Here is a 288358-nt window from a genome sequence, read left to right on the forward strand (position 1 = left end):
AGCACGTTAGCCCATGTAGAAAATAAGAAGATTAGCCCACACATAAAATGAGCATATTAGCCCATACAGAAAATGCAGTCCATATATAAAATGCAGCATATCCTACTAATATTATAAAAGGGGAAGTTCGGATGTTTGTTACTCGATCACGCAAAAATGGCTGAAGGAATTTGAATGAAATTTGGCACACACATAGTACATTACCTGAAATAACATATAGGATACTTTATATCCCCACAGCCAAAAAGGGCTTGATTCACAAAGCAGTGCTAACCTACTTAGCACGTCTAAAGTCTTTAGACGTGCTAACCAGGGTGCTAAGTAGGTTAGCACCGGATTTCTCAATCAGATCACGCACAAAGTTTTACGCGCGCAAAGTCCTATGCGCGCACTAAGTCCCATAGGCTTTAATGGGCACAGTGCGCGCGTAAAGTTTTACGCGCATAAAGTTTTATGCGCATAAAGTTTTGCGCGCGAAAAGCTGTTTTAGACGTGCTAAGGGGGTTTTCACAGGCGTGCTAACAGTTAGCACCGCTTTGTGAATCAAGCCCAAAGTGGGCAAAGACAAATACAAATTTCACTGGGAAAATGTAAACTGCAGCCATTCTTACACTGTTAATAGCAGGGTTCTCAAACTTTGCACAGTTGGTCACTGGGTGACTGGGATTAATATTCAGTAAAAGTGGGTGGAGCCTATAAAAGCCAATCAAAATTCACCTATTGATTTTCACATGGAATATTTAATTGCTGCCATTCTTGCACTGTTAATGGCGCAAGCCTCAAACCTGGTAGAGTTAGTCATTGGGTGACTGGGGGTCAAATTCAGAAAAGGGGTGGAGCCACCGCCAATCAGATTTGTTTCATTTCAATGCAAATTATTGATGCCAAAGACTGCAAAGCTCACAAACTTGGTCACTGAGTAATTGAGTGTTTAGGTGTTAGTGTTAGAAAAAGTGGGTGCAGCCAACACCAGCCAAATTCATACCCGAGCAACACCGGGTTATCAGTAGAGAGAGACAAATACAAATTTCACTGGGAAAATGTAAACTGCAGCCATTCTTACAATGGAAGGGTTCACAATCTTTGCCCAATTGGTCACTGTGTGACTGGGATTGATATGCAATAGAAATAATCCGCACTCCTCAATAGTACTGGTGTGCAGCTTCCAGGACAAAAAGCATCATACCTTAACCATAAAAAAGAAAAAAGAGGTATTGGAAATACAGGCTGCATCACCATTCCAAATGTAAACAATCTTTATTGGACACCATGCAAAGAACACATAAAAGCATTTAAAAAGTTACAGCTAACAAGCAGCAACTCACCAGAATACATCAATTGCGGACCAATGATCAATAAGTGTCTCACCACCTATGTAAACAATCAGCCCTGTAACTGCTTAAATTGTCAAAAATTGGGTTCAATGATTGAGTCCAATGTAAGGCGATCCCAGACCCGGGTCTAGACCTGAAAATGACATGCTACAATAATAAGCCCTTTAGTGACCAAAGTGCTAAGAAATAAGGATAGATATAATGCTCAAAGAACATAAGTGTTCAGGTAAAAGTGCATGAACAGTGCATATAGGGATCAGTAATGCAAGTCAAAAGTTATATATGGGGTTGTAGCATATATATATTGATGCTGGTGATACTGGAGGGTCCTGGAATTGATAGCAGCATTCAGATGAGGGCCAGACGCTCCATGCGTGGCATGGTTAAAGATAACCACTTCCTCAGGACTCTGAAGAGAGAATAAATCTCGCTTTAGAGCTCATAGTTAGCAGGGGCATGTGTGCCCCTGCTAAACCGCCGCTATCCCGCGGCTAAACAGGGGTCCCTTCACCCCCAAACCCAACCCTGCAAGACTTGGTCACAAAGTTGGTCGTGAAAAATCTCTTCCTGGAGGCAGGGCTAACGGCTGCAGCCCTGCCTCTAGTCACGTCTATCGGACGCGCATCGCCGCCTCTCCCCCGCCCCTCTCAGTGAAGGAAGACTGAGAGGGGCGGGGGAGAGGCGGAGATACGCGTCTGACAGACGCGCGTGGGGCAGGGCTGCGGCAGTTAGCCCTGCCCCAATGCGGAAGCGCTCCCCCGCTGTACGGAGGGGATTTGGGGGTGAAGGGACCCCCGTTAAGCCGCGGGATAGCGGCGTTTTAGCAGGGGCACACATGCACCTGCTATCTATGAGGTCTGAAGCGAGATTTATTCTCGCTTCAGACTCTCTTTAAGGATTAAACAACATTATGTCATGGTACACAAGGGATAATATACATGTAAATAAAGTGATGAACAAAATAATAATATTGAAAATACAGCAGGAAAATCGGCACAAAATGCAGAGCAGAGACATCCCAGGTGAGGGGCGTTACTGTTTGACTCAAACAATAAGTAAATGCAAAGCTATATGGATATAGCCAATCAGGTAAGAGGCACTAAGCATAGCGTCCATGTCCTACCCAATTCAATTTTTGATTTGTGGTATGCGCCACAAGCATAGCGTCCATTATTTATGTATACTCAGAAAGAGAGAGGAGGGGGATTTTTTGTTGTTTGGTTGCCAAGAGGGAGGTAACAGGACACAAAAAATGTTACGTAAAGTGCATGCTTCAAAATACACCAACCAGGGGAACTTCATCAATCAGTGTGATTGTCGGGTAAGGGAGAGGTTAGTGTGGGTTCTGGGGGGTGAGAGAAGTTAGTGAAGTGGTGGGGGAAGGGAGAGGCCATGTGTGGTTGTCAGGGAAGGGAGAGGTTACCTTGGATTGTGGGGGGTGGGAGAGGTTAGTGTGGGGGGTGGGGGAGGGAGAGGTCAGTGTGGGTGCTGGTGGGAGGGAAAGGTCAGTGTGGGTGATGGAGAGGTTAATGTGGGTGGAGGGAGAGGTCAGTGTGTGTGTGTGTGTGGGAGGGGGGTAGAAGTTACTGTGGGTTCTGGGGGGGGTGATAGGTCAGTGTAGGTGATTGGTGGAGGGAGAGGTCAGTGTGGGAGTGGGTGTGTGTGTGGGGGGGGAGGGGGATGAGGGCGAAGTTACTGTTGGTTTTGGAGGGGGGGGGGGGGTGAGGGATCAGCGTAGGTTGATTGGTGGAAGGAGAGGTCAGTGTGTGTGTGTGTGTATGGGGGGGGGTCAGTGTGGGTGATTGGTGGAGGGAGAGGTCAGTGTGTGTGGAAGGGGGGGATAAAGGGGAAGCTACTGTGGGTTTTGGTGGAGGGGGGGCTGAAGGTGAGGGATCAGCGTGGGTTGATTGGTGGAAGGAGAGGTAAGTGTGTGTGTGGGGTGGAGGGGGTTCTTGAGGGAGAAGATACTGTGGATGCTGGGGGGGGGGGGGGGGGGGGAAGGGGTCAGTGTGGGGGATTGGGGAAGAGGTCAGTGTGGGTGTGTGGAAGAAGTAGAAGTTACTGCGGGTGCTGGGGGGAGGGGAGGGGTTAGTGAGGGTGCTAGGTGGGAGGGATTAGTGTGAGTGATTGGTGGAGGGAGAGGTCAGTGTGGGTGGGCTGGGGGGAAGAGGTCAGTGTGGGTGTGTGGATGAAGGAGAAGTTACTGCGGGTGCTGGGGGGAGGGAGGAAGGGTCAGTGAGGGTGATTGGGAAAGAGGTTAGTGTGGGTGAAGGAGAGGTTACTGTGGGTGCTGGGGGGAGGGAGGAAGGGTCAGTGAGGGTGATTAGGAAAGAGGTTAGTGTGGGTGAAGGAGAGGTTACTGTGGGTGCTGGGGGGGAGGGGTCAGTGTGGGTGATTGGTGGAGGGAGAGATCAGTGTGGGTGTGTGGATGAAGGAGAAGTTACTGCGGGTGCTGGGGGGAGGGGTCAGTGAGGGTGATTGGGCATGAGGGTCAGTGAGGGTGATTTGGGGGGAGATCAGTGTGGGTGCTGCTATCGGGGATGCACATTCTCACCTGCTCCCAAATTCCTGTCAGGGCTGCCTCTCCAAAGTGTCCTGGATTGGGGGCGGAGCTTCTCGCGGCCGGGGGCGGAGCTTCTCGGAACCTGGGGCGTGGCTTCTTGCAGCCACCTTTGTTGAAAAAAAAAAGGCATGTGGAGTCGGGGGGATGTGCCAGAGCCCCTCCCCTCTGCACGTGACCCTCTACTGTGACGAAGCCGCATCTGAGCCTCCAGTGCCGACAGCTCTGTGGTCACGTGACAGCCTCTGTGCTTCTTCCATCACACTACTTTGTTCATAGCTCCTCATCACCGCCACCTGGAGGCCCCAAATAGCATTTCATGTGTCTGCTAGAGACCCCTCCTCCACCCCCAGCAGCGATCTCCCCTCTCTGTCCCCTCTCATCCCCGCAATCTGCCCCCGAACAGCAGATTCCCCGCCGCTAGCGCTGTGACCGCCAGGGGGCGCCCATGGATCCTGGGATTTCCACATGAAAGCGGCGGCATTCCTCCGGGATTCCTGTTCGGGTCTTCGGGGGGAGTCCGGAGATGGAGATATGCGGGTGGTCCCGGGTTTGGGGGTCGCCGATCGCCTGAAAACCCCGCGAAGAGGCAGGAGAAGAAGCACAAGTGTGGCACAGCGGCGCGCGGGGGCTGTGTATGTTCTCAACGTGGTCCGCTCTGTGGCTTTATAAGGAAGCTCCGGTGCGGGAGCGAGGCATTCGCCTATAGACCGCAGAACCGAGCGGGGCTCCTCTGCCGCTGATCGCAGCTCCGATGCCGCAAACCGCAGGAAGGAAGGAATGTTTTAGTAATTATTCTTTTTTATTATTTACACAACAATCATAGAGTCACATGAGGATTTCAATACAGCAATTATGGTAATAAAAGCGGTATATATATATAGTAGCCAGGGGAAAAGTAATGTAAGCTGATATTCCAAATGATATCAGAAATGATGGCTATATGTACCTGTCAAATAGCTAAAGAAAGATCATTGAGTCATATATACATATATGTATTTTTTGTTTTTAACGTTTTACTGTAAATTGTCTTTCCAGATGAAAACTTGACTGATCAGTTACAGTTGTTTTTTCTCCACCTGATGACCTCACAGTACTCAGATGGGTACAAATAGAGAATGCTGGGATTACCTAATGACCTCAGAATACTCAGCTCGGTATAGAGGATTCTGGGATTACCTGATGACCTCACAATACTCAGCTGGGTATAGAGGATGCTAGGATTACCTGATGACCTCACAAAACTCAGCTGGGTATAGAGGATGTTAGGATTACCTGATGACCTCACAATACTCAGCTGGGGATAGAGGATGCTGGGATTACCTGATGACCTCACAATACTCAGCTGGGTATAGAGGATGCTGGGATTACCTGATGACCTCACAGTACTCAGATGGGTACAAATAGAGAATGCTGGGATTACCTAATGACCTCACAATACTCAGCTCGGTATAGAGGATTCTGGGATTACCTGATGGACCTCACAATACTCAGCTGGGTATAGAGGATGCTAGGATTACCTGATGACCTCACAATACTCAGTTGGGTATAGAGGATGCTGGGATTACCTGATGACCTCACAAAACTCAGCTGGGTATAGAGGATGTTAGGATTACCTGCTGACCTCACAATACTCAGCTGGGTATAGAGGATGCTAGGATTACCTGATGACCTCATAATACTCAGATGGGTATAGAGGATGCTGGGATTACCTGATGACCTCACAATACTCAGCTGGGTATAGAGGATGCTGGGATTACCTGATGACCTCACAATACTCAGCTGGGTATAGAGGATGCTAGGATTACCTGATGACCTCACAATACTCAGCTGGGGATAGAGGATGCTGGGATTACCTGATGAACTCACAGTACTTAGCTGGGTATAGAGGATGCTGGGATTACTTGATGACCTCACAATACTTAGCTGTGTATAGAGGATGCTGGGATTACCTGATGACCTCACAATATTCAGATGGGTATAGAGCAGTGATGGCTAACCTTTCAGAGGCCGAGTGCCCAAACTGCGACCTAACATCGACTTATCTATCTCCGAGTGCCAATGGGCGGGGGGGGGGGGGGGGGGGGGGGCGGGATGGGGTTTGCCGAAAAATGGGCGTGGTCATGATATTGTATGGGCGGAGCTAACGTAATGATGTAACAGCGAGGCATAAGAAAGCAGTGTTTCCGCCATGATGTGGTGAAACGAGGATTCGCATCATGGGTGTGCAGAAACTGTATGATGCTATTTATACCCGCCGTAACCCCAAAGCAGCAAATATAGCCAACTATGACCATTAAGGGCTCATTCACACTATGTGCTGCGCTGTCAGTTTTGACGCAACACACATAATGTAAGATTCATATGGTAACATGAAAGTCAATAGACTTCCATGTTACCATTCACACTACAGGTGTGCGTTCCCATGCTTTACGTTGTAACGCATCTGGGAACATTTTAATGCACAACGCATACGTTTCCCCGATGGGTACAGCTGCCGACGCCCACGCTTTAGCGCACCACAACGTGCATTCCATGCGATCACTGTGCGTTGGCAGCGCATGCATGAAATCACATTCGTGCATACGTTCTGTAGTGTGAATGAGCCCTTAATAATAAATGCAGCAACAGTTACCCCAGACACCAGAAAATAAACGCAATGTGTGCAACATTTCAGCAGAAAATAATGCAATGTTGGTAACATTTCAGCAGAAAATCATGCAATGTGGGCCACATTTCACCAGAAAACAAACGCAGTGGGCCACATTTCACCAGAAAACAAACGCAGTGGGCCACATTTCACCAAAAAATAAACGCAGTGGGCCACAATTCAACAAAAAAACAAACGCAGTGGGCCACATTTCACCAGAAAACAAACGCAGCGGGCCACATTTCACCAGAAAACAAATGCAGCGGGCAGCATTTCACCAAAAAACAAATGCAGCGGGCAGCATTTCACCAGAAAACAAACGCAGTGGGCAGCATTTCACCAGAAAACAAATGCAGCGGGCAGCATTTCACCAGAAAACAAACGCAGCTGGCAGCATTTCACCAGAAAACAAACGCAGTGGGCCACATTTCACCAGAAAACAAACGCAGTGGGCCACATTTCACCAGAAAACAAACGCAGTGGGCAGCATTTCACCAGAAAACAAATGCAGCGGGCAGCATTTCACCAGAAAACAAACGCAGCTGGCAGCATTTCACCAGAAAACAAACGCAGTGGGCCACATTTCACCAGAAAACAAACACAGTGGGCCACATTTCACCAGAAAATAAACGCAGTGGGCCACATTTCACCAGAAAAAAAAACAAACGCAGTGGGCCACATTTCACCAGAAAACAAACGCAGCGGGCCACATTTCACCAGAAAATAAACGCAGTGGGCAGCATTTCACCAGAAAATAAACGCAGCGGGCAGCATTTCACCAGAAAACAAACGCAGCGGGCAGCGTTTCACCAGAAAACAAACGCAGCGGGCCACATTTCACTAGAAAACAAATGCAGTGGGCCACATTTCACCAGAAAACAAACGCAGCGGGCCACATTTCATCAGAAAACAAACGCAGCGGGCCACATTTCACCAGAAAACAAACGCAGCGGGCCACATTTCACCAGAAAACAAACGCAGTGGGCCACATTTTACCAGAAAACAAGCGCAGTGGGCCACATTTCACCAGAAAACAAACGCAGTGGGCCACATTTCACCAGAAAATAAACGCAGTGGGCCACATTTTACCGGAAAACAAACGCAGCGGGCAGCATTTCACCAGAAAACAAACGCAGTGGGCCACATTTCACCAAAAAACAAACGCAGTGGGCAGCATGTCACAGGACATAAACACAATGTGACAAAACATTTTACCAGAAAATACGCCCACGCTTTAGCGCACCACAACGTGCATTCCATGCGATCACTGTGCGTTGGCAGTGCATGCATGAAATCACATTCGTGCATACGTTCTGTAGTGTGAATGAGCCCTTAATAATAAATGCAGCAACAGTTACCCCAGACACCAGAAAATAAACGCAATGTGTGCAACATTTCAGCAGAAAATAATGCAATGTTGGTAACATTTCAGCAGAAAATCATGCAATGTGGGCCACATTTCACCAGAAAACAAACGCAGTGGGCCACATTTCACCAGAAAACAAACGCAGTGGGCCACATTTCACCAAAAAATAAACGCAGTGGGCCACAATTCAACAAAAAAACAAACGCAGTGGGCCACATTTCACCAGAAAACAAACGCAGCGGGCCACATTTCACCAGAAAACAAATGCAGCGGGCAGCATTTCACCAAAAAACAAATGCAGCGGGCAGCATTTCACCAGAAAACAAACGCAGTGGGCAGCATTTCACCAGAAAACAAATGCAGCGGGCAGCATTTCACCAGAAAACAAACGCAGCTGGCAGCATTTCACCAGAAAACAAACGCAGTGGGCCACATTTCACCAGAAAACAAACGCAGTGGGCCACATTTCACCAGAAAACAAACGCAGTGGGCAGCATTTCACCAGAAAACAAATGCAGCGGGCAGCATTTCACCAGAAAACAAACGCAGCTGGCAGCATTTCACCAGAAAACAAACGCAGTGGGCCACATTTCACCAGAAAACAAACGCAGTGGGCCACATTTCACCAGAAAACAAACGCAGTGGGCAGCATTTCACCAGAAAACAAATGCAGCGGGCAGCATTTCACCAGAAAACAAACGCAGCTGGCAGCATTTCACCAGAAAACAAACGCAGTGGGCCACATTTCACCAGAAAACAAACACAGTGGGCCACATTTCACCAGAAAATAAACGCAGTGGGCCACATTTCACCAGAAAAAAAACAAACGCAGTGGGCCACATTTCACCAGAAAACAAACGCAGCGGGCCACATTTCACCAGAAAATAAACGCAGTGGGCAGCATTTCACCAGAAAATAAACGCAGCGGGCAGCATTTCACCAGAAAACAAACGCAGCGGGCAGCGTTTCACCAGAAAACAAACGCAGCGGGCCACATTTCACTAGAAAACAAATGCAGTGGGCCACATTTCACCAGAAAACAAACGCAGCGGGCCACATTTCATCAGAAAACAAACGCAGCGGGCCACATTTCACCAGAAAACAAACGCAGCGGGCCACATTTCACCAGAAAACAAACGCAGTGGGCCACATTTTACCAGAAAACAAGCGCAGTGGGCCACATTTCACCAGAAAACAAACGCAGTGGGCCACATTTCACCAGAAAATAAACGCAGTGGGCCACATTTTACCGGAAAACAAACGCAGCGGGCAGCATTTAACCAGAAAACAAACGCAGTGGGCCACATTTCACCAAAAAACAAACGCAGTGGGCAGCATGTCACAGGACATAAACACAATGTGACAAAACATTTTACCAGAAAATAACACAGTGGGCCGCATTTCACCTGCAAAAAAAAGTAATGTACTCACCTGACAGAAGTCTTCTCTCTCGGCTGGGCTCTGGCGCGCATCTCCCCCGGACGTTCCTCCTGCAGTCTCCCGCGCTGCTGCTGACAGGCAGAGTGCAGGGCTACGGGAAGATGGCGCCCGAAGCCCTGTACTGGAGACACAAATAGTCTCCAATACAGGGCTTCGGCAGCCATCTTGCCGTGGCCCTGGTCTGCCTCCAGGGAGACTGCGGGGCTGCGGGCTATGAACTGGCGCAGCGGCGTCTAGTAGACGCTGCGGCCAGTTCATAAGCAGCGGTGGCGTGCCAGCAGATTAAGCTACGCATGCCGGGCCGGGACGCGTGCCATAGGTTCGCCACCGCTGGTATAGAGGATGCTGGGATTACCTGATGACCTCACAATACTTAGCTGGGTATAGAGGATGCTGGGATTACCTGATGACCTCACAATACTCCGCTGGTTATACATAGAGGATGCATATAGGAAGAACAAGTATATGGAATAGAGAACATACAGGCTAGGTGCACACTTAGCAGAAACGCTAACGTTGCAGAACAAAAGCTGCGTTTTTGTTGCTAATGGAAGTCGATGGGCCGCAGGAAAAAATGCATATAAAAACGCATATGTGTTCTCAAACATGCGTTTTTAAAATACAGGTTTTGTTGCATAATATTCAAAAACGCACATAATGAAAGTCAATGGGAACGCAATGGTATGCGTTTTTTATGTTTGTGTTTTACATGCGTTTTTATATGCGTTTTTATTTTAAAAAATTGTTTTCTGATGTATTTCCGCTTCCTGTTGTCTTCCTAGGGATTAGCATAAAACGCAATTGAAAAGCGCATACAAAACGCATATGGGTTTGTATATGCGAAACACAAATGCATAAAAATGCACACAAACGCTTGAAAAACGCATCTGCAAGGAAAAACCGCACACGTACTAAAAGCACACACAAAAAACCCCACACATGACAGAAAACGCAACCTTTCACATTCTGTTATGTGTGCACCCAGCCTCACTCAGTTTTAAGCACTGAGTATTTGCTGAGTGTAAAGGTGGCCATACACTTATAGATTTGCAGCAGATTTGACCATCAGATAGCTTTCTGGCAGATGCCTGTCAAGTCCAATCTGACAGGAATCAATCTGATGTGTCACACACTAGGAACAGGTTTCCAATAGATTTCAGAATGAAATCTATTGGAAATCGATCTAAAGGTGGCCATACACTTATAGATTTGCAGCAGATTTGACCATCAGATAGATTTCTGGCAGATGCCTGTCTAGTCCAATCTGACAGGAATCTATCTGATGTGTGCCACACAATAGGAACAGATTTCTATTAGATTTCAGAATGAAATCTATTGGAAATCGATCTAAATGCATTATTGGACCATTAGATCCAATCCAACTCTACGGACCATCGATCTTCTACCAGCAGCAGATCAACCTAGATTTTCCATCCTGTAAGATAGATCAAATTGATCAAAATCGTCCGCAAATCAATCGAATGGGGAATTTGATAGAATTGATTTTTGATCGATCGATTCTATAGAATCGATCGATCGATGAAACGACCAGTGTATGGGCCCCTTAAGTGCATTAGTAACCATAACTGTGGATTCATGATTGGCCAGCTTGGTGTTAGTAGTTTTCAGATCATCAAATCATATTTGTGATCTGTACACAGAAACTATGGTAATTAGTAGCCAAATAGAAAGTTATATAAACACATCACAAATATAATGATTTGATGATCTGAAAACTACTAACACCAAGCAGGCCAATCATGGCAATAACTGACCAGTTATACCACCTATGGCTAGGTCCACACTTGTCCGTTCAGGATCAAATCCGTTTTAAACGTATCCTTTCTTTCTTTTTTCCTAAACAAAACGGAGGCTATGGTAAAGCCACAGGGGACGTTTCCAGTCCGTGGAAACGTCAGCAGGGAGGGGGGTTATTACCCCGCCCCCCCCCCCTTACCTGGGTCCCCCATCCCCGCTCTCCCTCCAGCTAGTGGGGGTCCTTGAAAATGTTGCAAATCCGGACCGTCCGTTCAGGTTTTAAAAACAGGTCCCCTGAACGCAGACAGATCCGTTTTTTTTTATGGGTGAAGAGAACTGCTATCTTTAACACTGGTATCCGTGGCTCCAGTTTTGATCCAGCCTGAAAAACAGAGCCACAGATACGTTAACGGACCAAGTGTGAACCTAGCTATATGTAGTATGATTGTTTACCTACACTATCTGCTCATTAAATCCAATATCTGTTGGCTCCCATAGTGCATGTTGGTAAGGTTAGTTAGTGATTGGCCAATCATAATTGAAAGTGTGTACCTGGATTTACTCACTGGGAAGACTACATCCTATAGGTGCTATGCCTGGGTCACACCATGCAATTTCCTTCAGATAGATAGACGGATTGAATTGATAATTTTCAACAGATCCGATCTTATTTTAGATCGTTTTTCCAATTAAACTTTCCAAAAACGTCTACAAAAATGCATCAGAAAAATGATCAGAAATCAGATCAGATAGGACCTGTCAGAAATCATTGTTTGGACCCGTCTATCTGATGGGAAATTGCATGGTGCGTATGTACCAGGCATAACAACTAGCTGGAAGTATCTGAGTCATTATCTGATCATGCGTGATATGTGTGAAAGTGGACATTCCATTCTACAATGGGGCACAGTTCCATCTTATATCTGCTTATTAATGTTACTTTTTCTTTATGGTTATGATTGTCTCGCAAGGTTATATTCTCTACCTCAGGCTTATTAACTCCTTCCATAGAGTCAGGATCAGGCCTGTTTTGTAGGGATGTGCGGCCGCCCTGAGGGCGGTGGAGGGCGCAGTGATGGAGGGGGAGCTGCAGCTGTGTGGAGAGCAGCCCAACCTCTCCCTCCCTCCCTCTCCCGGGCCACCCTCCGTGCTTCCCCTCCGATGCAGAGTAAAGCGCAGCAGGAAGCAATGTAGAGAGCAACAGGAAGTAAGGTAGAGGGCAACTCACCTGCCTGAGTTCCAATCGCCGGTCACTAGCCGCTGGCCTCCTCCTCTGCATAGCGCTTATACACACTATACTTCCTGGGGGTACCTATTTAGCAGGAAGTATAGTGTGTATAAGTGGCTATGCAGAGGAGGAGACCAGCGGATAGTGACCGGCGATTGGAACACAGGCAGGTGAGTTGCTCTCTACATTCCTGCTGCGCTTTACTCTGCATCGGAGGGGGAGCACGGGGGGCGGCCTGGGAGAGGAATGGAGGGAAATGTCGGGTCGCTCTCCCCTCGGCTGTCTCCCCTCTCCATGATGGGGGGAAGAGGGTACCTACCTATCTAGCCGATACTGGGGGCAGCTACCTATCTAACCTATACTGGGGGTACCTACCTATCTAACCTATACTGGGGGCACCTACCTATCTAGCCTATATGGGGAAAACCTACCTATCTAACCTATACGGGGGCAGCCTCCTATCTAACCTATACTGGGGGCACCTACCTATCTAGCCTATACTGGGGTTACCTACCTATCTAACCTATACTGGGGGCACCTACCTACCTAGCCTATATTGGGGGGCACCTACCTATCTAACCTATACTGCAAGCACCTACCTATCTAACCTATACTGGGGGCAGCTACCTATCCTATACTGCGAGCACCTACCTGTCTAAACTATATTGGAGGCAGCTACCTATCTAACCTATACTGGAAGTACCTACCTATCTAAACTATACTGGGAGTACCTACCTATCTAATCTATACTGGGGGCAGCTACCTATCTAACCTATATTGCTGGTACCTACCTATCTAACCTATACTGGGGTCAGCTACCTATCTAACTTATATTGCTGGTACCTACCTATCTAACGTATACTGGGGGCAGCTACCTATCTAACCTATATTGCAGGTACCTACCTGTCTGAAGAAACCCGACGCCGGGTGAAACGCGTCACGTGAGGCTGCGGTCATGTGACGGATCTCTGTGTACGGCCTCGCTCTCTCCCCCCAGCATCCTGGTTCCTGCTTCAAAACGCCTGAACAGCAGAAGTAGCCGGTGCACATAAACGGACGTCGGCAGACGAGTGGCACGCAAGGGAACCTGGCATATGGACGTTGCTAATGCCGGAAGTACCCGCCATTATAGCGTAACACTCTTATACAAAAGGACAGGTGAGTCCCGGCGAGTGTCGGTCTGCTTAGAAAAATTGCTGGGTATGTTCTGCATATAAAAAGGGGAGCTAAAGTAAGAGGCTGAAGTCTATTCATCATATGCTATCCATGACATATGGCACATGACCCGGATACCTATAGAGAACATCACAAGGATTAATAGCATCCGGAGTTTACATAAAGGGGGCCCGAACAAACACGCTATTAATAACTGTTGTTTATGCTTGAATAATAGGAGTGCACTCCAAATTCATCTAGCGCTAGGCCTACCATTCTCTATGAGAACTGCAGCCATTTTTATGGTTTTAAAAGGGGGGAGGGGGGGTTTGTTCACACTATGCTTTTGGAATAAAAAATATTTTTGATATGTTGTATATGAGGCTCCCGACTAACTTTTTTGTCATACTTACCTATTTAACTTATACGGGGGCCGCTACCTATCTAATCTGTACTGCGTGCTTCTACCTATCTAACCTATACTGGAGGCACCTACCTATCTAGCCTGTACTGGGGGCACCTACCTATCTAACCTATATTGGGGGAAGATACCTATCTAACATACTGGGGGCACCTACCTATCTAGCCAATACTGGGGGCATCTACCTATCTAACCTGTACTGGGGGCACCTACCTATCTAGCCTTTACTGGGGGCAGCTACCTATCTAACCTATATTGGAGGCACCTAACTAACTAACCTATACTGGGGGCACCTACATATGTAACATGCTGGGGGCAACTATTCTGGCTACCTATATTGGAGGCACCCACCTAGCTAACCTGTACTGGGGACGCCTACCTATCTAACCTATAGAGGCGACACCTGCCTATCTAACCTATGCCGGGACAACTATACTACATACCTATACTGGAGGCACCTACCTGGCTAACCTATACTGTGGGGACCTATAGCTGGCTACCTATACTGGGGCACCTATGCCTGGCTACCTATACTGGTGGGACTTATAGCTGGCTACCTATACTAAGTGCAACTAGACCTGGCTAACCTATGCTGCGGGCACCTATACCTGGCTCCACATGGAGGGGGGAGGGTGCCCTCGCCCTGGGTGTATTTTTGCCTAGAAACTGCCCTGGCCAGGATTACCTGATGATCTCACACTACTCAGCTGGGTATAGATAGAGGATGCTGGGAGCCTCTGGCACCCGCCCTCTCAGGTGGTGCTTTTCACTGCTGTTCTAGTATGGATGCACATTGGGGTAGAGGACTGAAAGGAAAGCAGATCTTGGTCACTCTGCAGTACTGGAGGCCGGGTGCCGGGTTCTGCAGAGAATACATCCTGTAAGACAGTCCTGCAGCTCTACAAATGGGAGAGGTACCCAAAAGTCATTTCTCACCACCATTTACAACTGATTGAAAGAGCGTGACTGTATACGCCGGCCCTGAAACATGGTCACACTTGATAGTAATCTGGCGTTACAATTTATAGGAGGACAGGGTGGCAACAATTCTCCAGTTATTTCATGCAACAGCTATGAATTGCTGCTATGAATTGTTACTCTGTGCTAGTATATGGTCCTGAAAAAGCATCACACTTGATAGATACATTTTCCAACAAGCCTACACACTCCAACTTCGGCCACTCCCACATCAACCTCTGGCAAAGTTGTGCTCCTCACTAGGAAACCTAAAAACACATCACCTTTTGGTATACATGCAGGGCCGGTTTAAGCAACAATGGGGCCCCAGGGCAAAATAAACCTGGGGGCCCCCCATCAGATACCCCGGAACAAAAATCGTCATTAAGGGACCTTTTTTGCAGCTGGTATTGTCAGGGTGTAAAGCCCCAATCCGTCGGAGCTCCACATTCTGGCTATCCCAGCCTGCATGGGGGACAGGGGGGTTAAAAAGTTTCAGGAGGGGGGACCCCACATAATTAAAAAAAAAAAATCCCACACTCTAAACATACAAAAAAAAAATGGGAAAATAGGAAAAAGTGCCAGGGATCTTCATACAGCCATATTGTGGCTGTATAGCGATCTCTGGCCAAAGCGCTGCGGCTGCATATGGACCCCCTGGAAACCCCATCAGGAAATTCATTGCTCTTTCCTTTGGTACATGTAAAATTACACTACCGTTAGGTTTGTTACTGAAAGTGACATTTACCGCATTTAAAAGTATACTTTTTTTCCTTCGAAACTTTAAAATCGATTTTCTCAAAAACTGTAAGGTCTTTTTGAAAAATATTTTTTTTCCTCTTCTTCCCAATGATCTCCTTAACATATCCTGCAAATATAGGGATTTTAGCATTTAAGGTGGATTTGCTATTAACCGTTAAAGTCGGCGGGTTTTTAAATGTGTAATTTTTTTTCCTTTGAAACTTTAAAATCAGTTTTCTCAAAACCTATAAGGTCTTTTTGAAAAAAATTGTTTCCTCTTGTAGCCACTGGGGGCCCCTAAAGGCTCTGTGGCAATTTCCTCCTTTGCCTCTATGGTAGCGCCGGCCCTGTATATATGTTGTTACTACCCCATCGCCCCAATTCTCATAGATTGTAAGCTTACAAGGACAAGGCTCTCTCAACATGTTGCGTCATGTAACATTTGTCACTGTAATTACTTTGTCTACCAAGTCTAAATTTTGAGCCAGTGCATTTATATTTGGTATACACATTTTTCTGTACTACAATACACCCCATGTTTTTACTTACTTTCTTCCGCGTACAGTAATTTGTTGGTGCTTGGAGTGCTTTTGGTGGGGAGCGTTTCTGCTCTTTGCTGAAAGCCGGTATTCAGCAAAGCACTGTGGTAAATCCTTGCAGTGCCTGCGGTGTGCTTTATATCGCAAAGGTGCACTGCATGCAACATGTTGGTGGTAGTTAGTATGCCATTCTGATTCTCTGGAATGAGACTCAAAAAACGCAATCACTGCACCATGTAGCCACAATTGCTTGGTAAAAATACAATCACACTCCATAGGCGATTGTGATTTGCCTTTTGCGATTCCAATGTTGAACCAGGCCTAAGGGGGACCAACTGGATTCCAATTATCAGGTGGTCGTCGTATGTCCAGACATTACACTTGAGGGTGAGAGAGTGGTACCCATGATGACCACCTATCCCCATTATCCCTCTTCAAAACTGCCATCCCCTAGACCTCTCTCACTCCCTTCTCCCAACCCGCCCTAAGAGTCTACCTTGCCATGGTGGGCCGGCTTACAATCCTATTGGCCAAAATGTGATTTACTTCTAGCCAATTGGATTAGCCAAAGCCCTCTGCCGAAAAAGAATATAATAAACCATCTTAGAGGGAGATAAACTAATTAGGGCCCTTTTGTATTAGGTACGTATCGATTCAAGAATTGTATCGTGCACATTTTGCCAATAGCAACAGCACGGTGATGAACATGTAAATTGCATTGCTGGTTTTTTTCTAGTGCAATTAGTATTTTCCAGAATTACGATTGTCGGCCTGCATCTTTTTTGTTTTGTTTGCGCTTCTATGCTTTGTAACTTTTTGGTGAGGATTGGTATGGCTGTGGGTAGGAGGAGGCCATAAGTATAACTTGGGGGTATATTTAAATCATTTTAAATATGCCCCTGAGTTCTACACTGCAGGTTGCAACAATTTGTAATCACCAATCAAATTCTCTCAAGGGCCAGTTCACACTTGTTGTGCTTTTGGTGGGGAGCGTTTCTGCTCTTTGCTGATAGCCGGTATTCAGCAAAGCACTGTGGTAAATCCTTGCAGTGCCTGCGGTGTGCATATGTCGCAAAGGTGCACTGCATGCAACATGTTGGTGATAGTTAGTATGCCATTCTCATTCTTTGGAATGAGACTCGAAAAACGCAATCACTGCATCATGGAGCCACAATTGCTTGGTAAAAATGCAATCACACTCCATAGGCGGATATGATTTGCCTTTTGTGATCCCAATGTTGAACCAGGCCTAAAGGGGACCAACTGGATCCCAATTATTTATCAGGTGGTCGTCGTGTTTCCAGACATTACACTTGAGGGTGTAAGAGTGATACCCATGATGGCCACCTATCCCTATTATCCCTCTTCAAAACTGCCATCCCCTAGACCTCTCTCACTCCCTTCCCCCAACCCGCTGTAAGAGTCTACCTTGCCATGGTGGGCCGGCTTACAATCCTATTGGCCAAAATGTGATTTACTTTTAGCCAATTGGATTAGCCAAAGTACTCTGCCAAAAAAGAATATAATAAACCATCTTAGAGGGAGATCAACTAATTAGGGCCCTTTTGTATTAGGCATGTTACAATTCAAAGATTGTATCGTGCCCATTCTGCCAATAGCAACAGCACAGCGATGGACATGTAATTTGCATTGCTGGGTTTTTGCTAGTGCGATTGGTATTTTCCAGAATTACGATTGTCGGCCTGCATCTTTTTTGTTTTGTTTGCGCTTCTATGCTTTGTTACTTTTTGGAGAGCATTGGTATGGCTGTGGGGAGGAGGAGGCCATAACTAGAACTTGGCGGCATATTTAAATCATTTTAAATATGCCCCTGAGTTCTACACTGCAGGTTGCAACAATTTGTAATCACCAATCAAATTCTCTCAAGGGCCAGTTCACACTTGTTGTGCTTTTGGTGGGGAGCGTTTATGCTCTTTGCTGATAGCCGGTATTCAGCAAAGCACTGTGGTAAATCCTTGTAGTGCCTGCGGTGTGCATATGTCGCAAAGGTGCACTGCATGCAATATGTTGGTGGTAGTTAGTATGCCATTCTCATTCTCTGGAATGAGACTCGAAAAACGCAATCACTGCAACATGGAGCCACAATTGCTTGGTAAAAATGCAATCACACTCCACAGGCGATTGTGATTTGCCTTTTGCGATCCCAATGTATAACCAGGCCTAAGGGGGACCAACTGGATCCCAATTATTTAACAGGTGGTCGTCATGTTTCCAGACATTACACTTGAGGGTGTAAGAGTGATACCCATGATGGCCCCCTATCCCCATTATCCCTCTTCAAAACTGCAATCCACTAGACCTCTCTCACTCCCTTCCCCCAACCCGCCCTAAGAGTCTACCTTGCCATGGTGGGCCGTCTTACAATCCTATTGGCCAAAATGTGATTTACTTTTAGCCAATTGGATTAGCCAAAGTACTCTGCCAAAAAAGAATATAATAAACCATCTTAGAGGGAGATCAACTAATTAGGGCCCTTTTGTATTAGGCATATTACGATTCAAAAATTGTATTGTGCCAATAGCAGCAGCACAGCTATGAACATGTAATTTGCATTGCTGGGTTTTTGCTAGTGCAATTGGTATTTTTCCAGAATTACGATTGTCGGCCTGCATCTTTTTTGTTTTGTTTGCGCTTCTATGCTTTGTAACTTTTTGGAGAGGATTGGTATGGCTGTGGGGAGGAGGAGGCCATAACTAGAACTTGCCGGCATATTTAAATCATTTTAAATATGCCCCTGAGTTCTACACTGCAGGTTGCAACAATTTGTAATCACCAATCAAATTCTCTCAAGGGCCAGTTCACACTTGTTGTGCTTTTGGTGGGGAGCGTTTCTGCTCTTTGCTGATAGCCGGTATTCAGCAAAGCACTGTGGTAAATCCTTGCAGTGCCTGCGGTGTGCATATGTCGCAAAGGTGCACTGCATGCAACATGTTGGTGATAGTTAGTATGCCATTCTCATTCTCTGGAATGAGACTCGAAAAACGCAATCACTGCAACATGGAGCCACAATTGCTTGGTAAAAATGCAATCACACTCCACAGGCGATTGTGATTTGCCTTTTGCGATCCCAATGTTGAACCAGACCTAAGGGGGACCAACTGGATCCTAATTATTTATCAGGTGGTCGTCATGTTTCCAGACATTACACTTGAGGGTGTAAGAGTGATACCCATGTTGGCCCCCTATCACCATTATCCCTCTTCAAAACTGCAATCCCCTAGACCTCTCTCACTCCCTTCCCCCAACATGCCCTAAGAGTCTACCTTGCCATGGTGGGCCGGCTTAGAATCCTATTGGCCAAAATGTGATTTACTTTTAGCCAATTGGATTAGCCAAAGTACTCTGCCAAAAAAGAATATAATAAACCATCTTAGAGGGAGATCAACTAATTAGGGCCCTTTTGTATTAGGCATGTTACGATTCAAAAATTGTATTGTGCCAATAGCAACAGCACAGCGATGAACATGTAATTTGCATTTTGCTAGTGCAATTGGTATTTTCCAGAATTACGATTGTCGGCCTGCATCTTTTTTGTTTTGTTTGCGCTTCTATGCTTTGTAACTTTTTGGAGAGGATTGGTATGGCTGTGGGGAGGAGGAGGAGGCCATAACTAGAACTTGGCGGTATATTTAAATCATTTTAAATATGCCCCTGAATTCTACACTGCAGGTTTCTACAATTTGTAATCACCAATCAAATTCTCTCAAGGGCCAGTTCACACTTGCTGTGCTTTTGGTGGGGAGCGTTTCTGCTCTTTGCTGATAACCAGTATTCAGCAAAGCACTGTGGTAAATCCTTGCAGTGCCTGCAGTGTGCATATGTCGCAAAGGTGCACTGCATGCAACATGTTGGTGGTAGTTAATATGCCATTCTTATTCTCTGGAATGAGACTCGAAAAATGCAATCACTGCAACATGGAGCCACAATTGCTTGGTAAAATTGCAATCACACTCCATAGGCGATTGTGATTTGCCTTTTGCGATCCCAATGTCGAACCAGGCCTAAGGGGGACCAACTGGATCCCAATTATTTATCAGGTGGTCGTCGTGTTTCCAGACATTACACTTGAGGGTGTAAGAGTGATACCTATGATGGCCACCTATCCCCATTATCCCTCTTCAAAACTGCCATCCCCTAGACCTCTCTCACTCCCTTCCCCCAACCCGCCCTAAGAGTCTACCTTGCCATGGTGGGCCGGCTTACAATCCTATTGGCCAAAACGTGATTTACTTTTAGCCAATTGGATTAGCCAATGTACTCTGCCAAAAAAGAATATAATAAACCATCTTAGAGGGAGATCAACTAATTAGGGCCCTTTTGTATTAGGCATGTTACGATTCAAAGATTGTATCGTGCCCATTCTGCCAATAGCAACAGCACGGCGATGAACATGTAATTTGCATTGCTGGGTTTTTGCTAGTGCAATTGGAATTTTCCAGAATTACGATTGTCGGCCTGCATCTTTTTTGTTTTGTTTGCGCTTCTATGCTTTGTAACTTTTTGGAGAGGATTGGTATGGCTGTGGGGAGGAGGAGGCCATAACCAGAACTTGACGGTATATTTAAATCATTTTAAATATGCCCCTGAGTTCTACACTGCAGGTTGCAACAATTTGTAATCACCAATCAAATTCTCTCAAGGGCCAGTTCACACTTGTGCTTTTGGTGGGGAGCATTTCTGCTCTTTGCTGATAGCCGGTATTCAGCAAAGCACTGTGGTAAATGCTTGCAGTGCCTGCGGTGTGCTTATATCGCAGAGGTGCACTGTGTGCAACATTTCGGTGGCAGTTAGAATGCCATTCTCATTCTCTGGAATGAGACTCGAAAAACGCAATCACTGCAACATGGAGCCACAATTGCTTGGTAAGAATGCAATCACACTCCATAGGTGATTGTGATTTGCCTTTTGTGATCCCAATCTTTAATCACGCCTAAAGGGGACCAACTGGATCCCAATTATTTATCAGGTGGTCGTCGTGTTTCCAGACATTACACTTGAGGGTGTAAGAGTGATACCCATGATGGCCACCTATCCCCATTATCCCTCTTCAAAACTGCCATCCCCTAGACCTCTCTCACTCCCTTCCCCCAACCCGCCCTAAGAGTCTACCTTGCCATGGTGGGCCGGCTTACAATCCTATTGGCCAAAATGTGATTTACTTTTAGCCAAGTGGATTAGCCAAAGTACTCTGCCAAAAAAGAATATAATAAACCATCTTAGAGGGAGATCAACTAATTAGGGCCCTTTTGTATTAGGCATGTTACGATTCAAAAATTGTATAGTGCCCATATTGCCAATAGCAACAGCACGGCAATAAACATGTAAATTGCATTGCTGGGTTTTTGCTAGTGCAATTGGTATTTTCCAGAATTACGATTGTCGGCCTGCATCTTTTTTGTTTTGTTTGCGCTTCTATGCTTTGTAACTTTTTGGAGAGGATTGGTATGGCTGTGGGGAGGAGGAGGCCATAACTAGAACTTGGCGGTATATTTAAATCATTTTAAATATGCCCCTGAGTTCTACACTGCAGGTTGCAACAATTTGTAATCACCAATCAAATTCTCTCAAGGGCCAGTTCACACTTGTTGTGCTTTTGGTGGGGAGCGTTTCTGCTCTTTGCTGATAGCCGGTATTCAGCAAAGCACTGTGGTAAATTCTTGCAGTGCCTGCGGTGTGCATATGTCGCAAAGGTGCACTGCATGCAACATGTTGGTGATAGTTAGTATGCCATTCTCATTCTCTGGAATGAGACTCGAAAATGCAATCACTGCAACATGAAGCCAGAATTGCTTGGTAAAAATGCAATTACACTCCACAGGCGATTGTGATTTGCCTTTTGCGATCCCAATGTTGAACCAGGCCTAAGGGGGACCAACTGGATCCCACCTATTTATCAGGTGGTCGTCATGTTTCCAGACATTACACTTGAGGGTGTAAGAGTGATACCCATGATGGCCCCCTATCCCCATTATCCCGCTTCAAAACTGCAATCCCTTAGACTTCTCTCACTCCCTTCCCCCATCCCGCCCTAAGAGTCTACCTTGCCATGGTGGGCCGGCTTACAATCCTATTGGCCAAAACGTGATTTACTTTTAGCCAATTGTATTAGCCAAAGTACTCTGCCAAAAAAGAATATAATAAACCATCTTAGAGGGAGATCAGCTAATTAGGGCCCCTTTGTATTAGGCATGTTACGATTCAAAAATTGTATTGTGCCAATAGCAACAGCACAGCGATGAACATGTAATTTGCATTGCTGGGTTTTTGCTAGTGCAATTGGTATATTCCAGAATTACGATTGTCGGCCTGCATCTTTTTTGTTTTGTTTGCGCTTCTATGCTTTGTAACTTTTTGGAGAGGATTGGTATGGCTGTGGGGAGGAGGAGGCCATAACTAGAACTTGGCGGCATATTTAAAGCATTTTAAATATGCCCCTGAGTTTTACACTGCAGGTTGCAACAATTTGTAATCACCAATCAAATTCTCTCAAGGGCCAGTTCACACTTGTTGTGCTTTTGGTGGGGAGCGTTTCTGCTCTTTGCTGATAGCCGGTATTCAGCAAAGCACTGTGGTAAATTCTTGCAGTGCCTGCGGTGTGCATATGTCGCAAAGGTGCGCTGCATGCAACATGTTGGTGATAGTTAGTATGCCATTCTCATTCTCTGGAATGAGACTCGAAAAATGCAATCACTGCAACATGGAGCCAGAATTGCTTGGTAAAAATGCAATTACACTCCACAGGCGATTGTGATTTGCCTTTTGCGATCCCAATGTTGAACCAGGCCTAAGGGGGACCAACTGGATCCCACCTATTTATCAGGTGGTCGTCATGTTTCCAGACATTACACTTGAGGGTGTAAGAGTAATACCCATGATGGCCACCTATCCCCATTATCCCTCTTCAAAACTGCCATCCCCTAGACCTCTCTCACTCCCTTTCCCCAACCCGCCCTAAGAGTCTACCTTGCCATGGTGGGCCGGCTTACAATCCTATTTGGCCAAAATGTGATTTACTTTTAGCCAATTGGATTAGCCAAAGTACTCTGCCAAAAAAGAATATAATAAACCATCTTAGAGGGAGATCAACTAATTAGGGCCCTTTTGTATTAGGCATGTTACGATTCAAAAATTGTGTCGTGCCCATTGTGCCAATAGCAACAGCACAGCGATGAACATGTAATTTGCATTGCTGGGTTTTTGCTAGTGCAATTGGTATTTTACAGAATTACGATTGTCGGCCTGCATCTTTTTTGTTTTGTTTGCGCTTCTATGCTTTGTAACTTTTTGGAGAGGATTGGTATGGCTGTGGGGCGGAGGAGGCCATAACTAGAACTTGGCGGTATATTTAAATCATTTTAAATATGCCCCTGAGTTCTACACTGCAGGTTGCAACAATTTGTAATCACCAATCAAATTCTCTCAAGGGCCAGTTCACACTTGTTGTGCTTTTGGTGGGGAGCGTTTCTGCTCTTTGCCGATAGCCGGTATTCAGCAAAGCACTGTGGTAAATCCTTGTAGTGCCTGCGGTGTGCATATGTCGCAAAGGTGCACTGCATGCAACATGTTGGTGATAGTTAGTATGCCATTCTCATTCTCTGGAATGAGACTCGAAAAACGCAATCACTGCAACATGGAGCCACAATTGCTTTGTAAAAATGCAATCACACTCCATAGGCGATTGTGATTTGCCTTTTGCGATCCCAATGTTGAACCAGGCCTAAGGGGGACCAACTGGATCCCAATTATTTATCAGGTGGTCGTCATGTTTTCAGACATTACACTTGAGGGTGTAAGAGTGATACCCATGATGGCCACCTATCCCCATTATCCCTCTTCAAAACTGCAATCCCCTAGACCTCTCTCACTCCCTTCCCCCAACCCGCCCTAAGAGTCTACCTTGCCATGGTGGGCCGGCTTACAATCCTATTGGCCAAAATGTGATTTACTTTTAGCCAATTGGATTAGCCAAAGTACTCTGCCAAAAAAGAATATATTAAAACATCTTAGAGGGAGATCAACTAATTAGGGCCCTTTTGTATTAGGCATGTTACGATTCAAAAATTGTATCGTGCCCATTGTGCCAATAGCAACAGCACAGCGATGAACATGTAATTTGCATTGCTGGGTTTTTGCTAGTGCAATTGGTATATTCCAGAATTACGATTGTTGGCCTGCATCTTTTTTGTTTTGTTTGCGCTTCTATGCTTTGTAACTTTTTGGAGAGGATTGGTATGGCTGTGGGGAGGAGGAGGCCATAACTAGAACTTGGCGGCATATTTAAAGCATTTTAAATATGCCCCTGAGTTCTACACTGCAGGTTGCAACAATTTGTAATCACCAATCAAATTCTCTCAAGGGCCAGTTCACACTTGTTGTGCTTTTGGTGGGGAGCGTTTCTGCTCTTTGCTGATAGCCGGTATTCAGCAAAGCACTGTGGTAAATTCTTGCAGTGCCTGCGGTGTGCATATGTCGCAAAGGTGCACTGCATGCAACATGTTGGTGATAGTTAGTATGCCATTCTCATTCTCTGGAATGAGACTCGAAAAATGCAATCACTGCAACATGGAGCCAGAATTGCTTGGTAAAAATGCAATTACACTCCACAGGCGATTGTGATTTGCCTTTTGCAATCCCAATGTTGAACCAGGCCTAAGGGCGACCAACTGGATCCCACCTATTTATCAGGTGGTCGTCATGTTTCCAGACATTACACTTGAGGGTGTAAGAGTGATACCCATGATGGCCCCCTATCCCCATTATCCCGCTTCAAAACTGCAATCCCCTAGACTTCTCTCACTCCCTTCCCCCAACCCGCCCTAAGAGTCTACCTTGCCATGGTGGGCCGGCTTACAATCCTATTGGCCAAAATGTGATTTACTTTTAGCCAATTGTATTAGCCAAAGTACTCTGCCAAAAAAGAATATAATAAACCATCTTAGAGGGAGATCAACTAATTAGGGCCCCTTTGTATTAGGCATGTTACGATTCAAAAATTGTATTGTGCCAATAGCAACAGCACAGCGATGAACATGTAATTTGCATTGCTGGGTTTTTGCTAGTGCAATTGGTATTTTCCAGAATTACGATTGTCGGCCTGCATCTTTTTTGTTTTGTTTGCGCTTCTATGCTTTGTAACTTTTTGGAGAGGATTGGTATGGCTGTGGGGAGGAGGAGGCCATAACTAGAACTTGGCGGCATATTTAAAGCATTTTAAATATGCCCCTGAGTTCTACACTGCAGGTTGCAACAATTTGTAATCACCAATCAAATTCTCTCAAGGGCCAGTTCACACTTGTTGTGCTTTTGGTGGGGAGCGTTTCTGCTCTTTGCTGATAGCCGGTATTCAGCAAAGCACTGTGGTAAATTCTTGCAGTGCCTGCGGTGTGCATATGTCGCAAAGGTGCACTGCATGCAACATGTTGGTGATAGTTAGTATGCCATTCTCATTCTCTGGAATGAGACTCGAAAAACGCAATCAATGCAACATGGCGCCACAATTGCTTGGTAAAAATGCAATCACACACCATAGGCGATTGTGATTTGCCTTTTGCGATCCCAATGTTGAACCAGGCCTAAGGGGGACCAACTGGATCCCAATTATTTATCAGGTGGTCGTCATGTTTCCAGACATTACACTTGAGGGTGTAAGAGTGATACCCATGATGGCCACCTATCCCCATTATCCCTCTTCAAAACTGCCATCCCCTAGACCTCTCTCACTCCCTTTCCCCAACCCGCCCTAAGAGTCTACCTTGCCATGGTGGGCCGGCTTACAATCCTATTTGGCCAAAATGTGATTTACTTTTAGCCAATTGGATTAGCCAAAGTACTCTGCCAAAAAAGAATATAATAAACCATCTTAGAGGGAGATCAACTAATTAGGGCCCTTTTGTATTAGGCATGTTACGATTCAAAAATTGTGTCGTGCCCATTGTGCCAATAGCAACAGCACAGCGATGAACATGTAATTTGCATTGCTGGGTTTTTGCTAGTGCAATTGGTATTTTCCAGAATTACGACTGTCGGCCTGCATTTTTTTTGTTTTGTTGGCGCTTCTATGCTTTGTAACTTTTTGGAGAGGATTGGCATGGCTGTGGGGAGGAGGAGGAGGCCATAACTAGAACTTGGCGGTATATTTAAATCATTTTAAATATGCCCCTGAGTTCTACACTGCAGGTTGCAACAATTTGTAATCACCAATCAAATTCTCTCAAGGGCCAGTTCACACTTGTTGTGCTTTTGGTGGGGAGCGTTTCTGCTCTTTGCTGATAGCCGGTATTCAGCAAAGCACTGTGGTAAATCCTTGTAGTGCCTGCGGTGTGCATATGTCGCAAAGGTGCACTGCATGCAACATGTTGGTGATAGTTAGTATGCCATTCTCATTCTCTGGAATGAGACTCGAAAAACGCAATCACTGCAACATGGAGCCACAATTGCTTTGTAAAAATGCAATCACACTCCATAGGCGATTGTGATTTGCCTTTTGCGATCCCAATGTTGAACCAGGCCTAAGGGGGACCAACTGGATCCCAATTATTTATCAGGTGGTCGTCATGTTTTCAGACATTACACTTGAGGGTGTAAGAGTGATACCCATGATGGCCACCTATCCCCATTATCCCTCTTCAAAACTGCCATCCCCTAGACCTCTCTCACTCCTTTCCCCCAACCCGCCCTAAGAGTCTACCTTGCCATGGTGGGCCGGCTTACAATCCTATTGGCCAAAATGTGATTTACTTTTAGCCAATTGGATTAGCCAAAGTACTCTGCCAAAAAAGAATATAATAAACCATCTTAGAGGGAGATCAACTAATTAGGGCCCTTTTGTATTAGGCATGTTACGATTCAAAATATGTATAGTGCCCATATTGCCAATAGCAACAGCACGGCAATAAACATGTAAATTGCATTGCTGGGTTTTTGCTAGTGCAATTGGTATTTTCCAGAATTACGATTGTCGGCCTGCATCTTTTTTGTTTTGTTTGCGCTTCTATGCTTTGTAACTTTTTGGAGAGGATTGGTATGGCTGTGGGGAGGAGGAGGCCATAACTAGAACTTGGCGGCATATTTAAAGCATTTTAAATATGCCCCTGAGTTCTACACTGCAGGTTGCAACAATTTGTAATCACCAATCAAATTCTCTCAAGGGCCAGTTCACACTTGTTGTGCTTTTGGTGGGGAGCGTTTCTGCTCTTTGCTGATAGCCGGTATTCAGCAAAGCACTGTGGTAAACCCTTGCAGTGCCTGCGGTGTGCATATGTCGCAAAGGTGCACTGCATGCAACATGTTGGTGATAGTTAGTATGCCATTCTCATTCTCTGGAATTAGACTCGAAAAACGTAATCACTGCAACATGGAGCCACAATTGCTTGGTAAAAATGCAATCACACTCCATAGGCGATTGTGATTTGCCTTTTGCGATCCCAATGTTGAACCAGGCCTAAGGGGGACCAACTGGATCCCAATTATTTATCAGGTGGTCGTCATGTTTCCAGACATTACACTTGAAGGTGTAGTAGTGATACCCATGATGGCCACCTATCCCCATTATCCCTCTTCAAAACTGCAATCCCCTAGACCTCTCTCACTCCCTTCCCCCAACCCGCCCTAAGAGTCTACCTTGCCATGGTGGGCCGGCTTACAATCCTATTGGCCAAAATGTGATTTACTTTTAGCCAATTGGATTAGCCAAAGTACTCTGCCAAAAAAGAATATAATAAACCATCTTAGAGGGAGATCAACTAATTAGGGCCCTTTTGTATTAGGCATGTTACGATTCAAAAATTGTATTGTGCCCATTGTGCCAATAGCAACAGCACAGCGATGAACATGTAATTTGCATTGCTGGGTTTTTGCTAGTGCAATTGGTATTTTCCAGAATTACGATTGTCGGCCTGCATCTTTTTTGTTTTGTTTGCGCTTCTATGCTTTGTAACTTTTTGGAGAGGATTGGTATGGCTGTGGGGAGGAGGAGGCCATAACTAGAACTTGGCGGTGTATTTAAATCATTTTAAATATGCCCCTGAGTTCTACACTGCAGGTTGCAACAATTTGTAATCACCAATCAAATTCTCTCAAGGGCCGGTTCACACTTGTTGTGCTTTTGGTGGGGAGCATTTCTGCTCTTTGCTGATAGCCGGTAATCAGCAAAGCACTGTGGTAAATGCTTGCAGTGCCTGCGGTGTGCTTATATCGCAGAGGTGCACTGTGTGCAACATTTCGGTGGCAGTTAGAATGCCATTCTCATTCTCTGGAATGAGACTCGAAAAACGCAATCACTGCACCATGGAGCCACAATTGCTTGGTAAGAATGCATTCACACTCCATAGGTGATTGTGATTTGCGTTTTGTGATCCCAATGTTGAATCAGGCCTAAAGGGGACCAACTGGATCCCAATAATTTATCAGGTGGTCGTCGTGTTTCAAGACATTTCACTTGAGGGTGTAAGAGTGATACCCATGATGGCCACCTATCCCCATTATCCCTCTTCAAAACTGCCATCCCCTAGACCTCTCTCACTCCCTTCCCCCAACCCGCCCTAAGAGTCTACCTTGCCATGGTGGGCCGGCTTACAATCCTATTGGCCAAAATGTGATTTACTTTTAGCCAATTGGATTAGCCAAAGTACTCTGCCAAAAAAAGAATATAATAAACCATCTTAGAGGGAGATCAACTAATTAGGGCCCTTTTGTATTAGGCATGTTACGATTCAAAAATTGTATTGTGCCAATAGCAACAGCACAGCGATGAACATGTAATTTGCATTGCTGGGTTTTTGCTAGTGCAATTGGTATTTTCCAGAATTACGATTGTCGGCCTGCATTTTTTTTGTTTTGTTGGCGCTTCTATGCTTTGTAACTTTTTGGAGAGGATTGGCATGGCTGTGGGGAGGAGGAGGAGGCCATAACTAGAACTTGGCGGTATATTTAAATCATTTTAAATATGCCCCTGAGTTCTACACTGCAGGTTGCAACAATTTGTAATCACCAATCAAATTCTCTCAAGGGCCAGTTCACACTTGTTGTGCTTTTGGTGGGGAGCGTTTCTGCTCTTTGCTGATAGCCGGTATTCAGCAAAGCACTGTGGTAAATTCTTGCAGTGCCTGCGGTGTGCATATGTCGCAAAGGTGCACTGCATGCAACATGTTGGTGATAGTTAGTATGCCATTCTCATTCTCTGGAATGAGACTCAAAAAATGCAATCACTGCAACATGGAGCCAGAATTGCTTGGTAAAAATGCAATTACACTCCACAGGCGATTGTGATTTGCCTTTTGCAATCCCAATGTTGAACCAGGCCTAAGGGGGACCAACTGGATCCCACCTATTTATCAGGTGGTCGTCATGTTTTCAGACATTACACTTGAGGGTGTAAGAGTGATACCCATGATGGCCACCTATCCCCATTATCCCTCTTCAAAACTGCAATCCCCTAGACCTCTCTCACTCCCTTCCCCCAACCCGCCCTAAGAGTCTACCTTGACATGGTGGGCCGGCTTACAATCCTATTGGCCAAAACGTGATTTACTTTTAGCCAATTGGATTAGCCAAAGTACTCTGCCAAAAAAGAATATAATAAACCATCTTAGAGGGAGATCAACTAATTAGGGCCCTTTTGTATTAGGCATGTTACGATTCAAAAATTGTATTGTGCCCATTGTGCCAATAGCAACAGCACAGCGATGAACATGTAATTTGCATTGCTGGGTTTTTGCTAGTGCAATTGGTATTTTCCAGAATTACGATTGTCGGCCTGCATTTTTTTTGTTTTGTTGGCGCTTCTATGCTTTGTAACTTTTTGGAGAGGATTGGCATGGCTGTGGGGAGGAGGAGGAGGCCATAACTAGAACTTGGCGGTATATTTAAATCATTTTAAATATGCCCCTGAGTTTTACACTGCAGGTTGCAACAATTTGTAATCACTAATCAAATTCTCTCAAGGGCCAGTTCACACTTGTTGTGCTTTTGGTGGGGAGCGTTTCTGCTCTTTGCTGATAGCCGGTATTCAGCAAAGCACTGTGGTAAATCCTTGCAGTGCCTGCGGTGTGCATATGTCACAAAGGTGTACTGCATGCAACATGTTGGTGATAGTTAGTATGCCATTCTCATTCTCTGAAATGAGACTCGAAAAACGCAATCACTGCAACATGGAGCCACAATTGCTTTGTAAAAATGCAATCACACTCCATAGGCGATTGTGATTTGCCTTTTGCGATCCCAATGTTGAACCAGGCCTAAGGGGGACCAACTGGATCCCAATTATTTATCAGGTGGTCGTCATGTTTCCAGACATTACACTTGAGGGTGTAAGAGTGATACCCATGATGGCCACCTATCCCCATTATCCCGCTTCAAAACTGCCATCCCCTAGACCTCTCTCACTCCCTTCCCCCAACCCGCCCTAAGAGTCTACCTTGCCATGGTGGGCCGGCTTACAATCCTATTGGCCAAAATATGATTTACTTTTAGCCAATTGGATTAGCCAAAGTACTCTGCCAAAAAAGAATATAATAAACCATCTTAGAGGGAGATCAACTAATTAGGGCCCTTTTGTATTAGGCATGTTACGATTCAAAAATTGTATCGTGCCCATTGTGCCAATAGCAACAGCACGGCAATAAACATGTAAATTGCATTGCTGGGTTTTTGCTAGTGCAATTGGTATTTTCCAGAATTACGATTGTCGGCCTGCATCTTTTTTGTTTTGTTTGCGCATCTATGCTTTGTAACTTTTTTGGAGAGGATTGGTATGGCTGTGGGGAGGAGGAGGCCATAACTAGAACTTGGCGGCATATTTAAAGCATTTTAAATATGCCCCTGAGTTCTACACTGCAGGTTGCAACAATTTGTAATCACCAATCAAATTCTCTCAAGGGCCAGTTCACACTTGTTGTGCTTTTGGTGGGGAGCGTTTCTGCTCTTTGCTGATAGCCGGTATTCAGCAAAGCACTGTGGTAAGCCCTTGCAGTGCCTGCGGTGTGCATATGTCGCAAAGGTGCACTGCATGCAACATGTTGGTGATAGTTAGTATGCCATTCTCATTCTCTGGAATTAGACTCGAAAAACGTAATCACTGCAACATGGAGCCACAATTGCTTGGTAAAAATGCAATCACACTCCATAGGCGATTGTGATTTGCCTTTTGCGATCCCAATGTTGAACCAGGCCTAAGGGGGACCAACTGGATCCCAATTATTTATCAGGTGGTCGTCATGTTTCCAGACATTACACTTGAAGGTGTAGTAGTGATACCCATGATGGCCACCTATCCCCATTATCCCTCTTCAAAACTGCAATCCCCTAGACCTCTCTCACTCCCTTCCCCCAACCCGCCCTAAGAGTCTACCTTGCCATGGTGGGCCGGCTTACAATCCTATTGGCCAAAATGTGATTTACTTTTAGCCAATTGGATTAGCCAAAGTACTCTGCCAAAAAAGAATATAATAAACCATCTTAGAGGGAGATCAACTAATTAGGGCCCTTTTGTATTAGGCATGTTACGATTCAAAAATTGTATTGTGCCCATTGTGCCAATAGCAACAGCACAGCGATGAACATGTAATTTGCATTGCTGGGTTTTTGCTAGTGCAATTGGTATTTTCCAGAATTACGATTGTCGGCCTGCATCTTTTTTGTTTTGTTTGCGCTTCTATGCTTTGTAACTTTTTGGAGAGGATTGGTATGGCTGTGGGGAGGAGGAGGCCATAACTAGAACTTGGCGGTATATTTAAATCATTTTAAATATGCCCCTGAGTTCTACACTGCAGGTTGCAACAATTTGTAATCACCAATCAAATTATCTCAAGGGCCGGTTCACACTTGTTGTGCTTTTGGTGGGGAGCATTTCTGCTCTTTGCTGATAGCCGGTAATCAGCAAAGCACTGTGGTAAATGCTTGCAGTGCCTGCGGTGTGCTTATATCGCAGAGGTGCACTGTGTGCAACATTTCGGTGGCAGTTAGAATGCCATTCTCATTCTCTGGAATGAGACTCGAAAAACGCAATCACTGCACCATGGAGCCACAATTGCTTGGTAAGAATGCATTCACACTCCATAGGTGATTGTGATTTGCGTTTTGTGATCCCAATGTTGAATCAGGCCTAAAGGGGACCAACTGGATCCCAATAATTTATCAGGTGGTCGTCGTGTTTCAAGACATTTCACTTGAGGGTGTAAGAGTGATACCCATGATGGCCACCTATCCCCATTATCCCTCTTCAAAACTGCCATCCCCTAGACCTCTCTCACTCCCTTCCCCCAACCCGCCCTAAGAGTCTACCTTGCCATGGTGGGCCGGCTTACAATCCTATTGGCCAAAATGTGATTTACTTTTAGCCAATTGGATTAGCCAAAGTACTCTGCCAAAAAAGAATATAATAAACCATCTTAGAGGGAGATCAACTAATTAGGGCCCTTTTGTATTAGGCATGTTACGATTCAAAAATTGTATTGTGCCAATAGCAACAGCACAGCGATGAACATGTAATTTGCATTGCTGGGTTTTTGCTAGTGCAATTGGTATTTTCCAGAATTACGATTGTCGGCCTGCATCTTTTTTGTTTTGTTTGCGCTTCTATGCTTTGTAACTTTTTGGAGAGGATTGGTATGGCTGTGGGGAGGAGGAGGCCATAACTAGAACTTGGCGGTATATTTAAATCATTTTAAATATGCCCCTGAGTTCTACACTGCAGGTTGCAACAATTTGTAATCACCAATCAAATTCTCTCAAGGGCCAGTTCACACTTGTTGTGCTTTTGGTGGGGAGCGTTTCTGCTCTTTGCTGATAGCCGGTATTCAGCAAAGCACTGTGGTAAATCCTTGTAGTGCCTGCGGTGTGCATATGTCGCAAAGGTGCACTGCATGCAACATGTTGGTGTTAGTTAGTATGCCATTCTCATTCTCTGGAATGAGACTCGAAAAACGCAATCACTGCAACATGGAGCCACAATTGCTTGGTAAAAATGCAATCACACTCCATAGGCGATTGTGATTTGCCTTTTGCGATCCTAATGTTGAACCAGGCCTAAGGGGGACCAACTGGATCCCAATTATTTATCAGGTGGTCGTCATGTTTCCAGACATTACACTTGAAGGTGTAAGAGTGATACCCATGATGGCCACCTATCCCCATTATCCCTCTTCAAAACTGCCATCCCTTAGACCTCTCTCACTCCCTTCCCCCAACCCGCCCTAAGAGTCTACCTTGACATGGTGGGCCGGCTTACAATCCTATTGGCCAAAACGTGATTTACTTTTAGCCAATTGGATTAGCCAAAGTACTCTGCCAAAAAAGAATATAATAAACCATCTTAGAGGGAGATCAACTAATTAGGGCCCTTTTGTATTAGGCATGTTACGATTCAAAAATTGTATTGTGCCCATTGTGCCAATAGCAACAGCACAGCGATGAACATGTAATTTGCATTGCTGGGTTTTTGCTAGTGCAATTGGTATTTTCCAGAATTACGATTGTCGGCCTGCATTTTTTTTGTTTTGTTGGCGCTTCTATGCTTTGTAACTTTTTGGAGAGGATTGGCATGGCTGTGGGGAGGAGGAGGAGGCCATAACTAGAACTTGGCGGTATATTTAAATCATTTTAAATATGCCCCTGAGTTCTACACTGCAGGTTGCAACAATTTGTAATCACCAATCAAATTCTCTCAAGGGCCAGTTCACACTTGTTGTGCTTTTGGTGGGGAGCATTTCTGCTCTTTGCCGATAGCCGGTATTCAGCAAAGCACTGTGGTAAATCCTTGTAGTGCCTGCGGTGTGCATATGTCGCAAAGGTGCACTGCATGCAACATGTTGGTGATAGTTAGTATGCCATTCTCATTCTCTGGAATGAGACTCGAAAAACGCAATCACTGCAACATGGAGCCACAATTGCTTTGTAAAAATGCAATCACACTCCATAGGCGATTGTGATTTGCCTTTTGCGATCCCAATGTTGAACCAGGCCTAAGGGGGACCAACTGGATCCCAATTATTTATCAGGTGGTCGTCATGTTTTCAGACATTACACTTGAGGGTGTAAGAGTGATACCCATGATGGCCACCTATCCCCATTATCCCTCTTCAAAACTGCAATCCCCTAGACCTCTCTCACTCCCTTCCCCCAACCCGCCCTAAGAGTCTACCTTGCCATGGTGGGCCGGCTTACAATCCTATTGGCCAAAACGTGATTTACTTTTAGCCAATTGGATTAGCCAAAGTACTCTGCCAAAAAAGAATATATTAAAACATCTTAGAGGGAGATCAACTAATTAGGGCCCTTTTGTATTAGGCATGTTACGATTCAAAAATTGTATCGTGCCCATTGTGCCAATAGCAACAGCACAGCGATGAACATGTAATTTGCATTGCTGGGTTTTTGCTAGTGCAATTGGTATATTCCAGAATTACGATTGTTGGCCTGCATCTTTTTTGTTTTGTTTGCGCTTCTATGCTTTGTAACTTTTTGGAGAGGATTGGTATGGCTGTGGGGAGGAGGAGGCCATAACTAGAACTTGGCGGCATATTTAAAGCATTTTAAATATGCCCCTGAGTTCTACACTGCAGGTTGCAACAATTTGTAATCACCAATCAAATTCTCTCAAGGGCCAGTTCACACTTGTTGTGCTTTTGGTGGGGAGCGTTTCTGCTCTTTGCTGATAGCCGGTATTCAGCAAAGCACTGTGGTAAATTCTTGCAGTGCCTGCGGTGTGCATATGTCGCAAAGGTGCACTGCATGCAACATGTTGGTGATAGTTAGTATGCCATTCTTATTCTCTGGAATGAGACTCAAAAAATGCAATCACTGCAACATGGAGCCAGAATTGCTTGGTAAAAATGCAATTACACTCCACAGGCGATTGTGATTTGCCTTTTGCAATCCCAATGTTGAACCAGGCCTAAGGGGGACCAACTGGATCCCACCTATTTATCAGGTGGTCGTCATGTTTTCAGACATTACACTTGAGGGTGTAAGAGTGATACCCATGATGGCCACCTATCCCCATTATCCCTCTTCAAAACTGCAATCCCCTAGACCTCTCTCACTCCCTTCCCCCAACCCGCCCTAAGAGTCTACCTTGACATGGTGGGCCGGCTTACAATCCTATTGGCCAAAACGTGATTTACTTTTAGCCAATTGGATTAGCCAAAGTACTCTGCCAAAAAAGAATATAATAAACCATCTTAGAGGGAGATCAACTAATTAGGGCCCTTTTGTATTAGGCATGTTACGATTCAAAAATTGTATTGTGCCCATTGTGCCAATAGCAACAGCACAGCGATGAACATGTAATTTGCATTGCTGGGTTTTTGCTAGTGCAATTGGTATTTTCCAGAATTACGATTGTCGGCCTGCATTTTTTTTGTTTTGTTGGCGCTTCTATGCTTTGTAACTTTTTGGAGAGGATTGGCATGGCTGTGGGGAGGAGGAGGAGGCCATAACTAGAACTTGGCGGTATATTTAAATCATTTTAAATATGCTCCTGAGTTTTACACTGCAGGTTGCAACAATTTGTAATCACTAATCAAATTCTCTCAAGGGCCAGTTCACACTTGTTGTGCTTTTGGTGGGGAGCGTTTCTGCTCTTTGCTGATAGCCGGTATTCAGCAAAGCACTGTGGTAAATCCTTGCAGTGCCTGCGGTGTGCATATGTCACAAAGGTGTACTGCATGCAACATGTTGGTGATAGTTAGTATGCCATTCTCATTCTCTGAAATGAGACTCGAAAAACGCAATCACTGCAACATGGAGCCACAATTGCTTTGTAAAAATGCAATCACACTCCATAGGCGATTGTGATTTGCCTTTTGCGATCCCAATGTTGAACCAGGCCTAAGGGGGACCAACTGGATCCCAATTATTTATCAGGTGGTCGTCATGTTTCCAGACATTACACTTGAGGGTGTAAGAGTGATACCCATGATGGCCACCTATCCCCATTATCCCGCTTCAAAACTGCCATCCCCTAGACCTCTCTCACTCCCTTCCCCCAACCCGCCCTAAGAGTCTACCTTGCCATGGTGGGCCGGCTTACAATCCTATTGGCCAAAATATGATTTACTTTTAGCCAATTGGATTAGCCAAAGTACTCTGCCAAAAAAGAATATAATAAACCATCTTAGAGGGAGATCAACTAATTAGGGCCCTTTTGTATTAGGCATGTTACGATTCAAAAATTGTATTGTGCCAATAGCAACAGCACAGCGATGAACATGTAATTTGCATTGCTGGGTTTTTGCTAGTGCAATTGGTATTTTCCAGAATTACGATTGTCGGCCTGCATCTTTTTTGTTTTGTTTGCGCTTCTATGCTTTGTAACTTTTTGGAGAGGATTGGTATGGCTGTGGGGAGGAGGAGGCCATAACTAGAACTTGGCGGCATATTTAAAGCATTTTAAATATGCCCCTGAGTTCTACACTGCAGGTTGCAACAATTTGTAATCACCAATCAAATTCTCTCAAGGGCCAGTTCACACTTGTTGTGCTTTTGGTGGGGAGCGTTTCTGCTCTTTGCTGATAGCCGGTATTCAGCAAAGCACTGTGGTAAATTCTTGCAGTGCCTGCGGTGTGCATATGTCGCAAAGGTGCACTGCATGCAACATGTTGGTGATAGTTAGTATGCCATTCTCATTCTCTGGAATGAGACTCTAAAAATGCAATCACTGCAACATGGAGCCAGAATTGCTTGGTAAAAATGCAATTACACCCCACAGGCGATTGTGATTTGCCTTTTGCGATCCCAATGTTGAACCAGGCCTAAGGGGGATCAACTGGATCCCACCTATTTATCAGGTGGTCGTCCTGTTTCCAGACATTACACTTGAAGGTGTAAGAGTGATACCCATGATGGCCACCTATCCCCATTATCCCTCTTCAAAACTGCCATCCCTTAGACCTCTCTCACTCCCTTCCCCCAACCCGCCCTAAGAGTCTACCTTGACATGGTGGGCCGGCTTACAATCCTATTGGCCAAAACGTGATTTACTTTTAGCCAATTGGATTAGCCAAAGTACTCTGCCAAAAAAGAATATAATAAACCATCTTAGAGGGAGATCAACTAATTAGGGCCCTTTTGTATTAGGCATGTTACGATTCAAAAATTGTATTGTGCCCATTGTGCCAATAGCAACAGCACAGCGATGAACATGTAATTTGCATTGCTGGGTTTTTGCTAGTGCAATTGGTATTTTCCAGAATTACGATTGTCGGCCTGCATTTTTTTTGTTTTGTTGGCGCTTCTATGCTTTGTAACTTTTTGGAGAGGATTGGCATGGCTGTGGGGAGGAGGAGGAGGCCATAACTAGAACTTGGCGGTATATTTAAATCATTTTAAATATGCCCCTGAGTTCTACACTGCAGGTTGCAACAATTTGTAATCACCAATCAAATTCTCTCAAGGGCCAGTTCACACTTGTTGTGCTTTTGGTGGGGAGCGTTTCTGCTCTTTGCTGATAGCCGGTATTCAGCAAAGCACTGTGGTAAATCCTTGTAGTGCCTGCGGTGTGCATATGTCGCAAAGGTGCACTGCATGCAACATGTTGGTGATAGTTAGTATGCCATTCTCATTCTCTGGAATGAGACTCGAAAAACGCAATCACTGCAACATGGAGCCACAATTGCTTTGTAAAAATGCAATCACACTCCATAGGCGATTGTGATTTGCCTTTTGCGATCCCAATGTTGAACCAGGCCTAAGGGGGACCAACTGGATCCCAATTATTTATCAGGTGGTCGTCATGTTTTCAGACATTACACTTGAGGGTGTAAGAGTGATACCCATGATGGCCACCTATCCCCATTATCCCTCTTCAAAACTGCCATCCCCTAGACCTCTCTCACTCCTTTCCCCCAACCCGCCCTAAGAGTCTACCTTGCCATGGTGGGCCGGCTTACAATCCTATTGGCCAAAATGTGATTTACTTTTAGCCAATTGGATTAGCCAAAGTACTCTGCCAAAAAAGAATATAATAAACCATCTTAGAGGGAGATCAACTAATTAGGGCCCTTTTGTATTAGGCATGTTACGATTCAAAAATTGTATTGTGCCCATTGTGCCAATAGCAACAGCACAGCGATGAACATGTAATTTGCATTGCTGGGTTTTTGCTAGTGCAATTGGTATTTTCCAGAATTACGATTGTCGGCCTGCATCTTTTTTGTTTTGTTTGCGCTTCTATGCTTTGTAACTTTTTGGAGAGGATTGGTATGGCTGTGGGGAGGAGGAGGCCATAACTAGAACTTGGCGGTATATTTGAATCATTTTAAATATGCCCCTGAGTTCTACACTGCAGGTTGCAACAATTTGTAATCACCAATCAAATTCTCTCAAGGGCCGGTTCACACTTGTTGTGCTTTTGGTGGGGAGCATTTCTGCTCTTTGCTGATAGCCGGTAATCAGCAAAGCACTGTGGTAAATGCTTGCAGTGCCTGCGGTGTGCTTATATCGCAGAGGTGCACTGTGTGCAACATTTCGGTGGCAGTTAGAATGCCATTCTCATTCTCTGGAATGAGACTCGAAAAACGCAATCACTGCACCATGGAGCCACAATTGCTTGGTAAGAATGCATTCACACTCCATAGGTGATTGTGATTTGCCTTTTGTGATCCCAATGTTGAATCAGGCCTAAAGGGGACCAACTGGATCCCAATAATTTATCAGGTGGTCGTCGTGTTTCAAGACATTTCACTTGAGGGTGTAAGAGTGATACCCATGATGGCCACCTATCCCCATTATCCCTCTTCAAAACTGCCATCCCCTAGACCTCTCTCACTCCCTTCCCCCAACCCGCCCTAAGAGTCTACCTTGCCATGGTGGGCCGGCTTACAATCTTATTGGCCAAAATGTGATTTACTTTTAGCCAATTGGATTAGCCAAAGTACTCTGCCAAAAAAGAATATAATAAACCATCTTAGAGGGAGATCAACTAATTAGGGCCCTTTTGTATTAGGCATGTTACGATTCAAAAATTGTATCGTGCCCATTGTGCCAATAGCAACAGCACAGCGATGAACATGTAATTTGCATTGCTGGGTTTTTGCTAGTGCAATTGGTATATTCCAGAATTACGATTGTTGGCCTGCATCTTTTTTGTTTTGTTTGCGCTTCTATGCTTTGTAACTTTTTGGAGAGGATTGGTATGGCTGTGGGGAGGAGGAGGCCATAACTAGAACTTGGCGGCATATTTAAAGCATTTTAAATATGCCCCTGAGTTCTACACTGCAGGTTGCAACAATTTGTAATCACCAATCAAATTCTCTCAAGGGCCAGTTCACACTTGTTGTGCTTTTGGTGGGGAGCGTTTCTGCTCTTTGCTGATAGCCGGTATTCAGCAAAGCACTGTGGTAAATTCTTGCAGTGCCTGCGGTGTGCATATGTCGCAAAGGTGCACTGCATGCAACATGTTGGTGATAGTTAGTATGCCATTCTCATTCTCTGGAATGAGACTCGAAAAATGCAATCACTGCAACATGGAGCCAGAATTGCTTGGTAAAAATGCAATTACACTCCACAGGCGATTGTGATTTGCCTTTTGCAATCCCAATGTTGAACCAGGCCTAAGGGGGACCAACTGGATCCCACCTATTTATCAGGTGGTCGTCATGTTTCCAGACATTACACTTGAGGGTGTAAGAGTGATACCCATGATGGCCCCCTATCCCCATTATCCCGCTTCAAAACTGCAATCCCCTAGACTTCTCTCACTCCCTTCCCCCAACCCGCCCTAAGAGTCTACCTTGCCATGGTGGGCCGGCTTACAATCCTATTGGCCAAAATGTGATTTACTTTTAGCCAATTGTATTAGCCAAAGTACTCTGCCAAAAAAGAATATAATAAACCATCTTAGAGGGAGATCAACTAATTAGGGCCCCTTTGTATTAGGCATGTTACGATTCAAAAATTGTATTGTGCCAATAGCAACAACACAGCGATGAACATGTAATTTGCATTGCTGGGTTTTTGCTAGTGCAATTGGTATTTTCCAGAATTACGATTGTCGGCCTGCATCTTTTTTGTTTTGTTTGCGCTTCTATGCTTTGTAACTTTTTGGAGAGGATTGGTATGGCTGTGGGGAGGAGGAGGCCATAACTAGAACTTGGCGGCATATTTAAAGCATTTTAAATATGCCCCTGAGTTCTACACTGCAGGTTGCAACAATTTGTAATCACCAATCAAATTCTCTCAAGGGCCAGTTCACACTTGTTGTGCTTTTGGTGGGGAGCGTTTCTGCTCTTTGCCGATAGCCGGTATTCAGCAAAGCACTGTGGTAAATCCTTGTAGTGCCTGCGGTGTGCATATGTCGCAAAGGTGCACTGCATGCAACATGTTGGTGATAGTTAGTATGCCATTCTCATTCTCTGGAATGAGACTCGAAAAACGCAATCACTGCAACATGGAGCCACAATTGCTTTGTAAAAATGCAATCACACTCCATAGGCGATTGTGATTTGCCTTTTGCGATCCCAATGTTGAACCAGGCCTAAGGGGGACCAACTGGATCCCAATAATTTATCAGGTGGTCGTCGTGTTTCAAGACATTTCACTTGAGGGTGTAAGAGTGATACCCATGATGGCCACCTATCCCCATTATCCCTCTTCAAAACTGCCATCCCCTAGACCTCTCTCACTCCCTTCCCCCAACCCGCCCTAAGAGTCTACCTTGCCATGGTGGGCCGGCTTACAATCCTATTGGCCAAAATGTGATTTACTTTTAGCCAATTGGATTAGCCAAAGTACTCTGCCAAAAAAGAATATATTAAAACATCTTAGAGGGAGATCAACTAATTAGGGCCCTTTTGTATTAGGCATGTTACGATTCAAAAATTGTATCGTGCCCATTGTGCCAATAGCAACAGCACAGCGATGAACATGTAATTTGCATTGCTGGGTTTTTGCTAGTGCAATTGGTATATTCCAGAATTACGATTGTCGGCCTGCATCTTTTTTGTTTTGTTTGCGCTTCTATGCTTTGTAACTTTTTGGAGAGGATTGGTATGGCTGTGGGGAGGAGGAGGCCATAACTAGAACTTGGCGGCATATTTAAAGCATTTTAAATATGCCCCTGAGTTCTACACTGCAGGTTGCAACAATTTGTAATCACCAATCAAATTCTCTCAAGGGCCAGTTCACACTTGTTGTGCTTTTGGTGGGGAGCGTTTCTGCTCTTTGCTGATAGCCGGTATTCAGCAAAGCACTGTGGTAAATTCTTGCAGTGCCTGCGGTGTGCATATGTCGCAAAGGTGCACTGCATGCAACATGTTGGTGATAGTTAGTATGCCATTCTCATTCTCTGGAATGAGACTCGAAAAACGCAATCACTGCAACATGGAGCCACAATTGCTTTGTAAAAATGCAATCACACTCCATAGGCGATTGTGATTTGCCTTTTGCGATCCCAATGTTGAACCAGGCCTAAGGGGGACCAACTAGATCCCAATTATTTATCAGGTGGTCGTCGTGTTTCCAGACATTACACTTGAGGGTGTAAGAGTGATACCTATGATGGCCACCTATCCCCATTATCCCTCTTCAAAACTGCAATCCCCTAGACCTCTCTCACTCCCTTCCCCCAACCCGCCCTAAGAGTCTACCTTGCCATGGTGGGCCGGCTTACAATCCTATTGGCCAAAATGTGATTTACTTTTAGCCAATTGGATTAGCCAAAGTACTCTGCCAAAAAAGAATATATTAAAACATCTTAGAGGGAGATCAACTAATTAGGGCCCTTTTGTATTAGGCATGTTACGATTCAAAAATTGTATCGTGCCCATTGTGCCAATAGCAACAGCACAGCGATGAACATGTAATTTGCATTGCTGGGTTTTTGCTAGTGCAATTGGTATATTCCAGAATTACGATTGTTGGCCTGCATCTTTTTTGTTTTGTTTGCGCTTCTATGCTTTGTAACTTTTTGGAGAGGATTGGTATGGCTGTGGGGAGGAGGAGGCCATAACTAGAACTTGGCGGCATATTTAAAGCATTTTAAATATGCCCCTGAGTTCTACACTGCAGGTTGCAACAATTTGTAATCACCAATCAAATTCTCTCAAGGGGCAGTTCACACTTGTTGTGCTTTTGGTGGGGAGCGTTTCTGCTCTTTGCTGATAGCCGGTATTCAGCAAAGCACTGTGGTAAATTCTTGCAGTGCCTGCGGTGTGCATATGTCGCAAAGGTGCACTGCATGCAACATGTTGGTGATAGTTAGTATGCCATTCTCATTCTCTGGAATGAGACTCGAAAAATGCAATCACTGCAACATGGAGCCAGAATTGCTTGGTAAAAATGCAATTACACTCCACAGGCAATTGTGATTTGCCTTTTGCAATCCCAATGTTGAACCAGGCCTAAGGGGGACCAACTGGATCCCACCTATTTATCAGGTGGTCGTCATGTTTCCAGACATTACACTTGAGGGTGTAAGAGTGATACCCATGATGGCCCCCTATCCCCATTATCCCGCTTCAAAACTGCAATCCCCTAGACTTCTCTCACTCCCTTCCCCCAACCCGCCCTAAGAGTCTACCTTGCCATGGTGGGCCGGCTTACAATCCTATTGGCCAAAATGTGATTTACTTTTAGCCAATTGTATTAGCCAAAGTACTCTGCCAAAAAAGAATATAATAAACCATCTTAGAGGGAGATCAACTAATTAGGGCCCCTTTGTATTAGGCATGTTACGATTCAAAAATTGTATTGTGCCAATAGCAACAGCACAGCGATGAACATGTAATTTGCATTGCTGGGTTTTTGCTAGTGCAATTGGTATTTTCCAGAATTACGATTGTCGGCCTGCATCTTTTTTGTTTTGTTTGCGCTTCTATGCTTTGTAACTTTTTGGAGAGGATTGGTATGGCTGTGGGGAGGAGGCCATAACTAGAACTTGGCGGCATATTTAAAGCATTTTAAATATGCCCCTGAGTTTTACACTGCAGGTTGCAACAATTTGTAATCACCAATCAAATTCTCTCAAGGGCCAGTTCACACTTGTTGTGCTTTTGGTGGGGAGCGTTTCTGCTCTTTGCTGATAGCCGGTATTCAGCAAAGCACTGTGGTAAATTCTTGCAGTGCCTGCGGTGTGCATATGTCGCAAAGGTGCACTGCATGCAACATGTTGGTGATAGTTAGTATGCCATTCTCATTCTCTGGAATGAGACTCGAAAAACGCAATCAATGCAACATGGCGCCACAATTGCTTGGTAAAAATGCAATCACACACCATAGGCGATTGTGATTTGCCTTTTGCGATCCCAATGTTGAACCAGGCCTAAGGGGGACCAACTGGATCCCAATTATTTATCAGGTGGTCATCATGTTTCCAGACATTACAGTTGAGGGTGTAAGAGTGATACCCATGATGGCCACCTATCCCCGTTATCCCTCTTCAAAACTGCCATCCCCTAGACCTCTCTCACTCCCTTTCCCCAACCCGCCCTAAGAGTCTACCTTGACATGGTGGGCCGGCTTACAATCCTATTTGGCCAAAATGTGATTTACTTTTAGCCAATTGGATTAGCCAAAGTACTCTGCCAAAAAAGAATATAATAAACCATCTTAGAGGGAGATCAACTAATTAGGGCCCTTTTGTATTAGGCATGTTACGATTCAAAAATTGTGTCGTGCCCATTGTGCCAATAGCAACAGCACAGCGATGAACATGTAATTTGCATTGCTGGGTTTTTGCTAGTGCAATTGGTATTTTACAGAATTACGATTGTCGGCCTGCATCTTTTTTGTTTTGTTTGCGCTTCTATGCTTTGTAACTTTTTGGAGAGGATTGGTATGGCTGTGGGGCGGAGGAGGCCATAACTAGAACTTGGCGGTATATTTAAATCATTTTAAATACGCCCCTGAGTTCTACACTGCAGGTTGCAACAATTTGTAATCACCAATCAAATTCTCTCAAGGGCCAGTTCACACTTGTTGTGCTTTTGGTGGGGAGCGTTTCTGCTCTTTGCTGATAGCCGGTATTCAGCAAAGCACTATGGTAAATCCTTGTAGTGCCTGCGGTGTGCATATGTCGCAAAGGTGCACTGCATGCAACATGTTGGTGGTAGTTAGTATGCAATTCTCATTCTCTGGAATGAGACTCGAAAAACGCAATCACTGCAACATGGAGCCACAATTGCTTGTTAAAAATGCAATCACACTCCATAGGCGATTGTGATTTGCCTTTTGCGATCCTAATGTTGAACCAGGCCTAAGGGGGACCAACTGGATCCCAATTATTTATCAGGTGGTCGTCATGTTTCCAGACATTACACTTGAAGGTGTAAGAGTGATACCCATGATGGCCACCTATCCCCATTATCCCTCTTCAAAACTGCCATCCCTTAGACCTCTCTCACTCCCTTCCCCCAACCCGCCCTAAGAGTCTACCTTGACATGGTGGGCCGGCTTACAATCCTATTGGCCAAAACGTGATTTACTTTTAGCCAATTGGATTAGCCAAAGTACTCTGCCAAAAAAGAATATAATAAACCATCTTAGAGGGAGATCAACTAATTAGGGCCCTTTTGTATTAGGCATGTTACGATTCAAAAATTGTATTGTGCCCATTGTGCCAATAGCAACAGCACAGCGATGAACATGTAATTTGCATTGCTGGGTTTTTGCTAGTGCAATTGGTATTTTCCAGAATTACGATTGTCGGCCTGCATTTTTTTTGTTTTGTTGGCGCTTCTATGCTTTGTAACTTTTTGGAGAGGATTGGCATGGCTGTGGGGAGGAGGAGGAGGCCATAACTAGAACTTGGCGGTATATTTAAATCATTTTAAATATGCCCCTGAGTTCTACACTGCAGGTTGCAACAATTTGTAATCACCAATCAAATTCTCTCAAGGGCCAGTTCACACTTGTTGTGCTTTTGGTGGGGAGCGTTTCTGCTCTTTGCTGATAGCCGGTATTCAGCAAAGCACTGTGGTAAATCCTTGTAGTGCCTGCGGTGTGCATATGTCGCAAAGGTGCACTGCATGCAACATGTTGGTGATAGTATGCCATTCTCATTCTCTGGAATGAGACTCGAAAAACGCAATCACTGCAACATGGAGCCACAATTGCTTGGTAAAAATGCAATCACACTCCATAGGCGATTGTGATTTGCCTTTTGCGATCCCAATGTCGAACCAGGCCTAAGGGGGACCAACTAGATCCCAATTATTTATCAGGTGGTCGTCGTGTTTCCAGACATTACACTTGAGGGTGTAAGAGTGATACCTATGATGGCCACCTATCCCCATTATCCCTCTTCAAAACTGCCATCCCTTAGACCTCTCTCACTCCATTCCCCCAACCCGCCCTAAGAGTCTACCTTGCCATGGTGGGCCGGCTTACAATCCTATTGGCCAAAACGTCATTTACTTTTAGCCAATTGGATTAGCCAATGTACTCTGCCAAAAAAGAATATAATAAACCATTTTAGAGGGAGATCAACTAATTAGGGACCTTATGTATTAGGCATGTTTCGATTCAAAGATTGTATCGTGCCCATTCTGCCAATAGCAACAGCATGGCGATGAACATGTAATTTGCATTGCTGGGTTTTTGCTAGTGCAATTGGTATTTTCCAGAATTACTATTGTTGGCCTGCATCTTTTTTGTTTTGTTTGCGCTTCTATGCTTTGTAACTTTCTGGAGAGGATTGGTATGGCTGTGGGGAGGAGGAGGCCATAACTAGAACTTGGCGGTATATTTAAATCATTTTAAATATGCCCCTGAGTTTTACACTGCAGGTTGCAACAATTTGTAATTACTAATCAAATTCTCTCAAGGTGCAGTTCACACTTGTTGTGCTTTTGGTGGGGAGCGTTTCTGCTCTTTGCTGATAGCCGGTATTCAGCAAAGCACTGTGGTAAATCCTTGTAGTGCCTGCGGTGTGCATATGTCGCAAAGGTGCACTGCATGCAACATGTTGGTGTTAGTTAGTATGCCATTCTCATTCTCTGGAATGAGACTCGAAAAACGCAATCACTGCAACATGGAGCCACAATTGCTTGGTAAAAATGCAATCACACTCCATAGGCGATTGTGATTTGCCTTTTGCGATCCTAATGTTGAACCAGGCCTAAGGGGGACCAACTGGATCCCAATTATTTATCAGGTGGTCGTCATGTTTCCAGACATTACACTTGAAGGTGTAAGAGTGATACCCATGATGGCCACCTATCCCCATTATCCCTCTTCAAAACTGCCATCCCTTAGACCTCTCTCACTCCCTTCCCCCAACCCGCCCTAAGAGTCTACCTTGCCATGGTGGGCCGGCTTACAATCCTATTGGCCAAAACGTGATTTACTTTTAGCCAATTGGATTAGCCAATGTACTCTGCCAAAAAAGAATATAATAAACCATCTTAGAGGGAGATCAACTAATTAGGGCCCTTTTGTATTAGGCATGTTACGATTCAAAGATTGTATCGTGCCCATTCTGCCAATAGCAACAGCACGGCGATGAACATGTAATTTGCATTGCTGGGTTTTTGATAGTGCAATTGGAATTTTCCAGAATTACGATTGTCGGCCTGCATCTTTTTTGTTTTGTTTGCGCTTCTATGCTTTGTAACTTTTTGGAGAGGATTGGTATGGCTGTGGGGAGGAGGAGGCCATAACCAGAACTTGGCGGTATATTTAAATCATTTTAAATATGCCCCTGAGTTCTACACTGCAGGTTGCAACAATTTGTAATCACCAATCAAATTCTCTCAAGGGCCAGTTCACACTTGTGCTTTTGGTGGGGAGCATTTCTGCTCTTTGCTGATAGCCGGTATTCAGCAAAGCACTGTGGTAAATGCTTGCAGTGCCTGCGGTGTGCTTATATCGCAGAGGTGCACTGTGTGCAACATTTCGGTGGCAGTTAGAATGCCATTCTCATTCTCTGGAATGAGACTCGAAAAACGCAATCACTGCAACATGGAGCCACAATTGCTTGGTAAGAATGCAATCACACTCCATAGGTGATTGTGATTTGCCTTTTGTGATCCCAATCTTTAATCACGCCTAAAGGGGACCAACTGGATCCCAATTATTTATCAGGTGGTCGTCGTGTTTCCAGACATTACACTTGAGGGTGTAAGAGTGATACCCATGATGGCCACCTATCCCCATTATCCCTCTTCAAAACTGCCATCCCCTAGACCTCTCTCACTCCCTTCCCCCAACCCGCCCTAAGAGTCTACCTTGCCATGGTGGGCCGGCTTACAATCCTATTGGCCAAAATGTGATTTACTTTTAGCCAAGTGGATTAGCCAAAGTACTCTGCCAAAAAAGAATATAATAAACCATCTTAGAGGGAGATCAACTAATTAGGGCCCTTTTGTATTAGGCATGTTACGATTCAAAAATTGTATAGTGCCCATATTGCCAATAGCAACAGCACGGCAATAAACATGTAAATTGCATTGCTGGGTTTTTGCTAGTGCAATTGGTATTTTCCAGAATTACGATTGTCGGCCTGCATCTTTTTTGTTTTGTTTGCGCTTCTATGCTTTGTAACTTTTTGGAGAGGATTGGTATGGCTGTGGGGAGGAGGAGGCCATAACTAGAACTTGGCGGTATATTTAAATCATTTTAAATATGCCCCTGAGTTCTACACTGCAGGTTGCAACAATTTGTAATCACCAATCAAATTCTCTCAAGGGCCAGTTCACACTTGTTGTGCTTTTGGTGGGGAGCGTTTCTGCTCTTTGCTGATAGCCGGTATTCAGCAAAGCACTGTGGTAAATTCTTGCAGTGCCTGCGGTGTGCATATGTCGCAAAGGTGCACTGCATGCAACATGTTGGTGATAGTTAGTATGCCATTCTCATTCTCTGGAATGAGACTCGAAAATGCAATCACTGCAACATGAAGCCAGAATTGCTTGGTAAAAATGCAATTACACTCCACAGGCGATTGTGATTTGCCTTTTGCGATCCCAATGTTGAACCAGGCCTAAGGGGGACCAACTGGATCCCACCTATTTATCAGGTGGTCGTCATGTTTCCAGACATTACACTTGAGGGTGTAAGAGTGATACCCATGATGGCCCCCTATCCCCATTATCCCGCTTCAAAACTGCAATCCCTTAGACTTCTCTCACTCCCTTCCCCCATCCCGCCCTAAGAGTCTACCTTGCCATGGTGGGCCGGCTTACAATCCTATTGGCCAAAACGTGATTTACTTTTAGCCAATTGTATTAGCCAAAGTACTCTGCCAAAAAAGAATATAATAAACCATCTTAGAGGGAGATCAGCTAATTAGGGCCCCTTTGTATTAGGCATGTTACGATTCAAAAATTGTATTGTGCCAATAGCAACAGCACAGCGATGAACATGTAATTTGCATTGCTGGGTTTTTGCTAGTGCAATTGGTATATTCCAGAATTACGATTGTCGGCCTGCATCTTTTTTGTTTTGTTTGCGCTTCTATGCTTTGTAACTTTTTGGAGAGGATTGGTATGGCTGTGGGGAGGAGGAGGCCATAACTAGAACTTGGCGGCATATTTAAAGCATTTTAAATATGCCCCTGAGTTCTACACTGCAGGTTGCAACAATTTGTAATCACCAATCAAATTCTCTCAAGGGCCAGTTCACACTTGTTGTGCTTTTGGTGGGGAGCGTTTCTGCTCTTTGCTGATAGCCGGTATTCAGCAAAGCACTGTGGTAAATTCTTGCAGTGCCTGCGGTGTGCATATGTCGCAAAGGTGCGCTGCATGCAACATGTTGGTGATAGTTAGTATGCCATTCTCATTCTCTGGAATGAGACTCGAAAAATGCAATCACTGCAACATGGAGCCAGAATTGCTTGGTAAAAATGCAATTACACTCCACAGGCGATTGTGATTTGCCTTTTGCGATCCCAATGTTGAACCAGGCCTAAGGGGGACCAACTGGATCCCACCTATTTATCAGGTGGTCGTCATGTTTCCAGACATTACACTTGAGGGTGTAAGAGTGATACCCATGATGGCCCCCTATCCCCATTATCCCGCTTCAAAACTGCAATCCCCTAGACTTCTCTCACTCCCTTCCCCCAACCCGCCCGAAGAGTCTACCTTGCCATGGTGGGCCGGCTTACAATCCTATTGGCCAAAATGTGATTTACTTTTAGCCAATTGTATTAGCCAAAGTACTCTGCCAAAAAAGAATATAATAAACCATCTTAGAGGGAGATCAACTAATTAGGGCCCCTTTGTATTAGGCATGTTACGATTCAAAAATTGTATTGTGCCAATAGCAACAGCACAGCGATGAACATGTAATTTGCATTGCTGGGTTTTTGCTAGTGCAATTGGTATTTTCCAGAATTACGATTGTCGGCCTGCATCTTTTTTGTTTTGTTTGCGCTTCTATGCTTTGTAACTTTTTGGAGAGGATTGGTATGGCTGTGGGGAGGAGGAGGCCATAACTAGAACTTGGCGGCATATTTAAAGCATTTTAAATATGCCCCTGAGTTCTACACTGCAGGTTGCAACAATTTGTAATCACCAATCAAATTCTCTCAAGGGCCAGTTCACACTTGTTGTGCTTTTGGTGGGGAGCGTTTCTGCTCTTTGCTGATAGCCGGTATTCAGCAAAGCACTGTGGTAAATTCTTGCAGTGCCTGCGGTGTGCATATGTCGCAAAGGTGCACTGCATGCAACATGTTGGTGATAGTTAGTATGCCATTCTCATTCTCTGGAATGAGACTCGAAAAACGCAATCAATGCAACATGGCGCCACAATTGCTTGGTAAAAATGCAATCACACACCATAGGCGATTGTGATTTGCCTTTTGCGATCCCAATGTTGAACCAGGCCTAAGGGGGACCAACTGGATCCCAATTATTTATCAGGTGGTCGTCATGTTTCCAGACATTACACTTGAGGGTGTAAGAGTAATACCCATGATGGCCACCTATCCCCATTATCCCTCTTCAAAACTGCCATCCCCTAGACCTCTCTCACTCCCTTTCCCCAACCCGCCCTAAGAGTCTACCTTGCCATGGTGGGCCGGCTTACAATCCTATTTGGCCAAAATGTGATTTACTTTTAGCCAATTGGATTAGCCAAAGTACTCTGCCAAAAAAGAATATAATAAACCATCTTAGAGGGAGATCAACTAATTAGGGCCCTTTTGTATTAGGCATGTTACGATTCAAAAATTGTGTCGTGCCCATTGTGCCAATAGCAACAGCACAGCGATGAACATGTAATTTGCATTGCTGGGTTTTTGCTAGTGCAATTGGTATTTTACAGAATTACGATTGTCGGCCTGCATCTTTTTTGTTTTGTTTGCGCTTCTATGCTTTGTAACTTTTTGGAGAGGATTGGTATGGCTGTGGGGCGGAGGAGGCCATAACTAGAACTTGGCGGTATATTTAAATCATTTTAAATATGCCCCTGAGTTCTACACTGCAGGTTGCAACAATTTGTAATCACCAATCAAATTCTCTCAAGGGCCAGTTCACACTTGTTGTGCTTTTGGTGGAGAGCGTTTCTGCTCTTTGCTGATAGCCGGTATTCAGCAAAGCACTGTGGTAAATCCTTGTAGTGCCTGCGGTGTGCATATGTCGCAAAGGTGCACTGCATGCAACATGTTGGTGGTAGTTAGTATGCCATTCTCATTCTCTGGAATGAGACTCGAAAAACGCAATCACTGCAACATGGAGCCACAATTGCTTGGTAAAAATGCAATCACACTCCATAGGCGATTGTGATTTGCCTTTTGCGATCCTAATGTTGAACCAGGCCTAAGGGGGACCAACTGGATCCCAATTATTTATCAGGTGGTCGTCATGTTTCCAGACATTACACTTGAAGGTGTAAGAGTGATACCCATGATGGCCACCTATCCCCATTATCCCTCTTCAAAACTGCCATCCCTTAGACCTCTCTCACTCCCTTCCCCCAACCCGCCCTAAGAGTCTACCTTGACATGGTGGGCCGGCTTACAATCCTATTGGCCAAAACAAGATTTACTTTTAGCCAATTGGATTAGCCAAAGTACTCTGCCAAAAAAAGAATATAATAAACCATCTTAGAGGGAGATCAACTAATTAGGGCCCTTTTGTATTAGGCATGTTACGATTCAAAAATTGTATTGTGCCCATTGTGCCAATAGCAACAGCACAGCGATGAACATGTAATTTGCATTGCTGGGTTTTTGCTAGTGCAATGATATTTTCCAGAATTACGATTGTCGGCCTGCATTTTTTTTGTTTTGTTTGCGCTTCTATGCTTTGTAACTTTTTGGAGAGGATTGGCATGGCTGTGGGGAGGAGGAGGAGGCCATAACTAGAACTTGGCGGTATATTTAAATCATTTTAAATATGCCCCTGAGTTCTACACTGCAGGTTGCAACAATTTGTAATCACCAATCAAATTCTCTCAAGGGCCAGTTCACACTTGTTGTGCTTTTGGTGGGGAGCGTTTCTGCTCTTTGCCGATAGCCGGTATTAAGCAAAGCACTGTGGTAAATCCTTGTAGTGCCTGCGGTGTGCATATGTCGCAAAGGTGCACTGCATGCAACATGTTGGTGATAGTTAGTATGCCATTCTCATTCTCTGGAATGAGACTCGAAAAACGCAATCACTGCAACATGGAGCCACAATTGCTTTGTAAAAATGCAATCACACTCCATAGGCGATTGTGATTTGCCTTTTGCGATCCCAATGTTGAACCAGGCCTAAGGGGGACCAACTGGATCCCAATTATTTATCAGGTGGTCGTCATGTTTCCAGACATTACACTTGGGGGTGTAAGAGTGATACCCATGATGGCCACCTATCCCCATTATCTCTCTTCAAAACTGCCATCCCCTAGACCTCTCTCACTCCCTTTCCCCAACCCGCCCTAAGAGTCTACCTTGCCATGGTGGGCCGGCTTACAATCCTATTTGGCCAAAATGTGATTTACTTTTAGCCAATTGGATTAGCCAAAGTACTCTGCCAAAAAAGAATATAATAAACCATCTTAGAGGGAGATCAACTAATTAGGGCCCTTTTGTATTAGGCATGTTACGATTCAAAAATTGTGTCGTGCCCATTGTGCCAATAGCAACAGCACAGCGATGAACATGTAATTTGCATTGCTGGGTTTTTGCTAGTGCAATTGGTATTTTACAGAATTACGATTGTCGGCCTGCATCTTTTTTGTTTTGTTTGCGCTTCTATGCTTTGTAACTTTTTGGAGAGGATTGGTATGGCTGTGGGGCGGAGGAGTTCATAACTAGAACTTGGCGGTATATTTAAATCATTTTAAATATGCCCCTGAGTTCTACACTGCAGGTTGCAACAATTTGTAATCACCAATCAAATTCTCTCAAGGGCCAGTTCACACTTGTTGTGCTTTTGGTGGGGAGCGTTTCTGCTCTTTGCTGATAGCCGGTATTCAGCAAAGCACTGTGGTAAATCCTTGTAGTGCCTGCGGTGTGCATATGTCGCAAAGGTGCACTGCATGCAACATGTTGGTGTTAGTTAGTATGCCATTCTCATTCTCTGGAATGAGACTCGAAAAACGCAATCACTGCAACATGGAGCCACAATTGCTTGGTAAAAATGCAATCACACTCCATAGGCGATTGTGATTTGCCTTTTGCGATCCTAATGTTGAACCAGGCCTAAGGGGGACCAACTGGATCCCAATTATTTATCAGGTGGTCGTCATGTTTCCATACATTACACTTGAAGGTGTAAGAGTGATACCCATGATGGCCACCTATCCCCATTATCCCTCTTCAAAACTGCCATCCCTTAGACCTCTCTCACTCCCTTCCCCCAACCCGCCCTAAGAGTCTACCTTGACATGGTGGGCCGGCTTACAATCCTATTGGCCAAAACGTGATTTACTTTTAGCCAATTGGATTAGCCAAAGTACTCTGCCAAAAAAGAATATAATAAACCATCTTAGAGGGAGATCAACTAATTAGGGCCCTTTTGTATTAGGCATGTTACGATTCAAAAATTGTATTGTGCCCACTGTGCCAATAGCAACAGCACAGCGATGAACATGTAATTTGCATTGCTGGGTTTTTGCTAGTGCAATTGGTATTTTACAGAATTACGATTGTCGGCCTGCATCTTTTTTGTTTTGTTTGCGCTTCTATGCTTTGTAACTTTTTGGAGAGGATTGGTATGGCTGTGGGGCGGAGGAGTTCATAACTAGAACTTGGCGGTATATTTAAATCATTTTAAATATGCCCCTGAGTTCTACACTGCAGGTTGCAACAATTTGTAATCACCAATCAAATTCTCTCAAGGGCCAGTTCACACTTGTTGTGCTTTTGGTGGGGAGCGTTTCTGCTCTTTGCTGATAGCCGGTATTCAGCAAAGCACTGTGGTAAATCCTTGTAGTGCCTGCGGTGTGCATATGTCGCAAAGGTGCACTGCATGCAACATGTTGGTGTTAGTTAGTATGCCATTCTCATTCTCTGGAATGAGACTCGAAAAACGCAATCACTGCAACATGGAGCCACAATTGCTTGGTAAAAATGCAATCACACTCCATAGGCGATTGTGATTTGCCTTTTGCGATCCTAATGTTGAACCAGGCCTAAGGGGGACCAACTGGATCCCAATTATTTATCAGGTGGTCGTCATGTTTCCAGACATTACACTTGAAGGTGTAGGAGTGATACCCATGATGGCCACCTATCCCCATTATCCCTCTTCAAAACTGCCATCCCTTAGACCTCTCTCACTCCCTTCCCCCAACCCGCCCTAAGAGTCTACCTTGACATGGTGGGCCGGCTTACAATCCTATTGGCCAAAACGTGATTTACTTTTAGCCAATTGGATTAGCCAAAGTACTCTGCCAAAAAAGAATATAATAAACCATCTTAGAGCGAGATCAACTAATTAGGGCCCTTTTGTATTAGGCATGTTACGATTCAAAAATTGTATTGTGCCCATTGTGCCAATAGCAACAGCACAGCGATGAACATGTAATTTGCATTGCTGGGTTTTTGCTAGTGCAATTGGTATTTTCCAGAATTACGATTGTCGGCCTGCATTTTTTTTGTTTTGTTGGCGCTTCTATGCTTTGTAACTTTTTGGAGAGGATTGGCATGGCTGTGGGGAGGAGGAGGAGGCCATAACTAGAACTTGGCGGTATATTTAAATCATTTTAAATATGCCCCTGAGTGCTACACTGCAGGTTGCAACAATTTGTAATCACCAATCAAATTCTCTCAAGGGCCAGTTCACACTTGTTGTGCTTTTGGTGGGGAGCGTTTCTGCTCTTTGCCGATAGCCGGTATTCAGCAAAGCACTGTGGTAAATCCTTGTAGTGCCTGCGGTGTGCATATGTCGCAAAGGTGCACTGCATGCAACATGTTGGTGATAGTTAGTATGCCATTCTCATTCTCTGGAATGAGACTCGAAAAACGCAATCACTGCAACATGGAGCCACAATTGCTTTGTAAAAATGCAATCACACTCCATAGGCGATTGTGATTTGCCTTTTGCGATCCCAATGTTGAACCAGGCCTAAGGGGGACCAACTGGATCCCAATTATTTATCAGGTGGTCGTCATGTTTTCAGACATTACACTTGAGGGTGTAAGAGTGATACCCATGATGGCCACCTATCCCCATTATCCCTCTTCAAAACTGCAATCCCCTAGACCTCTCTCACTCCCTTCCCCCAACCCGCCCTAAGAGTCTACCTTGCCATGGTGGGCCGGCTTACAATCCTATTGGCCAAAATGTGATTTACTTTTAGCCAATTGGATTAGCCAAAGTACTCTGCCAAAAAAGAATATATTAAAACATCTTAGAGGGAGATCAACTAATTAGGGCCCTTTTGTATTAGGCATGTTACGATTCAAAAATTGTATCGTGCCCATTGTGCCAATAGCAACAGCACAGCGATGAACATGTAATTTGCATTGCTGGGTTTTTGCTAGTGCAATTGGTATATTCCAGAATTACGATTGTTGGCCTGCATCTTTTTTGTTTTGTTTGCGCTTCTATGCTTTGTAACTTTTTGGAGAGGATTGGTATGGCTGTGGGGAGGAGGAGGCCATAACTAGAACTTGGCGGCATATTTAAAGCATTTTAAATATGCCCCTGAGTTCTACACTGCAGGTTGCAACAATTTGTAATCACCAATCAAATTCTCTCAAGGGCCAGTTCACACTTGTTGTGCTTTTGGTGGGGAGCGTTTCTGCTCTTTGCTGATAGCCGGTATTCAGCAAAGCACTGTGGTAAATTCTTGCAGTGCCTGCGGTGTGCATATGTCGCAAAGGTGCACTGCATGCAACATGTTGGTGATAGTTAGTATGCCATTCTCATTCTCTGGAATGAGACTCGAAAAATGCAATCACTGCAACATGGAGCCAGAATTGCTTGGTAAAAATGCAATTACACTCCACAGGCGATTGTGATTTGCCTTTTGCAATCCCAATGTTGAACCAGGCCTAAGGGGGACCAACTGGATCCCACCTATTTATCAGGTGGTCGTCATGTTTCCAGACATTACACTTGAGGGTGTAAGAGTGATACCCATGATGGCCCCCTATCCCCATTATCCCGCTTCAAAACTGCAATCCCCTAGACTTCTCTCACTCCCTTCCCCCAACCCGCCCTAAGAGTCTACCTTGCCATGGTGGGCCGGCTTACAATCCTATTGGCCAAAATGTGATTTACTTTTAGCCAATTGTATTAGCCAAAGTACTCTGCCAAAAAAGAATATAATAAACCATCTTAGAGGGAGATCAACTAATTAGGGCCCCTTTGTATTAGGCATGTTACGATTCAAAAATTGTATTGTGCCAATAGCAACAGCACAGCGATGAACATGTAATTTGCATTGCTGGGTTTTTGCTAGTGCAATTGGTATTTTCCAGAATTACGATTGTCGGCCTGCATCTTTTTTGTTTTGTTTGCGCTTCTATGCTTTGTAACTTTTTGGAGAGGATTGGTATGGCTGTGGGGAGGAGGAGGCCATAACTAGAACTTGGCGGCATATTTAAAGCATTTTAAATATGCCCCTGAGTTCTACACTGCAGGTTGCAACAATTTGTAATCACCAATCAAATTCTCTCAAGGGCCAGTTCACACTTGTTGTGCTTTTGGTGGGGAGCGTTTCTGCTCTTTGCTGATAGCCGGTATTCAGCAAAGCACTGTGGTAAATTCTTGCAGTGCCTGCGGTGTGCATATGTCGCAAAGGTGCACTGCATGCAACATGTTGGTGATAGTTAGTATGCCATTCTCATTCTCTGGAATGAGACTCGAAAAACGCAATCAATGCAACATGGCGCCACAATTGCTTGGTAAAAATGCAATCACACACCATAGGCGATTGTGATTTGCCTTTTGCGATCCCAATGTTGAACCAGGCCTAAGGGGGACCAACTGGATCCCAATTATTTATCAGGTGGTCGTCATGTTTCCAGACATTACACTTGAGGGTGTAAGAGTGATACCCATGATGGCCACCTATCCCCATTATCCCTCTTCAAAACTGCCATCCCCTAGACCTCTCTCACTCCCTTTCCCCAACCCGCCCTAAGAGTCTACCTTGCCATGGTGGGCCGGCTTACAATCCTATTTGGCCAAAATGTGATTTACTTTTAGCCAATTGGATTAGCCAAAGTACTCTGCCAAAAAAGAATATAATAAACCATCTTAGAGGGAGATCAACTAATTAGGGCCCTTTTGTATTAGGCATGTTACGATTCAAAAATTGTGTCGTGCCCATTGTGCCAATAGCAACAGCACAGCGATGAACATGTAATTTGCATTGCTGGGTTTTTGCTAGTGCAATTGGTATTTTCCAGAATTACGACTGTCGGCCTGCATTTTTTTTGTTTTGTTGGCGCTTCTATGCTTTGTAACTTTTTGGAGAGGATTGGCATGGCTGTGGGGAGGAGGAGGAGGCCATAACTAGAACTTGGCGGTATATTTAAATCATTTTAAATATGCCCCTGAGTTCTACACTGCAGGTTGCAACAATTTGTAATCACCAATCAAATTCTCTCAAGGGCCAGTTCACACTTGTTGTGCTTTTGGTGGGGAGCGTTTCTGCTCTTTGCTGATAGCCGGTATTCAGCAAAGCACTGTGGTAAATCCTTGTAGTGCCTGCGGTGTGCATATGTCGCAAAGGTGCACTGCATGCAACATGTTGGTGATAGTTAGTATGCCATTCTCATTCTCTGGAATGAGACTCGAAAAACGCAATCACTGCAACATGGAGCCACAATTGCTTTGTAAAAATGCAATCACACTCCATAGGCGATTGTGATTTGCCTTTTGCGATCCCAATGTTGAACCAGGCCTAAGGGGGACCAACTGGATCCCAATTATTTATCAGGTGGTCGTCATGTTTTCAGACATTACACTTGAGGGTGTAAGAGTGATACCCATGATGGCCACCTATCCCCATTATCCCTCTTCAAAACTGCCATCCCCTAGACATCTCTCACTCCTTTCCCCCAACCCGCCCTAAGAGTCTACCTTGCCATGGTGGGCCGGCTTACAATCCTATTGGCCAAAATGTGATTTACTTTTAGCCAATTGGATTAGCCAAAGTACTCTGCCAAAAAAGAATATAATAAACCATCTTAGAGGGAGATCAACTAATTAGGGCCCTTTTGTATTAGGCATGTTACGATTCAAAATATGTATAGTGCCCATATTGCCAATAGCAACAGCACGGCAATAAACATGTAAATTGCATTGCTGGGTTTTTGCTAGTGCAATTGGTATTTTCCAGAATTACGATTGTCGGCCTGCATCTTTTTTGTTTTGTTTGCGCTTCTATGCTTTGTAACTTTTTGGAGAGGATTGGTATGGCTGTGGGGAGGAGGAGGCCATAACTAGAACTTGGCGGCATATTTAAAGCATTTTAAATATGCCCCTGAGTTCTACACTGCAGGTTGCAACAATTTGTAATCACCAATCAAATTCTCTCAAGGGCCAGTTCACACTTGTTGTGCTTTTGGTGGGGAGCGTTTCTGCTCTTTGCTGATAGCCGGTATTCAGCAAAGCACTGTGGTAAACCCTTGCAGTGCCTGCGGTGTGCATATGTCGCAAAGGTGCACTGCATGCAACATGTTGGTGATAGTTAGTATGCCATTCTCATTCTCTGGAATTAGACTCGAAAAACGTAATCACTGCAACATGGAGCCACAATTGCTTGGTAAAAATGCAATCACACTCCATAGGCGATTGTGATTTGCCTTTTGCGATCCCAATGTTGAACCAGGCCTAAGGGGGACCAACTGGATCCCAATTATTTATCAGGTGGTCGTCATGTTTCCAGACATTACACTTGAAGGTGTAGTAGTGATACCCATGATGGCCACCTATCCCCATTATCCCTCTTCAAAACTGCAATCCCCTAGACCTCTCTCACTCCCTTCCCCCAACCCGCCCTAAGAGTCTACCTTGCCATGGTGGGCCGGCTTACAATCCTATTGGCCAAAATGTGATTTACTTTTAGCCAATTGGATTAGCCAAAGTACTCTGCCAAAAAAGAATATAATAAACCATCTTAGAGGGAGATCAACTAATTAGGGCCCTTTTGTATTAGGCATGTTACGATTCAAAAATTGTATTGTGCCCATTGTGCCAATAGCAACAGCACAGCGATGAACATGTAATTTGCATTGCTGGGTTTTTGCTAGTGCAATTGGTATTTTCCAGAATTACGATTGTCGGCCTGCATCTTTTTTGTTTTGTTTGCGCTTCTATGCTTTGTAACTTTTTGGAGAGGATTGGTATGGCTGTGGGGAGGAGGAGGCCATAACTAGAACTTGGCGGTGTATTTAAATCATTTTAAATATGCCCCTGAGTTCTACACTGCAGGTTGCAACAATTTGTAATCACCAATCAAATTCTCTTAAGGGCCGGTTCACACTTGTTGTGCTTTTGGTGGGGAGCATTTCTGCTCTTTGCTGATAGCCGGTAATCAGCAAAGCACTGTGGTAAATGCTTGCAGTGCCTGCGGTGTGCTTATATCGCAGAGGTGCACTGTGTGCAACATTTCGGTGGCAGTTAGAATGCCATTCTCATTCTCTGGAATGAGACTCGAAAAACGCAATCACTGCACCATGGAGCCACAATTGCTTGGTAAGAATGCATTCACACTCCATAGGTGATTGTGATTTGCGTTTTGTGATCCCAATGTTGAATCAGGCCTAAAGGGGACCAACTGGATCCCAATAATTTATCAGGTGGTCGTCGTGTTTCAAGACATTTCACTTGAGGGTTTAAGAGTGATACCCATGATGGCCACCTATCCCCATTATCCCTCTTCAAAACTGCCATCCCCTAGACCTCTCTCACTCCCTTCCCCCAACCCGCCCTAAGAGTCTACCTTGCCATGGTGGGCCGGCTTACAATCCTATTGGCCAAAATGTGATTTACTTTTAGCCAATTGGATTAGCCAAAGTACTCTGCCAAAAAAAGAATATAATAAACCATCTTAGAGGGAGATCAACTAATTAGGGCCCTTTTGTATTAGGCATGTTACGATTCAAAAATTGTATTGTGCCAATAGCAACAGCACAGCGATGAACATGTAATTTGCATTGCTGGGTTTTTGCTAGTGCAATTGGTATTTTCCAGAATTACGATTGTCGGCCTGCATTTTTTTTGTTTTGTTGGCGCTTCTATGCTTTGTAACTTTTTGGAGAGGATTGGCATGGCTGTGGGGAGGAGGAGGAGGCCATAACTAGAACTTGGCGGTATATTTAAATCATTTTAAATATGCCCCTGAGTTCTACACTGCAGGTTGCAACAATTTGTAATCACCAATCAAATTCTCTCAAGGGCCAGTTCACACTTGTTGTGCTTTTGGTGGGGAGCGTTTCTGCTCTTTGCTGATAGCCGGTATTCAGCAAAGCACTGTGGTAAATTCTTGCAGTGCCTGCGGTGTGCATATGTCGCAAAGGTGCACTGCATGCAACATGTTGGTGATAGTTAGTATGCCATTCTCATTCTCTGGAATGAGACTCAAAAAATGCAATCACTGCAACATGGAGCCAGAATTGCTTGGTAAAAATGCAATTACACTCCACAGGCGATTGTGATTTGCCTTTTGCAATCCCAATGTTGAACCAGGCCTAAGGGGGACCAACTGGATCCCACCTATTTATCAGGTGGTCGTCATGTTTTCAGACATTACACTTGAGGGTGTAAGAGTGATACCCATGATGGCCACCTATCCCCATTATCCCTCTTCAAAACTGCAATCCCCTAGACCTCTCTCACTCCCTTCCCCCAACCCGCCCTAAGAGTCTACCTTGACATGGTGGGCCGGCTTACAATCCTATTGGCCAAAACGTGATTTACTTTTAGCCAATTGGATTAGCCAAAGTACTCTGCCAAAAAAGAATATAATAAACCATCTTAGAGGGAGATCAACTAATTAGGGCCCTTTTGTATTAGGCATGTTACGATTCAAAAATTGTATTGTGCCCATTGTGCCAATAGCAACAGCACAGCGATGAACATGTAATTTGCATTGCTGGGTTTTTGCTAGTGCAATTGGTATTTTCCAGAATTACGATTGTCGGCCTGCATTTTTTTTGTTTTGTTGGCGCTTCTATGCTTTGTAACTTTTTGGAGAGGATTGGCATGGCTGTGGGGAGGAGGAGGAGGCCATAACTAGAACTTGGCGGTATATTTAAATCATTTTAAATATGCCCCTGAGTTTTACACTGCAGGTTGCAACAATTTGTAATCACTAATCAAATTCTCTCAAGGGCCAGTTCACACTTGTTGTGCTTTTGGTGGGGAGCGTTTCTGCTCTTTGCTGATAGCCGGTATTCAGCAAAGCACTGTGGTAAATCCTTGCAGTGCCTGCGGTGTGCATATGTCACAAAGGTGTACTGCATGCAACATGTTGGTGATAGTTAGTATGCCATTCTCATTCTCTGAAATGAGACTCGAAAAACGCAATCACTGCAACATGGAGCCACAATTGCTTTGTAAAAATGCAATCACACTCCATAGGCGATTGTGATTTGCCTTTTGCGATCCCAATGTTGAACCAGGCCTAAGGGGGACCAACTGGATCCCAATTATTTATCAGGTGGTCGTCATGTTTCCAGACATTACACTTGAGGGTGTAAGAGTGATACCCATGATGGCCACCTATCCCCATTATCCCGCTTCAAAACTGCCATCCCCTAGACCTCTCTCACTCCCTTCCCCCAACCCGCCCTAAGAGTCTACCTTGCCATGGTGGGCCGGCTTACAATCCTATTGGCCAAAATATGATTTACTTTTAGCCAATTGGATTAGCCAAAGTACTCTGCCAAAAAAGAATATAATAAACCATCTTAGAGGGAGATCAACTAATTAGGGCCCTTTTGTATTAGGCATGTTACGATTCAAAAATTGTATCGTGCCCATTGTGCCAATAGCAACAGCACGGCAATAAACATGTAAATTGCATTGCTGGGTTTTTGCTAGTGCAATTGGTATTTTCCAGAATTACGATTGTCGGCCTGCATCTTTTTTGTTTTGTTTGCGCATCTATGCTTTGTAACTTTTTTGGAGAGGATTGGTATGGCTGTGGGGAGGAGGAGGCCATAACTAGAACTTGGCGGCATATTTAAAGCATTTTAAATATGCCCCTGAGTTCTACACTGCAGGTTGCAACAATTTGTAATCACCAATCAAATTCTCTCAAGGGCCAGTTCACACTTGTTGTGCTTTTGGTGGGGAGCGTTTCTGCTCTTTGCTGATAGCCGGTATTCAGCAAAGCACTGTGGTAAGCCCTTGCAGTGCCTGCGGTGTGCATATGTCGCAAAGGTGCACTGCATGCAACATGTTGGTGATAGTTAGTATGCCATTCTCATTCTCTGGAATTAGACTCGAAAAACGTAATCACTGCAACATGGAGCCACAATTGCTTGGTAAAAATGCAATCACACTCCATAGGCGATTGTGATTTGCCTTTTGCGATCCCAATGTTGAACCAGGCCTAAGGGGGACCAACTGGATCCCAATTATTTATCAGGTGGTCGTCATGTTTCCAGACATTACACTTGAAGGTGTAGTAGTGATACCCATGATGGCCACCTATCCCCATTATCCCTCTTCAAAACTGCAATCCCCTAGACCTCTCTCACTCCCTTCCCCCAACCCGCCCTAAGAGTCTACCTTGCCATGGTGGGCCGGCTTACAATCCTATTGGCCAAAATGTGATTTACTTTTAGCCAATTGGATTAGCCAAAGTACTCTGCCAAAAAAGAATATAATAAACCATCTTAGAGGGAGATCAATTAATTAGGGCCCTTTTGTATTAGGCATGTTACGATTCAAAAATTGTATTGTGCCCATTGTGCCAATAGCAACAGCACAGCGATGAACATGTAATTTGCATTGCTGGGTTTTTGCTAGTGCAATTGGTATTTTCCAGAATTACGATTGTCGGCCTGCATCTTTTTTGTTTTGTTTGCGCTTCTATGCTTTGTAACTTTTTGGAGAGGATTGGTATGGCTGTGGGGAGGAGGAGGCCATAACTAGAACTTGGCGGTATATTTAAATCATTTTAAATATGCCCCTGAGTTCTACACTGCAGGTTGCAACAATTTGTAATCACCAATCAAATTATCTCAAGGGCCGGTTCACACTTGTTGTGCTTTTGGTGGGGAGCATTTCTGCTCTTTGCTGATAGCCGGTAATCAGCAAAGCACTGTGGTAAATGCTTGCAGTGCCTGCGGTGTGCTTATATCGCAGAGGTGCACTGTGTGCAACATTTCGGTGGCAGTTAGAATGCCATTCTCATTCTCTGGAATGAGACTCGAAAAACGCAATCACTGCACCATGGAGCCACAATTGCTTGGTAAGAATGCATTCACACTCCATAGGTGATTGTGATTTGCGTTTTGTGATCCCAATGTTGAATCAGGCCTAAAGGGGACCAACTGGATCCCAATAATTTATCAGGTGGTCGTCGTGTTTCAAGACATTTCACTTGAGGGTGTAAGAGTGATACCCATGATGGCCACCTATCCCCATTATCCCTCTTCAAAACTGCCATCCCCTAGACCTCTCTCACTCCCTTCCCCCAACCCGCCCTAAGAGTCTACCTTGCCATGGTGGGCCGGCTTACAATCCTATTGGCCAAAATGTGATTTACTTTTAGCCAATTGGATTAGCCAAAGTACTCTGCCAAAAAAGAATATAATAAACCATCTTAGAGGGAGATCAACTAATTAGGGCCCTTTTGTATTAGGCATGTTACGATTCAAAAATTGTATTGTGCCAATAGCAACAGCACAGCGATGAACATGTAATTTGCATTGCTGGGTTTTTGCTAGTGCAATTGGTATTTTCCAGAATTACGATTGTCGGCCTGCATCTTTTTTGTTTTGTTTGCGCTTCTATGCTTTGTAACTTTTTGGAGAGGATTGGTATGGCTGTGGGGAGGAGGAGGCCATAACTAGAACTTGGCGGTATATTTAAATCATTTTAAATATGCCCCTGAGTTCTACACTGCAGGTTGCAACAATTTGTAATCACCAATCAAATTCTCTCAAGGGCCAGTTCACACTTGTTGTGCTTTTGGTGGGGAGCGTTTCTGCTCTTTGCTGATAGCCGGTATTCAGCAAAGCACTGTGGTAAATCCTTGTAGTGCCTGCGGTGTGCATATGTCGCAAAGGTGCACTGCATGCAACATGTTGGTGTTAGTTAGTATGCCATTCTCATTCTCTGGAATGAGACTCGAAAAACGCAATCACTGCAACATGGAGCCACAATTGCTTGGTAAAAATGCAATCACACTCCATAGGCGATTGTGATTTGCCTTTTGCGATCCTAATGTTGAACCAGGCCTAAGGGGGACCAACTGGATCCCAATTATTTATCAGGTGGTCGTCATGTTTCCAGACATTACACTTGAAGGTGTAAGAGTGATACCCATGATGGCCACCTATCCCCATTATCCCTCTTCAAAACTGCCATCCCTTAGACCTCTCTCACTCCCTTCCCCCAACCCGCCCTAAGAGTCTACCTTGACATGGTGGGCCGGCTTACAATCCTATTGGCCAAAACGTGATTTACTTTTAGCCAATTGGATTAGCCAAAGTACTCTGCCAAAAAAGAATATAATAAACCATCTTAGAGGGAGATCAACTAATTAGGGCCCTTTTGTATTAGGCATGTTACGATTCAAAAATTGTATTGTGCCCATTGTGCCAATAGCAACAGCACAGCGATGAACATGTAATTTGCATTGCTGGGTTTTTGCTAGTGCAATTGGTATTTTCCAGAATTACGATTGTCGGCCTGCATTTTTTTTGTTTTGTTGGCGCTTCTATGCTTTGTAACTTTTTGGAGAGGATTGGCATGGCTGTGGGGAGGAGGAGGAGGCCATAACTAGAACTTGGCGGTATATTTAAATCATTTTAAATATGCCCCTGAGTTCTACACTGCAGGTTGCAACAATTTGTAATCACCAATCAAATTCTCTCAAGGGCCAGTTCACACTTGTTGTGCTTTTGGTGGGGAGCGTTTCTGCTCTTTGCCGATAGCCGGTATTCAGCAAAGCACTGTGGTAAATCCTTGTAGTGCCTGCGGTGTGCATATGTCGCAAAGGTGCACTGCATGCAACATGTTGGTGATAGTTAGTATGCCATTCTCATTCTCTGGAATGAGACTCGAAAAACGCAATCACTGCAACATGGAGCCACAATTGCTTTGTAAAAATGCAATCACACTCCATAGGCGATTGTGATTTGCCTTTTGCGATCCCAATGTTGAACCAGGCCTAAGGGGGACCAACTGGATCCCAATTATTTATCAGGTGGTCGTCATGTTTTCAGACATTACACTTGAGGGTGTAAGAGTGATACCCATGATGGCCACCTATCCCCATTATCCCTCTTCAAAACTGCAATCCCCTAGACCTCTCTCACTCCCTTCCCCCAACCCGCCCTAAGAGTCTACCTTGCCATGGTGGGCCGGCTTACAATCCTATTGGCCAAAATGTGATTTACTTTTAGCCAATTGGATTAGCCAAAGTACTCTGCCAAAAAAGAATATATTAAAACATCTTAGAGGGAGATCAACTAATTAGGGCCCTTTTGTATTAGGCATGTTACGATTCAAAAATTGTATCGTGCCCATTGTGCCAATAGCAACAGCACAGCGATGAACATGTAATTTGCATTGCTGGGTTTTTGCTAGTGCAATTGGTATATTCCAGAATTACGATTGTTGGCCTGCATCTTTTTTGTTTTGTTTGCGCTTCTATGCTTTGTAACTTTTTGGAGAGGATTGGTATGGCTGTGGGGAGGAGGAGGCCATAACTAGAACTTGGCGGCATATTTAAAGCATTTTAAATATGCCCCTGAGTTCTACACTGCAGGTTGCAACAATTTGTAATCACCAATCAAATTCTCTCAAGGGCCAGTTCACACTTGTTGTGCTTTTGGTGGGGAGCGTTTCTGCTCTTTGCTGATAGCCGGTATTCAGCAAAGCACTGTGGTAAATTCTTGCAGTGCCTGCGGTGTGCATATGTCGCAAAGGTGCACTGCATGCAACATGTTGGTGATAGTTAGTATGCCATTCTCATTCTCTGGAATGAGACTCAAAAAATGCAATCACTGCAACATGGAGCCAGAATTGCTTGGTAAAAATGCAATTACACTCCACAGGCGATTGTGATTTGCCTTTTGCAATCCCAATGTTGAACCAGGCCTAAGGGGGACCAACTGGATCCCACCTATTTATCAGGTGGTCGTCATGTTTTCAGACATTACACTTGAGGGTGTAAGAGTGATACCCATGATGGCCACCTATCCCCATTATCCCTCTTCAAAACTGCAATCCCCTAGACCTCTCTCACTCCCTTCCCCCAACCCGCCCTAAGAGTCTACCTTGACATGGTGGGCCGGCTTACAATCCTATTGGCCAAAACGTGATTTACTTTTAGCCAATTGGATTAGCCAAAGTACTCTGCCAAAAAAGAATATAATAAACCATCTTAGAGGGAGATCAACTAATTAGGGCCCTTTTGTATTAGGCATGTTACGATTCAAAAATTGTATTGTGCCCATTGTGCCAATAGCAACAGCACAGCGATGAACATGTAATTTGCATTGCTGGGTTTTTGCTAGTGCAATTGGTATTTTCCAGAATTACGATTGTCGGCCTGCATTTTTTTTGTTTTGTTGGCGCTTCTATGCTTTGTAACTTTTTGGAGAGGATTGGCATGGCTGTGGGGAGGAGGAGGAGGCCATAACTAGAACTTGGCGGTATATTTAAATCATTTTAAATATGCCCCTGAGTTTTACACTGCAGGTTGCAACAATTTGTAATCACTAATCAAATTCTCTCAAGGGCCAGTTCACACTTGTTGTGCTTTTGGTGGGGAGCGTTTCTGCTCTTTGCTGATAGCCGGTATTCAGCAAAGCACTGTGGTAAATCCTTGCAGTGCCTGCGGTGTGCATATGTCACAAAGGTGTACTGCATGCAACATGTTGGTGATAGTTAGTATGCCATTCTCATTCTCTGAAATGAGACTCGAAAAACGCAATCACTGCAACATGGAGCCACAATTGCTTTGTAAAAATGCAATCGCACTCCATAGGCGATTGTGATTTGCCTTTTGCGATCCCAATGTTGAACCAGGCCTAAGGGGGACCAACTGGATCCCAATTATTTATCAGGTGGTCGTCATGTTTCCAGACATTACACTTGAGGGTGTAAGAGTGATACCCATGATGGCCACCTATCCCCATTATCCCGCTTCAAAACTGCCATCCCCTAGACCTCTCTCACTCCCTTCCCCCAACCCGCCCTAAGAGTCTACCTTGCCATGGTGGGCCGGCTTACAATCCTATTGGCCAAAATATGATTTACTTTTAGCCAATTGGATTAGCCAAAGTACTCTGCCAAAAAAGAATATAATAAACCATCTTAGAGGGAGATCAACTAATTAGGGCCCTTTTGTATTAGGCATGTTACGATTCAAAAATTGTATTGTGCCAATAGCAACAGCACAGCGATGAACATGTAATTTGCATTGCTGGGTTTTTGCTAGTGCAATTGGTATTTTCCAGAATTACGATTGTCGGCCTGCATCTTTTTTGTTTTGTTTGCGCTTCTATGCTTTGTAACTTTTTGGAGAGGATTGGTATGGCTGTGGGGAGGAGGAGGCCATAACTAGAACTTGGCGGCATATTTAAAGCATTTTGAATATGCCCCTGAGTTCTACACTGCAGGTTGCAACAATTTGTAATCACCAATCAAATTCTCTCAAGGGCCAGTTCACACTTGTTGTGCTTTTGGTGGGGAGCGTTTCTGCTCTTTGCTGATAGCCGGTATTCAGCAAAGCACTGTGGTAAATTCTTGCAGTGCCTGCGGTGTGCATATGTTGCAAAGGTGCACTGCATGCAACATGTTGGTGATAGTTAGTATGCCATTCTCATTCTCTGGAATGAGACTCTAAAAATGCAATCACTGCAACATGGAGCCAGAATTGCTTGGTAAAAATGCAATTAAACCCCACAGGCGATTGTGATTTGCCTTTTGCGATCCCAATGTTGAACCAGGCCTAAGGGGGATCAACTGGATCCCACCTATTTATCAGGTGGTCGTCATGTTTCCAGACATTACACTTGAGGGTGTAAGAGTGATACCCATGATGGCCCCCTATCCCCATTATCCCGCTTCAAAACTGCAATCACCTAGACTTCTCTCACTCCCTTCCCCCAACCCACCCTAAGAGTCTACCTTGCCATGGTGGGCCGGCTTACAATCCTATTGGCCAAAATGTGATTTACTTTTAGCCAATTGTATTAGCCAAAGTACTCTGCCAAAAAAGAATATAATAAACCATCTTAGAGGGAGATCAACTAATTAGGGCCCCTTTGTATTAGGCATGTTACGATTCAAAAATTGTATTGTGCCAATAGCAACAGCACAGCGATGAACATGTAATTTGCATTGCTGGGTTTTTGCTAGTGCAATTGGTGTTTTCCAGAATTACGATTGTCGGCCTGCATCTTTTTTGTTTTGTTTGCGCTTCTATGCTTTGTAACTTTTTGGAGAGGATTGGTATGGCTGTGGGGAGGAAGAGGCCATAACTAGAACTTGGCGGCATATTTAAAGCATTTTAAATATGCCCCTGAGTTCTACACTGCAGGTTGCAACAATTTGTAATCACCAATCAAATTCTCTCAAGGGCCAGTTCACACTTGTTATGCTTTTGGTGGGGAGCGTTTCTGCTCTTTGCTGATAGCCGGTATTCAGCAAAGCACTGTGGTAAATCCTTGCAGTGCCTGCGGTGTGCATATGTCGCAAAGGTGCACTGCATGCAACATGTTGGTGATAGTTAGTATGCCATTCTCATTCTCTGGAATGAGACTCGAAAAACGCAATCACTGCAACATGGAGCCACAATTGCTTGGTAAAAATGCAATCACACTCCATAGGCGATTGTGATTTGCCTTTTGCGATCCCAATGTCGAAATAGGCCTAAGGGGGACCAACTAGATCCCAATTATTGATCAGGTGGTCGTCGTGTTTCCAGACATTACACTTGAGGGTGTAAGAGTGAAACCTATGATGGCCACCTATCCCCATTATCCCTCTTCAAAACTGCCATCCCTTAGACCTCTCTCACTCCATTCCCCCAACCCGCCCTAAGAGTCTACCTTGCCATGGTGGGCGGGCTTACAATCCTATTGGCCAAAATGTGATTTACTTTTAGCCAATTGGATTAGCCAATGTACTCTGCCAAAAAAGAATATAATAAACCATTTTAGAGGGAGATCAACTAATTAGGGCCCTTTTGTATTAGGCATGTTACGATTCAAAATATGTATAGTGCCCATATTGCCAATAGCAACAGCACGGCAATAAACATGTAAATTGCATTGCTGGGTTTTTGCTAGTGCAATTGGTATTTTCCAGAATTACGATTGTCGGCCTGCATCTTTTTTGTTTTGTTTGCGCATCTATGCTTTGTAACTTTTTTGGAGAGGATTGGTATGGCTGTGGGGAGGAGGAGGCCATAACTAGAACTTGGCGGCATATTTAAAGCATTTTAAATATGCCCCTGAGTTCTACACTGCAGGTTGCAACAATTTGTAATCACCAATCAAATTCTCTCAAGGGCCAGTTCACACTTGTTGTGCTTTTGGTGGGGAGCGTTTCTGCTCTTTGCTGATAGCCGGTATTCAGCAAAGCACTGTGGTAAACCCTTGCAGTGCCTGCGGTGTGCATATGTCGCAAAGGTGCACTGCATGCAACATGTTGGTGATAGTTAGTATGCCATTCTCATTCTCTGGAATTAGACTCGAAAAACGTAATCACTGCAACATGGAGCCACAATTGCTTGGTAAAAATGCAATCACACTCCATAGGCGATTGTGATTTGCCTTTTGCGAACCCAATGTTGAACCAGGCCTAAGGGGGACCAACTGGATCCCAAATATTTATCAGGTGGTCGTCATGTTTTCAGACATTACACTTGAGGGTGTAAGAGTGATACCCATGATGGCCACCTATCCCCATTATCCCTCTTCAAAACTGCAATCCCCTAGACCTCTCTCACTCCCTTCCCCCAACCCGCCCTAAGAGTCTACCTTGACATGGTGGGCCGGCTTACAATCCTATTGGCCAAAACGTGATTTACTTTTAGCCAATTGGATTAGCCAAAGTACTCTGCCAAAAAAGAATATAATAAACCATCTTAGAGGGAGATCAACTAATTAGGGCCCTTTTGTATTAGGCATGTTACGATTCAAAAATTGTATTGTGCCCATTGTGCCAATAGCAACAGCACAGCGATGAACATGTAATTTGCATTGCTGGGTTTTTGCTAGTGCAATTGGTATTTTCCAGAATTACGATTGTCGGCCTGCATTTTTTTTGTTTTGTTGGCGCTTCTATGCTTTGTAACTTTTTGGAGAGGATTGGCATGGCTGTGGGGAGGAGGAGGAGGCCATAACTAGAACTTGGCGGTATATTTAAATCATTTTAAATATGCCCCTGAGTTTTACACTGCAGGTTGCAACAATTTGTAATCACTAATCAAATTCTCTCAAGGGCCAGTTCACACTTGTTGTGCTTTTGGTGGGGAGCGTTTCTGCTCTTTGCTGATAGCCGGTATTCAGCAAAGCACTGTGGTAAATCCTTGCAGTGCCTGCGGTGTGCATATGTCACAAAGGTGTACTGCATGCAACATGTTGGTGATAGTTAGTATGCCATTCTCATTCTCTGAAATGAGACTCGAAAAACGCAATCACTGCAACATGGAGCCACAATTGCTTTGTAAAAATGCAATCGCACTCCATAGGCGATTGTGATTTGCCTTTTGCGATCCCAATGTTGAACCAGGCCTAAGGGGGACCAACTGGATCCCAATTATTTATCAGGTGGTCGTCATGTTTCCAGACATTACACTTGAGGGTGTAAGAGTGATACCCATGATGGCCACCTATCCCCATTATCCCGCTTCAAAACTGCCATCCCCTAGACCTCTCTCACTCCCTTCCCCCAACCCGCCCTAAGAGTCTACCTTGCCATGGTGGGCCGGCTTACAATCCTATTGGCCAAAATATGATTTACTTTTAGCCAATTGGATTAGCCAAAGTACTCTGCCAAAAAAGAATATAATAAACCATCTTAGAGGGAGATCAACTAATTAGGGCCCTTTTGTATTAGGCATGTTACGATTCAAAAATTGTATTGTGCCAATAGCAACAGCACAGCGATGAACATGTAATTTGCATTGCTGGGTTTTTGCTAGTGCAATTGGTATTTTCCAGAATTACGATTGTCGGCCTGCATCTTTTTTGTTTTGTTTGCGCTTCTATGCTTTGTAACTTTTTGGAGAGGATTGGTATGGCTGTGGGGAGGAGGAGGCCATAACTAGAACTTGGCGGCATATTTAAAGCATTTTAAATATGCCCCTGAGTTCTACACTGCAGGTTGCAACAATTTGTAATCACCAATCAAATTCTCTCAAGGGCCAGTTCACACTTGTTGTGCTTTTGGTGGGGAGCGTTTCTGCTCTTTGCTGATAGCCGGTATTCAGCAAAGCACTGTGGTAAATTCTTGCAGTGCCTGCGGTGTGCATATGTTGCAAAGGTGCACTGCATGCAACATGTTGGTGATAGTTAGTATGCCATTCTCATTCTCTGGAATGAGACTCTAAAAATGCAATCACTGCAACATGGAGCCAGAATTGCTTGGTAAAAATGCAATTACACCCCACAGGCGATTGTGATTTGCCTTTTGCGATCCCAATGTTGAACCAGGCCTAAGGGGGATCAACTGGATCCCACCTATTTATCAGGTGGTCGTCATGTTTCCAGACATTACACTTGAGGGTGTAAGAGTGATACCCATGATGGCCCCCTATCCCCATTATCCCGCTTCAAAACTGCAATCACCTAGACTTCTCTCACTCCCTTCCCCCAACCCACCCTAAGAGTCTACCTTGCCATGGTGGGCCGGCTTACAATCCTATTGGCCAAAATGTGATTTACTTTTAGCCAATTGTATTAGCCAAAGTACTCTGCCAAAAAAGAATATAATAAACCATCTTAGAGGGAGATCAACTAATTAGGGCCCCTTTGTATTAGGCATGTTACGATTCAAAAATTGTATTGTGCCAATAGCAACAGCACAGCGATGAACATGTAATTTGCATTGCTGGGTTTTTGCTAGTGCAATTGGTGTTTTCCAGAATTACGATTGTCGGCCTGCATCTTTTTTGTTTTGTTTGCGCTTCTATGCTTTGTAACTTTTTGGAGAGGATTGGTATGGCTGTGGGGAGGAAGAGGCCATAACTAGAACTTGGCGGCATATTTAAAGCATTTTAAATATGCCCCTGAGTTCTACACTGCAGGTTGCAACAATTTGTAATCACCAATCAAATTCTCTCAAGGGCCAGTTCACACTTGTTATGCTTTTGGTGGGGAGCGTTTCTGCTCTTTGCTGATAGCCGGTATTCAGCAAAGCACTGTGGTAAATCCTTGCAGTGCCTGCGGTGTGCATATGTCGCAAAGGTGCACTGCATGCAACATGTTGGTGATAGTTAGTATGCCATTCTCATTCTCTGGAATGAGACTCGAAAAACGCAATCACTGCAACATGGAGCCACAATTGCTTGGTAAAAATGCAATCACACTCCATAGGCGATTGTGATTTGCCTTTTGCGATCCCAATGTCGAAATAGGCCTAAGGGGGACCAACTAGATCCCAATTATTTATCAGGTGGTCGTCGTGTTTCCAGACATTACACTTGAGGGTGTAAGAGTGAAACCTATGATGGCCACCTATCCCCATTATCCCTCTTCAAAACTGCCATCCCTTAGACCTCTCTCACTCCATTCCCCCAACCCGCCCTAAGAGTCTACCTTGCCATGGTGGGCGGGCTTACAATCCTATTGGCCAAAATGTGATTTACTTTTAGCCAATTGGATTAGCCAATGTACTCTGCCAAAAAAGAATATAATAAACCATTTTAGAGGGAGATCAACTAATTAGGGCCCTTTTGTATTAGGCATGTTACGATTCAAAATATGTATAGTGCCCATATTGCCAATAGCAACAGCACGGCAATAAACATGTAAATTGCATTGCTGGGTTTTTGCTAGTGCAATTGGTATTTTCCAGAATTACGATTGTCGGCCTGCATCTTTTTTGTTTTGTTTGCGCATCTATGCTTTGTAACTTTTTTGGAGAGGATTGGTATGGCTGTGGGGAGGAGGAGGCCATAACTAGAACTTGGCGGCATATTTAAAGCATTTTAAATATGCCCCTGAGTTCTACACTGCAGGTTGCAACAATTTGTAATCACCAATCAAATTCTCTCAAGGGCCAGTTCACACTTGTTGTGCTTTTGGTGGGGAGCGTTTCTGCTCTTTGCTGATAGCCGGTATTCAGCAAAGCACTGTGGTAAACCCTTGCAGTGCCTGCGGTGTGCATATGTCGCAAAGGTGCACTGCATGCAACATGTTGGTGATAGTTAGTATGCCATTCTCATTCTCTGGAATTAGACTCGAAAAACGTAATCACTGCAACATGGAGCCACAATTGCTTGGTAAAAATGCAATCACACTCCATAGGCGATTGTGATTTGCCTTTTGCGAACCCAATGTTGAACCAGGCCTAAGGGGGACCAACTGGATCCCAAATATTTATCAGGTGGTCGTCATGTTTTCAGACATTACACTTGAGGGTGTAAGGTTGATACCCATGATGGCCACCTATCCCCATTATCCCTCTTCAAAACTGCAATCCCCTAGACCTCTCTCACTCCCTTCCCCCAACCCGCCCTAAGAGTCTACCTTGCCATGGTGGGCCGGCTTACAATCCTATTGGCCAAAATGTGATTTACTTTTAGCCAATTGGATTAGCCAAAGTACTCTGCCAAAAAAGAATATATTAAAACATCTTAGAGGGAGATCAACTAATTAGGGCCCTTTTGTATTAGGCATGTTACGATTCAAAAATTGTATCGTGCCCATTGTGCCAATAGCAACAGCACAGCGATGAACATGTAATTTGCATTGCTGGGTTTTTGCTAGTGCAATTGGTATATTCCAGAATTACGATTGTCGGCCTGCATCTTTTTTGTTTTGTTTGCGCTTCTATGCTTTGTAACTTTTTGGAGAGGATTGGTATGGCTGTGGGGAGGAGGAGGCCATAACTAGAACTTGGCGGCATATTTAAAGCATTTTAAATATGCCCCTGAGTTCTACACTGCAGGTTGCAACAATTTGTAATCACCAATCAAATTCTCTCAAGGGCCAGTTCACACTTGTTGTGCTTTTGGTGGGGAGCGTTTCTGCTCTTTGCTGATAGCCGGTATTCAGCAAAGCACTGTGGTAAATTCTTGTAGTGCCTGCGGTGTGCATATGTCGCAAAGGTGCACTGCATGCAACATGTTGGTGATAGTTAGTATGCCATTCTCATTCTCTGGAATGAGACTCGAAAAACGCAATCACTGCAACATGGAGCCACAATTGCTTGGTAAAAAGGCAATCACACTCCATAGGCGATTGTGATTTGCCTTTTGCGATCCCAATGTTGAACCAGGCCTAAGGGGGACCAACTGGATCCCAATTATTTATCAGGTGGTCGTCATGTTTCCAGACATTACACTTGAGGGTGTAAGAGTGATACCCATGATGGCCACCTATCCCCATTATCCCTCTTCAAAACTGCCATCCCCTAGACCTCTCTCACTCCCTTTCCCCAACCCGCCCTAAGAGTCTACCTTGCCATGGTGGGCCGGCTTACAATCCTATTTGGCCAAAATGTGATTTACTTTTAGCCAATTGGATTAGCCAAAGTACTCTGCCAAAAAAGTATATAATAAACCATCTTAGAGGGAGATCAACTAATTAGGGCCCTTTTGTATTAGGCATGTTACGATTCAAAAATTGTGTCGTGCCCATTGTGCCAATAGCAACAGCACAGCGATGAACATGTAATTTGCATTGCTGGGTTTTTGCTAGTGCAATTGGTATTTTACAGAATTACGATTGTCGGCCTGCATCTTTTTTGTTTTGTTTGCGCTTCTATGCTTTGTAACTTTTTGGAGAGGATTGGTATGGCTGTGGGGCGGAGGAGTTCATAACTAGAACTTGGCGGTATATTTAAATCATTTTAAATATGCCCCTGAGTTCTACACTGCAGGTTGCAACAATTTGTAATCACCAATCAAATTCTCTCAAGGGCCAGTTCACACTTGTTGTGCTTTTGGTGGGGAGCGTTTCTGCTCTTTGCTGATAGCCGGTATTCAGCAAAGCACTGTGGTAAATCCTTGTAGTGCCTGCGGTGTGCATATGTCGCAAAGGTGCACTGCATGCAACATGTTGGTGTTAGTTAGTATGCCATTCTCATTCTCTGGAATGAGACTCGAAAAACGCAATCACTGCAACATGGAGCCACAATTGCTTGGTAAAAATGCAATCACACTCCATAGGCGATTGTGATTTGCCTTTTGCGATCCTAATGTTGAACCAGGCCTAAGGGGGACCAACTGGATCCCAATTATTTATCAGGTGGTCGTCATGTTTCCAGACATTACACTTGAAGGTGTAAGAGTGATACCCATGATGGCCACCTATCCCCATTATCCCTCTTCAAAACTGCCATCCCTTAGACCTCTCTCACTCCCTTCCCCCAACCCGCCCTAAGAGTCTACCTTGACATGGTGGGCCGGCTTACAATCCTATTGGCCAAAACGTGATTTACTTTTAGCCAATTGGATTAGCCAAAGTACTCTGCCAAAAAAGAATATAATAAACCATCTTAGAGGGAGATCAACTAATTAGGGCCCTTTTGTATTAGGCATGTTACGATTCAAAAATTGTATTGTGCCCATTGTGCCAATAGCAACAGCACAGCGATGAACATGTAATTTGCATTGCTGGGTTTTTGCTAGTGCAATCGGTATTTTCCAGAATTACGATTGTCGGCCTGCATTTTTTTTGTTTTGTTGGCGCTTCTATGCTTTGTAACTTTTTGGAGAGGATTGGCATGGCTGTGGGGAGGAGGAGGAGGCCATAACTAGAACTTGGCGGTATATTTAAATCATTTTAAATATGCCCCTGAGTTCTACACTGCAGGTTGCAACAATTTGTAATCACCAATCAAATTCTCTCAAGGGCCAGTTCACACTTGTTGTGCTTTTGGTGGGGAGCGTTTCTGCTCTTTGCCGATAGCCGGTATTCAGCAAAGCACTGTGGTAAATCCTTGTAGTGCCTGCGGTGTGCATATGTCGCAAAGGTGCACTGCATGCAACATGTTGGTGATAGTTAGTATGCCATTCTCATTCTCTGGAATGAGACTCGAAAAACGCAATCACTGCAACATGGAGCCACAATTGCTTTGTAAAAATGCAATCACACTCCATAGGCGATTGTGATTTGCCTTTTGCGATCCCAATGTTGAACCAGGCCTAAGGGGGACCAACTGGATCCCAATTATTTATCAGGTGGTCGTCATGTTTTCAGACATTACACTTGAGGGTGTAAGAGTGATACCCATGATGGCCACCTATCCCCATTATCCCTCTTCAAAACTGCAATCCCCTAGACCTCTCTCACTCCCTTCCCCCAACCCGCCCTAAGAGTCTACCTTGCCATGGTGGGCCGGCTTACAATCCTATTGGCCAAAATGTGATTTACTTTTAGCCAATTGGATTAGCCAAAGTACTCTGCCAAAAAAGAATATATTAAAACATCTTAGAGGGAGATCAACTAATTAGGGCCCTTTTGTATTAGGCATGTTACGATTCAAAAATTGTATCGTGCCCATTGTGCCAATAGCAACAGCACAGCGATGAACATGTAATTTGCATTGCTGGGTTTTTGCTAGTGCAATTGGTATTTTCCAGAATTACGATTGTCGGCCTGCATCTTTTTTGTTTTGTTTGCGCTTCTATGCTTTGTAACTTTTTGGAGAGGATTGGTATGGCTGTGGGGAGGAGGAGGCCATAACTAGAACTTGGCGGTATATTTAAATCATTTTAAATATGCCCCTGAGTTCTACACTGCAGGTTGCAACAATTTGTAATCACCAATCAAATTCTCTCAAGGGCCGGTTCACACTTGTTGTGCTTTTGGTGGGGAGCATTTCTGCTCTTTGCTGATAGCCGGTAATCAGCAAAGCACTGTGGTAAATGCTTGCAGTGCCTGCGGTGTGCTTATATCGCAGAGGTGCACTGTGTGCAACATTTCGGTGGCAGTTAGAATGCCATTCTCATTCTCTGGAATGAGACTCGAAAAACGCAATCACTGCACCATGGAGCCACAATTGCTTGGTAAGAATGCATTCACACTCCATAGGTGATTGTGATTTGCCTTTTGTGATCCCAATGTTGAATCAGGCCTAAAGGGGACCAACTGGATCCCAATAATTTATCAGGTGGTCGTCGTGTTTCAAGACATTTCACTTGAGGGTGTAAGAGTGATACCCATGATGGCCACCTATCCCCATTATCCCTCTTCAAAACTGCCATCCCCTAGACCTCTCTCACTCCCTTCCCCCAACCCGCCCTAAGAGTCTACCTTGCCATGGTGGGCCGGCTTACAATCTTATTGGCCAAAATGTGATTTACTTTTAGCCAATTGGATTAGCCAAAGTACTCTGCCAAAAAAGAATATAATAAACCATCTTAGAGGGAGATCAACTAATTAGGGCCCTTTTGTATTAGGCATGTTACGATTCAAAAATTGTATTGTGCCAATAGCAACAGCACAGCGATGAACATGTAATTTGCATTGCTGGGTTTTTGCTAGTGCAATTGGTATTTTCCAGAATTACGATTGTCGGCCTGCATCTTTTTTGTTTTGTTTGCGCTTCTATGCTTTGTAACTTTTTGGAGAGGATTGGTATGGCTGTGGGGAGGAGGAGGCCATAACTAGAACTTGGCGGTATATTTAAATCATTTTAAATATGCCCCTGAGTTCTACACTGCAGGTTGCAACAATTTGTAATCACCAATCAAATTCTCTCAAGGGCCAGTTCACACTTGTTATGCTTTTGGTGGGGAGCGTTTCTGCTCTTTGCTGATAGCCGGTATTCAGCAAAGCACTATGGTAAATCCTTGTAGTGCCTGCGGTGTGCATATGTCGCAAAGGTGCACTGCATGCAACATGTTGGTGGTAGTTAGTATGCCATTCTCATTCTCTGGAATGAGACTCGAAAAACGCAATCACTGCAACATGGAGCCACAATTGCTTGTTAAAAATGCAATCACACTCCATAGGCGATTGTGATTTGCCTTTTGCGATCCTAATGTTGAACCAGGCCTAAGGGGGACCAACTGGATCCCAATTATTTATCAGGTGGTCGTCATGTTTCCAGACATTACACTTGAAGGTGTAAGAGTGATACCCATGATGGCCACCTATCCCCATTATCCCTCTTCAAAACTGCCATCCCTTAGACCTCTCTCACTCCCTTCCCCCAACCCGCCCTAAGAGTCTACCTTGACATGGTGGGCCGGCTTACAATCCTATTGGCCAAAACGTGATTTACTTTTAGCCAATTGGATTAGCCAAAGTACTCTGCCAAAAAAGAATATAATAAACCATCTTAGAGGGAGATCAACTAATTAGGGCCCTTTTGTATTAGGCATGTTACGATTCAAAAATTGTATTGTGCCCATTGTGCCAATAGCAACAGCACAGCGATCAACATGTAATTTGCATTGCTGGGTTTTTGCTAGTGCAATTGGTATTTTCCAGAATTACGATTGTCGGCCTGCATTTTTTTTGTTTTGTTGGCGCTTCTATGCTTTGTAACTTTTTGGAGAGGATTGGCATGGCTGTGGGGAGGAGGAGGAGGCCATAACTAGAACTTGGCGGTATATTTAAATCATTTTAAATATGCCCCTGAGTTCTACACTGCAGGTTGCAACAATTTGTAATCACCAATCAAATTCTCTCAAGGGCCAGTTCACACTTGTTGTGCTTTTGGTGGGGAGCGTTTCTGCTCTTTGCTGATAGCCGGTATTCAGCAAAGCACTGTGGTAAATCCTTGTAGTGCCTGCGGTGTGCATATGTCGCAAAGGTGCACTGCATGCAACATGTTGGTGATAGTTAGTATGCCATTCTCATTCTCTGGAATGAGACTCGAAAAACGCAATCACTGCAACATGGAGCCACAATTGCTTTGTAAAAATGCAATCACACTCCATAGGCGATTGTGATTTGCCTTTTGCGATCCCAATGTTGAACCAGGCCTAAGGGGGACCAACTGGATCCCAATAATTTATCAGGTGGTCGTCGTGTTTCAAGACATTTCACTTGAGGGTGTAAGAGTGATACCCATGATGGCCACCTATCCCCATTATCCCTCTTCAAAACTGCCATCCCCTAGACCTCTCTCACTCCCTTCCCCCAACCCGCCCTAAGAGTCTACCTTGCCATGGTGGGCCGGCTTACAATCCTATTGGCCAAAATGTGATTTACTTTTAGCCAATTGGATTAGCCAAAGTACTCTGCCAAAAAAGAATATAATAAACCATCTTAGAGGGAGATCAACTAATTAGGGCCCTTTTGTATTAGGCATGTTACGATTCAAAAATTGTATTGTGCCAATAGCAACAGCACAGCGATGAACATGTAATTTGCATTGCTGGGTTTTTGCTAGTGCAATTGGTATTTTCCAGAATTACGATTGTCGGCCTGCATCTTTCTTGTTTTGTTTGCGCTTCTATGCTTTGTAACTTTTTGGAGAGGATTGGTATGGCTGTGGGGAGGAGGAGGCCATAACTAGAACTTGGCGGCATATTTAAAGCATTTTAAATATGCCCCTGAGTTCTACACTGCAGGTTGCAACAATTTGTAATCACCAATCAAATTCTCTCAAGGGCCAGTTCACACTTGTTGTGCTTTTGGTGGGGAGCGTTTCTGCTCTTTGCTGATAGCCGGTATTCAGCAAAGCACTGTGGTAAATCCTTGCAGTGCCTGCGGTGTGCATATGTCGCAAAGGTGCACTGCATGCAACATGTTGGTGATAGTTAGTATGCCATTCTCATTCTCTGGAATGAGACTCGAAAAACGCAATCACTGCAACATGGAGCCACAATTGCTTGGTAAAAATGCAATCACACTCCATAGGCGATTGTGATTTGCCTTTTGCGATCCCAATGTCGAATCAGGCCTAAGGGGGACCAACTAGATCCCAATTATTTATCAGGTGGTCGTCGTGTTTCCAGACATTACACTTGAGGGTGTAAGAGTGATACCTATGATGGCCACCTATCCCCATTATCCCTCTTCAAAACTGCCATCCCTTAGACCTCTCTCACTCCATTCCCCCAACCCGCCCTAAGAGTCTACCTTGCCATGGTGGGCCGGCTTACAATCCTATTGGCCAAAACGTCATTTACTTTTAGCCAATTGGATTAGCCAATGTACTCTGCCAAAAAAGAATATAATAAACCATTTTAGAGGGAGATCAACTAATTAGGGACCTTTTGTATTAGGCATGTTTCGATTCAAAGATTGTATCGTGCCCATTCTGCCAATAGCAACAGCATGGCGATGAACATGTAATTTGCATTGCTGGGTTTTTGCTAGTGCAATTGGTATTTTCCAGAATTACGATTGTTGGCCTGCATCTTTTTTGTTTTGTTTGCGCTTCTATGCTTTGTAACTTTCTGGAGAGGATTGGTATGGCTGTGGGGAGGAGGAGGCCATAACTAGAACTTGGCGGTATATTTAAATCATTTTAAATATGCCCCTGAGTTTTACACTGCAGGTTGCAACAATTTGTAATTACTAATCAAATTCTCTCAAGGTGCAGTTCACACTTGTTGTGCTTTTGGTGGGGAGCGTTTCTGCTCTTTGCTGATAGCCGGTATTCAGCAAAGCACTGTGGTAAATCCTTGTAGTGCCTGCGGTGTGCATATGTCGCAAAGGTGCACTGCATGCAACATGTTGGTGTTAGTTAGTATGCCATTCTCATTCTCTGGAATGAGACTCGAAAAACGCAATCACTGCAACATGGAGCCACAATTGCTTGGCAAAAATGCAATCACACTCCATAGGCGATTGTGATTTGCCTTTTGCGATCCTAATGTTGAACCAGGCCTAAGGGGGACCAACTGGATCCCAATTATTTATCAGGTGGTCGTCATGTTTCCAGACATTACACTTGAAGGTGTAAGAGTGATACCCATGATGGCCACCTATCCCCATTATCCCTCTTCAAAACTGCCATCCCTTAGACCTCTCTCACTCCCTTCCCCCAACCCGCCCTAAGAGTCTACCTTGACATGGTGGGCCGGCTTACAATCCTATTGGCCAAAACGTGATTTACTTTTAGCCAATTGGATTAGCCAAAGTACTCTGCCAAAAAAGAATATAATAAACCATCTTAGAGGGAGATCAACTAATTAGGGCCCTTTTGTATTAGGCATGTTACGATTCAAAAATTGTATTGTGCCCATTGTGCCAATAGCAACAGCACAGCGATGAACATGTAATTTGCATTGCTGGGTTTTTGCTAGTGCAATTGGTATTTTCCAGAATTACGATTGTCGGCCTGCATTTTTTTTGTTTTGTTGGCGCTTCTATGCTTTGTAACTTTTTGGAGAGGATTGGCATGGCTGTGGGGAGGAGGAGGAGGCCATAACTAGAACTTGGCGGTATATTTAAATCATTTTAAATATGCCCCTGAGTTCTACACTGCAGGTTGCAACAATTTGTAATCACCAATCAAATTCTCTCAAGGGCCAGTTCACACTTGTTGTGCTTTTGGTGGGGAGTGTTTCTGCTCTTTGCCGATAGCCGGTATTCAGCAAAGCACTGTGGTAAATCCTTGTAGTGCCTGCGGTGTGCATATGTCGCAAAGGTGCACTGCATGCAACATGTTGGTGATAGTTAGTATGCCATTCTCATTCTCTGGAATGAGACTCGAAAAACGCAATCACTGCAACATGGAGCCACAATTGCTTTGTAAAAATGCAATCACACTCCATAGGCGATTGTGATTTGCCTTTTGCGATCCCAATGTTGAACCAGGCCTAAGGGGGACCAACTGGATCCCAATTATTTATCAGGTGGTCGTCATGTTTTCAGACATTACACTTGAGGGTGTAAGAGTGATACCCATGATGGCCACCTATCCCCATTATCCCTCTTCAAAACTGCAATCCCCTAGACCTCTCTCACTCCCTTCCCCCAACCCGCCCTAAGAGTCTACCTTGCCATGGTGGGCCGGCTTACAATCCTATTGGCCAAAATGTGATTTACTTTTAGCCAATTGGATTAGCCAAAGTACTCTGCCAAATAAGAATATATTAAAACATCTTAGAGGGAGATCAACTAATTAGGGCCCTTTTGTATTAGGCATGTTACGATTCAAAAATTGTATCGTGCCCATTGTGCCAATAGCAACAGCACAGCGATGAACATGTAATTTGCATTGCTGGGTTTTTGCTAGTGCAATTGGTATATTCCAGAATTACGATTGTCGGCCTGCATCTTTTTTGTTTTCTTTGCGCTTCTATGCTTTGTAACTTTTTGGAGAGGATTGGTATGGCTGTGGGGAGGAGGAGGCCATAACTAGAACTTGGCGGCATATTTAAAGCATTTTAAATATGCCCCTGAGTTCTACACTGCAGGTTGCAACAATTTGTAATCACCAATCAAATTCTCTCAAGGGCCAGTTCACACTTGTTGTGCTTTTGGTGGGGAGCGTTTCTGCTCTTTGCTGATAGCCGGTATTCAGCAAAGCACTGTGGTAAATTCTTGCAGTGCCTGCGGTGTGCATATGTCGCAAAGGTGCACTGCATGCAACATGTTGGTGATAGTTAGTATGCCATTCTCATTCTCTGGAATGAGACTCGAAAAACGCAATCACTGCAACATGGAGCCACAATTGCTTTGTAAAAATGCAATCACACTCCATAGGCGATTGTGATTTGCCTTTTGCGATCCCAATGTTGAACCAGGCCTAAGGGGGACCAACTGGATCCCAATTATTTATCAGGTGGTCGTCATGTTTTCAGACATTACACTTGAGGGTGTAAGAGTGATACCCATGATGGCCACCTATCCCCATTATCCCTCTTCAAAACTGCAATCCCCTAGACCTCTCTCACTCCCTTCCCCCAACCCGCCCTAAGAGTCTACCTTGCCATGGTGGGCCGGCTTACAATCCTATTGGCCAAAATGTGATTTACTTTTAGCCAATTGGATTAGCCAAAGTACTCTGCCAAAAAAGAATATATTAAAACATCTTAGAGGGAGATCAACTAATTAGGGCCCTTTTGTATTAGGCATGTTACGATTCAAAAATTGTATCGTGCCCATTGTGCCAATAGCAATAGCACAGCGATGAACATGTAATTTGCATTGCTGGGTTTTTGCTAGTGCAATTGGTATATTCCAGAATTACGATTGTTGGCCTGCATCTTTTTTGTTTTGTTTGCGCTTCTATGCTTTGTAACTTTTTGGAGAGGATTGGTATGGCTGTGGGGAGGAGGAGGCCATAACTAGAACTTGGCGGCATATTTAAAGCATTTTAAATATGCCCCTGAGTTCTACACTGCAGGTTGCAACAATTTGTAATCACCAATCAAATTCTCTCAAGGGGCAGTTCACACTTGTTGTGCTTTTGGTGGGGAGCGTTTCTGCTCTTTGCTGATAGCCGGTATTCAGCAAAGCACTGTGGTAAATTCTTGCAGTGCCTGCGGTGTGCATATGTCGCAAAGGTGCACTGCATGCAACATGTTGGTGATAGTTAGTATGCCATTCTCATTTTCTGGAATGAGACTCGAAAAATGCAATCACTGCAACATGGAGCCAGAATTGCTTGGTAAAAATGCAATTACACTCCACAGGCGATTGTGATTTGCCTTTTGCAATCCCAATGTTGAACCAGGCCTAAGGGGGACCAACTGGATCCCACCTATTTATCAGGTGGTCGTCATGTTTCCAGACATTACACTTGAGGGTGTAAGAGTGATACCCATGATGGCCCCCTATCCCCATTATCCCGCTTCAAAACTGCAATCCCCTAGACTTCTCTCACTCCCTTCCCCCAACCCGCCCTAAGAGTCTACCTTGCCATGGTGGGCCGGCTTACAATCCTATTGGCCAAAATGTGATTTACTTTTAGCCAATTGTATTAGCCAAAGTACTCTGCCAAAAAAGAATATAATAAACCATCTTAGAGGGAGATCAACTAATTAGGGCCCCTTTGTATTAGGCATGTTACGATTCAAAAATTGTATTGTGCCAATAGCAACAGCACAGCGATGAACATGTAATTTGCATTGCTGGGTTTTTGCTAGTGCAATTGGTATTTTCCAGAATTACGATTGTCGGCCTGCATCTTTTTTGTTTTGTTTGCGCTTCTATGCTTTGTAACTTTTTGGAGAGGATTGGTATGGCTGTGGGGAGGAGGAGGCCATAACTAGAACTTGGCGGCATATTTAAAGCATTTTAAATATGCCCCTGAGTTCTACACTACAGGTTGCAACAATTTGTAATCACCAATCAAATTCTCTCAAGGGCCAGTTCACACTTGTTGTGCTTTTGGTGGGGAGCGTTTCTGCTCTTTGCTGATAGCCGGTATTCAGCAAAGCACTGTGGTAAATTCTTGCAGTGCCTGCGGTGTGCATATGTCGCAAAGGTGCACTGCATGCAACATGTTGGTGATAGTTAGTATGCCATTCTCATTCTCTGGAATGAGACTCGAAAAACGCAATCAATGCAACATGGAGCCACAATTGCTTGGTAAAAATGCAATCACACACCATAGGCGATTGTGATTTGCCTTTTGCGATCCCAATGTTGAACCAGGCCTAAGGGGGACCAACTGGATCCCAATTATTTATCAGGTGGTCGTCATGTTTCCAGACATTACACTTGAGGGTGTAAGAGTGATACCCATGATGGCCACCTATCCCCATTATCCCTCTTCAAAACTGCCATCCCCTAGACCTCTCTCACTCCCTTTCCCCAACCCGCCCTAAGAGTCTACCTTGCCATGGTGGGCCGGCTTACAATCCTATTTGGCCAAAATGTGATTTACTTTTAGCCAATTGGATTAGCCAAAGTACTCTGCCAAAAAAGAATATAATAAACCATCTTAGAGGGAGATCAACTAATTAGGGCCCTTTTGTATTAGGCATGTTACGATTCAAAAATTGTATTGTGCCCATTGTGCCAATAGCAACAGCACAGCGATGAACATGTAATTTGCATTGCTGGGTTTTTGCTAGTGCAATTGGTATTTTCCAGAATTACGATTGTCGGCCTGCATTTTTTTTGTTTTGTTGGCGCTTCTATGCTTTGTAACTTTTTGGAGAGGATTGGCATGGCTGTGGGGAGGAGGAGGAGGCCATAACTAGAACTTGGCGGTATATTTAAATCATTTTAAATATGCCCCTGAGTTCTACACTGCAGGTTGCAACAATTTGTAATCACCAATCAAATTCTCTCAAGGGCCAGTTCACACTTGTTGTGCTTTTGGTGGGGAGCGTTTCTGTTCTTTGCCGATAGCCGGTATTCAGCAAAGCACTGTGGTAAATCCTTGTAGTGCCTGCGGTGTGCATATGTCGCAAAGGTGCACTGCATGCAACATGTTGGTGATAGTTAGTATGCCATTCTCATTCTCTGGAATGAGACTCGAAAAACGCAATCAATGCAACATGGAGCCACAATTGCTTTGTAAAAATGCAATCACACTCCATAGGCGATTGTGATTTGCCTTTTGCGATCCCAATGTTGAACCAGGCCTAAGGGGGACCAACTGGATCCCAATTATTTATCAGGTGGTCGTCATGTTTTCAGACATTACACTTGAGGGTGTAAGAGTGATACCCATGATGGCCACCTATCCCCATTATCCCTCTTCAAAACTGCAATCCCCTAGACCTCTCTCACTCCCTTCCCCCAACCCGCCCTAAGAGTCTACCTTGCCATGGTGGGCCGGCTTACAATCCTATTGGCCAAAATGTGATTTACTTTTAGCCAATTGGATTAGCCAAAGTACTCTGCCAAAAAAGAATATATTAAAACATCTTAGAGGGAGATCAACTAATTAGGGCCCTTTTGTATTAGGCATGTTACGATTCAAAAATTGTATCGTGCCCATTGTGCCAATAGCAACAGCACAGCGATGAACATGTAATTTGCATTGCTGGGTTTTTGCTAGTGCAATTGGTATATTCCAGAATTACGATTGTTGGCCTGCATCTTTTTTGTTTTGTTTGCGCTTCTATGCTTTGTAACTTTTTGGAGAGGATTGGTATGGCTGTGGGGAGGAGGAGGCCATAACTAGAACTTGGCGGCATATTTAAAGCATTTTAAATATGCCCCTGAGTTCTACACTGCAGGTTGCAACAATTTGTAATCACCAATCAAATTCTCTCAAGGGGCAGTTCACACTTGTTGTGCTTTTGGTGGGGAGCGTTTCTGCTCTTTGCTGATAGCCGGTATTCAGCAAAGCACTGTGGTAAATTCTTGCAGTGCCTGCGGTGTGCATATGTTGCAAAGGTGCACTGCATGCAACATGTTGGTGATAGTTAGTATGCCATTCTCATTCTCTGGAATGAGACTCGAAAAATGCAATCACTGCAACATGGAGCCAGAATTGCTTGGTAAAAATGCAATTACACTCCACAGGCGATTGTGATTTGCCTTTTGCAATCCCAATGTTGAACCAGGCCTAAGGGGGACCAACTGGATCCCACCTATTTATCAGGTGGTCGTCATGTTTCCAGACATTACACTTAAGGGTGTAAGAGTGATACCCATGATGGCCCCCTATCCCCATTATCCCGCTTCAAAACTGCAATCCCCTCGACTTCTCTCACTCCCTTCCCCCAACCCGCCCTAAGAGTCTACCTTGCCATGGTGGGCCGGCTTACAATCCTATTGGCCAAAATGTGATTTACTTTTAGCCAATTGTATTAGCCAAAGTACTCTGCCAAAAAAGAATATAATAAACCATCTTAGAGGGAGATCAACTAATTAGGGCCCCTTTGTATTAGGCATGTTACGATTCAAAAATTGTATTGTGCCAATAGCAACAGCACAGCGATGAACATGTAATTTGCATTGCTGGGTTTTTGCTAGTGCAATTGGTATTTTCCAGAATTACGATTGTCGGCCTGCATCTTTTTTGTTTTGTTTGCGCTTCTATGCTTTGTAACTTTTTGGAGAGGATTGGTATGGCTGTGGGGAGGAGGAGGCCATAACTAGAACTTGGCGGCATATTTAAAGCATTTTAAATATGCCCCTGAGTTTTACACTGCAGGTTGCAACAATTTGTAATCACCAATCAAATTCTCTCAAGGGCCAGTTCACACTTGTTGTGCTTTTGGTGGGGAGCGTTTCTGCTCTTTGCTGATAGCCGGTATTCAGCAAAGCACTGTGGTAAATTCTTGCAGTGCCTGCGGTGTGCATATGTCGCAAAGGTGCACTGCATGCAACATGTTGGTGATAGTTAGTATGCCATTCTCATTCTCTGGAATGAGACTCGAAAAACGCAATCAATGCAACATGGCGCCACAATTGCTTGGTAAAAATGCAATCACACACCATAGGCGATTGTGATTTGCCTTTTGCGATCCCAATGTTGAACCAGGCCTAAGGGGGACCAACTGGATCCCAATTATTTATCAGGTGGTCGTCATGTTTCCAGACATTACACTTGAGGGTGTAAGAGTGATACCCATGATGGCCACCTATCCCCATTATCCCTCTTCAAAACTGCCATCCCCTAGACCTCTCTCACTCCCTTTCCCCAACCCGCCCTAAGAGTCTACCTTGCCATGGTGGGCCGGCTTACAATCCTATTGGCCAAAACGTCATTTACTTTTAGCCAATTGGATTAGCCAATGTACTCTGCCAAAAAAGAATATAATAAACCATTTTAGAGGGAGATCAACTAATTAGGGACCTTTTGTATTAGGCATGTTTCGATTCAAAGATTGTATCGTGCCCATTCTGCCAATAGCAACAGCATGGCGATGAACATGTAATTTGCATTGCTGGGTTTTTGCTAGTGCAATTGGTATTTTCCAGAATTACGATTGTTGGCCTGCATCTTTTTTGTTTTGTTTGCGCTTCTATGCTTTGTAACTTTCTGGAGAGGATTGGTATGACTGTGGGGAGGAGGAGGCCATAACTAGAACTTGGCGGTATATTTAAATCATTTTAAATATGCCCCTGAGTTTTACACTGCAGGTTGAAACAATTTGTAATTACTAATCAAATTCTCTCAAGGTGCAGTTCACACTTGTTGTGCTTTTGGTGGGGAGCGTTTCTGCTCTTTGCTGATAGCCGGTATTCAGCAAAGCACTGTGGTAAATCCTTGTAGTGCCTGCGGTGTGCATATGTCGCAAAGGTGCACTGCATGCAACATGTTGGTGTTAGTTAGTATGCCATTCTCATTCTCTGGAATGAGACTCGAAAAACGCAATCACTGCAACATGGAGCCACAATTGCTTGGTAAAAATGCAATCACACACCATAGGCGATTGTGATTTGCCTTTTGCGATCCCAATGTTGAACCAGGCCTAAGGGGGACCAACTGGATCCCAATTATTTATCAGGTGGTCGTCATGTTTCCAGACATTACACTTGAGGGTGTAAGAGTGATACCCATGATGGCCACCTATCCCCATTATCCCTCTTCAAAACTGCCATCCCCTAGACCTCTCTCACTCCCTTTCCCCAACCCGCCCTAAGAGTCTACCTTGCCATGGTGGGCCGGCTTACAATCCTATTTGGCCAAAATGTGATTTACTTTTAGCCAATTGGATTAGCCAAAGTACTCTGCCAAAAAAGAATATAATAAACCATCTTAGAGGGAGATCAACTAATTAGGGCCCTTTTGTATTAGGCATGTTACGATTCAAAAATTGTATTGTGCCCATTGTGCCAATAGCAACAGCACAGCGATGAACATGTAATTTGCATTGCTGGGTTTTTGCTAGTGCAATTGGTATTTTCCAGAATTACGATTGTCGGCCTGCATTTTTTTTGTTTTGTTGGCGCTTCTATGCTTTGTAACTTTTTGGAGAGGATTGGCATGGCTGTGGGGAGGAGGAGGAGGCCATAACTAGAACTTGGCGGTATATTTAAATCATTTTAAATATGCCCCTGAGTTCTACACTGCAGGTTGCAACAATTTGTAATCACCAATCAAATTCTCTCAAGGGCCAGTTCACACTTGTTGTGCTTTTGGTGGGGAGCGTTTCTGCTCTTTGCCGATAGCCGGTATTCAGCAAAGCACTGTGGTAAATCCTTGTAGTGCCTGCGGTGTGCATATGTCGCAAAGGTGCACTGCATGCAACATGTTGGTGATAGTTAGTATGCCATTCTCATTCTCTGGAATGAGACTCGAAAAACGCAATCAATGCAACATGGAGCCACAATTGCTTTGTAAAAATGCAATCACACTCCATAGGCGATTGTGATTTGCCTTTTGCGATCCCAATGTTGAACCAGGCCTAAGGGGGACCAACTGGATCCCAATTATTTATCAGGTGGTCGTCATGTTTTCAGACATTACACTTGAGGGTGTAAGAGTGATACCCATGATGGCCACCTATCCCCATTATCCCTCTTCAAAACTGCAATCCCCTAGACCTCTCTCACTCCCTTCCCCCAACCCGCCCTAAGAGTCTACCTTGCCATGGTGGGCCGGCTTACAATCCTATTGGCCAAAATGTGATTTACTTTTAGCCAATTGGATTAGCCAAAGTACTCTGCCAAAAAAGAATATATTAAAACATCTTAGAGGGAGATCAACTAATTAGGGCCCTTTTGTATTAGGCATGTTACGATTCAAAAATTGTATCGTGCCCATTGTGCCAATAGCAACAGCACAGCGATGAACATGTAATTTGCATTGCTGGGTTTTTGCTAGTGCAATTGGTATATTCCAGAATTACGATTGTTGGCCTGCATCTTTTTTGTTTTGTTTGCGCTTCTATGCTTTGTAACTTTTTGGAGAGGATTGGTATGGCTGTGGGGAGGAGGAGGCCATAACTAGAACTTGGCGGCATATTTAAAGCATTTTAAATATGCCCCTGAGTTCTACACTGCAGGTTGCAACAATTTGTAATCACCAATCAAATTCTCTCAAGGGGCAGTTCACACTTGTTGTGCTTTTGGTGGGGAGCGTTTCTGCTCTTTGCTGATAGCCGGTATTCAGCAAAGCACTGTGGTAAATTCTTGCAGTGCCTGCGGTGTGCATATGTTGCAAAGGTGCACTGCATGCAACATGTTGGTGATAGTTAGTATGCCATTCTCATTCTCTGGAATGAGACTCGAAAAATGCAATCACTGCAACATGGAGCCAGAATTGCTTGGTAAAAATGCAATTACACTCCACAGGCGATTGTGATTTGCCTTTTGCAATCCCAATGTTGAACCAGGCCTAAGGGGGACCAACTGGATCCCACCTATTTATCAGGTGGTCGTCATGTTTCCAGACATTACACTTAAGGGTGTAAGAGTGATACCCATGATGGCCCCCTATCCCCATTATCCCGCTTCAAAACTGCAATCCCCTCGACTTCTCTCACTCCCTTCCCCCAACCCGCCCTAAGAGTCTACCTTGCCATGGTGGGCCGGCTTACAATCCTATTGGCCAAAATGTGATTTACTTTTAGCCAATTGTATTAGCCAAAGTACTCTGCCAAAAAAGAATATAATAAACCATCTTAGAGGGAGATCAACTAATTAGGGCCCCTTTGTATTAGGCATGTTACGATTCAAAAATTGTATTGTGCCAATAGCAACAGCACAGCGATGAACATGTAATTTGCATTGCTGGGTTTTTGCTAGTGCAATTGGTATTTTCCAGAATTACGATTGTCGGCCTGCATCTTTTTTGTTTTGTTTGCGCTTCTATGCTTTGTAACTTTTTGGAGAGGATTGGTATGGCTGTGGGGAGGAGGAGGCCATAACTAGAACTTGGCGGCATATTTAAAGCATTTTAAATATGCCCCTGAGTTTTACACTGCAGGTTGCAACAATTTGTAATCACCAATCAAATTCTCTCAAGGGCCAGTTCACACTTGTTGTGCTTTTGGTGGGGAGCGTTTCTGCTCTTTGCTGATAGCCGGTATTCAGCAAAGCACTGTGGTAAATTCTTGCAGTGCCTGCGGTGTGCATATGTCGCAAAGGTGCACTGCATGCAACATGTTGGTGATAGTTAGTATGCCATTCTCATTCTCTGGAATGAGACTCGAAAAACGCAATCAATGCAACATGGCGCCACAATTGCTTGGTAAAAATGCAATCACACACCATAGGCGATTGTGATTTGCCTTTTGCGATCCCAATGTTGAACCAGGCCTAAGGGGGACCAACTGGATCCCAATTATTTATCAGGTGGTCGTCATGTTTCCAGACATTACACTTGAGGGTGTAAGAGTGATACCCATGATGGCCACCTATCCCCATTATCCCTCTTCAAAACTGCCATCCCCTAGACCTCTCTCACTCCCTTTCCCCAACCCGCCCTAAGAGTCTACCTTGCCATGGTGGGCCGGCTTACAATCCTATTGGCCAAAACGTCATTTACTTTTAGCCAATTGGATTAGCCAATGTACTCTGCCAAAAAAGAATATAATAAACCATTTTAGAGGGAGATCAACTAATTAGGGACCTTTTGTATTAGGCATGTTTCGATTCAAAGATTGTATCGTGCCCATTCTGCCAATAGCAACAGCATGGCGATGAACATGTAATTTGCATTGCTGGGTTTTTGCTAGTGCAATTGGTATTTTCCAGAATTACGATTGTTGGCCTGCATCTTTTTTGTTTTGTTTGCGCTTCTATGCTTTGTAACTTTCTGGAGAGGATTGGTATGACTGTGGGGAGGAGGAGGCCATAACTAGAACTTGGCGGTATATTTAAATCATTTTAAATATGCCCCTGAGTTTTACACTGCAGGTTGAAACAATTTGTAATTACTAATCAAATTCTCTCAAGGTGCAGTTCACACTTGTTGTGCTTTTGGTGGGGAGCGTTTCTGCTCTTTGCTGATAGCCGGTATTCAGCAAAGCACTGTGGTAAATCCTTGTAGTGCCTGCGGTGTGCATATGTCGCAAAGGTGCACTGCATGCAACATGTTGGTGTTAGTTAGTATGCCATTCTCATTCTCTGGAATGAGACTCGAAAAACGCAATCACTGCAACATGGAGCCACAATTGCTTGGTAAAAATGCAATCACACTCCATAGGCGATTGTGATTTGCCTTTTGCGATCCTAATGTTGAACCAGGCCTAAGGGGGACCAACTGGATCCCAATTATTTATCAGGTGGTCGTCATGTTTCCAGACATTACACTTGAAGGTGTAAGAGTGATACCCATGATGGCCACCTATCCCCATTATCCCTCTTCAAAACTGCCATCCCTTAGACCTCTCTCACTCCCTTCCCCCAACCCGCCCTAAGAGTCTACCTTGCCATGGTGGGCCGGCTTACAATCCTATTGGCCAAAATGTGATTTACTTTTAGCCAATTGGATTAGCCAAAGTACTCTGCCAAAAAAGAATATATTAAAACATCTTAGAGGGAGATCAACTAATTAGGGCCCTTTTGTATTAGGCATGTTACGATTCAAAAATTGTATCGTGCCCATTGTGCCAATAGCAACAGCACAGCGATAAACATGTAATTTGCATTGCTGGGTTTTTGCTAGTGCAATTGGTATATTCCAGAATTACGATTGTCGGCCTGCATCTTTTTTGTTTTGTTTGCGCTTCTATGCTTTGTAACTTTTTGGAGAGGATTGGTATGGCTGTGGGGAGGAGGAGGCCATAACTAGAACTTGGCGGCATATTTAAAGCATTTTAAATATGCCCCTGAGTTCTACACTGCAGGTTGCAACAATTTGTAATCACCAATCAAATTCTCTCAAGGGCCAGTTCACACTTGTTGTGCTTTTGGTGGGGAACGTTTCTGCTCTTTGCTGATAGCCGGTATTCAGCAAAGCACTGTGGTAAATTCTTGCAGTGCCTGCGGTGTGCATATGTCGCAAAGGTGCACTGCATGCAACATGTTGGTGATAGTTAGTATGCCATTCTCATTCTCTGGAATAAGACTCGAAAAACGCAATCACTGCAACATGGAGCCACAATTGCTTTGTAAAAATGCAATCACACTCCATAGGCGATTGTGATTTGCCTTTTGCGATCCCAATGTTGAACCAGGCCTAAGGGGGACCAACTGGATCCCAATTATTTATCAGGTGGTCGTCATGTTTTCAGACATTACACTTGAGGGTGTAAGAGTGATACCCATGATGGCCACCTATCCCCATTATCCCTCTTCAAAACTGCAATCCCCTAGACCTCTCTCACTCCCTTCCCCCATCCCGCCCTAAGAGTCTACCTTGCCATGGTGGGCCGGCTTACAATCCTATTGGCCAAAATGTGATTTACTTTTAGCCAATTGGATTAGCCAAAGTACTCTGCCAAAAAAGAATATATTAAAACATCTTAGAGGGAGATCAACTAATTAGGGCCCTTTTGTATTAGGCATGTTACGATTCAAAAATTGTATCGTGCCCATTGTGCCAATAGCAACAGCACAGCGATGAACATGTAATTTGCATTGCTGGGTTTTTGCTAGTGCAATTGGTATATTCCAGAATTACGATTGTTGGCCTGCATCTTTTTTGTTTTGTTTGCGCTTCTATGCTTTGTAACTTTTTGGAGAGGATTGGTATGGCTGTGGGGAGGAGGAGGCCATAACTAGAACTTGGCGGCATATTTAAAGCATTTTAAATATGCCCCTGAGTTCTACACTGCAGGTTGCAACAATTTGTAATCACCAATCAAATTCTCTCAAGGGGCAGTTCACACTTGTTGTGCTTTTGGTGGGGAGCGTTTCTGCTCTTTGCTGATAGCCGGTATTCAGCAAAGCACTGTGGTAAATTCTTGCAGTGCCTGCGGTGTGCATATGTCGCAAAGGTGCACTGCATGCAACATGTTGGTGATAGTTAGTATGCCATTCTCATTCTCTGGAATGAGACTCGAAAAATGCAATCACTGCAACATGGAGCCAGAATTGCTTGGTAAAAATGCAATTACACTCCATAGGCGATTGTGATTTGCCTTTTGCAATCCCAATGTTGAACCAGGCCTAAGGGGGACCAACTGGATCCCACCTATTTATCAGGTGGTCGTCATGTTTCCAGACATTACACTTGAGGGTGTAAGAGTGATACCCATGATGGCCCCCTATCCCCATTATCCCTCTTCAAAACTGCCATCCCTTAGACCTCTCTCACTCCCTTCCCCCAACCCGCCCTAAGAGTCTACCTTGCCATGGTGGGCCGGCTTACAATCCTATTGGCCAAAATGTGATTTACTTTTAGCCAATTGTATTAGCCAAAGTACTCTGCCAAAAAAGAATATAATAAACCATCTTAGAGGGAGATCAACTAATTAGGGCCCCTTTGTATTAGGCATGTTACGATTCAAAAATTGTATTGTGCCAATAGCAACAGCACAGCGATGAACATGTAATTTGCATTGCTGGGTTTTTGCTAGTGCAATTGGTATTTTCCAGAATTACGATTGTCGGCCTGCTTCTTTTTTGTTTTGTTTGCGCTTCTATGCTTTGTAACTTTTTGGAGAGGATTGGTATGGCTGTGGGGAGGAGGAGGCCATAACTAGAACTTGGCGGCATATTTAAAGCATTTTAAATATGCCCCTGAGTTCTACACTGCAGGTTGCAACAATTTGTAATCACCAATCAAATTCTCTCAAGGGCCAGTTCACACTTGTTGTGCTTTTGGTGGGGAGCGTTTCTGCTCTTTGCTGATAGCCGGTATTCAGCAAAGCACTGTGGTAAATTCTTGCAGTGCCTGCGGTGTGCATATGTCGCAAAGGTGCACTGCATGCAACATGTTGGTGATAGTTAGTATGCCATTCTCATTCTCTGGAATGAGACTCGAAAAACGCAATCAATGCAACATGGCGCCACAATTGCTTGGTAAAAATGCAATCACACACCATAGGCGATTGTGATTTGCCTTTTGCAATCCCAATGTTGAACCAGGCCTAAGGGGGACCAACTGGATCCCAATTATTTATCAGGTGGTCGTCATGTTTCCAGACATTACACTTGAGGGTGTAAGAGTGATACCCATGATGGCCACCTATCCCCATTATCCCTCTTCAAAACTGCCATCCCCTAGACCTCTCTCACTCCCTTTCCCCAACCCGCCCTAAGAGTCTACCTTGCCATGGTGGGCCGGCTTACAATCCTATTTGGCCAAAATGTGATTTACTTTTAGCCAATTGGATTAGCCAAAGTACTCTGCCAAAAAAGAATATAATAAACCATCTTAGAGGGAGATCAACTAATTAGGGCCCTTTTGTATTAGGCATGTTACGATTCAAAAATTGTGTCGTGCCCATTGTGCCAATAGCAACAGCACAGCGATGAACATGTAATTTGCATTGCTGGGTTTTTGCTAGTGCAATTGGTATTTTACAGAATTACGATTGTCGGCCTGCATCTTTTTTGTTTTGTTTGCGCTTCTATGCTTTGTAACTTTTTGGAGAGGATTGGTATGGCTGTGGGGCGGAGGAGGCCATAACTAGAACTTGGCGGTATATTTAAATCATTTTAAATATGCCCCTGAGTTCTACAGTGCAGGTTGCAACAATTTGTAATCACCAATCAAATTCTCTCAAGGGCCAGTTCACACTTGTTGTGCTTTTGGTGGGGAGCGTTTCTGCTCTTTGCTGATAGCCGGTATTCAGCAAAGCACTGTGGTAAATCCTTGTAGTGCCTGCGGTGTGCATATGTCGCAAAGGTGCACTGCATGCAACATGTTGGTGGTAGTTAGTATGCCATTCTCATTCTCTGGAATGAGACTCGAAAAACGCAATCACTGCAACATGGAGCCACAATTGCTTGGTAAAAATGCAATCACACTCCATAGGCGATTGTGATTTGCCTTTTGCGATCCTAATGTTGAACCAGGCCTAAGGGGGACCAACTGGATCCCAATTATTTATCAGGTGGTCGTCATGTTTCCAGACATTACACTTGAAGGTGTAAGAGTGATACCCATGATGGCCACCTATCCCCATTATCCCTCTTCAAAACTGCCATCCCTTAGACCTCTCTCACTCCCTTCCCCCAACCCGCCCTAAGAGTCTACCTTGACATGGTGGGCCGGCTTACAATCCTATTGGCCAAAACGTGATTTACTTTTAGCCAATTGGATTAGCCAAAGTACTCTGCCAAAAAAGAATATAATAAACCATCTTAGAGGGAGATCAACTAATTAGGGCCCTTTTGTATTAGGCATGTTACGATTCAAAAATTGTATTGTGCCAATAGCAACAGCACAGCGATGAACATGTAATTTGCATTGCTGGGTTTTTGCTAGTGCAATTGGTATTTTCCAGAATTACGATTGTCGGCCTGCATCTTTTTTGTTTTGTTTGCGCTTCTATGCTTTGTAACTTTTTGGAGAGGATTGGTATGGCTGTGGGGAGGAGGAGGCCATAACTAGAACTTGGCGGTATATTTAAATCATTTTAAATATGCCCCTGAGTTCTACACTGCAGGTTGCAACAATTTGTAATCACCAATCAAATTCTCTCAAGGGCCAGTTCACACTTGTTGTGCTTTTGGTGGGGAGCATTTCTGCTCTTTGCTGATAGCCGGTAATCAGCAAAGCACTGTGGTAAATGCTTGCAGTGCCTGCGGTGTGCTTATATCGCAGAGGTGCACTGTGTGCAACATTTCGGTGGCAGTTAGAATGCCATTCTCATTCTCTGGAATGAGACTCGAAAAACGCAATCACTGCACCATGGAGCCACAATTGCTTGGTAAGAATGCATTCACACTCCATAGGTGATTGTGATTTGCCTTTTGTGATCCCAATGTTGAATCAGGCCTAAAGGGGACCAACTGGATCCCAATTATTTCTCAGGTGGTCGTCGTGTTTCAAGACATTTCACTTGAGGGTGTAAGAGTGATACCCATGATGGCCACTGTCACAAGGGCCCTCGTGGCTGACCGCACTTAGCCTTCTAAACGGTGCCAGCGCACAGATCGTGCGAACTCTGGTCGCAGTCAATGCGCAGGAACCGTTAAGAATTAGCCGCAGACAACTCAGAAGGGAGCCTGTGAGACACGGGTAATTACAACGTCACCTACTGGTTCAGAGTAAACTGCCACCACCGCGGTTACTATGGGACCGTGGGGCCCACTAACTGACTGACTAATCCTGCGAATAAAACGGTTAAACACACGATATTCTGTCTAGCCAACAACAAACAAACAGTAGCGTATCTTCAGAGACCCGGGATCATTTCTGTGTGTGCTGATAAGCAGGGTAGCGAAACAGTGAATGACTTGGGGAAAGTCGTTTATTCACGCAATATAAATAATTAATATATACAGACAATTATGAAAATCAACAATTATTAAAACAGTAATAGCCAGTATGAAAAATAAAAGAAGGGAGAAAAATACTTAGTTCCTGGAAAGATGTCCTTATTGTGGGAAGAATCATAAAGTTCTTGGTTTCAAAGTCCAGAGTTCAGAGTTCAGACCAGGTGGATGCCAGCATATCCTCAAGCTGGCATCTGATGAGTGCAAGATGGTTCAGTGTGGAGGACACTGAGTTTGGGTCCTCAGCCATTCTTATGCCCCTGCTTCAGTAGAAGGGAGTGAGGGCAGGGAGCCATACACCCCCTTCAAAGATGAGATGAGCCCTCCCCTTGTACTTTGGCTAGAAATCATATCTACCCATATATGGGCTCTATCTCACAGAACCGTACAGGTCAGGGCAGATTTATTAAGATTTTCAGGTCTGTCTCGATTTACCCAGCGCCCTGATACCAGACATGAGGGGTGGGACCCCTGTGGTATCATCAGGGCACTTTGAAACTGCCTAGCTGGCAGTCCTTACCTCCGAAGGTTCTGAAACTTCCTCAGAACCAGCACCGGGGCTCATGCTACACTTCCCCCACGTTTGGTGAAGCTGCCATCTCAGGAACCCCAGAAATATTACAGATCTGGGAAGTTATGGATTATGCCAGGAGACTGAGGTTGTGTTCTAGCTGCTAACAGCTGACTTTCCTTTGATCTTTAGCAGAGATCAGAGTGTCCAGACCTCCCGTGGATTCGTAGCCTGCTTGGCTGCACCTAGGCATCCTTTGGTTAATTAACATCTCCATGAGATCAGCTAAGTGTCACCTGGTTCCCAGAGCCAAAAGGGAAATTGGGCCTTTCACAGGGAATATGTCCAAGCTAATTAACACCTCCCCCCAGGCTTTCACTCAGCTAAGACAGATTCCCCAGCTGTTTTAAGCAGAGGGATACTACACGTCAAATCTTGGTTCTATTGATCTGAGGTGCACTTGATGCAGGAATCGAGTGCGATCGTTCTTTTCTTCACGGGCGGTTCCAGGACGCGCCTGCGTCCCCGCAATCGTCCGTGACACCCACCTATCCCCATTATCCCTCTTCAAAACTGCCATCCCCTAGACCTCTCTCACTCCCTTCCCCCAACCCGCCCTAAGAGTCTACCTTGCCATGGTGGGCCGGCTTACAATCCTATTGGCCAAAATGTGATTTACTTTTAGCCAATTGGATTAGCCAAAGTACTCTGCCAAAAAATAATATAATAAACCATCTTAGAGGGAGATCAACTAATTAGGGCCCTTTTGTATTAGGCATGTTACGATTCAAAAATTGTATTGTGCCAATAGCAACAGCACAGCGATGAACATGTAATTTGCATTGCTGGGTTTTTGCTAGTGCAATGGTATTTTCCAGAATTACGATTGTCGGCCTGCATCTTTTTTGTTGTGTTTGCGCTTCTATGCTTTGTAACTTTTTGGAGAGGATTGGTATGGCTGTGGGGAGGAGGAGGCCATAACTAGAACTTGGCGGTATATTTAAATCATTTTAAATATGCCCCTGAGTTCTACACTGCAGGTTGCAACAATTTGTAATCACCAATCAAATTCTCTCAAGGGCCAGTTCACACTTGTTATGCTTTTGGTGGGGAGCGTTTCTGCTCTTTGCTGATAGCCGGTATTCAGCAAAGCACTGTGGTAAATCCTTGCAGTGCCTGCGGTGTGCATATGTCGCAAAGGTGCACTGCATGCAACATGTTGGTGATAGTTAGTATGCCATTCTCATTCTCTGGAATGAGACTCGAAAAACGCAATCACTGCAACATGGAGCCACAATTGCTTTGTAAAAATGCAATCACACTCCATAGGCGATTGTGATTTGCCTTTTGCGATCCCAATGTCGAACCAGGCCTAAGGGGGACCAACTAGATCCCAATTATTTATCAGGTGGTCGTCGTGTTTACAGACATTACACTTGAGGGTGTAAGAGTGATACCTATGATGGCCACCTATCCCCATTATCCCTCTTCAAAACTGCCATCCCTTAGACCTCTCTCACTCCATTCCCCCAACCCGCCCTAAGAGTCTACCTTGCCATGGTGGGCCGGCTTACAATCCTATTGGCCAAAACGTCATTTACTTTTAGCCAATTGGATTAGCCAATGTACTCTGCCAAAAAAGAATATAATAAACCATTTTAGAGGGAGATCAACTAATTAGGGACCTTTTGTATTAGGCATGTTTCGATTCAAAGATTGTATCGTGCCCATTCTGCCAATAGCAACAGCATGGCGATGAACATGTAATTTGCATTGCTGGGTTTTTGCTAGTGCAATTGGTATTTTCCAGAATTACGATTGTTGGCCTGCATCTTTTTTGTTTTGTTTGCGCTTCTATGCTTTGTAACTTTCTGGAGAGGATTGGTATGGCTGTGGGGAGGAGGAGGCCATAACTAGAACTTGGCGGTATATTTAAATCATTTTAAATATGCCCCTGAGTTTTACACTGCAGGTTGCAACAATTTGTAATCACTAATCAAATTCTCTCAAGGTGCAGTTCACACTTGTTGTGCTTTTGGTGGGGAGCGTTTCTGCTCTTTGCTGATAGCCGGTATTCAGCAAAGCACTGTGGTAAATCCTTGCAGTGCCTGCGGTGTGCATATGTCACAAAGGTGCACTGCATGCAACATGTTGGTGATAGTTAGTATGCCATTCTCATTCTCTGAAATGAGACTCGAAAAACGCAATCACTGCAACATGGAGCCACAATTGCTTTGTAAAAATGCAATCACACTCCATAGGCGATTGTGATTTGCCTTTTGCGATCCCAATGTTGAACCAGGCCTAAGGGGGACCAACTGGATCCCAATTATTTATCAGGTGGTCGTCATGTTTCCAGACATTACACTTGAGGGTGTAAGAGTGATACCCATGATGGCCACCTATCCCCATTATCCCGCTTCAAAACTGCCATTCCCTAGACCTCTCTCTTTCCCTTCCCCCAACCCGCCCTAAGAGTCTACCTTGCCATGGTGGGCCGGCTTACAATCCTATTGGCCAAAATGTGATTTACTTTTAGCCAATTGGATTAGCCAAAGTACTCTGCCAAAAAAGAATATAATAAACCATCTTAGAGGGAGATCAACTAATTAGGGCCCTTTTGTATTAGGCATGTTACGATTCAAAAATTGTATTGTGCCAATAGCAACAGCACAGCGATGAACATGTAATTTGCATTGCTGGGTTTTTGCTAGTGCAATTGGTATTTTCCAGAATTACGATTGTCGGCCTGCATCTTTTTTGTTTTGTTTGCGCTTCTATGCTTTGTAACTTTTTGGAGAGGATTGGTATGGCTGTGGGGAGGAGGAGGCCATAACTAGAACTTGGCGGTATATTTAAATCATTTTAAATATGCCCCTGAGTTCTACACTGCAGGTTGCAACAATTTGTAATCACCAATCAAATTCTCTCAAGGGCCAGTTCACACTTGTTGTGCTTTTGGTGGGGAGCGTTTCTGCTCTTTGCTGATAGCCGGTATTCAGCAAAGCACTGTGGTAAATCCTTGCAGTGCCTGCGGTGTGCATATGTCGCAAAGGTGCACTGCATGCAACATGTTGGTGGTAGTTAGTATGCCATTCTCATTCTCTGGAATGAGACTCGAAAAACGCAATCACTGCAACATGGAGCCACAATTGCTTGGTAAAAATGCAATCACACTCCATAGGCGATTGTGATTTGCCTTTTGCGATCCCAATGTTGAACCAGGCCTAAGGGGGACCAACTGGATCCCAATTATTTATCAGGTGGTCGTCATGTTTCCAGACATTACACTTGAAGGTGTAGAAGTGATACCCATGATGGCCACCTATCCCCATTATCCCTCTTCAAAACTGCAATCCCCTAGACCTCTCTCACTCCCTTCCCCCAACCCGCCCTAAGAGTCTACCTTGCCATGGTGGGCCGGCTTACAATCCTATTGGCCAAGATGTGATTTACTTTTAGCCAATTGGATTAGCCAAAGTACTCTGCCAAAAAAGAATATAATAAACCATCTTAGAGGGAGATCAACTAATTAGGGCCCTTTTGTATTAGGCATGTTACGATTCAAAAATTGTGTCGTGCCCATTGTGCCAATAGCAACAGCACAGCGATGAACATGTAATTTGCATTGCTGGGTTTTTGCTAGTGCAATTGGTGTTTTACAGAATTACGATTGTCGGCCTGCATCTTTTTTGTTTTGTTTGCGCTTCTATGCTTTGTAACTTTTTGGAGAGGATTGGTATGGCTGTGGGGCGGAGGAGGCCATAACTAGAACTTGGCGGTATATTTAAATCATTTTAAATATGCCCCTGAGTTCTACAGTGCAGGTTGCAACAATTTGTAATCACCAATCAAATTCTCTCAAGGGCCAGTTCACACTTGTTGTGCTTTTGGTGGGGAGCGTTTCTGCTCTTTGCTGATAGCCGGTATTCAGCAAAGCACTGTGGTAAATCCTTGCAGTGCCTGCGGTGTGCATATGTCGCAAAGGTGCACTGCATGCAACATGTTGGTGGTAGTTAGTATGCCATTCTCATTCTCTGGAATGAGACTCGAAAAACGCAATCACTGCAACATGGAGCCACAATTGCTTGGTAAAAATGCAATCACACTCCATAGGCGATTGTGATTTGCCTTTTGTGATCCTAATGTTGAACCAGGCCTAAGGGGGACCAACTGGATCCCAATTATTTATCAGGTGGTCGTCATGTTTCCAGACATTACACTTGAAGGTGTAAGAGTGATACCCATGATGGCCACCTATCCCCATTATCCCTCTTCAAAACTGCCATCCCTTAGACCTCTCTCACTCCCTTCCCCCAACCCGCCCTAAGAGTCTACCTTGACATGGTGGGCCGGCTTACAATCCTATTGGCCAAAACGTGATTTACTTTTAGCCAATTGGATTAGCCAAAGTACTCTGCCAAAAAAGAATATAATAAACCATCTTAGAGGGAGATCAACTAATTAGGGCCCTTTTGTATTAGGCATGTTACGATTCAAAAATTGTATTGTGCCCATTGTGCCAATAGCAACAGCACAGCGATGAACATGTAATTTGCATTGCTGGGTTTTTGCTAGTGCAATTGGTATTTTCCAGAATTACGATTGTCGGCCTGCATTTTTTTTGTTTTGTTGGCGCTTCTATGCTTTGTAACTTTTTGGAGAGGATTGGCATGGCTGTGGGGAGGAGGAGGAGGCCATAACTAGAACTTGGCGGTATATTTAAATCATTTTAAATATGCCCCTGAGTTCTACACTGCAGGTTGCAACAATTTGTAATCACCAATCAAATTCTCTCAAGGGCCAGTTCACACTTGTTGTGCTTTTGGTGGGGAGCGTTTCTGCTCTTTGCCGATAGCCGGTATTCAGCAAAGCACTGTGGTAAATCCTTGTAGTGCCTGCGGTGTGCATATGTCGCAAAGGTGCACTGCATGCAACATGTTGGTGATAGTTAATATGCCATTCTCATTCTCTGGAATGAGACTCGAAAAACGCAATCACTGCAACATGGAGCCACAATTGCTTGGTAAAAATGCAATCACACTCCATAGGCGATTGTGATTTGCCTTTTGCGATCCCAATATTGAACCAGGCCTAAGGGGGACCAACTGGATCCCAATTATTTATCAGGTGGTCGTCATGTTTCCAGACATTACACTTGAGGGTGTAAGAGTGATACCCATGATGGCCCCCTATTCCCATTATCCCTCTTCAAAACTGCAATCCCCTAGACCTCTGTCACTACCTTCCCCCAACCCGCCCTAAGAGTCTACCTTGCCATGGTGGGCCGGCTTACAATCCTATTGGCCAAAATGTGATTTACTTTTAGCCAATTGGATTAGCCAAAGTAATCTGCCAAAAAAGAATATAATAAACCATCTTAGAGGGAGATCAACTAATTAGGGCCCTTTTGTATTAGGCATGTTACGATTCAAAATATGTATAGTGCCCATATTGCCAATAGCAACAGCACAGCAATAAACATGTAAATTGCATTGCTGGGTTTTTGCTAGTGCAATTGGTATTTTCCAGAATTACGATTGTCGGCCTGCATTTTTTTTGTTTTGTTTGCGCTTCTATGCTTTGAAACTTTTTGGAGAGGATTGGTATGGCTGTGGGGAAGAGGAGGCCATAACTAGAACTCGGCGGCATATTTAAATCATTTTAAATATGCCCCTGAGTTCTATACTGCAGGTTGCAACAATTTGTAATCACCAATCCAATTCTCTCAAGGGCCAGTTCACACTTGTTGTGCTTTTGGTGGGGAGCGTTTCTGCTGTTTGCTAATAGCCGGTATTCAGCAAAGCACTGTGGTAAATCCTTGCAGTGCCTGCGGTGTGCATATGTCGCAAAGGTGCACTGCATGCAACATGTTGGTGATAGTTAGTATGCCATTCTCATTCTCTGGAATGAGACTCGAAAAACGCAATCACTGCAACATGGAGCCACAATTGCTTGGTAAAAATGCAATCACACTCCACAGGCGATTGTGATTTGCCTTATGCGATCCCAATGTTGAACCAGGCCTAAGGGGGACCAACTGGATCCCAATTATTGATCAGGTGGTCGTCATGTTTCCAGACATTACACTTGAGGGTGTAAGAGTGATACCCATGATGGCCCCCTATCCCCATTATCCCTCTTCAAAACTGCAATCCCCTAGACCTCTCTCACTCCCTTCCCCCAACCCGCCCTAAGAGTCTACCTTGCCATGGTGGGCCGGCTTACAATCCTATTGGCCAAAATGTGATTTACTTTTAGCCAATTGGATTAGCCAAAGTACTCTGCCAAAAAAGAATATAATAAACCATCTTAGAGGGAGATCAACTAATTAGGGCCCTTTTGTATTAGGCATGTTACGATTCAAAAATTGTATTGTGCCAATTGCAACAGCACAGCGATGAACATGTAATTTGCATTGCTGGGTTTTTGCTAGTGCAATTTGTATTTTCCAGAATTACGATTGTCGGCCAGCATCTTTTTTGTTTTGGTTGTGCTTCTATGCTTTGTAACTTTTTGGAGAGGATTGGTATGGCTGTGGGGAGGAGGAGGCCATAACTAGAACTTGGCGGCATATTTAAATCATTTTAAATATGCCCCTGAGTTCTACACTGCAGGTTGCAACAATTTGTAATCACCAATCAAATTCTCTCAAGGGCCAGTTCACACTTGTTGTGCTTTTGGTGGGGAGCATTTCTGCTCTTTGCTGATAGCCGGTATTCAGCAAAGCACTGTGGTAAATGCTTGCAGTGCCTGCGGTGTGCTTATATCGCAGAGGTGCACTGCATGCAACATGCTAGTGATAGTTAGTATGCCATTATCATTCTCTGGAATGAGACTCGAAAAACGCAATCACTGCAACATGGAGCCAGAATTGCTTGGTAAAAATGCAATCACACTCCACAGGTGATTGTGATTTGCCTTTTGCGATCCCAATGTTAAACCAGGCCTAAGGGGGACCAACTGGATCCCAATTATTTAACAGGTGGTCGTCATGTTTCCAGACATTACACTTGAGGGTGTAAGAGTGATACCCATGATGGCCACCTATCCCCATTATCCCTCTTCAAAACTGCCATCCCCTAGACCTCTCTCACTCCTTTCCCCCAACCCGCCCTAGGAGTCTATCTTGCCATGGTGGGCCGGCTTACAATCCTATTGGCCAAAATGTGATTTACTTTTAGCCAATTGGATTAGCCAAAGTACTCTGCCAAAAAAGAATATAATAAACCATCTTAGAGGGAGATCAACTAATTAGGGCCCTTTTGTATTAGGCATGTATCGATTCAAAAATTGTATTTTCCAGAATTACGATTGTCGGCCTGCATCTTTTTTGTTTTGTTTGCGCTTCTATGCTTTGTAACTTTTTGGAGAGGATTGGTATGGCTCTGGGGAGGAGGAGGCCATAACTAGAACTTGGCGGTATATTTAAATCATTTTAAATATGCCCCTGAGTTCTACACTGCAGGTTGCAACAATTTGTAATCACCAATCAAATTCTCTCAAGGGCCAGTTCACACTTGTTGTGCTTTTGGTGGGGAGCATTTCTGCTCTTTGCTGATAGCCGGTATTCAGCAAAGCACTGTGGTAAATGCTTGCAGTGCCTGCGGTGTGCTTATATTGCAGAGGTGCACTGTGTGCAACATTTCGGTGGCAGTTAGAATGCCATTCTCATTCTCTGGAATGAGACTCGAAAAACGCAATCACTGCAACATGGAGCCACAATTGCTTGGTAAGAATGCAATCACACTCCATAGGCGATTGTGATTTGCCCTTTGCGATCCCAATGTTGAACCAGGCCTAAGGGGGACCAACTGGATCCCAATTATTTATCAGGTGGTCGTCGTGTTTCCAGACATTACACTTGAGGGTGTAAGAGTAATACCCATGATGGCCACCTATCCCCATTATCCCTCTTCAAAACTGCCATCCCCTAGACCTCTCTCACTCCTTTCCCCCAACCCGCCCTAAGAGTCTACCTTGCCATGGTGGGCCGGCTTACAATCCTATTGGCCAAAATGTGATTTACTTTTAGCCAATTGGATTAGCCAAAGTACTCTGCCAAAAAAGAATATAATAAACCATCATAGAGGGAGATCAACTAATTAGGGCCCTTTTGTATTAGGCATGTTACGATTCAAAAATTGTATAGTGCCCATATTGCCAATAGCAACAGCACGGCAATAAACATGTAAATTGCATTGCTGGGTTTTTGCTAGTGCAATTGGTATTTTCCAGAATTACGAATGTCGGCCTGCATCTTTTTTTTTTTTGTTTGCGCTTCTATGCTTTGTAACTTTTTGGAGAGGATTGGTATGGCTGTGTGGAGGAGGAGGCCATAATTAGAACTTGGCGGTATATTTAAATCATTTTAAATATGCCCCTGAGTTCTACACTGCAGGTTGCAACAATTTGTAATCACCAATCAAATTCTCTCAAGGGCCAGTTCACACTTGTTGTGCTTTTGGTGGGGAGCGTTTCTGCTCTTTGCTGATAGCCAGTATTCAGCAAACCACTGTGGTAAATCCTTGTAGTGCCTGCGGTGTGCATATGTCGCAAAGGTGCACTGCATGCAACATGTTGGTGATAGTTAGTATGCCATTCTCATTCTCTGGAATGAGACTCGAAAAACGCAATCACTGCAACATGGAGCCACAATTGCTTGGTAAAAATGCAATCACACTCCATAGGCGATTGTGATTTGCCTTTTGCGATCCCAATGTTGAACCAGGCCTAAGGGGGACCAACTGGATCCCAATTATTTATCAGGTGGTCGTCATGTTTCCAGACATTACACTTGAAGGTGTAAGAGTGATACCCATGATGGCCACCTATCCCCATTATCCCTCTTCAAAACTGCCATCCCCTAGACCTCTCTCACTCCCTTCCCCCAACCCGCCCTAAGAGTCTACCTTGCCATGGTGGGCCGGCTTACAATCCTATTGGCCAAAATGTGATTTACTTTTAGCCAATTGGATTAGCCAAAGTACTCTGCCAAAAAAGAATATAATAAACCATCTTAGAGGGAGATCAACTAATTAGGGCCTTTTTGTATTAGGCATGTTACGATTCAAAAATTGTATAGTGCCCATATTGCCAATAGCAACAGCACAGCGATGAACATGTAATTTGCATTGCTGGGTTTTTGCTAGTGCAATTGGTATTTTCCAGAATTACGATTGTCGGCCTGCATTTTTTTTGTTTTGTTGGCGCTTCTATGCTTTGTAACTTTTTGGAGAGGATTGGCATGGCTGTGGGGAGGAGGAGGAGGCCATAACTAGAACGTGGCGGTATATTTAAATCATTTTAAATATGCCCCTGAGTTCTACACTGCAGGTTGCAACAATTTGTAATCACCAATCAAATTCTCTCAAGGGCCAGTTCACACTTGTTGTGCTTTTGGTGGGGAGCGTTTCTGCTCTTTGCCGATAGCCGGTATTCAGCAAAGCACTGTGGTAAATCCTTGTAGTGCCTGCGGTGTGCATATGTCGCAAAGGTGCACTGCATGCAACATGTTGGTGATAGTTAGTATGCCATTCTCATTCTCTGGAATGAGACTCGAAAAACGCAATCACTGCAACATGGAGCCACAATTGCTTTGTAAAAATGCAATCACACTCCATAGGCGATTGTGATTTGCCTTTTGCGATCCCAATGTTGAACCAGGCCTAAGGGGGACCAACTGGATCCCAATTATTTATCAGGTGGTCGTCATGTTTCCAGACATTACACTTGAAGGTGTAGGAGTGATACCCATGATGGCCACCTATCCCCATTATCCCTCTTCAAAACTGCAATCCCCTAGACCTCTCTCACTCACTTCCCCCAACCCGCCCTAAGAGTCTACCTTGCCATGGTGGGCCGGCTTACAATCCTATTGGCCAAAATGTGATTTACTTTTAGCCAATTGGATTAGCCAAAGTACTCTGCCAAAAAAGAATATAATAAACCATCTTAGAGGGAGATCAACTAATTAGGGCCCTTTTGTATTAGGCATGTTACGATTCAAAAATTGTATTGTGCCAATAGCAACAGCACAGCGATGAACATGTAATTTGCATTGCTGGGTTTTTGCTAGTGCAATTGGTATTTTCCAGAATTACGATTGTCGGCCTGCATCTTTTTTGTTTTGTTTGCGCTTCTATGCTTTGTAACTTTTTGGAGAGGATTGGTATGGCTGTGGGGAGGAGGAGGCCATAACTAGAACTTGGCGGTATATTTAAATCATTTTAAATATGCCCCTGAGTTCTGCACTGCAGGTTGCAACAATTTGTAATCACCAATCAAATTCTCTCAAGGGCCAGTTCACACTTGTTATGCTTTTGGTGGGGAGCGTTTCTGCTCTTTGCTGATAGCCGGTATTCAGCAAAGCACTGTGGTAAATCCTTGCAGTGCCTGCGGTGTGCATATGTCGCAAAGGTGCACTGCATGCAACATGTTGGTGATAGTTAGTATGCCATTCTCATTCTCTGGAATGAGACTCGAAAAACGCAATCACTGCAACATGGAGCCACAATTGCTTGGTAAAAATGCAATCACACTCCATAGGCGATTGTGATTTGCCTTTTGCGATCCCAATGTTGAACCAGGCCTAAGGGGGACCAACTAGATCCCAATTATTTATCAGGTGGTCGTCGTGTTTCCAGACATTACACTTGAGGGTGTAAGAGTGATACCTATGATGGCCACCTATCCCCATTATCCCTCTTCAAAACTGCCATCCCTTAGACCTCTCTCACTCCATTCCCCCAACCCGCCCTAAGAGTCTACCTTGCCATGGTGGGCCGGCTTACAATCCTATTGGCCAAAACGTCATTTACTTTTAGCCAATTGGATTAGCCAATGTACTCTGCCAAAAAAGAATATAATAAACCATTTTAGAGGGAGATCAACTAATTAGGGACCTTTTGTATTAGGCATGTTTCGATTCAAAGACTGTATCGTGCCCATTCTGCCAATAGCAACAGCATGGCGATGAACATGTAATTTGCATTGCTGGGTTTTTGCTAGTGCAATTGGTATTTTCCAGAATTACGATTGTTGGCCTGCATCTTTTTTGTTTTGTTTGCGCTTCTATGCTTTGTAACTTTCTGGAGAGGATTGGTATGGCTGTGGGGAGGAGGAGGCCATAACTAGAACTTGGCGGTATATTTAAATCATTTTAAATATGCCCCTGAGTTTTACACTGCAGGTTGCAACAATTTGTAATCACTAATCAAATTCTCTAAAGGTGCAGTTCACACTTCTTGTGCTTTTGGTGGGGAGCGTTTCTGCTCTTTGCTGATAGCCGGTATTCAGCAAAGCACTGTGGTAAATCCTTGCAGTGCCTGCGGTGTGCATATGTCACAAAGGTGCACTGCATGCAACATGTTGGTGATAGTTAGTATGCCATTCTCATTCTCTGAAATGAGACTCGAAAAACGCAATCACTGCATCATGGAGCCACAATTGCTTGGTAAAAATGCAATCACACACCATAGGCGATTGTGATTTGCCTTTTGCGATCCCAATGTTGAACCAGGCCTAAGGGGGACCAACTGGATCCCAATTATTTATCAGGTGGTCGTCATGTTTCCAGACATTACACTTGAGGGTGTAAGAGTGATACCCATGATGGCCACCTATCCCCATTATCCCTCTTCAAAACTGCCATCCCCTAGACCTCTCTCACTCCCTTTCCCCAACCCGCCCTAAGAGTCTACCTTACCATGGTGGGCCGGCTTACAATCCTATTGGCCAAAATGTGATTTACTTTTAGCCAATTGGATTAGCCAAAGTACTCTGCCAAAAAAGAATATAATAAACCATCTTAGAGGGAGATCAACTAATTAGGGCCCTTTTGTATTAGGCATGTTACGATTCAAAAATTGTGTCGTGCCCATTGTGCCAATAGCAACAGCACAGCGATGAACATGTAATTTGCATTGCTGGGTTTTTGCTAGTGCAATTGGTGTTTTACAGAATTACGATTGTCGGCCTGCATCTTTTTTGTTTTGTTTGCGCTTCTATGCTTTGTAACTTTTTGGAGAGGATTGGTATGGCTGTGGGGCGGAGGAGGCCATAACTAGAACTTGGCGGTATATTTAAATCATTTTAAATATGCCCCTGAGTTCTACACTGCAGGTTGCAACAATTTGTAATCACCAATAAAATTCTCTCAAGGGCCAGTTTACACTTGTTGTGCTTTTGGTGGGGAGCGTTTCTGCTCTTTGCTGATAGCCGGTATTCAGCAAAGCACTGTGGTAAATCCTTGTAGTGCCTGCGGTGTGCATATGTCGCAAAGGTGCACTGCATGCAACATGTTGGTGGTAGTTAGTATGCCATTCTCATTCTCTGGAATGAGACTCGAAAAACGCAATCACTGCAACATGGAGCCACAATTGCTTGGTAAAAATGCAATCACACTCCATAGGCGATTGTGATTTGCCTTTTGTGATCCTAATGTTGAACCAGGCCTAAGGGGGACCAACTGGATCCCAATTATTTATCAGGTGGTCGTCATGTTTCCAGACATTACACTTGAAGGTGTAAGAGTGATACCCATGATGGCCACCTATCCCCATTATCCCTCTTCAAAACTGCCATCCCTTAGACCTCTCTCACTCCCTTCCCCCAACCCGCCCTAAGAGTCTACCTTGACATGGTGGGCCGGCTTACAATCCTATTGGCCAAAACGTGATTTACTTTTAGCCAATTGGATTAGCCAAAGTACTCTGCCAAAAAAGAATATAATAAACCATCTTAGAGGGAGATCAACTAATTAGGGACCTTTTGTATTAGGCATGTTACGATTCAAAAATTGTATTGTGCCCATTGTGCCAATAGCAACAGCACAGCGATGAACATGTAATTTGCATTGCTGGGTTTTTGCTAGTGCAATTGGTATTTTCCAGAATTACGATTGTCGGCCTGCATTTTTTTTGTTTTGTTGGCGCTTCTATGCTTTGTAACTTTTTGGAGAGGATTGGCATGGCTGTGGGGAGGAGGAGGAGGCCATAACTAGAACTTGGCGGTATATTTAAATCATTTTAAATATGCCCCTGAGTTCTACACTGCAGGTTGCAACAATTTGTAATCACCAATCAAATTCTCTCAAGGGCCAGTTCACACTTGTTGTGCTTTTGGTGGGGAGCGTTTCTGCTCTTTGCCGATAGCCGGTATTCAGCAAAGCACTGTGGTAAATCCTTGTAGTGCCTGCGGTGTGCATATGTCGCAAAGGTGCACTGCATGCAACATGTTGGTGATAGTTAGTATGCCATTCTCATTCTCTGGAATGAGACTCGAAAAACGCAATCACTGCAACATGGAGCCACAATTGCTTTGTAAAAATGCAATCACACTCCATAGGCGATTGTGATTTGCCTTTTGCGATCCCAATGTTGAACCAGGCCTAAGGGGGACCAACTGGATCCCAATTATTTATCAGGTGGTCGTCATGTTTCCAGACATTACACTTGAAGGTGTAGGAGTGATACCCATGATGGCCACCTATCCCCATTATCCCTCTTCAAAACTGCAATCCCCTAGACCTCTCTCACTCTCTTCCCCCAACCCGCCCTAAGAGTCTACCTTGCCATGGTGGGCCGGCTTACAATCCTATTGGCCAAAATGTGATTTACTTTTAGCCAATTGGATTAGCCAAAGTACTCTGCCAAAAAAGAATATAATAAACCATCTTAGAGGGAGATCAACTAATTAGGGCCCTTTTGTATTAGGCATGTTACGATTCAAAAATTGTATTGTGCCCATTGTGCCAATAGCAACAGCACAGCGATGAACATGTAATTTGCATTGCTGGGTTTTTGCTAGTGCAATTGGTATTTTCCAGAATTACGATTGTCGGCCTGCATCTTTTTTGTTTTGTTTGCGCTTCTATGCTTTGTAACTTTTTGGAGAGGATTGGTATGGCTGTGGGGAGGAGGAGGCCATAACTAGAACTTGGCGGTATATTTAAATCATTTTAAATATGCCCCTGAGTTCTACACTGCAGGTTGCAACAATTTGTAATCACCAATCCAATTCTCTCAAGGGCCAGTTCACACTTGTTGTGCTTTTGGTGGGGAGCATTTCTGCTCTTTGCTGATAGCCGGTAATCAGCAAAGCACTGTGGTAAATGCTTGCAGTGCCTGCGGTGTGCTTATATCGCAGAGGTGCACTGTGTGCAACATTTCGGTGGCAGTTAGAATGCCATTCTCATTCTCTGGAATGAGACTCGAAAAACGCAATCACTGCACCATGGAGCCACAATTGCTTGGTAAGAATGCATTCACACTCCATAGGTGATTGTGATTTGCCTTTTGTGATCCCAATGTTGAATCAGGCCTAAAGGGGACGAACTGGATCCCAATTATTTATCAGGTGGTCGTCGTGTTTCAAGACATTTCACTTGAGGGTGTAAGAGTGATACCCATGATGGCCACCTATCCCCATTATCCCTCTTCAAAACTGCCATCCCCTAGACCTCTCTCACTCCCTTCCCCCAACCCGCCCTAAGAGTCTACCTTGCCATGGTGGGCCGGCTTACAATCCTATTGGCCAAAATGTGATTTACTTTTAGCCAAATGGATTAGCCAAAGTACTCTGCCAAAAAAGAATATAATAAACCATCTTAGAGGGAGATCAACTAATTAGGGCCCTTTTGTATTAGGCATGTTATGATTCAAAACTTGTATTGTGCCAATAGCAACAGCACAGCGATGAACATGTAATTTGCATTGCTGGGTTTTTGCTAGTGCAATTGGTATTTTCCAGAATTACGATTGACGGCCTGCATCTTTTTTGTTTTGTTTGCGCTTCTATGCTTTGTAACTTTTTGGAGAGGATTGGTATGGCTGTGGGGAGGAGGAGGCCATAACTAGAACTTGGCGGTATATTTAAATCATTTTAAATATGCCCCTGAGTTCTACACTGCAGGTTGCAACAATTTGTAATCACCAATCAAATTCTCTCAAGGGCCAGTTCACACTTGTTATGCTTTTGGTGGGGAGCGTTTCTGCTCTTTGCTGATAGCCGGTATTCAGCAAAGCACTGTGGTAAATCCTTGCAGTGCCTGCGGTGTGCATATGTCGCAAAGGTGCACTGCATGCAACATGTTGGTGATAGTTAGTATGCCATTCTCATTCTCTGGAATGAGACTCGAAAAACGCAATCACTGCAACATGGAGCCACAATTGCTTGGTAAAAATGCAATCACACTCCATAGGCGATTGTGATTTGCCTTTTGCGATCCCAATGTGGAACCAGGCCTAAGGGGGACCAACTAGATCCCAATTATTTATCAGGTGGTCGTCGTGTTTCCAGACATTACACTTGAGGGTGTAAGAGTGATACCTATGATGGCCACCTATCCCCATTATCCCTCTTCAAAACTGCCATCCCTTAGACCTCTCTCACTCCATTCCCCCAACCCGCCCTAAGAGTCTACCTTGCCATGGTGGGCCGGCTTACAATCCTATTGGCCAAAACGTCATTTACTTTTAGCCAATTGGATTAGCCAAAGTACTCTGCCAAAAAAGAATATAATAAACCATCTTAGAGGGAGATCAACTAATTAGGGCCCTTTTGTATTAGGCATGTTACGATTCAAAAATTGTGTCGTGCCCATTGTGCCAATAGCAACAGCACAGCGATGAACATGTAATTTGCATTGCTGGGTTTTTGCTAGTGCAATTGGTGTTTTACAGAATTACGATTGTCGGCCTGCATCTTTTTTGTTTTGTTTGCGCTTCTATGCTTTGTAACTTTTTGGAGAGGATTGGTATGGCTGTGGGGCGGAGGAGGCCATAACTAGAACTTGGCGGTATATTTAAATCATTTTAAATATGCCCCTGAGTTCTACACTGCAGGTTGCAACAATTTGTAATCACCAATCAAATTCTCTCAAGGGCCAGTTCACACTTGTTGTGCTTTTGGTGGGGAGCGTTTCTGCTCTTTGCTGATAGCCGGTATTCAGCAAAGCACTGTGGTAAATCCTTGTAGTGCCTGCGGTGTGCATATGTCGCAAAGGTGCACTGCATGCAACATGTTGGTGGTAGTTAGTATGCCATTCTCATTCTCTGGAATGAGACTCGAAAAACGCAATCACTGCAACATGGAGCCACAATTGCTTGGTAAAAATGCAATCACACTCCATAGGCGATTGTGATTTGCCTTTTGTGATCCTAATGTTGAACCAGGCCTAAGGGGGACCAACTGGATCCCAATTATTTATCAGGTGGTCGTCATGTTTCCAGACATTACACTTGAAGGTGTAAGAGTGATACCCATGATGGCCACCTATCCCCATTATCCCTCTTCAAAACTGCCATCCCTTAGACCTCTCTCACTCCCTTCCCCCAACCCGCCCTAAGAGTCTACCTTGACATGGTGGGCCGGCTTACAATCCTATTGGCCAAAACGTGATTTACTTTTAGCCAATTGGATTAGCCAAAGTACTCTGCCAAAAAAGAATATAATAAACCATCTTAGAGGGAGATCAACTAATTAGGGACCTTTTGTATTAGGCATGTTACGATTCAAAAATTGTATTGTGCCCATTGTGCCAATAGCAACAGCACAGCGATGAACATGTAATTTGCATTGCTGGGTTTTTGCTAGTGCAATTGGTATTTTCCAGAATTACGATTGTCGGCCTGCATTTTTTTTGTTTTGTTGGCGCTTCTATGCTTTGTAACTTTTTGGAGAGGATTGGTATGGCTGTGGGGAGGAGGAGGCCATAACTAGAACTTGGCGGTATATTTAAATCATTTTAAATATGCCTCTGAGTTCTACACTGCAGGTTGCAACAATTTGTAATCACCAATCCAATTCTCTCAAGGGCCAGTTCACACTTGTTGTGCTTTTGGTGGGGAGCATTTCTGCTCTTTGCTGATAGCCGGTAATCAGCAAAGCACTGTGGTAAATGCTTGCAGTGCCTGCGGTGTGCTTATATCGCAGAGGTGCACTGTGTGCAACATTTCGGTGGCAGTTAGAATGCCATTCTCATTCTCTGGAATGAGACTCGAAAAACGCAATCACTGCACCATGGAGCCACAATTGCTTGGTAAGAATGCATTTACACTCCATAGGTGATTGTGATTTGCCTTTTGTGATCCCAATGTTGAATCAGGCCTAAAGGGGACGAACTGGATCCCAATTATTTATCAGGTGGTCGTCGTGTTTCAAGACATTTCACTTGAGGGTGTAAGAGTGATACCCATGATGGCCACCTATCCCCATTATCCCTCTTCAAAACTGCCATCCCCTAGACCTCTCTCACTCCCTTCCCCCAACCCGCCCTAAGAGTCTACCTTGCCATGGTGGGCCGGCTTACAATCCTATTGGCCAAAATGTGATTTACTTTTAGCCAAATGGATTAGCCAAAGTACTCTGCCAAAAAAGAATATAATAAACCATCTTAGAGGGAGATCAACTAATTAGGGCCCTTTTGTATTAGGCATGTTATGATTCAAAACTTGTATTGTGCCAATAGCAACAGCACAGCGATGAACATGTAATTTGCATTGCTGGGTTTTTGCTAGTGCAATTGGTATTTTCCAGAATTACGATTGACGGCCTGCATCTTTTTTGTTTTGTTTGCGCTTCTATGCTTTGTAACTTTTTGGAGAGGATTGGTATGGCTGTGGGGAGGAGGAGGCCATAACTAGAACTTGGCGGTATATTTAAATCATTTTAAATATGCCCCTGAGTTCTACACTGCAGGTTGCAACAATTTGTAATCACCAATCAAATTCTCTCAAGGGCCAGTTCACACTTGTTATGCTTTTGGTGGGGAGCGTTTCTGCTCTTTGCTGATAGCCGGTATTCAGCAAAGCACTGTGGTAAATCCTTGCAGTGCCTGCGGTGTGCATATGTCGCAAAGGTGCACTGCATGCAACATGTTGGTGATAGTTAGTATGCCATTCTCATTCTCTGGAATGAGACTCGAAAAACGCAATCACTGCAACATGGAGCCACAATTGCTTGGTAAAAATGCAATCACACTCCATAGGCGATTGTGATTTGCCTTTTGCGATCCCAATGTTGAACCAGGCCTAAGGGGGACCAACTGGATCCCAATTATTTATCAGGTGGTCGTCATGTTTCCAGACATTACACTTGAGGGTGTAAGAGTGATACCCATGATGGCCACCTATCCCCATTATCCCTCTTCAAAACTGCCATCCCCTAGACCTCTCTCACTCCCTTTCCCCAACCCGCCCTAAGAGTCTACCTTACCATGGTGGGCCGGCTTACAATCCTATTGGCCAAAATGTGATTTACTTTTAGCCAATTGGATTAGCCAAAGTACTCTGCCAAAAAAGAATATAATAAACCATCTTAGAGGGAGATCAACTAATTGGGGCCCTTTTGTATTAGGCATGTTACGATTCAAAAATTGTGTCGTGCCCATTGTGCCAATAGCAACAGCACAGCGATGAACATGTAATTTGCATTGCTGGGTTTTTGCTAGTGCAATTGGTGTTTTACAGAATTACGATTGTCGGCCTGCATCTTTTTTGTTTTGTTTGCGCTTCTATGCTTTGTAACTTTTTGGAGAGGATTGGTATGGCTGTGGGGCGGAGGAGGCCATAACTAGAACTTGGCGGTATATTTAAATCATTTTAAATATGCCCCTGAGTTCTACACTGCAGGTTGCAACAATTTGTAATCACCATTTAAATTCTCTCAAGGGCCAGTTCACACTTGTTGTGCTTTTGGTGGGGAGCGTTTCTGCTCTTTGCTGATAGCCGGTATTCAGCAAAGCACTGTGGTAAATCCTTGTAGTGCCTGCGGTGTGCATATGTCGCAAAGGTGCACTGCATGCAACATGTTGGTGGTAGTTAGTATGCCATTCTCATTCTCTGGAATGAGACTCGAAAAACGCAATCACTGCAACATGGAGCCACAATTGCTTGGTAAAAATGCAATCACACTCCATAGGCGATTGTGATTTGCCTTTTGTGATCCTAATGTTGAACCAGGCCTAAGGGGGACCAACTGGATCCCAATTATTTATCAGGTGGTCGTCATGTTTCCAGACATTACACTTGAAGGTGTAAGAGTGATACCCATGATGGCCACCTATCCCCATTATCCCTCTTCAAAACTGCCATCCCTTAGACCTCTCTCACTCCCTTCCCCCAACCCGCCCTAAGAGTCTACCTTGACATGGTGGGCCGGCTTACAATCCTATTGGCCAAAACGTGATTTACTTTTAGCCAATTGGATTAGCCAAAGTACTCTGCCAAAAAAGAATATAATAAACCATCTTAGAGGGAGATCAACTAATTAGGGACCTTTTGTATTAGGCATGTTACGATTCAAAAATTGTATTGTGCCCATTGTGCCAATAGCAACAGCACAGCGATGAACATGTAATTTGCATTGCTGGGTTTTTGCTAGTGCAATTGGTATTTTCCAGAATTACGATTGTCGGCCTGCATTTTTTTTGTTTTGTTGGCGCTTCTATGCTTTGTAACTTTTTGGAGAGGATTGGCATGGCTGTGGGGAGGAGGAGGAGGCCATAACTAGAACTTGGCGGTATATTTAAATCATTTTAAATATGCCCCTGAGTTCTACACTGCAGGTTGCAACAATTTGTAATCACCAATCAAATTCTCTCAAGGGCCAGTTCACACTTGTTGTGCTTTTGGTGGGGAGCGTTTCTGCTCTTTGCCGATAGCCGGTATTCAGCAAAGCACTGTGGTAAATCCTTGTAGTGCCTGCGGTGTGCATATGTCGCAAAGGTGCACTGCATGCAACATGTTGGTGATAGTTAGTATGCCATTCTCATTCTCTGGAATGAGACTCGAAAAACGCAATCACTGCAACATGGAGCCACAATTGCTTTGTAAAAATGCAATCACACTCCATAGGCGATTGTGATTTGCCTTTTGCGATCCCAATGTTGAACCAGGCCTAAGGGGGACCAACTGGATCCCAATTATTTATCAGGTGGTCGTCATGTTTCCAGACATTACACTTGAAGGTGTAGGAGTGATACCCATGATGGCCACCTATCCCCATTATCCCTCTTCAAAACTGCAATCCCCTAGACCTCTCTCACTCTCTTCCCCCAACCCGCCCTAAGAGTCTACCTTGCCATGGTGGGCCGGCTTACAATCCTATTGGCCAAAATGTGATTTACTTTTAGCCAATTGGATTAGCCAAAGTACTCTGCCAAAAAAGAATATAATAAACCATCTTAGAGGGAGATCAACTAATTAGGGCCCTTTTGTATTAGGCATGTTACGATTCAAAATTTGTATTGTGCCCATTGTGCCAATAGCAACAGCACAGCGATGAACATGTAATTTGCATTGCTGGGTTTTTGCTAGTGCAATTGGTATTTTCCAGAATTACGATTGTCGGCCTGCATCTTTTTTGTTTTGTTTGCGCTTCTATGCTTTGTAACTTTTTGGAGAGGATTGGTATGGCTGTGGGGAGGAGGAGGCCATAACTAGAACTTGGCGGTATATTTAAATCATTTTAAATATGCCCCTGAGTTCTACACTGCAGGTTGCAACAATTTGTAATCACCAATCCAATTCTCTCAAGGGCCAGTTCACACTTGTTGTGCTTTTGGTGGGGAGCATTTCTGCTCTTTGCTGATAGCCGGTAATCAGCAAAGCACTGTGGTAAATGCTTGCAGTGCCTGCGGTGTGCTTATATCGCAGAGGTGCACTGTGTGCAACATTTCGGTGGCAGTTAGAATGCCATTCTCATTCTCTGGAATGAGACTCGAAAAACGCAATCACTGCACCATGGAGCCACAATTGCTTGGTAAGAATGCATTCACACTCCATAGGTGATTGTGATTTGCCTTTTGTGATCCCAATGTTGAATCAGGCCTAAAGGGGACGAACTGGATCCCAATTATTTATCAGGTGGTCATCGTGTTTCAAGACATTTCACTTGAGGGTGTAAGAGTGATACCCATGATGGCCACCTATCCCCATTATCCCTCTTCAAAACTGCCATCCCCTAGACCTCTCTCACTCCCTTCCCCCAACCCGCCCTAAGAGTCTACCTTGCCATGGTGGGCCGGCTTACAATCCTATTGGCCAAAATGTGATTTACTTTTAGCCAAATGGATTAGCCAAAGTACTCTGCCAAAAAAGAATATAATAAACCATCTTAGAGGGAGATCAACTAATTAGGGCCCTTTTGTATTAGGCATGTTATGATTCAAAACTTGTATTGTGCCAATAGCAACAGCACAGCGATGAACATGTAATTTGCATTGCTGGGTTTTTGCTAGTGCAATTGGTATTTTCCAGAATTACGATTGACGGCCTGCATCTTTTTTGTTTTGTTTGCGCTTCTATGCTTTGTAACTTTTTGGAGAGGATTGGTATGGCTGTGGGGAGGAGGAGGCCATAACTAGAACTTGGCGGTATATTTAAATCATTTTAAATATGCCCCTGAGTTCTACACTGCAGGTTGCAACAATTTGTAATCACCAATCAAATTCTCTCAAGGGCCAGTTCACACTTGTTATGCTTTTGGTGGGGAGCGTTTCTGCTCTTTGCTGATAGCCGGTATTCAGCAAAGCACTGTGGTAAATCCTTGCAGTGCCTGCGGTGTGCATATGTCGCAAAGGTGCACTGCATGCAACATGTTGGTGATAGTTAGTATGCCATTCTCATTCTCTGGAATGAGACTCGAAAAACGCAATCACTGCAACATGGAGCCACAATTGCTTGGTAAAAATGCAATCACACTCCATAGGCGATTGTGATTTGCCTTTTGCGATCCCAATGTTGAACCAGGCCTAAGGGGGACCAACTGGATCCCAATTATTTATCAGGTGGTCGTCATGTTTCCAGACATTACACTTGAGGGTGTAAGAGTGATACCCATGATGGCCACCTATCCCCATTATCCCTCTTCAAAACTGCCATCCCCTAGACCTCTCTCACTCCCTTTCCCCAACCCGCCCTAAGAGTCTACCTTACCATGGTGGGCCGGCTTACAATCCTATTGGCCAAAATGTGATTTACTTTTAGCCAATTGGATTAGCCAAAGTACTCTGCCAAAAAAGAATATAATAAACCATCTTAGAGGGAGATCAACTAATTAGGGCCCTTTTGTATTAGGCATGTTACGATTCAAAAATTGTGTCGTGCCCATTGTGCCAATAGCAACAGCACAGCGATGAACATGTAATTTGCATTGCTGGGTTTTTGCTAGTGCAATTGGTGTTTTACAGAATTACGATTGTCGGCCTGCATCTTTTTTGTTTTGTTTGCGCTTCTATGCTTTGTAACTTTTTGGAGAGGATTGGTATGGCTGTGGGGCGGAGGAGGCCATAACTAGAACTTGGCGGTATATTTAAATCATTTTAAATATGCCCCTGAGTTCTACACTGCAGGTTGCAACAATTTGTAATCACCAATCAAATTCTCTCAAGGGCCAGTTCACACTTGTTGTGCTTTTGGTGGGGAGCGTTTCTGCTCTTTGCTGATAGCCGGTATTCAGCAAAGCACTGTGGTAAATCCTTGTAGTGCCTGCGGTGTGCATATGTCGCAAAGGTGCACTGCATGCAACATGTTGGTGGTAGTTAGTATGCCATTCTCATTCTCTGGAATGAGACTCGAAAAACGCAATCACTGCAACATGGAGCCACAATTGCTTGGTAAAAATGCAATCACACTCCATAGGCGATTGTGATTTGCCTTTTGTGATCCTAATGTTGAACCAGGCCTAAGGGGGACCAACTGGATCCCAATTATTTATCAGGTGGTCGTCATGTTTCCAGACATTACACTTGAAGGTGTAAGAGTGATACCCATGATGGCCACCTATCCCCATTATCCCTCTTCAAAACTGCCATCCCTTAGACCTCTCTCACTCCCTTCCCCCAACCCGCCCTAAGAGTCTACCTTGACATGGTGGGCCGGCTTACAATCCTATTGGCCAAAACGTGATTTACTTTTAGCCAATTGGATTAGCCAAAGTACTCTGCCAAAAAAGAATATAATAAACCATCTTAGAGGGAGATCAACTAATTAGGGACCTTTTGTATTAGGCATGTTACGATTCAAAAATTGTATTGTGCCCATTGTGCCAATAGCAACAGCACAGCGATGAACATGTAATTTGCATTGCTGGGTTTTTGCTAGTGCAATTGGTATTTTCCAGAATTACGATTGTCGGCCTGCATTTTTTTTGTTTTGTTGGCGCTTCTATGCTTTGTAACTTTTTGGAGAGGATTGGCATGGCTGTGGGGAGGAGGAGGAGGCCATAACTAGAACTTGGCGGTATATTTAAATCATTTTAAATATGCCCCTGAGTTCTACACTGCAGGTTGCAACAATTTGTAATCACCAATCAAATTCTCTCAAGGGCCAGTTCACACTTGTTGTGCTTTTGGTGGGGAGCGTTTCTGCTCTTTGCCGATAGCCGGTATTCAGCAAAGCACTGTGGTAAATCCTTGTAGTGCCTGCGGTGTGCATATGTCGCAAAGGTGCACTGCATGCAACATGTTGGTGATAGTTAGTATGCCATTCTCATTCTCTGGAATGAGACTCGAAAAACGCAATCACTGCAACATGGAGCCACAATTGCTTTGTAAAAATGCAATCACACTCCATAGGCGATTGTGATTTGCCTTTTGCGATCCCAATGTTGAACCAGGCCTAAGGGGGACCAACTGGATCCCAATTATTTATCAGGTGGTCGTCATGTTTCCAGACATTACACTTGAAGGTGTAGGAGTGATACCCATGATGGCCACCTATCCCCATTATCCCTCTTCAAAACTGCAATCCCCTAGACCTCTCTCACTCTCTTCCCCCAACCCGCCCTAAGAGTCTACCTTGCCATGGTGGGCCGGCTTACAATCCTATTGGCCAAAATGTGATTTACTTTTAGCCAATTGGATTAGCCAAAGTACTCTGCCAAAAAAGAATATAATAAACCATCTTAGAGGGAGATCAACTAATTAGGGCCCTTTTGTATTAGGCATGTTACGATTCAAAAATTGTATTGTGCCCATTGTGCCAATAGCAACAGCACAGCGATGAACATGTAATTTGCATTGCTGGGTTTTTGCTAGTGCAATTGGTATTTTCCAGAATTACGATTGTCGGCCTGCATCTTTTTTGTTTTGTTTGCGCTTCTATGCTTTGTAACTTTTTGGAGAGGATTGGTATGGCTGTGGGGAGGAGGAGGCCATAACTAGAACTTGGCGGTATATTTAAATCATTTTAAATATGCCCCTGAGTTCTACACTGCAGGTTGCAACAATTTGTAATCACCAATCCAATTCTCTCAAGGGCCAGTTCACACTTGTTGTGCTTTTGGTGGGGAGCATTTCTGCTCTTTGCTGATAGCCGGTAATCAGCAAAGCACTGTGGTAAATGCTTGCAGTGCCTGCGGTGTGCTTATATCGCAGAGGTGCACTGTGTGCAACATTTCGGTGGCAGTTAGAATGCCATTCTCATTCTCTGGAATGAGACTCGAAAAACGCAATCACTGCACCATGGAGCCACAATTGCTTGGTAAGAATGCATTCACACTCCATAGGTGATTGTGATTTGCCTTTTGTGATCCCAATGTTGAATCAGGCCTAAAGGGGACGAACTGGATCCCAATTATTTATCAGGTGGTCGTCGTGTTTCAAGACATTTCACTTGAGGGTGTAAGAGTGATACCCATGATGGCCACCTATCCCCATTATCCCTCTTCAAAACTGCCATCCCCTAGACCTCTCTCACTCCCTTCCCCCAACCCGCCCTAAGAGTCTACCTTGCCATGGTGGGCCGGCTTACAATCCTATTGGCCAAAATGTGATTTACTTTTAGCCAAATGGATTAGCCAAAGTACTCTGCCAAAAAAGAATATAATAAACCATCTTAGAGGGAGATCAACTAATTAGGGCCCTTTTGTATTAGGCATGTTATGATTCAAAACTTGTATTGTGCCAATAGCAACAGCACAGCGATGAACATGTAATTTGCATTGCTGGGTTTTTGCTAGTGCAATTGGTATTTTCCAGAATTACGATTGACGGCCTGCATCTTTTTTGTTTTGTTTGCGCTTCTATGCTTTGTAACTTTTTGGAGAGGATTGGTATGGCTGTGGGGAGGAGGAGGCCATAACTAGAACTTGGCGGTATATTTAAATCATTTTAAATATGCCCCTGAGTTCTACACTGCAGGTTGCAACAATTTGTAATCACCAATCAAATTCTCTCAAGGGCCAGTTCACACTTGTTATGCTTTTGGTGGGGAGCGTTTCTGCTCTTTGCTGATAGCCGGTATTCAGCAAAGCACTGTGGTAAATCCTTGCAGTGCCTGCGGTGTGCATATGTCGCAAAGGTGCACTGCATGCAACATGTTGGTGATAGTTAGTATGCCATTCTCATTCTCTGGAATGAGACTCGAAAAACGCAATCACTGCAACATGGAGCCACAATTGCTTGGTAAAAATGCAATCACACTCCATAGGCGATTGTGATTTGCCTTTTGCGATCCCAATGTGGAACCAGGCCTAAGGGGGATCAACTAGATCCCAATTATTTATCAGGTGGTCGTCGTGTTTCCAGACATTACACTTGAGGGTGTAAGAGTGATACCTATGATGGCCACCTATCCCCATTATCCCTCTTCAAAACTGCCATCCCTTAGACCTCTCTCACTCCATTCCCCCAACCCGCCCTAAGAGTCTACCTTGCCATGGTGGGCCGGCTTACAATCCTATTGGCCAAAACGTCATTTACTTTTAGCCAATTGGATTAGCCAAAGTACTCTGCCAAAAAAGAATATAATAAACCATCTTAGAGGGAGATCAACTAATTAGGGCCCTTTTGTATTAGGCATGTTACGATTCAAAAATTGTGTCGTGCCCATTGTGCCAATAGCAACAGCACAGCGATGAACATGTAATTTGCATTGCTGGGTTTTTGCTAGTGCAATTGGTGTTTTACAGAATTACGATTGTCGGCCTGCATCTTTTTTGTTTTGTTTGCGCTTCTATGCTTTGTAACTTTTTGGAGAGGATTGGTATGGCTGTGGGGCGGAGGAGGCCATAACTAGAACTTGGCGGTATATTTAAAGCATTTTAAATATGCCCCTGAGTTCTACACTGCAGGTTGCAACAATTTGTAATCACCAATCAAATTCTCTCAAGGGCCAGTTCACACTTGTTGTGCTTTTGGTGGGGAGCGTTTCTGCTCTTTGCTGATAGCCGGTATTCAGCAAAGCACTGTGGTAAATCCTTGTAGTGCCTGCGGTGTGCATATGTCGCAAAGGTGCACTGCATGCAACATGTTGGTGGTAGTTAGTATGCCATTCTCATTCTCTGGAATGAGACTCGAAAAACGCAATCACTGCAACATGGAGCCACAATTGCTTGGTAAAAATGCAATCACACTCCATAGGCGATTGTGATTTGCCTTTTGTGATCCTAATGTTGAACCAGGCCTAAGGGGGACCAACTGGATCCCAATTATTTATCAGGTGGTCGTCATGTTTCCAGACATTACACTTGAAGGTGTAAGAGTGATACCCATGATGGCCACCTATCCCCATTATCCCTCTTCAAAACTGCCATCCCTTAGACCTCTCTCACTCCCTTCCCCCAACCCGCCCTAAGAGTCTACCTTGACATGGTGGGCCGGCTTACAATCCTATTGGCCAAAACGTGATTTACTTTTAGCCAATTGGATTAGCCAAAGTACTCTGCCAAAAAAGAATATAATAAACCATCTTAGAGGGAGATCAACTAATTAGGGACCTTTTGTATTAGGCATGTTACGATTCAAAAATTGTATTGTGCCCATTGTGCCAATAGCAACAGCACAGCGATGAACATGTAATTTGCATTGCTGGGTTTTTGCTAGTGCAATTGGTATTTTCCAGAATTACGATTGTCGGCCTGCATTTTTTTTGTTTTGTTGGCGCTTCTATGCTTTGTAACTTTTTGGAGAGGATTGGCATGGCTGTGGGGAGGAGGAGGAGGCCATAACTAGAACTTGGCGGTATATTTAAATCATTTTAAATATGCCCCTGAGTTCTACACTGCAGGTTGCAACAATTTGTAATCACCAATCAAATTCTCTCAAGGGCCAGTTCACACTTGTTGTGCTTTTGGTGGGGAGCGTTTCTGCTCTTTGCCGATAGCCGGTATTCAGCAAAGCACTGTGGTAAATCCTTGTAGTGCCTGCGGTGTGCATATGTCGCAAAGGTGCACTGCATGCAACATGTTGGTGATAGTTAGTATGCCATTCTCATTCTCTGGAATGAGACTCGAAAAACGCAATCACTGCAACATGGAGCCACAATTGCTTTGTAAAAATGCAATCACACTCCATAGGCGATTGTGATTTGCCTTTTGCGATCCCAATGTTGAACCAGGCCTAAGGGGGACCAACTGGATCCCAATTATTTATCAGGTGGTCGTCATGTTTCCAGACATTACACTTGAAGGTGTAGGAGTGATACCCATGATGGCCACCTATCCCCATTATCCCTCTTCAAAACTGCAATCCCCTAGACCTCTCTCACTCTCTTCCCCCAACCCGCCCTAAGAGTCTACCTTGCCATGGTGGGCCGGCTTACAATCCTATTGGCCAAAATGTGATTTACTTTTAGCCAATTGGATTAGCCAAAGTACTCTGCCAAAAAAGAATATAATAAACCATCTTAGAGGGAGATCAACTAATTAGGGCCCTTTTGTATTAGGCATGTTACGATTCAAAAATTGTATTGTGCCCATTGTGCCAATAGCAACAGCACAGCGATGAACATGTAATTTGCATTGCTGGGTTTTTGCTAGTGCAATTGGTATTTTCCAGAATTACGATTGTCGGCCTGCATCTTTTTTGTTTTGTTTGCGCTTCTATGCTTTGTAAATTTTTGGAGAGGATTGGTATGGCTGTGGGGAGGAGGAGGCCATAACTAGAACTTGGCGGTATATTTAAATCATTTTAAATATGCCCCTGAGTTCTACACTGCAGGTTGCAACAATTTGTAATCACCAATCCAATTCTCTCAAGGGCCAGTTCACACTTGTTGTGCTTTTGGTGGGGAGCATTTCTGCTCTTTGCTGATAGCCGGTAATCAGCAAAGCACTGTGGTAAATGCTTGCAGTGCCTGCGGTGTGCTTATATCGCAGAGGTGCACTGTGTGCAACATTTCGGTGGCAGTTAGAATGCCATTCTCATTCTCTGGAATGAGACTCGAAAAACGCAATCACTGCACCATGGAGCCACAATTGCTTGGTAAGAATGCATTCACACTCCATAGGTGATTGTGATTTGCCTTTTGTGATCCCAATGTTGAATCAGGCCTAAAGGGGACGAACTGGATCCCAATTATTTATCAGGTGGTCGTCATGTTTCCAGACATTACACTTGAAGGTGTAGGAGTGATACCCATGATGGCCACCTATCCCCATTATCCCTCTTCAAAACTGCCATCCCCTAGACCTCTCTCACTCCCTTCCCCCAACCCGCCCTAAGAGTCTACCTTGCCATGGTGGGCCGGCTTACAATCCTATTGGCCAAAATGTGATTTACTTTTAGCCAAATGGATTAGCCAAAGTACTCTGCCAAAAAAGAATATAATAAACCATCTTAGAGGGAGATCAACTAATTAGGGCCCTTTTGTATTAGGCATGTTATGATTCAAAACTTGTATTGTGCCAATAGCAACAGCACAGCGATGAACATGTAATTTGCATTGCTGGGTTTTTGCTAGTGCAATTGGTATTTTCCAGAATTACGATTGACGGCCTGCATCTTTTTTGTTTTGTTTGCGCTTCTATGCTTTGTAACTTTCTGGAAAGGATTGGTATGGCTGTGGGGAGGAGGAGGCCATAACTAGAACTTGGCGGTATATTTAAATCATTTTAAATATGCCCCTGAGTTCTACACTGCAGGTTGCAACAATTTGTAATCACTAATCAAATTCTCTCAAGGTGCAGTTCACACTTGTTGTGCTTTTGGTGGGGAGCGTTTCTGCTCTTTGCTGATAGCCGGTATTCAGCAAAGCACTGTGGTAAATCCTTGCAGTGCCTGCGGTGTGCATATGTCACAAAGGTGCACTGCATGCAACATGTTGGTGATAGTTAGTATGCCATTCTCATTCTCTGAAATGAGACTCGAAAAACGCAATCACTGCAACATGGAGCCAGAATTGCTTGGTAAAAATGCAATCACACTCCATAGGCGATTGTGATTTGCCTTTTGCGATCCCAATATTGAACCAGGCCTAAGGGGGACCAACTGGATCCCAATTATTTATCAGGTGGTCGTCATGTTTCCAGACATTACACTTGAGGGTGTAAGAGTGATACCCATGATGGCCCCCTATCCCCATTATCCCTCTTCAAAACTGCAATCCCCTAGACCTCTGTCACTACCTTCCCCCAACCCGCCCTAAGAGTCTACCTTGCCATGGTGGGCTGGCTTACAATCCTATTGGCCAAAATGTGATTTACTTTTAGCCAATTGGATTAGCCAAAGTAATCTGCCAAAAAAGAATATAATAAACCATCTTAGAGGGAGATCAACTAATTAGGGCCCTTTTGTATTAGGCATGTTACGATTCAAAATATGTATAGTGCCCATATTGCCAATAGCAACAGCACAGCAATAAACATGTAAATTGCATTGCTGGGTTTTTGCTAGTGCAATTGGTATTTTCCAGAATTACGATTGTCGGCCTGCATTTTTTTTGTTTTGTTTGCGCTTCTATGCTTTGAAACTTTTTGGAGAGGATTGGTATGGCTGTGGGGAAGAGGAGGCCATAACTAGAACTCGGCGGCATATTTAAATCATTTTAAATATGCCCCTGAGTTCTACACTGCAGGTTGCAACAATTTGTAATCACCAATCAAATTCTCTCAAGGGCCAGTTCACACTTGTTGTGCTTTTGGTGGGGAGCGTTTCTGCTGTTTGCTAATAGCCGGTATTCAGCAAAGCACTGTGGTAAATCCTTGCAGTGCCTGCGGTGTGCATATGTCGCAAAGGTGCACTGCATGCAACATGTTGGTGATAGTTAGTATGCCATTCTCATTCTCTGGAATGAGACTCGAAAAACGCAATCACTGCAACATGGAGCCACAATTGCTTGGTAAAAATGCAATCACACTCCACAGGCGATTGTGATTTGCCTTATGCGATCCCAATGTTGAACCAGGCCTAAGGGGGACCAACTGGATCCCAATTATTGATCAGGTTGTCGTCATGTTTCCAGACATTACACTTGAGGGTGTAAGAGTGATACCCATGATGGCCCCCTATCCCCATTATCCCTCTTCAAAACTGCAATCCCCTAGACCTCTCTCACTCCCTTCCCCCAACCCGCCCTAAGAGTCTACCTTGCCATGGTGGGCCGGCTTACAATCCTATTGGCCAAAATGTGATTTACTTTTAGCCAATTGGATTAGCCAAAGTACTCTGCCAAAAAAGAATATAATAAACCATCTTAGAGGGAGATCAACTAATTAGGGCCCTTTTGTATTAGGCATGTTACGATTCAAAAATTGTATTGTGCCAATAGCAACAGCACAGCGATGAACATGTAATTTGCATTGCTGGGTTTTTGCTAGTGCAATTTGTATTTTCCAGAATTCGATTGTCGGCCAGCATCTTTTTTGTTTTGGTTGTGCTTCTATGCTTTGTAACTTTTTGGAGAGGATTGGTATGGCTGTGGGGAGGAGGAGGCCATAACTAGAACTTGGCGGCATATTTAAATCATTTTAAATATGCCCCTGAGTTCTACACTGCAGGTTGCAACAATTTGTAATCACCAATCAAATTCTCTCAAGGGCCAGTTCACACTTGTTGTGCTTTTGGTGGGGAGCATTTCTGCTCTTTGCTGATAGCCGGTATTCAGCAAAGCACTGTGGTAAATGCTTGCAGTGCCTGCGGTGTGCTTATATCGCAGAGGTGCACTGTGTGCAACATTTCGGTGGCAGTTAGAATGCCATTCTCATTCTCTGGAATGAGACTTGAAAAACGCAATCACTGCAACATGGAGCCAAAATTGCTTGGTAAAAATGCAATCACACTCCATAGGCGATTGTGATTTGCTTTTTGTGATCCCAATGTTGAACCAGGCCTAAGGGGGACCAACTGGATCCCAATTATTTATCAGGTGGTCGTCATGTTTCCAGACATTACACTTGAGGATGTAAGAGTAATACCCATGATGGCCACCTATCCCCATTATCCCTCTTCAAAACTGCCATCCCCTAGACCTCTCTCACTCCTTTCCCCCAACCCGCCCTAAGAGTCTACCTTGACATGGTGGGCCGGCTTACAATCCTATTGGCCAAAACGTGATTTACTTTTAGCCAATTGGATTAGCCAAAGTACTCTGCCAAAAAAGAATATAATAAACCATCTTAGAGGGAGATCAACTAATTAGGGACCTTTTGTATTAGGCATGTTACGATTCAAAAATTGTATTGTGCCCATTGTGCCAATAGCAACAGCACAGCGATGAACATGTAATTTGCATTGCTGGGTTTTTGCTAGTGCAATTGGTATTTTCCAGAATTACGATTGTCGGCCTGCATTTTTTTTGTTTTGTTGGCGCTTCTATGCTTTGTAACTTTTTGGAGAGGATTGGCATGGCTGTGGGGAGGAGGAGGAGGCCATAACTAGAACTTGGCGGTATATTTAAATCATTTTAAATATGCCCCTGAGTTCTACACTGCAGGTTGCAACAATTTGTAATCACCAATCAAATTCTCTCAAGGGCCAGTTCACACTTGTTGTGCTTTTGGTGGGGAGCGTTTCTGCTCTTTGCCGATAGCCGGTATTCAGCAAAGCACTGTGGTAAATCCTTGTAGTGCCTGCGGTGTGCATATGTCGCAAAGGTGCACTGCATGCAACATGTTGGTGATAGTTAGTATGCCATTCTCATTCTCTGGAATGAGACTCGAAAAACGCAATCACTGCAACATGGAGCCACAATTGCTTTGTAAAAATGCAATCACACTCCATAGGCGATTGTGATTTGCCTTTTGCGATCCCAATGTTGAACCAGGCCTAAGGGGGACCAACTGGATCCCAATTATTTATCAGGTGGTCGTCATGTTTCCAGACATTACACTTGAAGGTGTAGGAGTGATACCCATGATGGCCACCTATCCCCATTATCCCTCTTCAAAACTGCAATCCCCTAGACCTCTCTCACTCTCTTCCCCCAACCCGCCCTAAGAGTCTACCTTGCCATGGTGGGCCGGCTTACAATCCTATTGGCCAAAATGTGATTTACTTTTAGCCAATTGGATTAGCCAAAGTACTCTGCCAAAAAAGAATATAATAAACCATCTTAGAGGGAGATCAACTAATTAGGGCCCTTTTGTATTAGGCATGTTACGATTCAAAAATTGTATTGTGCCCATTGTGCCAATAGCAACAGCACAGCGATGAACATGTAATTTGCATTGCTGGGTTTTTGCTAGTGCAATTGGTATTTTCCAGAATTACGATTGTCGGCCTGCATCTTTTTTGTTTTGTTTGCGCTTCTATGCTTTGTAAATTTTTGGAGAGGATTGGTATGGCTGTGGGGAGGAGGAGGCCATAACTAGAACTTGGCGGTATATTTAAATCATTTTAAATATGCCCCTGAGTTCTACACTGCAGGTTGCAACAATTTGTAATCACCAATCCAATTCTCTCAAGGGCCAGTTCACACTTGTTGTGCTTTTGGTGGGGAGCATTTCTGCTCTTTGCTGATAGCCGGTAATCAGCAAAGCACTGTGGTAAATGCTTGCAGTGCCTGCGGTGTGCTTATATCGCAGAGGTGCACTGTGTGCAACATTTCGGTGGCAGTTAGAATGCCATTCTCATTCTCTGGAATGAGACTCGAAAAACGCAATCACTGCACCATGGAGCCACAATTGCTTGGTAAGAATGCATTCACACTCCATAGGTGATTGTGATTTGCCTTTTGTGATCCCAATGTTGAATCAGGCCTAAAGGGGACGAACTGGATCCCAATTATTTATCAGGTGGTCGTCATGTTTCCAGACATTACACTTGAAGGTGTAGGAGTGATACCCATGATGGCCACCTATCCCCATTATCCCTCTTCAAAACTGCCATCCCCTAGACCTCTCTCACTCCCTTCCCCCAACCCGCCCTAAGAGTCTACCTTGCCATGGTGGGCCGGCTTACAATCCTATTGGCCAAAATGTGATTTACTTTTAGCCAAATGGATTAGCCAAAGTACTCTGCCAAAAAAGAATATAATAAACCATCTTAGAGGGAGATCAACTAATTAGGGCCCTTTTGTATTAGGCATGTTATGATTCAAAACTTGTATTGTGCCAATAGCAACAGCACAGCGATGAACATGTAATTTGCATTGCTGGGTTTTTGCTAGTGCAATTGGTATTTTCCAGAATTACGATTGACGGCCTGCATCTTTTTTGTTTTGTTTGCGCTTCTATGCTTTGTAACTTTCTGGAAAGGATTGGTATGGCTGTGGGGAGGAGGAGGCCATAACTAGAACTTGGCGGTATATTTAAATCATTTTAAATATGCCCCTGAGTTCTACACTGCAGGTTGCAACAATTTGTAATCACTAATCAAATTCTCTCAAGGTGCAGTTCACACTTGTTGTGCTTTTGGTGGGGAGCGTTTCTGCTCTTTGCTGATAGCCGGTATTCAGCAAAGCACTGTGGTAAATCCTTGCAGTGCCTGCGGTGTGCATATGTCACAAAGGTGCACTGCATGCAACATGTTGGTGATAGTTAGTATGCCATTCTCATTCTCTGAAATGAGACTCGAAAAACGCAATCACTGCAACATGGAGCCAGAATTGCTTGGTAAAAATGCAATCACACTCCATAGGCGATTGTGATTTGCCTTTTGCGATCCCAATATTGAACCAGGCCTAAGGGGGACCAACTGGATCCCAATTATTTATCAGGTGGTCGTCATGTTTCCAGACATTACACTTGAGGGTGTAAGAGTGATACCCATGATGGCCCCCTATCCCCATTATCCCTCTTCAAAACTGCAATCCCCTAGACCTCTGTCACTACCTTCCCCCAACCCGCCCTAAGAGTCTACCTTGCCATGGTGGGCTGGCTTACAATCCTATTGGCCAAAATGTGATTTACTTTTAGCCAATTGGATTAGCCAAAGTAATCTGCCAAAAAAGAATATAATAAACCATCTTAGAGGGAGATCAACTAATTAGGGCCCTTTTGTATTAGGCATGTTACGATTCAAAATATGTATAGTGCCCATATTGCCAATAGCAACAGCACAGCAATAAACATGTAAATTGCATTGCTGGGTTTTTGCTAGTGCAATTGGTATTTTCCAGAATTACGATTGTCGGCCTGCATTTTTTTTGTTTTGTTTGCGCTTCTATGCTTTGAAACTTTTTGGAGAGGATTGGTATGGCTGTGGGGAAGAGGAGGCCATAACTAGAACTCGGCGGCATATTTAAATCATTTTAAATATGCCCCTGAGTTCTACACTGCAGGTTGCAACAATTTGTAATCACCAATCAAATTCTCTCAAGGGCCAGTTCACACTTGTTGTGCTTTTGGTGGGGAGCGTTTCTGCTGTTTGCTAATAGCCGGTATTCAGCAAAGCACTGTGGTAAATCCTTGCAGTGCCTGCGGTGTGCATATGTCGCAAAGGTGCACTGCATGCAACATGTTGGTGATAGTTAGTATGCCATTCTCATTCTCTGGAATGAGACTCGAAAAACGCAATCACTGCAACATGGAGCCACAATTGCTTGGTAAAAATGCAATCACACTCCACAGGCGATTGTGATTTGCCTTATGCGATCCCAATGTTGAACCAGGCCTAAGGGGGACCAACTGGATCCCAATTATTGATCAGGTTGTCGTCATGTTTCCAGACATTACACTTGAGGGTGTAAGAGTGATACCCATGATGGCCCCCTATCCCCATTATCCCTCTTCAAAACTGCAATCCCCTAGACCTCTCTCACTCCCTTCCCCCAACCCGCCCTAAGAGTCTACCTTGCCATGGTGGGCCGGCTTACAATCCTATTGGCCAAAATGTGATTTACTTTTAGCCAATTGGATTAGCCAAAGTACTCTGCCAAAAAAGAATATAATAAACCATCTTAGAGGGAGATCAACTAATTAGGGCCCTTTTGTATTAGGCATGTTACGATTCAAAAATTGTATTGTGCCAATAGCAACAGCACAGCGATGAACATGTAATTTGCATTGCTGGGTTTTTGCTAGTGCAATTTGTATTTTCCAGAATTACGATTGTCGGCCAGCATCTTTTTTGTTTTGGTTGTGCTTCTATGCTTTGTAACTTTTTGGAGAGGATTGGTATGGCTGTGGGGAGGAGGAGGCCATAACTAGAACTTGGCGGCATATTTAAATCATTTTAAATATGCCCCTGAGTTCTACACTGCAGGTTGCAACAATTTGTAATCACCAATCAAATTCTCTCAAGGGCCAGTTCACACTTGTTGTGCTTTTGGTGGGGAGCATTTCTGCTCTTTGCTGATAGCCGGTATTCAGCAAAGCACTGTGGTAAATGCTTGCAGTGCCTGCGGTGTGCTTATATCGCAGAGGTGCACTGTGTGCAACATTTCGGTGGCAGTTAGAATGCCATTCTCATTCTCTGGAATGAGACTTGAAAAACGCAATCACTGCAACATGGAGCCAAAATTGCTTGGTAAAAATGCAATCACACTCCATAGGCGATTGTGATTTGCTTTTTGTGATCCCAATGTTGAACCAGGCCTAAGGGGGACCAACTGGATCCCAATTATTTATCAGGTGGTCGTCATGTTTCCAGACATTACACTTGAGGATGTAAGAGTAATACCCATGATGGCCACCTATCCCCATTATCCCTCTTCAAAACTGCCATCCCCTAGACCTCTCTCACTCCTTTCCCCCAACCCGCCCTAAGAGTCTACCTTGCCATGGTGGGCCGGCTTACAATCCTATTGGCCAAGATGTGATTTACTTTTAGCCAATTGGATTAGCCAAAGTACTCTGCCAAAAAAGAATATAATAAACCATCTTAGAGGGAGATCAACTAATTAGGGCCTTTTTGTATTAGGCATGTTACGATTCAAAAATTGTATAGTGCCCATATTGCCAATAGCAACAGCACGGCAATAAACATGTAAATTGCATTGCTGGGTTTTTGCTAGTGCAATTGGTATTTTCCAGAATTACGATTGTCGGCCTGCATCTTTTTTGTTTTGTTTGCGCTTCTATGCTTTGTAACTTTTTGGAGTGGATTGGTATGGCTGTGGGGAGGAGGAGGCCATAACTAGAACTTGGCGGTATATTTAAATCATTTTAAATATGCCCCTGAGTTCTACACTGCAGGTTGCAACAATTTGTAATCACCAATCAAATTCTCTCAAGGGCCAGTTCACACTTGTTGTGCTTTTGGTGGGGAGCGTTTCTGCTCTTTGCTGATAGTCGGTATTCAGCAAAGCACTGTGGTAAATCCTTGCAGTGCCTGCGGTGTGCATATGTCGCAAAGGTGCACTGCATGCAACATGCTGGTGATAGTTAGTATGCCATTATCATTCTCTGGAATGAGACTCGAAAAACGCAATCACTGCAACATGGAGCCAGAATTGCTTGGTAAAAATGCAATCACACTCCACAGGTGATTGTGATTTGCCTTTTGCGATCCCAATGTTGAACCAGGCCTAAGGGGGACCAACTGGATCCCAATTATTTAACAGGTGGTCGTCATGTTTCCAGACATTACACTTGAGGGTGTAAGAGTGATACCCATGATGGCCACCTATCCCCATTATCCCTCTTCAAAACTGCCATCCCCTAGACCTCTCTCACTCCTTTCCCCCAACCCGCCCTAAGAGTCTATCTTGCCATGGTGGGCCGGCTTACAATCCTATTGGCCAAAATGTGATTTACTTTTAGCCAATTGGATTAGCCAAAGTACTCTGCCAAAAAAGAATATAATAAACCATCTTAGAGGGAGATCAACTAATTAGGGCCCTTTTGTATTAGGCATGTATCGATTCAAAAATTGTATTTTCCAGAATTACGATTGTCGGCCTGCATCTTTTTTGTTTTGTTTGCGCTTCTATGCTTTGTAACTTTTTGGAGAGGATTGGTATGGCTCTGGGGAGGAGGAGGCCATAACTAGAACTTGGCGGTATATTTAAATCATTTTAAATATGCCCCTGAGTTCTACACTGCAGGTTGCAACAATTTGTAATCACCAATCAAATTCTCTCAAGGGCCAGTTCACACTTGTTGTGCTTTTGGTGGGGAGCATTTCTGCTCTTTGCTGATAGCCGGTATTCAGCAAAGCACTGTGGTAAATGCTTGCAGTGCCTGCGGTGTGCTTATATTGCAGAGGTGCACTGTGTGCAACATTTCGGTGGCAGTTAGAATGCCATTCTCATTCTCTGGAATGAGACTCGAAAAACGCAATCACTGCAACATGGAGCCACAATTGCTTGGTAAGAATGCAATCACACTCCATAGGCGATTGTGATTTGCCCTTTGCGATCCCAATGTTGAACCAGGCCTAAGGGGGACCAACTGGATCCCAATTATTTATCAGGTGGTCGTCGTGTTTCCAGACATTACACTTGAGGGTGTAAGAGTAATACCCATGATGGCCACCTATCCCCATTATCCCTCTTCAAAACTGCCATCCCCTAGACCTCTCTCACTCCTTTCCCCCAACCCGCCCTAAGAGTCTACCTTGCCATGGTGGGCCGGCTTACAATCCTATTGGCCAAAATGTGATTTACTTTTAGCCAATTGGATTAGCCAAAGTACTCTGCCAAAAAAGAATATAATAAACCATCATAGAGGGAGATCAACTAATTAGGGCCCTTTTGTATTAGGCATGTTACGATTCAAAAATTGTATAGTGCCCATATTGCCAATAGCAACAGCACGGCAATAAACATGTAAATTGCATTGCTGGGTTTTTGCTAGTGCAATTGGTATTTTCCAGAATTACGAATGTCGGCCTGCATCTTTTTTGTTTTGTTTGCGCTTCTATGCTTTGTAACTTTTTGGAGAGGATTGGTATGGCTGTGGGGAGGAGGAGGCCATAATTAGAACTTGGCGGTATATTTAAATCATTTTAAATATGCCCCTGAGTTCTACACTGCAGGTTGCAACAATTTGTAATCACCAATCAAATTCTCTCAAGGGCCAGTTCACACTTGTTGTGCTTTTGGTGGGGAGCGTTTCTGCTCTTTGCTGATAGCCAGTATTCAGCAAAGCACTGTGGTAAATCCTTGTAGTGCCTGCGGTGTGCATATGTCGCAAAGGTGCACTGCATGCAACATGTTGGTGATAGTTAGTATGCCATTCTCATTCTCTGGAATGAGACTCGAAAAACGCAATCACTGCAACATGGAGCCACAATTGCTTGGTAAAAATGCAATCACACTCCATAGGCGATTGTGATTTGCCTTTTGCGATCCCAATGTTGAACCAGGCCTAAGGGGGACCAACTGGATCCCAATTATTTATCAGGTGGTCGTCATGTTTCCAGACATTACACTTGAAGGTGTAAGAGTGATACCCATGATGGCCACCTATCCCCATTATCCCTCTTCAAAACTGCCATCCCCTAGACCTCTCTCACTCCCTTCCCCCAACCCGCCCTAAGAGTCTACCTTGCCATGGTGGGCCGGCTTACAATCCTATTGGCCAAAGTGTGATTTACTTTTAGCCAATTGGATTAGCCAAAGTACTCTGCCAAAAAAGAATATAATAAACCATCTTAGAGGGAGATCAACTAATTAGGGCCCTTTTGTATTAGGCATATTACGATTCAAAAATTGTATTGTGCCAATTGCAACAGCACAGCGATGAACATGTAATTTGCATTGCTGGGTTTTTGCTAGTGCAATTTGTATTTTCCAGAATTACGATTGTCGGCCAGCATCTTTTTTGTTTTGGTTGTGCTTCTATGCTTTGTAACTTTTTGGAGAGGATTGGTATGGCTGTGGGGAGGAGGAGGCCATAACTAGAACTTGGCGGCATATTTAAATCATTTTAAATATGCCCCTGAGTTCTACACTGCAGGTTGCAACAATTTGTAATCACCAATCAAATTCTCTCAAGGGCCAGTTCACACTTGTTGTGCTTTTGGTGGGGAGCATTTCTGCTCTTTGCTGATAGCCGGTATTCAGCAAAGCACTGTGGTAAATGCTTGCAGTGCCTGCGGTGTGCTTATATCGCAGAGGTGCACTGTGTGCAACATTTCGGTGGCAGTTAGAATGCCATTCTCATTCTCTGGAATGAGACTCGAAAAACGCAATCACTGCAACATGGAGCCAAAATTGCTTGGTAAAAATGCAATCACACTCCATAGGCGATTGTGATTTGCTTTTTGTGATCCCAATGTTGAACCAGGCCTAAGGGGGACCAACTGGATCCCAATTATTTATCAGGTGGTCGTCATGTTTCCAGACATTACACTTGAGGATGTAAGAGTAATACCCATGATGGCCACCTATCCCCATTATCCCTCTTCAAAACTGCCATCCCCTAGACCTCTCTCACTCCTTTCCCCCAACCCGCCCTAAGAGTCTACCTTGCCATGGTGGGCCGGCTTACAATCCTATTGGCCAAGATGTGATTTACTTTTAGCCAATTGGATTAGCCAAAGTACTCTGCCAAAAAAGAATATAATAAACCATCTTAGAGGGAGATCAACTAATTAGGGCCCTTTTGTATTAGGCATGTTACGATTCAAAAATTGTATAGTGCCCATATTGCCAATAGCAACAGCACGGCAATAAACATGTAAATTGCATTGCTGGGTTTTTGCTAGTGCAATTGGTATTTTCCAGAATTACGATTGTCGGCCTGCATCTTTTTTGTTTTGTTTGCGCTTCTATGCTTTGTAACTTTTTGGAGAGGATTGGTATGGCTGTGGGGAGGAGGAGGCCATAATTAGAACTTGGCGGTATATTTAAATCATTTTAAATATGCCCCTGAGTTCTACACTGCAGGTTGCAACAATTTGTAATCACCAATCAAATTCTCTCAAGGGCCAGTTCACACTTGTTGTGCTTTTGGTGGGGAGCGTTTCTGCTCTTTGCTGATAGCCAGTATTCAGCAAAGCACTGTGGTAAATCCTTGTAGTGCCTGCGGTGTGCATATGTCGCAAAGGTGCACTGCATGCAACATGTTGGTGATAGTTAGTATGCCATTCTCATTCTCTGGAATGAGACTCGAAAAACGTTATCACTGCAACATGGAGCCACAATTGCTTGGTAAAAATGCAATCACACTCCATAGGCGATTGTGATTTGCCTTTTGCGATCCCAATGTTGAACCAGGCCTAAGGGGGACCAACTGGATCCCAATTATTTATCAGGTGGTCGTCATGTTTCCAGACATTACACTTGAAGGTGTAAGAGTGATACCCATGATGGCCACCTATCCCCATTATCCCTCTTCAAAACTGCCATCCCCTAGACCTCTCTCACTCCTTTCCCCCAACCCGCCCTAAGAGTCTACCTTGCCATGGTGGGCCGGCTTACAATCCTATTGGCCAAGATGTGATTTACTTTTAGCCAATTGGATTAGCCAAAGTACTCTGCCAAAAAAGAATATAATAAACCATCTTAGAGGGATATCAACTAATTAGGGCCCTTTTGTATTAGGCATGTTACGATTCAAAAATTGTATAGTGCCCATATTGCCAATAGCAACAGCACGGCAATAAACATGTAAATTGCATTGCTGGGTTTTTGCTAGTGCAATTGGTATTTTCCAGAATTACGATTGTCGGCCTGCATCTTTTTTGTTTTGTTTGCGCTTCTATGCTTTGTAACTTTTTGGAGAGGATTGGTATGGCTGTGGGGAGGAGGAGGCCATAATTAGAACTTGGCGGTATATTTAAATCATTTTAAATATGCCCCTGAGTTCTACACTGCAGGTTGCAACAATTTGTAATCACCAATCAAATTCTCTCAAGGGCCAGTTCACACTTGTTGTGCTTTTGGTGGGGAGCGTTTCTGCTCTTTGCTGATAGCCAGTATTCAGCAAAGCACTGTGGTAAATCCTTGTAGTGCCTGCGGTGTGCATATGTCGCAAAGGTGCACTGCATGCAACATGTTGGTGATAGTTAGTATGCCATTCTCATTCTCTGGAATGAGACTCGAAAAACGTTATCACTGCAACATGGAGCCACAATTGCTTGGTAAAAATGCAATCACACTCCATAGGCGATTGTGATTTGCCTTTTGCGATCCCAATGTTGAACCAGGCCTAAGGGGGACCAACTGGATCCCAATTATTTATCAGGTGGTCGTCATGTTTCCAGACATTACACTTGAAGGTGTAAGAGTGATACCCATGATGGCCACCTATCCCCATTATCCCTCTTCAAAACTGCCATCCCCTAGACCTCTCTCACTCCCTTCCCCCAACCCGCCCTAAGAGTCTACCTTGCCATGGTGGGCCGGCTTACAATCCTATTGGCCAAAATGTGATTTACTTTTAGCCAATTGGATTAGCCAAAGTACTCTGCCAAAAAAGAATATAATAAACCATCTTAGAGGGAGATCAACTAATTAGGGCCTTTTTGTATTAGGCATGTTACGATTCAAAAATTGTATAGTGCCCATATTGCCAATAGCAACAGCACGGCAATAAACATGTAAATTGCATTGCTGGGTTTTTGCTAGTGCAATTGGTATTTTCCAGAATTACGATTGTCGGCCTGCATCTTTTTTGTTTTGTTTGCGCTTCTATGCTTTGTAACTTTTTGGAGTGGATTGGTATGGCTGTGGGGAGGAGGAGGCCATAACTAGAACTTGGCGGTATATTTAAATCATTTTAAATATGCCCCTGAGTTCTACACTGCAGGTTGCAACAATTTGTAATCACCAATCAAATTCTCTCAAGGGCCAGTTCACACTTGTTGTGCTTTTGGTGGGGAGCGTTTCTGCTCTTTGCTGATAGTCGGTATTCAGCAAAGCACTGTGGTAAATCCTTGCAGTGCCTGCGGTGTGCATATGTCGCAAAGGTGCACTGCATGCAACATGCTGGTGATAGTTAGTATGCCATTATCATTCTCTGGAATGAGACTCGAAAAACGCAATCACTGCAACATGGAGCCAGAATTGCTTGGTAAAAATGCAATCACACTCCACAGGTGATTGTGATTTGCCTTTTGCGATCCCAATGTTGAACCAGGCCTAAGGGGGACCAACTGGATCCCAATTATTTATCAGGTGGTCGTCATGTTTCCAGACATTACACTTGAGGGTGTAAGAGTGATACCCATGATGGCCACCTATCCCCATTATCCCTCTTCAAAACTGCCATCCCCTAGACCTCTCTCACTCCTTTCCCCCAACCCGCCCTAAGAGTCTATCTTGCCATGGTGGGCCGGCTTACAATCCTATTGGCCAAAATGTGATTTACTTTTAGCCAATTGGATTAGCCAAAGTACTCTGCCAAAAAAGAATATAATAAACCATCTTAGAGGGAGATCAACTAATTAGGGCCCTTTTGTATTAGGCATGTATCGATTCAAAAATTGTATTTTCCAGAATTACGATTGTCGGCCTGCATCTTTTTTGTTTTGTTTGCGCTTCTATGCTTTGTAACTTTTTGGAGAGGATTGGTATGGCTCTGGGGAGGAGGAGGCCATAACTAGAACTTGGCGGTATATTTAAATCATTTTAAATATGCCCCTGAGTTCTACACTGCAGGTTGCAACAATTTGTAATCACCAATCAAATTCTCTCAAGGGCCAGTTCACACTTGTTGTGCTTTTGGTGGGGAGCATTTCTGCTCTTTGCTGATAGCCGGTATTCAGCAAAGCACTGTGGTAAATGCTTGCAGTGCCTGCGGTGTGCTTATATTGCAGAGGTGCACTGTGTGCAACATTTCGGTGGCAGTTAGAATGCCATTCTCATTCTCTGGAATGAGACTCGAAAAACGCAATCACTGCAACATGGAGCCACAATTGCTTGGTAAGAATGCAATCACACTCCATAGGCGATTGTGATTTGCCCTTTGCGATCCCAATGTTGAACCAGGCCTAAGGGGGACCAACTGGATCCCAATTATTTATCAGGTGGTCGTCGTGTTTCCAGACATTACACTTGAGGGTGTAAGAGTAATACCCATGATGGCCACCTATCCCCATTATCCCTCTTCAAAACTGCCATCCCCTAGACCTCTCTCACTCCTTTCCCCCAACCCGCCCTAAGAGTCTATCTTGCCATGGTGGGCCGGCTTACAATCCTATTGGCCAAAATGTGATTTACTTTTAGCCAATTGGATTAGCCAAAGTACTCTGCCAAAAAAGAATATAATAAACCATCTTAGAGGGAGATCAACTAATTAGGGCCCTTTTGTATTAGGCATGTATCGATTCAAAAATTGTATTGTGCCAATAGCAACAACACAGCGATGAACATGTTATTTGCATTGCTGGGTTTTTGCTAGTGCAATTGGTATTTTCCAGAATTACGATTGTCGGCCTGCATCTTTTTTGTTTTGTTTGTGCTTCTATGCTTTGTAACTTTTTGGAGAGGATTGGTATGGCTGTGGGGAGGAGGAGGCCATAACTAGAACTTGGCGGTATATTTAAATCATTTTAAATATGCCCCTGAGTTCTACACTGCAGGTTGCAACAATTTGTAATCACCAATCAAATTCTCTCAAGGGCCAGTTCACACTTGTTGTGCTTTTGGTGGGGAGCATTTCTGCTCTTTGCTGATAGCCGGTATTCAGCAAAGCACTGTGGTAAATGCTTGCAGTGCCTGCGGTGTGCTTATATCGCAGAGGTGCACTGTGTGCAACATTTCGGTGGCAGTTAGAATGCCATTCTCATTCTCTGGAATGAGACTCGAAAAACGCAATCACTGCAACATGGAGCCACAATTGCTTGGTAAGAATGCAATCACACTCCATAGGTGATTTGCCTTTTGTGATCCCAATGTTGAATCAGGCCCAAAGTGGACCAACTGGATCCCAATTATTTATCAGGTGGTCGTCGTGTTTCCAGACATTACACTTGAGGGTGTAAGAGTGATACCCATGATGGCCACCTATCCCCATTATCCATCTTCAAAACTGCCATCCCCTAGACCTCTCTCACTCCCTTCCCCCAACCCCCCTAAGAGTCTTCCTTGCCATGGTGGGCCGGCTTACAATCCTATTGGCCAAAATGTGATTTACTTATAGCCAATTGGATTAGCCAAAGTACGCTGCCAAACAAGAATATAATAAACCATCTTAGAGGGAGATCAACTAATTAGGGCCCTTTTGTATTAGGCATGTTACGATTCAAAAATTGTATTGTGCCCATTGTGCCAATAGCAACAGCACGGCAATAAACATGTAAATTGCATTGCTGGGTTTTTGCTAGTGCAATTGGTATTTTCCAGAATTACGATTGTCGGCCTGCATCTTTTTTGTTTTGTTTGCGCTTCTATGCTTTGTAACTTTTTGGAGAGGATTGGTATGGCTGTGGGGAGGAGGAGGCCATAACTAGAACTTGGCGGCATATTTAAATCATTTTAAATATGCCCCCGAGTTCTACACTGCAGGTTGCAACAATTTGTAATCACCAATCAAATTCTCTCAAGGGCCAGTTCACACTTGTTGTGCTTTTGGTGGGGAGCGTTTCTGCTCTTTGCTGATAGCCGGTATTCAGCAAAGCACTGTGGTAAACCGTTGCAGTGCCTGCGGTGTGCATATGTCGCAAAGGTGCACTGCATGCAACATGTTGGTGATAGTTAGTATGCCATTCTCATTCTCTGGAATGAGACTCGAAAAACGCAATCACTGCAACATGGAGCCACAATTGCTTGGTAAAAATGCAATCACACTCCACAGGCGATTGTGATTTGCCTTTTGTGATCCCAATGTTGAACCAGGCCTAAGGGGGACCAACTGGATCCCAATTATTTATCAGGTGGTCGTCATGTTTCCAGACATTACACTTGAGGGTGTAAGAGTGATACCCATGATGGCCCCCTATCCCCATTATCCCTCTTCAAAACTGCAATCCCCTAGACCTCTCTCACTCCCTTCCCCCAACCCGCCCTAAGAGTCTACCTTGCCATGGTGGGCCGGCTTACAATCCTATTGGCCAAAATGTGATTTACTTTTAGCCAATTGGATTAGCCAAAGTACTCTGCCAAAAAAGAATATAATAAACCATCTTAGAGGGAGATCAACTAATTAGGGCCCTTTTGTATTAGGCATGTTACGATTCAAAAATTGTATTGTGCCAATAGCAGCAGCACAGCGATGAACATGTAATTTGCATTGCTGGGTTTTTGCTAGTGCAATTGGTAGTTTCCAGAATTACGATTGTCGGCCTGCATCTTTTTTGTTTTGTTTGCGCTTCTATGCTTTGTAACTTTTTGGAGAGGATTGGTATGGCTGTGGGGAGGAGGAGGCCATAACTAGAACTTGGCGGCATATTTAAATCATTTTAAATATGCCCCCGAGTTCTACACTGCAGGTTGCAACAATTTGCAATCACCAATCAAATTCTCTCAAGGGCCAGTTCACACTTGTTGTGCTTTTGGTGGGGAGCGTTTCTGCTCTTTGCTGATAGCCGGTATTCAGCAAAGCACTGTGGTAAACCCTTGCAGTGCCTGCGGTGTGCATATGTCGCAAAGGTGCACTGCATGCAACATGTTGGTGATAGTTAGTATGCCATTCTCATTCTCTGGAATGAGACTCGAAAAACGCAATCACTGCAACATGGAGCCACAATTGCTTGGTAAAAATGCAATCACACTCCATAGGCGATTGTGATTTGCCTTTTGCGATCCCAATGTTGAACCAGGCCTAAGGGGGACCAACTGGATCCCAATTATTTATCAGGTGGTCGTCGTGTTTCCAGACATTACACTTGAGGGTGTAAGAGTGATACCCATGATGGCCACCTATCCCCATTATCCCTCTTCAAAACTGCCATCCCCTAGACCTCTCTCACTCCTTTCCCCCATCCCGCCCTAAGAGTCTACCTTGCCATGGTTGGCCGGCTTACAATCCTATTGGCCAAAATGTGATTTACTTTTAGCCAATTGGATTAGCCAAAGTACTCTGCCAAAAAAGAATATAATAAACCATCTTAGAGGGAGATCAACTAATTAGGGCCCTTTTGTATTAGGCATGTTACGATTCAAAAATTGTATAGTGCCCATATTGCCAATAGCAACAGCACGGCAATAAACATGTAAATTGCATTGCTGGGTTTTTGCTAGTGCAATTGGTATTTTCCAGAATTACGATTGTCGGCCTGCATCTTTTTTGTTTTGTTTGCGCTTCTATGCTTTGTAACTTTTTGGAGAGGATTGGTATGGCTGTGGGGAGGAGGAGGCCATAACTAGAACTTGGCGGTATATTTAAATCATTTTAAATATGCCCCTGAGTTCTACACTGCAGGTTGCAACAATTTGTAATCACCAATCAAATTCTCTCAAGGGCCAGTTCACACTTGTTGTGCTTTTGGTGGGGAGCGTTTCTGCTCTTTGCTGATAGCCAGTATTCAGCAAAGCACTGTGGTAAATCCTTGTAGTGCCTGCGGTGTGCATATGTCGCAAAGGTGCACTGCATGCAACATGTTGGTGATAGTTAGTATGCCATTCTCATTCTCTGGAATGAGACTCGAAAAACACAATCACTGCAACATGGAGCCACAATTGCTTGGTAAAAATGCAATCACACTCCATAGGCGATTGTGATTTTCCTTTTGCGATCCCAATGTTAAACCAGGCCTAAGGGGGACCAATTGGATCCCAATTATTTATCAGGTGGTCGTCATGTTTCCAGACATTACACTTGAAGATGTAAGAGTGATACCCATGATGGCCACCTATCCCCATTATCCCTCTTCAAAACTGCCATCCCCTAGACCTCTCTCACTCCTTTCCCCCAACCCGCCCTAAGAGTCTATCTTGCCATGGTGGGCCGGCTTACAATCCTATTGGCCAAAATGTGATTTACTTTTAGCCAATTGGATTAGCCAAAGTACTCTGCCAAAAAAGAATATAATAAACCATCTTAGAGGGAGATCAACTAATTAGGGCCCTTTTGTATTAGGCATGTATCGATTCAAAAATTGTATTGTGCCAATAGCAACAACACAGCGATGAACATGTAATTTGCATTGCTGGGTTTTTGCTAGTGCAATTGGTATTTTCCAGAATTACGATTGTCGGCCTGCATCTTTTTTGTTTTGTTTGCGCTTCTATGCTTTGTAACTTTTTGGAGAGGATTGGTATGGCTCTGGGGAGGAGGAGGCCATAACTAGAACTTGGCGGTATATTTAAATCATTTTAAATATGCCCCTGAGTTCTACACTGCAGGTTGCAACAATTTGTAATCACCAATCAAATTCTCTCAAGGGCCAGTTCACACTTGTTGTGCTTTTGGTGGGGAGCATTTCTGCTCTTTGCTGATAGCCGGTATTCAGCAAAGCACTGTGGTAAATGCTTGCAGTGCCTGCGGTGTGCTTATATCGCAGAGGTGCACTGTGTGCAACATTTCGGTGGCAGTTAGAATGCCATTCTCATTCTCTGGAATGAGACTCGAAAAACGCAATCACTGCAACATGGAGCCACAATTGCTTGGTAAGAATGCAATCACACTCCATAGGTGATTTGCCTTTTGTGATCCCAATGTTGAATCAGGCCTAAAGTGGACCAACTGGATCCCAATTATTTATCAGGTGGTCGTCGTGTTTCCAGACATTACACTTGAGGGTGTAAGAGTGATACCCATGATGGCCACCTATCCCCATTATCCATCTTCAAAACTGCCATCCCCTAGACCTCTCTCACTCCCTTCCCCCAACCCCCCTAAGAGTCTTCCTTGCCATGGTGGGCCGGCTTACAATCCTATTGGCCAAAATGTGATTTACTTATAGCCAATTGGATTAGCCAAAGTACGCTGCCAAACAAGAATATAATAAACCATCTTAGAGGGAGATCAACTAATTAGGGCCCTTTTGTATTAGGCATGTTACGATTCAAAAATTGTATTGTGCCCATTGTGCCAATAGCAACAGCACGGCAATAAACATGTAAATTGCATTGCTGGGTTTTTGCTAGTGCAATTGGTATTTTCCAGAATTACGATTGTCGGCCTGCATCTTTTTTGTTTTGTTTGCGCTTCTATGCTTTGTAACTTTTTGGAGAGGATTGGTATGGCTGTGGGGAGGAGGAGGCCATAACTAGAACTTGGCGGCATATTTAAATCATTTTAAATATGCCCCCGAGTTCTACACTGCAGGTTGCAACAATTTGTAATCACCAATCAAATTCTCTCAAGGGCCAGTTCACACTTGTTGTGCTTTTGGTGGGGAGCGTTTCTGCTCTTTGCTGATAGCCGGTATTCAGCAAAGCACTGTGGTAAACCGTTGCAGTGCCTGCGGTGTGCATATGTCGCAAAGGTGCACTGCATGCAACATGTTGGTGATAGTTACTATGCTATTCTCATTCTCTGGAATGAGACTCGAAAAACGCAATCACTGCAACATGGAGCCACAATTGCTTGGTAAAAATGCAATCACACTCCACAGGCGATTGTGATTTGCCTTTTGTGATCCCAATGTTGAACCAGGCCTAAGGGGGACCAACTGGATCCCAATTATTTATCAGGTGGTCGTCATGTTTCCAGACATTACACTTGAGGGTGTAAGAGTGATACCCATGATGGCCCCCTATCCCCATTATCCCTCTTCAAAACTGCAATCCCCTAGACCTCTCTCACTCCCTTCCCCCAACCCGCCCTAAGAGTCTACCTTGCCATGGTGGGCCGGCTTACAATCCTATTGGCCAAAATGTGATTTACTTTTAGCCAATTGGATTAGCCAAAGTACTCTGCCAAAAAAGAATATAATAAACCATCTTAGAGGGAGATCAACTAATTAGGGCCCTTTTGTATTAGGCATGTTACGATTCAAAAATTGTATTGTGCCAATAGCAGCAGCACAGCGATGAACATGTAATTTGCATTGCTGGGTTTTTGCTAGTGCAATTGGTATTTTCCAGAATTACGATTGTCGGCCTGCATCTTTTTTGTTTTGTTTGCGCTTCTATGCTTTGTAACTTTTTGGAGAGGATTGGTATGGCTGTGGGGAGGAGGAGGCCATAACTAGAACTTGGCGGCATATTTAAATCATTTTAAATATGCCCCTGAGTTGTACACTGCAGGTTGCAACAATTTGTAATCACCAATCAAATTCTCTCAAGGGCCAGTTCACACTTGTTGTGCTTTTGGTGGGAAGCGTTTCTGCTCTTTGCTGATAGCCGGTATTCAGCAAAGCACTGTGGTAAACCCTTGCAGTGCCTGCGGTGTACATATGTCGCAAAGGTGCACTGCATGCAACATGTTGGTGATAGTTAGTATGCCATTCTCATTCTCTGGAATGAGACTCGAAAAACGCAATCACTGCAACATGGAGCCACAATTGCTTGGTAAAAATGCAATCACACTCCATAGGCGATTGTGATTTGCCTTTTGCGATCCCAATGTTGAACCAGGCCTAAGGGGGACCAACTGGATCCCAATTATTTATCAGGTGGTCGTCGTGTTTCCAGACATTACACTTGAGGGTGTAAGAGTGATACCCATGATGGCCACCTATCCCCATTATCCCTCTTCAAAACTGCCATCCCCTAGACCTCTCTCACTCCTTTCCCCCAACCCGCCCTAAGAGTCTATCTTGCCATGGTGGGCCGGCTTACAATCCTATTGGCCAAAATGTGATTTACTTTTAGCCAATTGGATTAGCCAAAGTACTCTGCCAAAAAAGAATATAATAAACCATCTTAGAGGGAGATCAACTAATTAGGGCCCTTTTGTATTAGGCATGTATCGATTCAAAAATTGTATTGTGCCAATAGCAACAACACAGCGATGAACATGTTATTTGCATTGCTGGGTTTTTGCTAGTGCAATTGGTATTTTCCAGAATTACGATTGTCGGCCTGCATCTTTTTTGTTTTGTTTGCGCTTCTATGCTTTGTAACTTTTTGGAGAGGATTGGTATGGCTGTGGGGAGGAGGAGGCCATAACTAGAACTTGGCGGTGTATTTAAATCATTTTAAATATGCCCCTGAGTTCTACACTGCAGGTTGCAACAATTTGTAATCACCAATCAAATTCTCTCAAGGGCCAGTTCACACTTGTTGTGCTTTTGGTGGGGAGCATTTCTGCTCTTTGCTAATAGCCGGTATTCAGCAAAGCACTGTGGTAAATGCTTGCAGTGCCTGCGGTGTGCTTATATCGCAGAGGTGCACTGTGTGCAACATTTCGGTGGCAGTTAGAATGCCATTCTCATTCTCTGAAATGAGACTCGAAAAACGCAATCACTGCAACATGGAGCCAGAATTGCTTGGTAAAAATGTAATCACATTCCACAGGCAATTGTGATTTGCCTTTTGCGATCCCAATGTTGAACCAGGCCTAAGGGGGACCAACTGGATCCCAATTATTTATCAGGTGGTCGTCATGTTTCCAGACATTACACTTGAGGGTGTAAGAGTGATACCCATGATGGCCCCCTATCCCCATTATCCCTCTTCAAAACTGCAATCCCCTAGACCTCTCTCACTCCCTTCCCCCAACCCGCCCTAAGAGTCTACCTTGCCATGGTGGGCCGGCTTAGAATCCTATTGGCCAAAATGTGATTTACTTTTAGCCAATTGGATTAGCCAAAGTACTCTGCCAAAAAAGAATATAATAAACCATCTTAGAGGGAGATCAACTAATTAGGGCCCTTTTGTATTAGGCATGTTACGATTCAAAAATTGTATTGTGCCAATAGCAACAGCACAGCGATGAACATGTAATTTGCATTGCTGGGTTTTTGCTAGTGCAATTGGTATTTTCCAGAATTACGATTGTCGGCCTGCATCTTTTTTGTTTTGTTTGCGCTTCTATGCTTTGTAACTTTTTGGAGAGGATTGGTATGGCTGTGGGGAGGAGGAGGCCATAACTAGAACTTGGCGGCATATTTAAATCATTTTAAATATGCCCCCGAGTTCTACACTGCAGGTTGCAACAATTTGTAATCACCAATCAAATTCTCTCAAGGGCCAGTTCACACTTGTTGTGCTTTTGGTGGGGAGCGTTTCTGCTCTTTGCTGATAGCCGGTATTCAGCAAAGCACTGTGGTAAATCCTTGCAGTGCCTGCGGTGTGCATATGTCGCAAAGGTGCACTGCATGCAACATGTTGGTGATAGTTAGTATGTCATTCTCATTCTCTGGAATGAGACTCAAAAACGCAATCACTGCAACATGGAGCCACAATTGCTTGGTAAAAATGCAATCACACGCCATAGGCGATTGTGATTTGCCTTTTGCGATCCCAATGTTGAACCAGGCCTAAGGGGGACCAACTGGATCCCAATTATTTATCAGTTGGTCGTCATGTTTACAGACATTACACTTGAGGGTGTAAGAGTGATACCCATGATGGCCACCTATCCCCATTATCCCTCTTCAAAACTGCCATCCCCTAGACCTCTCTCACTCCTTTCCCCCATCCCGCCCTAAGAGTCTACCTTGCCATGGTGGGCCGGCTTACAATCCTATTGGCCAAAATGTGATTTACTTTTAGCCAATTGGATTAGCCAAAGTACTCTGCCAAAAAAGAATATAATAAACCATCTTAGAGGGAGATCAACTAATTAGGGCCCTTTTGTATTAGGCATGTTACGATTCAAAAATTGTATAGTGCCCATATTGCCAATAGCAACAGCACGGCAATAAACATGTAAATTGCATTGCTGGGTTTTTGCTAGTGCAATTGGTATTTTCCAGAATTACGATTGTCGGCCTGCATCTTTTTTGTTTTGTTTGCGCTTCTATGCTTTGTAACTTTTTGGAGAGGATTGGTATGGCTGTGGGGAGGAGGAGGCCATAACTAGAACTTGGCGGTATATTTAAATCATTTTAAATATGCCCCTGAGTTCTACACTGCAGGTTGCAACAATTTGTAATCACCAATCAAATTCTCTCAAGGACCAGTTCACACTTGTTGTGCTTTTGGTGGGGAGCGTTTCTGCTCTTTGCTGATAGCCAGTATTCAGCAAAGCACTGTGGTAAATCCTTGTAGTGCCTGCGGTGTGCATATGTCGCAAAGGTGCACTGCATGCAACATGTTGGTGATAGTTAGTATGCCATTCTCATTCTCTGGAATGAGACTCGAAAAACACAATCACTGCAACATGGAGCCACAATTGCTTGGTAAAAATGCAATCACACTCCATAGGCGATTGTGATTTTCCTTTTGCGATCCCAATGTTGAACCAGGCCTAAGGGGGACCAACTGGATCCCAATTATTTATCAGGTGGTCGTCATGTTTCCAGACATTACACTTGAAGGTGTAAGAGTGATACCCATGATGGCCACCTATCCCCATTATCCCTCTTCAAAACTGCCATCCCCTAGACCTCTCTCACTCCCTTCCCCCAACCCGCTCTAAGAGTCTACCTTGCCATGGTGGGCCGGCTTACAATCCTATTGGCCAAAATGTGATTTACTTTTAGCCAATTGGATTAGCCAAAGTACTCTGCCAAAAAAGAATATAATAAACCATCTTAGAGGGAGATCAACTAATTAGGGCCTTTTTGTATTAGGCATGTTACGATTCAAAAATTGTATAGTGCCCATATTGCCAATAGCAACAGCACGGCAATAAACATGTAAATTGCATTGCTGGGTTTTTGCTAGTGCAATTGGTATTTTCCAGAATTACGATTGTCGGCCTGCATCTTTTTTGTTTTGTTTGCGCTTCTATGCTTTGTAACTTTTTGGAGAGGATTGGTATGGCTTTGGGGAGGAGGAGGCCATAACTAGAACTTGGCGGTATATTTAAATCATTTTAAATATGCCCCTGAGTTCTACACTGCAGGTTGCAACAATTTGTAATCACCAATCAAATTCTCTCAAGGGCCAGTTCACACTTGTTGTGCTTTTGGTGGGGAGCGTTTCTGCTCTTTGCTGATAGTCGGTATTCAGCAAAGCACTGTGGTAAATCCTTGCAGTGCCTGCGGTGTGCATATGTCGCAAAGGTGCACTGCATGCAACATGCTGGTGATAGTTAGTATGCCATTATCATTCTCTGGAATGAGACTCGAAAAACGCAATCACTGCAACATGGAGCCAGAATTGCTTGGTAAAAATGCAATCACACTCCACAGGTGATTGTGATTTGCCTTTTGCGATCCCAATGTTGAACCAGGCCTAAGGGGGACCAACTGGATCCCAATTATTTATCAGGTGGTCGTCATGTTTCCAGACATTACACTTGAGGGTGTAAGAGTGATACCCATGATGGCCACCTATCCCCATTATCCCTCTTCAAAACTGCCATCCCCTAGACCTCTCTCACTCCTTTCCCCCAACCCGCCCTAAGAGTCTATCTTGCCATGGTGGGCCGGCTTACAATCCTATTGGCCAAAATGTGATTTACTTTTAGCCAATTGGATTAGCCAAAGTACTCTGCCAAAAAAGAATATAATAAACCATCTTAGAGGGAGATCAACTAATTAGGGCCCTTTTGTATTAGGCATGTATCGATTCAAAAATTGTATTGTGCCAATAGCAACAACACAGCGATGAACATGTAATTTGCATTGCTGGGTTTTTGCTAGTGCAATTGGTATTTTCCAGAATTACGATTGTCGGCCTGCATCTTTTTTGTTTTGTTTGCGCTTCTATGCTTTGTAACTTTTTGGAGAGGATTGGTATGGCTCTGGGGAGGAGGAGGCCATAACTAGAACTTGGCGGTATATTTAAATCATTTTAAATATGCCCCTGAGTTCTACACTGCAGGTTGCAACAATTTGTAATCACCAATCAAATTCTCTCAAGGGCCAGTTCACACTTGTTGTGCTTTTGGTGGGGAGCATTTCTGCTCTTTGCTGATAGCCGGTATTCAGCAAAGCACTGTGGTAAATGCTTGCAGTGCCTGCGGTGTGCTTATATCGCAGAGGTGCACTGTGTGCAACATTTCGGTGGCAGTTAGAATGCCATTCTCATTCTCTGGAATGAGACTCGAAAAACGCAATCACTGCAACATGGAGCCACAATTGCTTGGTAAGAATGCAATCACACTCCATAGGTGATTTGCCTTTTGTGATCCCAATGTTGAATCAGGCCTAAAGTGGACCAACTGGATCCCAATTATTTATCAGGTGGTCGTCGTGTTTCCAGACATTACACTTGAGGGTGTAAGAGTGATACCCATGATGGCCACCTATCCCCATTATTCATCTTCAAAACTGCCATCCCCTAGACCTCTCTCACTCCCTTCCCCCAACCCGCCCTAAGAGTCTTCCTTGCCATGGTGGGCCGGCTTACAATCCTATTGGCCAAAATGTGATTTACTTATAGCCAATTGGATTAGCCAAAGTACTCTGCCAAACAAGAATATAATAAACCATCTTAGAGGGAGATCAACTAATTAGGGCCCTTTTGTATTAGGCATGTTACGATTCAAAAATTGTATTGTGCCCATTGTGCCAATAGCAACAGCACGGCAATAAACATGTAAATTGCATTGCTGGGTTTTTGCTAGTGCAATTGGTATTTTCCAGAATTACGATTGTCGGCCTGCATCTTTTTTGTTTTGTTTGCGCTTCTATGCTTTGTAACTTTTTGGAGAGGATTGGTATGGCTGTGGGGAGGAGGAGGCCATAACTAGAACTTGGCGGCATATTTAAATCATTTTAAATATGCCCCCGAGTTCTACACTGCAGGTTGCAACAATTTGTAATCACCAATCAAATTCTCTCAAGGGCCAGTTCACACTTGTTGTGCTTTTGGTGGGGAGCGTTTCTGCTCTTTGCTGATAGCCGGTATTCAGCAAAGCACTGTGGTAAACCGTTGCAGTGCCTGCGGTGTGCATATGTCGCAAAGGTGCACTGCATGCAACATGTTGGTGATAGTTAGTATGCCATTCTCATTCTCTGGAATGAGACTCGAAAAACGCAATCACTGCAACATGGAGCCACAATTGCTTGGTAAAAATGCAATCACACTCCACAGGCGATTGTGATTTGCCTTTTGTGATCCCAATGTTGAACCAGGCCTAAGGGGGACCAACTGGATCCCAATTATTTATCAGGTGGTCGTCATGTTTCCAGACATTACACTTGAGGGTGTAAGAGTGATACCCATGATGGCCCCCTATCCCCATTATCCCTCTTCAAAACTGCAATCCCCTAGACCTCTCTCACTCCCTTCCCCCAACCCGCCCTAAGAGTCTACCTTGCCATGGTGGGCCGGCTTACAATCCTATTGGCCAAAATGTGATTTACTTTTAGCCAATTGGATTAGCCAAAGTACTCTGCCAAAAAAGAATATAATAAACCATCTTAGAGGGAGATCAACTAATTAGGGCCCTTTTGTATTAGGCATGTTACGATTCAAAAATTGTATTGTGCCAATAGCAGCAGCACAGCGATGAACATGTAATTTGCATTGCTGGGTTTTTGCTAGTGCAATTGGTATTTTCCAGAATTACGATTGTCGGCCTGCATCTTTTTTGTTTTGTTTGCGCTTCTATGCTTTGTAACTTTTTGGAGAGGATTGGTATGGCTGTGGGGAGGAGGAGGCCATAACTAGAACTTGGCGGCATATTTAAATCATTTTAAATATGCCCCTGAGTTGTACACTGCAGGTTGCAACAATTTGTAATCACCAATCAAATTCTCTCAAGGGCCAGTTCACACTTGTTGTGCTTTTGGTGGGAAGCGTTTCTGCTCTTTGCTGATAGCCGGTATTCAGCAAAGCACTGTGGTAAACCCTTGCAGTGCCTGCGGTGTGCATATGTCGCAAAGGTGCACTGCATGCAACATGTTGGTGATAGTTAGTATGCCATTCTCATTCTCTGGAATGAGACTCGAAAAACGCAATCACTGCAACATGGAGCCACAATTGCTTGGTAAAAATGCAATCACACTCCATAGGCGATTGTGATTTGCCTTTTGCGATCCCAATGTTGAACCAGGCCTAAGGGGGACCAACTGGATCCCAATTATTTATCAGGTGGTCGTCGTGTTTCCAGACATTACACTTGAGGGTGTAAGAGTGATACCCATGATGGCCACCTATCCCCATTATCCCTCTTCAAAACTGCCATCCCCTAGACCTCTCTCACTCCTTTCCCCCAACCCGCCCTAAGAGTCTATCTTGCCATGGTGGGCCGGCTTACAATCCTATTGGCCAAAATGTGATTTACTTTTAGCCAATTGGATTAGCCAAAGTACTCTGCCAAAAAAGAATATAATAAACCATCTTAGAGGGAGATCAACTAATTAGGGCCCTTTTGTATTAGGCATGTATCGATTCAAAAATTGTATTGTGCCAATAGCAACAACACAGCGATGAACATGTAATTTGCATTGCTGGGTTTTTGCTAGTGCAATTGGTATTTTCCAGAATTACGATTGTCGGCCTGCATCTTTTTTGTTTTGTTTGTGCTTCTATGCTTTGTAACTTTTTGGAGAGGATTGGTATGGCTGTGTTGAGGAGGAGGCCATAACTAGAACTTGGCGGTATATTTAAATCATTTTAAATATGCCCCTGAGTTCTACACTGCAGGTTGCAACAATTTGTAATCACCAATCAAATTCTCTCAAGGGCCAGTTCACACTTGTTGTGCTTTTGGTGGGGAGCATTTCTGCTCTTTGCTGATAGCCGGTATTCAGCAAAGCACTGTGGTAAATGCTTGCAGTGCCTGCGGTGTGCTTATATCGCAGAGGTGCACTGTGTGCAACATTTCGGTGGCAGTTAGAATGCCATTCTCATTCTCTGGAATGAGACTCGAAAAACGCAATCACTGCAACATGGAGCCACAATTGCTTGGTAAGAATGCAATCACACTCCATAGGTGATTTGCCTTTTGTGATCCCAATGTTGAATCAGGCCCAAAGTGGACCAACTGGATCCCAATTATTTATCAGGTGGTCGTCGTGTTTCCAGACATTACACTTGAGGGTGTAAGAGTGATACCCATGATGGCCACCTATCCCCATTATCCCTCTTCAAAACTGCCATCCCCTAGACCTCTCTCACTCCCTTCCCCCAACCCGCCCTAAGAGTCTACCTTGCCATGGTGGGCCGGCTTACAATCCTATTGGCCAAAATGTGATTTACTTTTAGCCAATTGGATTAGCCAAAGTACTCTGCCAAAAAAGAATATAATAAACCATCTTAGAGGGAGATCAACTAATTAGGGCCTTTTTGTATTAGGCATGTTACGATTCAAAAATTGTATAGTGCCCATATTGCCAATAGCAACAGCACGGCAATAAACATGTAAATTGCATTGCTGGGTTTTTGCTAGTGCAATTGGTATTTTCCAGAATTACGATTGTCGGCCTGCATCTTTTTTGTTTTGTTTGCGCTTCTATGCTTTGTAACTTTTTGGAGAGGATTGGTATGGCTTTGGGGAGGAGGAGGCCATAACTAGAACTTGGCGGTATATTTAAATCATTTTAAATATGCCCCTGAGTTCTACACTGCAGGTTGCAACAATTTGTAATCACCAATCAAATTCTCTCAAGGGCCAGTTCACACTTGTTGTGCTTTTGGTGGGGAGCGTTTCTGCTCTTTGCTGATAGTCGGTATTCAGCAAAGCACTGTGGTAAATCCTTGCAGTGCCTGCGGTGTGCATATGTCGCAAAGGTGCACTGCATGCAACATGCTGGTGATAGTTAGTATGCCATTATCATTCTCTGGAATGAGACTCGAAAAACGCAATCACTGCAACATGGAGCCAGAATTGCTTGGTAAAAATGCAATCACACTCCACAGGTGATTGTGATTTGCCTTTTGCGATCCCAATGTTGAACCAGGCCTAAGGGGGACCAACTGGATCCCAATTATTTATCAGGTGGTCGTCATGTTTCCAGACATTACACTTGAGGGTGTAAGAGTGATACCCATGATGGCCACCTATCCCCATTATCCCTCTTCAAAACTGCCATCCCCTAGACCTCTCTCACTCCTTTCCCCCAACCCGCCCTAAGAGTCTATCTTGCCATGGTGGGCCGGCTTACAATCCTATTGGCCAAAATGTGATTTACTTTTAGCCAATTGGATTAGCCAAAGTACTCTGCCAAAAAAGAATATAATAAACCATCTTAGAGGGAGATCAACTAATTAGGGCCCTTTTGTATTAGGCATGTATCGATTCAAAAATTGTATTGTGCCAATAGCAACAACACAGCGATGAACATGTAATTTGCATTGCTGGGTTTTTGCTAGTGCAATTGGTATTTTCCAGAATTACGATTGTCGGCCTGCATCTTTTTTGTTTTGTTTGCGCTTCTATGCTTTGTAACTTTTTGGAGAGGATTGGTATGGCTCTGGGGAGGAGGAGGCCATAACTAGAACTTGGCGGTATATTTAAATCATTTTAAATATGCCCCTGAGTTCTACACTGCAGGTTGCAACAATTTGTAATCACCAATCAAATTCTCTCAAGGGCCAGTTCACACTTGTTGTGCTTTTGGTGGGGAGCATTTCTGCTCTTTGCTGATAGCCGGTATTCAGCAAAGCACTGTGGTAAATGCTTGCAGTGCCTGCGGTGTGCTTATATCGCAGAGGTGCACTGTGTGCAACATTTCGGTGGCAGTTAGAATGCCATTCTCATTCTCTGGAATGAGACTCGAAAAACGCAATCACTGCAACATGGAGCCACAATTGCTTGGTAAGAATGCAATCACACTCCATAGGTGATTTGCCTTTTGTGATCCCAATGTTGAATCAGGCCTAAAGTGGACCAACTGGATCCCAATTATTTATCAGGTGGTCGTCGTGTTTCCAGACATTACACTTGAGGGTGTAAGAGTGATACCCATGATGGCCACCTATCCCCATTATTCATCTTCAAAACTGCCATCCCCTAGACCTCTCTCACTCCCTTCCCCCAACCCGCCCTAAGAGTCTTCCTTGCCATGGTGGGCCGGCTTACAATCCTATTGGCCAAAATGTGATTTACTTATAGCCAATTGGATTAGCCAAAGTACTCTGCCAAACAAGAATATAATAAACCATCTTAGAGGGAGATCAACTAATTAGGGCCCTTTTGTATTAGGCATGTTACGATTCAAAAATTGTATTGTGCCCATTGTGCCAATAGCAACAGCACGGCAATAAACATGTAAATTGCATTGCTGGGTTTTTGCTAGTGCAATTGGTATTTTCCAGAATTACGATTGTCGGCCTGCATCTTTTTTGTTTTGTTTGCGCTTCTATGCTTTGTAACTTTTTGGAGAGGATTGGTATGGCTGTGGGGAGGAGGAGGCCATAACTAGAACTTGGCGGCATATTTAAATCATTTTAAATATGCCCCCGAGTTCTACACTGCAGGTTGCAACAATTTGTAATCACCAATCAAATTCTCTCAAGGGCCAGTTCACACTTGTTGTGCTTTTGGTGGGGAGCGTTTCTGCTCTTTGCTGATAGCCGGTATTCAGCAAAGCACTGTGGTAAACCGTTGCAGTGCCTGCGGTGTGCATATGTCGCAAAGGTGCACTGCATGCAACATGTTGGTGATAGTTAGTATGCCATTCTCATTCTCTGGAATGAGACTCGAAAAACGCAATCACTGCAACATGGAGCCACAATTGCTTGGTAAAAATGCAATCACACTCCACAGGCGATTGTGATTTGCCTTTTGTGATCCCAATGTTGAACCAGGCCTAAGGGGGACCAACTGGATCCCAATTATTTATCAGGTGGTCGTCATGTTTCCAGACATTACACTTGAGGGTGTAAGAGTGATACCCATGATGGCCCCCTATCCCCATTATCCCTCTTCAAAACTGCAATCCCCTAGACCTCTCTCACTCCCTTCCCCCAACCCGCCCTAAGAGTCTACCTTGCCATGGTGGGCCGGCTTACAATCCTATTGGCCAAAATGTGATTTACTTTTAGCCAATTGGATTAGCCAAAGTACTCTGCCAAAAAAGAATATAATAAACCATCTTAGAGGGAGATCAACTAATTAGGGCCCTTTTGTATTAGGCATGTTACGATTCAAAAATTGTATTGTGCCAATAGCAGCAGCACAGCGATGAACATGTAATTTGCATTGCTGGGTTTTTGCTAGTGCAATTGGTATTTTCCAGAATTACGATTGTCGGCCTGCATCTTTTTTGTTTTGTTTGCGCTTCTATGCTTTGTAACTTTTTGGAGAGGATTGGTATGGCTGTGGGGAGGAGGAGGCCATAACTAGAACTTGGCGGCATATTTAAATCATTTTAAATATGCCCCTGAGTTGTACACTGCAGGTTGCAACAATTTGTAATCACCAATCAAATTCTCTCAAGGGCCAGTTCACACTTGTTGTGCTTTTGGTGGGAAGCGTTTCTGCTCTTTGCTGATAGCCGGTATTCAGCAAAGCACTGTGGTAAACCCTTGCAGTGCCTGCGGTGTGCATATGTCGCAAAGGTGCACTGCATGCAACATGTTGGTGATAGTTAGTATGCCATTCTCATTCTCTGGAATGAGACTCGAAAAACGCAATCACTGCAACATGGAGCCACAATTGCTTGGTAAAAATGCAATCACACTCCATAGGCGATTGTGATTTGCCTTTTGCGATCCCAATGTTGAACCAGGCCTAAGGGGGACCAACTGGATCCCAATTATTTATCAGGTGGTCGTCGTGTTTCCAGACATTACACTTGAGGGTGTAAGAGTGATACCCATGATGGCCACCTATCCCCATTATCCCTCTTCAAAACTGCCATCCCCTAGACCTCTCTCACTCCTTTCCCCCAACCCGCCCTAAGAGTCTATCTTGCCATGGTGGGCCGGCTTACAATCCTATTGGCCAAAATGTGATTTACTTTTAGCCAATTGGATTAGCCAAAGTACTCTGCCAAAAAAGAATATAATAAACCATCTTAGAGGGAGATCAACTAATTAGGGCCCTTTTGTATTAGGCATGTATCGATTCAAAAATTGTATTGTGCCAATAGCAACAACACAGCGATGAACATGTAATTTGCATTGCTGGGTTTTTGCTAGTGCAATTGGTATTTTCCAGAATTACGATTGTCGGCCTGCATCTTTTTTGTTTTGTTTGTGCTTCTATGCTTTGTAACTTTTTGGAGAGGATTGGTATGGCTGTGTTGAGGAGGAGGCCATAACTAGAACTTGGCGGTATATTTAAATCATTTTAAATATGCCCCTGAGTTCTACACTGCAGGTTGCAACAATTTGTAATCACCAATCAAATTCTCTCAAGGGCCAGTTCACACTTGTTGTGCTTTTGGTGGGGAGCATTTCTGCTCTTTGCTGATAGCCGGTATTCAGCAAAGCACTGTGGTAAATGCTTGCAGTGCCTGCGGTGTGCTTATATCGCAGAGGTGCACTGTGTGCAACATTTCGGTGGCAGTTAGAATGCCATTCTCATTCTCTGGAATGAGACTCGAAAAACGCAATCACTGCAACATGGAGCCACAATTGCTTGGTAAGAATGCAATCACACTCCATAGGTGATTTGCCTTTTGTGATCCCAATGTTGAATCAGGCCTAAAGTGGACCAACTGGATCCCAATTATTTATCAGGTGGTCGTCGTGTTTCCAGACATTACACTTGAGGGTGTAAGAGTGATACCCATGATGGCCACCTATCCCCATTATCCCTCTTCAAAACTGCAATCCCCTAGACCTCTCTCACTCCCTTCCCCCAACCCGCCCTAAGAGTCTACCTTGCCATGGTGGGCCGGCTTAGAATCCTATTGGCCAAAATGTGATTTACTTTTAGCCAATTGGATTAGCCAAAGTACTCTGCCAAAAAAGAATATAATAAACCATCTTAGAGGGAGATCAACTAATTAGGGCCCTTTTGTATTAGGCATGTTACGATTCAAAAATTGTATTGTGCCAATAGCAACAGCACAGCGATGAACATGTAATTTGCATTGCTGGGTTTTTGCTAGTGCAATTGGTATTTTCCAGAATTACGATTGTCGGCCTGCATCTTTTTTGTTTTGTTTGCGCTTCTATGCTTTGTAACTTTTTGGAGAGGATTGGTATGGCTGTGGGGAGGAGGAGGCCATAACTAGAACTTGGCGGCATATTTAAATCATTTTAAATATGCCCCTGAGTTCTACACTGCAGGTTGCAACAATTTGTAATCACCAATCAAATTATCTCAAGGGCCAGTTCACACTTGTTGTGCTTTTGGTGGGGAGCGTTTCTGCTCTTTGCTGATAGCCGGTATTCAGCAAATCACTGTGGTAAATCCTTGCAGTTCCTGCGGTGTGCATATGTCGCAAAGGTGCACTGCATGCAACATGTTGGTGATAGTTAGTATGCCATTCTCATTCTCTGGAATGAGACTCGAAAAACGCAATCACTGCAACATGGTGCCACAATTGCTTGGTAAAAATGCAATCACACACCATAGGCGATTGTGATTTGCCTTTTGCGATCCCAATGTTGAACCAGGCCTAAGGGGGACCAACTGGATCCCAATTATTTATCAGGTGGTCGTCGTGTTTCCAGACATTACACTTGAGGGTGTAAGAGTGATACCCATGATGGCCACCTATCCCCATTATCCCTCTTCAAAACTGCCATCCCCTAGACCTCTCTCACTCCCATTCCCCAACCCGCCCTAAGAGTCTACCATGCCATGGTGGGCCGGCTTACAATCCTATTGGCCAAAATGTGATTTACTTTTAGCCAATTGGATTAGCCAAAGTACTCTGCCAAAAAAGAATATAAAAAACCATCTTAGAGGGAGATCAACTAATTAGGGCCCTTTTGTATTAGGCATGTTACGATTCAAAAATTGTATTGTGCCAATAGCAACAGCACAGCGATAAACATGTAATTTGCATTGCTGGGTTTTTGCTAGTGCAATTGGTATTTTCCAGAATTACGATTGTCGGCCTGCATCTTTTTTGTTTTGTTTGCGCTTCTATGCTTTTGTAACTTTTTGGAGAGGATTGGTATGGCTGTGGGGAGGAGGAGGCCATAACTAGAACTTGGCGGTGTATTTAAATCATTTTAAATATGCCCCTGAGTTCTACACTGCAGGTTGCAACAATTTGTAATCACCAATCAAATTCTCTCAAGGGCCAGTTCACACTTGTTGTGCTTTTGGTGGGGAGCATTTCTGCTCTTTGCTAATAGCCGGTATTCAGCAAAGCACTGTGGTAAATGCTTGCAGTGCCTGCGGTGTGCTTATATCGCAGAGGTGCACTGTGTGCAACATTTCGGTGGCAGTTAGAATGCCATTCTCATTCTCTGAAATGAGACTCGAAAAACGCAATCACTGCAACATGGAGCCAGAATTGCTTGGTAAAAATGTAATCACATTCCACAGGCAATTGTGATTTGCCTTTTGCGATCCCAATGTTGAACCAGGCCTAAGGGGGACCAACTGGATCCCAATTATTTATCAGGTGGTCGTGATGTTTCCAGACATTACACTTGAGGGTGTAAGAGTGATACCCATGATGGCCCCCTATCCCCATTATCCCTCTTCAAAACTGCAATCCCCTAGACCTCTCTCACTCCCTTCCCCCAACCCGCCCTAAGAGTCTACCTTGCCATGGTGGGCCGGCTTAGAATCCTATTGGCCAAAATGTGATTTACTTTTAGCCAATTGGATTAGCCAAAGTACTCTGCCAAAAAAGAATATAATAAACCATCTTAGAGGGAGATCAACTAATTAGGGCCCTTTTGTATTAGGCATGTTACGATTCAAAAATTGTATTGTGCCAATAGCAACAGCACAGCGATGAACATGTAATTTGCATTGCTGGGTTTTTGCTAGTGCAATTGGTATTTTCCAGAATTACGATTGTCGGCCTGCATCTTTTTTGTTTTGTTTGCGCTTCTATGATTTGTAACTTTTTGGAGAGGATTGGTATGGCTGTGGGGAGGAGGAGGCCATAACTAGAACTTGGCGGCATATTTAAATCATTTTAAATATGCCCGAGTTCTACACTGCAGGTTGCAACAATTTGTAATCACCAATCAAATTCTCTCAAGGGCCAGTTCACACTTGTTGTGCTTTTGGTGGGGAGCGTTTCTGCTCTTTGCTGATAGCCGGTATTCAGCAAAGCACTGTGGTAAATCCTTGCTGTTCCTGCGGTGTGCATATGTCGCAAAGGTGCACTGCATGCAACATGTTGGTGATAGTTAGTATGCCATTCTCATTCTCTGGAAGGAGACTCGAAAAACGCAATCACTGCAACATGGAGCCAGAATTGCTTGGTAAAAATGCAATCACACTCCACAGGTGATTGTGATTTGCCTTTTGCGATCCCAATGTTGAACCAGGCCTAAGGGGGACCAACTGGATCCCAATTATTTATCAGGTGGTCGTCATGTTTCCAGACATTACACTTGAGGGTGTAAGAGTGATACCCATGATGGCCACCTATCCCCATTATCCCTCTTCAAAACTGCCATCCCCTAGACCTCTCTCACTCCTTTCCCCCAACCCGCCCTAAGAGTCTATCTTGCCATGGTGGGCCGGCTTACAATCCTATTGGCCAAAATGTGATTTACTTTTAGCCAATTGGATTAGCCAAAGTACTCTGCCAAAAGAGAATATAATAAACCATCTTAGAGGGAGATCAACTAATTAGGGCCCTTTTGTATTAGGCATGTTACGATTCAAAAATAGTATTGTGCCCATTGTGCCAATAGCAACAGCACAGCGATGAACATGTAATTTGCATTGCTGGGTTTTTGCTAGTGCAATTGGTATTTTCCAGAATTACGATTGTCGGCCTGCATCTTTTTTGTTTTGTTTGCGCTTCTATGCTTTGTAACTTTTTGGAGAGGATTGGTATGGCTGTGGGGAGGAGGAGGCCATAACTAAAACTTGGCGGTATATTTAAATCATTTTAAATATGCCCCTGAGTTCTACACTGCAGGTTGCAACAATTTGTAATCACCAATCAAATTCTCTCAAGGGCCAGTTCACACTTGTTGTGCTTTTGGTGGGGAGCGTTTCTGCTCTTTGCTGATAGCCGGTATTCAGCAAAGCACTGTGGTAAATCCTTGCAGTTCCTGCGGTGTGCATATGTCGCAAAGGTGCACTGCATGCAACATGTTGGTGATAGTTAGTATGCCATTCTCATTCTCTGGAATGAGACTCGAAAAACGCAATCACTGCAACATGGAGCCACAATTGCTTGGTAAAAATGCAATCACACACCATAGGCGATTGTGATTTGCCTTTTGCGATCCCAATGTTGAACCAGGCCTAAGAGGGACCAACTGGATCCCAATTATTTATCAGGTGGTCGTCATGTTTCCAGACATTACACTTGAAGGTGTAAGAGTGATACCCATGATGGCCACCTATCCCCATTATCCCTCTTCAAAACTGCCATCCCCTAGACCTCTCTCACTCCCTTCCCCCAACCCGCCCTAAGAGTCTACCTTGCCATGGTGGGCCGGCTTACAATCCTATTGGCCAAAATGTGATTTACTTTTAGCCAATTGGATTAGCCAAAGTACTCTGCCAAAAAAGAATATAATAAACCATCTTAGAGGGAGATCAACTAATTAGGGCCTTTTTGTATTAGACATGTTACGATTCAAAAATTGTATCGTGCCCATATTGCCAATAGCAACAGCACGGCAATAAACATGTAAATTGCATTGCTGGGTTTTTGCTAGTGCAATTGGTATTTTCCAGAATTACGATTGTCGGCCTGCATCTTTTTTGTTTTGTTTGCGCTTCTATGCTTTGTAACTTTTTGGAGAGGATTGGTATGGCTGTGGGGAGGAGGAGGCCATAACTAGAACTTGGCGGTATATTTAAATCATTTTAAATATGCCCCTGAGTTCTACACTGCAGGTTGCAACAATTTGTAATCACCAATCAAATTCTCTCAAGGGCCAGTTCACACTTGTTGTGCTTTTGGTGGGGAGCGTTTCTGCTCTTTGCTGATAGCCAGTATTCAGCAAAGCACTGTGGTAAATCCTTGTAGTGCCTGCGGTGTGCATATGTCGCAAAGGTGCACTGCATGCAACATGTTGGTGATAGTTAGTATGCCATTCTCATTCTCTGGAATGAGACTCGAAAAACACAATCACTGCAACATGGAGCCACAATTGCTTGGTAAAAATGCAATCACACTCCATAGGCGATTGTGATTTTCCTTTTGCGATCCCAATGTTGAACCAGGCCTAAGGGGGACCAACTGGATCCCAATTATTTATCAGGTGGTCGTCATGTTTCCAGACATTACACTTGAAGGTGTAAGAGTGATACCCATGATGGCCACCTATCCCCATTATCCCTCTTCAAAACTGCCATCCCCTAGACCTCTCTCACTCCCTTCCCCCAACCCGCCCTAAGAGTCTACCTTGCCATGGTGGGCCGGCTTACAATCCTATTGGCCAAAATGTGATTTACTTTTAGCCAATTGGATTAGCCAAAGTACTCTGCCAAAAAAAGAATATAATAAACCATCTTAGAGGGAGATCAACTAATTAGGGCCCTTTTGTATTAGGCATGTTACGATTCAAAAATTGTATAGTGCCCATATTGCCAATAGCAACAGCACGGCAATAAACATGTAAATTGCATTGCTGGGTTTTTGCTAGTGCAATTGGTATTTTCCAGAATTACGATTGTCGGCCTGCATCTTTTTTGTTTTGTTTGCGCTTCTATGCTTTGTAACTTTTTGGAGAGGATTGGTATGGCTGTGGGGAGGAGGAGGCCATAACTAGAACTTGGCGGCATATTTAAATCATTTTAAATATGCCCCCGAGTTCTACACTGCAGGTTGCAACAATTTGTAATCACCAATCAAATTCTCTCAAGGGCCAGTTCACACTTGTTGTGCTTTTGGTGGGGAGCGTTTCTGCTCTTTGCTGATAGCCGGTATTCAGCAAAGCACTGTGGTAAATCCTTGCAGTGCCTGCGGTGTGCATATGTCGCAAAGGTGCACTGCATGCAACATGTTGGTGATAGTTAGTATGTCATTCTCATTCTCTGGAATGAGACTCAAAAACGCAATCACTGCAACATGGAGCCACAATTGCTTGGTAAAAATGCAATCACACGCCATAAGCGATTGTGATTTGCCTTTTGCAATCCCAATGTTGAACCAGGCCTAATGGGGACCAACTGGATCCCAATTATTTATCAGGTGGTCACCATGTTTACAGACATTACACTTGAGGGTGTAAGAGTGATACCCATGATGGCCACCTATCCCCATTATCCCTCTTCAAAACTGCCATCCCCTAGACCTCTCTCACTCCCTTTCCCCAACCCGCCCTAAGAGTCTATCTTGCCATGGTGGGCCGGCTTACAATCCTATTGGCCAAAATGTGATTTACTTTTAGCCAATTGGATTAGCCAAAGTATTCTGCCAAAAAAGAATATAATAAACCATCTTAGAGGGAGATCAACTAATTAGGGCCTTTTTGTATTAGACATGTTACGATTCAAAAATTGTATCGTGCCCATATTGCCAATAGCAACAGCACGGCAATAAACATGTAAATTGCATTGCTGGGTTTTTGCTAGTGCAATTGGTATTTTCCAGAATTACGATTGTCGGCCTGCATCTTTTTTGTTTTGTTTGCGCTTCTATGCTTTGTAACTTTTTGGAGAGGATTGGTATGGCTGTGGGGAGGAGGAGGCCATAACCAGAACTTGGCGGCATATTTAAATCATTTTAAATATGCCCCTGAGTTCTACACTGCAGGTTGCAACAATTTGTAATCACCAATCAAATTCTCTCAAGGGCCAGTTCACACTTGTTGTGCTTTTGGTGGGGAGCGTTTCTGCTCTTTGCTGATAGCCAGTATTCAGCAAAGCACTGTGGTAAATCCTTGCAGTGCCTGCAGTGTGCATATGTCGCAAAGGTGCACTGCATGCAACATGTTGGTGATAGTTAGTATGCCATTCTCATTCTCTGGAATGAGACTCGAAAAACGCAATCACTGCAACATGGAGCCACAATTGCTTGGTAAAAATGCAATCACACGCCATAGGCGATTGTGATTTGCCTTTTGCGATCCCAATGTTGAACCAGGCCTAAGAGGGACCAACTGGATCCCAATTATTTATCAGGTGGTCGTCATGTTTCCAGACATTACACTTGAGGGTGTAAGAGTGATACCCATGATGGCCACCTATCCCCATTATCCCTCTTCAAAACTGCCATCCCCTAGACCTCTCTCACTCCCTTCCCCCAACCCGCCCTAAGAGTCTACCTTGCCATGGTGGGCCGGCTTACAATCCTATTGGCCAAAATGTGATTTACTTATAGCCAATTGGATTAGCCAAAGTACTCTGCCAAAAAAGAATATAATAAACCATCTTAGAGGGAGATCAACTAATTAGGGCCCTTTTGTATTAGGCATGTTACGTTTCAAAAATTGTATAGTGCCCATATTGCCAATAGCAACAGCACGGCACTAAACATGTAAATTGCATTGCTGGGTTTTTGCTAGTGCAATTGGTATTTTCCAGAATTACGATTGTCGGCCTGCATCTTTTTTGTTTTGTTTGCGCTTCTATGCTTTGTAACTTTTTGGAGAGGATTGGTATGGCTGTGGGGAGGAGGAGGCCATAACTAGACCTTGGCGGCATATTTAAATCATTTTAAATATGCCCCCGAGTTCTACACTGCAGGTTTCAACAATTTGTAATCACCAATCAAATTCTCTCAAGGGCCAGTTCACACTTGTTGTGCTTTTGGTGGGGAGCGTTTCTGCTCTTTGCTGATAGCCGGTATTCAGCAAAGCACTGTGGTAAATCCTTGCAGTGCCTGCGGTGTGCATATGTCGCAAAGGTGCACTGCATGCAACATGTTGGTGATAGTTAGTATGTCATTCTCATTCTCTAGAATGAGACTCAAAAACGCAATCACTGCAACATGGAGCCACAATTGCTTGGTAAAAATGCAATCACACGCCATAGGCGATTGTGATTTGCCTTTTGCGATCCCAATGTTGAACCAGGCCTAAGGGGGACCAACTGGATCCCAATTATTTATCAGGTGGTCGTCATGTTTACAGACATTACACTTGAGGGTGTAAGAGTGATACCCATGATGGCCACCTATCCCCATTATCCCTCTTCAAAACTGCCATCCCCTACACCTCTCTTACTACCTTTCCCCAACCCGCCCTAAGAGTCTATCTTGCCATGGTGGGCCGGCTTACAATCCTATTGGCCAAAATGTGATTTACTTTTAGCCAATTGGATTAGCCAAAGTACTCTGCCAAAAAAAGAATATAATAAACCATCTTAGAGGGAGATCAACTAATTAGGGCCCTTTTGTATTAGGCATGTTACGATTCAAAAATTGTATTGTGCCAATAGCAACAGCACAGCGATGAACATGTAATTTGCATTGCTGGGTTTTTGCTAGTGCAATTGGTATTTTCCAGAATTACGATTGTCGGCCTGCATCTTTTTTGTTTTGTTTGCGCTTCCATGCTTTGTAACTTTTTGGAGAGGATTGGTATGGCTGTGGGGAGGAGGAGGCCATAACTAGAACTTGGCGGTATATTTAAATCATTTTAAATATGCCCCCGAGTTCTACACTGCAGGTTTCAACAATTTGTAATCACCAATCAAATTCTCTCAAGGGCCAGTTCACACTTGTTGTGCTTTTGGTGGGGAGCGTTTCTGCTCTTTGCTGATAGCCGGTATTCAGCAAAGCACTGTGGTAAATCCTTGCAGTTCCTGCGGTGTGCATATGTCGCAAAGGTGCACTGCATGCAACATGTTGGTGATAGTTAGTATGCCATTCTCATTCTCTGGAATGAGACTCGAAAAACGCAATCACTGCAACATGGAGCCACAATTGCTTGGTAAAAATGCAATCACACACCATAGGTGATTGTGATTTGCCTTTTGCGATCCCAATTTTGAACCAGGCCTAAGGGGGACCAACTGGATCCCAATTATTTAACAGGTGGTCGTCATGTTTCCAGACATTACACTTGAGGGTGTAAGATTGATACCCATGATGGCCACCTATCCCCATTATCACTCTTCAAAACTGCCATCCCCTAGACCTCTCTAACTCCCTTCCCCCAACCCGCCCTAAGAGTCTACCTTGCCATGGTGGGCCGGCTTACAATCCTATTGGCCAAAATGTGATTTACTTATAGCCAATTGGATTAGCCAAAGTACTCTGCCAAAAAAGAATATAATAAACCATCTTAGAGGGAGATCAACTAATTAGGGCCCTTTTGTATTAGGCATGTTACGATTCAAAAATTGTATAGTGCCCATATTGCCAATAGCAACAGCACGGCAATAAACATGTAAATTGCATTGCTGGGTTTTTGCTAGTGCAATTGGTATTTTCCAGAATTACGATTGTCGGCCTGCATCTTTTTTGTTTTGTTTGCGCTTCTATGCTTTGTAACTTTTTGGAGAGGATTGGTATGGCTGTGGGGAGGAGGAGGCCATAACTAGAACTTGGCGGTATATTTAAATCATTTTAAATATGCCCCTGAGTTCTACACTGCAGGTTGCAACAATTTGTAATCACCAATCAAATTCTCTCAAGGGCCAGTTCACACTTGTTGTGCTTTTGGTGGGGAGCGTTTCTGCTCTTTGCTGATAGCCGGTATTCAGCAAAGCACTGTGGTAAATGCTTGCAGTGCCTGCGGTGTGCTTATATCGCAGAGGTGCACTGTGTGCAACATTTCGGTGGCAGTTAGAATGCCATTCTCATTCTCTGGAATGAGACTCGAAAAACGCAATCACTGCAACATGGAGCCACAATTGCTTGGTAAGAATGCAATCACACTCCATACGTGATTGTGATTTGCCTTTTGTGATCCCAATGTTGAATTAGGCCTAAAGTGGACCAAATGGATCCCAATTATTTATCAGGTGGTCGTCGTGTTTCCAGACATTACACTTGAGGGTGTAAGAGTGATACCCATGATGGCCACCTATCCCCATTATCCATCTTCAAAACTGCCATCCCCTAGACCTCTCTCACTCCCTTCCCCCAACCCGCCCTAAGAGTCTACCTTGCCCTGGTGGGCCGGCTTACAATCCTATTGGCCAAAATGTGATTTACTTTTAGCCAATTGGATTAGCCAAAGTACTCTGCCAAAAAAGAATATAATAAACCATCTTAGAGGGAGATCAACTAATTAGGGCCCTTTTGTATTAGGCATGTTACGTTTCAAAAATTGTATAGTGCCCATATTGCCAATAGCAACAGCACGGCACTAAACATGTAAATTGCATTGCTGGGTTTTTGCTAGTGCAATTGGTATTTTCCAGAATTACGATTGTCGGCCTGCATCTTTTTTGTTTTGTTTGCGCTTCTATGCTTTGTAACTTTTTGGAGAGGATTGGTATGGCTGTGGGGAGGAGGAGGCCATAACTAGAACTTGGCGGCATATTTAAATCATTTTAAATATGCCCCCGAGTTCTACACTGCAGGTTTCAACAATTTGTAATCACCAATCAAATTCTCTCAAGGGCCAGTTCACACTTGTTGTGCTTTTGGTGGGGAGCGTTTCTGCTCTTTGCTGATAGCCGGTATTCAGCAAAGCACTGTGGTAAATCCTTGCAGTGCCTGCGGTGTGCATATGTCGCAAAGGTGCACTGCATGCAACATGTTGGTGATAGTTAGTATGTCATTCTCATTCTCTAGAATGAGACTCAAAAACGCAATCACTGCAACATGGAGCCACAATTGCTTGGTAAAAATGCAATCACACGCCATAGGCGATTGTGATTTGCCTTTTGCGATCCCAATGTTGAACCAGGCCTAAGGGGGACCAACTGGATCCCAATTATTTATCAGGTGGTCGTCATGTTTACAGACATTACACTTGAGGGTGTAAGAGTGATACCCATGATGGCCACCTATCCCCATTATCCCTCTTCAAAACTGCCATCCCCTACACCTCTCTCACTACCTTTCCCCAACCCGCCCTAAGAGTCTATCTTGCCATGGTGGGCCGGCTTACAATCCTATTGGCCAAAATGTGATTTACTTTTAGCCAATTGGATTAGCCAAAGTACTCTGCCAAAAAAGAATATAATAAACCATCTTAGAGGGAGATCAACTAATTAGGGCCCTTTTGTATTAGGCATGTTACGATTCAAAAATTGTATTGTGCCCATTGTGCCAATAGCAACAGCACAGCGATGAACATGTAATTTGCATTGCTGGGTTTTTGCTAGTGCAATTGGTATTTTCCAGAATTACGATTGTCGGCCTGCATCTTTTTTGTTTTGTTTGCGCTTCTATGCTTTGTAACTTTTTGGAGAGGATTGGTATGGCTGTGGGGAGGAGGAGGCCATAACTAGAACTTGGCGGTATATTTAAATCATTTTAAATATGCCCCTGAGTTCTACACTGCAGGTTGCAACAATTTGTAATCACCAATCAAATTCTCTCAAGGGCCAGTTCACACTTGTTGTGCTTTTGGTGGGGAGCATTTCTGCTCTTTGCTGATAGCCGGTATTCAGCAAAGCACTGTGGTAAATGCTTGCAGTGCCTGCGGTGTGCTTATATCGCAGAGGTGCACTGTGTGCAACATTTCGGTGGCAGTTAGAATGCCATTCTCATTCTCTGAAATGAGACTCGAAAAACACAATCACTGCAACATGGAGCCAGAATTGCTTGGTAAAAATGCAATCACACTCCACAGGCAATTGTGATTTGTCTTTTGCGATCCCAATGTTGAACCAGGCCTAAGGGGGACCAACTGGATCCCAATTATTTATCAGGTGGTCGTCATGTTTCCAGACATTACACTTGAGTGTGTAAGAGTGATACCCATGATGGCCCCCTATCCCCATTATCCCTCTTCAAAACTGCAATCCCCTAGACCTCTCTCACTCCCTTCCCCCAACCCGCCCTAAGAGTCTACCTTGCCATGGTGGGCCGGCTTAGAATCCTATTGGCCAAAATGTGATTTACTTTTAGCCAATTGGATTAGCCAAAGTACTCTGCCAAAAAAGAATATAATAAACCATCTTAGAGGGAGATTAACTAATTAGGGCCCTTTTGTATTAGGCATGTTACGATTCAAAAATTGTATCGTGCCCATATTGCCAATAGCAACAGCATGGCAATAAACATGTAATTTGCATTGCTGGGTTTTTGCTAGTGCAATTGGTATTTTCCAGAATTACGATTGTCGGCCTGCATCTTTTTTGTTTTGTTTGCGCTTCTATGCTTTGTAACTTTTTGGAGAGGATTGGTATGGCTGTGGGGAGGAGGAGGCCATAACTAGAACTTGGCGGTATATTTAAATCATTTTAAATATGCCCCTGAGTTCTACACTGCAGGTTGCAACAATTTGTAATCACCAATCAAATTCTCTCAAGGGCCAGTTCACACTTGTTGTGCTTTTGGTAGGGAGCGTTTCTGCTCTTTGCTGATAGCCGGTATTCAGCAAAGCACTGTGGTAAATCCTTGCAGTGCCTGCGGTGTGCATATGTCGCAAAGGTGCACTGCATGCAACATGTTGGTGATAGTTAGTATGTCATTCTCATTCTCTAGAATGAGACTCAAAAACGCAATCACTGCAACATGGAGCCACAATTGCTTGGTAAAAATGCAATCACACGCCATAGGCGATTGTGATTTGCCTTTTGCGATCCCAATGTTGAACCAGGCCTAAGGGGGACCAACTGGATCCCAATTATTTATCAGGTGGTCGTCATGTTTACAGACATTACACTTGAGGGTGTAAGAGTGATACCCATGATGGCCACCTATCCCCATTATCCCTCTTCAAAACTGCCATCCCCTACACCTCTCTCACTACCTTTCCCCAACCCGCCCTAAGAGTCTATCTTGCCATGGTGTGCCGGCTTACAATCCTATTGGCCAAAATGTGATTTACTTTTAGCCAATTGGATTAGCCAAAGTACTCTGCCAAAAAAGAATATAATAAACCATCTTAGAGGGAGATCAACTAATTAGGGCCCTTTTGTATTAGGCATGTTACGATTCAAAAATTGTATTGTGCCCATTGTGCCAATAGCAACAGCACAGCGATGAACATGTAATTTGCATTGCTGGGTTTTTGCTAGTGCAATTGGTATTTTCCAGAATTACGATTGTCGGCCTGCATCTTTTTTGTTTTGTTTGCGCTTCTATGCTTTGTAACTTTTTGGAGAGGATTGGTATGGCTGTGGGGAGGAGGAGGCCATAACTAGAACTTGGCGGTATATTTAAATCATTTTAAATATGCCCCTGAGTTCTACACTGCAGGTTGCAACAATTTGTAATCACCAATCAAATTCTCTCAAGGGCCAGTTCACACTTGTTGTGCTTTTGGTGGGGAGCGTTTCTGCTCTTTGCTGATAGCCGGTATTCAGCAAAGCACTGTGGTAAATCCTTGCAGTTCCTGCGGTGTGCATATGTCGCAAAGGTGCACTGCATGCAACATGTTGGTGATAGTTAGTATGCCATTCTCATTCTCTGGAAGGAGACTCGAAAAACGCAATCACTGCAACATGGAGCCACAATTGCTTGGTAAAAATGCAATCACACACCATAGGCGATTGTGATTTGCCTTTTGCGATCCCAATGTTGAACCAGGCCTAAGGGGGACCAACTGGATCTCAATTATTTAACAGGTGGTCGTCATGTTTCCAGACATTACACTTGAGGGTGTAAGATTGATACCCATGATGGCCACCTATCCCCATTATCCCTCTTCAAAACTGCCATCCCCTAGACCTCTCTCACTCCCTTTCCCCAACCCGCCCTAAGAGTCTACCTTGCCATGGTGGGCCGGCTTACAATCCTATTGGCCAAAATGTGATTTACTTTTAGCCAATTGGATTAGCCAAAGTACTCTGCCAAAAAAGAATATAATAAACCATCTTAGAGGGAGATCAACTAATTAGGGCCCTTTTGTATTAGGCATGTTACGATTCAAAAATTGTATAGTGCCCATATTGCCAATAGCAACAGCACGGCAATAAACATGTAAATTGCATTGCTGGGTTTTTGCTAGTGCAATTGGTATTTTCCAGAATTACGATTGTCGGCCTGCATCTTTTTTGTTTTGTTGGCGCTTCTCTGCTTTGTAACTTTTTGGAGAGGATTGGTACGGCTGTGGGGAGGAGGAGGCCATAACTAGAACTTGGCGGTATATTTAAATCATTTTAAAAATGCCCCTGAGTTCTACACTGCAGGTTGGAACAATTTGTAATCACTAATCAAATTCTCTCAAGGGCCAGTTCACACTTGCTGTGCTTTTGATGGGGAGCGTTTCTGCTCTTTGCTGATAGTCGGTATTCAGCAAAGCACTGTGGTAAATCCTTGCAGTGCCTGCGGTGTGCATATGTCGCAAAGGTGCACTGCATGCAACATGTTGGTGATAGTTAGTATGCCATTCTCATTCTCTGGAATGAGACTCGAAAAACGCAATCACTGCAACATGGAGCCACAATTGCTTGGTAAAAATACAATCACACTCCATAGGCGATTGTGATTTGCCTTTTGCAATCCCAATGTTGAACCAGGCCTAAGGGGGACCAACTGGATCCCAATTATTTATCAGGTGGTCGTCATGTTTCCAGACATTACACTTGAAGGTGTAAGAGTGATACCCATGATGGCCACCTATCCCCATTATCCCTCTTCAAAACTGCCATCCCCTAGACCTCTCTCACTCCCTTCCCCCAACCCGCCCTAAGAGTCTACCTTGCCATGGCGGGCCGGCTTAGAATCCTATTGGCCAAAATGTGATTTACTTTTAGCCAATTGGATTAGCCAAAGTACTCTGCCAAACAAGAATATAATAAACCATCTTAGAGGGAGATCAACTAATTAGGGCCCTTTTGTATTAGGCATGTTACGATTCAAAAATTGTATTGTGCCAATAGCAACAGCACAGCGATGAACATGTAATTTGCATTGCTGGGTTTTTGCTAGTGCAATTGGTATTTTCCAGAATTATGATTGTCGGCCTGCATCTTTTTTGTTTTGTTTGCGCTTCTATGCTTTGTAACTTTTTGGAGAGGATTGGTATGGCTGTGGGGAGGAGGAGGACATAACTAGAACTTGGCGGTATATTTAAATCATTTTAAATATGCCCCTGAGTTCTACACTGCAGGTTGCAACAATTTGTAATCACCAATCAAATTCTCTCAAGGGCCAGTTCACACTTGTTGTGCTTTTGGTGGGGAGCGTTTATGCTCTTTGCTGATAGCCGGTATTCAGCAAAGCACTGTGGTAAATCCTTGTAGTGCCTGCGGTGTGCATATGTCGCAAAGGTGCACTGTGTGCAACATGTTGGTGATAGTTAGTATGCCATTCTCATTCTCTGGAATGAGACTCGAAAAACGCAATCACTGCAACATGAAGCCACAATTGCTTGGTAAGAATGCAATCACACTCCATAGGTGATTGTGATTTGCCTTTTGTGATCCCAATGTTGAATCAGGCCTAAAGGGGACCAACTGGATCCCAATAATTTATCAGGTGGTCGTCATGTTTCCAGACATTACACTTGAAGGTGTAAGAGTGATACCCATGATGGCCACCTATCCCCATTATCCCTCTTCAAAACTGCCATCCCCTAGACCTCTCTCACTCCCTTCCCCCAACCCGCGCTAAGAGTCTACCTTGCCATGGTGGGCCGGCTTACAATCCTATTGGCCAAAATGTGATTTACTTTTAGCCAATTGGATTAGCCAAAGTACTCTGCCAAAAAAGAATATAATAAACCATCTTAGAGGGAGATCAACTAATTAGGGCCCTTTTGTATTTGGCATGTTACGATTCAAAAATGATATTGTGCCCATTGTGCCAATAGCAACAGCACAGCGATGAACATGTAATTTGCATTGCTGGGTTTTTGCTAGTGCAATTGGTATTTTCCGGAATTACGATTGTCGGCCTGCATCTTTTTTGTTTTGTTTGCGCTTCTATGCTTTGTAACTTTTTGGAGAGGATTGGTATGGCTGTGGGGAGGAGGAGGCAATAACTAGAACTTGTCGGTATATTTAAATCATTTTAAATATGCCCCTGAGTTCTACACTGCAGGTTGCAACAATTTTTAAACACCAATCAAATTCTCTCAAGGGCCAGTTCACATTTGTTGTGCTTTTGGTGGGGAGCATTTCTGCTCTTTGCTGATAGCCGGTATTCAGCAAAGCACTGTGGTAAATGCTTGCAGTGCCTGCGGTGTGCTTATATCGCAGAGGTGCACTGTGTGCAACATTTCGGTGGCAGTTAGAATGCCATTCTCATTCTCTGGAATGAGACTCGAAAAACGCAATCACTGCAACATGAAGCCACAATTGCTTGGTAAGAATGCAATCACACTCCATAGGTGATTGTGATTTGCCTTTTGCGATCCCAATGTTGAACCAGGCCTAAGGGGGACCAACTGGATCCCAATTATTTATCAGGTGGTCGTCGTGTTTCCAGACATTACACTTGAGAGTGCAAGAGTGATACCCATGATGGCCACCTATCCCGATTATCCCTCTTCAAAACTGCCACCCCCTAGATTTCTCTCACTCCCTTCCCCCAACCCGCCCTAAGAGTCTACCTTGCCATGGTGGGCCGGCTTACAATCCTATTGGCCAAAATGTGATTTACTTTTAGCCAATTGGATTAGCCAAAGTACTCTGCCAAAAAAGAATATAATAAACCATCTTAGAGGGAGATCAACTAATTAGGGCCCTTTTGTATTAGGCATGTTACGATTCAAAAATTGTATTGTGCCCATTGTGCCAATAGCAACAGCACAGCGATGAACATGTAAATTGCATTGCTGGGTTTTTGCTAGTGCAATTGGTATTCTCCAGAATTACGATTGTCGGCCTGCATCTTTTTTGTTTTGTTTGCGCTTCTATGCTTTGTAACTTTTTGGAGAGGATTGGCATGGCTGTGGGGAGGAGGCCATAACTAGAACTTGGCGGCATATTTAAATCATTTTAAATATGCCCCTGAGTTCTACACTGCAGGTTGCAACAATTTGTAATCACCAATCAAATTCTCTCAAGGGCCAGTTCACACTTGTTGTGCTTTTGGTGGGGAGTGTTTCTGCTCTTTGCTGATAGCCGGTATTCAGCAAAGCACTGTGGTAAATCCTTGCAGTGCCCGCGGTGTGCATATGTCGCAAAGGTGCACTGGATGCAACATGTTGGTGATAGTTAGTATGCCATTCTCATTCTCTGGAATAAGACTCGAAAAACGCAATCACTGCAACATGGAGCCACAATTGCTTGGTAAAAATGCAATCACACTCCACAGGCGATTGTGATTTCCTTTTGCGATCCCAATGTTGAACCAGGCCTAAGGGGGACCAACTGGATCCCAATTATTTATCAGGTGGTCGTCGTGTTTCCAGACATTACACTTGAAGGTGTAAGAGTGATACCCATGATGGCCACCTATCCCCATTATCCCTCTTCAAAACTGCCATCCCCTAGCCTTCTCTCACTCCCTTCCCCCAACCCGCCCTAAGAGTCTACCTTGCCATGGTGGCCCGGCTTACAATCCTATTGGCCAAAATGTGATTTACTTTTAGCCAATTGGATTAGCCAAAGTACTCTGCCAAAAAAAGAATATAATAAACCATCTTAGAGGGAGATCAACTAATTAGGGCCCTTTTGTATTAGGCATGTTACGATTCAAAAATTGTATTGTGCCCATTGTGCCACTAGCAACAGCACAGCGATGAACATGTAAATTGCATTGCTGGGTTTTTGCTAGTGCAATTGGTATTCTCCAGAATTACGATTGTCGGCCTGCATCTTTTTTGTTTTGTTTGCGCTTCTATGCTTTGTAACTTTTTGGAGAGGATTGGCATGGCTGTGGGGAGGAGGCCATAACTAGAACTTGGCGGCATATTTAAATCATTTTAAATATGCCCCTGAGTTCTACACTGCAGGTTGCAACAATTTGTAATCACCAATCAAATTCTCTCAAGGGCCAGTTCACACTTGTTGTGCTTTTGGTGGGGAGTGTTTCTGCTCTTTGCTGATAGCCGGTATTCAGCAAAGCACTGTGGTAAATCCTTGCAGTGCCCGCGGTGTGCATATGTCGCAAAGGTGCACTGGATGCAACATGTTGGTGATAGTTAGTATGCCATTCTCATTCTCTGGACTGAGACTCGAAAAACGCAATCACTGCAACATGGAGCCACAATTGCTTCGTAAAAATGCAATCACACTCCACAGGCGATTGTGATTTCCTTTTGCGATCCCAATGTTGAACCAGGCCTAAGGGGGACCAACTGGATCCCAATTATTTATCAGGTGGTTGTCGTGTTTCCAGACATTACACTTGAAGGTGTAAGAGTGATACGCATGATGGCCACCTATCCCCATTATCCCTCTTCAAAACTGCCATCCCCTAGACCTCTCTCACTCCCTTCCCCCAACCCGCCCTAAGAGTCTACCTTGCCATGGTGGGCCGGCTTACAATCCTATTGGCCAAAATGTGATTTACTTTTAGCCAATTGGATTAGCCAAAGTACTCTGCCAAAAAAGAATATAATAAACCATCTTAGAGGGAGATCAACTAATTAGGGCCCTTTTGTATTAGGCATGTTACGATTCAAAAATTGTATCGTGCCCATATTGCCAATAGCAACAGCATGGCAATAAACATGTAATTTGCATTGCTGGGTTTTTGCTAGTGCAATTGGTATTTTCCAGAATTACGATTGTCGGCCTGCATCTTTTTTGTTTTGTTTGCACTTCTATGCTTTGTAACTTTTTGGAGAGGATTGGTATGGCTGTGGGGAGGAGGAGGCGATAACTAGAACTTGGCGGTATATTTAAATCATTTTAAATATGCCCCTGAGTTCTACACTGCAGGTTGGAACAATTTGTAATCACTAATCAAATTCTCTCAAGGGCCAGTTCACACTTGCTGTGCTTTTGATGGGGAGCGTTTCTGCTCTTTGCTGATAGTCGGTATTCAGCAAAGCACTGTGGTAAATCCTTGCAGTGCCTGCGGTGTGCATATGTCGCAAAGGTGCACTGCATGCAACATGTTGGTGATAGTTAGTATGCCATTCTCATTCTCTGGAATGAGACTCGAAAAACGCAATCACTGCAACATGGAGCCACAATTGCTTGGTAAAAATGCAATCACACTCCACAGGCGATTGTGATTTGCCTTTTGCAATCCCAATGTTGAACCAGGCCTAAGGGGGACCAACTGGATCCCAATTATTAATCAGGTGGTCGTCATGTTTCCAGACATTACACTTGAAGGTGTAAGAGTGATACCCATGATGACCACCTATCCCGATTATCCCTCTTCAAAACTGCCATCCCCTAGACCTCTCTCACTCCCTTCCCCCAACCCGCCCTAAGAGTCTACCTGGCCATGGCGGGCCGGCTTAGAATCCTATTGGCCAAAATGTGATTTACTTTTAGCCAATTGGATTAGCCAAAGTACTCTGCCAAACAAGAACATAATAAACCATCTTATAGGGAGATCAACTAATTAGGGCCCTTTTGTATTAGGCATGTTACGATTCAAAAATTGTATTGTGCCAATAGCAACAGCACAGCGATCAACATGTAATTTGCATTGCTGGGTTTTTGCTAGTGCAATTGGTATTTTCCAGAATTATGATTGTCGGCCTGCATCTTTTTTGTTTTGTTTGCGCTTCTATGCTTTGTAACTTTTTGGAGAGGATTGGTATGGCTGTGGGGAGGATGAGGACATAACTAGAACTTGGCGGTATATTTAAATCATTTTAAATATGCCCCTGAGTTCTACACTGCAGGTTGCAACAATTTTTAATCACCAATCAAATTCTCTCAAGGGCCAGTTCACATTTGTTGTGCTTTTGGTGGGGAGCATTTCTGCTCTTTGCTGATAGCCGGTATTCAGCAAAGCACTGTGGTAAATGCTTGCAGTGCCTGCGGTGTGCTTATATCGCAGAGGTGCACTGTGTGCAACATTTCGGTGGCAGTTAGAATGCCATTCTCATTCTCTGGAATGAGACTCGAAAAACGCTATCACTGCAACATGAAGCTACAATTGCTTGGTAAGAATGCAATCACACTCCACAGGCGATTGTGATTTGCCTTTTGTGATCCCAATGTTGAATCAGGCCTAAAGGGGACCAACTGGATCCCAATTATTTATCAGGTGGTCGTCGTGTTTTCAGACATTACACTTGAGGGTGTAAGAGTGATACCCATGATGGCCACCTATCCCGATTATCCCTCTTCAAAACTGCCACCCCCTAGACCTTTCTCACTCCCTTCCCCCAACCCGCCCTAAGAGTCTACCTTGCCATGGTGGGCCGGCTTACAATCCTATTGGCCAAAATGTGATTTACTTTTAGCCAATTGGATTAGCCAAAGTACTCTGCCAAAAAAGAATATAATAAACCATCTTAGAGGGAGATCAACTAATTAGGGCCCTTTTGTATTAGGCATGTTACGATTCAAAAATTGTATAGTGCCCATATTGCCAATAGCAACAGCACGGCAATAAACATGTAAATTGCATTGCTGGGTTTTTGCTAGTGCAATTGGTATTTTCCAGAATTACGATTGTCGGCCTGCATCTTTTTTGTTCTGTTGGCGCTTCTCTGCTTTGTAACTTTTTGGAGAGGATTGGTACGGCTGTGGGGAGGAGGAGGCCATAACTAGAACTTGGCGGTATATTTAAATCATTTTAAATATGCCCCTGAGTTCTACACTGCAGGTTGGAACAAATTGTAATCACTAATCAAATTCTCTGAAGGGCCAGTTCACACTTGCTGTGCTTTTGATGGGGAGCGTTTCTGCTCTTTGCTGATAGTCGGTATTCAGCAAAGCACTGTGGTAAATCCTTGCAGTGCCTGCGGTGTGCATATGTCGCAAAGGTGCACTGCATGCAACATGTTGGTGATAGTTAGTATGCCATTCTCATTCTCTGGAATGAGACTCGAAAAACGCAATCACTGCAACATGGAGCCAAAATTGCTTGGTAAAAATACAATCACACTCCATAGGCGATTGTGATTTGCCTTTTGCAATCCCAATGTTGAACCAGGCCTAAGGGGGACCAACTGGATCCCAATTATTTATCAGGTGGTCGTCATGTTTCCAGACATTACACTTGAAGGTGTAAGAGTGATACCCATAATGGCCACCTATCCCCATTATCCCTCTTCAAAACTGCCATACCCTAGACCTCTCTCACTCCCTTCCCCCAACCCGCCCTAAGAGTCTACCTTGCCATGGCGGGCCGGCTTAGAATCCTTTTGGCCAAAATGTGATTTACTTTTAGCCAATTGGATTAGCCAAAGTACTCTGCCAAACAAGAATATAATAAACCATCTTAGAGGGAGATCAACTAATTAGGGCCCTTTTGTATTAGGCATGTTACGATTCAAAAATTGTATTGTGCCAATAGCAACAGCACAGCGATGAACATGTAATTTGCATTGCTGGGTTTTTGCTAGTGCAATTGGTATTTTCCAGAATTATGATTGTCGGCTTGCATCTTTTTTGTTTTGTTTGCGCTTCTATGCTTTGTAACTTTTGGAGAGGATTGGTATGGCTGTGGGGAGGAGGAGGACATAACTAGAACTTGACGGTATATTTAAATCATTTTAAATATGCCCCTGAGTTCTACACAGCAGGTTGCAACAATTTGTAATCACCAATCAAATTCTCTCAAGGGCCAGTTCACACTTGTTGTGCTTTTGGTGGCGAGCATTTCTGCTCTTTGCTGATAGCCGGTATTCAGCAAAGCACTGTGGTAAATGCTTGCAGTGCCTGTGGTGTGCTTATATCGCAGAGGTGCACTGTGTGAAACATTTCGGTGGCAGTTAGAATGCCATTCTCATTCTCTGGAATGAGACTCGAAAAATGCAATCACTGCAACATGGAGCCACAATTGCTTGGTAAAAATGCAGTCACACTCCGTAGGCGATTGTGATTTGCCTTTTGCGATCCCAATGTTGAACCAGGCCTAAGGGGGACCAACTGGATCCCAATTATTTATCAGGAGGTCGTCGTGTTTCCAGACATTACACTTGAAGGTGTAAGAGTGATATCCATGATGGCCACCTATCCCCATTATCCCTCTTCAAAACTGCCATCCCCTAGACCTCTCTCACTCCCTTCCCCCAACCCGCCCTAAGAGTCTACCTTGCCATGGTGGGCCGGCTTACAATCCTATTGGCCAAAATGTGATTTACTTTTAGCCAATTGGATTAGCCAAAGTACTCTGCCAAAAAAGAATATAATAAACCATCTTAGAGGGAGATCAACTAATTAGGGCCCTTTTGTATTAGGCATGTTACGATTCAAAAATTGTATCGTGCCAATAGCAACAGCACAGCGATGAACATGTAATTTGCATTGCTGGGTTTTTGCTAGTGCAATTGGTATTTTCCAGAATTACGATTGTCGGCCTGCATCTTTTTTGTTTTGTTTGCGCTTCTATGCTTTGTAACTTTTTGGAGAGGATTGGTATGGCTGTGGGGAGGAGGAGGCCATAACTAGAACTTGGCGGTATATTTAAATCATTTTAAATATGCCCCTGAGTTCTACACTGCAGGTTGCAACAATTTGTAATCACCAATCAAATTCTCTCAAGGGCCAGTTCACACTTGTTGTGCTTTTGGTGGCGAGCATTTCTGCTCTTTGCTGATAGCCGGTATTCAGCAAAGCACTGTGGTAAATGCTTGCAGTGCCTGTGGTGTGCTTATATCGCAGAGGTGCACTGTGTGAAACATTTCGGTGGCAGTTAGAATGCCATTCTCATTCTCTGGAATGAGACTCGAAAAACGCAATCACTGCAACATGGAGCCAGAATTGCTTGGTAAAAATGCAATCACACTCCACAGGCAATTGTGATTTGTCTTTTGCGATCCCAATGTTGAACCAGGCCTAAGGGGGACCAACTGGATCCCAATTATTTATCAGGTGGTCGTCATGTTTCCAGACATTACACTTGAGTGTGTAAGAGTGATACCCATGATGGCCCCCTATCCCCATTATCCCTCTTCAAAACTGCAATCCCCTAGACCTCTCTCACTCCCTTCCCCCAACCCGCCCTAAGAGTCTACCTTGCCATGGTGGGCCGGCTTAGAATCCTATTGGCCAAAATGTGATTTACTTTTAGCCAATTGGATTAGCCAAAGTACTCTGCCAAAAAAGAATATAATAAACCATCTTAGAGGGAGATTAACTAATTAGGGCCCTTTTGTATTAGGCATGTTACGATTCAAAAATTGTATCGTGCCCATATTGCCAATAGCAACAGCATGGCAATAAACATGTAATTTGCATTGCTGGGTTTTTGCTAGTGCAATTGGTATTTTCCAGAATTACGATTGTCGGCCTGCATCTTTTTTGTTTTGTTTGCGCTTCTATGCTTTGTAACTTTTTGGAGAGGATTGGTATGGCTGTGGGGAGGAGGAGGCCATAACTAGAACTTGGCGGTATATTTAAATCATTTTAAATATGCCCCTGAGTTCTACACTGCAGGTTGCAACAATTTGTAATCACCAATCAAATTCTCTCAAGGGCCAGTTCACACTTGTTGTGCTTTTGGTGGGGAGCGTTTCTGCTCTTTGCTGATAGCCGGTATTCAGCAAAGCACTGTGGTAAATCCTTGTAGTGCCTGCGGTGTGCTTATATCGCAGAGGTGCACTGTGTGCAACATTTCGGTGGCAGTTAGAATGCCATTCTCATTCTCTGGAATGAGACTCGAAAAACGCAATCACTGCAACATGAAGCCACAATTGCTTGGTAAGAATGCAATCACACTCCATAGGTGATTGTGATTTGCCTTTTGTGATCCCAATGTTGAATCAGGCCTAAAGGGGACCAACTGGATCCCAATTATTTATCAGGTGGTCGTCGTGTTTCCAGACATTACACTTGAGGGTGTAAGAGTGATACCCATGATGGCCACCTATCCCGATTATCCCTCTTCAAAACTGCCACCCCCTAGACCTCTCTCACTCCCTTCCCCCAACCCGCCCTAAGAGTCTACCTTGCCATGGTGGGCCGGCTTACAATCCTATTGGCCAAAATGTGATTTACTTTTAGCCAATTGGATTAGCCAAAGTACTCTGCCAAAAAAGAATATAATAAACCATCTTAGAGGGAGATCAACTAATTAGGGCCCTTTTGTATTAGGCATGTTACGATTCAAAAATTGTATTGTGCCCATATTGCCAATAGCAACAGCACGGCAATAAACATGTAATTTGCATTGCTGGGTTTTTGCTAGTGCAATTGGTATTTTCCAGAATTACGTTTGTCGGCCTGCATCTTTTTTGTTTTGTTTGCGCTTCTATGCTTTGTAACTTTTTGGAGAGGATTGGCATGGCTGTGGGGAGGAGGAGGCCATAACTAGAATTTGGTGGTATATTTAAATCATTTTAAATATGCCCCTGAGTTCTACACTGCAGGTAGCAACAATTTGTAATCACCAATCAAATTCTCTCAAGGGCCAGTTCACACTTGTTGTGCTTTTGGTGGGGAGCGTTTCTGCTCTTTGCTGATAGCCGGTATTCAGCAAAGCACTGTGGTAAATCCTTGTAGTGCCTGCGGTGTGCTTATATCGCAGAGGTGCACTGTGTGCAACATTTCGGTGGCAGTTAGAATGCCATTCTCATTCTCTGGAATGAGACTCGAAAAACGCAATCACTGCAACATGAAGCCACAATTGCTTGGTAAGAATGCAATCACACTCCATAGGTGATTGTGATTTGCCTTTTGTGATCCCAATGTTGAATCAGGCCTAAAGGGGACCAACTGGATCCCAATTATTTATCAGGTGGTCGTCGTGTTTCCAGACATTACACTTGAGGGTGTAAGAGTGATACCCATGATGGCCACCTATCCCGATTATCCCTCTTCAAAACTGCCACCCCCTAGACCTCTCTCACTCCCTTCCCCCAACCCGCCCTAAGAGTCTACCTTGCCATGGTGGGCCGGCTTACAATCCTATTGGCCAAAATGTGATTTACTTTTAGCCAATTGGATTAGCCAAAGTACTCTGCCAAAAAAGAATATAATAAACCATCTTAGAGGGAGATCAACTAATTAGGGCCCTTTTGTATTAGGCATGTTACGATTCAAAAATTGTATTGTGCCCATATTGCCAATAGCAACAGCACGGCAATAAACATGTAATTTGCATTGCTGGGTTTTTGCTAGTGCAATTGGTATTTTCCAGAATTACGTTTGTCGGCCTGCATCTTTTTTGTTTTGTTTGCGCTTCTATGCTTTGTAACTTTTTGGAGAGGATTGGCATGGCTGTGGGGAGGAGGAGGCCATAACTAGAATTTGGTGGTATATTTAAATCATTTTAAATATGCCCCTGAGTTCTACACTGCAGGTAGCAACAATTTGTAATCACCAATCAAATTCTCTCAAGGGCCAGTTCACACATGTTGTGCTTTTGGTAGGGAGCATTTCTGCTTTTTTGCTGATAGCCGGTATTCAGCAAAGCACTGTGGTAAATGCTTGCAGTGCCTGCGGTGTGCTTATATCGCAGAGGTGCACTGTGTGCAACATTTAGGTGGCAGTTAGAATGCCATTCTCATTCTCTGGAATGAGACTCGAAAAACGCAATCACTGCAACATGGAGCCACAATTGCTTGGTAAAAATGCAATCACACTCCATAGGTGATTGTGATTTGCCTTTTGCGATCCCAATGTTGAACCAGACCTAAGGGGGACCAACTGGATCCCAATTATTTATCAGGAGGTCGTCATGTTTCCAGACATTACACTTGAGGGTGTAAGAGTGATATCCATGATGGCCACCTATCCCCATTATCCCTCTTCAAAACTGCCATCCCCTAGACCTCTCTCACTCCCTTCCCCCAACCCGCCCTAAAAGTCTACCTTGCCATGGTGGGCCGGCCTACAACCCTATTGGCCAAAATGTGATTTACTTTTAGCCATTTGGATTAGCCAAAGTACTCTGCCAAAAAAGAATATAATCAACCATCTTAGAGGGAGATCAACTAATTAGGGCCCTTTTGTATTAGGCATGTTATGATTCAAAAATTGTATCGTGCCCATTGTGCCAATAGCAACAGCACAGCGATGAACATGTAATTTGCATTGCTGGGTTTATGCAATCACACTTCATAGGTGAGTGTGATTTGCTTTTTGCGATCCCAATGTTGAACCAGGCCTAAAGGGGACCAACTGGATCCCAATTATTTATCAGGTGGTCGTCGTGTTTCCAGACATTACACTTGAGGGTGTGGATGTACAGCACTGCATGGTATGACTGATGTGGATGTACAGCACTGGAGGGTGTGATTGATGTGGATGTACAGCACTGGAGGGCGTGATTCATGTGGATGTACAGCACTGGAGGGTGTGATTGATGTGGATGTACAGCACTGGAGGGTGTGATTGATGTGGATGTACAGCACTGGAGGGTGTGATTGATGTGGATGTACAGCACTGGAGGGTGTGATTGATGTGGATGTACAGCACTGGAGGGTGTGATTGATGTGGATGTACAGCACTGGAGGGTGTGATTGATGTGGATGTACAGCACTGGAGGGTGTGATTGATGTGGATGTACAGCACTGGAGGGTGTGATTGATGCAGATGTACAGCACTGGATGGTGTGATTGATGTGGATGTACAGCACTGTAGAGTGTGATTGATGTGGATGTACAGCACTGGAGGGTGTGATTGATGTGGATGTACAGCACTGGAGGGTGTGATTGATGCAGATGTACAGCACTGGATGGTGTGATTGATGTGGATGTACAGCACTGGAGAGTGTGATTGATGTGGATGTACAGCACTGGATAGTATGATTGATGTGGATGTACAGCACTGGATGGTGTGATTGATGTGGATGTACAGCACTGGAGGGTGTGATTGATGTGGATGTACAGCACTGGATGGTGTGATTAATGTGGATGTACAGCACTAGACAGTGTGAGAGATGTGGATGCACAGCACTGGATGGTGTGATAGATGTGGATGTACAGTACAGCACTGGATGGTGTGATTGATGGGGATGCACAGCACTGGATGGTGTGATTGATGTGGATGTACAGCACTGGAGAGAGTGATTAATGTGGATGTACAGCACTGGATGGTGTGATTGATGTGGATGTACAGCACTGGAGGGTGTGATTGATGTGGATGTACAGCACTGAAGGGTGTGATTGATGTGGCTGTACAGCACTGGAGGGTGTGATTGATGTGGATGTACAGCACTGGATGGTCGGATTGATGTGGATGTACAGCACTGGAGGGTGTGATTGATGTGGATGTACAGCACTGGAGGGTGTGATAGATGTGGATGTACAGCACTGGATGGTGTGATTGATGTGGATGTACAGCACTGGAGGGTGTGATTGATGTTGATGCACAGCACTGGATGGTATGACTGATGTGGATGTAAAGCACTGGAGGGTGTGATTGATGTGGATGTACAGCACTAGATGGTGTGATAGATGTGGATGCACAGCACTGGATGGTGTGATAGATGTGGATGTACAGCACTGGAGGGTGTGACTGATGTGGATGTACAGCACTGGAGGGTGTGATTGATGCGGATGTACAGCACTGGATGGTATGACTGATGTGGATGTACAGCACTGGAGGGTGTGATTGAGGTGGATGTACAGCACTGGAGGGTGTGATTGATGTGGATGTACAGCACTGAAGGGTGTGATTGATGTGGCTGTACAGCACTGGAGGGTGTGATTGATGTGGATGTACAGCACTGGATGGTGGGATTGATGTGGATGTACAGCACTGGAGGGTGTGATTGATGTGGATGTACAGCACTGGAGGGTGTGATAGATGTGGATGTACAGCACTGGATGGTGTGATTGATGTGGATGTACAGCACTGGAGGGTGTGATTGATGTTGATGCACAGCACTGGATGGTATGACTGATGTGGATGTAAAGCACTGGAGGGTGTGATTGATGTGGATGTACAGGACTGGACAGTGTGATAGATGTGGATGCACAGCACTGGATGGTGTGATAGATGTGGATGTACAGCACTGGAGGGTGTGACTGATGTGGATGTACAGCACTGGAGGGTGTGATTGATGCGGATGTACAGCACTGGATGGTATGACTGATGTGGATGTACAGCACTGGAGGGTGTGATTGAGGTGGATGTACAGCACTGGAGGGTGTGATTGATGCAGATGTACAGCACTGGATGGTATGACTGATGTGGATGTACAGCACTGGAGGGTGTGATTGAGGTGGATGTACAGCACTGGAGGGTGTGATTGAGGTGGATGTACAGCACTGGATGGTGTGATTGATGTGGATGTACAGCACTGGATGGTGTGATTGATGTGGATGTACAGCACTGGATAGTGTGATTGATGTGGATGTACAGCACTGGAGGGTGTGATTGATGTTGATGTACAGCACTGGATGGTGTGATCAATGTGGATGTACAGCACTGGACAGTGTGATAGATGTGGATGTACAGCACTGGAGGGTGTGATTGATGTGGATGCACAGCACTGGATGGTGTGATAGATGTAGATGTACAGTACAGCACTGGATGGTGTGATTGATGTGGATGTACAGCACTGGAGGGTGTGATTGATGTGGATGTACAGCACTGCATGTTATGACTGATGTGGATGTACAGCACTGGAGGGTGTGATTGATGTGGATGTACAGCACTGGAGGGTGTGATTGATGTGGATGTACAGCACTGGAGGGTGTGATTGATGTGGATGTACAGCACTGGATGGTATGACTGATGTGGATGTACAGCACTGGATGGTATGACTGATGTGGATGTACAGCACTGGATGGTATGACTGATGTGGATGTACAGCACTGGATGGTGTGATTGATGTGGATGTACAGCACTGGATGGTGTGATTGATGTGGATGCACAGCACTGGATGGTGTGATTCATGTGGATGTACAGCACTGGAGGGTGTGATTGATGTGGATGTGCAGCACTGCATGGTATGACTGATGTGGATGTACAGCACTGGATGGTGTGATTGATGTCGATGTACAGCACTGGAGGATGTGATTGATGTAGATGTACAGCACTGCATGGTATGACTGATGTGGATGTACAGCACTGGAGGGTGTGATTGATGTGGATGTACAGCACTGGAGGGTGTGATTGATGTGGATGTACAGCACTGGAGGGTGTGATTGATGTGGATGTACAGCACTGGAGGGTGTGATTGATGTGGATGTACAGCACTGGAGGGTGTGATTGATGTGGATGTACAGCACTGGAGGGTATGATTGATGCGGATGTACAGCACTGGAGGGTGTGATTGATGCAGATGTACAGCACTGGATGGTGTGATTGATGTGGATGTACAGCACTGTAGAGTGTGATTGATGTGGATGTACAGCACTGGAGGGTGTGATTGATGTGGATGTACAGCACTGGAGGGTGTGATTGATGCAGATGTACAGCACTGGATGGTGTGATTGATGTGGATGTACAGCACTGGAGAGTGTGATTGATGTGGATGTACAGCACTGGATAGTATGATTGATGTGGATGTACAGCACTGGATGGTGTGATTGATGTGGATGTACAGCACTGGAGGGTGTGATTGATGTGGATGTACAGCACTGGATGGTGTGATTAATGTGGATGTACAGCACTGGACAGTGTGAGAGATGTGGATGCACAGCACTGGATGGTGTGATAGATGTGGATGTACAGTACAGCACTGGATGGTGTGATTGATGGGGATGCACAGCACTGGATGGTGTGATTGATGTGGATGTACAGCACTGGAGGGTGTGATTGATGTGGATGTACAGCACTGGAGGGTGTGATTGATGTGGATGTACAGCACTGGAGGGTGTGATTGATGTGGATGTACAGCACTGGAGGGTGTGATTGATGTGGATGTACAGCACTGGAGGGTGTGATTGATGTGGATGTACAGCACTGGAGGGTGTGATTGATGTGGATGTGCAGCACTGCATGGTATGACTGATGTGGATGTACAGCACTGGATGGTGTGATTGATGTCGATGTACAGCACTGGAGGATGTGATTGATGTAGATGTACAGCACTGCATGGTATCACTGATGTGGATGTACAGCACTGGAGGGTGTGATTGATGTGGATGTACAGCACTGGATGGTGTGATTGATGTGGATGCACAGCACTGGATGGTGTGATTGATGTGGATGTACAGCACTGGAGGGTGTGATTGATGTGGATGTGCAGCACTGCATGGTATGACTGATGTGGATGTACAGCACTGGATGGTGTGATTGATGTCGATGTACAGCACTGGAGGATGTGATTGATGTAGATGTACAGCACTGCATGGTATGACTGATGTGGATGTACAGCACTGGATGGTGTGATTGATGTGATTGATGTGGATGTACAGCACTGGATGGTGTGATTGATGTGGATGTACAGCACTGGATGGTGTGATTGATGTGGATGCACAGCACTGGATGGTTTGATTGATGTGGATGTACAGCAGTGGAGGGTGTGATTGATGTTAATGTACAGCACTGCATGGTATGACTGATGTGGATGTACAGCACTGGAAGGTATGACTGATGTGGATGTACAGCACTGGAGGGTGTGATTGATGTGGATGTACAGCACTGGATGGTGTGATTGATGTGGATGTACAGCACTGGATGGTGTGACTGATGTGGATGCACAGTAGTGTTGTGCGAACAGTGTTCGCCACTGTTCGGGTTCTGCAGAACATCACCCTGTTTGGGTGATGTTCGAGTTCGGCCGAACACCTCATGGTGTTCGGCCTTTTTAGTTCGGGTTCGCCCGAACAGCTCAATGCCCAGCCGAACAGGGCCCCTGTTCGGCCGAATACTGCCCCCCTATGGGGTTGCAGGCATAAGGGGGGAGCATGCCCCGGTCGCGGGGGGGGGGGGGGGCGGAAATTCCCCCCACCCCCTCCGCTAGCGCTCCCCCCTCTGCCCGCTTCCCCATACAAAAATTTTGCGTAAAGTTCAATAGTACCTTCAGTGGCTGGCTGGCACTGTGGTGTGAGTGAGTAGGAGGAGTCTGAGTAGGACGCGTTGAGGCCGGGCAGCGGGCGGTTCAGCGGTAGTACCCTTGTGGTACTTCCGCCCTTTCTCTGACCTCACGTCCTCTACGTGATGACGCATACGAGGGTACGCGTGACGCGTACCCTCGTATGCAGAGGACGTGAGGTCAGAGAAAGGGCGGAAGTACCACAAGGGTACTACCGCTGAACCGCCCGCTGCCCGGCCTCAACGCGTCCTACTCGGACTTCTCCTCCTCACTTACACCACAGTGCCAGCCAGCCACTGAAGGTACTATTGAACTTTACGCAAAATTTTTGTATGGGGAAGCGGGCAGAGGGGGGAGCGCTAGCGGAGGGGGTGGGGGGAATTTCCGCCCCCCCCCCCCCGCGACCGGGGCATGCTCCCCCCTTATGCCTGCGACCCCATAGGGCCCCCAAAAGCGGGATGTTCGGGGGAGTTCGGGGTTCGGGCCGAACATCTCGAACATCTGCCCCATGTTCGGCGAACGGACCCGAACCCGAACATCCAGGTGTTCGCCCAACACTAATGCACAGCACTGGATGGTGTGATTGATGTGGATGTACAGCACTGGAGGGTGTGACTGATGTGGATGTACAGCACTGGAGGGTGTGACTGATGTGGATGTATAGCACTGGATGGTATGACTGATGTGGATGTACAGCACTGGAGGGTGTGATTGAGGTGGATGTACAGCACTGGAGGGTGTGATTGATGTGGATGTACAGCACTGCATGGTATGACTGATGTGGATGTACAGCACTGGATGGTATGACTGATGTGGATGTACAGCACTGGAGGGTGTGATTGATGTTTATGTACAGCACTGGATGGTGTGATTGATGTGGATGTACAGCACTGGATGGTGTGATTGATGTGGATGTACAGCACTGGGTGGTGTGATTGATGTGGATGTACAGCACTGGAGGGTGTGATTGATGTTGATGTACAGCACTGGATGGTGTGATCAATGTGGATGTACAGCACTGGACAGTGTGATAGATGTGGATGTACAGCACTGGAGGGTGTGATTGATGTGGATGCACAGCACTGGATGGTGTGATAGATGTGGATGTACAGTACAGCACTGGATGGTGTGATTGATGTGGATGTACAGCAATGGAGGGTGTGATTGATGTGGATGTACAGCACTGCATAATATGACTGATGTGGATGTACAGCACTGGAGGGTGTGATTGATGTGGATGTACAGCACTGGAGGGTGTGATTGATGTGGATGTACAGCACTGGAGGGTGTGATTGATGTGGATGTACAGCACTGGATGGTATGACTGATGTGGATGTACAGCACTGGATGGTATGACTGATGTGGATGTACAGCACTGGATGGCATGACTGATGTGGATGTACAGCACTGGATGGTGTGATTGATGTGATTGATGTGGATGTACAGCACTGGATGGTGTGATTGATGTGGATGTACAGCACTGGATGGTGTGATTGATGTGTATGCAAAGCACTGGATGGTGTGATTGATGTGGATGTACAGCACTGGAGGGTGTGATTGATGTGGATGTGCAGCACTGCATGGTATGACTGATGTGGATGTACAGCACTGGATGGTATGACTGATGTGGATTTACAGCACTGGAGGATGTGATTGATGTGGATGTACAGCACTGGATGGTGTGATTGATGTGGATGTACAGCACTGGATGGTGTGATTGATGTGGATGCACAGCACCGGATGGTGTGATTGATGTGGATGTACAGCACTGGATGGTATGACTGATGTGGATGTACAGCACTGGAGGGTGTGATTGATGTGGATGTACAGCACTGGATGGTGTGATTGATGTGGATGCACAGCACTGGAAGGTGTGATTGATGTGGATGTACAGCACTGGATGGTGTGACTGATGTGGCTGTACAGCACTGGAGGGTGTGATTGATGTAGATGTACAGCACTGGATGGTGTGATTGATGTAGATGTATAGCACTGGATGGTATGACTGATGTAGATGTACAGCACTGGAGGGTGTAATTGATGTGGATGTACAGCACTGGAGGGTGTGATTGATGTGGATGTACAGCACTGGAGGGTGTGATTGATGTGGTTGTACAGCACTGGATGGTGTAATTGATGTAGATGCACAGCACTGGATGGTGTGATTGATGTGGATGTACAGCACTGGATGGTGTGACTGATCTGGATGTACAGCACTGGAGGGTGTGATTGATGTGGATATGCAGCACTGGATATTGTGAATGATGTGGATGTACAGCACTGGAGGGTGTGATTGATGTGGATGTACAGCACTGGATGGTGTGATTGATGTGGATGTACAGCACTGGAGGGTGTGATTGATGTGGATGTACAGCACTGGATGGTGTGATTAATGTAGATGCACAGCACTGGATGGTGTGATTGATGTGGATGTACAGCACTGGATGGTTTGATTGATGTGGATGTTCAGCACTGGACGGTGTGATTGATGTGGATGTACAGCACTGGACGCTGTGATTGATGTGGATGTACAGCACTGGATGGTGTGATTGATGTGGATGTACAGCACTGGAGGGTGTGATTGATGTGGATGTACAGCACTGGATGGTGTGATTGATGTAGATGTACAGCACTGGATGGTGTGATTGAGGTGGATGTACAGCACTGGAGGGTGTGGTTGATGTGGATGTACAGCACTGCATGGTATGACTGATGTGGATGTACAGCACTGGATGGTATGACTGAAGTGGATGTACAGCACTGGAGGGTGTGATTGATGTGGATGTACAGCACTGGATGGTGTGATTGATCTGGATGTACAGCACTGGATGGTGTGATTGATCTGGATGTACAGCACTGGAGGGTGTGATTGATGTGGATGTACAGCACTGGAGGGTGTGATTGATGTGGATGTACAGCACTGGAGGGTGTGATTGATGTGGATGTACAGCACTGGATGGTGTGATTGATGTGGATGTACAGCACTGGAGGGTGTGATTGATGTGGATGTACAGCACTGGAGGGTGTGATTGATGTGGATGTACAGCACTGGATGGTATGACTGATGTGGGTGTACAGCACTGGAGGGTGTGATTGATGTGGATGTACAGCACTGGATGGTATGACTGATGTGGATGTATAGCACTGGATGGTATGACTGATGTGGATGTACAGCACTGGAGGGTGTGATTGATGTGGATGTACAGCACTGGATGGTGGGATTGATGTGGATGTACAGCACTGGATGGTATGACTGATGTGGATGTACAGCACTGGAGGGTGTGATTGATGTGGATGTACAGCACTGGACGGTGTGATTGATGTGGATGTACAGCACTGGAGGGTGTGATTGATGTGGATGTACAGCACTGGATGGTGGGATTGATGTGGATGTACAGCACTGGAGGGTGTGATTGATGTGGATGTACAGCACTGGAGGGTGTGATTGATGTGGATGTACAGCACTGGAGGGTGTGATTGATGTGGATGTACAGCACTGGAGGGTGTGATTGATGTGGATTTACAGCACTGGATGGTGTGATTGATGTGGATGTACAGCACTGGAGGGTGTGATTGATGTGGATGTGCAGCACTGGATTGTGTGATTGATGTGGATGTACAGCACTGGATGGTATGACTGATGTGGGTGTACAGCACTGGATGGTGTGATTGATGTGGATGTACAGCACTGGATGGTATGACTGATGTGGATGTATAGCACTGGATGGTATGACTGATGTGGATGTACAGCACTGGAGGGTGTGATTGATGTGGATGTACAGCACTGGAGGGTGTGATTGATGTGGATGTACAGCACTGGACGGTGTGATTGATGTGGATGTACAGCACTGGAGGGTGTGATTGATGTGGATGTACAGCACTGGATGGTGGGATTGATGTGGATATATAACATTAGATCAGGATATGAATACAATTTAACCCATTGTGGTAACGTTTTAGTTTTTTTTTTGTTCATTACAATGGTTTTTAATGTGCCTGCGATTTTGTTCTTTCATTTTTTTACCCTTTCTACATAGGCATCGGGTCATAACATAGGTATCGGGTCATAACATAGGTATGGGGTCATACCTATTCACTCACTGTGCTCACTGGCTCCTACCGCTCTCAATATACATTACCCACTTGCCATGATTCAGCGATTGGTGGGGTGTTAGGCCCCGTTCACACTGCACGCGTTTCCAGACGCGTTTTGGAAACACGTGCAGGAGGCAGCCACGCGCGACATCAGACAGTGCATAGAGTGCACTGTCTGATGTTCACACTGCATGTGTTCCGGACCTGTGCGGTCTGGGAATGCATGCTGCATGCATTTTTTTGTAAAAACGCCTGGCTGTCCCATTCAATTTTCAGTGATGGGATCAGCCACGCAACGCATACAAACGCGGATGGCGTGCGTTTGCATGCGTTGTGTTCCGCACGCATGGCCATCCGCGTTTGTGATGTGAACGGGGCCTTAGTGAAGAGGAATGCCATTATTTTAAACTGAAAACTTTTAGGTATTTATATAATATTTCTTTAACGTTGCAGTTTAAAAATACAATATCTCCTGACAGAATTCATGTTTAAAAAGTACCATCTCCAGCTGTTTGTGTATAATGATGACAGCAATTTACTACAGCAGTAATACATCTGGCTCTATATGTGCTCCCACTTCCAGTCTGTAGGGAGGTTTATTAAAAATACATTTTTCCCCGATTGCAAGTTGCCACGGCTTACTGAGGCAATAATAATCCAATCCCTATATGTCCTTCCCCTCCCAGTCTGTAGCTGCAATTACTGAAAACAAAACAGAACTACCCTGACAAGTATCAGGAAAAGATGAAAAAACAAACAGGAATTGTACACGTTATGACTTGGTGCGCTTGCTACTTCTGTGGAACTGTTGCTTTCTGCACAAGGCCCACGCGTGCATTATACTGAGTACTGTCCAAGCTTGAAAGAAGTTTATGGAATAAGAACAAACATCCTAACCATATTATTGACTCTATTATTTTCTTTTTTTATCATCTGCCAAAATTTCTCTCAGTTTGGCTTCAGAAATGGAAGACTCATGGGAAATAAGTGTTGAGCACAAACTGAAAGTATTATTTTTGGAAATAATATATGTTGGGAGGTATATCCAAAACCGTGTGCCAGACCATTAAAGCATTTGCGTGATGAGTTACCCTATTTTCCGGACCATAAAACGCACCTTTTCTCATCCAAATGTGGAGGGAAAAAGTCAGTGCATCTTATAGTCCGATTGTAACAATCCAGACCCCAACATGTCCCTCCCACCCGATGTCCGCTATGCCCACACCTCCATGAAGCTGAATGCTACCTCCAGTGTCCCCTCTCACAACATGCTGAATATGAATATGAAAATGAAAAATAGTCAAAATCCAGGCAGACGTTGGTGCAGGCGGCAGGCTGAGAGTAGTCAAAATCCAGGCAAAAATCGGTAACAGTAAGGCAGAAGCACTTAGCTTGGAAGCAGTTGGGAACCAAATGGCTATATTGTTAACATCCTGTGTTTTCAAAAGGGGTTATATGCCATCTCTGCCGTGGCAGGCATGTGACACAGGGGGGAGATCAAATTACAATTTGTAATTAGAGACAAATGAGGAGGAATTAGACAGGCTAAATTCTCTATATACAGTACATGTAGGCAGCATTTCTCTGTTTACCTTCTGTCCTGAAGATCGGGTCCAGATGGGGGGATCAGACAGGGTAAACTCTCCAGACACATACAGGATGCATCCAGAGTGTTGGGTCTTGCGTCTCTCAACTTTCTCTTCACAATATACCACAGATTCTCTATGGGGTTCCGGTCAGGAGAGTTGGCAGGCCAATTGAGCACAGTAATACCATGGTCAGTAAACCATTTGCCAGTGGTTTTCACACTGTGAGCAGGTGCCAGGATCGTGCTGAAAAATGAAATCTTCATCTCCATAAAGCTTTTCAGCAGATGGAAGCATGAAGTGCTCCAAAATCTCCTGAAGGCTAGCTGCATTGACCCTGCCCTTGATAAAACATAGTGGACCAACACCAGCAGCTGACATGGCACCCCAGACCATCACTGACTGTGGGTACTTGACACTGGACTTCAGGCATTTTGGCTTTTCCCTCTCCCCAGTCATCCTCCAGACTCTGGCACCTTGATTTCCGAATGAAATGCAAAAGTTGCTTTCATCCGAAAAAAGTACTTTGGACCACTGAGCAACAGTCCAGTGCTGCTTCTCTGTAGCCCAGGTCAGGCGCTTTTGCCGCTGTTTCTGGTTCAAAAGTGGCTTGACCTGGGGAATGCGGCTCCTGTTGCCCATTTCAAGACTCAGTCCACTGCTTCCGCAGGTCCCCAAGGTCTGGAATCGGTCCTTCTCCACAATCTTCCTCAGGGTCCGGTCACCTCTTCTCATTGTGCAGCGTTTTCTGCCACACTTTTTCCTTCCCACAGACTTCCCACTGAGGTGCCTTGATACAGCACTCTGGAAACAGCCTATTCATTCAGAAATGTATTTCTGTGTCTTATCCTCTTGCTTGAGGGTGTCAATGATGGCCTTCTGGCCAGCAGTCAGGTCGGCAGTCTTACCCATGATTGCGGTTTTGAGTAATGAATCTGTAAGGATCCGCTCAGCTGGCTGCACAGGCAGACAGCTGTTTGACTATTCCTCTGGTCTGTGGGCTGCAGGTCTCTGGAAGAGAGACCTGTCTTTCCTTTGCAAGTTTCTGGTCTGTTCTGCTGTTGAGGAATTTGCATACATTCGTTATGCAAATCCCCTACCTGCCTCCTGTGATGACTGGCACTATATAAGCCATGTTTTTCCCAGAATGCTTTGCTGGTCATCCTTCAGGGTTTGTTGAAACACTCCTAGAGTGTCAGCCATGCTATATCTTGTCAAAGTTATCTTAGAGTAATTCCTGGGACTGCACTAGGCAGTTTTCCTAGTGCAGTTAGATTGTATATCTGTTTTGTCTGTCTGTTGCGATTGTCCTGTCCCAGCGGTGGTTGACAGGAAATCGTTCTGTTGTCTGGGTGCTAACCGGAGCAGCGGTTGCTACCGGTAGTCCCTTCTGTTTCTGTCTTGCCTGGATCGCACTAGCCTTGTGCTAGCGCTGTGGATCCTTCTGTTCTGTCTTGCTTGGATCGCACTAGCCTCTAGCGGTAGTGGCAGTGGATCCTTCTGTTCTGTCTTGCCTGGATCGCACTAGCCTTGTGCTAGCGCTGTGAATCCTTCTGTTCTGTCTTGCTTGGATTGCACTATCCTCTAGCGGTAGTGGCAGTGGATCCTTCTGTTCTGTCTTGTCTGGAACGCACTAGCCTTGCGCTAGCGCTGTGGATCCTTCTGATCTATTTTCTTGTTCCTGAGCTTAGATTGCACTCGCTCTGACGGAAAGAGCAGTGGATCTTTCCTCTCGTATTCCTGTTTTCCGTTTGTCTGTCTTGTCTGATGAACGCTTGCTGTAGGCTCGGTTAGGTAACCGCTAAGCAAGCGCTCGCGTTCTTTGTTTCGTGTTTGTCTGTCGGTGGTTAGTTAGGCGTGCTTGTCTCTGTTGTGCTTAACACGCAGAGACCGCGCGTAAACGTGTTCGCTGTTGCGAATGAGTGCGGTGTTCGCGTTTAGTTAGCGTTTGTTATTTTCATTACTTCTCATTGTCGTTTGCTGTGCCTTTGCTACTCCCATGCCCTGTCTTGCTTCAGCCTTGTGTCACCTCTGGCAGTCGCCTCTCTCGCGATTGCGTTCCTACTTTTGTTTCTGCTGATGTGTGTTCACCGTCGCAGGGTCGTGACTAGATTGGTGAACACACATTCATCCTGTACCTGTGCTCTTTCTCTTTAAGGGCTGTTCAGCCCCGCATTGTCTTGATCTGTACAATCCCCATCTGGCATCTGTGGCCGTGCAGCGGTTGTACTCGTCTGCACTCCACAGCGCTATCTGCCAGTGGGGATTGCCCTCTCCTGGTGCTTGCACCAAAGCTGGGTTCCCCCCTTCATATGCTTGTGGGGGGTTTTCGTTGTGTCAGTGCGCATCTTGCAATCGTTCCGCAATCGTTACAGAACCAGGCTGGGAGTTTTTAAAAGCCTCAGGAATCTTTTGCAGGTGTTTAGAGTTAATTAGTTGATTCAGATGATTAGGTTAATAGCTTGTTTAGAGAACCTTTTCATGATATGCTAATTTTTTGAGATAGGAATTTTGGGTTTTCATGAGCTGTATGCCAAAATCATCAATATTAAAACAATAAAAGGCTTGAACTACTTCAGTTGTGTGTAATGAATCTAAAATATATAAAAATTTTATCAGTACATTACAGAAAATAATGAACTTTATCACAATATGATAATTTTTTGAGAATGATGTGTGTATATAAATGTGTGTGTGTGTATATATATATATATATATATATATATATATATATATATATATATATATATATATATATATATATATATATATATATATATATGTATGTATGTATATAATAAATAAATAAATAAGTAAATATATATATATATATATATATATATATATATATATATATATATATATATATATATATATATATATATATATAAAATATATATATATATTTATATAAATAAATAAATATATGTATGTATGTATGTATATAATAAATAAATAAGTAAATAAATAAATAAGTAAATAAGTAAATAAAGAAAACTCTTTGAATGAGAAGGTGTGTCCAAACTTTTGGTCTGTACTGTATATATATATATATATATATATATATATATATATATATATATATATATATATATATATATATATATATACACATACATATATATATATATATATATATATATATATATATATATATATATATATATATATATATATATATACAGTACAGACCAAAAGTTTGGACACACCTTCTCATTCAAAGAGTTTTCTTTATTTTCAGGACTATGAACATTGTAGATTCACGCTGAAGGCATCCAAACTATGAATTAACACATGTGGAAGTATAGTACATAACCAAAAAGTGTGAAACAACTGAAAATATGTCATTGTGAGGAAACGCGGAAAAGCCGCCTCTAGTGCTCAGAGTGAGGCGGCTGTTTCCGCGTCCAACATGGCGACACAACGCGGAGAAACCGCCACATGGGCAGTGCGGTGGAGTCCGCATTGGACGCGGCGGATTGTACGCATGGCACTGGCGCTGACATGATGGAGGGATGCGGGGAAGCCGCCGCTTGCTTGGAGAGCGGTGCGGCGGCCCCCGCGCCTGAATCAGCTGATACATTGCAAAACATGTCTGGTGTGGCTGGGACTGCTAGTCCACACAGGTTCAGAAGGACGCGCGCGCGCGCTGAGAGGCAGAGCTTATATGACAGCCAGAGAAGAGTCAGCTGACCAAGCTGGTCAGCTGACATTTTCACCACCATCCATTGGTCCAGCACTTAGGGGTGGCGCTGGAGAGCGCTAAGGTATATATACTGGGTGCTGGGCATTTCTCTGGTGTCTGGCGTTGCGATCACTACGTGGTAGCACTCAGACCTTGTCTGTAGCTGTGTTATAGCATAGTTTCCAAAGGTGTTGACGGCCAAGGAACTCACACCTTAGCGTTAGGAATTTGAACTGTATTATTTGTTATGATCTTCTGCCTGCCTGACTATTCCTTTGAACTCTGATTCTGTACCTTGCTATTTCTGATATCCTGTTGCCAAACTCTGCTCGTTCCTGGACTCTGTATTTGCCTCCTGATTCTGTACCCTGCTATTCTGATACTCCATTGCCAAACTCAGCCTGTTCATTGGATTCCGTTTCTGTCTCCTGAATCTGTACTTTATCTGTCTGTGTGGTTACGACCTGGCTTGCCCGACCTCAAGAACTAGCCTTACTGTCAGAGGCAGTTCCCAGATCTGTTAGTGACACCCTCTCTCTGGTGTCACTCACAATCTGTCCTTCCTACCTTCAGCCTAGCTCCTCCCCCCGGGAGAGTCTAGGTCTACGGAAGGAACATTCCTTTTGTGTAATCAAAGTATTACTGTTGCATTAACACTCACTCGTCTCTCAGGTGTCCAGAGGTTAGAATATATATCTGATTATCGGTGATACTGCAGATCACCAATAATCAGGTATATTCTGCATTTTCGGTGATACTGCAGTTCACCGGTAATCAGACCCTCTCTGTGTTACACCGATCGTTACAGAACGCCAGACCAAAATGCAAATGGACGCACACACTGACCGTCTGGGCGCACTTGCCACTTCGGTGGAAAACATCAACCAAGTGCTGTGTAGTCACAAGACTATGATTGACGTCTTGTCTGGTTCATTACTAACCCTCCAGACAGCAGTGAATGAGGTGCGATCCCCTCCTAGCTCTGACATGTGTTTACCTGTACCTGAGAAATTTTCTGGTCACAGATCGGACTTCCGCAACTTTAGAAATAGAGTGTTATCCTACTTTGAGTTGAAACCCCGATCTTCTGGAACTGAGGCCCAAAGGGTTATATTTATTAAGACTTTGTTATCTGGTGATTCTCAGATGTGGGCGTACAATTTGCCCACCGGAGACTTAGCCCTCACCTCTGTGGATGAATTTTTTAAAGCCATGGCAGTAATTTACGATGACCCAGACCTTGCTGCGACTTCTGAGCGGAAGCTCAAGCTCTTGCGTCAAGGCATGGGTCCGGTCGAGGATTACGCAGCCGAATTTAGGAGGTGGTCAGTTTCAGCCAGGTGGGACACCTATGCCCTCTTAGATTGTTTCTTATCAGGGTTGTCAGATGAGGTCTCAGATCTCGTGCTAAGTCTGCCTGAGCCAAAGACACTCGATGAGGCCATTTCATCAGCCATTCGAGTCGATCGCAGACTGCGCTATCAGAAACAGACCCTGGGTAGTAGTCATATAAGAATGGTGTCCTACGCTGTGCCTCCAGTAACTCCACCTCCTCCTGTCTCGCCTCCACCCGAACCAATGCAGATTGGTCGGTCGAAACTATCCCAAGTGGAGCGGAGACGTAGGATGTCTGAGCAGCTGTGTCTTTACTGCGCAGAGGGGGGTCATAGAGTACGTAATTGCCCTAACAAGTCGGGAAACGCTACTGCCTAGGAGTTGTAGGGGGTAACACCCTAGGCGCACAACTTTTACCCCTAGAAGATAAACGGTTACTTCTTCCTTGTACTGTTACATGGGAAGATAAAACAGAGGTTTCTGAGGCTTTTGTTGATTCAGGCTCTGCAGCTAATTTTATGGATTTTGAATTTGCAAAGAAATTGGGTATTCCGCTCAACCCGGTAAAACCACCCATTCAGGTTACGACAGTAGATGATTCCCCCTGCAAAGTAATCATCCGCTGTCTCAGACACCAGAGGTGGAAGTCACTATAGGGGTGTTACATAAAGAGAAATTGCAGTTTTTTGTGTTACACATGACCACCTCCACAGTCATCCTTGGCATGCCATGGTTGCACCTTCACTCCCCACAGATCAATTGGGCTACTGGTCAGTTAACTAGCTGGTCAAAACAGTGTTTCCAACAGTGTTTAGGGAGGGTGACACTGGGTCAGACTAGGATTCAGTTGGAAGGGGTACCAACACAATATTCCGATGTGTTCTGTCCCAAGGCTGCTGATAAGTTACCTCCACATCGCCCGTTTGATTGCCCCATCGCTCTCCGATCTGGTTGTATGCCCCCTAGGGGTCATCTCTACAATTTATCTGGGCCAGAGAAAGTGGCCATGCAGGAGTACATTCGTGAAAATTTAGCCAAGGGGTTCATTCGCCCTTCCCGGTTGCCCGCTGGCGCAGGGTTCTTTTTTGTTAAGAAAAAAGACGGAGGCCTGCGGCCATGTATTGATTACCGGGGCCTGAATAAAATCACAGTGAAGAATCGCTACCCCTTGCCCCTGATAGATGACTTGTTCACACAGGTTACCGACACCAAGATCTTTTCAAAATTGGATTTACGGGGGGCATACAACCTGGTACGGATTAGAAAGGGCGATGAATGGAAGACGGCTTTCAACACGCCCGACGGGCATTACGAGTACCTAGTAAAGCCCTTCGGCCTGTGTAACGCCCCAGCCGTCTTCCAAGAACTAATTAATGAGGTATTCAGGGAGGTGTTGGGCAAATTCGTGTTGGTATATCTGGATGATATACTTATTTTCTCTAACAACCTCTCTGAGCACAGGACACACGTCAAATTTGTATTGGACAAATTAAGACTAAACTCGCTTTATGCTAAATTGGAGAAATGCATCTTCGAGGTAACATCTGTCACCTTTTTAGGGTACATAATTTCCACCTCGGGCCTGTCTATGGACCCTGCCAAAGTCTCGGCTGTGTTGGAATGGCCTCAACCTGTGGGCTTAAAATCTATTCAAAGATTTTTAGGCCCACCTCGGGCCTGTCTATGGACCCTGCCAAAGTCTCGGCTGTGTTGGAATGGCCTCAACCTGTGGGCTTAAAATCTATTCAAAGATTTTTAGGCTTTGCCAATTACTATAGAAGGTTCATAAAGGGGTACTCCACTGTCATTGCACCCCTTACCAGCCTCACTAAAAAGGGGGCAGATACCACCCACTGGTCTCCAGAAGCCCTGCACGCTTTCTCCACTCTGAAAGATTTGCTTTGTTCCGCACCCATCCTGAGACATGTTGACACCGCCTATCCCTTCATTGTTGAGGTAGACGCCTCGGAGGTCGGGGTAGGGGCTGTGCTGTCTCAGCGGTCAGGGTTGCAGGGTAGATTGCACCCATGCGCCTATTTTTCTCGTAGGTTCTCTACGGCAGAGAGAAACTACGATAAAGGCCACAGAGAGCTCCTGGCCATCAAATTGGCCTTTGAAGAATGGCGTCATTGGTTGGAAGGAGCAGAACATACGATTACAGTTTACACTGATCACAAAAATTTGGAATACATCGAGGGGGCTAAGAGACTAAGCCCCCGTCAGGCTCGATGGTCATTGTTCTTCTCGAGGTTCAGATTTATAATTACGTACACTCCGGGTAGTAAAAACATCAAGGCAGATGCCCTGTCCAGATGCTTTGAGCCAGAAACAGCACAGCCCTCCGCCCCGGAGACCATTGTCCCCCAAAGACTGGTACTAGCAACCACTGAAACTTGGGGGGACTGGATAGAGACTTTAAGTCCCTTTCAGCAGGGCATTCCGGAAAACATAGTATCAGATCGGGGAGTCCAATTTGTGTCGAGATTTTGGAGGGCATTTTGTCACCAAATGGGCATGGAACTGTCTTTTTCGTCAGGCTACCACCCACAGACCAATGGTCAGACGGAAAGAGTCAATCAATCATTGGAGCAGTTTTTGAGGTGTTACGTTGCAGAGGCGCAAAATGATTGGGTCAAGTTTTTGCCCTTCGCGGAATTTGCACACAATAATTTGAAAAGTTCTTCATCGGGATTTTGTCCATTTCAGATAGTGACCGGGAAGTTGCCTAAATTCTCCCCATTGCCAGTCGCTTCCACTCCGTTTCCAGCTCTGGAGGCCTGGCAAAGGTCATTCAAAGACGTGGGGGATCGTGGAAAACAATTTGGGGAAGGCATTTCAAAGTCAAAAAGGTCAAGCTGACAAAAGACGTTCTTTAGAGTGGAAGTTCCAACCAGTAGACTTAGTCTGGGTGTCCACACGTCACTTGACCTTGAAACAGCCTTCATCCAAGTTGGGGCCCAGGTTTGTGGGTCCATTTTCAGTAACTAGAAAGATCAACAATGTTACTTATGCCATTGATCTTCCTGCCAGTATGCGTGGCGTAAGATCCTTCCATGTGTCCCTGCTTAAGCCAGCAGTCCATGTGGGTCCCACTCCTCCTCCTCCTGTGATGATAGATGACCAACCTGAGTACGAAGTAGAGAAGATTTTAGACTCACGCATAGTTCAGAACTCAGTACAGTATCTGGTTCACTGGAAGGGATATGGTATTGAGGAGAGATCATGGCTACCTGAAGGTCGCATGCATGCTGACAAATTAAGAAAGGAGTTCCACGCGTTGCATCCTGAGAAGCCTGGTAGGAGCTGTCCGGAGTCCACTCCTCAGGGGGAGGAGGGTACTGTGAGGAAATGCGGAAAAGCCGCCTCTAGTGCTCAGAGTGAGGCGGCTGTTTCCGCGTCCAACATGGCGACACAACGCGGAGAAACCGCCGCATGCCGCATGGGCAGTGCGGTGGAGTCCGCATTGGACGCGGTGGATTGTACGCATGGCACTGGCGCTGACATGATGGAGGGATGCGGGGAAGCCGCCGCTTGCTTGGAGAGCGGTGCGGCGGCCCCCGCGCCTGAATCAGCTGATACATTGCAAAACATGTCTGGTGTGGCTGGGACTGCTAGTCCACAAAGGTTCAGAAGGACGCGCGCGCGCTGAGAGGCAGAGCTTATATGACAGCCAGAGAAGAGTCAGCTGACCAAGCTGGTCAGCTGACATTTTCACCACCATCCATTGGTCCAGCACTTAGGGGTGGCGCTAGAGAGCGCTAAGGTATATATACTGGGTGCTGGACATTTCTCTGGTGTCTGGCGTTGCGATCACTACGTGGTAGCACTCAGACCTTGTCTGTATCTGTGTTCTAGCATAGTTTCCAAAGGTGTTGACGGCCAAGGAACTCACACCTTAGCGTTAGGAATTTGAACTGTATTATTTGTTATGATCTTCTGCCTGCCTGACTATTCCTTTGAACTCTGATTCTGTACCTTGCTATTTCTGATATCCTGTTGCCAAACTCTGCTCGTTCCTGGACTCTGTATTTGCCTCCTGATTCTGTACCCTGCTATTCTGATACTCCATTGCCAAACTCAGCCTGTTCATTGGATTCCGTTTCTGTCTCCTGAATCTGTACTTTATCTGTCTGTGTGGTTACGACCTGGCTTGCCCGACCTCGAGAACTAGCCTTACTGTCAGAGGCAGTTCCCAGATCTGTTAGTGACACCCTCTCTCTGGTGTCACTCACACTCTGTCCTTCCTACCTTCAGCCTAGCTCCTCCCCCCGGGAGAGTCTAGGCCTATGGAAGGAACATTCCTTTTGTGTACTCAAATTATTACTGTTGCATTAACACTCACTCGTCTCTCAGGTGTCCAGAGGTTAGAATATATATCTGATTATCGGTGATACTGCAGATCACCAATAATCGGGTATATTCTGCATTTTCGGTGATACTGCAGTTCACCGGTAATCAGACCCTCTCTGTGTTACACCGATCGTTACAGTCATATTCTAGGTTCTTCAAAGTAGCCACCTTTTGCTTTGACTACTGCTTTGCACACTCTTGGCATTCTCTTGATGAGCTTCAAGAGGTAGTCACCTGAAATGGTTTTCACTTCACAGATGTGCCCTGTCAGGTTTAATAAGTGAGATTTCTTGCCTTATAAATGGGGTTGGGACCATCAGTTGCGTTGTGGAGAAGTCAGGTGGATAACAGCTGATAGTCCTACTAAATAGACTGTTAGAATTTGTATTATGGTAAGAAAAAAGCAGCTAAGTAAAGAAAAACGATTGGCCATCATTACTTTGAGAAATGAAGGTCAGTCAGTCCGAAAAATTGGGAAAACTTTGAAAGTGTCCCCAAGTGCAGTTTCAAAAACCATCAAATGCTACAAAGAAACTGGCTCACATGCGGACCGCCCCAGGAAAGGAAGACCAAGAGTCACCTCTGCTGCGGAGGATAAATTCATCCAAGTCACCAGCCTCAGAAATCGCAGGTTAAGAGCAGCTCAAATTAGAGACCAGGTCAATACCACACAGAGTTCTAGCAGCAGACACATCTCTAGAACAACTGTTAAGAGGAGACTGTGTGAATCAGGCTTTCATGGTAGAATATTTGCTAGAAAACCACTGCTAAGGACAGGCAACAAGCAGAAGAGACTTGTTTGGGCTAAAGAACACAAGGAATGGACATTAGACCAGTGGAAATCTGTGCTTTGGTCTGATGAGTCCAAATTTGAGATCTTTGGTTCCAACCACCGTGTCTTTGTGCGATGCAGAAAAGGTGAACGGATGCACTCTACATGCCTGGTTCCCACCGTGAAGCATGGAAGAGGAGGTGTGATGGTGTGGGGGTGCTTTACTGGTGATACGGTTGGGGATTTATTCAAAATTGAAGGCATACTGAACCAGCATGGCTACCACAGCATCTTGCAGCGGCATGCTATTCCATCCGGTTTCCATCCGTCGCACACCGCCACTCAGCCATCCTGATTGGCCGCCGTGATCCCCCAAAAAAGAATGAATATCCTGGCGGCCGGGGGTAGAATCCTGGGTCCCGCTTACCAGCGCTGATCACGGAGGAGGGGAGGCGGGGTCAGATACTTACTTTGGTAGTGGGAAGCTTCTGGATCATCCAGAGGCTTTCCACGTCCTCCTCTTGACCACAATCCTGCAATGGTCAAGGGGAGGATCCACGCTACTGCACAAGTGCGATTTCTCAGGAGGACACAGTGTTGGAATGGCCTGGTGGAGGAAGATGAGGGAAGCATTTGGATTATCCATATGTAGCAAATGCTAGAGGCCAAATACTAGAGGCCTCTAGTGGTCATATAAGGTATGTACCGTGGTGCCCCTAGTGTCTGCCCTTAATAGCATTGGTTACGTCACACAGGTGCCCCATGACTCTGGAGTGAAGAGACAAGAGGGAGCAGATGGCGTGGAGAGAAGACATGGGAAACATGCAGCTGACAGGTGAGTGTAAGAAGCTCTGGCTAAATTTTTCACAGCCTGGGGAGAGGGGACTTGGAGACCCACACAGCTTGTCAATAGATTTCATGCTGAAATCTATTGAAAATCTGTGTGTAGCGTGAGGAGGGATTCAATCAGATAGATCCCTCTCTGATCAGATAATGCTTTATGGCCACATCGACCAATGTATGGCCACCATTAAAGTATAAACCAAGCCCCTCGGTTTTACCATAATGCTGGGAACACATGATGCAATTTCCCGTCCGATTGACAGGATTTTGCATTGTGTGTTCCCAACATTACAGGTAAAAATGGTTGACTCCGCTACAGATCAGTAAGATGTTTAGAATGGGAATGCAGGTGAAGAACAAGCCATAGGATGAATGGAACACAGAACACACATCAGAGGACAGTAAGTCACACATAGAAGGCAGTGAAAGGCCGAGACAGGAGGAGGTGAATGATAAGATGGGTTTAGCAAGGGGAACAGAATGAGGCAAACATCTGTAAGTGAATGTGAGGAAAAAGGTCATATGGAAGAAGGTTAATGGAAGAAGAGAATGACAGCATGGTGTATGGTTGGGGTTAAATGGGGTTGGCGGGAGAGGTTGAATTGGAATAAAATGAAGCAGGGGAGCACAAGAGTAAAAGGGACCAGAAGAAACAAGAAGTAAATAAGAAGAGGTCACCATACTAGTAGAAGACAGCGGTGGTGCATAGACGTTAAATACAAGAGAGGATTATAGGGAGCAGGTTGGAGGCAAACAGTTGGTGAGGTGATAGCCGGTGAAGACAGACTGATTTCCAGTGGAATTACGTTGGTTGGAGGAAAGGTTAAAGTTCAACTATTAGCCATACTTTGCCAGGGAAAATAAACACATATTTAAGTAGATACTTGCTTGCTCTACTTGCATAACAGATGTATTGCACTGTCCATGTTTTGATTTCAGTGTATTTTATATAGTGAAATGGCCAGAATTCTGTCCATAGCAATCTTGAGTCCCACAGGCTTCAGCATCCGCCTCCCCCGCATTGCCCCTCGCATCGCTTCTCCTCCCCGCACTTTTATAGAGCTTAGCGGGGAGGAATAAAGGCAGTGGGTGCAGACCCATCTGCTCATGGTGGCACTGGAGTTCCCGTCTATACACTCTGCAAGACCGCCGACGGTGTTGCAGAGTGTATAGACAGGAACTCCAGTGCGTGGAACCATATGGAGGTGAGTCTGTGGGCACTGCTTTTATCTCTCCCCATTTTGCTGAGTTATAGTGCGGGGAGGAGAGGAGATGCGAGGGGGGATGCAGGGCGAGGGGGGAAGTCTCAATGGCAAACATGGTGCTTCCTCCCAGGAATTATGCAAACTTCCTGGGAGGAAGCACCATGTTTGGCAATGAGACTTAAAGAGGAACTCCAGTGAAAATAATTTAATAAAAAAGTGCTTCGTTTTTACAATACTTAGGTTTAAATTATTTAGTCAGTGTTTGACCATTGTAAAACCTTTTCTCTCCCTGATTTACATTCTGACATTTATCACATGGTGACATTTTTACTGCTGGCAGGTGATGTCAGTGGAAGTAGCTGCTGCTTGCTTTTTTGGCAGTTGGAAACAGCTGTAAACTGTTATTTCCCAAAATGCAACAAGGTTCACAGACAGAAAACTGCCAGGACCATGGTCCTCACAGTCTCCTGTGGGAGGGGTTTCACCACAATATCAGCAATACAGAGCCCCCTGATGATCCGTTTGTGAAAAGGAATAGATTTCTCATGGGAAAGGGGGTATCAGCTACTGATTGGGATGAAGTTCAATTCTTGGTTACGGTTTCTCTTTAAGGCCCGTAACCACTAGAAGATGGATTATGGAACCCTAAGCAACGCGACCCGAAGAACGAGTTTTCCACAATCCACCTTCCTACCCACAGGAATACCTGGCGACACAAGATGGGTGCGAACGAGAGTGCACACGGTTGAGAATCTTTGCATTTTAGTCGGGGATCTTAAAGATCCGATCCACCATGACGGTCGTAATCGCCGTGCATCGCAAAATGTTGATCGCTTAATTGTGTACACATACCCACATTCCGAAATAGTGGAAACGATTGCTCGTAGCAATGCCGATTATTGCGGGAATCTTAAAACTCCAATCCACCATATTGTAGACAACGAGTTTCACAGGAGAAGAGAAACAGATGAAAGGAAAGAACCCAAAGGAAGACGAGAAATAGCTGAGAGCTGCTGAGAGGAGAGGGACTACTGTGTTTCTCCCCTTTTTCTCTTCTTGCACTTGTCACTCTGCTCCCCATGTTGTACATATGCGGGAGTCCATATCCGTATAGATTGTGTAAAAGCCAGGAAATATAGATGAAATATAAAGTATATATAAGAGAGCGATTGCTTATCACTAAGTAAAATAATTTGGAGTATTTATTATTGTTGCAATAGGATCGTGTGGATTGTTAATCTATGTATGTGCATTATTGTGATGTAAAATTAGACATGCTTGTATTTGTTTTACTTTATTTGTTTGTATTGACCTGAGGAAGCGGGCTGAGACCCGTGAAACGTGTTGTCTATAATATAACTGTTCTATAATAAAGACTCCTTAATCCAACCCAAGTGAATCTTCATTGGAGGTAAGATACCTCTTTCTATATTACATATTACTGTACTGTATATTAACTACATTTAGACCCACTATTATAGTTGTTCCCGGAGCCTCCCCAAATCCTTAAACCAGTTGACTCAGACAGGAACTGCCACTTACATACCTGATGTTTAACTCTTTCAGGCAGAGAAAGGAAAAAAGGAACACAGCATAGTTATTTGTGTGCTTTGCACTGTACATACACATGTCTATCTCATCATGTCACGTTACCTTGGGTATCTTTTAAGACTGCTACTGCCTATAGAGCGCGTTCTAGTGGCTGCAGCTCTGTTGCTTTGATTCCGCCAGGAGTAAAGCGAGAAAGGTGGACATAGTTATTTCAGAAATGGACGTACCATGACGTAAATCAGTATGTGTAAATCAGCATGCGAAATTCTGAAGCATTAGACTAATCAGAGAATGCAGAATTTTTCTGGGTAAATCGTATTACACTGTAATTTTAGGCTAATCAGACAATGCAGAATTTTTCAGCAGAAATGGGATTACTGTGGTAATTTTTGGCCAATCAGGAGGCTTTGGAAATTTTAGGCTAATAACATTATACAGATTTGTTTATCCTGCAATAGATTACTGTGGTTATTTTAGGTCAATAAGAAGTTTGCCACGGTTGCCAAATGTAAATGTGGTTTCTGCATAACAGCGTATATCTGCAAAAAATAGCGCATTTCTAAAAATAACTATGTCCACCCGTCTCTGTTGCCACATGTCCCTCAACTATACTGTTACTTCCTTGCTTACGTGTTCCATTCCATACCACTTTAAAGTGTACCTGAGACGAGTACACTAAAAGAAGAGGCCGCCCATGCGTAGAAAAGCCGAATGCCATGACTGAGCCAGATTACCGGGACCGATACCTGGCAAACGGAGGCACTCGGAAACATCCATGTTCATGGAGCTGGAGGAAGCCCCAGGTAAGTATCAAATCTTTTAATTTGCCCATCTCAGGTTTCCTTTAACCTACCCAATCTCTGTCTAAGTCTGACTTGCACTGTAAACGAATATTTGCAAGTATTACCTTATTTTTGGATTTCTAAAACCGTCAGTGACTTATTCTTTAAAAAAAACCTATACTATAACCATTTAATACACCCACCTGCACACTTCCTACTCCTTTACATTTTACAGATCCTTCCTGAAAGCTCCCCCACATGTCATAATCACATGGTGAAAACTTCCTGAGTAGTATGTGACCGTGAACAGCAAATCAGAGCCTTAGAATTCCATCAACTTATCTGACTATTCACGTTCTCACAAACATGAGCATCACCGTCAGTCAAATTAATTAATGGCCACATGTTCTCTACTAAAAGGGAAGATGGGAGATGTGCCTGAACTCAGAGCCATCCTCTCAGCAGAGATCAGGTGGTGAGCCGCCACATTTTGGTTATGTGAGGATCAGCCCACACGACGTTCAGAAGAAGTGGGTAGAATAGAAGAAGGAAAATTTAGTGTTCAGCCCTGCAAGGGAAAATAAGCAGGAACCAAGAATAGTTACTGCATGCATGTTTGATCTTATGGTTTGGATTGATTAACTCTCTTAATGATGCAATTTATGACCACTTTATGAAACAGCATCTGGGAGATAAACCTCAGGGAAATTGTGCAAGATTTTTTTTTCTCATATTCCTCTGAGCAATTGAGGAATGTATGATGCAGATTCCTGCAGTATTCATAGTGGCTGATGAAGCTATGATTTTACATGTTCTGTATGCTTAGCGGAGCATTTACTAGGACAAATATTACGACAAATGCTGTCAGACAAACATTTCCTGAAATCAAAAATTCTGTTACTGACGGCTGAACATTCCTGTGCCTCTGGGCATCAGCATCGCCTTTACATGTGTGGTACAGATAAGTAGTCGAACATTAATAGCACAGATATGAGTCTCGTATTGTTTCCAATACAGGAAGAGTAAAGGTAGCCAGACACCTGGAAATTATGGGTAGTGATGATTGTAATATGCTAATTACGATTAGGTGAAATTACGCATACATTTTCGCAATTACGCATGTACGTAATTACATATTCGTAATTCAATTGACTTTGTATACTCATTTGTAATTACACATGAATTTACATGTAATTTACGCATAATTTCATGCCAACTTTGCCGGTGATGGTGAACACCAAAGCCCTCATACATGCTATTGCTACCAAAATTGCTACCTATGTTAAGGAGAATAGTGGGTACAAGTCAAAAAAAATGTAAAAAAAAAGACTGTAGTTTTTGAGAAACAAGATTTTAAATAAGCAAAGAAAAATGGTTTTTAAACCCAGAAACATATGTTGGGCCCCCATAAGCAGTCTATACATAACAATTGTTACGGTGCACCAAAACGATGGCAATTCTAGTGTCAGAGGTGCAAGAAGGGGATGGGGAACAGCTTGTTAATGATTAACACTATTCAAAGTATCTATAGAAGTGATCATTATCAGCACAGAACCAATAGAGAACTAACACTGCAGTTGAGGGAGGGCCCCGATGCGGTCGCAACCTCTGCAACCCCTATTGCTACGCCCCTGTGCGCATGCTACAAGAGGTCCTGTCAGCATAGTGTGCACTCTTAACTTATGCACGGTCCTTCCTATTGCCATGTGACGTGCTGGTAGTAGCATCAATGATTGTGACATGGTACTTGCTGGTCTCAAATTTCCACAGGGAGATGTCAATGGTACCACGTTCACGCTCAGCCTTCAGTTTGTCCAAGACCCAGGCATATTTGAAGGAGCCCTTTCCCATCTCAACAGCTTCCTTCTCGAACTTTTCAATGGTATGCTTATCAATCCCACCACATTTGTAGATAAGATGTCCAGTTGTTGTGGACTTTCCAGATTCTACGTGTCCGATGACAACGATGTTGATGTGAGTCTTTTCCTTTCCCATTGTGGAGTTTTAGATGTTAGCGATGGAATTAACATTGTAGCGGCCCCGCTAGTGAAGTATCATGCTCACTCAACCAGCTCATCGTGCTGCAGTAACGTGGTAGGTTTAGTAAATCAGCCCCATTGTACCTCCCTTCTGTATAATTCTCATTTCCTGCAATGTCGGCCCAATGATCGAGTAATAATCATTAGGAGCCACAGTACTAGTGCTTAAAAGTGTAAAACTTTTCACTTAAATGAGACCACTGTACAAGATGCACTTACATCAAGAGCAGGAGGTAAAAGAACACCATGGGTCAATACGGCTCCTTTCGGCACTGGTGCATTGCATTGCTCTCCTTCGCCGCTCCCTCGGGGCGCTCCCCCACCACAGCGGCCAATAGCCTCTATGAGACTGGCCACAGAACAGTTGAAGCGAACTAATGGAAGTGCTTCGGATGATACAGATGCGATGTAGAGTCTGCAGTGCGTTGCTAAGCGGTACGGATGGTACCACTTGGCACACAATTGCATTGGAGTCATTGGCACTGCAACAATCTTTTGTTTTTGTTTAGATTGGTGCGGAGCGCATGCACATCCCGGCGAAGTCACGTGACGCACTTTCTGTTATGTGTACACATAAGTTAGATGTCAGACGTCTATGACAACTGACATCACTTGCGCACACATTTGGAGGGTGGAGCATACTGAATATCCTGTCAGCTTTCTTCTGCAGGAACAAATCTGTATGCAGTAGTACGGTGTGATTTGCATGCAGCAGGATCTTCTGCCGCAGGTAAATCCCACCACGACAAGTTCGCAATTAGCCCAAAGGGTGCTACCTTCTGGGTAAGACATGCACTGATCTGCTGCCATGAATCGCTCCCTCCTGACTCCATAAAGTCTGATCATGAAACCACACACTCCCTCTTGACTCCATAAAGTCTGATCATGAGACCACACATAGGTGGTTTCTTTACAATTCATGAATTGTATCTGCAGGCATATAAACACTTTGAACTTATATTTTCATATCAACTTCCCTGCCCTGTAAGTTTGTTCCTGATCAGTGATATATAAAGACTTTATATACGAAATCTCCATGCAGCACTATGTATATACTTCACTTTCCATTGGTACTTGTTGCCAGCTATGCACACCTACTCCTCATCACACCATTATTACATCAGCATATTGACATTTACTGTCTAAACCACAAGCATGTGTTCTAATGCTGTGGTTTGTTTTCTTTGTTAACAATGCAGTTCTCTGTTGTCGTGTCACAACTGAGCTGGATAATTATGCATGTTTTATGACGAACCAATGTACGGTAAATGCTTAGTGAAATATTGCCTTTATATTTACAATGCTTTAAAACAGTGCTGTTCAACTGGTGGCCATCCGGCCCGCCAGGCCTTCTGCTGCGGCCCCCCTGCTGTGGCAGTGTTAGCTCCCGAGCCCCCTGAGCTCAGGGGACTTTTTTTTTTTTAATCCTTTTCCCCCATGCCTTGGCTGCTGTAATGGAAATTTACAGCCCCCCTCCCCTTCGCTCCACTCCGCTCCCCTCATTCGACCCCCCCGTGCTGCCGCCGCCTCAGATCGGCAGCGGGCAGGAGATAGGAACCAGCCACACCGGCGCATGGCAGCCGCACGGGGGACTTTGTGGGTAAGTCTGCAGCAAATCCTGGCGGCATTTTGTGGGTAAATCTGCAGCCAATCCTGAATGCGTTTTGTGGGTAAATCTGCAGCCAATCTGATGGCATTTTCTGGGTAAATCTGCAGCCAATCTGAATGCGTTTTGTGGGTAAATCTGCAGCCAATCTGAATGCGTTTTTATGGGGAAATCTGCTCCAAATCTGATTGCATTTTGTGGGGAAATCTGCTCCCAATCTGATTGCATTTTGTGGGGAAATCTGCTCCCAATCTGATTGCATTTTGTGGGGAAACTGCTGCTAGTTTTTTTTTTTCCCGTGGGGGGAGGGGGGGTTTGGGGTTGGTCTGCCGGCCCTCCACCATGTGGCCTGGAAAAAAAACGGCCCTTCATGCCAGCGAAGTTGGTCAGCACTGCTTTAAAAGAAACCAGAGAATGTACAAAATAAAGAGAGATCCGTAGAGGGTGCCCTTCTTTTGTGCAGACTGGCCGCGACTGGAGGAAGTTATGGGACCCGTTACCGAAGCTGCAGAACACTGAGGACGGCAGCGTGGGAGCGATCCGTGCGCATGAGGCTGGTGGAAGCCCCAGGTATGTGTAAAACTTTTATTTTGTATTGTCTCTGGTACACTTTAGGAGAAAGGAAAGGAACACAAAGACACCGGGAGCCCAATCTGGTGTAGTATTTCGGTGTAAGTTGGAAAAAGTAGTTGTAGTGATGTTATACTAACAAGGCAGGGTTGCTAGAGAAGCAACCATTCAATGGGATTGATTCACTAACAGAAATAGCACGAGTAACCTCCTGTTACTCACGCTATGTAATCAGTGCACCTTAAAGAGAAACTCCAACCTAGAATTGAACTTTATCCCAATCAGTAGCTGATACCCCCTTTTACATGAGAAATATAATGCTTTTCACAAACAGACCATCAGGGGGTGCTGTATGACTGATTTTGTGCTGAAACCCCTCCCACAAGAAGCTCTGGGACCGCGGTACTCTGGGCAAACTGCCACAATGTAACAATGTTCACAGACAGGAAATAGCTGTTTACAGCTGTCTCTAACAGCCAAAACAGCTAGGAGCAGCTGCATAACCTGCCCACAGTAAAAATGTCACCATGTAATAAATGTCAGAATGTAAATCGGGGAGAGGAAAGATTTTACAATGAGCAAACACTGACTAAATCCTTTATACATAATTATGGTAAAAAATGAAGCACTTTTTTACTACATTATTTTCACTGGAGTTCCTCTTTAAATGTGCCTGCACACTATACGATCTAGTGGCGGCGTAGTACGCAAAATGACCCTCAATCACAGGAGCTATGCCCGCTATTTGCCCATGAGTAAACAAGCCCACCTCAGTGTCCCACTGGGGGAAGGGGGGTCCATTACTTATAAAAGGCATTGTCACATGAGCCCTAGTGGTCAGACCGCAAATTGCCTTCCAATCGGTTTCAGCACACAGACCAAGCAAGCTTTGGTCACGATCTTTGCGCAGAAACCGACAGAAATTTTGGCAGCAGCCCGACCAGAAGGGAGCTTGTGGGTTACGGAAATACAACTTTACACACTACTTCAGGGTATAACTGCCACCACCTCTGTTACCATGGGACAGAGAAGCCCACTGACTGACTAGTCCTGCGAATAAAACGGTTAAACACACTCTATTCTGTCTAGATATCAACAATAGTAGCGTCTCTTCAGAGATCTGAGTTCAGTTCCTGTGTATGCTGAATAATAGGGTAGCTGGAACAACAACTGACGATAGCGTCGGTTTATTGAAAGCAATACAAATAATTAATATATACAGACAATTATTAAACTCAACAATTATTAAAACAGTAATAGCCAGTATGAAATCAAAAAAGGGAGAAAATACTTAGGGTTTGTGGAAATATGTCCGTTCTGGGAAATCTTGTAGAGTTCCTTTTGTTCAGTTCAGCAAAGTTAAAATCCAAGCAATATGGAAAATGTCCTTTGTTCAGTTTAGACAAGATGGCCGATCAAGATGGCCGCTAGCCATGTGTCCTCTGGTTAGCACCAGACAGCTCTGTACAGATGGAATGTGGAGGACTGAGGGGAGGGCCCCTCGCAGATACTTTTGCTGAAGCTGGTTGTGTGTTCCCCCCCCCCTCTTTTTCCCATCCCCTCCCCCCTCTCCCTCTGGTTGGTGTGTGGCGGGGGGGGGGGCGGGCGGCGGGGTATTTGTATATTCTTGTCCACTGTTGATTTGTTTTTGGGGGGGTGGCGAGCAATTTGGCCGCTCCCCTGATTTTGCTTACAGCATTTTTTTGTGCTGTCTTAAGGTCTCATTATTTGGCCTTTTGATAAAAAGTATTATGTCTAAGTGGATGTGTGTCTTGAATTAGTGAAAGGTGTTTTTTGGCCAGTTATGATAGACTTCTCAAAGATGAATATATATATATATATATATATTTCTTTTCGTGCCATATATGTGCTTACAACATTTAGTTTGTATTTATGTCCATGTACCTGGGTCCGCTCGACACGCTCCATTGGCTGTATCCCCGTCTTTCCTCACGCTGTTAGCGCTGGATGTATTTGATTTCCGCGCTCCACGCGGCGGAAGTTGTGGGTGCATGCCGGATGCGCATCCTGTCCTGCGCCGCCCAAGCCTCAGCCGCGAGTGTCTACTGTCCTCGCGCTGGGGGCGGGCGGGCGGTGATTGGATGGCTGCGCCGGAGCGTGACGTACATCCGGTGGACCTTCCAGGACGGACCTATAAAAGTGTCGATAGGATGTTGTAAACCTAACCACGCCTCTCTTGAAAAAGCTGGCCGCTTGCCAGCGAAACATGTCGGGTCTCCCGGCGTGGTGCTACTGAGAGCCGCCATCATCTCACCCTCTTTCCGCTGAGTTGTGGAGCCATTACCAGCCAAAAACCAATCTCCAAACGACTTTGCATGGTCCACCTATCCAAGGATTGTCTCTGGGCAGGAGGATACTCCAACAGCCCTCCCACTTGGATGGTAGCTACGTATAGCTGGACACCTTGCCACCTCATCACACAGGATTGGTAACATATGCATCAGAAATTTGATTGTCTCCTTTGTTTGATGCCATCTACACCTGTGAGCTTTTGATATATGAGCTTCTGGAGAGCATTTTGCTTGCTGTCATGAAATATGCTGATGCAATGACTCTCTGATGTTTTGCATGCATTTCTTACCAAGAACTAATCCTCATGCATATGCTTGCTCACTAACCCTGACCAGGAATCTTCCTACATGTGCACGTCTGCTGCTATACCACTGATGGCCCATGCTTTGGACTGGCTAGCACTTTGAGTGCATTTTTACAGTTTGGGCGTGCACGTGCAGCCGCCAACTGAACTTGCTTTGAATAGCTTGTTGCTTAGTATCAGTGTGATCCAGGCGTTGTGTTCATTATCATTCAGGTGGCTAAATATATGTGTGACCACCAATATAGCGCGAGCATTGTACCTTGGTTATTCAACTTCTAGGGCCGGGGTAAAGGTTGTGTTTGGAGTGCATGGCTGGATGTGCTTGCGGGGCCTGGATGAGATTTTCTGGTGACTCTTGTTTTTATGTAAATGTAATATATGTTCCTGTAGTGTTTTCTTTTTTGATATATAATAAATCATTTTTTGATATTTTTTATATAAAAACCAATGTGGTCATCTGACTCAATTCCCCTCATCACTTATCCTAAAGTTTTTTTTGTACTGAATAATAGGGTAGCTGGAACAACAACTGACGATAGCGTCGGTTTATTGAAAGCAATACAAATAATTAATATATACAGACAATTATTAAACTCAACAATTATTAAAACAGTAATAGCCAGTATGAAATAAAAAAAGGGAGAAAATACTTAGGGTTTGTGGAAATATGTCCGTTCTGGGAAATCTTGTAGAGTTCCTTTTGTTCAGTTCAGCAAAGTTAAAATCCAAGCAATATGGAAAATGTCCTTTGTTCAGTTTAGACAAGATGGCCGATCAAGATGGCCGCTAGCCATGTGTCCTCTGGTTAGCACCAGACAGCTCTGTACAGATGGAATGTGGAGGACTGAGGGGAGGGCCCCTCGCAGATACTTTTGCTGAAGCTGGTTTGGGGGTGTGGCAATGCCAGCCCCCTCTGAATTACCAACCAATGACAGTTCATTCCCTCTGAGAGATTTTAGGGCTAAACTTTATAAAATGCTGTAACTCATGAACGATACACGTTATATTTAGGGGGGTAACAGATTCATACTTGTCGGAAAATACAGATTAATATGACATCAGACATGGCTAGGGCAGCGGACCCAGTTCTTGAGAAGGGTCATACCTCAATAACCGGACGGGCCATCACAATGAATTTCATATCAGCACGATGGCCAGATTTTACCGAATAAGACTATATGAATTTCATAGCTGTGCGATATTCGGTTTTCGTATACCGACAGGAAATCATACCACCCCGGCTTTCAGATTGGCCATTCATCAGTGCCAAGAAGTCTAGGGGGAAAGTAGGTTTGGAGTAGCCCCCTGCTGGGGAGGGAAGCCTTCTCTGAATAGAGTCCCCAGCTGGTTACATAGTTACATAGTTATTTTGGTTGAAATAAGACATACGTCCATCGAGTTCAACCAGTACAAAGTACAACTCCAGCCCGTCCCCCACATACCCCTGTTGATCCAGAGGAAGGCGAAAAAACCCTTACAAGGCATGGTCCAATTAGCCCCAAAAGGGAAAAACTCCTTCCCGACTCCAGATGGCAATCAGATAAAATCCCTGGATCAACATCATTAGGCATTACCTAGTAATTGTAGCCATGGATGTCTTTCAACGCAAGGAAAGCATCTAAGCCCCCTTTAAATGCAGGTATAGAGTTTGCCATAACGACTTCCTGTGGCAATGCATTCCACATCTTAATCACTCTTACTGTAAAGAACCCTTTCCTAAATAAATGGCTAAACCATTTTTCCTCCATGCGCAGATCGTGTCCTCTAGTCCTTTGAGAAGGCCTAGGGACAAAAAGCTCATCCGCCAAGCTATTATATTGCCCTCTGATGTATTTATGCATGTTAATTAGATCTCCTCTAAGGCGTCTTTTCTCTAGACTAAATAAACCCAGTTTATCTAACCTTTCTTGATAAGTGAGACCTTCCATCCCACGTATCAATTTTGTTGCTCGTCTCTGCACCTGCTCTAAAACTGCAATATCTTTTTTGTAATGTGGTGCCCAGAACTGAATTCCATATTCCAGATGTGGCCTTACTAGAGAGTTAAACAGGGGCAATATTATGTTCGCATCTCGAGTTTTTATTTCCCTTTTAATGCATCCCAAAATTTTGTTAGCTTTAGCTGCAGCGGCTTGGCATTGAGTACGATTATTTAACTTGTTGTCGATGAGTACTCCTAAGTCCTTCTCCAAGTTTGATGTCCCCAACTGTCTCCCATTTATTTTGTATGGTGCTAGACCATTGGTACGACCAAAATGCATGACTTTACATTTTTCAACATTGAATTTCATCTGCCATTTATGTGCCCATATAGCCATCCTATCCAGATCATGTTGCAATATGACACTATCTTCTTGAGAGTTGATTATTCTGCACAATTTTGTATCATCTGCAAAAATAGCAACATTGCTCACTACTGCATCCACTAGGTCATTAATAAATAAATTGAAGAGCACTGGACCCAGTACAGACCCCTGTGGGACCCCACTGCTAACAGTCTCCCATTTTGAGTATGATCCATTGACCACAACTCTTTGTTTCCTGTCCATTAGCCAGTTCCCTATCCAAGCACACAGACTCTTCCCCAGTCCTTGCATCCTCAACTTTTGCACCAGACTTTTGTGGGGAACAGTGTCGAAGGCCTTTGCAAAGTCCAAGTATATCACATCTACAGCATTCCCAATATCCATATTAACATTCACTACCTCATAAAAGCTGAGCATGTTAGTCAAACAGGACCTGTCTTTAGTAAACCCATGTTGATGCTGAGAAATAAGATTATTGTCTACTATGAAGTCATGTATAGTATCTCTTAGTAACCCCTCAAATAGTTTGCATACAACTGATGTTAACCACTTCACCACTGAGGGGTTTTACCCCCTGACCACCAGAGCAATTTTCACCTTTCAGCGCTCCGTCCATTCATTCGTCTATAACTTTATTATTACTTATCGCAATGAAATGAACTATATCTTGTTTTTTCCGCCACCAATTAGGCTTTCTTTAGGTGGGACATTATGCCAAGAATTATTTTATTCTAAATGTGTTTTAATGGGGAAAATAGGAAAAAATGTGGGAAAAAATTATTATTTTCAGTTTTCGGCCATTATAGTTTTTAAATAATGCATGCTACTGTAATTAAAACCCATGAAATTTATTTGCCCATTATTCCCGATTATAAAACCGTTTAAATTATGTCCCTATCACAATGTTTGGCCCCAATATTTTATTTGGAAATAAAGGTGCATTTTTTTCAGTTTTGCGTCCATCCCTAATTACAAGCCCGTAGTTTATAAAGTAACAGTGTTATACCCTCTTGACATAAATATTTAAAAAGTTCAGTCCCTAAGGTAACTATTTGTTTTTTTTTTTATTGTATATATTTATTTTTTTAAAAAAAAATTACAAAAAAAAAAAAAATGGGGCGTGTGGGAGGTAATGAGTTAATTTATTATGTAAAACAATTTATTTGTATGTGTAAAATGCATTAGGGTGTAGTTTACTATTTGGACACAAGATGGCCACAGTGAGTATGTTTACATGCGACCTGTAAGCGACCGGAAGGACGCTTACAGGAAGCAGTAGGAGGCTGGGAGACTCACAATGATCGCGCTGTTTCTGAAAGAAGCAGCAGATCATTGCTGGGGCTTAGATCAACGAACGGGAATGGATTTTCCTGTTCATTGATCTCCGGGCAAGCGGGCGGCGGCGTGCACGAGCGGCGGGTGCGCGCGCACGAGCGGCGGTAGCGCAGACAGCGGCGGGAGCGCGGAAGGTACGGATTTCTCCGTCCCTGGTTTTTTAGGAGGGAAAAAAGGGACGGAGAAATTCGTACCGCCGGGGGTAAAGTGGTTAAGCTTACAGGTCTATAATTTCCTGGATCTGATTTTTTGCCCTTCTTAAATAATGGGAAAACGTGGGCTGTATGCCAATCCACTGGGACTCTGCCAGTTGCAAGAGAGTCACAAAAGATAAGATAAAGGGGTTTATCTATAACTGAACTTAATTCCCTTAGGACCCGAGGATGCATGCCATCCGGGCCAGGTGCCTTGTCTATTTTTAATTTATTTAGTCTTGCCTTTACTTCTTCCTGCGTTAAGTATTTAATATTACAGTTAGAAGATTGAGACTCTTCTGCCTCTGTAATTTGCAACAGTGCTGTTTCCTTTGTGAAGACAGACGCAAAGAAAGCATTTAATAACTCTGCCTTACCTTGGTCATCCACCATTGAGTTCCCACCCTCATCCTTTAGGAGTCCTATACAGTCAACCTTTCTTTTTTTAGAGTTGATGTACTTGTAAAACTTTTTTGGGTTAGATTTGATATCCCTAGCGATTTGATTTTCAGCTTCGATCTTTGCCAGCCTAATTTCTTTTTTACAATTTTTATTGCACTCTTTATAATTGCTGAGTGCAGCCTGGTGACTAGAGAGGTAATAAAAGATAAACATTCTAAGCTAATTAACACATCAAAAGACATCCTGCATCTAAGTCAGGGGCAGAGGAGAAAATCTTGTACTTTAAAAAACCAGGAATGTCAATTTCTGATTCCTGTAATGGCTGCACAAATTTAGCCAGACAGCGATCAGAAACTGGACTGCGCGGCTCCTTCCAATTCGCCCGCGTTTCTCACGGCTGTTCCGTGACAGGCATTACTTACCTATGGCTCCTGTGGCCTCTTACCGATATGGTGGTTGTGGGTGGCAGGGAGGGCGGTGGTTGCGGGGCGCGAGAGTTCCGTTACTGTAGGTAATATCGGCAGGCAGAAAGGGGAGGCAGGCAGGTGGCAAGCCAGGAATGAGAAATCTGCCCTCAGGGTGCAGCGCTCAGAGGCTGGTGCCTCTTCTGCCTCTGGCTCGGGCCCGGCCCTGGCCGGGACTGCACATTCACAGTAGTCTGTAACTCAGCCTAGTCATAGATTTTACAGGGCTGGCAACAACGCAACCGAGGGGACTGGGAAGATGTTGAGGGAGCTAAACACGCACACACCGTACACACAAACACATTGTACACACACACACTGTACACACACTGTACACACACACACCGTACACACAAACACATTGTACACACACACTGTACACACTGTACACACACACACACACACCGTACACACAAACACGTACACACACACTGTACACACACTGCACACATACACACACACACACACACACACACACACCATACACACTCACTGTACACACACACACAGGGTCGGCCTTAGGTTTCACTGCACCCTGAGCTAAACCGGATTTTGGTGCCCCCCCCATCCTCTTTGCGCGCGTACACACATACGCACGCGCACACACAGGCCCATATATAGCACCAACAATTTTCAACGCTCGTTATAGCTGTCGTGAGTCCCTCCACAAAAAATGCCGTCAGACTCAGTATAGGTAGGTAGGTAGCCAGGTATAGGTGCCCTCAGTGTAGGATTTCATGTGTGGGTGCCCTCAGTGTAGGTAGCCAAGCATAGGCAGTATGGTTGCCACAGTAAAGGTAGCTAGTATAGTAGCCCTCAGTGTAGGTAGTATAGTTGCCCCTGTATAGGTAACTAGTATAGTTGCCCGCTCTGTAAGTAGCATAGTTGTCTCCATACAGGTAGCATAGTTGCCCTCAGTGTAGGTAGTATAGTTGCCCCATATAGGTAGCATAGTTGCCCCTAGTGTAGGTAGTATAGTTGCCCCCGGTGTAGGTAGTATGCCCCCAGTGTAGTAGCATAGCTGCCCCCAGTGTAGGTAATATGCCCCCAGTGTAGTTAGTATGCCCCAGTGTAGGTAGTATGCCTCCAGTGTAGTAGCATAGCTGCCCCCAGTGTAGGTAGTATGCCCCAGTGTAGTAGCATAGCTGCCCCTAGTGTAGGTAGTATGCCCCCAGTGTAGGTGGTATGCCCCCAGTGTAGGTAGTATGCCTCCAATCAACCCCCCCCCTTCTGCGGCAGCAGGCCGGGCTGTTGCCTAGCAGCCTAATGCACATGCACAGCCATGCCTGTCATCTCTTTGATGACAGCGCGGCTGTTACAGCTCAGGGCAGATGGGAGCGCTCCTTGCCAGACAGGAGGGGAATATCAGGGGACTCGGGGAGATTAGTTTAGTGGGGGTGATCGTAGAGCAGGAGGGGAGAAGGCAAATGAATGGGGCAAACGGGGAGAGTGCAGAGGAATGGGCCCTCGAGGGGAAGCGCTCAGAGGCTGCAGCCTGTCCAGCCTCTGCCTTGTCCCGGCCCTGGCTACTACTATTCCTATAATAAAGTGGGCGCACTGACACATAAGGGGTTTTCAACTTCCCTTCTTGCAACAATGGAACAGAGTTACCTTACAAAAGAAAAATTGTGATTTCACACTCAATGAATAACTCACTCTGGTATTGCAATCAGGAAAATCTGCTCAATGGCTTTCATTCCTTTGCTACTCAATGGACATACTGTACGTCACAACAGACACCAGTCTTTGGGAATGGAGGTCATGGTGCCAGGACCAGATGGTTCAGTCTCTGTGGCCATGTTGTCCCTTATCAAACAATTCAAATCTCTTAGAGATACAAGCAGCCCATCTAGCTCTTCAAACTTTTGTACCTCTTCTGGCTGGGAAAGCAGTATGCATCAGGAACTCAACTACGTTAGCCTATTTGTTTATTTATTATATTTATAAAGCGCCAACATATTACGCAGCGCTGGTGTGAGGAAACGCGGAAAAGCCGTCGCAAGTACTCAGAGTGAGGCGGCTGTTTCCGCGTCCAACATGGCGGCAAAACGCGGAGAAACCGCCGCATGCCGCATGGGCAGAGCGGTGGAGTCCGCGTTGGATGCGGCAGATTGCGTGCATGACAATGTTAATGACAGTGTGGTTGGACGCGGGGAGGCCGCCGCTTGCTTGGAGAGCAGCGCGGCGGGTCCCGCGCCCGAGTCAGCAGATACATTGCAAAACTTGTCTGGTGTGGCTGGGACTGATAGTCCACACAGGTTCAGAAGGACGCGCACGCGCTGAGAGGCAGAGCTTATATGACAGCCAGAGAAGAGTCAGCTGACCAAGCTGGTCAGCTGACATTTTCACCAGTTTTCATTGGTCCAGCACTTAGGGGTGGCGCTGGAGAGCGCTATAGTATATATACTGGGTGCTGGTCATTTCTCTGGTGTCTGGCGTTGCGATCACTACGTGGTAGCACTCAGACCTTGTCAGTATCTGTGTTCTAGATCAGTTTCCAAAGGTGTTGATGATCACGGAGCTCACACCTTAGCTTAGGAATATTGTATTGTATTATTTGTTATGACCTTCTGCCTGCCTGACCATTCCTCTGATCTCTGATTCTGTATCTTGCTATTCTGATATCCTGTTGCCAAACTCTGCTCGTTCCTGGACTCTGTACCTGCCTCCTGATTCTGTACCTTGCTATTCTGATACTCAGTTGCCAAACTCTGCCTGTCCATTGGATTCCGTATCTGTCTCCTGAATCTGTACCTTATCTGTCTGTGTGTTAACGACCTGCCTTGCCCAACCTCGAGAACTGGCCTTACTGTTAGAGGCAGTTCCCAGACCTGTTAGTGACACCCTCACTGGTGTCACTCACTCTCTGTCCGTCCTACTCTCAGCCTAGCTCCTCCCCTGGGAGAGTCTAGGCTAACGGAAGGAACGTACTTCTGTGCAGTATTCCTTACTGTTGTGCACCTGCTCCTCAGGTGCAGTCCTCAAAGTATTTCTGTTGCACCAAACATCTTATCACCCAGGTGTCCAGAGGTTAGAGATATATCTGATTATCGGTGATACTGCAGAGCATCAATAATCGGGTATATATCTGTATTCTCGGTGATACTGCAGATCACTGGTAATCAGACCCTCTCTGTGTTACACCGATCGTTACAGCTGGACAATAAATAGGGATACATACAATATTTAGGGGTGACATACAGCAACATGACAATACCTGAATACAAGAAACATCAGATCATGCAGCACAGTATGAGTACAAGGTAATGCTTAGTCAGTCACTGGAGGGGAGCATGGAGATTAGGCAAGTTAGGTTCACTCAGATGCCTAGCATGGGTTCACAGTAATGGAGGTGCATGATCAGGTTGCACACAAAAGGAGGAGGACCCTGCCCAAAGGCTTACAATCTAAAGGGAGAGGTAGGGACACGAGAGGTAGGAGACCAGAGTTCAGCTGTGGGTTTAGAGCACTTGTGAGGGGTAGTAGGCCAGAGTGTAAAGATGAGTTTTGAGGGCTTTCTTGAAGATGTTGAAGGAGGGGGCTGCCCTAATGGGTGGAGGTAGGGAGTTCCATAGTGTTGGAGCAGCTCTTGAGAAGTCCTGGAGGCGTGCATGGGACTGGGTGATGCGGGGGGGCGGTTAGGCGAAGTTCATTGGAAGAGCGGAGTGAGCGGCTAGGTGTGTACCTCTGAGTAAGATCGGAAATGTAGGTTGGACAGGTTTTGTGGACAGATTTGTAGGACAGACACAGTATCTTGAATCTGATTCTGGACTGGATAGGAAGCCAGTGGAGGGATTCAAGGAGGGGATCCGCCATGGTGGAGCGATGGGAGCAGTGGATAATTCTGGCTGCTGCATTCATGATGGACTGCAGTGGGGCTGTTCGGGTCATAGGGAGACCAGACAGCAGGGCATTGCAGTAGTCAAGGCGGGAAATTATGAGGGCATTGATGAGGAGTTTGGTGGTGGCAGAGGTCAGGAAAGGGCGAATCTTACAGATGTTACGAAGGTGGAAGTTGCAGGACTTTGTGAGGTTTTGGATGTGGGGAGTGAAGGAGAGTGCGGAGTCCAGGGTGACACCCAGACAGCGGGCTTGAGAGGTAGGGTGAATGGTAGTGTGGTTAACAGTGACATGCACATCTGGGAGGTTTATGGATGTCCGGGGTGGGAAGATCATAAATTCCGTTTTGTCTAGGTTTAGTTTCAGGAACCTAGCGGACATCGAGGAGGAGATGGCTGATAGACAGGAGGAGACCTTGTCCATGGTAGTGGTGGATATGTCAGGGGTGTGGAGGTAGATCTGGGTGTCATCTGCATACAGATGATAGTTAAAACCCATGGAGGAGATAACCTTGCCAATGGAGGATGTGTATAGGGTGAACAGTAGGGGGCCAAGGACCGAACCTTGGGGGACTCCCACCGAGAGGTGGTTGGGGGTGGATGAGGACTCATTGAAGGCGGTCGTGAAGGAGCGGTTGGAGAGGTAGGATGAAAGCCAGGACAGGGCAAGATCGTGAATGCCCATGGACTGGAGGAGTAGGGGATGATCTACTGTGTCAAAAGCTGCTGAAAGATCAAGAAGGAGGAGAATGGAGTATTTACCTTCAGCTTTAGCTAAGGCAAGGTCATTGACCACTTTGGTGAGACCAGTTTCGGTTGAGTGGGCAGGCCGAAATCCAGATTGCAGTGGGTCTAACAGTGAGTTGGCATTGAGGAACTACATACAAAATCAAGGTGGAACTCACAGCAGGATATCGTCACCAGAAATTGTCCCTCTCCTATTCTGGGCAGAAAACAACATGTCGAATTTGAAGGCTGTATACCTCTCAGACTTTTTATCGAGAACCGTGATAGACGACGAGTGATGATCACTGAATCACACAATGTTTGATTAGATGATCCAGCGATTTGGAACGCGAGTGTAAGATCTTTTTTGCCTCAATACACAACCACAAACTACTTCAGTTTTTCTTGAGGAACCATTGTCAGTCAGCAGTGGGAGTAGTTGCCTTGTCCTCCTCTGCTTCTCTATGCTTTTCCTCCAGTATGGATGTTTTGGTTCCTGAAGAAACGTATGACAGAGAAGTCGACAGTACGAGCAATAATTCTGTACTGCTCCAAGAGGCTTTGGTTTCCTCTTCTCCCTTAATTGTCAGAGACAAAACAATGATTCTGCCAAAAACTCTCCCAAATGTTATGTCAGGGCTGCATCTTTTTCCTGACACCTCACAAACTTCATCTGGTGGCCTGGATATTGAAGGGAAAAGGTTGACTAAACTGTAGTGAAAATAACACGATGAATAAAATTGCTTATTGGTTACAATATTAATTTACAGATTATTTAGTCAGTGTTTGCCCATTGTAAAATCTTTCCTCTCCCTGATTCTGAAATGTATAATTGTTGGTGACATCTTTAGCTCTGCCAGGTGATCTGTACGGTATGTTCTTTACTTAGTGTTGTATGCACAGAGGGAGATATTATTTGCTTGGCATTTGGAAAAAGCCATTATTTCCCACAATGCAACAAAGTTCACAGACAACAAACTGTCAGGAAGACCTTGGTCCCATCATACCATGGGAGGGGTTACACCACAATATCAGCCATACAGACCTCCATGATGATCTATTCGGAGAAAAGGTAAAGATTTCTTGTGGGAAAGGGGGTATCAGCCACTGACTGGAATGAAGTTTGATCCTTGGTTAAAGTTCTTCTTTAAAGAGAATCTGTATTGTTAAAATCGCTCAAAAGTAAACATACCAGTGCGTTAGGGGACATCTCCTATTACCCTCTGTCACAATTTCGCCGCTCCTCGCCGCATTAAAAGTGGTTAAAAACAGTTTTAAAAAGTTTGTTTGTAAACAAACAAAATGGCCACCAAGACAGGAAGTAGGTTGATGTATGTCCACACATAGAAAAATACATCCATACACAAGCAGGCTGTATAAAGCATTCCTTTTGAATCTCAAGAGATCATTTGTGTGTTTCTTTCCCCCTGCATCTCTCATGCACTGAAGTTTCAGGCTGCTCTTTTCTTCCTGCAAACAGCTTTGCCCTTGTTTGTAATTCCTCAGTATGTAAAAGCCCAGCCAGATCAGAGGACGATTTATCCAGCTTGTAAAAGATAAGAGAGAAGAGAGAAGCTGCTCTAATCTAAATAACACACAGGCAGTGTGCAGAGAGGGGCCTGGAAGGATGAGTTCATAGCAGAACCACAACACTGAAGAACTTGGCAGCCTTCCAGACACAGGCCGACAAGTCTGACGGGAAAGATACATTGATTTATTACAGAGACAGTGATAGTATAAAGTGCTGCAGTTAGCCAGAACACATTAGAATAGCTTTTGGAACTTGTAGGATGATAAAAAACAGAATGCAATTTTTGTTACGGAGTCTCTTTAAGGCAAGGAAGGTGTCAACCAATTTAGTTTACCAGAAATTCTGGAATATATTTTAAGTCTTTACCTCTAGTATAGAGAGAGTAAGTATCACCTTTGTTTGTTTGTTTTTTAGTAGTGAAATCTGGAAAGCAGTGCTGTTTTTGGCATTCTTGTATGACTTCAAACTCTGTTCATAATTTAGGATTAACAATAGATTAAGTTGTTTTTCATTAGCAGCACGGTGGCGTAGTGGATAGCACTCCCGCCTTGCAGCGCTGGGTCCCTGGGTTCTAATTCCAGCCAGGGCACTATCTGCAAGGAGTTTGTATGTTCTCCCTGAGTCTGCGTGGGTCTCCTCTGGGCCCTCTGGGTTTTCGCCCACATTCCAAAAACATACAGATAAGTTAATGAACTCATCTGTATGTTTTTGGAATGTGGGCGAAAACCTTCCCCCTAAAATTGGCCCTAGACTATGATGGACATGTGACTATGGTAGGGATTAGATTGTGAGACCCTCTGAGGGACAGTTAAAGGGAATCTAAATCAAGAGGGATATAGAGGCTGTCATGTTTATTTCCTTTTAAACAATGCATATTGCCTCGTTGTCATAAACCCTGAACATGCATACAGATCAGGTACTCTGAGTGTATTAGTTGCATGCTTGTTTCATGCGTGTAATGTGGACGCAATTGCAGCCAAAGAGATCAGCAGGATAGCCAGGCAACTGGTGTTGTTTAGAAGGAAATAAATATGGAGGCCTCGCTTTAGGTTCCCTTTAAGGGACAAGACTATACAGCACTGCAAAAAATGTCAGGTGTTGGGTATTGTTAGGTTGAATTTCAAGGAAAACGAAACTAGTTGGTAGGTGATGTACACCAACTAGTGTGTCAATTCTCAGTTGGCATCTGTTCTATGTTCATTCTTATTAAGTACAACCTCCGCATCCTCTTTATTCCAAATAATGATTTCACTGTTATTTTTAGGGAGGAAATAGCCTGGGGTTAAAGCAGAATTTGTTTTAGTAGCAGTCTGGAGAGGCGCCAAGTCAGCCTCCACTAAATGCTGAAAGGGGATTCTTCTGTCATTAACAAGATGGAATCAAAGAATAAAAAAAGATCATTAGTAATCTGTTTAGTAACAGCGAACAGGTGTATACATGAGTGATCATGAACAGGGTGGTACAAATGCACCATCTGCTTTAGATGCTGTCTCAGTAATGGCACGGTACAGCTTTTACTATGGCCTCAGTGGCGTAGCAATAAGGGTTGCAGAGGTCTCGACCTGTAGGGCCTTCCCTAAACCACAGTATTAGCTCTCTAACCCCTTTTACCTTACCTCTTGAGGACCAGTGGTTTACACCCCCTAGTGACCAAGTGATTTTTTACAATTCAGCACTTCGCCACTTTAACAATTTATTGCTCGGTCATACAACCTAGCACTTAGATGAATTTAACCTCCTTTTCTGGCCACTAATAGAGCTTTCTTTCGGTGGCCTCTGATTACTGCTGCATCTTTTGTTTTTTATTAATTAATATTGAATTTTTTTGGTAATAAAAATCCCTATTTCCTTTAATTTACCCTTGTAGATTTCTTGTGGGAAGGGGGGTATCAGCTACGCCTTTTGATGAAGTTCAATCCTTGGTTACAGTTCCTCTTTGAATCTTGCAGGTTGCTCAGCACAGGTAACTCTTGAACAAACAACTGTTTTGCATAACATTATTTCTGTCCACTCTTCTCACTCCTGATTTATCTACATTTGCCTATATAAGCAATAAAAATGTCTTTGTGATAGAACTACACACAAACAAAGGGTGCATTCCCACTGTGCCAATTGCATGCATTATAGCAATTGCATAGCAACACTTTTCAGTAGTCCCACAATGGGCCCAATTAACATTGTTTTGTTGAGTCTGTGGTGCATCAGGTTTTGTTGTAATAATGCTGTGCACTACCAGACAAGGGGTGTATATGCTAGGGCCAAAGCCAGAAGTGTGGCCAGTTCCCATTGTGGGAAGTGGCAAGAGATGTGGCCAATTTAAGATGTAACAGAGCAGGGCTCCCCAACCCTGTCCTCAGGGCCCACCAACAGTACGTTTTGCAGGAAATAACACACATCCAGGCTGGTAATTAGATTAACTACCTCTGTGGATTTCCACAAAACATGCACTGTTGGTGGGCCTTGAGAACAGGGTTGGGGAACACTGTAAAATAGAGTACATCGTACCTTCTATCTGTATTGTATACCTTGTCTGGTGAGGGGACAAAAAAAGGGTTTTCTTCTTAACCACTTGCCGACTGCGCACTCATACTGCGCGTCGGCAAAGTGGCAGCTGCAGGACCAGCGACGCAGTTCTGCGTCGCCGACTGCAGGCTAATTAATCAGGAAGCAGCCGCTCGCGCGAGCAGCTGCTTCCTGTCAATTCACGGCGGGGGGCTCCGTGAATAGCCTGCGGGCCGCCGATCGTGGCTCGCAGGCTAAATGTAAACACAAGCGGAAATAATCCGCTTTGTTTACATTTTACGGCGCTGCTGCGCAGCAGCGCCGAAAGCAGCGGCCGGGGATCGCCACCATGTGACAGGGGACGTCCTGTCACAGGCTGCACAGGACGGATAGCGTCCTGTGCAGCCCCGATCACCAGGGGGCCAGGTAGGAGAGGGGGAAACGGAATTTCGCCGCGGGGGGGGGGCTTTGAGGTGCCCCCCCCCCGCCAGCCACACGCAGGCAGGAGAGATCGGACCCCCCCCCCAGCACATCATCCCCCTAGTGGGGAAAAAAGGGGGGTGATCTGATCTCTCTGCCTGGTGTTTGATCTGTGCTGGGGGCTGTAGAGCCCACCCAGCACAGATCACAGAATTCAACGCTGGTCCTTAAGGGGGGGGGGGTAAAGGGTGGGTCCTCAAGTGGTTAATGTGCAACCTGCAGGCCTAAGCCTAACACTAACCTACACCTCTCTAGTGCCTAATACTAATCTACACTCTCCTCTGCATAACACTAAGCTCCCTGCCATATTTATTTCCTTTTAAGCAATACCAGTTGCCTGGCAGCCCTGCTGGTCTATTTGGCTGAAGAAGTGTCTGAATCACACCAGAAGCAAGCATGCAGCTAATCTTGTCATATCTGTCAAATTTGTCAGAAACGCCTGTTCTGCCGCATGCTTGTTCTGGGTCTATGGCTGAAAGTACCAGAGGCAGAGGATCAGCAGGACTGCCAGGCAACTGGTATTACTTAAACGGAAATAAATATGGTAGCCTCCATATACCTCTCACTACAGTTCTCCTTTAAGATTAATCTCCCCTCTCTTTTGCTTAACACTAACCTCCCCTCTTCTGTGTCTACCACTAACCTCCCCCTCTCCTCTGTCTAATCCTAACCTTCCCACCTCTCCAGATTCTGTCATGTTCAAAATAGTGACACAACAACAGGCACATAGTAAAATGGCAGGAAAGCCATTTGGCACATTGGCTGGCCAAAGTTTGACTTTGGTCAGTGATGTTACAACTAAATTGGTCATTTTGAGAAATAGCTTACCAGTTCCCACTTTGGCGGACTTCTGGTTTTCGCTGTAACATATGCAACATACTGCGTTATTCAGGAATTACATGCGTAAAGTCTTACACATGATGAGTACAGCATAATGTATTGCAGGTAATGTATCGCATTCGTCTCTACTCATCGTGCAGTAAGACTTTACGCGCTTTATTTTGCTTAAAAGGACACTGATTAGTCCTAAATAAAAACCTAAACTGAGCATACCTGGGGCTCCCTCCAGCCCACCGTAGCCTGTGCGGTCCTTCAGCACCCTTCATTCTCCAGCTGGCGGCTCCGTTGGGTGCACAATCCATCCGGGAGTCATGTGCAACCCGTCCGTCCGACCGTTTCGATCACGTGCCTATCACCATGAGAATTCTCTGCACGGTTCATTTTTTCAAGAACTAACCATGCTCAGCACTGCATAATATGTTGGTGTGGAGATATATTGAGGTGCTGATGATATTAGGGAGTACAGACACCTATTCTATCATTTTTATGTCTGCTGTATATCTTTCAGAGGTGGAGGTCAGCCAGTATGGCTTGAAGATATTGGCAGCTAGCTTCATGGACTATTAATGTGATTGTGTGTGGTGTCAATAGACAGACAAAAGGGAACCTCATTACCTGTTTCTGGCTGTCCAGAGGAACTGTACGCTGTGATCTTTTGTATTAATGTAGACAGCTGCCATTGTCTTCAGTGAATGGACCAGTCCCCTTCAATAGGCAAGGAAGCTTTTTGATGTCTGGTAGGATACAATCTCACCTATTGAATTCTGCAAACTTCAAGAAGCTAAAACAGGGACCCCTTTGAAGTTTGCATATCACAAGAAAGATTATGACAAGCGTTCGGTGATGTCACAAACGGGGAAACTGCATTAGTTCCTGGGGGCTGGACATTAAATGCCCCAGGGGACACTTCAGAGTATAAAAAGCAGAGACAGATACCTAGTGATCATCTGCTCTTGGAGTTAGCGCATAGCTAGAGTTGATCTCGACTTCTGGTCGAACAAGCGGCATGCTCCTGCCGACAACGTTGAGACCTTCAAGTTGGTAACGTTTTTTTAATCCCCATTTTTATTTTACGCAAATATCTGTGTGTGTTATCTTTGTAACTTTTATCTTGTAACTATTTTTACTTTGTTTTTTGTAATCTTTTGTATATATTAAGTTCTGCATTGTTCTATGTTTTTCTGGAATATTAAATTATTATTTAATAAGCTTGACTTCTGCCGTACTAAACTAACACTCATAGCCTAAAGGAGACTGCAGTGTAGCTGTGTATAAGTCCGTGCCTAGTTGTATGTTTGAGCAACACTACCATATGAAATTGTAATTGCATTGTGTGTGTGGGGGCGTTTGTCATACGTTGGCCTAAAGCGCGCAGCTGACCCAACGTACGAAACGCCAGTGCGAGTAGCTAACAGTATCGTTCGGAACGACTGTTAGGGGTTTTGCTGCACGACAGTGTAACTTGCATTACAAGTCAGTGTCTGATTGTGCTGTGTTACTGTACAACTGTACTGTGTGTGTGGGTGCGTGGCGTTCTCGTATTCGGCCTAAGCGCAAAGCTGACCCAAATACGAAAACGCGGAGTGCGCGCTGAGGACTCGACAGCAGAGTGGAAGTGTCTAGCGAGCCGCTAGTGGTGGCAGTGAGAGGTGTTCTGAGGGGTCCCAGCCTTGTTTTAGCTTGACTAAGGCTGCTTCCCCTCTCAGTCTGGTCAAACCCGCAGTCGGGACCCGTATACGCAGGCGTGCCGCGGGCCGGTTCCTGACAGTTGGCACTTTATAAATACAATGAATAAGTAATGCTCTCTGGGTCCCCTTTATTCTCCAGCTGGCGACTCCATTAGCTGTGCAGCCCTGCCTGTAGTCGTGCGCAACTGCGAATGCCTGGCCTGTCCGCCGTCCCACTTCGATCACCCGCCCATTGTCCATCAGCATTTTGCACATGCGTGGTTCATTCTTTCAAGAACTGAGCATGCTCTCTGGGTGCCCTCCATTCTCCCATTATCGGTTACGTTAGCTGCGTGACCTGGCCAGAAGCCGTGTGCAACTGCGCATCTGCAGACCGTCTGCCCTCCCGTCTCGATCATGCGTCCGTCACCATGAACATTCTGCACATCGCTCCCTTGCCATACTCCTCCACCTCTTGATTCTTCTGCCATTGGCCCTGGAAAGTCCTCCAGTCCGGAGCCAAATACACATGTGCGCCCAGGCTGCATGGGCGCTCCCTCGTCTTGCTCCAGCTGCTGGGTTCATTCTGTGCTTGCACAGTACTACTGCGCAGGCACAGAATGCTCCGGCCGACGGGAGCAAGATGAGGGACAGCGCGTGGCTAGACTGCCCTTGCGCCAACTGGCTCCAATTGGACAACTTACCGGGACCAGTTGCGCACGACCCAGGTGGCAACTGAAGATGACAAGGGAGCGATCAGGCCGGAGGGGGCTGGAGGAAGTCCCAGGTATGTATATTTCTTCTATGTATCCCCATCTCAGGTGCTCTTTAACGGGATACTGTAGGGGGGTCAGGGGAAAATGAGTTGAACTTACCCAAAGCTTCTAACGGTCCCCCTGCAGACATCCTGTGTAGGCGCAGCCACTCACCGATGCTCCGGCCCCGCCTCCGGTTCACTTCTGGAATTTCAGACTTTAAAGTCTGAAAACCACTGCGCCTGCGTTGCCGTGTCCTCACTCCTGCTGATGTCATCAAGAGCGCACAGCGCAGGCCCAGTATGGTCTGTGTCTGCGCAGTACACTCCTGGTGACATCAGCGGGAGTGAGGACATGGCAACACAGACTTTAAAGTCAGAAATTCCAGAAGTGAACCGGAGGCGGGGCCGGAGCATCGGTGAGTGGCTGCGCAGGCACAGGATGTCTGCGGGGGACCATTAGAAGCCCCGGGTAAGTTCAGCTCATTTTCCCCCGACCCACCTACAGTATCCCTTTAAAGTAACTTTTTAACATGTTTGTACTAATGTAAATTATCAGTTAAAAAGACCCAAGAAATGCTTTTATAGTCTATTTACTTCCTTCTTTTTCAGGCATGCACTCTGCAAACAAGAGTTAAGAAACATCTGGTGATCTCATTCTCACTTTGTTTAATCATCAACAGACCATATCCGTTAAGATGGATTTGAAAGACTGACAAGACAAATAACATTTATATTGCACTTTTCTGTTGGCGGAGTTAAAGTGCCAGAGCTGCAGCCACTAAGTGCTCATTAGGCAGTAGCAGTGTTAGGGAGTCTAACCCAAGGACTCCTTATTGAATAGGTGCTGGCTGTTCAGGTCGAGGTTCAAATCCAGGTTGAGTGCTTCAAAGGCAGAGCCCTTAACCATTACACTATCCAGAGACAAATATCTGTGGTCACTGTCTTTGGAGGTATTTTGCAAATCTATTTACAATGATTCCCGGCAGATCAATTGTTGGTTTTTCAAATACTTCTCAAATCTCACGTGTGTATGCAGCTTTACTAATCTTTTAAGAGTCCTATATTTTCAGATTTCTTCCTTTTTGAATGTATGTATTTGTTAAAATTTAACAGAGAGATGTTCTATTTTGTGCTGGTCTATTCATGGCAATCAGCTGGTTAACACTGAGTGGCTGCTGATATGCCAGGAGAGGAGATTCAGGGAATATCTCTCTGTCTGTCATTAGGGCCGGTCCTAGACTTTTTGCTGCCTGAGGCAAACTTGTGAGGATGCCGCACCCCCGCTTCCCCCCTCCCCCGATAGGTAGCCTGGACGGCGTAGCAGCCAGGAAGGGGGAGCAGCGGTGGGGAGGGGGTTCAGACCCCCCCTGTCTCACCTGGAGCTCCCGTCCGCACCCCCCCATTTAGCTATTTTTGCTAAATTTAAATCAGCCAGCAGCGAACGCAGAAGCAATTACCTACTTCCTCACTTGCGCTCCACCGCTCGCCGCGTCATTTCCTGCAATGCCGCCCACTTAACACAATGGGCAGCATTGCAGGAAGTGACACTGCGAGCGGAGGAACGCAAGTAATGAAGTAGGTAATATGGTGGAGCATCACCATACTGAGCCATACCAGCACACATATATGGGGGCTCTGTAAGAGAGGGGTGACAAATCCTCCCTCTCTCCTACAAAGCCCTTGTCCATATTATGGGGCTCATCCCACCTTCGGTAGCCAGGAGAAGGTGGGGGTAACTATCATCACACATGTGGGGATAGGTCCTGGGGTGCTCATGGGGGATCATCTGGTAGCCCCCTTTACTAAGACAAACTCAGGATGTTCATCCCCTTCCAGGAAAATATTTACAGAGGGTCACTTTTGACCCTTTACTTATTTAGTATTGAAACTGGTAATAAACTTTTTGGGAAAAAAAATACAGTATTTTTTTTTATTTATCATATCCCATTTCGTCTGTGACTTCTTCCTTCTGTCCTCTTTCTTCTCCTTATGATTTTGATTGAAGTATCCTCCCTGCTGCCGCTTCCCACCAGACAACCACAGCCGCTGCCGCTCAACGCCGCTACATGCCAGGTTTCCTGGCACTCACCCGATGTCTGCTTGCTACATGCCAGACTCCCCTGTCACTGTCAACCCACGCTGGCTTGAGCTGAACCGTCAAGATCACCCACGGCACTCTCCTCCTAGCAACCGATGGTGGTGGACACAGTGATGGATCTTCCAGGGGAAGGAGGCAGCTGTGCTGGAGTGCTAAAGGACAGCACAAAACCCTGCTTACCCATCACTCGGCATGTAGGAGAAATGCTCAGGAAACCGCTATTAGCTATAAAGCTTTTCTCACTTGGACATGGTTCAGATAAAGCCAGCGATTGGATTGAATTCTCCAGTAATTGCCGGTTTCCACTAACTGGCATGCGTCTTGCAGGATGGCACTTTAAATTATGCAAGTAAACATCTAGAGCACCTAGCCGTGCCATGCATGGCTAGGGATTTAGGTGCATGCGGCAGAAATTTGCAATGGAATGTGACCTGGACGGCAAGTCATAGGCCATATGCAACGTTCCCCATGCGACTCGCTAGGAAATGCTGAAGAAATTGAACATAAACTAAGGGCCGGTTTCCTAAATCTGGAGTGATGTCAGGTGATTGGAAGTTTGCACACTGCTTCTTATCACCTCAAATTGCATATGGCTCGGTGTGTCAAACAAAAAAAATACGTATGTACTTTTTTCTGCAATAAAGACTGACTCACAAATTCATCTATCAAGATTTTTCTGTTGAAATCCAAAAACAGAGACTTGCTTTTTTTGATGTCAAGAAAATACTGCGTGAAAAGCAACTGAAGTATAGTATGATTTTTCCAGCTAAGTTGTGTGTGGTTCATGAGGATAAGGTGCTCTTTTTTTCAACTCCTTTTGAGGCTATGGACTGGCTGGAGGGTCTGGGCTCTGATCCTTCACAACAGCGTCGAGCTCCTAGATGAAAACTTTTCCTGCCAATTTTGTTTCTCATTATGCTTAAATTGAACCAGAGACGAAACACCCTCATGTATTTTACCATATATATCAGTGGGAACATTAGAGAAAATACCTACCCTGCTCTCTGTTTCATTCTTCACTGCTCAGCCTGCTTTTAATCAGCACTGATAAAATCCCTGACTGAGCATTCAGTCTGGCTTTGCTCAGGAATCATTATAGCGGAGTCATTATAGCAGAGCCAGAAGGGGGCAGGCTTGGGCTTCAAAAGACATCAGAGAAGACAGACTCAGCTATAATGATTCCTGAGCAAAGCCAGACTGAATGCTCAGTCGGGGATTTTATCAGGGCCGATAAGAAGCAGGCTGAGCAGTGAAGAATGAAACAGAGAGCAGGGTATGTGTTTTCTCTAATGTTCCCACTGATATATATGGTAAAATACATGAGGGAGCTTCATCGCTGGTTCACTTTAAGTGACTCTGCTACTCATGATGGGCTGCTGACACACTTGCTTTATTTTGACGTTAATCTTACTACATTAGATATGTTTTTTTAGTTTCTGCCTCTATGTGATAGCAACTCTCGCCTTTCAGTTTTAGATCAGCCTCTGTATGCATGTTAATTTACTGTTATTGAAACCTCTACAGTATAAGATGAGTATGTTGTAGAACACGGTTCTCTTACAGGATGGACTGAAAACTAGTTGGTCTCCCCTGAGACGTTCTCCCATGCTGATCATTTTTCATCTTTCCTGCTCTCCATTTTTGCTATGACTTCATGATTCTACGATAACTGGATGCCTATGTTTTTGACAGCTAATCCTGAATGTCCCAGATAGATCAGTAGAATGTTCTAATAGTGTTCTGGTCTTGCGGGGTGGGTTTGGGTGGGGCTACTGCAGCTGACAGTGTTAGTTTCAGAATTCTCTGCATTCGTTTTGTCATATTGAATGGGATATGTGATAATGGCTGATATCAATATTTTGTCATGGAATGTGAGGGGAATTAACCACCTCATTAAGAGATGCTTGGTATTTGACTCTTTACAGAAATTCAACCCTCACATTGGCCTTGATTCACTAAAGGGTGCTAAGTGTTAGCACGCCAGTGAAAAGGTACTTAGGACAGGGAAACTGCTGCTTCATGCGCTAATATTCGCGCACGAGTTTGCACGCGCAAAGTTTAGCGCTGCGCCCCAAAACGTCACACCGATGCACGTGAAAGGCCACACCGTCCGAGTCCAAAATAGCCTGAACAGCTATTTTGCAAGCGTACGGTGCGACCTTTTGCGTGCACCGGTGCGACGTTTCGAGCGCACCGGATAGCGTGCAATCACTAACAGCTTTGCCCATGCAAACTACTTAACACCCTAGTTTGCATGTCCAAAGCCTTAAGGCGTGCTTACTGAGTTAGCACCGGTTAGTGAATCGAGGCCATTATATGTTTGCAGGAAACGCATCTAATAAGCTCCAGACTAACAGCATTGAAGAAACCATGGATTGCTAACGTGTATTCCTCTTACTCCAGGGGCACCATCATTTTAGTCACAAAAAAAGCCCTGATTAACCCCCTTGGCGGTATGAAAAATACCGCCAGGGGGAAGCGCAACAGTTTTTTTTAATTTTTTTTTTTTTTTATCATGTAGCGAGCCGAGGGCTCGCTACATGATAGCCGCTGCTCAGCGGCATCCCCCCAGCCTCCGGCGATAGGCGATCAGGAAATCCCGTTCAAAGAACGGGATTTCCTGGAGGGCTTCCCCCGTCGCCATGGCGACGGGGCGGGATGACGTCACCGACGTCAGCGACGTTGGGACGTCATTGGGAGACCCGATCCACCCCTCGGCGCTGCCTGGCACTGATTGGCCAGGCAGCGCTCGGGTTCTGGGGGGGGGGGGCCGCGCGCCGCACCGGATAGCGGCGATCGGGCGCGCGGCGGCGGCGATCGGGGTGCTGGCGCAGCTAGCAAAGTGCTAGCTGCGTCCAGCAAAAAAAAATTAAGTAAATCGGCCCAGCAGGGCCTGAGCGGCACCCTCCGGCGGCTTACCCCGTGTCACACACGGGGTTACCGCCAAGGAGGTTAAAGTTTTGTCAGTTCACTCTGATCATCTTGGTTGTTTTGTGGTTATACAATTCTTATATGAAGGATGCACTATAACGGTTGCCTCTGTCTATGTCCCCCCTCCTTTTCAGGCTGATATATTAGATAAATTAGTCTCATATATACACGGATTATCCTCTGGTCCCATATTGCTCTGTGGCGACTTCAACGCTGTTGAACCACCCCAGCTTTGCTTCAGACTTTCTACAATGGATACTTTGCCAGACTCCATGGGCTTGATTCACTAAGACAAATAGCATGCCTTACCCGAGTTAACACACCTTATTAGAGATAGCCCGCCTTATCAGACATAACACTTTATCAGAGATAACACGACTTATCAGAGTAGCATAGCGAGCACTATGAACCTGCAGGGACTCAGGGCAGGACAAGTGGAGCTCTCGTCATTGTCAATCAGGCATAAGTTCATAGCGCTAGCTATGTTACTCTGATAAGTCGTGTTAGCTCTGATAAGGCGTGCTATCTCTGATAAGGCATGTTAACTCAGATAAGGCATGCTATCTCTGATAAGGCATGTTAATTTCGATAAGGCATGCTATTGGTCTTAGTGAATCAAGCCCAATGTGTGAAGCATACATAACCCTTTTATTAAAACCCAGGAAAATCCAGATATGTGCGATTCATATTGCCCTATAGCAGTGCTGTCCAACTTCGCGAAAAAAAAATCTAGCAGCAGTTTCCCCACAAAATGCACTCAGATTGGCTGCAGATGTACCCACAATATGCTGTCAGATTGGCTGCAGATGTGCCCACAAAATGCTGTCAGATTGGCTGCAGTTGTACCCACAAAATGCTGTCAGATTGGCTGCAGATGTACCCACAAAATGTACTCAGATTGGCTGCAGATGTACCCACAAAATGCACTTAGATTGGCTGCAGATGTACCCACAAAATGCACCTAGATTGGCTGCAGATGTACCCATAAAATGCACCTAGATTGGCTGCAGATGTACCCACAAAATGCACCTAGATTGGCTGCAGATGTATGCACAAAATGCACTTAGATTGGCTGCAGATGCACGCACAAAATGCACTTAGATTGGCCGCAGATGTCCCCACAAAATGCACTTAGATTGGCTGCAGATGTACCTACAAAATGCACCTAGATTAGCTGCAGATGTACCCACAAAATGCACCTAGATTGGCTGCAGATGTCCCCACAAAATGCACCTAGATTGGCTGCAGATGTACCCACAAAATGCACCTAGATCGGCTGCAGATGTCCCCACAAAATGCACCTAGATTGGCTGCAGATGTACACACAAAATGCCCTCAGGTTGGCTGCAGATGTCCCCACAAAATGCTCTCAGGTTGACTGCAGGTGTACCCACAAAATGCTCTCAGGTTGACTGCAGGTGTACCCACAAAATGCTGTCAGATTGGCTGCAGATGTACCCACAAAATGCACCTAGATTGGCTGCAGATGTCCCCACAAAATGCCCTCAGGTTGGCTGCAGGTGTACCCAGAAAATGCTGTCAGATTTGCTGCAGATGTACCCACAAAATGCACTCAGATTGGCTGAAGATGTACCCACAAAATGCACTCAGATTGGCTGCAGATGTACCCACAAAATGCACTCAGATTGGCTGCAGATGTACCCACAAAATGCACCTAGATTGGCTGCAGATGTACCCACAAAATGCACCTACATTGGCTGCAGATGTCCCCACAAAATGCACCTAGATTGACTGCAGATGTCCACACAAAATGCACCTAGATTGGCTGCAGATGTCCCCACAAAATGCACCTAGATTGGCTGCAGATGTCCCCACAAAATGCACCTAGATTGACTGCAGATGTACCCACAAAATGCCCCTAGATTGGCTGCAGATGTCCCCACAAGATGCACCTAGATTGGCTGCAGATGTCCCCACAAGATGCACCTAGATTGGCTGCAGATGTACCCACAAAATGCACCTAGATTTGCTGCAGATGTACCCACAAAATGCACCTAGATTTGCTGCAGATGTACCCACAAAATGCACCTAGATTGGCTGCAGATGTCCCCACAAAATGCCCCTAGATTGGCTGCAGATGTCCCCACAAAATGCACCTAGATTGGCTGCAGATGTCCCCACAAAATGCACATAGTTTGGCTGCAGATGTACCCACAAAATGCATCTAGATTGACTGCAGATGTACCCACAAAATGCACCTCGATTGGCTGCAGATGTCCCCACAAGATGCACCTAGATTGGCTGCAGATGTCCCCACAAAATGCACCTAGATTGGCTGCAGATGTACCTACAAAATGCACCTATATTTGCTGCAGATGTACCCACAAAATGCACCTAGATTGGCTGCAGATGTACCCACAAAATGCACCTAGATTGGCTGCAGATGTCCCCACAAAATGCCCTCAGATTGACTGCAGATGTCCCCACAAAATGCACCTAGATTGGCTGCAGATGTCCCCACAAAATGCACCTAGATTGGCTGCAGATGTACCCACAAAATGCACCTAGATTGGCTGCAGATGTCCCCACAAAATGCCCCTAGATTGGCTGCAGATGTACCCACAAAATGCACCTAGATTGGCTGCAGATGTACACACAAAATGCCCTCAGGTTGGCTGCAGATGTCCCCACAAAATGCTCTCAGGTTGACTGCAGGTGTACCCACAAAATGCTCTCAGGTTGACTGCAGGTGTACCCACAAAATGCTGTCAGATTGGCTGCAGATGTACCCACAAAATGCACCTAGATTGGCTGCAGATGTCCCCACAAAATGCCCTCAGGTTGGCTGCAGGTGTACCCAGAAAATGCTGTCAGATTTGCTGCAGATGTACCCACAAAATGCACTCAGATTGGCTGAAGATGTACCCACAAAATGCACTCAGATTGGCTGCAGATGTACCCACAAAATGCACTCAGATTGGCTGCAGATGTACCCACAAAATGCACCTAGATTGGCTGCAGATGTACCCACAAAATGCACCTACATTGGCTGCAGATGTCCCCACAAAATGCACCTAGATTGACTGCAGATGTCCACACAAAATGCACCTAGATTGGCTGCAGATGTCCCCACAAAATGCACCTAGATTGGCTGCAGATGTCCCCACAAAATGCACCTAGATTGACTGCAGATGTACCCACAAAATGCCCCTAGATTGGCTGCAGATGTCCCCACAAGATGCACCTAGATTGGCTGCAGATGTCCCCACAAGATGCACCTAGATTGGCTGCAGATGTACCCACAAAATGCACCTAGATTTGCTGCAGATGTACCCACAAAATGCACCTAGATTTGCTGCAGATGTACCCACAAAATGCACCTAGATTGGCTGCAGATGTCCCCACAAAATGCCCCTAGATTGGCTGCAGATGTCCCCACAAAATGCACCTAGATTGGCTGCAGATGTCCCCACAAAATGCACATAGTTTGGCTGCAGATGTACCCACAAAATGCATCTAGATTGACTGCAGATGTACCCACAAAATGCACCTCGATTGGCTGCAGATGTCCCCACAAGATGCACCTAGATTGGCTGCAGATGTCCCCACAAAATGCACCTAGATTGGCTGCAGATGTACCTACAAAATGCACCTATATTTGCTGCAGATGTACCCACAAAATGCACCTAGATTGGCTGCAGATGTACCCACAAAATGCACCTAGATTGGCTGCAGATGTCCCCACAAAATGCCCTCAGATTGACTGCAGATGTCCCCACAAAATGCACCTAGATTGGCTGCAGATGTCCCCACAAAATGCACCTAGATTGGCTGCAGATGTACCCACAAAATGCACCTAGATTGGCTGCAGATGTCCCCACAAAATGCCCCTAGATTGGCTGCAGATGTACCCACAAAATGCACCTAGATTGGCTGCAGATGTACCCACAAAATGCCCTCAGGTTGAGTGCAGATGTCCCCACAAAATGCACCTAGATTGGCTGCAGATGTCCCCACAAAATGCACCTAGATTGGCTGCAGATGTACCCACAAAATGCTCTCAGGTTGACTGCAGGTGTACTCACAAAATGCTGTCAGATTGGCTGCAGATGTACCCACAAAATGCACTTAGATTGGCTGCAGATGTACCCACAAAATGCACTCAGATTGGCTGCAGATGTCCCCACAAAATGCACTTAGATTGGCTGCAGATGTACCCACAAAATGCACCTAGATTGGCTGCAGATGTACACACAAAATGCACCTAGATTGGCTGCAGATGTACCCACAAAATGCACCTAGATTGGCTGCAGATGTACCCACAAAATGCACCTAGATTGGCTGCAGATGTCCCCACAAAATGCCCTCAGGTTGGCTGCAGGTGTACCCACAAAATGCTGTCAGATTTGCTGCAGATGTACCCACAAAATGCACTCAGATTGGCTGCAGATGTACCCACAAAATTCACTCAGATTGGCTGCAGATGTACCCACAAAATGCACCTAGATTGGCTGCAGATGTACCCACAAAATGCACCTAGATTGGCTGCAGATGTCCCCAGAAAATGCACCTAGATTGGCTGCAGATGTCCCAACAAAATGCACCTAGATTGGCTGCAGATGTCCCCACAAAATGCCCTCAGGTTGGCTGCAGATGTCCCCACAAAATGCCCTCAGGTTGGCTGCAGATGTCCCCACAAAATGCACCTAGAATGGCTGCAGATGTCCCCACAAAATGCCCTCAGATTGACTGCAGATGTCCCCACAAAATGCACCTAGATTGGCTGCAGATGTCCCCACAAAATGCACCTAGATTGGCTGCAGATGTACCCACAAAATGCACCTAGATTGGCTGCAGATGTCCCCACAAAATGCCCCTAGATTGGCTGCAGATGTACCCACAAAATGCACCTAGATTGGCTGCAGATGTACCCACAAAATGCCCTCAGGTTGAGTGCAGATGTCCCCACAAAATGCACCTAGATTGGCTGCAGATGTCCCCACAAAATGCACCTAGATTGGCTGCAGATGTACCCACAAAATGCTCTCAGGTTGACTGCAGGTGTACTCACAAAATGCTGTCAGATTGGCTGCAGATGTACCCACAAAATGCACTTAGATTGGCTGCAGATGTACCCACAAAATGCACTCAGATTGGCTGCAGATGTCCCCACAAAATGCACTTAGATTGGCTGCAGATGTACCCACAAAATGCACCTAGATTGGCTGCAGATGTACACACAAAATGCACCTAGATTGGCTGCAGATGTACCCACAAAATGCACCTAGATTGGCTGCAGATGTACCCACAAAATGCACCTAGATTGGCTGCAGATGTCCCCACAAAATGCCCTCAGGTTGGCTGCAGGTGTACCCACAAAATGCTGTCAGATTTGCTGCAGATGTACCCACAAAATGCACTCAGATTGGCTGCAGATGTACCCACAAAATGCACTCAGATTGGCTGCAGATGTACCCACAAAATGCACCTAGATTGGCTGCAGATGTACCCACAAAATGCACCTAGATTGGCTGCAGATGTCCCCAGAAAATGCACCTAGATTGGCTGCAGATGTCCCAACAAAATGCACCTAGATTGGCTGCAGATGTCCCCACAAAATGCCCTCAGGTTGGCTGCAGATGTCCCCACAAAATGCCCTCAGGTTGGCTGCAGATGTCCCCACAAAATGCACCTAGAATGGCTGCAGATGTACCCACAAAATGCACCTAGATTTGCTGCAGATGTACCCACAAAATGCACCTAGATTGGCTGCAGATGTCCCCACAAAATGCACATAGTTTGGCTGCAGATGTACCCACAAAATGCATCTAGATTGACTGCAGATGTACCCACAAAATGCACCTCGATTGGCTGCAGATGTCCCCACAAGATGCACCTAGATTGGCTGCAGATGTCCCCACAAAATGCACCTAGATTGGCTGCAGATGTACCTACAAAATGCACCTATATTTGCTGCAGATGTACCCACAAAATGCACCTAGATTGGCTGCAGATGTACCCACAAAATGCACCTAGATTGGCTGCAGATGTCCCCACAAAATGCCCTCAGATTGACTGCAGATGTCCCCACAAAATGCACCTAGATTGGCTGCAGATGTCCCCACAAAATGCACCTAGATTGGCTGCAGATGTACCCACAAAATGCACCTAGATTGGCTGCAGATGTCCCCACAAAATGCCCTCAGGTTGGCTGCAGATGTCCCCACAAGATGCACCTAGATTGGCTGCAGATGTCCCCACAAAATGCACCTAGATTGGCTGCAGATGTACCTACAAAATGCACCTATATTTGCTGCAGATGTACCCACAAAATGCACCTAGATTGGCTGCAGATGTACCCACAAAATGCACCTAGATTGGCTGCAGATGTCCCCACAAAATGCCCTCAGATTGACTGCAGATGTCCCCACAAAATGCACCTAGATTGGCTGCAGATGTCCCCACAAAATGCACCTAGATTGGCTGCAGATGTACCCACAAAATGCACCTAGATTGGCTGCAGATGTCCCCACAAAATGCCCCTAGATTGGCTGCAGATGTACCCACAAAATGCCCTCAGGTTGAGTGCAGATGTCCCCACAAAATGCACCTAGATTGGCTGCAGATGTCCCCACAAAATGCACCTAGATTGGCTGCAGATGTACCCACAAAATGCTCTCAGGTTGACTGCAGGTGTACTCACAAAATGCTGTCAGATTGGCTGCAGATGTACCCACAAAATGCACTTAGATTGGCTGCAGATGTACCCACAAAATGCACTCAGATTGGCTGCAGATGTCCCCACAAAATGCACTTAGATTGGCTGCAGATGTACCCACAAAATGCACCTAGATTGGCTGCAGATGTACACACAAAATGCACCTAGATTGGCTGCAGATGTACCCACAAAATGCACCTAGATTGGCTGCAGATGTACCCACAAAATGCACCTAGATTGGCTGCAGATGTCCCCACAAAATGCCCTCAGGTTGGCTGCAGGTGTACCCACAAAATGCTGTCAGATTTGCTGCAGATGTACCCACAAAATGCACTCAGATTGGCTGCAGATGTACCCACAAAATTCACTCAGATTGGCTGCAGATGTACCCACAAAATGCACCTAGATTGGCTGCAGATGTACCCACAAAATGCACCTAGATTGGCTGCAGATGTCCCCAGAAAATGCACCTAGATTGGCTGCAGATGTCCCAACAAAATGCACCTAGATTGGCTGCAGATGTCCCCACAAAATGCCCTCAGGTTGGCTGCAGATGTCCCCACAAAATGCCCTCAGGTTGGCTGCAGATGTCCCCACAAAATGCACCTAGAATGGCTGCAGATGTACCCACAAAATGCACCTAGATTTGCTGCAGATGTACCCACAAAATGCACCTAGATTGGCTGCAGATGTCCCCACAAAATGCCCTCAGGTTGGCTGCAGATGTCCCCACAAAATGCACCGATTGGCTGCAGATGTACCCACAAAATGCACCTAGATTGGCTGCAGATGTCCCCACAAAATGCCCTCAGGTTGGCTGCAGATGTCCCCACAAGATGCACCTAGATTGGCTGCAGATGTCCCCACAAAATGCACCTAGATTGGCTGCAGATGTACCTACAAAATGCACCTATATTTGCTGCAGATGTACCCACAAAATGCACCTAGATTGGCTGCAGATGTACCCACAAAATGCACCTAGATTGGCTGCAGATGTCCCCACAAAATGCCCTCAGATTGACTGCAGATGTCCCCACAAAATGCACCTAGATTGGCTGCAGATGTCCCCACAAAATGCACCTAGATTGGCTGCAGATGTACCCACAAAATGCACCTAGATTGGCTGCAGATGTCCCCACAAAATGCCCCTAGATTGGCTGCAGATGTACCCACAAAATGCACCTAGATTGGCTGCAGATGTACCCACAAAATGCCCTCAGGTTGAGTGCAGATGTCCCCACAAAATGCACCTAGATTGGCTGCAGATGTCCCCACAAAATGCACCTAGATTGGCTGCAGATGTACCCACAAAATGCTCTCAGGTTGACTGCAGGTGTACTCACAAAATGCTGTCAGATTGGCTGCAGATGTACCCACAAAATGCACTTAGATTGGCTGCAGATGTACCCACAAAATGCACTCAGATTGGCTGCAGATGTCCCCACAAAATGCACTTAGATTGGCTGCAGATGTACCCACAAAATGCACCTAGATTGGCTGCAGATGTACACACAAAATGCACCTAGATTGGCTGCAGATGTACCCACAAAATGCACCTAGATTGGCTGCAGATGTACCCACAAAATGCACCTAGATTGGCTGCAGATGTCCCCACAAAATGCCCTCAGGTTGGCTGCAGGTGTACCCACAAAATGCTGTCAGATTTGCTGCAGATGTACCCACAAAATGCACTCAGATTGGCTGCAGATGTACCCACAAAATGCACTCAGATTGGCTGCAGATGTACCCACAAAATGCACCTAGATTGGCTGCAGATGTACCCACAAAATGCACCTAGATTGGCTGCAGATGTCCCCAGAAAATGCACCTAGATTGGCTGCAGATGTCCCAACAAAATGCACCTAGATTGGCTGCAGATGTCCCCACAAAATGCCCTCAGGTTGGCTGCAGATGTCCCCACAAAATGCCCTCAGGTTGGCTGCAGATGTCCCCACAAAATGCACCTAGAATGGCTGCAGATGTACCCACAAAATGCACCTAGATTTGCTGCAGATGTACCCACAAAATGCACCTAGATTGGCTGCAGATGTCCCCACAAAATGCACATAGTTTGGCTGCAGATGTACCCACAAAATGCATCTAGATTGACTGCAGATGTACCCACAAAATGCACCTCGATTGGCTGCAGATGTCCCCACAAGATGCACCTAGATTGGCTGCAGATGTCCCCACAAAATGCACCTAGATTGGCTGCAGATGTACCTACAAAATGCACCTATATTTGCTGCAGATGTACCCACAAAATGCACCTAGATTGGCTGCAGATGTACCCACAAAATGCACCTAGATTGGCTGCAGATGTCCCCACAAAATGCCCTCAGATTGACTGCAGATGTCCCCACAAAATGCACCTAGATTGGCTGCAGATGTCCCCACAAAATGCACCTAGATTGGCTGCAGATGTACCCACAAAATGCACCTAGATTGGCTGCAGATGTCCCCACAAAATGCCCCTAGATTGGCTGCAGATGTACCCACAAAATGCACCTAGATTGGCTGCAGATGTACCCACAAAATGCCCTCAGGTTGAGTGCAGATGTCCCCACAAAATGCACCTAGATCGGCTGCAGATGTCCCCACAAAATGCACCTAGATTGGCTGCAGATGTACACACAAAATGCCCTCAGGTTGGCTGCAGATGTCCCCACAAAATGCTCTCAGGTTGACTGCAGGTGTACCCACAAAATGCTCTCAGGTTGACTGCAGGTGTACCCACAAAATGCTGTCAGATTGGCTGCAGATGTACCCACAAAATGCACCTAGATTGGCTGCAGATGTCCCCACAAAATGCCCTCAGGTTGGCTGCAGGTGTACCCAGAAAATGCTGTCAGATTTGCTGCAGATGTACCCACAAAATGCACTCAGATTGGCTGAAGATGTACCCACAAAATGCACTCAGATTGGCTGCAGATGTACCCACAAAATGCACTCAGATTGGCTGCAGATGTACCCACAAAATGCACCTAGATTGGCTGCAGATGTACCCACAAAATGCACCTACATTGGCTGCAGATGTCCCCACAAAATGCACCTAGATTGACTGCAGATGTCCACACAAAATGCACCTAGATTGGCTGCAGATGTCCCCACAAAATGCACCTAGATTGGCTGCAGATGTCCCCACAAAATGCACCTAGATTGACTGCAGATGTACCCACAAAATGCCCCTAGATTGGCTGCAGATGTCCCCACAAGATGCACCTAGATTGGCTGCAGATGTCCCCACAAGATGCACCTAGATTGGCTGCAGATGTACCCACAAAATGCACCTAGATTGGCTGCAGATGTCCCCACAAAATGCCCCTAGATTGGCTGCAGATGTACCCACAAAATGCACCTAGATTGGCTGCAGATGTACCCACAAAATGCACCTAGATTGGCTGCAGATGTCCCCACAAAATGCCCTCAGATTGACTGCAGATGTCCCCACAAAATGCCCTCAGGTTGGCTGCAGATGTCCCCACAAGATGCACCTAGATTGGCTGCAGATGTCCCCACAAAATGCACCTAGATTGGCTGCAGATGTACCTACAAAATGCACCTATATTGGCTGCAGATGTACCCACAAAATGCACCTAGATTGGCTGCAGATGTACCCACAAAATGCACCTAGATTGGCTGCAGATGTCCCCACAAAATGCCCTCAGATTGACTGCAGATGTCCCCACAAAATGCACCTAGATTGGCTGCAGATGTCCCCACAAAATGCACCTAGATTGGCTGCAGATGTACCCACAAAATGCACCTAGATTGGCTGCAGATGTCCCCACAAAATGCCCCTAGATTGGCTGCAGATGTACCCACAAAATGCCCTCAGGTTGAGTGCAGATGTCCCCACAAAATGCACCTAGATTGGCTGCAGATGTCCCCACAAAATGCACCTAGATTGGCTGCAGATGTACCCACAAAATGCTCTCAGGTTGACTGCAGGTGTACTCACAAAATGCTGTCAGATTGGCTGCAGATGTACCCACAAAATGCACTTAGATTGGCTGCAGATGTACCCACAAAATGCACTCAGATTGGCTGCAGATGTCCCCACAAAATGCACTTAGATTGGCTGCAGATGTACCCACAAAATGCACCTAGATTGGCTGCAGATGTACACACAAAATGCACCTAGATTGGCTGCAGATGTACCCACAAAATGCACCTAGATTGGCTGCAGATGTACCCACAAAATGCACCTAGATTGGCTGCAGATGTCCCCACAAAATGCCCTCAGGTTGGCTGCAGGTGTACCCACAAAATGCTGTCAGATTTGCTGCAGATGTACCCACAAAATGCACTCAGATTGGCTGCAGATGTACCCACAAAATTCACTCAGATTGGCTGCAGATGTACCCACAAAATGCACCTAGATTGGCTGCAGATGTACCCACAAAATGCACCTAGATTGGCTGCAGATGTCCCCAGAAAATGCACCTAGATTGGCTGCAGATGTCCCAACAAAATGCACCTAGATTGGCTGCAGATGTCCCCACAAAATGCCCTCAGGTTGGCTGCAGATGTCCCCACAAAATGCCCTCAGGTTGGCTGCAGATGTCCCCACAAAATGCACCTAGAATGGCTGCAGATGTACCCACAAAATGCACCTAGATTTGCTGCAGATGTACCCACAAAATGCACCTAGATTGGCTGCAGATGTCCCCACAAAATGCCCTCAGGTTGGCTGCAGATGTCCCCACAAAATGCACCGATTGGCTGCAGATGTACCCACAAAATGCACCTAGATTGGCTGCAGATGTCCCCACAAAATGCCCTCAGGTTGGCTGCAGATGTCCCCACAAGATGCACCTAGATTGGCTGCAGATGTCCCCACAAAATGCACCTAGATTGGCTGCAGATGTACCTACAAAATGCACCTATATTTGCTGCAGATGTACCCACAAAATGCACCTAGATTGGCTGCAGATGTACCCACAAAATGCACCTAGATTGGCTGCAGATGTCCCCACAAAATGCCCTCAGATTGACTGCAGATGTCCCCACAAAATGCACCTAGATTGGCTGCAGATGTCCCCACAAAATGCACCTAGATTGGCTGCAGATGTACCCACAAAATGCACCTAGATTGGCTGCAGATGTCCCCACAAAATGCCCCTAGATTGGCTGCAGATGTACCCACAAAATGCACCTAGATTGGCTGCAGATGTACCCACAAAATGCCCTCAGGTTGAGTGCAGATGTCCCCACAAAATGCACCTAGATTGGCTGCAGATGTCCCCACAAAATGCACCTAGATTGGCTGCAGATGTACCCACAAAATGCTCTCAGGTTGACTGCAGGTGTACTCACAAAATGCTGTCAGATTGGCTGCAGATGTACCCACAAAATGCACTTAGATTGGCTGCAGATGTACCCACAAAATGCACTCAGATTGGCTGCAGATGTCCCCACAAAATGCACTTAGATTGGCTGCAGATGTACCCACAAAATGCACCTAGATTGGCTGCAGATGTACACACAAAATGCACCTAGATTGGCTGCAGATGTACCCACAAAATGCACCTAGATTGGCTGCAGATGTACCCACAAAATGCACCTAGATTGGCTGCAGATGTCCCCACAAAATGCCCTCAGGTTGGCTGCAGGTGTACCCACAAAATGCTGTCAGATTTGCTGCAGATGTACCCACAAAATGCACTCAGATTGGCTGCAGATGTACCCACAAAATTCACTCAGATTGGCTGCAGATGTACCCACAAAATGCACCTAGATTGGCTGCAGATGTACCCACAAAATGCACCTAGATTTGCTGCAGATGTACCCACAAAATGCACCTAGATTGGCTGCAGATGTCCCCACAAAATGCCCTCAGGTTGGCTGCAGATGTCCCCACAAAATGCACCGATTGGCTGCAGATGTACCCACAAAATGCACCTAGATTGGCTGCAGATGTCCCCACAAAATGCCCTCAGGTTGGCTGCAGATGTCCCCACAAGATGCACCTAGATTGGCTGCAGATGTCCCCACAAAATGCACCTAGATTGGCTGCAGATGTACCTACAAAATGCACCTATATTTGCTGCAGATGTACCCACAAAATGCACCTAGATTGGCTGCAGATGTACCCACAAAATGCACCTAGATTGGCTGCAGATGTCCCCACAAAATGCCCTCAGATTGACTGCAGATGTCCCCACAAAATGCACCTAGATTGGCTGCAGATGTCCCCACAAAATGCACCTAGATTGGCTGCAGATGTACCCACAAAATGCACCTAGATTGGCTGCAGATGTCCCCACAAAATGCCCCTAGATTGGCTGCAGATGTACCCACAAAATGCACCTAGATTGGCTGCAGATGTACCCACAAAATGCCCTCAGGTTGAGTGCAGATGTCCCCACAAAATGCACCTAGATTGGCTGCAGATGTCCCCACAAAATGCACCTAGATTGGCTGCAGATGTACCCACAAAATGCTCTCAGGTTGACTGCAGGTGTACTCACAAAATGCTGTCAGATTGGCTGCAGATGTACCCACAAAATGCACTTAGATTGGCTGCAGATGTACCCACAAAATGCACTCAGATTGGCTGCAGATGTCCCCACAAAATGCACTTAGATTGGCTGCAGATGTACCCACAAAATGCACCTAGATTGGCTGCAGATGTACACACAAAATGCACCTAGATTGGCTGCAGATGTACCCACAAAATGCACCTAGATTGGCTGCAGATGTACCCACAAAATGCACCTAGATTGGCTGCAGATGTCCCCACAAAATGCCCTCAGGTTGGCTGCAGGTGTACCCACAAAATGCTGTCAGATTTGCTGCAGATGTACCCACAAAATGCACTCAGATTGGCTGCAGATGTACCCACAAAATGCACTCAGATTGGCTGCAGATGTACCCACAAAATGCACCTAGATTGGCTGCAGATGTACCCACAAAATGCACCTAGATTGGCTGCAGATGTCCCCAGAAAATGCACCTAGATTGGCTGCAGATGTCCCAACAAAATGCACCTAGATTGGCTGCAGATGTCCCCACAAAATGCCCTCAGGTTGGCTGCAGATGTCCCCACAAAATGCCCTCAGGTTGGCTGCAGATGTCCCCACAAAATGCACCTAGAATGGCTGCAGATGTACCCACAAAATGCACCTAGATTTGCTGCAGATGTACCCACAAAATGCACCTAGATTGGCTGCAGATGTCCCCACAAAATGCACATAGTTTGGCTGCAGATGTACCCACAAAATGCATCTAGATTGACTGCAGATGTACCCACAAAATGCACCTCGATTGGCTGCAGATGTCCCCACAAGATGCACCTAGATTGGCTGCAGATGTCCCCACAAAATGCACCTAGATTGGCTGCAGATGTACCTACAAAATGCACCTATATTTGCTGCAGATGTACCCACAAAATGCACCTAGATTGGCTGCAGATGTACCCACAAAATGCACCTAGATTGGCTGCAGATGTCCCCACAAAATGCCCTCAGATTGACTGCAGATGTCCCCACAAAATGCCCTCAGGTTGGCTGCAGATGTCCCCACAAGATGCACCTAGATTGGCTGCAGATGTCCCCACAAAATGCACCTAGATTGGCTGCAGATGTACCTACAAAATGCACCTATATTTGCTGCAGATGTACCCACAAAATGCACCTAGATTGGCTGCAGATGTACCCACAAAATGCACCTAGATTGGCTGCAGATGTCCCCACAAAATGCCCTCAGATTGACTGCAGATGTCCCCACAAAATGCACCTAGATTGGCTGCAGATGTCCCCACAAAATGCACCTAGATTGGCTGCAGATGTACCCACAAAATGCACCTAGATTGGCTGCAGATGTCCCCACAAAATGCCCCTAGATTGGCTGCAGATGTACCCACAAAATGCCCTCAGGTTGAGTGCAGATGTCCCCACAAAATGCACCTAGATTGGCTGCAGATGTCCCCACAAAATGCACCTAGATTGGCTGCAGATGTACCCACAAAATGCTCTCAGGTTGACTGCAGGTGTACTCACAAAATGCTGTCAGATTGGCTGCAGATGTACCCACAAAATGCACTTAGATTGGCTGCAGATGTACCCACAAAATGCACTCAGATTGGCTGCAGATGTCCCCACAAAATGCACTTAGATTGGCTGCAGATGTACCCACAAAATGCACCTAGATTGGCTGCAGATGTACACACAAAATGCACCTAGATTGGCTGCAGATGTACCCACAAAATGCACCTAGATTGGCTGCAGATGTACCCACAAAATGCACCTAGATTGGCTGCAGATGTCCCCACAAAATGCCCTCAGGTTGGCTGCAGGTGTACCCACAAAATGCTGTCAGATTTGCTGCAGATGTACCCACAAAATGCACTCAGATTGGCTGCAGATGTACCCACAAAATTCACTCAGATTGGCTGCAGATGTACCCACAAAATGCACCTAGATTGGCTGCAGATGTACCCACAAAATGCACCTAGATTGGCTGCAGATGTCCCCAGAAAATGCACCTAGATTGGCTGCAGATGTCCCAACAAAATGCACCTAGATTGGCTGCAGATGTCCCCACAAAATGCCCTCAGGTTGGCTGCAGATGTCCCCACAAAATGCCCTCAGGTTGGCTGCAGATGTCCCCACAAAATGCACCTAGAATGGCTGCAGATGTACCCACAAAATGCACCTAGATTTGCTGCAGATGTACCCACAAAATGCACCTAGATTGGCTGCAGATGTCCCCACAAAATGCCCTCAGGTTGGCTGCAGATGTCCCCACAAAATGCACCGATTGGCTGCAGATGTACCCACAAAATGCACCTAGATTGGCTGCAGATGTCCCCACAAAATGCCCTCAGGTTGGCTGCAGATGTCCCCACAAGATGCACCTAGATTGGCTGCAGATGTCCCCACAAAATGCACCTAGATTGGCTGCAGATGTACCTACAAAATGCACCTATATTTGCTGCAGATGTACCCACAAAATGCACCTAGATTGGCTGCAGATGTACCCACAAAATGCACCTAGATTGGCTGCAGATGTCCCCACAAAATGCCCTCAGATTGACTGCAGATGTCCCCACAAAATGCACCTAGATTGGCTGCAGATGTCCCCACAAAATGCACCTAGATTGGCTGCAGATGTACCCACAAAATGCACCTAGATTGGCTGCAGATGTCCCCACAAAATGCCCCTAGATTGGCTGCAGATGTACCCACAAAATGCACCTAGATTGGCTGCAGATGTACCCACAAAATGCCCTCAGGTTGAGTGCAGATGTCCCCACAAAATGCACCTAGATTGGCTGCAGATGTCCCCACAAAATGCACCTAGATTGGCTGCAGATGTACCCACAAAATGCTCTCAGGTTGACTGCAGGTGTACTCACAAAATGCTGTCAGATTGGCTGCAGATGTACCCACAAAATGCACTTAGATTGGCTGCAGATGTACCCACAAAATGCACTCAGATTGGCTGCAGATGTCCCCACAAAATGCACTTAGATTGGCTGCAGATGTACCCACAAAATGCACCTAGATTGGCTGCAGATGTACACACAAAATGCACCTAGATTGGCTGCAGATGTACCCACAAAATGCACCTAGATTGGCTGCAGATGTACCCACAAAATGCACCTAGATTGGCTGCAGATGTCCCCACAAAATGCCCTCAGGTTGGCTGCAGGTGTACCCACAAAATGCTGTCAGATTTGCTGCAGATGTACCCACAAAATGCACTCAGATTGGCTGCAGATGTACCCACAAAATGCACTCAGATTGGCTGCAGATGTACCCACAAAATGCACCTAGATTGGCTGCAGATGTACCCACAAAATGCACCTAGATTGGCTGCAGATGTCCCCAGAAAATGCACCTAGATTGGCTGCAGATGTACCCACAAAATGCTCTCAGGTTGACTGCAGGTGTACTCACAAAATGCTGTCAGATTGGCTGCAGATGTACCCACAAAATGCACTTAGATTGGCTGCAGATGTACCCACAAAATGCACTCAGATTGGCTGCAGATGTCCCCACAAAATGCACTTAGATTGGCTGCAGATGTACCCACAAAATGCACCTAGATTGGCTGCAGATGTACACACAAAATGCACCTAGATTGGCTGCAGATGTACCCACAAAATGCACCTAGATTGGCTGCAGATGTACCCACAAAATGCACCTAGATTGGCTGCAGATGTCCCCACAAAATGCCCTCAGGTTGGCTGCAGGTGTACCCACAAAATGCTGTCAGATTTGCTGCAGATGTACCCACAAAATGCACTCAGATTGGCTGCAGATGTACCCACAAAATGCACTCAGATTGGCTGCAGATGTACCCACAAAATGCACCTAGATTGGCTGCAGATGTACCCACAAAATGCACCTAGATTGGCTGCAGATGTCCCCAGAAAATGCACCTAGATTGGCTGCAGATGTCCCAACAAAATGCACCTAGATTGGCTGCAGATGTCCCCACAAAATGCCCTCAGGTTGGCTGCAGATGTCCCCACAAAATGCCCTCAGGTTGGCTGCAGATGTCCCCACAAAATGCACCTAGAATGGCTGCAGATGTACCCACAAAATGCACCTAGATTTGCTGCAGATGTACCCACAAAATGCACCTAGATTGGCTGCAGATGTCCCCACAAAATGCACATAGTTTGGCTGCAGATGTACCCACAAAATGCATCTAGATTGACTGCAGATGTACCCACAAAATGCACCTCGATTGGCTGCAGATGTCCCCACAAGATGCACCTAGATTGGCTGCAGATGTCCCCACAAAATGCACCTAGATTGGCTGCAGATGTACCTACAAAATGCACCTATATTTGCTGCAGATGTACCCACAAAATGCACCTAGATTGGCTGCAGATGTACCCACAAAATGCACCTAGATTGGCTGCAGATGTCCCCACAAAATGCCCTCAGATTGACTGCAGATGTCCCCACAAAATGCACCTAGATTGGCTGCAGATGTCCCCACAAAATGCACCTAGATTGGCTGCAGATGTACCCACAAAATGCACCTAGATTGGCTGCAGATGTCCCCACAAAATGCCCCTAGATTGGCTGCAGATGTACCCACAAAATGCACCTAGATTGGCTGCAGATGTACCCACAAAATGCCCTCAGGTTGAGTGCAGATGTCCCCACAAAATGCACCTAGATCGGCTGCAGATGTCCCCACAAAATGCACCTAGATTGGCTGCAGATGTACACACAAAATGCCCTCAGGTTGGCTGCAGATGTCCCCACAAAATGCTCTCAGGTTGACTGCAGGTGTACCCACAAAATGCTCTCAGGTTGACTGCAGGTGTACCCACAAAATGCTGTCAGATTGGCTGCAGATGTACCCACAAAATGCACCTAGATTGGCTGCAGATGTCCCCACAAAATGCCCTCAGGTTGGCTGCAGGTGTACCCAGAAAATGCTGTCAGATTTGCTGCAGATGTACCCACAAAATGCACTCAGATTGGCTGAAGATGTACCCACAAAATGCACTCAGATTGGCTGCAGATGTACCCACAAAATGCACTCAGATTGGCTGCAGATGTACCCACAAAATGCACCTAGATTGGCTGCAGATGTACCCACAAAATGCACCTACATTGGCTGCAGATGTCCCCACAAAATGCACCTAGATTGACTGCAGATGTCCACACAAAATGCACCTAGATTGGCTGCAGATGTCCCCACAAAATGCACCTAGATTGGCTGCAGATGTCCCCACAAAATGCACCTAGATTGACTGCAGATGTACCCACAAAATGCCCCTAGATTGGCTGCAGATGTCCCCACAAGATGCACCTAGATTGGCTGCAGATGTCCCCACAAGATGCACCTAGATTGGCTGCAGATGTACCCACAAAATGCACCTAGATTGGCTGCAGATGTACCCACAAAATGCACCTAGATTTGCTGCAGATGTACCCACAAAATGCACCTAGATTGGCTGCAGATGTCCCCACAAAATGCACCTACATTGGCTGCAGATGTCCCCACAAAATGCACCTAGATTGGCTGCAGATGTCCCCACAAAATGCACATAGTTTGGCTGCAGATGTACCCACAAAATGCATCTAGATTGACTGCAGATGTACCCACAAAATGCACCTCGATTGGCTGCAGATGTCCCCACAAGATGCACCTAGATTGGCTGCAGATGTCCCCACAAAATGCACCTAGATTGGCTGCAGATGTACCTACAAAATGCACCTATATTTGCTGCAGATGTACCCACAAAATGCACCTAGATTGGCTGCAGATGTACCCACAAAATGCACCTAGATTGGCTGCAGATGTCCCCACAAAATGCCCTCAGATTGACTGCAGATGTCCCCACAAAATGCACCTAGATTGGCTGCAGATGTCCCCACAAAATGCACCTAGATTGGCTGCAGATGTACCCACAAAATGCACCTAGATTGGCTGCAGATGTCCCCACAAAATGCCCCTAGATTGGCTGCAGATGTACCCACAAAATGCACCTAGATTGGCTGCAGATGTACCCACAAAATGCCCTCAGGTTGAGTGCAGATGTCCCCACAAAATGCACCTAGATTGGCTGCAGATGTCCCCACAAAATGCACCTAGATTGGCTGCAGATGTACCCACAAAATGCTCTCAGGTTGACTGCAGGTGTACTCACAAAATGCTGTCAGATTGGCTGCAGATGTACCCACAAAATGCTTTTAGATTGGCTGCAGATGTACCCACAAAATGCACTCAGATTGGCTGCAGATGTCCCCACAAAATGCACTTAGATTGGCTGCAGATGTACCCACAAAATGCACCTAGATTGGCTGCAGATGTACACACAAAATGCACCTAGATTGGCTGCAGATGTACCCACAAAATGCACCTAGATTGGCTGCAGATGTACCCACAAAATGCACCTAGATTGGCTGCAGATGTCCCCACAAAATGCACCTAGATTGGCTGCAGATGTACCCACAAAATGCATCTAGATTGACTGCAGATGTACCCACAAAATGCACCTCGATTGGCTGCAGATGTCCCCACAAGATGCACCTAGATTGGCTGCAGATGTCCCCACAAAATGCACCTAGATTGGCTGCAGATGTACCTACAAAATGCACCTATATTTGCTGCAGATGTACCCACAAAATGCACCTAGATTGGCTGCAGATGTACCCACAAAATGCACCTAGATTGGCTGCAGATGTCCCCACAAAATGCCCTCAGATTGACTGCAGATGTCCCCACAAAATGCACCTAGATTGGCTGCAGATGTCCCCACAAAATGCACCTAGATTGGCTGCAGATGTACCCACAAAATGCCCCTAGATTGGCTGCAGATGTACCCACAAAATGCACCTAGATTGGCTGCAGATGTACCCACAAAATGCCCTCAGGTTGAGTGCAGATGTCCCCACAAAATGCACCTAGATCGGCTGCAGATGTCCCCACAAAATGCACCTAGATTGGCTGCAGATGTACACACAAAATGCCCTCAGGTTGGCTGCAGATGTCCCCACAAAATGCTCTCAGGTTGACTGCAGGTGTACCCACAAAATGCTCTCAGGTTGACTGCAGGTGTACCCACAAAATGCTGTCAGATTGGCTGCAGATGTACCCACAAAATGCACCTAGATTGGCTGCAGATGTCCCCACAAAATGCCCTCAGGTTGGCTGCAGGTGTACCCAGAAAATGCTGTCAGATTTGCTGCAGATGTACCCACAAAATGCACTCAGATTGGCTGAAGATGTACCCACAAAATGCACTCAGATTGGCTGCAGATGTACCCACAAAATGCACTCAGATTGGCTGCAGATGTACCCACAAAATGCACCTAGATTGGCTGCAGATGTACCCACAAAATGCACCTACATTGGCTGCAGATGTCCCCACAAAATGCACCTAGATTGACTGCAGATGTCCACACAAAATGCACCTAGATTGGCTGCAGATGTCCCCACAAAATGCACCTAGATTGGCTGCAGATGTCCCCACAAAATGCACCTAGATTGACTGCAGATGTACCCACAAAATGCCCCTAGATTGGCTGCAGATGTCCCCACAAGATGCACCTAGATTGGCTGCAGATGTCCCCACAAGATGCACCTAGATTGGCTGCAGATGTACCCACAAAATGCACCTAGATTTGCTGCAGATGTACCCACAAAATGCACCTAGATTTGCTGCAGATGTACCCACAAAATGCACCTAGATTGGCTGCAGATGTCCCCACAAAATGCACCTACATTGGCTGCAGATGTCCCCACAAAATGCACCTAGATTGGCTGCAGATGTCCCCACAAAATGCACATAGTTTGGCTGCAGATGTACCCACAAAATGCATCTAGATTGACTGCAGATGTACCCACAAAATGCACCTCGATTGGCTGCAGATGTCCCCACAAGATGCACCTAGATTGGCTGCAGATGTCCCCACAAAATGCACCTAGATTGGCTGCAGATGTACCTACAAAATGCACCTATATTTGCTGCAGATGTACCCACAAAATGCACCTAGATTGGCTGCAGATGTACCCACAAAATGCACCTAGATTGGCTGCAGATGTCCCCACAAAATGCCCTCAGATTGACTGCAGATGTCCCCACAAAATGCACCTAGATTGGCTGCAGATGTCCCCACAAAATGCACCTAGATTGGCTGCAGATGTACCCACAAAATGCACCTAGATTGGCTGCAGATGTCCCCACAAAATGCCCCTAGATTGGCTGCAGATGTACCCACAAAATGCACCTAGATTGGCTGCAGATGTACCCACAAAATGCCCTCAGGTTGAGTGCAGATGTCCCCACAAAATGCACCTAGATTGGCTGCAGATGTCCCCACAAAATGCACCTAGATTGGCTGCAGATGTACCCACAAAATGCTCTCAGGTTGACTGCAGGTGTACTCACAAAATGCTGTCAGATTGGCTGCAGATGTACCCACAAAATGCTTTTAGATTGGCTGCAGATGTACCCACAAAATGCACTCAGATTGGCTGCAGATGTCCCCACAAAATGCACTTAGATTGGCTGCAGATGTACCCACAAAATGCACCTAGATTGGCTGCAGATGTACACACAAAATGCACCTAGATTGGCTGCAGATGTACCCACAAAATGCACCTAGATTGGCTGCAGATGTACCCACAAAATGCACCTAGATTGGCTGCAGATGTCCCCACAAAATGCCCTCAGGTTGGCTGCAGGTGTACCCACAAAATGCTGTCAGATTTGCTGCAGATGTACCCACAAAATGCACTCAGATTGGCTGCAGATGTACCCACAAAATGCACTCAGATTGGCTGCAGATGTACCCACAAAATGCACCTAGATTGGCTGCAGATGTACCCACAAAATGCACCTAGATTGGCTGCAGATGTCCCCAGAAAATGCACCTAGATTGGCTGCAGATGTCCCAACAAAATGCACCTAGATTGGCTGCAGATGTCCCCACAAAATGCCCTCAGGTTGGCTGCAGATGTCCCCACAAAATGCCCTCAGGTTGGCTGCAGATGTCCCCACAAAATGCACCTAGAATGGCTGCAGATGTACCCACAAAATGCACCTAGATTTGCTGCAGATGTACCCACAAAATGCACCTAGATTGGCTGCAGATGTCCCCACAAAATGCCCTCAGGTTGGCTGCAGATGTCCCCACAAAATGCACCTAGATTGGCTGCAGATGTCCCCACAAAATGCACCTAGATTGGCTGCAGATGTCCCCACAAAATGCCCCTAGATTGGCTGCAGATGTCTCCTTAAAATGCACCTAGATTGGCTGCAGATGTCCCCACAAAATGCACATAGATTGGCTGCAGATGTACCCACAAAATGCATCTAGATTGACTGCAGATGTACCCACAAAATGCACCTAGATTGGCTGCAGATGTACCCACAAAATGCTGTCAGATTGGCTGCAGATGTACCCACAAAATGCACCTAGATTGGCTGCAGATGTACACACAAAATGCACCTAGATTGGCTGCAGATGTACCCACAAAATGCACCTAGATTGGCTGCAGATGTACCCACAAAATGCCCTCAGGTTGGCTGCAGATGTCCCCACAAAATGCCCTCAGGTTGGCTGCAGATGTCCCCACACAATGCCCTCAGGTTGGCTGCAGATGTACCCACAAAATGCCCTCAGGTTGCCTGCAGACGTACCCACAAAATGCCCTCAGGTTGGCTGCAGATGTACCCACAAAATGCCCTCAGGTTGGCTGCAGATGTACCCACAAAATGCACCTAGATTGGCTGCAGATGTCCCCACAAAATGCACCTAGATTGGCTGCAGATGTCCCCACAAAATGCACCTAGATTGGCTGCAGATGTCCCCACAAAATGCACCTAGATTGGCTGCAGATGTCACCACAAAATGCACCTAGATTGACTGCAGATGTACCCACAAAAAGCCCCTAGATTGGCTGCAGATGTCCCCGCAAGATGCACCTAGATTGGCTGCAGATGTCCCCACAAAATGCACCTAGATTGGCTGCAGATGTACCCACAAAATGCACCTAGATTTGCTGCAGATGTACCCTCAAAATGCACCTAGATTTGCTGCAGATGTCCCCACAAAATGCCCTCAGGTTGGCTGCAGATGTCCCCACAAAATGCACCTAGATTGGCTGCAGATGTACCCACAAAATGCACCTAGATTTGCTGCAGATGTACCCACAAAATGCACCTAGATTGACTGCAGATGTACCCACAAAAAGCCCCTAGATTGGCTGCAGATGTCCCCACAAGATGCACCTAGATTGGCTGCAGATGTACCCACAACATGCACCTAGATTTGCTGCAGATGTACCCACAAAATGCACCTAGATTGGCTGCAGATGTACCCACAAAATGCACCTAGATTGGCTGCAGATGTCCCCACAAGATGCACCTAGATTGGCTGCAGATGTCCCCACAAAATGCACCTAGATTGGCTGCAGATGTCCCCACAAAATGTCCTCAGGTTGGCTCTAGATGTCCCCACAAAATGCCCTCAGGTTGGCTGCAGATGTCCCCACAAAATGCACCTAGATTGGCTGCAGATGTACCCACAAAATGCACCTAGATTTGCTGCAGATGTACCCACAAAATGCACCTAGATTGGCTGCAGATGTCCCCACAAAATGCACCTAGATTGGCTGCAGATGTCCCCACAAACTGCACCTAGATTGGCTGCAGATGTCCCCACAAAATGCCCCTAGATTGGCTGCAGATGTCCCCACAAAATGCACCTAGATTGGTTGCAGATGTCCCCACAAAATGCACATAGATTGGCTGCAGATGTACCCACAAAATGCATCTAGATTGACTGCAGATGTACCCACAAAATGCACCTCGATTGGCTGCAGATGTCCCCACAAGATGCACCTAGATTGGCTGCAGATGTCCCCACAAAATGCACCTAGATTGGCTGCAGATGTACCTACAAAATGCACCTATATTTGCTGCAGATGTACCCACAAAATGTACCTAGATTGGCTGCAGATGTACCCACAAAATGCACCTAGATTGGCTGCAGATGTCCCCACAAAATGCACCTAGATTGGCTGCAGATGTACCTACAAAATGCACCTATATTTGCAGCAGATGTACCCACAAAATGCACCTAGATCGGCTGCAGATGTACCCACAAAATGCACCTAGATTGGCTGCAGATGTCCCCACAAAATGCCCTCAGGTTGGCTGCAGATGTACCCACAAAATGCACTTAGATTGGCAGCAGATGCACCCACAAAATGCACCTAGATTGGCTGCAGATGTCCCCACAAAATGCACCTAGATTGGCTGCAGATGTCTCCACAAAATGCACCTACATTGGCTGCAGATGTCCCCACAAAATGCCCTCAGGTTGGCTGCAGATGCCCCCACAAAATGCACCGATTGGCTGCAGATGTACCCACAAAATGCTGTCAGATTGGCTGCAGATGTACCCACAAAATGCACCAAGATTGGCTGCAGATGTACCCACAAAATGCACCTAGATTGGCTGCAGATGTCCCCACAAAATGCCCTCAGGTTGGCTGCAGATGTCCCCACAAAATGCACCTAGATTGGCTGCAGATGTCCCCACAAAATGCACCTAGATTGGCTGCAGTAGTACCCACAAAATGCACCTAGATTGGCTGCAGATGTCCCCACAAAATGCCCCTAGATTGGCTGCAGATGTACCCACAAAATGCACCTAGATTGGCTGCAGATGTCCCCACAAAATGCACCTAGATTGGCTGCAGATGTCCCCACAAAATGTCCTCAGGTTGGCTGCAGATGTACGCACAAAATGCACCTAGATTTGCTGCAGATGTACCCACAAAATGCACCTAGATTGGCTGCAGATGTACCCACAAAATGCCCTCAGGTTGGCTGCAGATGTCCCCACAAAATGCACCTAGATTGGCTGCAGATGTCCCCACAAAATGCACCTAGATTGGCTGCAGATGTCCCCACAAAATGTCCTCAGGTTGGCTGCAGATGTCCCCACAAAATGCACCTAGATTGGCTGCAGATGTACCCACAAAATGCACCTAGATTTGCTGCAGATGTACCCACAAAATGCACCTAGATTTGCTGCAGATGTACCCACAAAATGCACCTAGATTGGCTGCAGATGTCACCACAAAATGCCCTCAGTTTGGCTGCAGATGTCCCCACAAAATGCACCTAGATTGGCTGCAGATGTCCCCACAAAAGCCCTCAGGTTGGCTGCAGATGTCCCCACAAAATGCACCGATTGGCTGCAGATGTACCCACAACATGCTGTCAGATTGGCTGCAGATGTACCCACAAAATGCTGTCAGATTGGCTGCAGATGTACCCACAAAATGCACCTAGATTGGCTGCAGATATACCCACAAAATGCACCTAGATTGGCTGCAGATGTCCCCACAAAATGCCCTCAGGTTGAGTGCAGATGTCCCCACAAAATGCACCTAGATTGGCTGCAGATGTACCCACAAAATGCACCTAGATTGGCTGCAGATGTCCCACAAAATGCCCCCAGGTTGGCTGCAGATGTCCCCACAAAATGCACCTAGATTGGCTGCAGATGTCCCCACAAAATGCACCTAGATTGGCTGCAGATGTCCCCACAAAATGCACCTAGATTGGCTGCAGATGTCCCCACAAAATGCCCCTAGATTGGCTGCAGATGTCCCCACAAAATGCACTAGATTGGCTGCAGATGTCCCCACAAAATGCACATAGATTGGCTGCAGATGTACCCACAAAATGCACCTAGATTGACTGCAGATGTACCCACAAAATGCACCTCGATTGGCTGCAGATGTCCCCACAAGATGCACCTAGATTGGCTGCAGATGTCCCCACAAAATGCACCTAGATTGGCTGCAGATGTACCTACAAAATGCACCTATATTTGCTGCAGATGTACCCACAAAATGCACCTAGATTGGCTGCAGATGTACCCACAAAATGCACCTAGATTGGCTGCAGATGTCCCCACAAAATGCACCTAGATTGGCTGCAGATGTACCTACAAAATGCACCTATATTTGCTGCAGATGTACCCACAAAATGCACCTAGATTGGCTGCAGATGTACCCACAAAATGCACCTAGATTGGCTGCAGATGTCCCCACAAAATGCCCTCAGGTTGGCTGCAGATGTACCCACAAAATGCACTTAGATTGGCAGCAGATGCACCCACAAAATGCACCTAGATTGGCTGCAAATGTCCCCACAAAATGCACCTAGATTGGCTGCAGATGTCCCCACAAAATGCACCTACATTGGCTGCAGATGTCCCCACAAAATTCCCTCAGGTTGGCTGCAGATGTCCCCACAAAATGCACCGATTGGCTGCAGATGTACCCACAAAATGCTGTCAGATTGGCTGCAGATGTACCCACAAAATGCACCTAGATTGGCTGCAGATGTACCCACAAAATGCACCTAGATTGGCTGCAGATGTCCCCACAAAATGCCCTCAGGTTGCCTGCAGATGTCCCCACAAAATGCACCTAGATTGGCTGCAGATGTCCCCACAAAATGCACCTAGATTGGCTGCAGATGTACCCACAAAATGCACCTAGATTGGCTGCAGATGTCGCCACAAAATGCATATAGATTGGCTGCAGATGTACCCACAAAATGCACCTAGATTGGCTGCAGAAGTACCCACAAAATGCCCCTAGATTGGCTGCAGATGTCCCCACAAGATGCACCTAGATTGGCTGCAGATGTACCCACAAAATGCACCTAGATTGGCTGCAGATGTCCCCACAAAATGCACCTAGATTGGCTGCAGATGTACCTACAAAATGCACCTATATTGGCTGCAGATGTACCCACAAAATGCACCTAGATTGGCTGCAGATGTACCCACAAAATGCACCTAGATTGGCTGCAGATGTCCCCACAAAATGCACCTAGATTGGCTGCAGATGTACCTACAAAATGCACCTATATTTGCTGCAGATGTACCCACAAAATGCACCTAGATTGGCTGCAGATGTACCCACAAAATGCACCTAGATTGGCTGCAGATGTCCCCACAAAATGCCCTCAGGTTGGCTGCAGATGTACCCACAAAATGCACTTAGATTGGCAGCAGATGCACCCACAAAATGCACCTAGATTGGCTGCAGATGTCCCAACAAAATGCACCTAGATTGGCTGCAGATGTCCCCACAAAATGCACCTACATTGGCTGCAGATGTCCCCACAAAATGCCCTCAGGTTGGCTGCAGATGTCCCCACAAAATGCACCGATTGGCTGCAGATGTACCCACAAAATGCTGTCAGATTGGCTGCAGATGTACCCACAAAATGCACCTAGATTTGCTGCAGATGTACCCTCAAAATGCACCTAGATTGGCTGCAGATGTCACCACAAAATGCCCTCAGGTTGGCTGCAGATGTCCCCACAAAATGCCCCTAGATTGGCTGCAGATGTCCCCACAAAATGCACCTAGATTGGCTGCAGATGTCCCCACAAAATGCACCTAGATTGGCTGCAGATGTACCTACAAAATGCACCTATATTTGCTGCAGATGTACCCACAAAATGCACCTAGATTGGCTGCAGATGTACCCACAAAATGCACCTAGATTGGCTGCAGATGTCCCCACAAAATGCACCTAGATTGGCTGCAGATGTACCTACAAAATGCACCTATATTTGCTGCAGATGTACCCACAAAATGCACCTAGATTGGCTGCAGATGTACCCACAAAATGCACCTAGATTGGCTGCAGATGTCCCCACAAAATGCCCTCAGGTTGGCTGCAGATGTACCCACAAAATGCACTTAGATTGGCAGCAGATGCACCCACAAAATGCACCTAGATTGGCTGCAAATGTCCCCACAAAATGCACCTAGATTGGCTGCAGATGTACCCACAAAATGCACCTAGATTGGCTGCAGATGTCCCCACAAAATGCACCTAGATTGGCTGCAGATGTCCCCACAAAATGCACCTAGATTGGCTGCAGATGTACCTACAAAATGCACCTATATTTGCTGCAGATGTACCCACAAAATGCACCTAGATTGGCTGCAGATGTACCCACAAAATGCACCTAGATTGGCTGCAGATGTCCCCACAAAATGCACCTAGATTGGCTGCAGATGTACCTACAAAATGCACCTATATTTGCTGCAGATGTACCCACAAAATGCACCTAGATTGGCTGCAGATGTACCCACAAAATGCACCTAGATTGGCTGCAGATGTCCCCACAAAATGCCCTCAGGTTGGCTGCAGATGTACCCACAAAATGCACTTAGATTGGCAGCAGATGCACCCACAAAATGCACCTAGATTGGCTGCAAATGTCCCCACAAAATGCACCTAGATTGGCTGCAGATGTCCCCACAAAATGCACCTACATTGGCTGCAGATGTCCCCACAAAATTCCCTCAGGTTGGCTGCAGATGTCCCCACAAAATGCACCGATTGGCTGCAGATGTACCCACAAAATGCTGTCAGATTGGCTGCAGATGTACCCACAAAATGCACCTAGATTGGCTGCAGATGTACCCACAAAATGCACCTAGATTGGCTGCAGATGTCCCCACAAAATGCCCTCAGGTTGGCTGCAGATGTCCCCACAAAATGCACCTAGATTGGCTGCAGATGTCCCCACAAAATGCACCTAGATTGGCTGCAGATGTACCCACAAAATGCACCTAGATTGGCTGCAGATGTCCCCACAAAATGCCCCTAGATTGGCTGCAGATGTACCCACAATATGCACCTAGATTGGCTGCAGATGTCCCCACAAAATGCATATAGACTGGCTGCAGATGTACCCACAAAATGCACCTAGATTGGCTGCAGATGTACCCACAAAATGCACCTAGATTGGCTGCAGATGTCCCCACAAGATGCACCTAGATTGGCTGCAGATGTACCCACAAAATGCACCTAGATTGGCTGCAGATGTCCCCACAAAATGCACCTAGATTGGCTGCAGATGTACCTACAAAATGCACCTATATTGGCTGCAGATGTACCCACAAAATGCACCTAGATTGGCTGCAGTTGTACCCACAAAATGCACCTAGATTGGCTGCAGATGTCCCCACAAAATGCACCTAGATTGGCTGCAGATGTACCTACAAAATGCACCTATATTTGCTGCAGATGTACCCACAAAATGCACCTAGATTGGCTGCAGATGTACCCACAAAATGCACCTAGATTGGCTGCAGATGTCCCCACAAAATGCCCTCAGGTTGGCTGCAGATGTACCCACAAAATGCACTTAGATTGGCAGCAGATGCACCCACAAAATGCACCTAGATTGGCTGCAGATGTCCCAACAAAATGCACCTAGATTGGCTGCAGATGTCCCCACAAAATGCACCTACATTGGCTGCAGATGTCCCCACAAAATGCCCTCAGGTTGGCTGCAGATGTCCCCACAAAATGCACCGATTGGCTGCAGATGTACCCACAAAATGCTGTCAGATTGGCTGCAGATGTACCCACAAAATGCACCTAGATTTGCTGCAGATGTACCCTCAAAATGCACCTAGATTGGCTGCAGATGTCACTACAAAATGCCCTCAGGTTGGCTGCAGATGTCCCCACAAAATGCACCTAGATTGGCTGCAGATGTCCCCACAAAATGCACCTAGATTGGCTGCAGATGTCCCCACAAAAGCCCTCAGGTTGGCTGCAGATGTCCCCACAAAATTCACCGATTGGCTGCAGATGTACCCACAAAATGCTGTCAGATTGGCTGCAGATGTACCCACAAAATGCACCTAGATTGGCTGCAGATGTACCCACAAAATGCACCTAGATTGGCTGCAGATGTACCCACAAAATGCACCTAGATTGGCTGCAGATGTCCCCACAAAATGCCCTCAGGTTGGCTGCAGATGTCCCCACAAAATGCACCTAGATTGGCTGCAGATGTCCCCACAAAATGCACCTAGATTGGCTGCAGATGTCCCCACAAAATGCACCTAGATTGGCTGCAGATGTCCCCACAAAATGCCCCTAGATTGGCTGCAGATGTCCACACAAAATGCACCTAGATTGGCTGCAGATGTCCCCACAAAATGCACATAGATTGGCTGCAGATGTACCCACAAAATGCACCTAGATTGACTGCAGATGTACCCACAAAATGCACCTCGATTGGCTGCAGATGTCCCCACAAGATGCACCTAGATTGGCTGCAGATGTACCTACAAAATGCACCTATATTTGCTGCAGATGTACCCACAAAATGCACCTAGATTGGCTGCAGATGTACCCACAAAATGCACCTAGATTGGCTGCAGATGTCCCCACAAAATGCACCTAGATTGGCTGCAGATGTACCTACAAAATGCACCTATATTTGCTGCAGATGTACCCACAAAATGCACCTAGATTGGCTGCAGATGTACCCACAAAATGCACCTAGATTGGCTGCAGATGTCCCCACAAAATGCCCTCAGGTTGGCTGCAGATGTCCCCACAAAATGCCCTCAGGTTGGCTGCAGATGTACCCATAAAATGCACTTAGATTGGCAGCAGATGCACCCACAAAATGCACCTAGATTGGCTGCAAATGTCCCCACAAAATGCACCTAGATTGGCTGCAGATGTCCCCACAAAATGCACCTACGTTGGCTGCAGATGTCCCCACAAAATGCCCTCAGGTTGGCTGCAGATGTCCCCACAAAATGCACCTAGATTGGCTGCAGATGTACCCACAAAATGCACCTAGATTGGCTGCAGATGTACCCACAAAATGCACCTAGATTGGCTGCAGATGTCCCCACAAAATGCCCTCAGGTTGGCTGCAGATGTCCCCACAAAATGCACCTAGATTTGCTGCAGATGTACCCACAAAATGCACCTAGATTGGCTGCAGATGTCCCAACAAAATGCCCCTAGATTGGCTGCAGATGTACCCACAAAATGCACCTAGATTGGCTGCAAATGTCCCCACAAAATGCACATAGATTGGCTGCAGATGTACCCACAAAATGCACCTAGATTGGCTGCAGATGTCCCCACAAAATGCCCCTAGATTGGCTGCAGATGTCCCCACAAGATGCACCTAGATTGGCTGCAGATGTCCCAACAAAATGCACCTAGATTGGCTGCAGATGTACCCACAAAATGCACCTAGATTGGCTGCAGATGTCCCCACAAGATGCACCTAGATTGGCTGCAGATGTCCCCACAAAATGCACCTAGATTGGCTGCAGATGTCCGCACAAGATGCACCTAGATTGGCTGCAGATGTACCCACAAAATGCACCTAGATTGGCTGCAGATGTCCCCACAAAATGCAGATAGATTGGCTGCAGATGTACACACAAAATGCACCTAGATTGGCTGCAGATGTCCCCACAAAATGTCCTCAGGTTGGCTGCAGATGTCCCCACAAAATGCACCTAGATTGGCTGCAGATGTACCCACAAAATGCACCTAGATTGGCTGCAGATGTCCCCATAATATGCACCGATTGGCTGCAGATGTACCCACAAAATGCTGTCAGATTGGCTGCAGATGTCCCCACAAAATGCACCTAGATTGGCTGGAGATGTCCCCACAAAATGCACCTAGATTGGCTGCAGATGTCCCCATAATATGCACCGATTGGCTGCAGATGTACCCACAAAATGCTGTCAGATTGGCTGCAGATGTCTCCACAAAATGCACCTAGATTGGCTGCAGATGTCCCCACAAAATGCACCTAGATTGGCTGCAGATGTCCCCACAAAATGCACCTAGATTGGATGCAGATGTCCCCACAAAATGCCCTCAGATTGGCTGCAGATGTCCCCACAAAATGCCCTCAGGTTGGCTGCAGATGTCCCCACAAAATGCATCAATTGGCTGCAGATGTACCCACAATATGCACCGATTGGCTGCAGATGTACCCACAAAATGCTGTCAGATTGGCTGCAGATGTCCCCACAAAATGCACCTAGATTGACTGCAGATGTCCCCACAAAATGCACCTAGATTGGCTGCAGATGTCCCCACAAAATGCACCTAGATTGGCTGCAGATGTCCCCACAATATGCACCGATTGGCTGCAGATGTCCCCACAAAATGCATCTAGAGTGACTGCAGATGTACCCACAAAATGCCCTGAGGTTGGCTGCAGATGTCCCCACAAAATGCACCTAGATTGGCTGCAGATGTCCCCACAAAATGCCCTCAGATTGGCTGCAGATGTACCCACAAAATGCACCTAGATTGGCTGCAGATGTCCCCACAAAATGCCCTCAGATTGGCTGCAGATGTACCCACAAAATGCACCTAGATTGGCTGCAGATGTACCCACAAAATGCACCTAGATTGGCTGCAGATGTCCCCACAAAATGCACCTAGATTGGCTGCAGATGTCCCTACAAAATGCACCTAGATTGGCTGCAGATGTCCCCACAAAATGCACCTAGATTGGATGCAGATGTCCCCACAAAATGCCCTCAGATTGGCTGCAGATGTACCCACAAAATGCACCTAGATTGGCTGCAGATGTACCCATAATATGCACCGATTGGCTGCAGATGTACCCACAAAATGCTGTCAGATTGGCTGCAGATGTCTCCACAAAATGCACCTAGATTGGCTGCAGATGTCCCCACAAAATGCACCTAGATTGGCTGCAGATGTCCCCACAAAATGCACCTAGATTGGATGCAGATGTCCCCACAAAATGCCCTCAGGTTGGCTGCAGATGTCCCCACAAAATGCACCTAGATTGGCTGCAGATGTCCCCACAAAATGCACCTAGATTGGATGCAGATGTCCCCACAAAATGCCCTCAGATTGGCTTCAGATGTCCCCACAAAATGCCCTCAGGTTGGCTGCAGATGTCCCCACAAAATGCACCAATTGGCTGCAGATGTACCCACAATATGCACCGATTGGCTGCAGATGTACCCACAAAATGCTGTCAGATTGGCTGCAGATGTCCCCACAAAATGCACCTAGATTGACTGCAGATGTCCCCACAAAATGCACCTAGATTGGCTGCAGATGTCCCCACAAAATGCACCTAGATTGACTGCAGATGTACCCACAAAATGCCCTGAGGTTGGCTGCAGATGTCCCCACAAAATGCACCTAGATTGGCTGCAGATGTCCCCACAAAATGCCCTCAGATTGGCTGCAGATGTACCCACAAAATGCACCTAGATTGGCTGCAGATGTCCCCACAAAATGCCCTCAGATTGGCTGCAGATGTACCCAAAAAATGCACCTAGATTGGCTGCAGATGTACCCACAAAATGCACCTAGATTGGCTGCAGATGTCCCCACAAAATGCACCTAGATTGGCTGCAGATGTCCCTACAAAATGCACCTAGATTGGCTGCAGATGTCCCCACAAAATGCCCTCAGGTTGGCTGCAGATGTCCCCACAAAATGCACCTAGATTGGCTGCAGATGTCCCCACAAAATGCACCCAGATTGGCTGCAGATGTCCCCACAAAATGCACCGATTGGCTGCAGATGTACCCACAAAATGCACCTAGATTGGCTGCAGATGTCCCCACAAAATGCCCTCAGGTTGGCTGCAGATGTCCCCACAAAATGCACCTAGATTGGCTGCAGATGTCCCCACAAAATGCACCTAGATTGGATGCAGATGTCCCCACAAAATGCCCTCAGATTGGCTCCAGATGTCCCCACAAAATTCCCTCAGGTTGGCTGCAGATGTCCCCACAAAATGCACCAATTGGCTGCAGATGTACCCACAATATGCACCGATTGGCTGCAGATGTACCCACAAAATGCTGTCAGATTGGCTGCAGATGTCCCCACAAAATGCACCTAGATTGACTGCAGATGTCCCCACAAAATGCACCTAGATTGACTGCAGATGTACCCACAAAATGCCCTCAGGTTGGCTGCAGATGTCCCCACAAAATGCACCTAGATTGGCTGCAGATGTCCCCACAAAATGCCCTCAGATTGGCTGCAGATGTACCCACAAAATGCACCTAGATTGGCTGCAGATGTCCCCACAAAATGCCCTCAGATTGGCTGCAGATGTACCCACAAAATGCACCTAGATTGGCTGCAGATGTACCCATAATATGCACCGATTGGCTGCAGATGTACCCACAAAATGCTGTCAGATTGGCTGCAGATGTCTCCACAAAATGCACCTAGATTGGCTGCAGATGTCCCCACAAAATGCACCTAGATTGGCTGCAGATGTCCCCACAAAATGCACCTAGATTGGATGCAGATGTCCCCACAAAATGCCCTCAGGTTGGCTGCAGATGTCCCCACAAAATGCACCTAGATTGGCTGCAGATGTCCCCACAAAATGCACCTAGATTGGATGCAGATGTCCCCACAAAATGCCCTCAGATTGGCTGCAGATGTCCCCACAAAATGCCCTCAGGTTGGCTGCAGATGTCCCCACAAAATGCACCAATTGGCTGCAGATGTACCCACAATATGCACCGATTGGCTGCAGATGTCCCCACAAAATGCTGTCAGATTGGCTGCAGATGTCCCCACAAAATGCACCTAGATTGACTGCAGATGTCCCCACAAAATGCACCTAGATTGGCTGCAGATGTCCCCACAAAATGCACCTAGATTGGCTGCAGATGTCCCCACAATATGCACTGATTGGCTGCAGATGTCCCCACAAAATGCACCTAGATTGACTGCAGATGTACCCACAAAATGCCCTGAGGTTGGCTGCAGATGTCCCCACAAAATGCACCTAGATTGGCTGCAGATGTCCCCACAAAATGCCCTCAGATTGGCTGCAGATGTACCCACAAAATGCACCTAGATTGGCTGCAGATGTACCCACAAAATGCACCTAGATTGGCTGCAGATGTCCCCACAAAATGCACCTAGATTGGCTGCAGATGTCCCTACAAAATGCACCTAGATTGGCTGCAGATGTCCCCACAAAATGCCCTCAGGTTGGCTGCAGATGTCCCCACAAAATGCACCTAGATTGGCTGCAGATGTCCCCACAAAATGCACCCAGATTGGCTGTAGATGTCCCCACAAAATGCACCGATTGGCTGCAGATGTACCCACAAAATGCACCTAGATTGGCTGCAGATGTCCCCACAAAATGCCCTCAGGTTGGCTGCAGATGTCCCCACAAAATGCACCGATTGGCTGCAGATGTACCCACAAAATGCACCTAGATTGGCTGCAGATGTCCCCACAAAATGCCCTCAGATTGGCTGCAGATGTACCCACAAAATGCACCTAGATTGGCTGCAGATGTCCCCACAAAATGCACCTAGATTGGATGCAGATGTCCCCACAAAATGCCCTCAGATTGGCTGCAGATGTCCCCACAAAATGCCCTCAGGTTGGCTGCAGATGTCCCCACAAAATGCACCAATTGGCTGCAGATGTACCCACAATATGCACCGATTGGCTGCAGATGTCCCCACAAAATGCTGTCAGATTGGCTGCAGATGTCCCCACAAAATGCACCTAGATTGGCTGCAGATGTCCCCACAAAATGCACCTAGATTGGCTGCAGATGTCCCCACAAAATGCACCTAGATTGGATGCAGATGTCCCCACAAAATGCCCTCAGGTTGGCTGCAGATGTCCCGACAAAATGCACCTAGATTGGCTGCAGATGTCCCCACAAAATGCACCTAGATTGGATGCAGATGTCCCCACAAAATGCCCTCAGATTGGCTGCAGATGTCCCCACAAAATGCCCTCAGGTTGGCTGCAGATGTCCCCACAAAATGCACCAATTGGCTGCAGATGTACCCACAATATGCACCGATTGGCTGCAGATGTACCCACAAAATGCTGTCAGATTGGCTGCAGATGTCCCCACAAAATGCACCTAGATTGACTGCAGATGTCCCCACAAAATGCACCTAGATTGGCTGCAGATGTCCCCACAAAATGCACCTAGATTGGCTGCAGATGTCCCCACAATATGCACCGATTGGCTGCAGATGTCCCCACAAAATGCACCTAGATTGACTGCAGATGTACCCACAAAATGCCCTGAGGTTGGCTGCAGATGTCCCCACAAAATGCACCTAGATTGGCTGCAGATGTCCCCACAAAATGCCCTCAGATTGGCTGCAGATGTACCCACAAAATGCACCTAGATTGGCTGCAGATGTCCCCACAAAATGCCCTCAGATTGGCTGCATATGTACCCAAAAAATGCACCTAGATTGGCTGCAGATGTACCCACAAAATGCACCTAGATTGGCTGCAGATGTCCCCACAAAATGCACCTAGATTGGCTGCAGATGTCCCTACAAAATGCACCTAGATTGGCTGCAGATGTCCCCACAAAATGCCCTCAGGTTGGCTGCAGATGTCCCCACAAAATGCACCTAGATTGGCTGCAGATGTCCCCACAAAATGCACCCAGATTGGCTGCAGATGTCCCCACAAAATGCACCGATTGGCTGCAGATGTACCCACAAAATGCACCTAGATTGGCTGCAGATGTCCCCACAAAATGCCCTCAGGTTGGCTGCAGATGTCCCCACAAAATGCACCGATTGGCTGCAGATGTACCCACAAAATGCACCTAGATTGGCTGCAGATGTCCCCACAAAATGCCCTCAGGTTGGCTGCAGATGTACCCACAAAATGCACCTAGATTGGCTGCAGATGTCCCCACAAAATGCACCTAGATTGGCTGCAGATGTCCCCACAAAATGCACCTAGATTGGCTGCAGATGTCCCCACAAAATGCCCTCAGGTTGGCTGCAGATGTCCCCACAAAATGCACCTAGATTGACTGTAGATGTCCCCACAAAATGCACCTAGATTGGCTGCAGATGTCCCCACAAAATGCACCTAGATTGGCTGCAGATGTCCCCACAATATGCACCGATTGGCTGCAGATGTCCCCACAAAATGCACCTAGATTGACTGCAGATGTACCCACAAAATGCCCTGAGGTTGGCTGCAGATGTACCTACAAAATGCACCTATATTTGCTGCAGATGTACCCACAAAATGCACCTAGATTGGCTGCAGATGTACCCACAAAATGCACCTAGATTGGCTGCAGATGTCCCCACAAAATGCCCTCAGGTTGGCTGCAGATGTACCCACAAAATGCACTTAGATTGGCAGCAGATGCACCCACAAAATGCACCTAGATTGGCTGCAGATGTCCCAACAAAATGCACCTAGATTGGCTGCAGATGTCCCCACAAAATGCACCTACATTGGCTGCAGATGTCCCCACAAAATGCCCTCAGGTTGGCTGCAGATGTCCCCACAAAATGCACCGATTGGCTGCAGATGTACCCACAAAATGCTGTCAGATTGGCTGCAGATGTACCCACAAAATGCACCTAGATTTGCTGCAGATGTACCCTCAAAATGCACCTAGATTGGCTGCAGATGTCACCACAAAATGCCCTCAGGTTGGCTGCAGATGTCCCCACAAAATGCACCTAGATTGGCTGCAGATGTCCCCACAAAATGCACCTAGATTGGCTGCAGATGTCCCCACAAAATGCACCTAGATTGGCTGCAGATGTACCTACAAAATGCACCTATATTTGCTGCAGATGTACCCACAAAATGCACCTAGATTGGCTGCAGATGTACCCACAAAATGCACCTAGATTGGCTGCAGATGTCCCCACAAAATGCACCTAGATTGGCTGCAGATGTACCTACAAAATGCACCTATATTTGCTGCAGATGTACCCACAAAATGCACCTAGATTGGCTGCAGATGTACCCACAAAATGCACCTAGATTGGCTGCAGATGTCCCCACAAAATGCCCTCAGGTTGGCTGCAGATGTACCCACAAAATGCACTTAGATTGGCAGCAGATGCACCCACAAAATGCACCTAGATTGGCTGCAAATGTCCCCACAAAATGCACCTAGATTGGCTGCAGATGTCCCCACAAAATGCACCTACATTGGCTGCAGATGTCCCCACAAAATTCCCTCAGGTTGGCTGCAGATGTCCCCACAAAATGCACCGATTGGCTGCAGATGTACCCACAAAATGCTGTCAGATTGGCTGCAGATGTACCCACAAAATGCACCTAGATTGGCTGCAGATGTACCCACAAAATGCACCTAGATTGGCTGCAGATGTCCCCACAAAATGCCCTCAGGTTGGCTGCAGATGTCCCCACAAAATGCACCTAGATTGGCTGCAGATGTCCCCACAAAATGCACCTAGATTGGCTGCAGATGTACCCACAAAATGCACCTAGATTGGCTGCAGATGTCCCCACAAAATGCCCCTAGATTGGCTGCAGATGTACCCACAATATGCACCTAGATTGGCTGCAGATGTCCCCACAAAATGCATATAGACTGGCTGCAGATGTACCCACAAAATGCACCTAGATTGGCTGCAGATGTACCCACAAAATGCCCCTAGATTGGCTGCAGATGTCCCCACAAGATGCACCTAGATTGGCTGCAGATGTACTCACAAAATGCACCTAGATTGGCTGCAGATGTCCCCACAAAATGCACCTAGATTGGCTGCAGATGTACCTACAAAATGCACCTATATTGGCTGCAGATGTACCCACAAAATGCACCTAGATTGGCTGCAGATGTACCCACAAAATGCACCTAGATTGGCTGCAGATGTCCCCACAAAATGCACCTAGATTGGCTGCAGATGTACCTACAAAATGCACCTATATTTGCTGCAGATGTACCCACAAAATGCACCTAGATTGGCTGCAGATGTACCCACAAAATGCACCTAGATTGGCTGCAGATGTCCCCACAAAATGCCCTCAGGTTGGCTGCAGATGTACCCACAAAATGCACTTAGATTGGCAGCAGATGCACCCACAAAATGCACCTAGATTGGCTGCAGATGTCCCAACAAAATGCACCTAGATTGGCTGCAGATGTCCCCACAAAATGCACCTACATTGGCTGCAGATGTCCCCACAAAATGCCCTCAGGTTGGCTGCAGATGTCCCCACAAAATGCACCGATTGGCTGCAGATGTACCCACAAAATGCTGTCAGATTGGCTGCAGATGTACCCACAAAATGCACCTAGATTTGCTGCAGATGTACCCTCAAAATGCACCTAGATTGGCTGCAGATGTCACTACAAAATGCCCTCAGGTTGGCTGCAGATGTCCCCACAAAATGCACCTAGATTGGCTGCAGATGTCCCCACAAAATGCACCTAGATTGGCTGCAGATGTCCCCACAAAAGCCCTCAGGTTGGCTGCAGATGTCCCCACAAAATTCACCGATTGGCTGCAGATGTACCCACAAAATGCTGTCAGATTGGCTGCAGATGTACCCACAAAATGCACCTAGATTGGCTGCAGATGTACCCACAAAATGCACCTAGATTGGCTGCAGATGTACCCACAAAATGCACCTAGATTGGCTGCAGATGTCCCCACAAAATGCCCTCAGGTTGGCTGCAGATGTCCCCACAAAATGCACCTAGATTGGCTGCAGATGTCCCCACAAAATGCACCTAGATTGGCTGCAGATGTCCCCACAAAATGCACCTAGATTGGCTGCAGATGTCCCCACAAAATGCCCCTAAATTGGCTGCAGATGTCCACACAAAATGCACCTAGATTGGCTGCAGATGTCCCCACAAAATGCACATAGATTGGCTGCAGATGTACCCACAAAATGCACCTAGATTGACTGCAGATGTACCCACAAAATGCACCTCGATTGGCTGCAGATGTCCCCACAAGATGCACCTAGATTGGCTGCAGATGTACCTACAAAATGCACCTATATTTGCTGCAGATGTACCCACAAAATGCACCTAGATTGGCTGCAGATGTACCCACAAAATGCACCTAGATTGGCTGCAGATGTCCCCACAAAATGCACCTAGATTGGCTGCAGATGTACCTACAAAATGCACCTATATTTGCTGCAGATGTACCCACAAAATGCACCTAGATTGGCTGCAGATGTACCCACAAAATGCACCTAGATTGGCTGCAGATGTCCCCACAAAATGCCCTCAGGTTGGCTGCAGATGTCCCCACAAAATGCCCTCAGGTTGGCTGCAGATGTACCCATAAAATGCACTTAGATTGGCAGCAGATGCACCCACAAAATGCACCTAGATTGGCTGCAAATGTCCCCACAAAATGCACCTAGATTGGCTGCAGATGTCCCCACAAAATGCACCTACGTTGGCTGCAGATGTCCCCACAAAATGCCCTCAGGTTGGCTGCAGATGTAATCACAAAATGCTGTCAGATTGGCTGCAGATGTACCCACAAAATGCACCTAGATTGGCTGCAGATGTACCCACAAAATGCACCTAGATTGGCTGCAGATGTCCCCACAAAATGCCCTCAGGTTGGCTGCAGATGTCCCCACAAAATGCACCTAGATTTGCTGCAGATGTACCCACAAAATGCACCTAGATTGGCTGCAGATGTCCCAACAAAATGCCCCTAGATTGGCTGCAGATGTACCCACAAAATGCACCTAGATTGGCTGCAAATGTCCCCACAAAATGCACATAGATTGGCTGCAGATGTACCCACAAAATGCACCTAGATTGGCTGCAGATGTCCCCACAAAATGCACCTAGATTGGCTGCAGATGTCCCCACAAAATGCACCTAGATTGGCTGCAGATGTCCCCACAAAATGCCCTCAGGTTGGCTGCAGATGTCCCCACAAAATGCACCTAGATTGACTGTAGATGTCCCCACAAAATGCACCTAGATTGGCTGCAGATGTCCCCACAAAATGCACCTAGATTGGCTGCAGATGTCCCCACAATATGCACCGATTGGCTGCAGATGTCCCCACAAAATGCACCTAGATTGACTGCAGATGTACCCACAAAATGCCCTGAGGTTGGCTGCAGATGTACCTACAAAATGCACCTATATTTGCTGCAGATGTACCCACAAAATGCACCTAGATTGGCTGCAGATGTACCCACAAAATGCACCTAGATTGGCTGCAGATGTCCCCACAAAATGCCCTCAGGTTGGCTGCAGATGTACCCACAAAATGCACTTAGATTGGCAGCAGATGCACCCACAAAATGCACCTAGATTGGCTGCAGATGTCCCAACAAAATGCACCTAGATTGGCTGCAGATGTCCCCACAAAATGCACCTACATTGGCTGCAGATGTCCCCACAAAATGCCCTCAGGTTGGCTGCAGATGTCCCCACAAAATGCACCGATTGGCTGCAGATGTACCCACAAAATGCTGTCAGATTGGCTGCAGATGTACCCACAAAATGCACCTAGATTTGCTGCAGATGTACCCTCAAAATGCACCTAGATTGGCTGCAGATGTCACCACAAAATGCCCTCAGGTTGGCTGCAGATGTCCCCACAAAATGCACCTAGATTGGCTGCAGATGTCCCCACAAAATGCACCTAGATTGGCTGCAGATGTCCCCACAAAATGCACCTAGATTGGCTGCAGATGTACCTACAAAATGCACCTATATTTGCTGCAGATGTACCCACAAAATGCACCTAGATTGGCTGCAGATGTACCCACAAAATGCACCTAGATTGGCTGCAGATGTCCCCACAAAATGCACCTAGATTGGCTGCAGATGTACCTACAAAATGCACCTATATTTGCTGCAGATGTACCCACAAAATGCACCTAGATTGGCTGCAGATGTACCCACAAAATGCACCTAGATTGGCTGCAGATGTCCCCACAAAATGCCCTCAGGTTGGCTGCAGATGTACCCACAAAATGCACTTAGATTGGCAGCAGATGCACCCACAAAATGCACCTAGATTGGCTGCAAATGTCCCCACAAAATGCACCTAGATTGGCTGCAGATGTCCCCACAAAATGCACCTACATTGGCTGCAGATGTCCCCACAAAATTCCCTCAGGTTGGCTGCAGATGTCCCCACAAAATGCACCGATTGGCTGCAGATGTACCCACAAAATGCTGTCAGATTGGCTGCAGATGTACCCACAAAATGCACCTAGATTGGCTGCAGATGTACCCACAAAATGCACCTAGATTGGCTGCAGATGTCCCCACAAAATGCCCTCAGGTTGGCTGCAGATGTCCCCACAAAATGCACCTAGATTGGCTGCAGATGTCCCCACAAAATGCACCTAGATTGGCTGCAGATGTACCCACAAAATGCACCTAGATTGGCTGCAGATGTCCCCACAAAATGCCCCTAGATTGGCTGCAGATGTACCCACAATATGCACCTAGATTGGCTGCAGATGTCCCCACAAAATGCATATAGACTGGCTGCAGATGTACCCACAAAATGCACCTAGATTGGCTGCAGATGTACCCACAAAATGCCCCTAGATTGGCTGCAGATGTCCCCACAAGATGCACCTAGATTGGCTGCAGATGTACTCACAAAATGCACCTAGATTGGCTGCAGATGTCCCCACAAAATGCACCTAGATTGGCTGCAGATGTACCTACAAAATGCACCTATATTGGCTGCAGATGTACCCACAAAATGCACCTAGATTGGCTGCAGATGTACCCACAAAATGCACCTAGATTGGCTGCAGATGTCCCCACAAAATGCACCTAGATTGGCTGCAGATGTACCTACAAAATGCACCTATATTTGCTGCAGATGTACCCACAAAATGCACCTAGATTGGCTGCAGATGTACCCACAAAATGCACCTAGATTGGCTGCAGATGTCCCCACAAAATGCCCTCAGGTTGGCTGCAGATGTACCCACAAAATGCACTTAGATTGGCAGCAGATGCACCCACAAAATGCACCTAGATTGGCTGCAGATGTCCCAACAAAATGCACCTAGATTGGCTGCAGATGTCCCCACAAAATGCACCTACATTGGCTGCAGATGTCCCCACAAAATGCCCTCAGGTTGGCTGCAGATGTCCCCACAAAATGCACCGATTGGCTGCAGATGTACCCACAAAATGCTGTCAGATTGGCTGCAGATGTACCCACAAAATGCACCTAGATTTGCTGCAGATGTACCCTCAAAATGCACCTAGATTGGCTGCAGATGTCACTACAAAATGCCCTCAGGTTGGCTGCAGATGTCCCCACAAAATGCACCTAGATTGGCTGCAGATGTCCCCACAAAATGCACCTAGATTGGCTGCAGATGTCCCCACAAAAGCCCTCAGGTTGGCTGCAGATGTCCCCACAAAATTCACCGATTGGCTGCAGATGTACCCACAAAATGCTGTCAGATTGGCTGCAGATGTACCCACAAAATGCACCTAGATTGGCTGCAGATGTACCCACAAAATGCACCTAGATTGGCTGCAGATGTACCCACAAAATGCACCTAGATTGGCTGCAGATGTCCCCACAAAATGCCCTCAGGTTGGCTGCAGATGTCCCCACAAAATGCACCTAGATTGGCTGCAGATGTCCCCACAAAATGCACCTAGATTGGCTGCAGATGTCCCCACAAAATGCACCTAGATTGGCTGCAGATGTCCCCACAAAATGCCCCTAAATTGGCTGCAGATGTCCACACAAAATGCACCTAGATTGGCTGCAGATGTCCCCACAAAATGCACATAGATTGGCTGCAGATGTACCCACAAAATGCACCTAGATTGACTGCAGATGTACCCACAAAATGCACCTCGATTGGCTGCAGATGTCCCCACAAGATGCACCTAGATTGGCTGCAGATGTACCTACAAAATGCACCTATATTTGCTGCAGATGTACCCACAAAATGCACCTAGATTGGCTGCAGATGTACCCACAAAATGCACCTAGATTGGCTGCAGATGTCCCCACAAAATGCACCTAGATTGGCTGCAGATGTACCTACAAAATGCACCTATATTTGCTGCAGATGTACCCACAAAATGCACCTAGATTGGCTGCAGATGTACCCACAAAATGCACCTAGATTGGCTGCAGATGTCCCCACAAAATGCCCTCAGGTTGGCTGCAGATGTCCCCACAAAATGCCCTCAGGTTGGCTGCAGATGTACCCATAAAATGCACTTAGATTGGCAGCAGATGCACCCACAAAATGCACCTAGATTGGCTGCAAATGTCCCCACAAAATGCACCTAGATTGGCTGCAGATGTCCCCACAAAATGCACCTACGTTGGCTGCAGATGTCCCCACAAAATGCCCTCAGGTTGGCTGCAGATGTAATCACAAAATGCTGTCAGATTGGCTGCAGATGTACCCACAAAATGCACCTAGATTGGCTGCAGATGTACCCACAAAATGCACCTAGATTGGCTGCAGATGTCCCCACAAAATGCCCTCAGGTTGGCTGCAGATGTCCCCACAAAATGCACCTAGATTTGCTGCAGATGTACCCACAAAATGCACCTAGATTGGCTGCAGATGTCCCAACAAAATGCCCCTAGATTGGCTGCAGATGTACCCACAAAATGCACCTAGATTGGCTGCAAATGTCCCCACAAAATGCACATAGATTGGCTGCAGATGTACCCACAAAATGCACCTAGATTGGCTGCAGATGTCCCCACAAAATGCCCCTAGATTGGCTGCAGATGTCCCCACAAGATGCACCTAGATTGGCTGCAGATGTCCCAACAAAATGCACCTAGATTGGCTGCAGATGTACCCACAAAATGCACCTAGATTGGCTGCAGATGTCCCCACAAGATGCACCTAGATTGGCTGCAGATGTCCCCACAAAATGCACCTAGATTGGCTGCAGATGTCCGCACAAGATGCACCTAGATTGGCTGCAGATGTACCCACAAAATGCACCTAGATTGGCTGCAGATGTCCCCACAAAATGCAGATAGATTGGCTGCAGATGTACACACAAAATGCACCTAGATTGGCTGCAGATGTCCCCACAAAATGCACCTAGATTGGCTGCAGATGTACCCACAAAATGCACCTAGATTGGCTGCAGATGTCCCCATAATATGCACCGATTGGCTGCAGATGTACCCACAAAATGCTGTCAGATTGGCTGCAGATGTCCCCACAAAATGCACCTAGATTGGCTGGAGATGTCCCCACAAAATGCACCTAGATTGGCTGCAGATGTCCCCATAATATGCACCGATTGGCTGCAGATGTACCCACAAAATGCTGTCAGATTGGCTGCAGATGTCTCCACAAAATGCACCTAGATTGGCTGCAGATGTCCCCACAAAATGCACCTAGATTGGCTGCAGATGTCCCCACAAAATGCACCTAGATTGGATGCAGATGTCCCCACAAAATGCCCTCAGATTGGCTGCAGATGTCCCCACAAAATGCCCTCAGGTTGGCTGCAGATGTCCCCACAAAATGCATCAATTGGCTGCAGATGTCCCCACAAAATGCACCTAGATTGACTGCAGATGTCCCCACAAAATGCACCTAGATTGGCTGCAGATGTCCCCACAAAATGCACCTAGATTGGCTGCAGATGTCCCCACAATATGCACCGATTGGCTGCAGATGTCCCCACAAAATGCACCTAGATTGGCTGCAGATGTACCCACAAGATGCACCTAGATTGGCTGCAGTGGCATAGCTAAGAAGCTATGGGCCCCGGTGCAAGTTTTATAATGGGGCCCCCCAAGCACTCCATACATAACAATTGATACGGCGCACCAAAACCTGCCCAGGACAACCACAGTGTCTGAGTTGCAAGAAGGGGATGGGGAACAGTGTGTTAAGGATTACCACTATTTAAAGCGTCTATAGAAGTGATAATTACAAGCACAGGACCAATAGAGAGCTAATACTGTGATAGAGGGTGGACCCTTCTGGGCCCCTCTGGCCCAAGGGCCCTGATGCGGTGGCTACCTCTGCACCCCCTATTGCTACGCCCCTAATTGGCTGCAGATGTCCCCACAAAATGCAGATAGATTGGCTGCAGATGTCCCCACAAAATGCACCTAGATTGGCTGCAGATGTACCCACAAAATGCCCTCAGGTTGGCTGCAGATGTACCCACAAAATGCACCTAGATTGGCTGCAGATGTCCCCACAAAATGCACCTAGATTGGCTGCAGATGTCCCCACAAAATGCCCTCAGATTGGCTGCAGATGTACCCACAAAATGCACCTAGATTGGCTGCAGATGTACCCACAAAATGCACCTAGATTGGCTGCAGATGTCCCCACAAAATGCACCTAGATTGACTGCAGATTTACCCACAAAATGCCCTCAGGTTGGCTGCAGATGTCCCCACAAAATGCACCTAGATTGGCTGCAGATGTCCCCACAAAATGCCCTCAGAGTGGCTGCAGATGTACCCACAAAATGCACCTAGATTGGCTGCAGATGTCCCCACAAAATGCCCTCAGATTGGCTGCAGATGTACCCACAAAATGCACCTAGATTGGCTGCAGATGTACCCATAATATGCACCGATTGGCTGCAGATGTACCCACAAAATGCTGTCAGATTGGCTGCAGATGTCTCCACAAAATGTCCCTAGATTGGCTGCAGATGTCCCCACAAAATGCACCTAGATTGGCTGCAGATGTCCCCACAAAATGCACCTAGATTGGCTGCAGATGTGCCCACAAAATGCACCTAGATTGGCTGCAGATGTCCCCACAAGATGCACCTAGATTGGCTGCAGATGTCCCCACAAAATGCACCTAGATTGGCTGCAGATGTCCGCACAAGATGCACCTAGATTGGCTGCAGATGTACCCACAAAATGCACCTAGATTGGCTGCAGATGTCCCCACAAAATGCAGATAGATTGGCTGCAGATGTACACACAAAATGCACCAAGATTGGCTGCAGATGTACCCACAAAATGCACCTAGATTGGATGCAGATGTCCCCACAAAATGCCCTCAGGTTGGCTGCAGATGTCCCCACAAAATGCACCTAGATTGGCTGCAGATGTCCCCACAAAATGCACCTAGATTGGCTGCAGATGTACCCACAAAATGCACCTAGATTGGCTGCAGATGTCCCCACAAAATGCACCTAGATTGGCTGCAGATGTCCGCACAAGATGCACCTAGATTGGCTGCAGATGTACCCACAAAATGCACCTAGATTGGCTGCAGATGTCCCCACAAAATGCAGATAGATTGGCTGCAGATGTACACACAAAATGCACCAAGATTGGCTGCAGATGTACCCACAAAATGCACCTAGATTGGATGCAGATGTCCCCACAAAATGCCCTCAGGTTGGCTGCAGATGTCCCCACAAAATGCACCTAGATTGGCTGCAGATGTCCCCACAAAATGCACCTAGATTGGATGCAGATGTCCCCACAAAATGCCCTCAGATTGGCTCCAGATGTCCCCACAAAATTCCCTCAGGTTGGCTGCAGATGTCCCCACAAAATGCACCAATTGGCTGCAGATGTACCCACAATATGCACCGATTGACTGCAGATGTCCCCACAAAATGCACCTAGATTGACTGCAGATGTCCCCACAAAATGCACCTAGATTGACTGCAGATGTACCCACAAAATGCCCTCAGGTTGGCTGCAGATGTCCCCACAAAATGCACCTAGATTGGCTGCAGATGTCCCCACAAAATGCCCTCAGATTGGCTGCAGATGTACCCACAAAATGCACCTAGATTGGCTGCAGATGTACCCATAATATGCACCGATTGGCTGCAGATGTACCCACAAAATGCTGTCAGATTGGCTGCAGATGTCTCCACAAAATGCACCTAGATTGGCTGCAGATGTCCCCACAAAATGCACCTAGATTGGCTGCAGATGTCCCCACAAAATGCACCTAGATTGGATGCAGATGTCCCCACAAAATGCCCTCAGGTTGGCTGCAGATGTCCCCACAAAATGCACCTAGATTGGCTGCAGATGTCCCCACAAAATGCACCTAGATTGGATGCAGATGTCCCCACAAAATGCCCTCAGATTGGCTGCAGATGTCCCCACAAAATGCCCTCAGGTTGGCTGCAGATGTCCCCACAAAATGCACCAATTGGCTGCAGATGTACCCACAATATGCACCGATTGGCTGCAGATGTACCCACAAAATGCTGTCAGATTGGCTGCAGATGTCCCCACAAAATGCACCTAGATTGGCTGCAGATGTCCCCACAAAATGCACCTAGATTGGATGCAGATGTCCCCACAAAATGCCCTCAGATTGGCTCCAGATGTCCCCACAAAATTCCCTCAGGTTGGCTGCAGATGTCCCCACAAAATGCACCAATTGGCTGCAGATGTACCCACAATATGCACCGATTGGCTGCAGATGTACCCACAAAATGCTGTCAGCTTGGCTGCAGATGTCCCCACAAAATGCACCTAGATTGACTGCAGATGTCCCCACAAAATGCACCTAGATTGACTGCAGATGTACCCACAAAATGCCCTCAGGTTGGCTGCAGATGTCCCCACAAAATGCACCTAGATTGGCTGCAGATGTCCCCACAAAATGCCCTCAGATTAGCTGCAGATGTACCCACAAAATGCACCTAGATTGGCTGCAGATGTCCCCACAAAATGCCCTCAGATTGGCTGCAGATGTACCCACAAAATGCACCTAGATTGGCTGCAGATGTACCCATAATATGCACCGATTGGCTGCAGATGTACCCACAAAATGCTGTCAGATTGGCTGCAGATGTCTCCACAAAATGCACCTAGATTGGCTGCAGATGTCCCCACAAAATGCACCTAGATTGGATGCAGATGTCCCCACAAAATGCACCTAGATTGGATGCAGATGTCCCCACAAAATGCCCTCAGGTTGGCTGCAGATGTCCCCACAAAATGCACCTAGATTGGCTGCAGATGTCCCCACAAAATGCACCTAGATTGGATGCAGATGTCCCCACAAAATGCCCTCAGATTGGCTGCAGATGTCCCCACAAAATGCCCTCAGGTTGGCTGCAGATGTCCCCACAAAATGCACCAATTGGCTGCAGATGTACCCACAATATGCACCGATTGGCTGCAGATGTACCCACAAAATGCTGTCAGATTGGCTGCAGATGTCCCCACAAAATGCACCTAGATTGACTGCAGATGTCCCCACAAAATGCACCTAGATTGGCTGCAGATGTCCCCACAAAATGCACCTAGATTGGCTGCAGATGTCCCCACAATATGCACCGATTGGCTGCAGATGTCCCCACAAAATGCCCTGAGGTTGGCTGCAGATGTCCCCACAAAATGCACCTAGATTGGCTGCAGATGTCCCCACAAAATGCCCTCAGATTGGCTGCAGATGTACCCACAAAATGCACCTAGATTGGCTGCAGATGTCCCCACAAAATGCCCTCAGATTGGCTGCAGATGTACCCACAAAATGCACCTAGATTGGCTGCAGATGTACCCACAAAATGCACCTAGATTGGCTGCAGATGTCCCCACAAAATGCACCTAGATTGGCTGCAGATGTCCCTACAAAATGCACCTAGATTGGCTGCAGATGTCCCCACAAAATGCCCTCAGGTTGGCTGCAGATGTCCCCACAAAATGCACCTAGATTGGCTGCAGATGTCCCCACAAAATGCACCCAGATTGGCTGCAGATGTCCCCACAAAATGCACCGATTGGCTGCAGATGTACCCACAAAATGCACCTAGATTGGCTGCAGATGTCCCCACAAAATGCCCTCAGGTTGGCTGCAGATGTCCCCACAAAATGCACCGATTGGCTGCAGATGTACCCACAAAATGCACCTAGATTGGCTGCAGATGTCCCCACAAAATGCCCTCAGATTGGCTGCAGATGTACCCACAAAATGCACCTAGATTGGCTGCAGATGTCCCCACAAAATGCCCTCAGATTGGCTGCAGATGTACCCACAAAATGCACCTAGATTGGCTGCAGATGTCCCCACAAAATGCCCTCAGATTGGCTGCAGATGTACCCACAAAATGCACCTAGATTGGCTGCAGATGTACCCATAATATGCACCGATTGGCTGCAGATGTACCCACAAAATGCTGTCAGATTGGCTGCAGATGTCTCCACAAAAT

The 288358-nt window shown here is 45.2% G+C and overlaps 1 long non-coding RNA gene across 2 annotated transcripts; it reads left to right on the forward strand.

The window, feature by feature from the left end:
- The first annotated feature begins 4338 nt into the window (after positions 1-4338).
- Positions 4339-234708, forward strand: LOC137533938 (uncharacterized). Of its 2 annotated transcripts, none has more exons than XR_011024256.1 (4): positions 4339-4682; positions 13232-13494; positions 229016-229111; positions 234004-234708. It is a non-coding gene; the product is annotated as an uncharacterized lncRNA (long non-coding RNA). The 2 variants fall into 2 exon arrangements; XR_011024257.1 differs by lacking the exons at positions 229016-229111; positions 234004-234708 and adding exons at positions 205894-205973; positions 207799-208424.
- Positions 234709-288358: the final 53650 nt, after the last annotated feature.

Source organism: Hyperolius riggenbachi, chromosome 10 (assembly GCF_040937935.1).
Source record: "Hyperolius riggenbachi isolate aHypRig1 chromosome 10, aHypRig1.pri, whole genome shotgun sequence".
Lineage (NCBI taxonomy): Eukaryota > Metazoa > Chordata > Amphibia > Anura > Hyperoliidae > Hyperolius > Hyperolius riggenbachi.